This window comes from Myripristis murdjan, chromosome 14 (genome assembly GCF_902150065.1).
Source record: "Myripristis murdjan chromosome 14, fMyrMur1.1, whole genome shotgun sequence".
Taxonomy (NCBI): Eukaryota; Metazoa; Chordata; class Actinopteri; order Holocentriformes; family Holocentridae; genus Myripristis; species Myripristis murdjan.
This window is the reverse complement of record NC_043993.1, coordinates 9,916,847-10,205,204: the sequence shown is the minus strand read 5'-3', so window position 1 is coordinate 10,205,204 and position 288,358 is coordinate 9,916,847. Positions and strand designations below refer to the sequence as shown.

The following is a 288,358-nucleotide window of genomic DNA, read 5'->3' as shown; positions in this document are numbered from 1 at the left end:
TGTTTTTACCTTGCACTCACAGACAGGAAAGATTCAGTTTGGCTATGTGTACGGTATCAGTGCCATTGGCTGTCTTGGCATGTACTGCCTACTCAACCTGATGAGTATGACAGGCGTCTCCTTCGGCTGTGTGGCCAGCGTGCTCGGCTACTGCCTCCTCCCCATGATCCTCCTCTCCAGCTTTGGAGTCCTCTTCTCTTTACAGTGAGTACACAGACAAGCAGTCATGGCCTTAGTGTAGTGTTTCTTCATCTACAGGCCTCAGTGGCTGGTGCATATCAAAATCTGTCAGTTACTCTTGACTGTTATACAGCCAGATAGGTTTTTATATCAAAATGCTATTTGTAAATGCCTACAATTAATAATAATTAACAATAATTGCTTGGTTGGTTAGCTGAAGTGTTGAGCAATTAAAGTACAATTACAGTACAGACCCCAGGAAAAATCACTTAATTTTAGTAGCTTTGCAATGAATATAAATATTATGATGCAAATATTAGGATTCCCACTAAAATTGTGAATCATATCTCAATCACTTTTTTTTCTTTAGCCCTAATAGTTAGCTGGTAGGCCGAATACTTTCATGAAATTCTATTTTCTCACAGGTAATCGATCAAATAATCATTGCTAATGTCCTGCTTCCCTTCTCTCCTCTTTAGGGGCATGATGGGAATCATAATAACAGCAGCAATTATTGGCTGGTGCAGCTTCTCGGCCTCAAAGATCTTCATCTCAGCACTGGCCATGGATGGGCAGCAGCTGCTGGTTGCCTACCCCTGCGCTCTCCTATATGGGGTCTTTGCACTCATCTCTGTCTTCTGAAAAAATTTATTCAATAACAGTTTAAAATTACTGCTCCCCAGTTTCTGTAATTTCAGTCTAATTAGCTTTAGTGTAATTAGTGTAATTATTGTCTAATTACACTGTTATTATAGAGAAAAAAAAGGGGAGCTGCTCTCTAAAACGGCACCGAGCTTTCTTTTCTATTTCTCCATCTCTCACTGCATTCCGACTCGTCCATGCTGTCCATCTGTAGACTGGAACACACTGTCTCGTTCACTTCTTACATCCACCTCGCTCCCTTCATGAATCTTAAAGGAGAGGACTGTCCAATAAACCTGGTGTAAAGTAACTCTCCTTACAGTTGAGGCCTGGATGGCCGAGTATAGTCCTATGATTTTAAGGACATGAAGGGGAAGGAAGTGAAGGAGTATTTCACACTATGGACGGGCGAGAAGTAAATAAAGACATTTGGATTTTGGACGCAGATGGGGAAAGTTTCAAAACCAAGCAGGACCAGGAATCAGCAGCCAGCAAATCTAGCAGCCTAATTTAATTCCACAGCCAGAAAGAAATGGCGCGATTATGATTTTGCAAGAGCTGTATTGAGCCATTTCTGGCGAGCACCCACGATTCAAATATTACACCTGCGACACTTCTCTACAGGACCAGCTCCCATTCGTTCTATTTTTACACCCTGAAAAAGGGACAGAAAGGGGAATGGAGGAGCATCCATCTCAGATCAGAACTGCTTCCCCCTCCCGACTACCCGCTTCACTCCAGGACTGAGGAGCCACACAACCCGTCATCTGCCCAACACAGCAATGTCTGATCTTTGTTGTAAAAGCAGCAGCTGCTCTTTATCTTAAAATGTTTTGTTTGTTTTTTCTCTTGAGATTAATTCGAGCTCTGAGGCCTTCCCAGAAGACAAAATACGGTTTGCACAAAAAGCTTTTTCGGTATCATTTACAAAACCAAACAAGTTTAATTAGACATTGACCATTAATATTCTAAAAGATGTGAGCTAAATTTCCATAGCTATAGCCATGTCTCAATAGGTATAGTATTTGCGGAAAGGTCTGTCAGTCTCATGTCTTGGTTGTTTTAGAGTTGACAGTGACATTGTGTAATTCGGTCTGTCATCTGTTTGTGTCCTCTCATGCAAAGGCATACACATTAAAGTTCTCAGAGGTGTCTTTTAAGATCTGCTGTTTGATATTGAAAGGTGAATTCTGAGGCATAGCAGATATCTGTAATCATTGATATAACCTATAAAAGACTAAAATAAGATTTTTTTTTTTTTTAATGTATCTTGTAGCTGTAGTTTGCAGCTTTCATTGTTTAAGAGGTGTAGGAAGGAACTGAAACAGTTTGAAGAGGAGTAGGAAGAAACTGGGCATACAGCTTACATGGTGACAAGTTTTTAACAACAGAGACAGAGCTTTTTCACACTGAGTAGATGTAAGAAACATAATAAGATTCTGCATACTTTGGTTCATGCCATTTCACTTTTAGTGTTGTTTTTATTCTGGAAGGCATTCATATTGGCATTGAACGTTAATTACGATAGCTGTAGGAATCTAGCAAAGCTTGGTCAGCTGAGAAGAGTTGTTGCTATTCTACATTAAGCAGCTCACAAAATGAAATGGCACTTTGTGCATTTGCTTCAACTTTATATCTCGCTCACCAGATACTTTGGTCTCCTTTTCTTACACCTTCTAACCCTTCTTGATTTATCCATTCATCAGCTGTAGGGACACGGAAAGCCTCTCTATTACTTTTTACCACCACATGTTCATGATCAGTTGGTCATACGGTTACAAAGCACATGGGATAGCAAACTTTCAGCTCAGCAATGAGTGCCTGCGTGTTGACACATCTGTAGGAAAAAAACCCATCAAAAATAGCAAATTATAAGAGGAAATCCACTGAGGTTTTATTAGCTGAACAGCAATCTTTCTTGCGTACTTTTGTCCACTGAACACAAAGTAATGTGACCACCACATTTGTCTGATGTTTTGTTTGCTTGTCTAATTTACTAGACCACAGGACACTCCACGATGCTGTAGCGCTCTCCCCTCAGATGGTGTACACCTTTTTGTGACGTTTCCACCATTTTGATTCCTTGACTTTAACTTTTGTCAGAGTCGCACCTGAGCATACACACTTCACATCACAAAATCCCAGAGGAAACCTTGGATCCATTCAGACTTTGCTGATATTAGTGAAAATTGGGGGCCAGGCTTCTGCTCTGGTTGTTTTTGTAAGTTTGATGTCTAATTTGGTCCTCTGGCTTTGTGGAAAGAGAGGCCCTTGAGGTCAGTTGTATTTGTTATGTTGAGATTTGTTTATGTGTTCAAGCTTATCGCCAGAAGAAACCCTGACTCCAGAGTCAGTTGTTTATGGACCAGTCTGTGATTTAGGTGCACCAGACCACAAGAGCAGTACCCTGACTGACTTTATTCCTGGTTCGAAGCGAAACTTAAAATGCTATGCATCACATAACATTGTGCAGAGAAGGTTGCCGAGAACAAATATGGTGTTGCATGGCTACGACAGAAACCCCTCTCTCGTGTTTTTTTTTTTTCTTCCCTTGTGGGTTTTTCATGCACTAAACCTACACAAAATGCATATGCCGTTTAGTCCTTGAATGAATGATAACCCACTTAGCAGTAATGAATAATTCAAAAATGAAAATGGAGTGCTTTTCTATTCCAACAGACTCAACATCAAGGAGATGCTTTGCATTTTAAGTAAATCTTGACAGGAGCGCTCAGTACTTGCAGGCCTCGTTCATATGGCCAAGTATTTATAGATGCATATATGTATAATTTGTATATCAGTTTAACGAAAAGAGGAAAACCTACCTGTCATTTTAGTGCCATGTCAATTTTCTTGATGAGTGAATGGGTTCAGCGTCATGCTTTTATGGGGATATTGGCCACTTAAAATAAAATCTTGCTTGTATATGTTGTAAACTGCATTTTCAATTAATTTGATACACACACTGTGAATAATGTAAAAGTGCCTCATGATTCTTTTCACACTATTTCAGCTGTGGGTATCACAGAAAACTGAGACATTCTGGGTATGATGTTGGTGAACAGGATGTTGACATTCACACACCCGCCGCATATCTGGTTTCAGCCAGTCTGCAGAGCCTGTCAGGTTTAAATATCTTGCATCTGGATTCACTCAGGGGCATCTTACATTCTCACATTCTCTCTCTTGGGCCCAGGGAAGGAATTCATTTCAAAATACCATGCCCTTCCTTGTACCGAAGCCTTACTCACTCTCCCTCACCATCTGTGAGTGCTAGCCAAGGAATTCCCAACCATTTTTGGTGGATGACCTAATGTTAAGCTTAGGAAATCGTCATGACCCCAGTATTTGAGGTACATGCTAATATTGTGTTCTTGTGCAAATACAGTTTCATTGTGTTTGTAGCCCTTGATTTCAAATGAGTACAAAACTGAAAATGGCATGATTGGTAAAAAGTGCTCTTACCAAGATAAGAAAACACTCTGTCATTGAATGAGGTCACAAATCGATTGTCCAACATATGGACACATACTTTTTAAAATTGAAGAATATAAAAAATACTTTAAATGAATATCAATGCATACTCAAATTTAGATCATTTTATATTTTAGAGTAAATATAAGGACTATATCATTAAAATTAGAATACTTACCAACATTTGACTTGATTGAAATGACAGAAATAAAGCCTATAGGTATCGAAAATAGTTATATGCATAAATTAATCTAAAGTAATACTGAAAACATGCATCTTTTTCGGTGCCGGGGCTTCACAAACTGTCCCGTTCTCCTTCAGTTCAGTTTAGTTTAGACCTTTATTGTCCAAAGAAGGGAAATTTCACCACTTTCAAACCTCACAATCAACCCTGATTTCAGCTTCTGAGGCTCTTTTTCTTCCCACAGCGTGATTTGGGGACATCTCTAATTCTTGGGCATGTGCCTAAGAATTCACACATGGCAAACTGCTGCCACTATATAGTATTTAGGGGGTGTTATCCTCCACTACTAACAAATGCTCAGACATGACCCACCCCCCCCCCCCCCCCCCCCCCCCCCCCCCCCCCCCCCCCCCCCCCCTCCTTTTACCATAGTTAAACTCAGTTAGCCACTGTCTTTTTCAAGGTTAAGGTTGGGGTTAAGTACTGGACTGGAGGCTGTATTACACTGCACTTACTGTCACGGTCCTCCATTGGCCCAATGTGGCTTTAGAGAAATACTCCACTTTTTTGGGCAAAATACCCTTTTTCCAACTTACCCAGACAGACTAGATGTTTGATATTTTCACCTCTGAACGTCCAGTGATTTGGCTCCTATGAATACCATTTTGTGTTAGCTTAGCATAAAAACTTGAAGTCTATGGGAGTCATTAGCCCAATCTACAGGCTGCATCATTCACTACACCTGGCTGAGAGCAGATTTGGATGGTTGACAATATTTGGTGCATCTGGAGCTGACTTCTCGTATTTTTTTTTTTCTCTCAACAGAGAAATAAGAGAAATTTAAGGCAATGCTGCATCTGTCCTTTTATTGCAGCCCTGAAGTTGGCAAGGAGCATATAGGTATGTGTTTAGGGGATGCTGCATCAAAGTTTGGAATGGGACACAAATACATGATAGCTTGTTCTATCACACTGGTCACATTTTGATCCTGAAAAAACAATATAATGCAATATAAAAGAAAGACAAGCAACAGAAACAGGCTTTCTCCATGTGAGGTGTGTTTTCATTAAAATTTAGACATGGCCTAGAGTTAAAATTAAATACAACATCAATTGGAACAAGTGAGGAAAGGGCTAATTTACATTTTTACAAGCACAACATATTTTCATGAAACTTCCTGTATATCACTCTTTCCCTCCTTACTATAATCTAGAGTCCATGTGCGGCTCTGTCTGGCCAGTTTAGCAGACATCTGATAGGTCTGGTAACGCCCTGGATGGAAAGATATTATGGGACATTGCCTCATAGTTTCTATAAAGTTCCATAAAGAGGGATCGCCCAAAATCTGGTCAGTCATTGTATGAAGAGACATGCAATATCTGGTTTTCAGCTACAAGAAGAGGCCTAAACATTTGATTTCACAGTCCCCAAGGGGGTTTTCTGAGTGAACAGAGGCATCCCCGAATATGTACACTAGCAATACAGATGACGATAAACTGTCTCAGTAGGATAATACATTTCAGGTCAATTAACATTTAGCACATCAGGGTGAACAAATTGAGTGTACTGATATAGTGGCAATCCAACACTGACACTAAGTACTGCCTTTATTGCAAAGGAAAAGTGTCAGCTCCCTTTTTCTTCCAAGATTTATGAATGGATTCAAACAGTCGAATTCTCCTATAGTATGGTCAGAACCAATATTCAGTGTTTCTATAAACAGACGTACTTATTCTTATTCCACACACAGTTCTGGGGTTTCATTAAATGCAGTCGCCAGGCTTTTAATGGTAGCAGTGATGATTTCCAGTTGATCTTCAGATACGCTTTTATTTGCCTATTTCTAATGCAGCTGCATTTAGTTAATTTCCTTCTGCTTACAAAAACACCCACAAAGCTATAAATAAAAGACTCAAGGTACTGGAACATTATCGGCCTCAAAACATGATTGCTTGCTTGTTTGTTTGTTTTTTTCTCAGTCATAACTGAAATCTCATCCTTATGAACAGGCATTGAAATGATAAGTTATTTTCCCACCTAATGTGTTATAATAATATTGTTAATTTGATACAGAGCAGTATAGTTGTAGAATTTGCTGAGCGTGCAGTAATGAGCATGCTTCATCATTTTCCCGCTGGCTTCTATTTGATTAGCAGTTGCCAGACTGTTAATGTTACTTTCACTATATGTCTATCATTTTTTTTTTTTTTTTAAATATTATTTTGATTATATTACCGCTCCATTGTCTTGTGCTATTTCTGCTCTGCTGAGTCAGCCCATAAGGGAGCAGAGGATGTTTATTTATTATAGGTAATTATGAAGTTTGTTGTGGTCACAGTACTTTATTTAACTTTATACAGATTTGTCATAGCAGTCATAGTATTTTTTTGGAAAGCTTGAAGCCAGAAATTTTGTTGCTTTCTCAAACTAGATACTTGTTTGTACCGTTCATTCCTCTCTCCATGTGGAGTATTTATTGTGCTAAACTGGGGGAGACTTTTTCCAGTTTGGAAATCTTGATCGGAGCCAGATGGCTGTGGGATTGACAAGTTCAGCACCAGTGCAGGTGCTACAGAGAAGCCTTCTCTTGCGTGAATTCCTGTTTTGGCTGCCTCTTGGAACATTTACACCCATGCGCCTCCAGGAGACAGTGTTGAGTTACATATTGTCTGTCTACTTGGCTCACTTGCTAATCTTAGTTGACTAGAACCTCTGTGGTTGCTGTGCTGTTTGGCTGAATGGCTGCAGTGTGAAGTTTCCTCTGGAGCACTGACTCGAGACTGCATCCCCACCCCTCTCTCTAAACATCCTAATAGTAATAATCAGGGAAATTCATGACTAACTCTGGCCTACAGCACCATCTGTCTTTAACCAAACCCACCCAGCTCAGTTGACAGAGTTGTTTTATTGGTTGTTTGTTCACGCATGTGTATGGTTGGTTCTGTTTCGTTGCTTAGTTTGCAGACAGCCTGATCATCTTATGTAACGTTACATTATATACCACTTGGACAGTTTATCCAAAGTGCCTTAAGTACAGAGAACATGAGTGCAAACTGTTAAATATGAACTACAGTTACAGGTAGGATATCTAAGAGAGGGGAATGGAAGTGTGTTAGCAGTGCATACAAGCATACAAAATGTTACTACTGTAAGATGTAGAAATCAGGGAACTGAAAGTGTTACTACTGTAAGATGCAGAAATCAGGGAACTGAAAGTGTTACTGAATAAGGGTTAGGGTTCTGGAGAAGTGGTAAGAAAATCAGTGGTATAAATAAAAACTCAAATAACAAAAAAAAAAAAGGAACTACTCCTATTACTGTTACCACTATTACTACTGCTATTACTACTAATAATTATACATTCACCACCACTACTATGACAACAGCTTCTACTGGTGTTAGTACTAATATGACTACTACTGTTTCTACCACTGCTGTTACAGTTATCATCATTATAGTAATAGTAAGCATCTCTCACTGATATTATTGCTACTACTACTATTACTACAAAAACTGATAATAACAATAAGAATTATAATAGTAATAGTCACCATCTTCATCATCACCTACAGGCTGTTGTCATGGTGAAGCTGGTTGTCTGGTTGACTCGTCTGGCTGTCTCCAGGGAATAAGGGCCACCGTACCATTATGTTATCTAATGGAGTTTAATTCCACCTCCATCTGGCCGGCCTGTGCCTCAGTCTGTTCTGCCCAGCGAGCTGGCTTGACTGACTGACTGGTGACTAGTGGTTAATGATGAAACCGTCTCCTGCGCCGTTGCAGACATGGAGGGGGCCCGGTGTGGATGGAGCAAGACAGAAATAGAGGCAAAGAGTGGAAGAAAGGGCAGCGTTAAAGGCTGAAATTGCAAATTCACATAATATGTAATACAATAAGACAAAGTCCCTATCTACTATCTAATGGTAACTATGTACTGTGTCACAATCAAGATGATGTCAATAGAAAATTAAAGTGACTTGTCACAATGACTGTACTTTCATGGTATGTGGGTACACCATGTAGATGAAAACTTCAATTATATCCACCAGTTGCCCATCTGTTTTGTATCACAATCATTGTTCTCTATCCTCACTGCCATTAAAAATCTGTGCTAACATCTTTTCATGTCAGCACAGTGGGCAGAGTCTAATCCCTAAAGAATTTTTTAGTAACATTTTCCTTGGATTGTTGTCGTATATGCATCATAAGCACATTACAGTATACATGCATCAGAGTATGTCATAATATACTCTTATGCATCATAAATATGGCATAAGCTATGCATGTAAAGAGGCAGCTGTAAGTAATATATATGGAACCTACAGGCAATTTATTTGTTTATAGTACATCAAAATACATTATGAGCTGTGGAAGCCTTATTAGTGTACCACTAAGCTATCCACTAACTCATCATATTATCTAAAGTGACATCAAGTGATGTTTTGTAAGAGTGTCATGACCATTAACAATATGCATATACATTTACTGTGACTTGTAAATGCCGCCCCCGCTTCATTATATTGCACAAAGCAAAGCAAGACAAACTATGTTTGACACACTGCAACAGCTGAAAAATAATTCTTGTATGACATTATGACACTTGTATGACAGGCTATACAGATAATTTTCTATCAGGTTTCAAGTGTTCCATTAAATGCTGTGTTCATCTGAGAATTTGTCTTGGCTCACTTGAGCGATGAAAAATATTATACTTACTTACTTCACCCTCTCCTCCCTGGGTGGGGCTTAGGGCGTAGCAGTGGCCCGCAAATTGCCGTTATTTCATTATCTGTTTAAAAAAAAAAAAAAAAAAAAGATTTTAAACGGTTGCATTGTTAGCAAATCCCAAATGTGATTATGCCACATTTATGCACTGTATATAACACCTCTTAAATGCTCAGTGTTAAATATAAGAATGAATTGTTGGCAAATAATCCCTAAATGTAAAATAACTGGGAATAAAGAAAAGAAAATGACAACAGTAGTATGGGTAGATGTCCAACTGTTAATTAAAGGTTAATTAAAAGTTCAGGTAATAATCTCTCACCTTTTTACATAATAAGTTTACATTTTGCTACTTTCTATTACCACCTAATATAACTCAACAGTGAGTCAACTCATACATCCAGTTTATGAGAGTTTTTACTTTTGCCGTCCTACGTCTACGTACGTCTTTCCTGGGAAAAAACGCTGTGGTGCAGACGAGGTGATGTGTTTCATGTTAAAGCAATTTACTTTGAATAAACAGAGGAACAAAACTCGATAGTTTAGCATGAGCAATAGCATCCGCTGCGGCTAAACAGACAGAGGCGGGACACACTGTGGGTCAGGTGATTTCTCTGAAGCGCAGCTCACAGATTTCCCCTTCCATAAATACATACATGAATGGACGATTTTAGCCCATTCTCGACAATGCACCACGACTTGTTGTGCTTGAGCTATCAGTCAATTCATGCATGAGAAGGTGTTGGTGTTTTCAAATGGTGGACAGCAGCATCTGTAGTCGGACATGGAGGCTACCAGATGTTGCCTGTGTGTGTGTGTGTGTGTGTGTGTGTGTGTGTGTGTGTGTGTGTGATGCGCTCCAAAAAGCATCACAGCAATGAGACTGATTAGGATGTTATCTGCACTCAGAGAGCAGACGAGCGACAGGTGGAAATGTAACGATTGGTATTCAGCAAAGCAGCGCCTCCTTTTAATGCATCTCCAAAGCCGACAGCACATGAATATTCACTGAGCAACTGTTAGCACAGCACTGAGTGTGATTTCCTGCTGCTCCTGCACTTCATTAGGCTAATTGTCTCCCTCATTGCGCTGCGGACTCTTCAGTTGAATCAGAACTCAATGAACTAGCTAACGCTGCAATGGAAGATCAGGCCAGCTGACGGGACCTGATTGTGCATGTATGTGTGTGTGTGTGTGTGTGTGTGTGTGTGTGTGTGTGTGTAGATGTGTACGTGTGTGGACAAACTAATGCATACGCTTAGTGCATGTGTGTGAATGGGTGTGTATGTGCGCATGCGTATATATGGACATACGTGTGTGTGTGTGCGTGTGTGCATGTGTGGAGAGAGGAATTAAGTGCCTATTTTTACTCAACCTGAGAGATCGTTTAAAAGATAATTTGGTCTTATTGTAGTGTGATTGCATGTGTGGTGTGTGTGCTCATGCTAAATGTGCAAGCGGGTACAAGTCGATTCTCTTCTGCCACACACACACACACACACACACACACACACACACAAATATATGCATGCACTACAGAGGTACAAAGACACAAATACACACACATATACACACATGCGAAAACACAAAAGCATGTTTAATACATTTAGGCCCTTAGTGTTTTTTTCACAATTACCCACACATACACAAATGCACACACACATATGTACACACACAAAACAAGGATGTACTGATTCTGATTTCCCTTGACACATTTGTCTGTAAATATATGAAGGAGACCACCAGAGCAGCGTTACAGCATAGAGACTATCTGCAGAAATTCATTAAAGCTGGCACAGCCACATGCTTTCCATTATAACCACACACACACACACACACACACACACACACACACACACACACACAGACATACACGTGTATCAAACAACGTGGTGATGCTTAAGCTATGTTGACTCCACACAGGTCATCAGTGTGAACTGACCTGTATACTGCTTCTTACTGTATATAGCCTCCCATCACTCTACACTGAATGCAGATGTACTGTATGTACTTTAACATACGAAGGTCTAAGAATAAATATGTCATCAGGATAATTTTTCTATGTAGAAAGGCTGCAGGAAACTTTCATCGTCAGACTCTTTAGGAGATCAAATTAGCATGCTTTGAAATTCAGACTCTAAAATAAGAATGGCTTGACCTTGATAATCAGACCCAGTTTCACTGTAAAGACAATCCGTGCTTACTGGGACCAGGTTGTAACCGAGGACCGAGTGCATTGTTAGTTTCTGTGAAACCACAGCCCAGTTTCAATTGTCCCTGTTAGTACAATGGGTGACAAATCATAACCGAAATTTTAGCTGTGGGAGAAAATGTCACGGTAAATAAGTAATGTCTATTCACCTGCATTTCAGTGCTTTTCTAGTCTACCGAGTGCTCAAAATGCTCTGTGATGTTTGCCTCACATCCACACATTCACCCACTGATAGCAGAGGCTGCCATGCAAGGGGTTAGGGGTTTAGTGTCTTGCTCAAGGACACTTCAGCATGCTCTCTGGGCTCGAACCAGGAAGGCTCCAATGACCAGATAACTCCTCCCCTCCTGTGGCATGCCGCTCCGCTGTGTTGCATTTTCTGAAGTGACACTGACGATACACTTGTCTTCACTTACTAAGCCCAAACTTTGCAAAAAATCAGCTTGTGTTACTGACACAAATCATGCAAACACTGCACTCATTCACCGAAAAGGATTTTGTGGCAGTAACACAAACGGAACACACCATTTTGAGCTGTTCATCATGTGAAACTGTTGGGGTTAAGTAGAGGCAGCTGAAACAATAAGGGTTAGCATTTGATAGAAGAACCTTCGCTCAGAATTAAAATGTCACTCAGTGGAAAAAATCTTCACAAGTTGGGAATCGGTTGCCAAAGGTGAAGATAATTGTATTTGCTCATTCATCTGACTACACACCACACTCTCAGCCCAGCTTTTTCCACTCGTGCCTCCTTTCCATAATTCTTTGGCAGTGGGGAAAAATATTTCCCACACTTGACATGCATGGTTTACATATTCGCATCTTAAGACATCATGCTCATTTGAAATGTATCTTGGGAGACCAGACTGGACTCAGCACAGGTCTGTGGTAAGTGGCTGTGTTTCACAAAACATCCTACATTTTTCTGATAATATTAGTCTGTGAGAGGAGATTACAGCCACAAAGATTTTAGATTTTTCTTTCTTTATTATTTTTAGTTTTAGTTTTTGTAGCTAAAACTAACTTTGCCAGCCAATCAAGTTACTAGCATTGTAGCTATCAAGCCACAAAAGCTCATTGAATAGAAAAATCCATCTGTCTGCCATACCCCATGTCATCTCCTCAGCCGGAAAAAGCTCATGTGTATTCAGGCCTTGTTAAAGATAAGTAGTTGCTTTCACTAATTATAAAGACAACCTTAGGGTTACATAGTGATAAGAAGAAGAAGAAGAAGAAGAAGAAGAAGAATTTATAAAGATTAAATATAGGTATTTGAGGAATTGTCATATTGTCATATTTGTGCAGCTTTGATCCTACCAAAAGCTTAATTTAAGATGCTTTATGCAACCAGGAGTTGATGGAAAACACCTACACACTGCTGTGTTTTACCACCTGTAAATATCAGCTGTTCCATTTATGAAGCCACATGCACTCTGGAGGCCGCAGATCTAGGTGCGATATTCCTCTGCACCGTGTCTCAGGCGGGTCTCATCCTCCACACTGTCTGGGGAAGAAATAAAAATGTATGACGAGTCACTCCCAGAGCACCTCCTTTTCGAAAGAAAAAGTACTCCTCTTCTTCTTCTTCTTTTTTTTTTTTTTTGATTCTCTGCACCGCTGTGAACCATCTGCTTCAGTCTCTGACAGGCATTACACGACTCTTTGTGGTGATTCACAAACCAACACCTCACTGCCTACTTGATTTTTTTTTCTTTTCTTTTTGACCCAGTGTGCCTGTGCATCTGTGTGTATGTGAAACTCTGTTCTGCTCAGTCAGTTCAGCCTGTCACTGATGCAGAAAATACCATAACCTGATACCTGGGAGGAGAGGAAAGGATCATGATAAAATATTATTCCTTGGATAGAAATAAAACCCAAACAGAGGAAGGAGGAAAGGTACAGGTTTTTTGGACCATTAAAATACATCACCTGATGCTGAATGAGCCAGACAGCATCTGGTGGATGAGTAATACTATGAGCACAGTATTACATAATGATTGTATATCATAAAAGTATTATTACGTAATGATTTTTCACAACACAGTAGCATGCACATCCATAATGCCTAAGAATAATAGAGAATGACAATAATTCCCTAGTCATTATGGACCCATTGTCATTATTCTCCATTTTAACATCATTAATCTGCCTGAATGTATTATTAAAGGATTTGGCTGTTTACTGTAGGCGGTGAAATTGCTTTGTACGGCTACAGATTACATTTGCCACGACTCGTACCCCATCTGGTCTTTTTGGGGAGATTTTTGTCAAACACGCGTAGCACAGGCATAATGCTTCACAGCATCTGTTTAGCACAGCAAACAGTCACTCGGCCGACGCTGCTCCCTATTTGCCCTATTTGGAATTATTATTTATGCTTTCATTTGTAGCAATGTGACTCACGATTTCTATTCCTTTCTTGTATTTTGTCCCCCAGATGCTGATGTTACCTAACATCATGTGAGTCACCATAACTGAATTCCCCACTGGGGCAATCATCAGCTTCCGGTCTTCAAAGATAGTAACTTAATTTTCAATTGGAGCAATTCAATCAGAATAACAAGCTAAATGTTAAGTGAAACATCAGGGGACCAATCTGAAAAGATGGCCCACCATCTATTATCTAGGAACATGTTTCTTATTCAGGTCTTGATGGTAATATTGGCCACCCATGTTGCAGTGGATTGAAGAGATTATTTTTAGAAAAGACTGATTTTTATGATTAATAAATAGTCCACTTCTTGCCTTAGTGCATTTATGTTTAACGGTGTAAATTAAAAAATTAAAGTACTTGTGTAGATATAAGCAGTGCTTTAGTGTTTTAGTGCATGGAAAATGTCTATCAAACATGATGATTACTAAAGATAGCATTATTTACTGCGATTATGGGTACAAAGCAAAGAACTAGGTACAATAAGACTGAGTCCGCTGCAAAGAAAGTCCACTTTAATGAGCAAATTTAATCTCATTTTCAGTCTTTTTTTTTAAACAAGTGAAAAAAATCTGCTTGTGGCATGAGATAATCCACCTTTTCTTTAATGCTAATCCAATTGTTGTAATGATTTTCTTGATACTAGTGGGCTGATCTGCCTTATTCTGCTTTGTTTCAGCAGATTTGTACTCGTCCCCAGAAAATGTACTATGAATTTCATATGAAGAAAAATATAATAACCCACCAGATCCCTGGTTACCACGGGGGTTTACATTCCACCAAAGCACGACTGTGTGGTATTTTATGGGACTTGTCAGCATGTTTGGACTGGCTCGTTGGCCGCTCAGATTGCTTGGTTGACACCGTTCATTTTCAAGTCAAGTCTATTTAGAGGCCTTCACAAAAACATGACTCAAAGGGTCTCACAGAGAGCAAATCTTACCGAGCTCCACCTGATCATCTTTGGCAACAAAAGCCAAAGATGGAGCCACCGACCTTAGTGAGGACGAAGACAAGTCTAATAAGAAAATAAAAATGGAAGAAGTCTTGAGTGTGATTGGTTCAAAGAGGGATCCCCACCAGTACAGCTGAGCATGCAGCACATGCTGGGACAAAACAATAAAATGAGCAGTTTGCATGGACGGTGACAGTAAGAGAGTAAACAAGACAAAGAGAGCTATGAGGAGGCGGAAACGTTGGATCTGCTCCATCTAGGCCAGAGCGTGCATCCACAAAATCTTGTTTAAAAAGCATATTGTCTTAGATGTAAAATTGTAATCAGAGTAATTTTCCTATATTTCTTTTGCCAAGACTTCTGAGAATGCAAAGATTACTACATGGACAAGCCACGAAAACTTTGTCCGCTGAGGAGCAGAGCGGTTTCTTTACATTAACACACGATTATCTCAAATAGGCTGGATAGAAAGGAAAAGAAGCGAATGTCCAACCATGTGTTTAGGTTGAGGACACACAACCAAACATTTTTTTGGATACCCTCAGCCCACCCTGACAGAAACAGAAAAACAATCCCAGGCAATAGCCACTTGTGTAGTGTATAACTTTCCACTCTCCTCTATGGTTTCAGAGTAAAACCAGGGTTCCTCACGAGCACTGGGAGCGTTTCAGTGCATAATGTGCGTGTTTGAGGTTAGACCTGCTTCGGTGTAATGCACTGAGCTTTGACCTTGTTTACCCTGGTAAACAGCAATACAATGCAGGCATCCTGGTAGCTTACACCGCTCCGCGTTGACACTTCTGCTGTTTTATTGCTTTTTTTGCCTATACGCAAATATTTCACATCACCAGTTTTAATAATATTTGAGCTGATGGTAACTAAGCTGTTCCCAAGCTCATTCGTCTGTTTGATTCCACTAAAGGCCTGTTGTTTGGTCCTATTGACAAAAGAAAATTGTTATGGAAAACTACAAAGCACTCATTGATGTAGTGGCCAGACATCTTTCTTCTTGCATATTCTGTTAAAGATTGAGTTTCGGTAATTGGTTCTTTTCTTTGTCTATTCAACCATGGTGGCTATCACCGTTCATACTAACAATGCGGTTCTTCCAATTATTTTACAAAAACCACTTCCGCTAAAAAATGCATTGTTTTCTATGTGACAGGATTTTTTTGTTTCCTGGTTTTGTCCCAAAAGTTGTCACCTCGAAGGAAATTATTGTAGGGGGATATACACTTAATGAATGACAAGTAGACAAATGTATAGTAGCCTAACGACATCTTTTTGGAATCAGTGGATATATGATGTGAGCTAATAAGATCACAACGAGCATAATGCTAGTAATTGAAACATTTTTAAGTATGATCATACAAGTGAGAGATAGAGGCTGTCAAATTTTCAAAACTGAACTTTTAATTTTTCTATCATCATTATTCTTACCATATTATTACTATTATTATAAGTAGTAGTAGTAGTAGTACTAGTAGCAGTAGTAGTATTTTAAATTTTTTTAAGCTTATTTTTTTGGGCATTCATAGATAGATAGATAGATAGATAGATGTGCTGTATCTCTAAATATGGCATTGTCAAGCTTACAGTTATCAAATTAATGAGTAGTATTCCTTTATGTAAGTGTTATTGTATACTTTTGCATAACGGACTTCCATCAAAAAAAAAAAAAAAAAAAAAAAAAAATGTACCGCTGCTCATTTATTTTTTATGTTTTCAAGGCATAAATGTTGGCATTATTTATGCCTGTAAGTTTTTTCTAGCTCATGAGATAATGAAATATAAATAAACATTATTTAATCATCAAGGCTATTTCCCTCTTTAATGAAACCTATTCGTAGACATGCCACTGTATTTCTCCTTCACTTAAATTCCATGTACAATACAGCTGAGCCATTAAAATCGCAAAGAAAAATGATAGAATGGACACAATAAATGCCCATGCATGCAGAAATAACTTACCGCCAGTGCATAATGATTAAATTTACAGTGTTGCGATATCTTAATAAAAGATTAGACGCAACATCGCATTTCATACATGGTGTGGATACACATTTCATATTCTAATACATCAAATAATCTCTACACACATTAGTTCAGCAGTTTTGCCATCCTCCACATGAATGACCCTAATCCCAGAGGGGCTTTGACAAATGTGTTTTATGTTATTCTAAAAAACATAAAACATGGACATAAACACATGAACTAAAAATAAAATTCAAAAGCAACAATACTAATAATAGTAACAAAATAAAAGAGTTGAGTTTTAATCACAGCCAGCCCATACAGCACCCAGACCTGTTTAACTTCATGTCTCGCCCTTCTTCAGCCCTATTCTATACTGCTCAGTGGGGTAAGGATAACATCATGATTATTTCAGGAGTCATCAGCTCAGCAGTTAAAAGCAGCATATGTGATGGCGGCGGCAGTGGTGCAAGCTCCTCCTTGGCCCCTCCAGGAATCTGGATGGAGTGGGCAAAAGGCTGGGAAGCTGCAGAAGGATATACGGGCCATATTGCAATGCACAGGGAAGAGCTCATGCAGAAAAAAAAACTTATGACAGGGCCTTGGATAACCTCTTGGCTTTGAATTATTAATGAAATGGCCAGCGACAAACACACGTGGTTGGGTTAACCACTCTGAACTGGCAGAAGGAGAAAGGGTAAAGGAGGCAGGGATGAGACAGAGAGAGAGACAGAGACTGGAAGAATCGGGGCCAGATGACGATGAAGGAGACCAAGATTCATTAAAGGCAAGGCTGAGAGAGAGAGAAGGCCAAAATAAAAGAGCAAAGACAGAAAAATCAAGTGAAAGCTCTGTGTAAAGGTGAACTGAGGTCTAGTTCCCTGTGTCATCTGTCACTTCGTACCTTTATTAAACTTACACTATAGGCAACCTGGCACTATACTGGTCCAATGTTGGAATGAGCGATAGCTGATTGACTCTTTTAAAGTTGTACTATGCAGAATTGCCAAGGATGAGGGCAATTAGACTCAACTGATGAAAAAACAAACATGGAATAAGCATCAAGTTTGTTGGCTCATCATCAGCACAACTCACTAATAGATTGCATGAATATTCCATGTTTTTTGTCAGTTTAGCCTGAATGATCCCAGTCTGACTCACTGGATGCAGACTGTGGGTACACGCCTGCCATTGGGAAGCTATTTCAGACGCCATTCTCCCCTTCTACTAACCCCTGACACTATTTTCAAGGGCACCGTCTCTGCATCCTGGGCGTAGTGCTGCCCAAGATGACTGTGATTGGTTTAAAGACATACAAACAAACCAGAGCTTCCCCCCCCCCACAGCAGAATGACAATGGGTTCATCCAGACCTTTCCCAAGCACTGGTACAGAGCTAAAATGAAGAGTGGAGATAGGTCTGGCTATGCGAGTCTGAAATGATCCTCACTTCAATCAGCTGTAGGCAATTTTGCATTGAGTGTGTATATATGAACACAAATGATGTGTTTATTGACTGTACACCAATTAAGGCAAAATTTTGGTTGAATTGTTAACATGAAATGAATTAATAGCCCCCAAAATTTACTCATTGGATTGAGTCCCACTGGGAGAGGAAGTGACATCATAGGAAGTGATTAAAATTCTTTTGAAAATGTCTCAGTTTCATGTCTTTTTTTCCGGTCTATGCACTTTAAGATGTTGAGCTCTTTTAACAGATCCAGCATACAAGTGGTACCACTTGCCTTTTTGTTCAAGTGCATGTTTATCCTAAAAAGACATATGACCTTTTGGTGCGTGCACAGAATGAAAAGACCCCAAGATATCAGATATAACTATATTTATGCCAGCATTACTTAAATGACAGGCACATAAAGGTGTGAATCAGACTGCACCTACATTAGCTTCAGTCTGATTAAGGTGTATATATATATAATGGTCAAAACTAACAAATTTAGATTGTGTATGTCAACATACTGTTTAAGTAATATTGCGTCAATAAACTTTGTATTAAAATATCTTCGCCTGTTGTGGGAGCTCAACACTATTGACTGTGATCCATGGCTGATCCTGCTGTGACAACATCAGCAGGATCAGCCACTGTCTCTGATTGGAGGGCTCCCTTGCTGCTGTTTAGAAGTGTTGTGTTCTGTAACGTCCTGTGCACCGAGGAGATTTCCCTCCGGTGACCATACCTGACCTAGAAATTAATTTGAGAAAATAAGGCAAAGTGTGAAATCTCAATTACCAGATATGGGATGCTCTGTATCGCCACCCCACTTTGTGATTTCGGATGATATGATGAGTGTAATTTCACATTAAATTAGCCTGGTTTCACTTTAAGGCCCCTCCCACACACACCCCATCTTGGACCATATCTCTATTTCATTTGATCAGTCAATCTTTCTCATGCATTAACACGCACAATCATGTGTAGTCTGCCTAGTTTCACTTCACTCATTGTCACATATTGCAAGACACTCACAAATATACATTTAAAATAAAAACACTTGTATTGTGCCCGTGTATTTAAAATCTTAACATCTCTTATATGTGATCAGGGAAGCTAGTACGGGGGTTTTCTGTAGAGTGATGTTGCTTCTAGCATGATATCATACACCCACACAAATGCACATATACATACACACAAATAAACACACAATCAACGGAGTTCATCTGTATGTATGTGTTTGTGAATGTACTGTGCTCTGCGGTTATGACTGATATAAATAAATAAAAAAAAGCTCTGTCTGCAAAGCAAATTGCACCGCTTTTGCCCCGTAATGAGTTATTCTCATCTTTGTGTTCCACTCAGCCTCACAGAGACCATACAAGGTCACATAATGCAGACAGACGATGTTCAATAAATCCCTGACATTTGGTGAGTCATGAAATGTACCGAAAGTCAAACACAGAAGCTAATTTAGCTAACTCAGATTACACACGTTTTCCACAGAGAGGCTTTTTACAAATAATGTAATAATAGTGTTTTATGACTGTCATGGAGACAGAAAACACATCTTCTGTGTTAGCCAACTTTCACTGACAAGGACTAACAAATAGTTTAGATAACAAGATTAGAGTAGAAGTCATCGCTTACTGTCGTATAAACCAGAGAAAACTGTTTTGTCCCATGACTAGACGTATTTGTTGAGGAACCAGAAATCAGCATGACTAACCTGTTCAAGTGTTTTGTTGATCAATCAAATATGCTTAAAATCTGCATAATAAAAAAAATCCAAAACATGTTTCACTGTCTCTACTATTTTTAGGAACAGACAAGTGTCAAATGAGCTAGAATAAACACAGCAACACCAAACATGTCATCCCCTAGAAATGATAAAATCTCTGCCTGGGTCAACCAGTGACAAACATTCACCTCATTCTGGCCTGTAATTTTAGTTCCCTCTCACCATTAATTGGTGTTATTTTGGATGCTGGAATGCAGTGGCTGGATATATCATTTTCCAAGTTTTGTCAAAATCAGCTCAGCGCTCTCCAAGATATTGCACAATGACACACAGATGAGTGAGTAAATGATATAGCGGCCCCAAGGAATTGAATTCGAGTAGAATGGACTTTATCAGCATAGCAGGACGGTCAGAGGAGCGGCCATTTTTGAGTGCATCGATGCCATTGCAGGGAACTGTGGCAGCTGCACCGGGCTAATTTCCATATTCCCGTTGGTGGTAAGCATTACACTGATTACTTGGCATGCCCCCGTGTTTCGGCGTATTCCACTCTCTGACGTAATGCGACACTCAGCCTGCAGGGGGCAGCAGTACGCGTATAGGCGTCTGGTCTGCCGGAAAAACAGACGAAGAAGTCTTCTTCCTCGTCTTCTTCTTCTTCTTCTTTTTCTTCTGTCGCTATTTCTATGTTTTCTCCCATCGATATACTCCATGATATTTAAGTCTTTCATTAGCTGAAGGTGGACTGCAGTCTCCTGGCTCTTGCTGCTCTTGGCCCTGCCGTTTTCCCCGCTTGCAGGTAACCATAGCAACAAAGACGCTACAGAATCGAGCATGCGCAGTCGTGACTGAATATTCCGGTTCGGGGAGTTTTCCGACTAAGGTGGTTACATGCCCCAATATTCCAGTTAGAACAGGAATATTCCAGGGGGCTTATTCGGAATTCTCTCCAACCGGAATATGACCTTAATCGGGTTCGGTGCGTGTTTACATGACACGTGCGCAACCGGAATACTGACTACTTTTAGCAAGTAGCAACAGCACAACATATCTTTCAGTTCTCAAAACACTGTGATACACTTTACACCGCCCTATACATGCATTGTCATCGTAGCAACTATTCACAATCGCCATTTTATCCTGAACTTACCAAATGAACATGCCAAACAGGTGATGATGATGATGATGACCATTCTACGCCAATTCAAGCTCTGTGAGTGGGCCTTTTGAACTGATGAACAAATGCCATGCATCATTCCTACAAATTTTAGCAAAATCCAACAAGTAAACAGTCTTTGTATTGCCTCCTTTAGGCTAATCACTGTCACTTTAAATATACCAGAATGGAGCGATGAGAAGCATCATTCCATTGCTATTTGGGAAAATTTGATAAGCAGCATTTCAGATATTATGCATGATATATAGCTAGTTGAACAAAGTTCAAATTCAAGTTTACTCAGAGCCCTTAATCACTGTTTACAGTCTCAAAGGGCTTTCCACGGCCGCAGTTTATGAACAAACATTGTGGAGCCCGCTCAAACGTTGTAGAGTAAAGCAATGACTCTATATCACTGCCCTGCTTCATGATGCAGAGGTTTTGTCAAAATCAGATTAGTGGCTTCAGAGATATTTGATATTTTGTGTCGACGTTTTGAGTTGAGTGCTGTGTCGAGGTGATTTTGTGTCGATGGATGGACAGACACACAGACATACCAAAAGTAATCCATAGTCTTTTCTCCAATTTCATTGTGGGGGATCAAACAAGAGCTCCTACCCTCATTCCGGACTCATGCGAACAATTATGGTTTCAATTATGGTTTCTTTTTCCATTATGGTTTCTTTTCTTAGAAAGGACCTAAAGAATACTGTGACGCAGCTGGTCAACAGTGGAATCCCATTCATGTAATGTTGTGTTTTATTCAGCTGGTTGTATGTAGTGTCACTTATTTTAGAATCACCACCTTCCACCGAGTGAGTAGGGAGCAAAAACATTAGTGAGGACAGGCGGTTGACCCAAAGTGACATAAATGTGAAAGCAGTCAGTGAACACCTATGCCATGAGGGGCACAGTTAGCTGACCATGCCAAGAGAAGTTTGCTGGGCACAGTTCATAATGGGTCCAAGCTGCATTTTGTCCACGAGGAAATGCCATTGTGTTCAGAGCCATTCAGCCTGACTGTGGAGAGGAGGCTAAGGACTACCTCATGGTCTAAACATGCAGTAAGGACCCGGCATTGGAACCCCGTCTCCTAAAAATTATGTTCTCATACAAGTAAATTGCATTCTTACATTTTGAGGGGAACATTTTTTTGTTTTGTTTTGTTATCATGGAATACAGTTGTTTGTAATGTATCACAAGAATGTTTGTAATCCCTTAGTTTCAAGGCTGTGCTAGGAGGCAGATGGGGCGGTAGGGGTAATATAATTTTTAGAAGACACGGCTGATATGTGGTTCACACTCTACCAGGTGAGCCACCAGAGTGCCACAATATTTCTTTATTTTTGAAAACAAAATACTGCTAGTCTTGTTCTAGGTGTATTTAGCTGGGTTGACACAGTTTAGGAATAGAAAGACAAGTAGCTAATCCCAAGCAGTTTATACAAGTTGAGGTTTCAGGTCCATGAAATAAAAAAATTACTCTTACTCTCTATTCTTTACTTTTGATATGAATGTTAAAAATCTGTTAAAAATGTCATGATCAAAAAACACTGTCCAATCCACTGCTACAGTGGTACAATACTATCTTATTATGCCTCAAAAGTGATTCCTCTAAAGAGAGAGAGGCATATAAATCTTGCACATACTAATGACAGCATTATGGTGAGCTATCTCATTGAATACATATACTGCCCAGGCAATCCGGCAGTGCCATATGCAGATTAGATCAAACCAGTCAAGCAGCACCATCTGATGCTTGGAACCACAGTTGAACACCGACTCCAACAAAATCCAATCACTTCAGCATCTAAATGCTCAGCATCACTGCTGACCAGCATAAAAAATGTAGACAAAAAAAAAAAAAAAAAAAAGAAAAAGCATCAAATGAAGTTTACAGCAGTTTGGTGTTGGAGCTGTGCTGTGATATCATGCATAATATAGGGCAAATATTTGTTTGTTTCCCAAATCTATTACGCTTTCTGTCTGCCTGTCTGTCTGTCTATCTTTCCCTCTCTCTGTTTCTTACTCCTCTCTCCACGCATTATTGTACAGTCAGTTCCTCTCTGGCCTAAGCCATGCATGTACAATGCACAGCTTAAGAGCAAATTAGATCATTGTGCTCTGATTGTTAGGGCACTCGTCACCCACAGCAGAGGACTACCGCCTCTATAGGAGCAAAGTGTTGACTGCATGTGTCATGTTGCAAGGGGGATGTGAAATAGACAGGCAGCACGTGGTTGTCAATGCCAATGAATGCAACACAGATACGATGCATCTATAATCCATTTTTTCCCCTCTTTCCTAGAAGATGGTTACGATCTTGGATCCTTAACTATACTTGCAAAGCTATTTCAAAGTTGTTTGGAGCCCATATTGCAAACAATGAAGTTAATGTTCGCTATTAATGTGCCACAGTACTCGATGCAGAATCCAATGAATCTAAAATCTTGAACTATCTCTTCAGTGAGTCCCTGTGACAGAGATGTCATCCAGCCTAACTTCAGAAATCCACACACCTTGATTTCCAGTTTCCACTTCTGTTAATATTTAGAGTAAGCATTATGCTGTGTCCATCCACTGAACACTCGGATATAAGAGGCACGCATCCTTCTAACTTGGGGCAAACTGTGAGCCACGGTCCTCATAATAGCTGTGTCCAACCTGGAGTAGGCATGGGAACATTCTCTCAGGCTGCATCCTAATGGCAGATTAAAACGCTATGGGTCTAATCGATGCTAATTGACACATCTAATTACTCCTGCTAGATAAACAAGCTTCTCATTAGTGGGACAATTAGCCAGGTAATGAAACCCTTGTTTTTGGATGACTTCTCAATGTCATAAATGATACAAGGGAAGGGACAGATCTGGATGTAATGCTCAGGAAACGGGGACAAACCTGTTCAAAGGGCACAACAAGGAAATCTCACCACTGGAAGGGATTTGGATTTTGAAGAACATATCTGTTTGTTAATGTGTGTTTGTGTACACATGTATGTGCATATATTTGTGTTAGTGAGGGAGGTAATTGACCTCAATGTGTTCACATGCACGTTCAAGTCAATGTACAAGGTGCAGTTTTAAGTTTCACTGTACTGTACTTTACAGCAGCAGCTTCTGATCATATTTAAAGTCACAATGAAAAGAAAAAGGACTTTTTCAACATGTTAATTATTCTCCATGCCCATCCCATTATTTCTACAGCATGGAAAACAATGTATCTTCAATGGTGATGTCATGCGGAAACAGTAAACATTTTAATCACACTCTTCCCATCAAATAAAACTGACTTTCTCTCCCTCATTGATCACTTACTGTCTTACACTTTTGAGATGCCTCTCCATGTTACAACGTGTTTCAGCAGGAAATACATCAAAATCAAGGAAGCAATGAGGCTCTCAAAATGCTGCTTAGTTGTGACTTTAAGGGGGAAATAAGGTGACCTTTGTTTAAAAAAAAAAAAAAAAAAAAAACTTAAAAAACTTAAATTGAAAATCAATGCAGACATGGGCAAAAAAGGACACTGTAATCAGCGCTGGAAAGGAAACATCAGCTAAAAGCAGTGTTGCATTAGTGTGTATCTCTCACAGCATGTTTCTCAGAGCTGGCCCATTATAACTGAGTGCTCAACCACACCCACCCACACACAAACACACACACACACACACACAAACACACAGATAGAGAGAGAGAGAGAGAGAGAGAAAGAGAGAGAGAGAGAGAGAGAGAGAGAAAACATGCATACACAGAGGCAATGTAATCAAAGAACAGACATCCTGCAGCTTTGCCGACGGGGTCATACAACACAATCATCGCCATACATGGCACCCTGACGAGAAATATTTCATTTCTTTTAAACTGGGGCGTGATTGGTCTGCGGTCACCAAGGGGACGCTTTTGGGCGTCACTGAGTATATTTATGGTATATTTATTGACTATGTATGCAATCCCATGAGCCAGTGGAATGCTATTGCATCGGTTTTTAACATTAAAACACTTTCATCTGCTCTCCAAGCTGATGTTATTTATTTATTTATTTATCTAAATTGCTTTTGTTTCTTTTGATTCATGCACCTTGGAGGCGCTGCAAGGATGCAACATATTTTGCCTTTTGGTGCAGTTTCATAATAATAAAAAAAAGACACTTGGCACTAAAACAACAGTACGAATGAAGTATGAAACATAAATATATGTAACACACAACACTTTTGCCCCAGGGGTATCAGAAACAGAGAGACGAAAGGAAGGCAAGCACTGAACAAATAAACCCGTAGACCGATGAAGCTGAAGGTCAAACGCATCCTGGAATGAGCACACAACAAAGTGAGGCCGACAGTGCAGTATGTGGTTATTTAATTTAATCCGCACCATCAGATGAAAAGAATGTGTTAATGTGTTGGAACTGGCGGTGGCAAGAATGAGAAGTGGTTTGGTTGATGATGGAAACTGCGGTCTGAGGCTTCAGTCTGGGCAGGATCGCCACTGTATGACTCATCCCATCAGTATATCACTACCATCACTGAATACTGCTCCCATCTGGGTATGTATGTATGTGTGAGACTGCCTATCTCTCTCTCTCTCACACTCTCTTTTTTTGATGATTAATGTATGAGATGTGCACATTTACAGTGCAGAAGATAGCATGAAACAAAGGGAAAAATAAATTAATAATCACTATAAACCAATAAGAATGGACAGATAAAGATGGAGTGAGCGGAGACATTTTTGTCTCATTACATCATGACATGATTAAAGATGTTTTTGGGGAAACATGTCTCAACACGTCATTACACTGGATCAATTGGCTTCAAGTTTGATTAATTCAAGAGGTGGAATTTCCTTGTCACTAAATAAATCGTAAAACGTTTGGTAACAGCCTTACTGAATGGCCTTACTGAAGTTTATTAATCTGTGTATAAAAGTGTATAAAATGTGTATAATGATACATTGCAAGTATTAGATGAAAATCTCCAATAAAGTAACAAAACTACAACTACAAACTCAAAAAGACTGTAAACTCAGAAAAAATGCAGACCTTTGTATTTAGTATCCTTGAGTGCAATCTTCATCATCCACCAAGACTGGAGAGTCCCTAAAAGTCAATAACTGTAATAAAATGGAGCTTTATGGGCATTTTCTACAGAAATACACTCAGCAGGGCTTAGTGTCCCTTTTAGGGAAACAATATTTGAAATAGCTCTGGGCCTTCCTTGCACTGCAACAATATTTTAGCAAACATTTTATAGGTAGCGCTGCTGTAGAGCTTAACAGATACAAAACAGTTACACTGTGGAGTTTTATTGATGTAAGTCACCACCATTATCGCCACCATTATCTAGAGAGTTCAAAGCGTCATCTGTTAGATTAAAGTGCTTTGCTCTCACCTCTTCTGATATGAATGCAAAATGGTAGATTTACATCCAGGAACAGCACAAAACTGGTGTGCTGTGCTGGTGAGCTAACAGCGAGTGTTACTACCATTTTAAGAGCCTGGTGTGGAGTCCAGCAGAAGCAGGTGAAGGCCACTCTCATGGATGGGAGTAGCTAGTAATGCCTCCTTGGCAAACCCACCCCTCTGACATGGGAGAAATGGACTGATAGACTTCCCTCTGCAAAGAAAGGACCTCATATTATCTTTCGTGGTGGTTTTTACACCCAGTGATGACAATAACAAGAGGGAATGCGCACTAGCTGCATGCATGCATTCACATAGACACAAACTCAACATTTGGCTTCCCATGGCAAACTTCAGCCTCATAGGTAGAAAGCTGCAGAGGCAAATAGTTGGGCACAGCTTTGTGGACCAGTGAGCAGATACATTTTTGTGGAACCATGAACTGATGGACCAACAGAACGAGATGGTGGGACTGACCCACACCTCTGAACAAGGAACCTTTGCTCAGTCCAGTGATGCCTCCCACAAGAGTCTACCGCAAAAGGTCCATGAGTTATAAAAGGGGCGTGGTTAAAGTGTAAATGTCTGTGTGTGTATGTGTATGTCTGTCCGTGTGCATGTTTGTGTGTGTGTGCGAGTGTGTGTGTCTGTCTATGCTCCTTTTTTGTCCCGCTGGCACACCGCCTTGTGACATGATCAGACAATCAGCGAATTGTCCTTTGGCTCATGACCAACCTTTCACCAAACCTTTCTTCCGGAGGTCTGTGAGTCCATTTGCAAGTTATGTGCCTTTTTACAATAGGCCACTCCCATTGTCATGCCCCCTTTTAGCCAATTGTCTTGAACACAAACACACACCTTCACACAGCTGTGGCTGCCAAATTGGGGCCGGGGAAATTTTTGTGGACGACCAACTGACCAACAGTGAGCTATAGAGCTGCTGGTCCCAACTAAAAATTGTTTTAATGAAAAATTACTTTTTTCATATTTTTAATGCACTAAGATAAACACATAAGGAGTTAGCCTCTATTAGCAAAGGCTGTCATATCCAACCTTTACATAAACTGTAGAGCGGACAGTTCTCGCAATAGTACATGAATATCACAGCTTGTTTTAAGTTTTGAATTTGAGTGAATTGACTCCTGCCATTTTCATTTATAAGAGCCTTTTAGTGGCTGCACAAAAGTCCTCTGACTCCCATTCATCCTCCAACATTCATGATGTCAGTAATGCAGTGGCAGATATAAATGCGAGCAAATGAGGTCCAGTGAAGGGCCACGCAGAGGTAAATAACTGCCAACACAAAAACACAATTATATTTTCAGAACAGTGTAATTTATGGTTTATTTTCACTATTGTGACTCTACTTAGATCAGTTTAATACTGTCTACCCTAAGGCATACTATAAATTCATATCATAGAGATTTTAAAACGACTTTTAAACGGAGTGTAAGTGCCTTTACCCTGCAGTACATCCCTATTCACGGCACTCTGACCAAATCAACACACACTGAGTGGTCCATTCAAAAGTCCTTGGGGTATCCTATTAAAAAAGAATCCTCTCTCTTTCAGTGTTTGCCAACAGCGACTCAGCTCACTAGCACACACATGCACACCTCTCTCTCTCTCTCTCTCTCTCTCCCTCTCTCTCCCTCCCTCTCTGTAAAAGTTGTTTTGTGCCTGTGAGGCTGCAGGCTGCATTTGGCAGCCGGGGCTTTTAGATCCAGAGAGCTGAGACAAGAGCCTCTGGCAGAATGCGGTCAGGCCAGGTCCCCCCGTTAGAAACAATCATGATCCACTGTGTCATTTCATAGGAAATGTACGTGAAATGCAAGAGCTGGTGTTAGCTAAAAATATCCGCAGGCTTTTTCGTATAATATCCTGTTGCATCCCGTCAGTCCAATTGGAAACATTTCATGGTGTGTACAGTGATGTAAGGTTTTTTCGCCACGATGCTACAGGTTCCTGATTTGAATTTATATACACTGCTAAAACATCTGTAGATTGGCTGATTGTGATGGTTAAAGTCTGTTCTGTGTGTACGTTTGCGGTTGTGTGAAAGAGATAGTGCATGCTTGTGTGTGTGTGTCTTTGTGTCTATGCAACCCTATACTAAGCAGTGTTCTCAGCACTTAGTGTATACCAACAATTTAGTACATGATAGGTCGACCCCGAAAGGTCACGACACAGCTCGTATCTATGGTGACAGCCTTACAGAGCTGGCATTATAATGACAAAATAAAGCAGCACAAAACATGCACATACAAACACACACACACACACACACACACACACACACACAAAAGGAGGAGGGGATGGTGTAGGAAGAGCATGAATAGGAGAAGGATAGCTAACAAGAAGTGGATGTAGGGAAAGTTGGGTTCAACCGAAACAATGTTGGGATTCTTTGTTCATCTGTAAAGACACATTTGTTCACTTTTCTTGTCACTGAGCTGCGCGGAGGGCAAACGAGGACCAGCGGACACGGTAACTTCAGATACAGATGGCTGGTAATTGAAAAGATGTGTCTGCTGAACACACTCAAAACACCTTAAGCAATTTCTTATTCAAAATGATGTTAGTGTTCCTCTCTATGATCGCAGTAAGTCGTGGGCTTAGCCATCACACTGATTAAGTGAGATTTTTGAGGCAGAGGGAGGGATGGGGGAGAAAACGAGAAAATTAGTGAGAAAGAGTGATGCCTTCATTTTTTCATGCATATAGACATGGCAGAGTGAAGCTTCCTGTATGGTGACCTGGGTTAGGAGGTGAAGGCAGGGGCGGTGGCTTGGGCAGTGGATCTGATGATCATCCGCATGGCCTGAGGATAAAAGCTGTCCCTCAGCCTGAAACTCCTGTATTTCAGAATCAGGATCAGAATCAGAAATACTTTTATTGATCCCTGAGGGGGAATTGGGTGATTTCAGACTTCTCTATCTCTTGCCAGAGGGCATAAATGTGAAAAAAAAAAAAAAAAAAAAAAACTTTGTCGGTGGTAGGTGAAGTCATGTCTGATGATGCTGCAGGCTCTTTTATGGACTCTCATGTCATGGCTTCAATCAGGTGTTTGGCTTTTGAGATCCCAATCCATAATCCAAGCATAAATAAAAGATGAGCCCTATCATAGGAAACCAAGGCATGGAACTGTAAAAAAGATTTGTCAAATGTTCAGGTTTGGATTAACTGCAAATCCCCGTCCTGATGCAGAGACACGGGGATCAGAGCAGTGAGACAGGAACGATGGGAGGGAGAGATCTGCACCAGATGCAGCCAATCACAAGTATATGGAAGATAATTGATTAAGCTGAGACATGGAGTGGGGCCACTTCTGAATGCAGGCATTATTTGCAGCGGGGTTGCAAGTAATTCTCTTAAATGGGACTATTATGTTTTTCCCTGCGTGGTCCCAGAACAAAAATAGCATCTAACTGCAGGCCTTTCCTCACTGTAACCTGGGTGAAATTAAATCTCACTATACGACACATCTGTATTTTCTTGGTGTTAAAATTTTTCTCATTAATTGTTTTTTTTTTTTTCTTTTTTTCTTGGTAAATCATTTGTTGTTGCTTCTTATTGTGATTGGAACCAGTTAGCACCCCACAGAATAATTTCAAAGTGACGTACATGTCAATCCAAAACTAAGAACTGTTTTCCTCATTCCTGAAAAACTTGTTTTTGTTTTGTTGCAGATAACCAAAAGTAATGTGCTCCTGACCCGAAGCGGCTTAATTAGTTAATAACGCCCCTTTTGAAACAAGGCCTCATTCTCTTCTGTGAATCTGGATCACGACCAATCCCTTCAAATTCCCTCGGAAAATCAGATCTACTGTGTTTATGCTGTATCAATGAAACTGATAGTGTACTACATCGACGCACAAGCTGACAGGACGCATTTTGTCTGAAAACCATCCTCTCTGGGCCAAAACATCCACAGAATTGTAGAATACTGAAAGCTGCAGCGTGGACAGAGGCACGTTCATCAGACGGAGTTGCTGTGTACTGTTGCCATAATGGAGTTCATTACAGCAACATCAGATGTGAGCCTGCGCTATCAAGACAATTTCTTTTCAACCACACAAGCTCTCCTCCCCCCCACCCTTCCGAAACCACAAAATATGTAAAATGGGAAATCTTAAAGGGACGCATTCTAATAAATTTATCTCTACTTCAACATTTGCACAGTGTTGAATAGATCCCTTTTTCTGGATGCAATGGTGATGAAATCTCTATAATCCCTGTACAGCTAACTGAGGATTTGTTACCTGATCCTGGTTCTCTCTCTCTCTCTCTTCTCTCTCTCTCTCTCTCTCTCTCTCTCTCTCTCTTACATAAAAGACACACACACAGAGAGAGGGAGAGCTCTCTCCCTCTCTCTCCCTCTCTCTCTCTCTTAAACACCAGGTAAATGAGTGAGTCACCCTGATAAATAGAACATCTGTGCGCCACATATCAGCTGTTAAATCAACTGGCTAAACCCAAAAAACAAACAAACAAGAAAAGAAGGAATAATGAGGGTTGCATAAAGGAGACTGATCATAGAAATTAAAAATGAAGAGTGTTCCCTATTTTCTCTTTATTTGTAAATATTCTGGGGTTATTTGTCTATATAGGTCTGGCCGTGTACATGTTTGCAGGACCCAGCGCGTGACCCGTATGGACTAATGCTTCTCAACCTGCTTCCTTGCATGTTGGCTAAGCTGATACTGTGGTTCGCTAGCTAGCAAGCTGACAATGTCTAAACACAAAACTGATCAGATGCTTCAGGGACGAAATGATCAGATCTTAGTCAAATCAATGTTTATTTGATTGAGTCATTGTTGAGGGGGTCAAGGTCACAGGTTCGCTGACCTCGGTCAGACAGGAGCTCTGCGTCGTCCCCAAACAAATGAGACGTGGCTCGCATCGGGACAGAGCGTGTCTCAACTGGAGGAGGGGAACTGTAGCGGCTCATGACGAAAAGCATGGAGGCATTACGCTGCAGTCACTTGAGCTCAGAAGTCGTTAAAAACAGGCTCCGACTTGTGTGAAAATCCACCACGAAATTACAAGGTGGAAATTCATGTATCATTTTAGAGCTCTATTTTTTTTTTCAGATTTCAGGTCACGTGATGTCAGACCACTGAAAAATGTTGTGAAAGAATTTGTCTTTTATTATTTATGGTAAGAATTGATTGTTTACTGTTTATTTGAATCCCCATTTGTCGTTACCTTGGCAGCAGCTCCTGGTGTCCATAGTACAGAATACATATAGGCTACAAATGCTTATATTTACATTATAACCTATTATACAATTAAAACACTATCCAAATAATTGAATCAGTATAAGTGTGTTTGTTTACTACTTACATACTATACTGCATCATAATCTTCTGGTATTTCCCCTGAAGGAAAAGGCGGAGCTTCTTCTTGGTGACATCAGTTTTTCCTGTGTTGACACCATGAATACAATGTTGTGAGTTTCAGTGAACGCAGCATTACATAGAGTAAAAGTCAATAATCCCATGTTTTATACATGATATGACATCATCACATACCTAGGTGATTAGCTGGATAGTGTCGACTCATCCAGAATAAGGCTGCTGTTTTGATTTTCAGCCAAAATGAGTGACCGATCGACTTTCAGAAAACCCTATTCCAGCTGACAACACCATTCAGCTCATAATCACCATTCATCCTATTCGTCATATACAGGCCTATAGCATTATAGAGGTTATTGATACAAAGTGATTAATCAACCTGGATTTTAGGCCATATTTTATTGCTTAAAACAAGCAAATGGCCATAAACATGCGGCCGCTCATAACACATTTTATTTCTTGAATGTTCCTGACTTTCTTAAATATGTATGTATGCAACATGTGAATGGCAGTTCTTCTGTTTCTTACTCTTACTTGTTTAGTCTTTTTTACACACACACACACACACACACACACACATACACAGAGCTATGCCCTCTACTTCAGCCTCTACCTCTGCCTAGCCTGCAGCCACTCTGTCTGTCTGTCTCTCTCTCTCTCTCTCTCCCCCTCTCTCTCTATCTCTCACTCTCTCTCTCTCCTTGCGTGTGTGTGTGTGTGTGTGTGTGAGTGTCTGATTGCCTGAGTGGAGACAGGTGCGCTGGAGTCAGGAACAAGCTTCACCAGCTGCCACGCCTCATCATTTGCCTTGTTACTTAAACCTGGTCCAGACTCCACCACGCCGCTCGATCATGGACTCTGTCATGCAGTCAGTCACGCTTCCAGCCTTTCATGCCAGTTACAGTTCGGTCTGAATTCATTCCTGTTTTAGTTGAGTCCAGCCCCTGTCTCCGGACCTCCCGCCTCGTCTGCCGCCCATCCTCGTTGTCAGCTCCACCAGCCTTCATCCCCTGTCATTTCTCCAGCCCACCAGCCTGCTCAGCCGCTCATCCTCACCCTCAGCGACCGACCATCTCCCCCTCTCGCCTGGGTCTCCTCCGTCCCTGTCTCTCCTCATCGCCTGGCCCCCCTCAGCCTGGCTCACGTTACCTTCAGCCTCAATCCAGCTTCAGCCACTTATCCTTCAAAACAACTTTAAAATTAATTTTCATCTCAGCGTATGGTGGTGCAGTTTCAACTGGAGTTCAGCGTCCAAATACGGTTGTGTATTGACCTTAGAATAAATAAATAAAATTTAAACAACAGAATACCGAAACTAGCTGTTTTATCCAAACTAAGTTATATACCCTTGAAATACCAAATGCTTTCTTTTGTTGCATTTTTTTTTTTCCTGGTGTTTACAGATGGAAACTATCAGAAGAAACCAACTTCATGCCAATCAAAGAAACGACTTTGCAGCTCAAGGTTGTTCAGTGTCATCTGGCACTGGATTTTTATGCTTGTATTTTCTGTTTAGAAAGGACTACATGCTGTTTTTGCTTGAGCTTTGTGAAAGAAGTGCATACCATGATGATACATGATATTGTTATTTATATTGTGTATGCATTATTTATTCATTATTTATTTATTTATGTTTTGAATTAATCTTCTGGTACAACCTCTTTTCAAAAACCAATAAATACATTATACAAAAAATAGAGTGGATCACGTAATAGTCTTGCACATTACATTTTCTCCCTCAAAAGTGCATGTGGCTATACAAAACTCATCAGAGATTTGTTTTTAAAAAGCAGATTTATGAGTAGACACCATTTTAAAGATTACTTTTATGGAATATGTTCTTGGATAGGATATATATACTGGATAGGTCACAACAGGAAATATGGCAAATTAGCAGCCATATTTCAAATTAGCAGCAGAGGTTCCAGGCCAGTTTCAGACTCCAGACAGTGCATTTCCATGGCTGGCACCTCATAGCCAACCGAGCCAACAGGACAGCCCAGTCGCACTTTTGGAGAGTTTCACCCCTTGCCCTATATCAAAGAGTGTGCACAGCACTGTCTGCACAAGCGGCCCAGCCTCGTCTAATAGCAGGAGATAGTTACATCAGATCCTGTGTCATGGTAAATGACACCTTGTGTAGTAGTGGTTAAATGTCTACATTATTTAGGCGCCGCTGGAAGTAAGGAGTGGAGGAGGCAAAGGGTGGGGCGGCAGGGCTTGTGAGTGAGAGGATGTTTCCATAGGTCTCATTAATTTGCTTCAAGAGACACAGTGGTAATGTTCCCTAAGACCAACAGGGGAATCATTAATCTAAATATCACATTGCCTGCTTATCACCAGTGTTGGGTTCTTTACATGTCATATGTAACTTACTACTGATTATGCATCAATATATGCAATGCAATGTATGCAATATAGCAATAGCATTATATCTCTCCTTCAAAAACACTCAGTTGGCTCAGCTGTACACTACAGTGTGAATGATCAGCATACATGAATAAGGTTGATGCCCAATATTCTGTGACCTGGTTGCTCAATAAAAGAGCACTTGCACCCAGAGAGAGAAAAAAAATTGCCGCTATCTCCTCTGTCAGCAACCTTAGTTTGTGGATCAAAACTAATTGTAAAGACATGCTATCAAGAGATGGATGATTTAACTTGGTAGTAATGAAAGTAAAAGCAGCTGAAACAGTAATGACTTAATGTTGTAATGTGTCACTGAGCAACACACCTCCACTGCCCCCCCACAATAAAGTTAATAAGTAATGTCTGCCATTTTTTACATTTGTTGTGTTTGTAGACATTTAAATACCACAAATGTAATTTTCATCGACAGTTTGAACTCTTCAAGAGCTTTTTTTTTTTTTTTAATTGAATACATTAACTTTTGGTCTGACTGCAGCAGCCAAACATCCTCATGAGGGACCCAGCCTTGTCCGTGGGGCAGTCCCTTATTCAAGAAGATGGTTGTTTTTACTACGGAGCAGCGGTAGCAGTCGTGTCTATTTCCCGTCCGGATGTTTGTAATAGCACAGTAAAGCATGCAAGGCTCATTTTTATCTTTTATGTGTTTACCTGCCGCACACATTTACTGCTCTGTCTCATTCCCCACTTATATCTGATCAGCAAAGCCTTGTTTTTCCTCCAGGAAATAGGGCCATTAATTCACCAGTTTGTCTCTGTAACAGTGTGTGTGTGTGTGTATGTTTGTGTATGTGTGCCAGTTGTTGTTCAGAGTGTGTGTGTGTGTGCCTGTTGTTGTTCAGTGTGTGTGTGTGTGTGTGTGTGTGTGCCTGTTGTTGTTCAGAGTGTGTGTGTGTGCCTGTTGTTGTTCAGATTGACGTTGACTGTGGAAATTACAGGGTTAGATGTAGACAGCAGGTGCCGAGTGCAAATATAAAGGGGGGTGGAGTTAAGATGCCAGAATTTACTGTTGGAGCTCATTTAGCCTCCCCCATCCCCGTACCCTAGCCAAACACACACACACACACACACACACACACACACACACAGCTAATGACACTTTTACTCTGCTATCCAAGTCAGATATCCAAATTATTTTCACTGACTTACTGTAACAACACAAGGGACACTTACATCTGATCTTGCGTTTTCGTAAATAAGCCTTAAGATATTTAACTGACATCCTGTGGGTGAGGAAACATTCATCGCATTGCTGGGCCTTTACAGTGACTGCCAGGAAAGATATAGGCTCCACTTCTCTCTCTCTCTCTCTCTCTCTCTCTCTCTCTCTCTCATTCTCTGTATCTCTTTCAATTTATCCTTCTCTCTGCCTTTCTTCTATGACTCTCCTGTCTGTATATCTGATTTAGAGTTACGGTGGAGTCGAAGCTTTGCTCCTGGGGAATGTAAACAGCACCTCTGGCTCTGCTAACCTCATTCCCCGGTCGCAGTGCACTGGGTGTCCTGAGATAACTCTGGAAGGGAAAGCTCACCACGCCACACTCGATCATCAACAACAAAATGGCCAGTGTTAATTCAATGCTGACAGTGTTAACATCAACACCACACCGGTGTTTATAGAGGTCCACACCTATCAGAGTTACTTTAACACTGTGAGATCCATCCCGGAGCTGGATCAGCTCTATGCTTGAGGAAACACTCCTATCAACACTTGTTGACACTAATAATAATTGGCACTAAAAAAAATCAACACTCTGACATATCTAAACACTGGTGAGGTGATTCAGACACATTTTTCTTCAATGTATAAATTACTTCAGGCTTTTGCTATGACACAGAAAGGTTGAGTAACACTAATTTTGGCATCAAGATCTATTTTTATCATGCAAATTTTGACACAACTCCCACTATCCCTCTTTGTATATGCAGGCAGAACTATCCTGCCATATCCATAAACATGATGTGGGACTGTACAAAATCTGTACTTGTTAACTAACACAACTTTGGCTTGGATTCAGTCATAAGAACAAAATTGGTGAGTAAGAACATCTTATAAATGCAGCCCCTGGTGAGAAGCCATGAAAAGCAGATGACAATTCTTCATTATTAGGGCTTGGTTTCACTGTAGCTGCAAGCTAAATGCAGGTAAATTAGGCTGTGGAAAGCAAATCTGTCAGATGCACAGCCACTTTGTGGTTAGCCAACAACTTGTTGTCAGGCTATTCTATTCTAAAACCTCCTTTTACTGCTAATAGATCATATTGCCTCGTGAACTTCTAAATCCAAAGGTCACTGCGGCCAGTTGACTGAAAGGTTAGTTTCATGCCTTGCTCGCTATGCAAAGCAGATACTGATACTGAAGATCTAAATCTGTTATTGGGCTTGCTTTTGGTGCTGAGAGTCAAGCAGTTACACAGCACAAGTAGATCTGTATCTACATGTAGGTGGTTTGTGCTGTGACATTTGCACTACTGTAGTGCATGGGGTGGGGGTTGAATGAATGACAAGCAGACAAATTAACCACCATGTAAAGCTGTGTTCACACCGAGCCCAGCAGTGTGGGAAAATTGCCAGTCTTCCCATTCATTTGAATAGGGATTGTGTGTTTAGGCTGCAAGAGCATGTACTGCAAGGAGTTCAGCAAAAAAAAAAAAAAAAAAAAAAAAAAAAAACTGCAGCCATCTGGCAAGAAGTTAGACCGAATCAAGTTTTGCTTGAACGCAACCCCACCATCATGCTGCAGTGGCCAATCACGTAAAGCAGCGATCAGGCTGAAGACGCCCACAGGAACAAGAACCCTGTTTACCTTGTAGTATTATAGCATGAGGGAGTGCAAAGACATTCCTCTTTGTTTGGTAACAGGAAAAAATAAAAGTTAGTGTAGAGCACTACCAAGAGAGAGAGAAAGAGACAGAGAGAGCAGGGCTTGTCGAGTTAGCTCGAGAATGAATAAGAGAAATAGAATATTAGTTTCTGATTGCTTCACGGCGCTTCTTGAGCAAAAATAAACACGCCCACACCTCCACACAAACCTGCAGGAAGGAGCTGCGGTGCCAGATTTCGTCCGAGTTCCACCTCAGTGTGATGGTGAGCAAAGTGAGAAAAGTTGCTGCTTTTCTGAACTTGTGACCAAAATCATGAGGAAGCAAAGAACTCAGGATCAGATTAGCTCGTGAGCTGCTGGCCATTCACTTGGACCGCATAAGCACGTCCATAGAACGACAGAATGGATAATGGGTGTTACATAACATCCAGCATATAATGTATAAAAAACATAGCTTCATAACTCAAACTTTTCCCCCGAGGCAAATTTTTCAGTTAAAAATTGTCAATTACCATGACGAATCTGATGAATGAAATTGTAATTGGCACACTGCTGTGTTACATTAATACTTCATAAAAGCTGACACAAGCATTGAATCGGTAATCAAGAATGTGCCATGTAGCTGGTATGAGGTTCAAGCCCGTGCACATGTCTTATAATCCCCAGTTCATGTTAGCTGGGTTTTCTCACTACCACAGTCGTGACTGAGAGTGTACGCAGTAAAAGAGCAAACTGTGTGTCTGATTTTGAAAAAAACAAAAACACATCTGCATTAAGCACAAACACCAACAATGAATATAATGTTTGAATGTTTTCATCTTGGGGGGAAAAAAAAAACATAAAGAATGAATGATGAAAGAAATTTCTATCACTGGAATGATAACAAAAGAGCTGAAAACCAGATGTGGAGGGCAATACACTACATGCAGTTTCACCACTGTAGTGAATGCAGCTGTCTGTAGCTGTATGTAACTATGCAGACATGTTGTTTGGGAGAAATGGGTTCACGGGTTGTTGTCTGGTTGATTGTTCAATTTTGAGAGAAGTGTCATTCCTCTTATCGTCTACTTTCATGTCTCTCAGGTCTCATTACTGCCGGCATGCTTGACATGCTGACAATGCTTACATTTTTCTGCCAAAATAACAGCATTTATTTCGTAGTCATCAGTTTAAATAAATAAATAAATAAGCAAAGTTTTTGTTGAACTGATTGGTAAAACAAAAAAAAAAAGAAAGAAAAGAAAAGAAAGCTAGAAAACACCCTAAAACAACATTCAGTTATGTTATTTCTCGTCTTGATGGTAATGAACGTTGCGTGACAGTGTGATAGTATTTCTGGATGGATTTTCTTGAGGATATCAAAACACTTGGACAAACACTGTGGATCATAAGTGTCAGCACTGCTGAGGTATTACGCTCAGTTGGGTGTCTCAAGTCAATCTAAAGACAGAATATTCAGTGTAAGACACTAATGCGTTGCCAGTGGAGACAAACACAAATTAAGCTCCTGCTCCTCTCTAGATTATACCATTGAGAGAGAGATTAGCTGTCATATGTATCATAGAAATAACACGTCCTTAGGGTGGATTTGACAGAAAAGTGATAAATATAATCATATACTTTACTCCTACAGCAGCCTACAGTACACGGTATGATAGTAAGTGGAGGATTGAGTCTTTCTACATCTTTAAACCAAGAAACAGGATTAAATGCCTTACTGGAATTTGCTAATGTTGTGATGCTACCCACAAGAAGAATTCTTTACAGCTGCCTTTGTCAGCATCACTCATTAATGTCGCCCTGACCGTGAATAAAAGCCTGTCTACCTGCTGAAAAGCTACTAAACAACAGAAACACTTAATGGAGTTTCATTATGTCTGACATTTTGTTTCATTAAATTGTACAACTCTCTGCAACATCAAGCACCCTACATTTTTCTTCTATATGTGTTTATGTATCTATCTTTGTATGTATATGTATGTATGTATCTATCTATCTATGCTTTGCAAGTTTTGAGACTGGCTTGAGAATCAAATAGTACTCTTACTTTAAGAGTTTAATAGTGCCACCAGGTTTTATAATCAGATCTATAATTTAGCTGATGGCATAACAGTGGAAATGTATGTTTGTTTATAATATGTAAAGATGGAGGCAAGTAAACTGAGCACAAGATGGAGCCCAAGATTAACCCTATGCCGTCTCGCATGTAATATCTTTTGAGGATGAAGATGAACGGCCTCAAGTACCTGAAAATGTTCCACTGATAAGGTTTGTGTTGAATCGGTGAACAGTTTCGTCCCGGAGACAATGTAAGAAAAAGAAAGTGATATGATCTGTGGCAGAAAAGTTCAACCATGTGCCATGTAGGGACCTGGCGTCTGCAGATTTTCATACCAACCAAAAACTTCACCAGGGTGATTTCTTTTCTCTCTGTGTGGCATGAGCAAGTCTGAGCAAAGTGAGCCGAGTGGTTCAAGGGGAAGTCTGCACATGAGCCTTTGGCTTCCTGCCTCTCCGGCACATGTATTTTGTTTTATTGTACCCAATTTTCCTCCACAGACTCTGTGCCACATTTTTCTTTTATGTACAAATAAAAAAGATTTTTAAAAGCAGTGATTTCACCATTTACCACAGAGGAAGCAAGCGCTGAAATCACCAGGTGTTGTGTTTGGTTGGATCAAAAACTTACATTCATTTGGCCTTCCAAGGAACATGGTTTGAAACATTTTTTATTCTATGGTGTCACAGGCTATACTTAGATCTAAAAGAATTAATGGAACATTCCTTGTTCACCAAAAGAGGTCACTGGTTAATCTGAGGAGAGAATTTCTCAAGGAAAAACAACAAATCAAAAATGCTGGTTGAAAAAGAAAAAGGTAAACCTGTGTGAAACGGTTTCAAACATGTTTATTATTTGATTTAAATGGACCAGGTTTATCACAAAAGGATAAATTAGATAGTATCCAGGGAGTGCAATGTACTAAATTAAGTTTGAAATCCTGTGATTATCTTAACTTGCCACTCACTGTATCTGTTGTGACTTATGACTCAGTGTTTTGCGGCTTGTACAGCCGATCTGGCATCTATGTTAGCTCAGCAAAACATTAAAATGTGCTGCAGACACTATGTGATGTGGGCTGTGTGTACACCTCATCAGAAAATACATGTAAACCCAAAAGCAAGTAGGACCTGAACAGTCAAATGCACTTTTTATAGTATATGCATAAAAGCTCAAAGAGATGGAAGCATGCCTCATGTCATCCAGGAATGGTGTATTATGTCATCCACACAGGTCTAAATTAGACTAAATTAGACTCTCTGCTGCTTTATGTACCCACATAGGACCCATGTGCTCTAATGTCAGTGCCCACAATGACTGGACTGGCTGAGAACTAATGCACCTGGAAATCAAAACTCTGATGTGCTTCAGTTGTGACGTCTCTAGGATATAAATTGCTCTTTTTGGAAGAATATGCACAGGCAAAACTAAGCTATTATGAAAAGGACAGAGCTATTTTTATGTACAGTATTTCTAATATCAACCCGAAGGAAATCCTAATTTGGACCTCCTCAGAAAGATGCTATTTAAAAATTTCTTGGCAGATTTCCCTATTCACATTGTAGGAAATAAGCATGGCTGACATGTTGAAATTACCATCTACCGTGCAACGTAAATAACAGATTAGTATAGATCAGTTCTTGCAAGGCAATGTGGTCCATAATTTAGGTCAGTGGAGCTCCTGACATTTTATGTCAAGGGGGAACACCCTCTCAGCAGATGGTCCCTTTACTGCAGTTGCTTCTGCTACTGATCTGTCTCATACACACACAAACACACGTTCACAGGCTATCATATGTTTAACAGTTAACAGGTCACACACAGAGCAAGCACTGCAGAGCCCTTGTTTAGATTCTTTTTAGAAATCCTTCCATTCTCCCTCCTTTAGGTCTCCTCTACTCAGCTTTCCCTTAGTCTTAAAAAAAAAAAAAGAAAAACAACTAACAGGAGTGGGCTGCCAACTCTCCTTCAAAAAAAAAAAAAAAAAATCCTTCCCTCCCACACCCTTTCTGTGCTTCCCTCCCACACCCTCTCTGAGCGTCTTCCTTTATGCGGAAAACTGTGAAGTGTAATGTGACTCAGCAGTGTTAGGCAGATCCCTCTTTGTGCATGCTACTGAACATTTTGGAGGTGAGATGTGTGGTTGTTTCAAAGTAATAAGGAAAGGGGGGAGGATGAAAAATATGGCCTTGTAAAGTACAGTGCTGCTTAAGCCTTAGAAAGAGGAGATTCACTGATGCTACTGAGTCAGCCATTGCCCTGACAAACATTCATTTAGGAAGTGATCACACCTGCCATTTGCTTTCTTTGGTCTAAATGTTTGGTTCATTTAGGTTTATACTGCTCAATTGACCAACAAACCAAAACGTGTGAACAAAAATCTCATAGACTGACAAGTAACTTGCTCATGAGACAGAGTTTTGGCAACCTGTTATTTTGCAAGGTTGCAGGTTGTGGTGGTATGGGGGGAGTCAAAACAAATCCAATTCCAGTCCCTGTAAATTTAGAAAAACATGGCTGAATAGTGTGCACCTAACATAAATCACCTTCATACAGCTTAGGAACTCTCAAGAAATTTTGAAATCGGGCCTATTGTTGAGGCATTTCACCTTGACAACTTAAAGTTGTCTGTCTGTTCATTGTTTTTTTTACTCTGCTTTCCAAGATGAAGTGATCAGATGTCAACATCAATCAACTCATACCCAAACCCTTACATTTTGTGGTTGTTTTGTGTAGTTTCATTGTATTAACTTCTCAGTCCTAAGGCACTGCACTCAAGTTTGTTTGGAGGAGAACCAAGGCCTGCATTTTAAAAATGGCTTCGGTGCAGTTATGTGGTGCATGCCTGAGTTTGAATGACATTGTTGTCATCGGCCCAAACAGACCAAACAAAGGGAGAAAAGCTCTAGAGACCGACCAAATATGTTTGGTGTGACCGTGTCCCTAGGTACACTTGTATTTTCCCTCTTACTTAGTCAGACTTTAATCTAAGATGATGGGCAACGGACTGCAGGTATGTATATTTGCTTGTGTGCGTGACATGTCCTTTGTAGCCACATCAGTCAAGTGATTCATGAGGCAGGTTGAATCCAAGTCTTTCCAGTGGGCAGGATTATTTGCATCTCAAACCTGTTTCTGCATGTCCTATCTGAGTGCTTTGGAAGACATCATCCGCTATTAGCAACTGGCACATGCGAGCGTGCATTACTCAGGGACTTAGCACTCACATGAAGTTGTCTATACAGCTGCACAATTACTGACAAGTGAAACCTTACATGCAGTCTTCATGTTATATAACCACAGTAACATACTTCTCCATGAAATCCCAATTACACATATATGCACATGGAGCACCACATGTGCTAAACGCCACCTTTTTATCATCATTTATTGGTAAATAGGATCACCCATTGTTACCCAACATTAAAAACTCACAGTGTTCCCTATGATGTTTTGAGAACAGTGTGGTTTTCTCAGGCCCTGGGGAGCTCCTGCCTCTCTCCAGCCATGCTAGCCTTTAATGAGACATCCGCATGCACAGGACACACTCTGCTCCTCCTAATCAAATGGCTCGCATGGAGGGCCGCACCTGCCTGCCCCATCTCCCTCAACCCCCCATCCCCCACCCCTCCCATCTCTTCTCCTTTTCATCTTTTGGCTGCAGGTTTGCGTCTGCCTATCCTCACTTCTTTTCTCGCAGACAGAAAAGCATGGATGTCTGAGCCGCGTCCACTTCCCGTCCCTTCTCCCCTACCCTGTGCCAACCGCTGTGCTACACCACTTCTATCAGAACAAAGATAACACATAATAGACCTTGCTCTGTTCTGCCTGAACTGCCATCAGGAAGATGAAATCCAACTAATGACCTTGTTTTGAGGAAGTGACCAACAGAACTGTGTGACAGTGTTAGCCGTTGAGAGGTCGCTCATCAGTTTTTAATACTCAACAAGGCTTGTTAAATGCATCAAGGAGGGTGATTGCTCTCCTGCGCTCCTTGAACCACTTAAACAATCTTAGAAAATGCAGTGTTCATTTTAAATTAAGTTGTTATTAACCCACTTATTATGAGGTATATGATGCTGTGCCACGGACAGCCAAGTACATTTGAGGTACTGTGCTGTTGCCTGATTATAGCCTACAATATATGTCGCAATGAACAACTGTTTTTCTGTGTCAGCAACCATAGCAGTCACAGCAACTGTTACATAACTTTAGTTTTGTTATAAAAGCCAAGCTAAATTAGACATAGACCTGATGTGCTCTCATTCCGTTTGTCTCAATAGTCTTTTGTTGTTTCAACTTTACGTAAGACAAAGCATATAAAGAGTGTTTACTCCTCAGTGTTACCAGTTATTATTAATAAGCTAAACTGACAGCCTGCCTCTGCACTGTCTGTGCATGTCACCTCCTACAGTAATATTTGGAGACTACACAGTTCAAATGTGCCACTGTTATTCTGCTTTTGGGACTGTACTGTGAAAACTGGACTGCCTTGCCTTGAATCAGAGCTAAACTGTGATTTTGGCCACAGAGTCGACGGAAACTGAGCAGTGGAGGAAAAGGCTTCAGGATGGTTGCTTGGTCCTTTCAATAAGAAAATGAGCTACAAAAACGACTGCAAATCTGGCTCATGCATGCCAGCAGTAAACAAAGAGGGGGTGGGGCACCCTCACAGGTCACTGAGAGGCTTCCAGAGTCAGCAGCAAAATGACACTAGCCTAATTTCACAGTGACTTCAACTAAAGTCAGGAAAGTGTCAGGGAGCTCATTCTAGATTTGATATTAAAAAGATAGACAGACAGACAAAACAGAACCTCTGGTTTATGCTACAGGTCCTGTTTTTTTTTTTTTTCCCAGACTGCTGTTGGCAGACAACCTGCCCTTTGCCCCCTCTCTTTCTATTGACGCTAACAGCACCATGCCATATTTGAATTGAAAATGTTCTTGGTTTAAATCTTTAGGAAGTTATGTTGTCCTGTGAAAACTTTGATATCTTTGATTTGGGAATATGAGAGTTTGTTTTGATCTGTTAAGTTTGGCTAGTGAACTTTGAACTGTCTGTGTTTGGATTCCTCTCTCTGAGACCTTCCTCTGTCTTTTCTCCAACAGGCCTCTTTTGAGTTCTCGCCTCTCTCGGTTTGGCTGTCAGTTGCTGAATTTGAACTAAGGGACAGAGCATTCTTTATTGGCTAGCTCATTTCAAGATTTAATGAAAAAAAAAATGCTGCTCTCCTTATGGATGTGAATTCTTTCACCTGACTTTACCCTTTTTCTGCAGGTCCTGCACTTTCATCAACTTTACAAATTTAAAAAAGGACTAGAAACTACAATAAAAAAGCATCATAGGCCTGTGTCAGGTCATCAGGGTGCATGGGTATACCGGTGTAAAATCATTCTGTGGCTGACTAAACTCAACACCAGAGGTTACTTCACAGTCTGATCGTACGTCTGTAGCTGGCACTAATCTACATTCATGATATGAAAAGCAGCAAGCAGAGTCTGTGATAGGCTGAGACTAATTTGGTGCTTGCTAAATTGTCTCTCCTGGGATTTCAACTGGTCTCTCTGTCATGGCAAACCTAATGTGTGCTTTAACTAAAAGTGACCCAACATGCCAGCTTATAGCAGCCTTATAGTTATGTCCCAAGTATAAAGCCAGCATACTCATAATAAAGTCTTGGGGGAAAAAAATACGGGCCTGAGTGACCATTCCAGAGTGATCCATTCTCGCTGCTGGTCATAACCACAGATTTGAAGTCAGCTGGGTGCTGTGTCCTTCCCTTTCTAGGCATTGTGGGCATCCACAATTGCTCTCCAGCAATGCACAATGAGCAGTTCCACTGCCCAAACTGAGGTTAGGGTCAAGGGAATGAGAAATTTTGTGGTCACTGGAATGTAGGTTACTTTACAATCACATATAAAGCTGACATAGTTGTAATAACATATTAAATATTTTATACAAAAACACACACCCTTCCCAAAGGTTGAAACAAAACAAAACAAAACAAAAGACTTCCCTCCCCCTTTTGGAACCGGGCATTCAATGTAATTCATATTATTACGTTGTTATTACAAAGTTTCAAATAGGGCTGTTCTGAAAAATAAGCGATTCAATCTATTATCAGCAGAGCCTGTATCAACTGTGCTTTACTTAATTCCACTGAATTAATACAAGTTAATGCATAAATGTTTTTGTCACAAACAAATGTTGTTCACACCTTCCAGCAGTGCCCCACATTGCTGGAAAGCAGCTAATAGCAGTTATGCCTTCACGGTTGGGAATTACTCACAATATAACGACAGGCAACTAATTGTACCGTTTGCAACGCATGTGTTTCGAGGGGTGACAGCAGCAGAGCTAATTTTAATACCACTAATTTAATTAGGCACTTGAAGAAATACTATTTGAAGGAGTGCAAGTTCTCAAAAAGTCGGCCGTATAGCTCAAAAGATATTTTCACTGAGACAATAAACACTGGAGCACAGGTTGTCAAATGTCTTCATGTTCACCCAAGTTGAGTTTTACTAAGCCACAGACCCCCATTTGAAGTGATTTTACCTTGAGACCCTAATATGCATCTAGCAGCGTATTAAATATTTTAGATGTCATACTGGAACGTTGACAAACAGATTCAAAGTGGTGAGACTGGTGGTGAGAAATGTAATGTCAAAATGATGACTCATGCATTTTTTGCACAGTGACAGTTCATGGTTAATTAAATTATAGTGTCAATAAATTCTTCATTTTGCTAAGGACCCCTGTGGGAGGTCCCTCAGTTGGATCCTACATCACTGAAGATGTGCTGAACAAAAAAATAAAAAAGGAATAATAGAGGAAAATATAAATAAATAATAAAATAAAATGCTGAACACACACACACACACACACACACACACACACACACACACACACACAAAGCATTAAGATTGACTTCATTGCACTGGATGTGCAGTCAGTCTTGGTTGTGGTAAATAACCGTAGCTGTGGAATATAATGCTGCTGTATAACATGCTTAGTGTACAAACAGATGTGAACACATTAGTTTCATTAGAATAAAGTCTTGGTGTAGAAACAAACAATTTCTAACTAAAGGTAGGCATAGTAATTTTTTTCTGCATATGTATAACTAGCCGAGTGGTCTGCACTGTGTAGGCTCAGGGCTTTGGTCGGGGAAAAACTTACAGACAGTAACAAACAGACATTTTATGCCCCTGGACTATATTTTATAATGTTTTCCACTGCATTTAGTAGGAGATTTTCATTGTTAGCCTACTTTATAGCTGCAGAGATAACAATGGAGAATGCAATCTGCGGTCAAAGTAAGTTAGTAATTCCCAGTCAACTTCCAGTGAGTGAAATTATAATAATAGTGATATTTAACTATTCACTTTCTTACAAGTCCCTCAATGGGCTCGGTAACCCACTTTGGAGATATTGGGGTAAATACATTTTACAAGTACATTTTACAAAGCAGTTTGCTGTTTTGATTTGATGGCTGATTGGCTAAAACTGGCGCCTCAATCTCAAAAGGACTAGCCACGGCCGACGTAGGGGCTTTTTGACAGATTCCCGAGAAGAGAGTTTTAGTGGGGAAAGGGGCGTTCACCGGCGTGTCAAACTAACAGTTGCGTCAAACTCGCCAGAGATAGCGAGATCATAACAGGAAGCCGAGAGATTTTGCCGCCGAAATAAAAGCAGGAAGTGCGTTACTTTTGAAAAATAAAGGAATAAGGATTGTCCAACACAGCTGCTTTTGCCAACGAACAGCAATCACACTGCCTGTTAGCACATGTTTATCTGCAAATCAATTCTCCATTTTCGTCGTAGCACTCGGAATTATCCGTGAAACGTGGCAAAGCGCCCGTCCGATTAAGTTTTACTTTGAAAACCGTAACCGGAAGCTCCGTGTTTTATGCCGCTCGGCTTGACAGTGGTGGAACTAACTAGCCGCCCTGCCCTGCCTGAGTTTGCAGTTGTGTGCACCAGCCAGCAAGGCTATATTATGTAACTTTAATGTACTCAAGGGTTTCATGGCGCAAGAGCAGAATATTGCGCCCTAGTTCTGTCGATTTATTTTGGATTTATTTTGAAATTGCAAGTGACCGATCGATCACTTTTTTCTCCACCGGCGACGTGCGTTAAAAGTTGTCGACAGATCGGTTAAGATGGTACACAGTCGATCTTGCCAGCTAGGTCGACGTTGTTGACTTTTGTTTTAATTCCGGAGGATGTTTTCCTGTTTTACGGGGAAAGGGGTACGAGCAAAACCAGCTGACATTTCACCACGTAACCTTATAACAAGGACCGGTATTCGAAACTGACAAGATTGACCATCTGGACATCTGCGTCATTTCTCCATTTTTATCAAACTCGGACGGACAGGAGATGACCTAACCACTGGAGCACATCCTTTTTTGACTACAGGTATGCTGTTAGGTAGCGATATAACGATTTGCCATTGTATTTTGTCCCTGTAGATATGCTATCAGCTAACTGGTAACGTTAGGGCTGCCGGGGGAAGGCCGACGAGATGGTCGTCCACATCGCTGCCTTTTAGCCGCTCGGCTCACTGACAGCATTGCACTGCATGACACTGTACATATCTCCAGCAGTGTCCGGGGAACCATTTTATATCCATGCCATTACGAGAAAATATGGCACAAACTTTGATGGAGCAGCTGATTATTACTCTCCCCCGTCGTAATCGTGCGATCAGTGTAATTTCCCCTCGCAGCCAACAGGTTGCACTAATGCTGTGATATTGTACAGTGCTGCTGGGTAGGAAAAGTACAGTACAGTAGCCTAAGCCAGCGAGCTTCAAACTTTTTTTTTCACTTTTTCGTGAGCAATTCCCCTCCTCTCCTTCCTAAAAACCTACGCACTGGATCACGGATCTCAGTTTGTGGGGACGGTGCCCCCTTGGACTCCATTGCATTGTTAATTTTGGTTAGTATAGAGCTGCATAACTGCCTGTGCAGACTACAGTATACGCTAATGTAGGTAGGGCGCAGCCACGCGAAACCTATACTTGTTTATAAATACGCTCCTCCTGTGAGTGAAATAAAAGCGGCAACAAACTGCTCTTATTTTAGTGGAGACCCTGTGGAAACCGCGCCAAGGACCACTGTAGGTCCGCTTTGAGAACCACTGCATCCGCCTTCAAGTGTATAGGGTATATAGGCAGAGGAGGTACTATATAGCCACTGAGAAATGAACAGCTGTCCACAACATCATTTATGAGTGGTCTGCTATATGGAGTAATGTTTAAGGCGGAATGCCACGTCCAGTGCTTGAACAAAAAGCAATATCAAGTCAGCGACTTGTATTGATCACCAAATGACAGGAAATTATGTTGGCAACCTGAACTGCTTGAAGATGCATTATTTCAAGGTAACACCTGCTTTTTCGAATTTGACATTTCCAGCAATTCAAATGACAAGTTAACATGTGTTGAGGGATGATTAATAATCAGGTATGTCTGCCTGTGTGTGTGTGTGTGTGTGTGTGTGTGTGTGTCTGTAAGTATGTATGTATGCATGTATGTAAGTATGTATATATGTATGTATGTATATATCCATCTATCTATATATTTTAACATGTATCCAATGTCAACAATTGAGGTGCAGAGCACATGCATTATAGGGGCTGATGGATGTTTATTTCCTTGCCTCACCCATCCACCCAAATCCATTATAAACATGCCTGGATTACAAACAGGATTAACAACAGGGCACATGCCCTGTTGCTCCCTGTCCACCAAGGACGCTGAAAGTTCTAATCATGGCAATAACGTTGTATTTTGATTGCGAAATTGCATTCTTATTTGCATAGTTTCTTGGCCGTCTTGTTGGGGCAGGTGCATAATGTACAGGCTCGATACAGTAGGTGACTGACAAGCCCAGCAGCCCGAAGTGGGATAGCCCCTCTGTCATTACCAAAGATTTGACAAATGTTTGTCATTGCAGTTTTGTTGCAATATTTGTTTATCTTATGCACTCAGTGCCATACAACTATATGGCGGGATGTAAGGGTAATTGGCTGAAACACAAGCTAAGCCTAGGCATGCCTACACTAACTCTCGGCGTCTTGCACCTCTTGGCTCTGCTCCAAGTTGCATGCAGTTAAGCCTCAGTTTGTACAGTTTGAAGAAATAATCTGAACATTATGGTAATTATGTTGCTTAGAGGCTACATTTCTTGGTTTTCTTCTCTATTGATTTATTTCAGTCTGGTGTAAGCCGTTTGTTCTTTTGCCATATTCCAGTGTGGGCGTGAGAAGAGGAGATGACCTACTTGATAGGGTTGCTGTAATTTCTAAAAAAAAAAAAAAAAACAGCAAACAACTTAGGCATACACTCTTAGAAAACACTGTTCTTCGCACAGGGGTAAGGATCTACTGAGAACAATTTGACAAATAGTTAAAATCAATGACACCTTTATTTTAAAGAACCTTTTTAGAAGAAGCAGCCCTTCAGGACTTCGTTGGAGGGTGAAAAAAAGACAAGGTTAACCACAAAAACTTCAGTTTTGATGCCTTCTGGTTCCTGCGCTGTTGTCTGTTGGCTTTATTGTTAGAGCAACCTGTAAATGTCAACACCAAGCATTATTTAGTTGCTCAAGAACAAGGCAGTTATAGACAGACATATAATATGTACTCTCTGACATTTTACATTTACACTTAATGTAAACATTTTTTACACAGAACAACACATCTTAATTTATTCAGGGCCTTTAACATACTGACCTTCAAGCAGGTAATGAACTCTGACCCTTAATGCTGAAAGTGCTATGCTCTTGCAAAGTGAGTCATGCTGGCTGACCAAAGGTAACATGGGGGGTGTAGTGTTATGATGATTTTCACCCCAGCAAGTGCTAGGGGTAATGCATAAGCCAAAATATTTTCCCTAAAGAGAAGTTTTATCCTTAAAGAAAGTGATAGTTTTGATTGCATTCTAGTTTTACATCACTCTGAGCTCGCATGTGCTGCTGTGTATGTCAAACTAAGCTATTATGTTACATCAAACCAGAGGGATCAGAAGCACCATTATTCACATGGGACTCAAAACTGTGTCTCACAACACACAGGTTACGATGGTTTTGAACACGTTCCTCAACCACAACGCTAACCGTAGGGCTGATGTTTTTAAGCTATGAGTAGAGTATTTTGGTCAACACATTTCCTCATCTGCAAAATAAGTGTGACTTGTAATCAATCAGAGACAAACGTGATCATTTCCATGTCTGAGAAACTAGATCTCCAAAAGGAGATCATAGAAAGAGGAAATAGATAAAAAAAGGTAGGCTCAGTGTAGCAAAACACTCCAAGTCTGAGTTTAGCAGATTTTGGTGTTGAAAGGAAAGGTGTTACATAATTTTTTTTTTACTCCTTTTTTGTTACAAATGAGTTCCACCAGGATTTTTGTGTGTACTGTGCTGTCGCTATGCAGCATAACATGAACATTCTTTTACTACTGACCAAAAACCCTTTTTATTTCTTTATATTACTCATACTTATAGGATCTTAGATAACTTCACCTGCTGTACTAAGGAGACTTCAGTGTGTAACCACTAGGCTAACCATCTTTCTGTCTTACCCTTTGCCTTTGCAGGAGACTATGTAGACCCCAGATGAGGAGTATGTGATGTGTCAAGCTTGTGTGGACAGTTTACTGCTTTAGCTGCTCCTGTGGTTATTTATGAAATATTGAGTGTCAGAAGTTTCCAAAAGAGCTACACAGCCTCTTTGATCCAGTTGGCTTATTTTCAGAAAATATCTCCACCCCCTTTATCATTGCTCAGAGCTGATAATAAACCAGATGTCTCAATGAAATTGATTTTGACAATATTACTGATAATTTCTACATAGGTTATGTGGAATTATAAAATATAAAAAGGATCTTGATAGAACTCCATGTAAAGGTTCAGAGAGGAGCCACTGAAAGAAATATATAGAACACTCTGGAAGGCTTCAAAGAGGAACCCTTGCTGAAATTTCCTTGAGATGTTCAAGCAGGCAAGGGCTCTGTATTAAATGTTGTGGGATGGATGTTATTAGAACCTCGAGAACATGTGAGGGTTCTTTGCTAAATCCCTCTGAGATGGTATCATTTGTAACCTCTGACTGGCTTTGCTCCAAGAAAGATTTTGTAAGAGTTCTCGAAGGGTCCCTTCGAGATGGTTTTAAGGGTTCTAACCTTCAGATGTTGTTCCACATAAAGCCAAAAAGGGTTCTCCTGTGAGGGTAGGTCAAAGAACCCTATTTGGTTCTTGTTTGCCCTTTCAAAGTGTAGCTGAAAAACAGCCTGGCCTTGGCTGCCACTGTCAGTGATTTCAGTTGCATCGGTTTAATACACTTTATGATGTAGATGTTTCAAGAAAATCAATGAGATATTGCTAATTTCTCTTTGTGGTATGTATTTCCCTGTTGGTGATTTAGCAAATACACTGCAAGTCAGGTGGCAGCATCAACTTTTTGTAGTCTAACCTTCTACCCCCCACTCTCTCTCTCTCTCCCCCCTCTGCCTCTCCCACTCTCGCATCTCTATCTCTTGCTCGTTCACTGTCAGGATCAAGAAATGGATCAGGGTGGACTGAAGCATAGCAGTAATCGAGACGACAGCCTGACATTCGGAGAGACAGGAGACCAAGTCGGAGGAGAGACAGGTGACGCAGTTGGTTCACTGCACCCTTCTACAATGCACCTTCCTAACTGCGGATCCCAGCCCCAGCCCAGAGAGGCCCCCAACAAACTGGGTGGTACCAAAACCCAGGGCGAGCTTGGAGGCCTCATAGAGCCCTCCCACCAACGCGTCATAGGTGAGGGTTTAAACATGAAGGAGGGTAAAATCATCAGAATGCAGAAACAACCACAACAACAACAACAACAACGGGATACTGGTTCATTCAACATGGAGGACAATTTATCCTTCTTGGAGCAGAGCATTTCCGACTTGGACTGTACATCCACTTCTGTCATCAGCACCTCGGACACCTCTGTCCTGGTCAACCTCCCTTTGCCTGACCTTTTCCCGCAGCACGTCAAGCAGGAGGTGGATTTTTCTCTGGATAAGGACTTGGGCACTTATAGCGGGCACACTGGCCATGGCTCGTGTGACTTGGATAGCAACAACAGCCGCCTAATTGAAGAGAGCGACATTTGGCGTGACCTGGACCTTCCTGGCTCACTGCCAGACATCAGCGATTTTGAATTGGATACTGAGGTGGCACACTTGGATAATGTTCTGCATGACAGCGGCAGTGGCACCGTCAGCAGCATGCTAAAGGAAACCAAGTCTTTCAGTGGTAATGGAGGAAACTGTACCAACATGAACGGCACGGACCAGCAGCAGCACCCAGTACATCATCATCACCAGCAGCAGCACCACCTTTTACACCACCAGCAGCATCAGCTTCATCAGCAGCAGCAGCAGCAGCCTCCACCGCTCCTCTCCAGTGTTATGATCAAGGAAGAGAAGGATGCAGACGACTCTTTTGTCCATATTCGCACTCCTGGTGTGGTCAAACAGGAGAAGCAGGACGGTGCTAGCTACTGCCAGTCATCCTGTCTCCAGAACAGCCTGAGCTCTCTCCATGGTGGAGGACCAATGTCCTCCTCTATGGGTGTAGGTGGAGGGCCTGGCTACCACTACAGAGCTAACCCGTCCTCCGCTGTGGGTCTACCAGACCAGAAGCCTTTTGGCATGTACTCAAACCTGTCTCCATTGGGGGAAGGTTGGGTCAGGGGAAATGGTTACGGGGAATCTTCGGGGATACAGCGGGGCAATGATGGGCTGCCTTCCGCCTCCGCCTTGACGACTTTCTCTGTCAGCTTCCCCAGGTAGGTGTTACAGAGCTACGCTATCCTGCTCTGACTGTTTACTTTTCCTCTTTGTGGCAGAAAGGGGAAAATTGCTTCACCTTTCATATATTTGCTTTCATTAGTGGTATGCCTGAGTTTGATGTGTGTTGAGGGCATTCACTTTGTTTTTATTTCTAGTTTAAAGCACATAGAGCATGTCAGTCAGGCACAGTGGAATAGATGACAAAAAAGAAAAGAGGACTTGAGCTTTGCTCAGACTTCAGTCTGAGCAGTTTCATTGAGTGGGAATCAGGTGTCTATGGTTATTTTAACATTTCCTTGTTTGAAATCGGACATCATGTTGGATGTGATGCAGAAGCCAACTGGGCACGACTTTAGATGCGTGACATTTGATGTACCTTGTTTGACACCTCTATGGCACTGCAGGCAGGGCATGTGAAGTGTTAACACCAACACCAACAGGACGATGGCATTTTCACTTTGGCACTATGATGTGGATAACAGCCTATATTTTAAAGTGACAAATTCTATAACTATTTAACGATTTCAAAAAATGCCACTTAAAATATATGACTACAAATAAGAAATTAACAAATAAATATTCATCATAACACTCTGATTAGATCATTGTAAAGGTAAGTATATTATGTATTTTACATTTCACCAGGCCTCTTGTTTATGTCCCCAAAACTGAACCTAGTTTGGAATGGTGTTACAAGGCACACCTAAGCTTTTTGACCTTTGAAAACTATGGCTGCATTTGAAAATGTGGGTGCATAAGGCCTCCAGGGGATTTCTGGGTTTACACAAACATCAGCTGAATAACCAGGGAAAACAATACTCATATGTTACACAAAATACTCTGACACATTTTTTGCTGAGGTGGTCAGGGGCATAGCCACTGTACCTGCCTGGGGTGGATGGCACATGGTGCTGTTAATCTCCAGCAGCCAGACACAGCTGTGCACACAGTCTTCAGATTCATCAACATCAAATCACTTTCTAGGAATGACGTGACAAATGGAAAAGGAAATAAAAAGGAAACAAACTTTCTTGTTTTTTTGAATTCAACACAAGACAGGAGGATTTTTCAGAGCAGACAGATAAGGGTGGTGTGATTTAGGGGTGAGAGAAGTGCATTAAGTGTTTCTTGAAGAGTTGAGGGCTACAGCAGCAGATGGTGAATGCTTCCTCTATCTTGTCTGGTATGGGAAGGTAATATGGTCTTCATGTCCCCATTGGGGAGGCAGGATGGAGAGGAAATCCAGAGGAGTAAGAATATGCTAGTTGATGTTATAAGAATTGCTTTAAATAGACAGCAAGACGTTGCATAACAGTCATACAGTCTTCGTAATTAGGTGCTGTTGAAGTGGTTGTATGTCCTGCTAATGTTGACCTTAATGATTCAGGTGAGATTGAAACGTGCCTTGCCGTTGGCAGAATTTTCAGGCTGTTCTTATTCTTTGTCTTGCAAAGTAACTTTAGCGTACTACAATGGTCATGGTTTTACCATGCTTAACCCCCTGGTATGTCTCCTGTTACCACTGTCTTGCAGTAAGAGGGTATTTGTTACAAACCTATCACAGACGTAAATGATTCATCGTATAGAAAGCGGCTCAGAAAGCCACTGAAGTGAGTCCATGGGTGCAATGGTGAGACTGAGAAGTGTCTGGCAGACACACCTCACTTAAGCTGGAAAATACTATTTGATACCTCAATCAGCCATCAGTGAAAAGTCAAATGAGAGAGATTCTTTACAGTGACATACTTTCCAAATGTAATATTTTATCTTGTCAGTCTTTGTGAGCTTGGCTTGAAGAGATATTTGAGGATGTCATGTGAGCAGATCACGAGATGGTGTTTGACTAATGAAGGCATAATTCTGTGGTGCATCATTAGTACTGGCCTTCTGAACCAGGCAGTGAGGTGTTTGGCTTCGTCTGCATTTGTAAACAAGTCAAAGTTGAGCACAGCCATCAGCTGCTGTCATGCCATCCAGTGTGATTTTCCACTTTCAGATTATTCAGATTTCTCCTGGGTTGTTTTCCTGTTAACCAAAAACCATTTTGAAGCAGTCACTTTGTTATGGTTGTTAAGTGCAAACTGTAAAATCCCCAATCTCCTTCCTTCACGTTTTTTTCTTGGAAGCCTGACAGTCTTTCCCATACATATAGATGACGTGTTCCTGGAAGCCTTCTGCAGTGTCAGACAGGCTCACAACAGTATTTCCTAAACTGACACAATAGCTTATTAACAACTATTTGTGTCCACAGCTTTTCCCACTCGTGTTTATTGTTCCCCCTTTTGCCTGCTTGCTAAATGTATGAGAAGCTGCACACAGCATTGGACAAAACTCAAAGGAAGTGGAAGCAAAGACAAAGTTGAACTAAATATGCAATTTTTCTACTTGGGCTAATACAGCAACACGTGTGATAGAGGTAGAGAGTAGGAGTGGAGGGTGTACAAGAAATAATGTTGACTTATAAAACTACACCTGCTAACACAAAAGTGCTGTGGTGGCACAGTACGGGTAACTAAGAGCATAAATATGCCGAATAAAATATTTTATTCTCATGCAGATTTACCCACCAAAGTTAGAAAACCTTGGAGCTACTTCTTGGTATGAATGTACCTCACCCCACAAATGAACAAGTGAACAAATGAGTGAAGGAATGAACCAATGAACCAGCAAATCAGCAAACCAGTGGACTAACACTGACACTGAACCTGACATAGTGCCATCATGTCATGTAGAAATGATTATGTAGAATTTTTGTTATCTCTAATTATGTCATCTAAGCTAGACATAAGTGCAAATACCTAATCTTTCACGAAATGAGACTGCATCAAAATAGTAAATATTATGAGATTTATCAGAATTTACATTGTACTGTGGAGCTGAATGAGATGAACATTGACATGACTGTTTAACATGTGATTTTGTTTACTGCTCTGACTGGCTCACAGGCCACAACAAGAGGGAGACGCCCACCAAGCGTAGTCAAAATAGACTGACATTTATTAAAGTAAGTAACATGAGTAAACACAATGGCATGTGAAAATCAGTGTCAGTGATGTTTGGAATGTGAATGTGATTTCTAATGTGAGGTGCATGTTGTCAGTGGAAATCAAAACCAAGAGGGTCAGGTGAAAAAACAAGGCTTGGTAAATGGGAAGGAGATCAGAGAATGGAATCAGGGCAGGCGGGCTTAAGTAAGCTCTGGGACACTGGCCAGGTGTACCCAGTTAGTACTCAGTGGCACCTCAGCTCCACCTGTCCCAGGACCACAGGAGCACAGGGAGACACACCGGAGCCATCACCCTCCTCCCCCAGTAATTAATTGTACATAATATTGCATAATTACATATAATAGAAATTTAACATAATAATTTCTATCTAATATAGTGGCACTGAAAGCCATTAAACAATAATGTTGAATTACTGCACAGCAGTGGGTACATGGAAGCACCCTCTGCAAGAGTCAGGCTCAGTGTCACTGCTAGTCCATTGATTTGTTGCTTTGTTGGTTCACTGGTTCATCCATTTATTCATTTGTTCACTTGTCGATTTGTGCACAGTACTCTCTACAATGATCACTGCTCACAGTAGGTGCCTTTAAGGCGGCGCGGAGCCCAGGGGCCCCAGGGGAACCCTGGAGCCCGCTCTATAAAATCAACTTCATACACAGCATACACAAAATTTAAAAACATTTATATTACAATTATAATTATAATTATTGTGATGTTATTTTTATCTAGACTGTACCACCCAGCCCTCCTATAGAGGGTGTGTCACACTGTGAATATCAGAACAAATTTTATGCAGTAGGCTAAAGTGCATCCAAGAACCTTTGGCATAAGTAGGCCTATGGTTTCTGTGATGAACACCTTTATTTTGTACGGCCATTTGAAATCCATTTTTTCAGGTTCCATTACATTTTATTTTTTTTTCCCCAAATTCTGTCTTTTCCATTTTAAATTTTCTGAATTCTGTGTTTTACAATTCAAGTACATTTTGCCATCAAATGTCTCATCATGTTGTGGATGAATAAAATTTCAACATTTCAACAAGAAAAAAAATAATATTCATAAATTTGTAACACAATGTTGGACTATTTTTTAATCAAAGAAAGTACTTCAATAGTTATAAAACTGCTGATGTGGTTGTACTGCTGAGAGATTATTGAAGTGATGAGCTCCTCTTGCTGCATTCTGCCGCTCTGTGTGTGTGTGTGTGTGTGTGTGTGTGTGTGTGTGTGTGTGTGTGTGTGTGTGGAAGAGGGGCTAAGCCCTGCCCTTGGTGAAACACAGATTCTTTAGTCAGCAGTCAGAGGACAGAAGCTCATGCAGCAGTGTGCACATAGTTGACACCAAAATTTGTTAGAGACTTAGACATTTTTTTCCCTGTCATTTGGCTCAGCCTCTGTGGAAAAAATGCTTATAATGGTGTGGGAGAAAATAAGTTTTATTAATCACATCCACATTTTGGCAAATTCCATGATATTCTGTGTTTTATAGTTGATTGCATTTTTTCTACATTGCAGAAATCATAGGGCCCTAATTATGCATTTTACACATTGTTAGTTTTGTACGTGCCCTATCCTGAGTAAACTGTATATATATAAAAAAAGATCAGAGAATGGTTTCCTGGTTACCTCAACAGTCATCACAGCAACCAGCTCCATTTAGTTCATGAAACCCAGTGAGCCATGCTCTGTGGGAATTTTCAGCAGAGTTGGAACACGCCTTGGCCCAATCAGATTGCTTGGCTGGAGCTACGTGTTGTATAACAGATAATCAAATAGACAAATTGTTGTTGCTTCATGCCCAAGATGAAATGGCCTGGAAATAGAAATCCTGGAGCCAGGACTCTTAGTTTTCCTGGGTTGCCCTTCTTTGGATTTCACCTCCCTAAACTAATAGCTCAGTTGAAAGATTTCTGTCAAGTGATAGTCTGAATGATAGTTTGGAAGAGGTATGACACTCCCTCCACTAAATAAATACTTAGTTATTTACTTACCCTCATCATGCTTGCCAGCTGAGACCAAATTCCTGTTTACAGTTCAGGCCTGGCAAAACATAGAAGACTTTATTAAGAAGAGTGCAACTCTGCGAGTGGAGTTCCCTTTGGAGGAAACTTAAAACAGGAACCTGCACTCAAGCTCAGGCAGTAGAATGGGAAACAGAATAATGATGAGCCTCGAACAGTAACCACAGACAAACTGTACATTTCCCGTGTACAAACACCAAGTCTTTGAGGTGTTTAATGCTCTTTGCTGCCTTTTAGTGTGGATTTTTTAAACCCCTTGGATGCTGCATAATGGATGAAAATTTTCTCAGAGCTTGACATCTGTGCACTGAGTCATATCAAAGTGTGTTCTGAGTCAACCAGCCAGGCGAAGTAAGGGTTAAAAAGCTGGTCCCGGCTCTTGTTTGTTGCTGTGCGCTGGTGTGTCAGTGTGTGCTGGAGCGGAGTAGTGGATGGCAAGACAGAGTGTGTCAGTGTTTGCATGTGTGTGTGCGTTTGTGTGTGTGTGTGTATGTGTGTGTGTGTGTGTGTGTGTGTGCGCACAGGGAGGCGAGGGAGGCTGAGAGTCCACGTGTACAGATCTGCTGTGGTGTGCTGCTGCTTCCCTCTCCTCAGTCTGTCAGTCAATCACTTTCCTCCTCTTCCCCTTTCAGCTCTGATGGGCCCCTCACAACTCTCCATCATTCCACAGAGGCACGCACAGGCCACACGTACTAAGCTGTCTGTGGGAATCAGCACACACATACACACACACACACACACACACACTCACAGAGCTGTGAAGTAGTGAAGTAAATATACTTCATTAAATATTTTTCCCATCTTTTGTGCTTTACTTGACTGTTTATATTTCTGAAATCATTCACGTTTACTTTGCAATTTCAGAATAAAATGCATACTTTTACTGTGATACCTTTTTCCCAAACATCTTCGTTACTCGCTACAAAATAAAATCTTGTAAATGAGAGGCGCGTTGACGCGTTTGGTCGACAGGCAGCATTGCAATCAAGCAGTTGTTTGGGCGACCGAAGGGTCCTGCCAACGTCTCTTGTATTACACAACGGTGCTGCTCGGTAGCTGTCGATAGTGATTGATCCAGGATAACGAGATGGTGGTAGCAACCATCCCTTCCAGGAGTCATGCTCCCCCGGCCCCACCTGTTAGAGATGGCGAAGAAAACGAGCACCTTTAGTCCAAAAACAGTGTTTGGTTTTGTTTCAGTTAAAGATTCATTGTACCAGATTAAATGTCTCTTCTGTGTGCCGGAAATAAAGAGACACTGGTGCTTAGAAACACGCTTTTAATGCTGGCATTTGATGTTTATTTGTGAAAAGATGCACAGTTTAGAGATGCAAGACACCTTGACAACAATTTGTACACTTCTAACAGTTTACAAGAGAACTTAAAAAAAAAAAAAAAAATTGTATATTTTTGCTTTTTTATTTTGAAAGTGTGTCCAGATTAGCAGCATAATGGAGGTTGCAGTGCCAAGTACAACTTGGGATATTTTTTGTTAGGAAATTGTGTGTACTTCTTATTTAGGGGAATTGTGTGTATTATAATGTGTGTGTTTATCTATATCTGTTTATCTATATCTAAAAATCATATTGTGATTAATTTTACAGATGTTGTGATTGTAATATGATTCACGATTTTAGTTGGAATTGAAGGAAGTATAATTTTTGCATCATAATTTCATTTTCACTGAAAAGGCTATTATTGATAGATAACTATCTCTCTGTCGATAGGTATAGATGCATTTACTTGCACTTTTTATACGTAAGTATATTGAATATCAGGTACTTGTAAGACTTTTACTCAAGTAGTATTCTTATGAGTGACTTTTACCAAACTAATATTTTAGCAAGATATCTTTACTTTTACTCAAGAATGACTTTTGGATTCTTTTTACAAGACTGTACAACACACACACACACACACACACACACACACACACACACACTCATGTTATATATGTGTGCTGAATACACTAGACTCATACACAGGTGGTGATGCACGTGAGCTGCAAATTCTTACACATCCACATCTTTATGCAATGTAATTATGCAAATAATTTGTTTATATGTGCATGTGTAAAAAAAAAAAAAAAAAAAAAAAAAAGAATCGAGCTGAATGTATGAATACCTTTGGCTTATTTGATTTTGTGTCCTGTTTTGCCAGGGTTTTCTTAGTATGGTAATGTTATGATAACGCTGTGATGCTTACAATGGATCACATATTTTATATGTCTCACTTTGCTATTTATCCATCAGCACTGGACGGTTATTTACGTAGCCTGCAGGCCTGCCTATTGTTTGAAATCTCTCCAGATATTTGAAGTTCTTTAGCTGCTGTGGATTTTTTGTCAGGCTTCAAAGAAGCAATTGTTCCTCAATATAGAAAATTCTTGATTTAGTCTAGCAGGGCCTAGTCAAACACAGATTGTAGCATCTTAGCACATGACTTATCTTAAGATAGCAATTCATAGAGAGCACCAGAAGCTCTGCAACAATGAGTTATGTGTGCATATTTCACCTCTGCATTTAAGTTTGCTTGTCCTCGGTTGCCTGCAGCAACATGAGGAGCTGAGTTTGGTTCCAAATAGTATATCTGCCAACTGGAAAAAAAGTGATACCTACTTTTAAAAAAAAAAATGATTTAATAACAAAAACACATATAGTTGCATTTTTTGATGGATAGAGTGCACCCACCTGTTTTATAAACTTGCAAAAGTGGCCATGCTGTTGCTGGCCCAGCTGTTGGCTTTAGTTGCTTTAGTTCTCTTGGTAAGGCAGCAGACTTTTGGGTTCTGGCACCGGCAAATGATTGCAACAGAGTTTGACTCTTGATCTCAGCAAGCACAGAATGTTGACATATGCTATTTAACTGATCAATTTAAAAGATAACATTTTTCCACCAGGCTGCTCCGAAAAATGTTACGCCCCGCACCCAAAATTAGTCTTTTAGTTAGGTAACATTTATTGATGTTGCACACAGACAGGAACAGGCCTAAAGAACAGACCCAGTGTTTCCATCAGGATGTCGGTCTACTCCCACGGCGTAGGGAGGGGGCAGGGGGAGTTATTGATGACCTGTTATTGATGTTGTCAGGGATTGATGTGCTGTCATACGTGCAATGAATTATGGTTATTGTAGTTCACTTGCGCTTTTGGGACCCGGCAATATTAAATCTCGATCGTCTTTAAACTACATTGACCAAAACTGTGAGCTTTATGCATCACTCTAACAAGGTGCATTTCACATATCAGTTCTTGGAGCTGAACCAAAATAAAATGGGCACTAGTAACTGGAGCAAAGGCACAGCATGAGAAAGTGATCTCACATCTAGCTTCTCTTTTACAGTGTGTATAGGCTAAACTTAGACCAGGAACTTGATTGTGATTTAAATTTTGAGCCCTGTTTTGGGAAAAGTTACGAAAACTGCACATTATCACCTGCATTATAACCAGTATCATATAACATGACATTTTTTATGTCTTTTAAACAGAAAAATTTGTCCCTGCAAACATTACCTGCACACCTGGACTTTTACATGGCTGTTTTTTGGTCTTTAAACAGCGACAGTAGGGCAGCCATAATGTGTATTTGAATGCAGCTGCAAGTGTTTGAACCAGCACCTAAAAGAGAGCTCGCACAATTCCCAAATTAAAGTCATTGCACTGGTTACTGGTTAGTTTTAGGAACGATTGTTAGGAAGATTGTTGTTTTACTGATCTTCTAGTCGTCCCATGGCCTTGCTCCAGACCACATTAAGGACATGTGAACCAAATATGTGCCTGGTGAAGCCCTCCGGTCCACATTCTCATTGTTTGCTCGTTCCTAAAACAAGGACAAAGACTTTGGGCAAAGCTGGACCATATGAAGTTCATGAACCTCATATGGTCCCAAACTCTGGAACAATATCCCACTGTATCTGAGAGCTGCTAAATCAGCGGAGGCCTTTAAATGCGCTCTCAAAATGCACTTTTTTGGCCTTGGTTTAACTTAGGAACAGTTTGTTGTAACAGGTGCTGAGTTGTGTGAAAGAATATAGACTGGGGGCATTTTACACTCTTGAAACGTGGCATTTTACATTTAAAAATGCTTTTTCTCATGTTTTTGTTTCGTTGTATTATTTTTACTGTTTTTGATAATTAGATTTTTTTCCTCTGCTGTTTTCTGTATTTTGTTGCATTTCATTTGCTCTTGTACTCTTGTGTAAAATTATTTTGTTTATCTTTTCCTGTATTTTGTTGCATTTTATTTTTACACCTCCCATGTGAAGCACGCTGTATTGCATTTTAATATGCAAAATGTGCTATATAAACAAACTTTAATTTGATATTGTTTGGTTTTGATTTGATCACAGCAAACAAATTGAAACCAAAACAAAAAAATGATTTGGCGGGCTGTTAATTTATCTGGGCAGCAGATTTATCTGTGGAAATCACTCCAGACACTGTCACTGTATCCACAAATGCAGTCTGTCAGTCGCTGCCACGAGAGCAGCTCCAGGATTTTACTGACTTCAATTTGGCTTTCTTGTTTTTGGCTTTCCACATGAAGTTTTACAGCATAGGAATAGCGTTGGTGATGGGCGCCAATTTTTTACACTGTTTTCTTAACCTGACATGCATACTCGGTGGTCATTTCACAACAGGTAGTTAGGCAAGAGGCAGATAAAACTAGAGCCAGACTCATGTCTCTTTACTCAATGTCCTGGATTTGTAATCTCAGATTATGCCAACCACAATCCACATTGTTTGTTTGAGTGCCTGCTGCCTAATAGTCTTAGTGATAACTTATGTTGTATGCAGGACTGTTTGTTTTTTTTGCTTTGTTCTTCACTGTGTCTCTCTTCTTAACTACTACCTTTCTTTCATATTTATTCCCTTCTTCCTTTGTCATTTCCAAGAGTTTGTTGTGAAGGTGTAGCCAGCCAGGCCCAGAAGAGTGGCTCTTTGCTTTTTCTTGAGCCATTGCATGTTTAAGTGGGGCACAAATATCCATGCTAGATCAAATTGTTGAGTGCTTGGAAATATTGCATCATAGCCTCATTCAGGATCCTTCTGTGTAGAGGGGTACCACAATGCAAATGCAATGCAAATATATCTAGGAGAAAAAAATGTGACCCTGAAGCCACTCAAGTTGAAAAATAGCTCTATTATTTAAGTTGGGCTTTCAAAGCTTACGTGTGTTGAGGCTCCTGCCGTATCTGATTTTCAGTCGCTGCGTCTCTTTAAAGATTGGGCTGATTTCATATCAGCACATTTGCTCAAAGAGGCTTTATACATCTGCGCTCTGAGCTCGCTCCTGGACACGCCAGCGCTCAGAGCCATCGGCGCAGAGTCTGCGCCGCAGAATATGTGTTACCCAACAAGATGTTCTTTAATTCACTCCATCTTGTGTTTTTCCTTCAGCGTCTTTCCTCCTTGTTTCCTCCCTCCTCTTTGGAGCCTACTGTATTGAGTCTTTGAAGAAGGCTTTGGCTGAGGTTACGGCAGTGCAGGGCAAGAAAGGAGGCCTAGGCCTCTTAGCCGCCAAGCTGTTTCTTTTTTAAGGCTGATTGGTGGCCGGTGCCTTGTTTATGCTGGTGTTGGGTGTCATGAACATATTCTAGGCCTATGTAATGGAGCAAATCACATGATGGACTTAAACTCTTCAGCAGGATGAGGCAGATCTGTCTATTGTCCCTTCCATACAAATAAAAAAAATACAAATAAAATAAAAATAAAATAATACATATCTGTAAGTTATATTTAATTTGTCAGAAATGTAGTTTTGAAAAGCCATGTTAAAATTTGTTTATTTAACATGATGTTATACCACACTGTTCTTCCTTCAGAAAAAGAGCACTAACTGCATTCATAGAGAAAGTGAGAACAGTGACACAAAACTCCTGTCCAGCCCAAAGTGTTTTTTGTTTGTTTGTTTGTTTGTTTTAAGTGGGTGGTTTGTTTAGTTGTATTGTTTTTTTCAAGTATCCTTTTTGCTGTTTGCCTTTGTAAAACAGCAGACATCACATCATAGAGATTACATTTTTTTTTTTAATATTCCATTTTCTTTCTCCACAGGCACATGGTCATGTATACACACCACATACACACATAATGAATACACACAAGCACAGTTAACAAAGCCGTCATCCCACATCATGTGATGGCAGCGGATGGATGGCAGAGCTAGCTAGGAGGCACTTCTTGTTATAACCTCAGCTTACCAATACCCAGAATACATTAAATGACTCCTGTTAGGCAAAACCAGCAGGATTCTGTCTAAATCCATCTTTCTCTAATGAATTGTCGGTGATGACCATCCGCGCTACATTGGAAAGCCCCTGTGAGTGCTTTTCTGATGGTATGTCATTAACTCCCCTCCCGGTGCTTTTGATGGCTACCCGGCTACCGGAAGTGTTTTCTCAGCTCAAGCTGTCAAGAGTTCAGAAAGTGACTGCGCAAAGCAAACAAGCGATCCTGTTGTTTCTGATGCAGGCAGTTGTCTTGCTCGTGTCATTTCAGCTGTATTGGCAGAAGATATTCTCCTGGACTGGACTAGGTCAGTGGTTTTCAGAGTGCGGTTCAGGGACCCCCAGGTGTCCTTGGGAGTCTTCCAGGGGATCCTCAGCAAAATGAGGAATAGTATAATTTCACTTCAGATGCTTGTGAAAGGGGTCAGGCTGTGTTCCACTGTTTTTCACAAGCATTTAAACACAAGAAATCTCAGAAAGATCTAGCCTGATCTAGCATCACTGCTCTGACATGTTAAATATAGAATTTTAATTATAAATATAGCTTTCTTGTAACTAAATTGGCAAATTTTCAGGTATTTTTTTTATGTTAAATATGTATGACTGATTGTTTTAACATTATGTTTTAATCTCACCACTTTGTGTGTATTTGACAAGGATGTCCCGAGGGGAAAATCACTTGGGTGGGGCATTGGGATTCAATAAGAGTTAACTAGGGAGTCCAGAGCATGAAAAAGTTTGAAAAGCCCTGGACTTGCTCGTACTTGAATATGTCAGTAGCGACTAGTGAGGGGCTCTTGGGGTTTTAGCTTTTTATATAACTGCAAAAAAACTGTCTCATACCGGTTGTGCTTGTTACATTGGGAATCAACTCTCTCACCAAGTGTCACTGGTCGCTGGACTCTTGAATGAATCATGAATGGCACTGAGCTGCATTGAAAAGGTTTAAGTAGTGCAAATGAACAAATTGCCTGTCCGTCACAGACACTCATGGAGCCGATGATATCTTTAGGCCTGTATTTCTGCATTCCTGGCATCGAGCCGTTGACACCTTTCACTGTCAGAAACAAGCGCGCCGAAAAGGTCCCTAAAGTTGTTTTGATGGCATTAGTGCATAGACATGCAGACAACTCACATCCTAACACAAACATGATAACAGAGGTAAAGTACTTTTCAGGGATGGGCATTTCCGGCAGAAATGCTATTTGATATTCACAGTATCCGCCAGTTTTTTTTTTTTTTTTTTGATTTTTGATTTTCTGAATTGTCGCAGCTCATTTTGAACCTGTTTAATTGAATTTCCTGCTTCCTCTGACACCCAGCATGAATGCAGCAAAAGCCAACGAGGTATGAGGTTGTGTGCCAATTCATGCCTTCCACTAAATCTTTATTACGTACCTGTTTGTTTTGCTGCATCTGAACTGAACTGTGAGGTATTTTGTTGCTCTGTTTGTGTGTTCTGCGCGCCTGCCTGAATGTGGGTCTTCCTCACTCTGACTCTCTCAGCGGAGATGGCTGTCTCTCTATCTGTCCCTCATCTGACACAGATGCGATCATCTTTAATCCCTCACCCCCGAGTCAACAAGGATGCCTTTAATCCCTGGAAGAATTGGTCCCGTTCTCCTGCCCATCAGCCTCTGTTGCAATGCCATTGGCTCTTGGCCCCTCTAGATCTTCTGATTGGACTGAGGAGAAGTTGTTAGCTGGGCTATTTAAGGAAGGGGTCAGACTTCCAGGGTCAGGGTTCATGGTTTAATTGATCCGTGAGTTGTCCTCTGACAGAAGTTTGACCTAGTTTGAAGAGGATTCTTCATTTTAATGGGGAGTATTAGTGAATTTAATCTTTGGAATATATTATTCATTTGCCCCAGGACATTTTGCCCTCTGCTTGTGAATATTTTTCCTCTTACGTCTTTTGCTAAAAACATGAGTTTGCCCTGCCCCTGATTGGTGGGGAAGGTAGACTTTAGGACACAGGTTCAAAACCTTGAAACCCTAGAAGTTCAGCCAATTTTGTAGAAATTAACATTGTCTTAATATCACAGATTTGAAGTTCTCTGATTTTTAGCTTTTGGAGTTCTTTGTGTTCTGAAAGCAAATTGGACCCTCCTGTTTTTGAAGAAATACATGCCCGATGCTGTTTATTCTAATAGTAATCTGTACAAAACCCGACTTTCATGAATTATTCCTTGCCGTTTAGATACCTCAAACGAGAAAAGATTGAAGTCATTTACGACAATGCAAGTTTTAAGATATGCTGCTGAGCTCGTGGTCTCAGGGCCTGTGTAAGACAACCTGGAAGAGCAGGTTTCAAGAGGTAAAGCCCCAACAGAGCGCTCATTAGAGGCAGCTTTGAGTTATTTATTTGATTTTGTTTACTATGCTGCTTTCAAGACATCTGCCTTTGCCAGATGGTGTAAAATGACAGTTGTCCTCTAAGGCTCAAGGTACTGGAAGCTGTCTAGAGCAGAATGCCTTTTTCAGATGTGACAGTAGGTAGACTGTCACACTGCCAAATTAAGATAAATGAATTTGCTCAGGACAGAGTAGTAGTATAATATATTGGATTTGATAGATTTGATTTGTTTTTTCGATTTGTCACATAGAGATGATGAGCTTTTGCATCAGAACTCTGGATAGCCATTTTTCTGATTTCTGGTGGATTTTCTGAGATTGAATCACATTTCTTTACTTGTCTGTGTGAACACACAGAACCCTCACCATGTATGACACATGACGAGGCGTCATGTCTACAGTGTACGGAGACATGATTGCTGCTAGCCTGGGCCTACGTATGCTTGGTTATGTCATATTCTGTCACTAGACAACCCAGAGGACCTTGTGCCATAGGCTGGTCAATGATTTACTTAACCAAGGTTACTGTATGTGGAGGCAAAGATTCACCCACTGAAGCTGTTGTTAAGCCTTTACCTCATGTCATGTTAGATGGTTTATGGAAGTTGATTTAACACCAACCTTGATTTATTTTATGATAGGTCAGAGTTACAAAATAACAAGACTTGTTATAAGTGTGGCCTTAATACTGTAAACACAGTTTTGATTGCTCGATTGTTGATCTACTGCTGCACTTTTGCTCCATCCCCCTCCGGGAAAATGTTTGGAAAAATCACATTTTGCTTGCTTCTCAGCTGTGCAAGGATCTATACATATCTCTCTATCTCTCTATATCTTTATCTATCTATCTATCTATCTATGCTCTAGCTATGCTCAGGTTTTCTTTTATCATAGTAATACAGGTGTTGACATTGAGCTCTTAGTTAGTGGTGCTGTTGTATTGGAGTGCATTTTATTGAGAGGTGTTTCTGCTATTCTGTCCCACTCATGTTTATAAATAGGGAGGACCAAAAAATTAGAAACACCTCTAAATGTAATGTAGTCCAGTACAAGACCTCTGCATGTATACAGGTTTCGTGTGGGATTTTGCATGTTCATTCAGAAGAGCATTTGTGAGGTCAGACACTGATGTTGGACCAGAGGGCCTGTCTTGCAGTCTCTGCTGTAGTTCATCCCAAAGGTGTTGGATGGGGTTGAGGTCGGGGCTCTGTGTGGGCCAGTCCAGTTCTTCCACACCAAACTCGCCCAGCCATGCCTTTATGGAGCTGCTTTGTGCACTGGAGCTCAGTCATGCTGGAACAGAAAAGGGCCTTCCCAAACTGGTCCCACAAAGCTGGAAGCAGAGAATTGTCCAATATGTCTTGGTGAGCTGAGGCATTAAGATTTCCCTTTCCCTGAGGGGCCGAGGCCGACCCCAGAGGGATACAAACTGTCTTGTTGCAATGGTGGCATCCTGTTACATTACTTTTACAGTGCCATCAGTGAGCTCTTTAGAACGAGCCATTCTTTCACAAATGTTTGTAAAGGCAGACTGCATGGCTAGCTGCTTGATTTTACACCTGTGGCAATGGGACTGAATGAAACACCTGAATTTGGTGATTACGGGGTGTGGCCCAATACTTTTGTCCATATAGTGTATATGTAAATATATATTAATCAATATATCAAAACAGCATCAGAAATGTGGACAATTTTTTTTTGTCAAAAACCATTTTCCATCATCTTTGCATTAATTTACAGGAGAACCATAGTATATGAAACACAGCTTTTAGTCGAAAGGTTTGCGTTCAGTTAATAAACCGTCTTATCCGACCTATCCTATGACAATCAAACTATGTGTAGGAGCCATCCCTGAAGATTTAATTGATTGATATAATTTATCAGACAGCATTTTAAACCTATGAGAACTATGTGCCTTGATAATATATTATTTTATTATTATAACTTTTTAAAATTGTAAACCAGTGTCAATGTTCACACCTGTTGCAGTTTATCCTGGTGAGTGTGTGTTGCTCCAAATGAAATAGGTCCGTCCAGACCATTTGTGTTGTTATAATAGTTGTTATATCCAGTGAGCAGTTCCTTCAGATTTTATCATGGGCTGTGGTCCAACGTGACCATTTTGGTTTTCTCTGACTTTCTCTTTGGTTGTGGAATCAACACAGGGAAGCATTTGATATTTTGCGGTTCTAAATTGTTCCCAGGTGTGAATGTATAACACTCCTCCAGTTAGAGTGCAGTATCCACTTGAAAGTGGAGATATGTAGCACTTTCTGCCGCACTACTGAAGACACTGAAAACATCAGAAAATCAAAACGAAAACTCAGTGACAGCATACAGTAGAAGTAAGACAGCAAAAGTGTTTTTCATTCCAAATTGACGACCAAATTGACAAGACGACGAGGTCAGGGGTCAAGCTCAGAGGTCGACTTTAATGGTCTCAAGAAGCCGTGTCTTAAACAATTAAGGTTGCCAACACTATTTACAGGTGGGAGCTAACCCTACTTACAGTGGATACCATATGATGGGAACGCTGCATAAGCACGTAATCTATCCACGAGTTGGTTCAACAGTAAGCACCATGTTGACTTTAACAGCAAATTATGTGCTTATTCCATTTTTTCTGCTTTGTCTGAGGGGCTGTCACTTCAATTGACCCTTGAGAATTTTGCATAGTGCACCTTTAAGGCATACTGAAAGATGAACTCATTGCAATAATTAATTACTTTCCAAAGTGGAGTACTGCACAGAAATGTGTGTATGGGGATACATTAGCAGCTGTGTTTGTCTTGGTGACTGGTGTACTTGTCATGAGCGACGGGTCCAACATGGCTCGGTATCAATGCTGGCTCGAAAACCGAACAGTGGTTGATGACAGTGAGTGTTTGTTAGACTGACTATGCAACCGGCTGGCTGGCTAGCAGCTGTGTTTATGACTGACTGGTGCCTTTGCAGCACATATGGGGGTAGTGGTGTCTGTCTTTACCTGTTTGTTCAAGGGCTGGCTGCTGGACTATCAGCTTGGCTTACTGCCCACTCTCCTGCTCTCCCACTCTCCCTCTACCCCCATTTTCCCTCCTCCCAGTTTTCCTGTCTCATTCTCTTTTTTTTTTTTTTTTTTTTTTTGTCACCATGCTCGGGATCAATTCGCTTTCAGCTCAGTCACTTCAAAAAATAAATAGAAACCACAGTTAATATAATAGTGGCAGTAGAGCCCTCGTTCTCGGTAATTTCCTTATAGATTGCCACAGAGTATCTCCAGCCATGGAGAACATTCGCTCCCAGAATTGACTGAATTGAAAGTGAATTGACCCCCACTCTTCTCGACACCTGTGTTCTTCATTTCTCTGGCAATATTGACCCACCTCTTAGCCGCCATGCTGTCACTCTTTAAAATAGAAGCCGCTCTGTGACTCCAGCTCGTCTATTTCCAGCACGGCTACTGCTAAGGCCAGGCTACTATTTTTAAAGAGGCTTTAGCTTGTGATGACAATACGTCGCCGTGAGTTACAGTGTGCCAAATTGTGTCTTTACTGCCAGATAACAACACTGAAAATAGGCCTATCTGCTATACACATCAAACAACATCAAATGAGGTAGTCAGGGTCAGATAGATAACATTTATTGCTTTTTCCCCTGTTCTCCTGATGGTTACTGCATATAGTCAGTATAGCTGGAGATATCAAAGTGCATTTTCTTACTTCCAGAAGAGGCCATTTGCTACCATTTGCTATGGTAAAGTATGAAAAACAACTTCAAATAATTTGATGATCCATTGCGGTATATATGAAGCCTTAATCCGGTTTTGTCAAAACAATGTATTTTATCAGGTTATTTCATTGTGTGAGTGTTTTCATACGCTCTGCAATTATGGCGTGGTGATTTATCAATATATTATATCTGATGGCAGCAACTGAACTGTGAGGATTCGGTTAGATCCAAAAGATACCCTGCACGAAAATGTCAGTGAAACAAGAAATGTTTAACTTCAAATAGAATGCTTCTTGTCTTTCGGTCGATATAAAGAAAATGATTTGTACACCTATAAGTTAAGTGACATTCATTTCTTGTATTTTCAATTTTATGGTAACTAACTAGCTAAATGTTATATAACCTCTTGTCTTGCATGCAGCAAAACAGTATCACCATACTGTTTTGGTAATAGTTGATGAGATTGGGTGTGGAAGTCTGCCATGAAATATGCCTTCAAAAGCATGTCACATGTAAAAATTAAAAAGTAATTGTCCACACCCATGGCTTTTTTTTTTTTTTTGCATGTCTTTTTGTATTTTACAAATGAAGAGAAACAAGTAGGCTAAATGTTAAACGGTAAAGCGGATTTGAATAAACGGTAGTAAATGGGTTGTAACTCTAAACAACTCGGGTATTCTCCTTTAAGCTGCAGGCAAATTATTAATGATCATATCAGCTTAGTCAATGTTTTATTCATGACAGTTTTTTTCTTGCTGGTGGAGGTGAAGTGTGATTCTGCCACATCCTCCTCTCCCACCCTCTTCTGAAATCTTCTAATTTTTTTTTCTTTATGACTTGTTAGCACAGCGACCACAGAATGATTAACAAGACCGTAGTGTCGTTCAACTCCCACCCGCTACACATCTCAAGCTCCTCTACCCTCTACCCTCTCTTTCTCTTTCTCTTTCTCGTTCTCGTTCTCACCAGCTTTTCTTCAGATGCCCCTGCAGCTTCTTATCACTTCCTCTGTTTCGTTTGGTGTGTCTCTCTCTCACTGACTTTCTTCTCACGCTCTTTCTCTCTTTCTGACTCAGGAATATAACCCTTTTTTCAGACAAAGTTGTCAAAAGGTCATATCAATGCAAGGAGTCTACCCTGTATGGGGGGGGGTGATGTAGGTGATTCATGGGAACCTATGACCAGGCATTTATTTATTTATTTATTTATTTATTTTTATTTTTCTTAGTCTGTTATTTTGATCAGGAAACGTCACAAAACGTAGCCTGAAGCAGTCGGAGCCGCTGGCACCATGTAGACAGCAGTTGAAGAAAACGGCAGTGCCACACATAGAAAACAACCAATATTCTTGAAAATAAATAAATAAATAAATAAACAAACAAACAAACAAACAAACAAACAAACTCAACATTTTAGGCATGGAAGATGAACTACTTCAGGACAAAAATGTTTTGTAGCAGTGGGAAGGTGGGAGGACAAGTGTGAGATGTGTGGTTTATTATGGTTTAAATATTAGTGGCGAGCACTGTTTTTTTTTTTTTTTTTTACCTCTATGCAATGCAAATGCAATACTTCATAGTTCAATAAAATTGCCCTTGAATCGGAACAGATTGCCTCTGTAACTCTCGCCCTGATTTCTCTCTTTGTCACGACTGCAGCCTTTTTATTTCACTGCTTTTGTATTTCTGCAGTTTTCTTGGCTACTGACTGACCCCCAAAGATCTTACTGTTCCTTCAGGTAATAGTTTTCTCTAACTGCTTGAAAACATCTTGCTTGCAACTATTGGCAGATAGTTAACAAAAGGTAAGTTGAGGCTAAATGATAACTGAGAGGCTAACGGACCACAAGGTGATTCATTTAGTGGAACATTGCTATGTAATACTCAGCTGTGACCAGTTGAGGTTTGACGAGTTTGTCAGTAAATCGACATTGTCAGTAAATAACCTCCGGGAACCTCAACACAATTTTTGGTTAAGTGTGAATGTAATGACAAAAATTCCAGCATTTGGTCGGTCGTTTGTGTTTATTTCCCACACGGAGTGATTAGGGAAATAAGCTACACTCATCTGCATGACAGAGGAGGATAGTGTAATGAATGCTGTTGCAGCTACTCTTCCTCTACTTTGAAATCTGGCATGCGCTGTTAAGAAGAGGAGAAAGCCTTAATGGCCTTAGTTATATGGTGTATATTGTTAATTACTAGCCTTCCGTAATAAGTAATGGAAGCCCTTTCTTAGATGTTTCTGTGCTGTTCTGTGCTGATTGGACTGTGTTAGTTGTGGGATTAATTTGAAACACACCTAGGTTTAGTTTTTGGTTGGAAAACTGCGCCCAGTTATGAATATGGTTAGATCCTACACTGTAGCTACAAATTCAATGCATCTTTTTTTTTAATTTAATTTTATTTATTTTTTACAAAAAGGAAATAATCCTACACACTGAATCTTGCAAAAAGACACACACTCATGATGTTTCAGCATGACATTTTGGGAGAAAGGACCTGTCTTTTTGCAAGATCCAGTGTGCAAAAACAAAATCAGTTATTTCACACCTGAATGGCGTTTTCAAAGAAATGCTTTTATTTTTTTCTTTTCGGAAAAGAAAGTATGAATGTTCATTTAGGGGGAGTTGGTGGTGATATTAGCTTGGCTTATTACTAAGATTTGCTTGGCCTGTATTTTATTCAGTCAAATGTCAAAGTTTATATAATGCCAGTGATGCTGCATAACACTAGAACAGATTGTTAAGGAAACTGCCCTGAACACCTTTTATAATAAATGGATAAACAAATAAAAAAATCACAGTCTTTCAAAGTTTTGAAATTGCTAAGGTCAATGTTGTTTTTTCATTACTTGCACAGCACCACTGTCAGCTAAACCAATCTAAATACTCATATAATACAATATGGTATTGTGCAGCAGGCAGCGAGAGCTGCAGGGACTAGTTTATTAACAACCTAGACTGTATTTCTGTCAAACATGCTGAACAGGTTCAGTGGTTTCAGGCGATAAATCAGCCACCTGACATTTATTGTAACGGTAAGCAGTGGACAACTTTACATCCCTGCCCTCTTTGTTTTCTTCCCTTTTCTTCCCGAGATAAGTAAAAAGAAAGCAAGCCTGTGGGAGAGAAAGTTCAAAGTGGAAATAGGGCACAACTTCAACAGGATTACTGGGTCAGATACCAACACTGAATAGGGATGCAGTGCCATTCATTGTTAATTTCCTTATCCATATGCATTCATTTTTTTTTTTTTTTTTTGGAGAGGAAATGGCAAATTCATATTTCCTGGTATTTGTCAGTACATTGTGTTCCAACAGAGAAATTGTGATGATGAGATAAAGGCTGTCTTGTGGATGGGCTCAAGTGAAAGTGAATAGATCCCCCGGCTGCTTTGAAGTGGTGCTAGGCTGCTGCAACAGGAAGAACCCTGTGTCATCACGTTTCTCACTGAATCAGTCACTCGCTCCCGACTGAGACTCCGCCTTGAATAAAGGGCTCTGTTTCTCAGGCACTGTGATATGAAATCTGCCGTGACAGCAGGGCAGCAGCTCTTCAACTCTCTCTCTCTCTCTCTCTCCTTCTCTCTCTCTCTCTCTCTCTCTCTCTCTCCCTCCCTCTCTCTCTCGTTCCTCCTCCTTCTCGCTCTCAAGCCGGGTATTCTATTTTGGAGTGTATCCCAGCTCTGCCTCATATCATCAAACCTTGGCACGGGGAAGGCAGCTAGCAGGCCCTATAAGTTCTAGTTAAAGCTTTAACACTAGTTGCTACACAGATTCCATTCAGCTGGTTCACCCAAAGTATCTCACACCCCCAGAAATACAATCAGTGTCATCTACTGCTCTTCTCTTAATCAGCTAGACTGAAAGTTCATGTCTAGTCAGATGTTACTTTATTATGCTGGCTACAGTTGCTTCCATTGATTCCACCCTATTTGCATACCCAAATGATTCTGGGCATAAAATATCTTACTTTTTTGTTATCTTGCAGCTTCCTTCTGAACTATCGTCACCCTGTTTAGACAGGGTTGTCTACAGACACAAGGTTTCATCTCATGATTGAGAAGATTATGTAAAAAGGGGGATTCGACTTACCACTGCTCGCTTTTGCTTTGCCGAAATCGTTTGCCACAGTCGTAACAGCGTTGAGGTCCTGTTTGAGCTTGTAGGCTTCAAGTCGTTTTTTCCCTACCACGCAAGAACTGTATGTGCTGCTGAAGTCTATGTTGTCGGTGTGCCTCTGAACCAGCTGCACCATGACAAATCACTGTATATTGATTGTATTTTTTGACTCAAGCGATTCTGATTTTGCACAAGTTATGGGTGCGATTTCAGCCGAGCCTAAGCTAGTATAATGCCGTTCCTGCAGCTTCCTCAACTTTTAGGCTTATGTCTGCTTTCACCTGAGCTGCCTTGAGGAAAATCATAATCCACCGCAAAGACCTAAAGTAGACATGTCTGGAATTAGGTACACAACCAAACATATAGATACACATAAAACCTGTTTTTATTCACCTGCCAAATCACTGAAACCCATTTGGAGTGAGCTCTTGGCAGCACGGCTCCTTCGATTCCAAAGCTAGAGAAATGGCATCCTGCCTTATTTGCTGATTGGTTGGATCTGTTTGCTAAGAATTTGGTCACGCGCAATTTGTGGCGCCTCTGTTTCTGGTTTTTCATGTCCTTTGGCTGAGACCTGGTAGCCTGCCAGCTATCTTATGTAACAACTTGGTTTGCTTATTTCACAGCTGTGTGCGAGCTGACTGGAGCAGCTAACTTGTGGAGGCCTGGCTTTTGCCTTACATGCATGCCTACAGTACACCGCACCACACAAAGCCATGATTTAGCCGCTCGGAGTCATGGGTGGCCCCCTTTAACACGAAGGGTTATATAGATTATCCAGAGTAAACATGTGGTCTGGTTCTTCATTTAAGCATCCATCACTTGTCATGAATAGGCTTTTTTTTTTTTTTTTTTTTTTTTTTTTTCCTCCGGCAGCATGCACATTATGATGCACCTGAAGCACAGTCAGCAGCTGTGTGCATGTCAGTGATTGGCAGTTAAGAGTTTGCCTCATTAAGAGTCATACATAGCTTGTTTACCCATAATGGACAAGTCATTTGAGGAAATGCAGGCAGCCCTCTGTGTCACAAGCTCTTCATAAACCAGTCACCAGTCATTCTATAATCTGTCCTCAGTTCTTCCTCTTGCCCTTAAAGTGAATGCCATCAATTACATGTTAAGTGTAAACTTTCCAGGCCTTTATTTTTAACTTTTTATTCTGTCAAAATTAAGTTAACTGTTCTAGACTGTAGCCCAGCTCTGCTCATTATAGTTTTTCATTCAAAGCATGCGGCATGGATTTCCTCTCTACATGAACGAGAGTGTAAAATAAAAGCAGAGGTTATTTCCTATGCCACGGTGCATTCACGATGATGCCTTTTCTACTTGATTAATTATCACTTTATTTGAGTGTGATTTCAGCTCTTCAGCTCTCTGTTTTTCTTGCTTTAACTATTTGTGTCTTTGTCATTATTGCATAACTGAATCACAGAGGACTATTCAAAAGAATCAATAAAAAGCCCTAAAGTACATTCTCCAGTTGTATTAAGTCATAATTGAATGCAAGAAAAGGATCATGGGAGTTGTGTGAAAAATCACAGCTGTCAAGACCCTTAGATACGGTTACATTTTCACAACAATGCAGCCTTTTAGTTTTTGCTAAGTGTACGCTGCTAAATAAAGAAGGAATTATTTGCAGCAAATCATTTTTACCACTGTGATTACGTCTGCCAGCGCTCAGGTGCAACGGAGTGAAGTGTCTCACCCTGGCTGACCTGAATTTGGCACTTTAAGACCACAGTGCTGTCATGTGATCTCTTTTTCAATCTGTGATCCTTCATCCTTTAACAATCTCCTGGCAGCTGAGCTCTCAGCTCCAAGGGAGCAGCTCCAGCCAACAGTGCAGCGTTGCACAAGCACTCATGACTCCTCACTCCTTGTAGCATTCATAATGCAACGGCTGATTTACAGCAAAAAATCCTACGGCTGCTTCACCAGCAAAGTCCAGCTACATATCTCTCTTTCTGCCATTTAGTATTTGCAGCAAGAAAGGCAAATAATTCACCAGCTATAACTGAACTAGCTGGTGAATTATTTGTTTGTACTTGAAGCTAAATTGATGTTAAGAATACACTGGATCTTGACACAGACGGCCTTGAAACATACACCAGTGTGTTGCTGTAGAAAAAGAAAAATGGATCAGGACCGTATAAAGAATATATTGTTATAGCAGCAGCAATAGCAGTGATGCCCCTGGGTACACTCTATTCGTGTTTTAAGTAATCTCTGACTCGTTAAAATTCGAAAGGAAACTCACCATGGACGCCTCCAAGGGACGCTCACTATTATTTCCTTGATGCTACGTTGTGAACAGCAAATCCATCTTGAAATGATAGAAATCAACAACAGAAACCTCCACTGGTCACCATTTTCTTACCATCTGTGCTCTCTCTTACGCAGACGAGACCCCATGCTCAAACATCACGACATGCTGCTTTCGCTGCAACAATCAAGGCTACAGACTTGGTTTTGGGAAGTAAACCGATTTTGCCACTGTCACTCATGTCGATGATGACTAATGTGGCTTTGCCTTCATAGAAATAAACTGAACAACCCTTGGTCTCTATTTCTGCTCCGTCTATACACACTGCTGTAGAAACACTCACATCAAGATTGTGGTGTAATGTTTGGCTGGTAAAATATTCAGAGTGACGGGTGACCTCTGGGATACATCGGACACTGTAGCCAAGCTAGTTTTAATTACTGTTATTGTTAAAAAGTATCTGCTTGCACTTGAACTCATCAAAGTCGAGTGCATTGGCAATGTCTGATTTAAAATGCAATACAGATTATTGTCCTGTGTCTGAAATTAATCTCATTTATACTAACCTTTTTTTAGCAGCATGTTTGAGACACTGCAGGATTTTATTTTATTTTATTTCATTTTATTTATTCATTTTTTAAAACTTTTTTAAAGGCCTTGCAACAACAAAAGAAAACAGTATGACAGAAAAATAAAAGTTCTGATTAAAAAGTAAATAATACTGCTATCAGTTCCAGTTAGCACAAGTCAGTGCAGTGCAGTTAATTCAGTGCAGTTGAGTGCACTCTTAATATACTTGTTTGAAGGAGAAATTTGTTGATGTTTTCACAAAAATATAAGATAAATATTAGAGAGGGAATTGTGACCCGGTTAATTTGCTAACAGTAGTTATAAGCAGCTTATAATATGTAATTATAACTAAATGTCAAGAATGATTTTTTTTTTTTTAATCAAAGCAAATATTTAAATAAAAATACAATCACATATTTCCTAATAATTTGATTGGTGTGTTTTAATGCAAATAACACACTACCTTTAGACATCAGGGAAGCCAGCTCAGTAGATATCTTTAAAAGAAGATTAAAGACCTACCTTTTCACTCTGGCCTTTAACTAGCTCCTGTTTATTTGTCTTTTATCGTTTTATTTGCATCTTTTGTTTTATTTCAAAGTTCTCGCTTTTAGCCTTTTCCTTTTAATTTGTGTTTTATTCTTTTTAATGTTTTATTTAATGTTTTCAAATGTTCTTCTTTTTATTGTGAAGCACTTTGAGCTGCAATTCTTGTATGAAAGGTGCTATACAAATAAAGTTTTTTGTTTATTTTTTTATTTTTTTAAATAACCACTGTAGGTGACAGTACAAAGTAAAAAGACAACATTTCGGATTTTGGATGGTATATGCTGACTTACATGGGATGGTTAAAATTATTTTTTCAGGATGGCGGTGAAAAACGTTTGTCTGGAGCGCTGATAACAAAGCACCAATGTGCTTTACAATAAAATGAAAATAAATAAATAAAACACCAAATTAATTAATTTAAATCAACACCAATTAAAAGGATAAAAACAGAAAAAGCCCCACATTGTATGAGGAAATTAAAAAGGCCATTTGTAAAATATGTAATACAGAAAATTTAACACAGGACACTAAACAAACCTTTTTTTTTTTAAACATAAGTTTGAGGAGATGCCCAGCTGGCTAGCAGAGATAGCTCACGGCTTCCCGGCTGCAGTTATAATTTCGGTAAAACTGCAGTGCAAGAGAGGCTCTGAAAATAATGGACTAGTTGCATAAAGCGGTGGATAAATATTATTTTTTAATTAACAATTTCCCAGGCAGTTGTTGCAAGGTTGTTTTTCTGGCTTCCACGATGATGTCCGTCGTTGGTCCTGTCCCTGCTGTCAGTGAGGCAGAGGAGGAGCCGAGGAGCCCTACAATGAATGGGCCCTGATCCAGCTGGACCAAAGTCTCTCCCTCACCGTCTTTGTCTCCAACTCTCGACCTACCTTGTTCTCTCTCTCTGTCACTCTCTTTCTCCAGCACTCTCTCCTGGTTCCCACTCTCTCGTCCAACTCTCCATCTCCTGCTCTTCTTAACCCCTTGAGCTCTTGCAGTGTTTCACTGAAGCTACATCATGCTTACACTGATTGAAATATTCAAATGCAACATGCTGTTGTTTCGTGGCTGCACCACTGCATCAAACAGAGGAAACCTCGATGTGTTGTGCATCAGCTGAGAAATATTTGATATTTTGGTTTCTTTTGAAATTTTGGGGTCTCCGCTGCAATTTAACATAAGTTTCTGTGGGGTTTGAACAAAGCTTGGCCACGCAACACACTGATGGGACCAGCGGGGTTCAAAAGGTTTAAAATCTTTCGTTCTCTCCGTCTTTCACCAACACTTTCTTTCTCGCTCTTTCTCCACCTCGTCCTCTCTGTTTATCTAACTCTCTTACCCTCTTAATCTGTCTCTTCTATCCCTCCCTCTCTCTGGCGCTCTCAGTGCAGCGCAGTTTGTTTGCAGTCGGTGACGCCTTCTCTGAAACTCATGTAGCCTTTTTTTCTCAGACTTTGTTTTCTCTGTTCCCTCAGTGGCTGAAAGTGGGCCAATAGGGCCTGTGCAAGGCAGAGCTTTGTTTGTGTACTGTGCTTTCATGTTGTTTGAAAGCCCGCTCGAACTTTATTATTGTTCTAAAGCTGCAGACCTGGGCTTTTCTCTGTGAAATTCCTGCTAAGCGTCCCATTTGCCACTTCTACAGTATATCGCCAGTTTCATCTCAGCTCCTGCAGACTTGGAGGAATTATGCTTCACATTCTCTGGTTTTAAAGCCACAAAGGTGCTGATACATGAAAGTTACGGTGATGAAGGCTGGAAAAAAAAAATCACATTCACAATGATTTAAAGTTTTAGAAGAACAAATAAAATGGTTACCGAAGTTTTACCATTATTTCTATGGTTTTACAGCGTAAGCTTGAAAATATTCTTGATTGTTTTCATTTAGTTTTAGCAGCTTTTTTTCCCTTCCACTTGTTACCTTTTTATTCTGTTCTTTTTATTATTATTCTCATTTTATTTTTTCTTATCTCATCATTGCAAATGAGGACCAGCCATCTATGATATTAAAAGTAAAAGATTGAAAAAAAAAAAATGTAATTATATTAAAGTCCACGCAGTGTTTGCAGTGATACAGGTGCAATAGGGCATTCAAACGTAAAATCAGTCATGTTATCACTACGGGAACCAGACACTTGTAAAAAAATGTGGTTTTACTTTGTTCACAAGTAAAAAGTTATGTAAACTGAGTTTCCCAGAGTCCTCGAGTAATACAGTTGACCTGACCTCCTCAGCTGTGTTTCCCTCTTAGATGTTTGGCCTTTGCGTTTGTCTGTCTTACATGATTCACATCAAGCCTGCTCTGCTGTGCACTCACCTCTCCCTTTACACATTAAATGAATTTAACTCTTGCTGTGTTGCCCGGTTGGAGGCTTGAGTCCTAATGTCTGTCATTCCCTGTTTTCCACATTTCCCTCCTCTCTGGTAGATCGGCCTTTTATCTGCTAATTACATCTGACGCTTTCACTCTCTCCCTCTCTCTGCTGTCTCTTCTCTCTCCTCTGCACTCTGCTCTCAGCCCCCTACTCTTTCATCACTTTTTCCTTTCACTCTCTGTCCCCTCCATCTTCCACTGAAATTGTAAATGCTGTTTTCAGGGCTCATTTAGGCTTATCTCTGTCTCCTCTGAGAGATCTGAGCCCGCATCATGTTATTACGACGTTAAAAAAAAAAAAAAAAAAATAGTCTTTTTCATATTCTGAAAACAAGTTGTCAGTGCAGGTGATCGGCTCTGAACCCACCATCTCTGTGAGTTGTTTTTGATCAAGATCGTGCTTACGATCTTGGTCGTGCTTCTGCTTGATTTGAATGACAATCAGGATCACTTGATCAAGTGCAAGAATTTGTGTAGTAGTCCTCCATTGTACATGTTCCAGGCTTGTCGACCTATTTACACCCTGTAACTTAAATCTCACAAGTTTGATTCTTGCAGCTGCTGATGTTTGTCCATCAACAGTGATGTGACCTGTCAAACTATCTATGAGCAAGTCGCTGAATCTCAATCTGCTTGCTCATTGTGAGTCACTCTGCATAAGAGCATACGGTAAATGCTTAAAATGTGGTGTGAAATCTAATCGGATTGGAATGGCCAAAGGCTTGTGGGCTGGAGTCAGAAATTATTAGGAGAAATTGCTATGCGTTAGTCCTCTGGCTTAAAGACTAGTACATTAGTGGATGCTGATGTAAAAGCAGTGTGAGTGAAATGACTTCACTGCGCCTAGTCATCCTCTTCTCTCAGTGCGGTTGCTATGGAGCTGGACTCCAGAGACAAGTTTTCAATAATGTCTTGACATCTGATTTATTTTGTTGTGAGGTGATGGTGCACCAACCAGAAAATTGATTAGAGGGGTTTTGCTGGCTTACATCGTACTTGCGCAGAGATCACTGACCCTCTACTCCATGAACTTGGACCCTTGTTATCTGAGGCCATTGATTTGCCCAGTAACTTTGAATGCTGGTGTGCCTTGATCAGGCTATGATATACAGGCTATTATAGAAAAACAGTTAACGGGCAGTTTACCAAGTGGACCACAAAAAAACAAACATTCAGTTTGTTGCATGAAACAATGTCTTAATTTGGACTTTATTATTTTCATTTGATAGTTTTTTGACTGATACAAGCAGTTTAACTGAAAGTGGCTTAATTTGCTTGTCCTCTTTTCTGATTGTTTTATAATAATCAACCAAAATGAGACTTGGGCAGTGAAGCTGAATTAAACTGGACAGGAACCAAAACATACTATTACAATATATATCCATTCTATTTTCCATCAGTAGGAAAAACCAAATTGAGGTGAGTCTGCATCTGTTTAAGCTTTTCACGATATGACAAAGAAACAAATGGAAAAACACTGAGTTTGGATATTTTTTGTTGTTTTGTTCACATTTAATGTTGGAAGACTGCATACAAATTACCGGCTAATAAGTCAGACGTGAGCCTACCTAGAGGCTGTTGGCTCACCACTCTCTCTCTGTCCCTCTCTCTCTCTCTCTCCCTCTCTCTCACACACACACACGCACACAGACTCTGTGCAGGTATTCTGCAAACACACCTGGCTTGCCTACCAGCTAGCTGATAAGTATCGCTTCCTCGTGGAGTAAAGAACATTATTTGGCAAATTGCAGCCGGTGTACCCGCAGGGCGGTGCTCCAAAAAAGAGAATGGGGAGATTTTAAATTAAAAACAGTTCTCATTCACATTTTACAATGCCGCATGAATTTTTCTGTTCTGGTGGTCTTGGCATTACAGTTAAATTTTGGCAGCTGCCAAAACCTCTCCATGCAGGAAAACCGCTGGATAGCTTAATATCACAATGATCATAAGAAATGAAAATCAAAAGTGATGTCAGCTAGCATCTGCAAAATAAAAATCTGATTCATGTCCTTGCACTGAGCTAACCCACCTGGTAGTACAGAAAACAATTTCCAACAAATGTCCCCTAATGTGTATTGGATATAATTTTTAGAGATTAATCAGTATTTGCTTTTCATCATCAACTTAGCCAAAAGAAAATATTTTTTCATCATGACAACATTCTGTTGAAAGACCAAAAATTATAATATTAAATTATTGCCCTAAATTGTAGCTCCCATATTGATGTTTTCCGATTAGCAAAGCGGGAGTGCACCTTGGCTAAAGTTTCCGTTACTGCACAAGAACTTTTTTGTCATATACGTACTTTTCACATACCATTTCTTTTAGTTATACTGTTTTCATTGTAGCCGAAACTCCTAGTATTTTTCCTCTTGAAAATATCATGACTGATCAATGCGGCGCTTTGACTAAAATTTATTAAGCACCATTTTAGTTGTACAATATAAATATTTCATAATATACTCAAGAAATGAATTGTGAAGTGCTGAATTGTGCTGAAAAATAACCCACCTTGGTAAATTGAGTGGCTGTTCAGTGCATCATATTGAAAACTACATTTCAGGACCATCATCTAAACATTTCCGTAACATCAAGGGTGACAGTGGGTCTTTATCTGGCCGTCAGAGTTACACAGCACCTTATAATTCATGTGATCAAAGACTATGCCCTTTACTGTAAATGAAAACACTGACATGAAGGCGTTCGCAAATGGCAAGTGTGTTTGGTCTGAGGTAACCGGGCTGATGCTGCGGCTCTGCGGGACACTGCCTGGAGACGGTACTTTGATCCGTGTTGGCAAAACCATGATAATTAGGTGACTTTTTCATCATAGAATTAATGATCACTGGCTATCGAAGCTCTCAAGCCAATGAATCATGACCCTTATTCTTCTAATAGCCTTTTCACATCAGATATGGAGCGCTGCAGATACTTAAGCAGTGTTACTTAACCAACCATTTTAATGTGCACATTCTCTAAACACCGCTGACAGACCAATCCATGCTGTGATTGTGTTGTTAATACTGTTTTTATGAAATGAAGTACAAAAAAATCACAGAATGATACAAGAAAAATGTTGCAGTGTAAGGTCTGAGAGATATGTTAAATAATCACAATATAGCTACATTTTGAACTTGGTCAGCCACTAAAGGGGCGCTGTGCAAATTTGCCAAGAGCTGATTTAAGTGAGGACTATTTAGACTCAAAAAACCTGGGATAAGCACGTAATTTGATGGTTTATTCTATATGATGCTCACCTTTGGCCAATTGAATTACATGCTTATTCCACAGTTTTGAACATTTGAATATAAATCCTCACTTAAATCAATCCTTGACAATTTTCATAGTGCAACTATAGATAATTATATAACCCCCAACTGATGAAGTAGTCCTTGTGCATGTTATCTAAAATGATTTTGAATTGTTTTCCACTAAATATTGAAGTTTTCTCTGACATACAGCCTATTTACACAGGCTTCATGTGCAGCTTCCATGAGCTGGTATAGTAGCCTTGAGGCAGCAAAATAAGTTTTACTTGCATGACACTACTGCATGGCTGAGGTCCGCAGCTACAATTTGTTTGAACAGAGTAATTCAAATCAGTAGCTGATTTGAAGTGCGTGAAAGCAATTCTGAAGTGATGCTTTTCCATATCCTATTTGAAACGACCATAAACATTCGGCCCGCCCCCACATGGGCTGCAATCTCGTCTCAAAACTCAACTTACTCCTGCAACTGCCTGCTGCTGGCTGGCATATGAGGCTTTTTTCAAACTCAGCTGGCAGACGAGCAAACACATCCTCTCCCCTAGAAAACCCTTCAAGGCTGTCATTTGCTGCTCTTTTAAAACACTAACGTGGCTAATGCCACAGTCACATCCAAACACATTATTGTTCCACCAGTAGCCGCCATTTTCTGCACTTCCTATTGGCAAGCCGTTAAGTTAGAGGTTTTACTAAGTGAGTTTGTGGTTATCACAAATACTCATGAGGGTTGAACTGTTTCTGAAGTGGCGGTTGATCTTGTAATTGAGCTGTTTTGGCTTGAGTATTGTATTTAAGCACAGCTGGTTAACCAGAATAGTCAGCCAAGGGGCAGGGCATGTGGTGCTGATGTGCTTTGGAAAGCCAGCGTAGGCTTGCGTTGCTTTTTCTGCCCTGTTTCTTCATCATTGTCCATTCACTGATAATTTGGATACTTGATGGTGGAAAAGTCTCCCAGATGCTCTTTCACAATCTCCCATCAGTGCTTTAGTTAAGATCTTCTCTGAAACTTCTGAATGCATCGGCATATGGTTTGCATTATTAGTTTTTTTCCTTTAAACTGTTGGTTATGGCTTTTGTGGCTTGTTATTAGAGACGACACAACATCATGAAATGTGGCTCACTGAAGCCCTTTGTCCTTTAGAGGAGAGCCAGTTGATGTCACAAATTTTTATTTCAACTTAACTTTGATTTCGGCTTTCTTTCCTCCAAGCACTGTCAAGAGAAATAGAAATGCAAGAAAAATAAGGTAACCTCGTACGTCCCGGTTCTCCAGATTTTTCTCAGTAGGAGTCTTGGGCTGGAGGGGTGGAGAAGGGGGGACTGCCATTAAAGATGCAAATAAGTTGGTGGCTGGCTGTTGACCAGAGAAATGAAAACACTGCAAGACTGTCTGGTCAGACAAACTGAGCAATTTTCAGCTGTTTTGAGCTGTCCTGAACAGGCCGCTAGTTCAGTGTGAAAAGCAATGAGGAAATTTCAGGAAATGCACCCCACACATTTCAGTACAGAGACACCACAACCCACCACTGTGGCCGGACTGTAGGCTAGTGTTTATTTTTATTTGGAACATATTGTAACCTGCTGGTCAAAGTTTTCTTCAAACACTGTAAGGTGGTAAGCAGTCTATCCTCTTTGTGAATTTGTCTCTCAACTTATTAAATGTCCCTAATATACGCTTTTCCTTAATATGCTTTTAAACGCACTAATCTCAGAATAAGAATAACGTTCTTGGTTACATTTTCCAAATATTTTTTTTCAGTTAATGGGTTTTTCTTGAATTAATCTAATTTGAAGGATAAATTGCTGCATGCAGATAGATGCTACCAGCTCCCCTCATAGTCATACTGTATGTTGCAAACCTGCTGAGTGGAGGCATTTTTGAGGCCAAGTCATTTCAGATGCAGCAGACGTGCCTGGTTTGAGCAGTTGTTGAGGGAAGGAATGCCAATCAAGGCCAAGTGCTAATATGATTTATAAAATGGAGCTTATCTGAATCTGCCATGTGTTGTCACAATATTGCAATGTTCACTTTGATACCAATAGAAATCTAGGTACTTGAAATCAAGTCACACAAGAAAAGCCGTTGTGCAATGCTACTTAACACGGGCGGTGTTTTTTTTCACAGCTTGAATTTTTCTCTCATGCTGTAGTTCAGTTTCAGGAGCCAGCCTGTGACTTCTGCCATTTTTCCACATGTGCTGTCCTGGTCCTACTCGATTTGACTCGGCATGTCAGCCCAGCCTGCGTGGCTGGGATTTGCCTTTCGATTAGAACAGGGCTACCCGTTTGAAGGTGTGTCTTTAACTAACTGGCCCTACCTCAGAGATGGTCCATCTTGGGCACGGCTCAGCACAACATGGTCTGCTTAAACTGGTAATAGAGCAGCAAAATGGCGTGTTTGAAAAAAGTGCCAATGGAGGAACAGCTTTAACCAGCTCAACCTTTTTGCTCTTATGTCAGACCAACCAAACTGTTTGATGTGCATCTTTGCCTGTATGCACGTGTGTGTGCAGATGACAGAATTTATAGTTAATTCAGTGGCAATTTTTACTGCAACCATATGATTTACTATCATGAGATATCATTGTTTATATGGTATCAGGCTAATGTTATTGAACTGTGAGGAGACGAGAGTTAGCTGGAATACAGTTAGGTTTTTGATTGGTTAGACTGGGCCTGCTGAGTCTAGTTTGCATTCATACGCCATCTTGAGATGCCGTTCAGTTGGAATCACAACTTGGTAAACACATAAAATTCAACACTGACTTCAATTTTGTGAAAGTTTGGCCTCACTATTGAGGTCAGATTTCAAGACTATTGATGTGATATTAAAATTAAATAATTGTGTCAGTACTAAAACTGACATCAAGATGACTGGATTATTGAAAATGCTGTAACTTTAAACTCACCAGCAGAATCAAATTTTGATATTTTACTTAAACATCCTGGTTACATATTTCTATAAACATGAACAGTACTAAACATACAACCAAGAAAATCGCATCAAGGTTTCATCTCTGGGGTCTCTACAGTGAATCCCAGCCTCACAGCTCTTTTTCTCCAGGGCTGCAGGTTCATTGAACGCTGCTTAAAGCAGCTGTTGCTATGGAAAGTCACTTACGTTCTGTAAGAGAGCGAGGGAGTGTGTGTGTGTGTGTGTGTGTGTGCGTGTGGATGCGAGGTGAATGAGAACGCATGTCCTCTCTCAAGCTCACCTTTGATGCGCTACATTGTGAATTCTATGCTTTATTGTGGTTGCTCCATTAATGTTGACCTACGGTGAAAAATGTTACTTTTACCGCTAATGGTTTTGTTTACCTCTGTTAAATCTAGAGAGTGGAGTCTGTTTTCATCGCTGCTGGGCAGGCAGAATGGAATCTGTGGATATTTGATGTCGATCATATGTAACTAATTCCTTCCCCTTTTATATTATTCAGTTATTTTTGAGGCAGTTTAAAACATCCTTCCTGTCCAGACGTGACGACTGCAGATTCAAAAACCGCTAGTCTCATTTACGTCAGCTGTTTATCTTGATAATAATGAAGCCCGTTTCAATACAAATAAGCTCTTATCAATTAGAATTTGCACAAGCACAGCCTTTTGAAATCTAATATCAGACCAATCGTGTTTTTATTCTGTTCCAGCAAACACACAGTATTCTGAATGCTGTTGACAGAGGCAGAGGTAATTTCCCCTACATGCAGCAGGCTCAACGTTACCGCTGTATCTGCGGTTGTTTAGATTACAGTAATAGGAGCAGGCCCAGCTGAATCACCTCTCCATGGCTCTCTTATCAAGCTTCTTATCCCTCCTCCTCACCACATTCACCATGCTCCCTTTTTTTTTCATAGCGGAGTCAACGCGTTCACCTGAGAGAAAACTAACATCTGGAAGACCCCTCCCTCCCTTCCCTCAGGCAGGGCCAAAGATCAGAGCTCAGTGCCATGCTCGCTTGGCCCTCTCAGAGGAAACTGAAACTACAGAGTGCTACCTTTCCACCTGGGACTCTGGCTATGACTGTTTTAGAGCTGCAACGAATGATTATTTCTATTACTGATTTATCTGTTAATTATTTTCTCATGGAATCAATCAGTTGTTGGGCCCACAAACTGTCACAAAAGTGAAAAATGTTGATCACAATTTTCCACAGCCCACGGTGACATCCTCAGATGTCTTGTTTTGCCCCAACCAAATGTCTACAGCCCAAAGATGTTTAATTTACTGTCATAGAGGACTAAAGAAACCAGAGAATATTCACATTTGAGAAGCTGGAATCAGAGAATTCGGAAATCTGCCTCTTAGAGATGACTCAGAAAAATTAGTTGATTATCAAATTAGTTGGTGATGAATTTAATTATTGATTATTGGATGAACTGTTGCAGCTCTAGGCTGTTTTGCTCTTTGTCGAGTCTGATGGTGAACTGAAGGGAACAGAAGATAATCCCTCCCTCCCATGAAGCTAGCCTCCTGTTACAATAGACCGGGCCCCTGTTGAGATGTCTGTTGATCTATTTTTGATGGCTTTTCCTTCTTTTCTCCTCCTCCTCCTCCTCCCCTCTGTGTCTCTGTGTATCGTCCTTCACTCATTGAGGTTGTAACAGTTTATTTTCTCAATGTGTGAAATCCAAGTTGTGAAATCTGGGCAGAGACATATGCAACCTCTTTTCTTTCCCATTCTTTTTCTTCCTCTCCCTTTTCTCTTGTGTCCTTTCCCATCACTCCCCCACTCTCTTTCTCCTCCTCCTCCTCCTCCTCCTCGCACTTGTTAAAACCCCTCTTGTCCCGCTGTCCTTCTTCTCCTTTTCACCCGCACCTCCCTTGCTTTCCTCACGTCTTAATCACGTCGCACACTTTTTTTTGTCCGTTTGTTCCTTTTTCACTTACGTTGCTGAACTTACAAACTTATGTGTGTTGTCCTTCATAAGTTTTAGATTTATACTCAAAGGTGTCCTCTGACCACAGCATCCACTTTTATCCAAAGCGGCGCACAGTTTAGAGTTGATACAATACAAGCAAGTAGAGAACATTGCAAGTAGGAGTCATAAAGCTAAGGTCAATCTGATAGGACGTAGGTGCAAGCAGGCAGTGTGCAGAGGTAATTCATAGTGCATAGAAGCAGAATCATTGTTGTTATTATATTTTTTTTTCTCTTTTCAGTCCATAAGGTGCAGTGGTGTTGGCGGAAGACAGGGTTTTTAGCTTCTTCTTATTGATTGAGTGGGACTCTGTGGATCGAATGGAGTTTGGTAACCAGTTCCACCATTGGGGAACTACAGAAGAGAAGAGTCTAGCTTGTGACTTACAGCCAGGTGTGGTGGTAGTACCAGGTGTCTTTCACTGGCAGAGCATGGTGAGCGGGAGGGAGTGTGGAGCTGAATGAGGGAGTTCAGGAGGAGCTGTTGCTGTTAGTTGCTGTTTTAGACCTGCCAGCGAGGCGTTGCAGCCGTCAATGTGTGATATTACAAGAGCCTGTACCAGGAGCTGTCCTGCAGGCTCAGACAGGTAGGATCTAATCCTCCTGACGCTGTCCCGGGCGAAATCGACATGACCGAGCAATCGAGGCCACGTGAACCTCAGTCATCAATCATGACACCCAAGTTTGGGGCAGACTTTGTGAACACGAGTTGGGTTGATTTGAGCTGGATATTGATCTGTTGTTGTATAGAGGGATTGGCTGGGATGACATGAGTTCAGATAAATTCAGCCAGGGAACTAAGAAGTCATTCAGACAAATAGTTCCTCCTTCCCACCCATTCCCCCTGACTGTTTAGCAGTCAAGGACATTGGTATTTTGGTTGACTTTAAATTACTCAATGATATAACCATTTATGGATTATTGTGACTTAGCTTGGGCTAGTACCCATCATACCAAACTTGAGGCCATCTACTGTCCGTCCAGTAAGAACATTATACTGTGTGCATGCAAAGCATTCGGCTCAGTCTTTATTTCTTGAGCTGGGCATTGTCACTGCTTATCAGGTGAACCATCTTCAAATTGGTTTATTTGTTTAGAGATCTGTGAGAAGAACCCTTCCTTTTGTTTTCCAGGAACTGTTTCAATTCAATAATAATAATTTCCATGTGTATCCCACTCAAAGTTCTGGTCTCCCTCGAACTCTGTTTTTCCATACTTCTCAAACCCAAATTAGTGTCATTTATAGAGGATCCAGGATGTGGAACTGCCGACCGTCACATGTTCACAGCCCTTCAAAAGATCCATGAAAACAGTTATTTTAACTGAGTTGAATGTGCTTTATGGATTGCCTATTAAACCTGTTTGTATGTGACCATAGGTGATGGGAGGTGAATGGGAACAGTATGAAGATGTATCACTGAGTGAGTGTTAAGGTTTTCAGACAGAAACCTTTTGTCCCTTGTAGTCAACACATTTGATGCAAATTTCATATGACCTTGTATAATTTTGGAGAGCGACAACTTTCTCCATCATGTTTGTTTTTCTTTATCTATTTATATATGTCAAACAACCTGATAAAGACACAAACTGAACAGTGGGATTGCTCATATTACAGCACACCTCTTTCCCTGAGTCTCATTTAACCTGTAGGAGCCATGGATAAGAGACTTCATGAAGAGACACTTACAGTGCCTTCTCTGGGTTAATGATTGGCCTCTTGCAATTTGTGTTTCTCTGTGTGTATCTGCGTTTGTGGGTGTGCACGCGTGTGTGTGTGAGAGAGGTCAATCTTACAGCAAATGCAATGTGCATTATAACCAGGGCAGCCAAATAAATGTAGTGTTGGCTTTAGTGTGCCCTTATGGACCCAGGGCAAAAGATTGCTTTGCCCACATGGTTTAGCCAACAGTAACAGAGCGGAGGGGAAGCAGATAGAAATAAACGACAGAGACAAACAGGAGAGAAACATGCACAAAAATATAATTCGCAAATGACACTATGCGCATAATTTATCATTAAAAGACAGCCATAAGAGTAGATGTCTTTTTGCAAAATATTTTATTTTATTTTATTTTATTTTATTTATTACAAATTCCTCGCCATGATTTGTTTCTGTTTGCCTTTTACTTTTTCCTTTTATTTCTGCAATCATTACTTTTTGCAGTATTGCTGTTATTGGCTGTCACAGAGCTTGACTGGGACACAGTATGGCCTAGACTCAGTAATTATGTAAAATAATTGAACTTGGCTGTGTTTGAATCACTTAATCTACTTCCCAGGGACCTTAACAGCCTCAAAAAAAAAACAAAAACAAAAACAAAAAAAAATTCTTCATTTTTCTAATGATTTATCATAAGTCTAATTTTTCTATATATAATAAAATATTTAACTGCTGCCAAAAAAACTGGTTGTAATGCAGCGGATAGAGCAGTACACAGTAGACCTTCAGTTAAAGCAGTATCAAATCCAACAGGCCTTTCGCTGATTTACTGTAGTTTTCACTTCCCTAGAATAACTTGTGTACAGGACAAGTCCAGGACAAGTAGGGGGATGTCCATGATTTCAAAAGAGCCATGTAATCACAAGCTTGTGGTCATTTCACCTCTTGGTTACACCTTTTTTTTTTTTTTTTTTGTACCCCTTCCCCCCGTTTCATGGCTGGCTTTATTTCTTCTGCAGAACAGAAGAATATAGCCTGGCTGAGCTATGCCATGTCTCTTTGTTTTGTCTCTGTTATCGTTCGATTGCTTAGTCACCTTGGCCTATATCACCGCGGGCTATTTATAAGCCTATCACAGATGACTCTGACATGGAGTATATGGAAAATGCACTATTAGTCATGAAGACACAGGGCTTCCTGAAGGATGGCAAACTTGACTATTACTGCGTGACGAGGCCTGTCTTTTCCAGGCTTGCTCACTGATTCAGCTGATTCAGTTCTGTTATGGTAAAATGAAATGAAAAAAATATATATTTTGAATAAAATAAAAAATGTAGTTTTCCCATACCACTAGAGCAAGATATTCTTGTGTTCATGTTGCAGTGAATGATTTTAAATGCAATTTTATATAATAGGTAGAATGTCATAATATTTTTATGCCCATGAGACAACACACATTTTATAAAGCAAAACTGTTGTCAAAGCTGTGCTACTTTGTATATACGCAACACGGTCAGTGCTATTTTTACTCAGTTGCTCATGTTGACTAGCATACCACGCCTGCCTAACATTACTGTATTCTCTATAGGAGAGATGAAGGCAGCTGATGAACCGGGTCACATTCAAATGAAGTGAGCGAGTTAGGCCTATAATTAAGTCTATATGTCATTGCCATTAATGCAGCGTGGGCGTACAGAATCTTTATTTGATTTAAGTGAGCAATCACAAATCCTATTGGTTAACTTGAGGAGCTAAGTGGGCCTCACAGAGCCACGGGTGCATATGTTTTCATCATGAATGACCCTAGTGGGACTTGAACCCCTTGTGCCGTGCTCTGCCTCTTCAGAGATACTTTGCTCATATTGCCGGTTGCTAATAGCGCTGGCTTATATGGACATAATCAAACATCTTTGAGTGAATACTTTGATATTGACATTCTGGTGATATGGTAGAGATGACTCTCGGTGGTTTCCAGACACACACATTTTTTTGATAAACGGTCATTAGTAATATGGATATGATGACTAAGCGAGGAGAGGCTAGTAATTAACAACTGAAAGTTAAATATGTTCGGAAAATTGCATCCCTTTACTGTAACACAGACTTTAAAACCAGTAGTTATGCCATATCATGATAATCCTAGAAAATATCTAGTCTCATATCATGATATTGATATAATATTTCTGTGTTTTCCAGCCCTTGTCACCAACTTCCACTGTTCGAATTTAAATGTTTTACATTTGAATTCTAACATGTACAAGAAAAACTTTGAGTGGAATCACTTTGGGCAGAATGATCCAGTGATCAAATCCTCTGTGAGCTGTTAAGTGATGTCTGGCTTGCCGGGTTACCACAGTGCAGTATATCACTACAGCACCCTGTTTAATGATACTTTTGCTGCCTTTTCACTACTCTCTCTCTCTGTCTCCCACTCGCTTGTTGCTCTGTCTTTCTGTCAGCGGCACTCAGACCACGTCTTGGGCTTCATTAATCATATTGCAGACAGTGATGGTGGGTGTATGTAAATTTAACCCTCCATTAGTCAGCCTAAGCCATCACCGCTCGCCTCTGCGACTGGTGCCTCTGCTGTGGACATTTTCTCTGCATTCTTGCCCACTCACTCTGCCTGCCTGCCATCCTGCCTGCATGTGTGACCTGTTTTCCACCATCACCACCTCAGCCTATTGGCAGCCTGGGCCACATTACTGAATAGGCTTAGCAAATTTGTAGTCTGTAACAGCAGGGTTTGGTTCCAGTCTGTAGGCTGCCTCCCTTTAAAGTTGATCAGTCAGTGTGTTAATGGAGGTGATCGCAGGCTTATCACCAAAGTGACAACACTGGGAAGGCTGAGGGCTGTAGGCTGCAGGCGTATCCGCATATATGACACCAATGGAAATCGCAGGGGTGTAATAATGTTAAAGTACATAACCTCATCAGGGATGCAGTGCCAGGCAGAGGGATCAATGCAAAAGCACCATGCGTCAGCTGGGGTCGGGTCGCTGCGAGTTCTATTCATTCATCGCCACGGGGAAGTAATATAATGCCAATTCAATGATAGGCGCCAATGGTGTCAATTCGGCTTCCCGCTCACTCGATGCTAGCAGCCCATAATGTTTTGCTTGTTGTCGTGTCATTCTCCGCGTGGTCACACATGTACACTTATTTTCAAAAGCTGTGTCAGGCTAAACCTCGGGGTGATCTTAAGTCCACATATCTAGTTTCATCTCTTTCATCTTCATCGTGCGAGTTGACATTCAAAACCAACGAGGCCCAGCCCTCATTCCTCTGCCGTGTTGTGTGTTTAAACCTGCCATATTTCAGTACAGTAAATGTAGGCCAAACAGTGGGATGGATTGTGGATTTTTTTTTTTTTTCTCTCTCACCGCAACACTCCTCACCACTCCCTTTGTCTTTATTTGGCCTCGGTGGCAGCTGTCCAAGAGTTTATAAATTGCTTTCTTTTTCATTCAGGAATTCACTTGTTGCATGTGAGTCCATACGTTTGATTTTTTTCCCAGAATTGCTCTCGACTGTTAGATAAGTAAGTGAGCAGATGAAACACGCCTCTTGATGGGTATCACATGGCAACCCAGAAGCAAGAAATGACTCGATTCTAGAAAGTGTGTGTTTTCCCTCTAACACATGTCTTACCTCTCACTTTTAAAAACCGTCCTTGAGCCTCATCGCAAACTGTTAAAGCTTGATGTTTACATGTGAAATACTCTTTTCTTCCAGCAGTGGGATGTTTATATCATTGTAATTCACATGCTTATGGCCTTGATAAATATTTACGTTGCTGTGGTAAGCTCTCTGTTATGTAACCGCTGTTGGCTTAGATGTGTCACTGCTAATTCTTCAGAGTGACACAAAAAAGAAAGAGGAAAGGCAAGCCAACAATTAAATTATCACAATAGTTCTTTTGAGACATAATGACAGCTAGTTTTTACTGCTAAAAAACCGACCGACATATCAGAAATTTGTTCGTAGCTTGCTGAGAAATGAAGGATGAAATCTGGCCAGTGCTTTTTTTTTTGCCTCCGTCCTTCTTGTGAGAGATAAAAAGGAAAGAGGGAGAGCGAGAGACAGAGACTGAGTGGGAGAGAGAGGGAGAAAGGACTTTCTGGCGGGTAATTTGTGGGGGCCAAAACATTAAGGTGCTAAATGAAAGCTAATCCCACAAGGCCACCAGGGGAAATGGGTGCTGTGCGCCCTCAGGCCCTGGCCATCTATCTGCTTTAAGACACACAATGTGTCAGCAGCAAATCGAATCTGTGGGGAGCAAATCAAGGTTCCCTGCACCACACACCCACATATCTCCCTGTGCTGAGGCTCTGCTGTAAAACACACACACATACACGCGAACAGCCCATATTACAAGAAGATGGGAAGGCATTAGAACCCCCTCGTCCACCTCTGCCACCACCAACTTGTAATTTACTCACCCTCTAAAATTGTGGATACGGTCCCGCGCCCTGTGCACACATGGGGTCATCAGGATAAAGGTTTAAAACAGCTTTATCACACAATGATAGAATGGGATGGGATAGGACCCTCCTCACCTCGAGTAATCACACTTGGGCCAAAGAGGAGATACAGATAACACTGAGCTTTTGTTTTATCCCTCATGGACTACCAGGCGGGTGGGGTTAATAGCCTCTGGACCATTCAGATAGTGCTAGATAAGTTTTGAGTAACACAATTAACTTTTAAACGATTCTGTCGTTCTATAATTTGTGGTAATCGTGTTATCCTGTGCATCAGATCTACCCATTCAACAAAGCTAAAACAAATGAGTCCTCTTGCCCTGTTGGTTTAATGAATGTAAAATATCTTTATATTGTCAACACTCATGTGTAAATACCTCCCCAAAGAGGATTCATGTGGAGTGAGGAGATGTAGCCTAACTCAGGTAATTATGTGTTTTTATGAATTCATAACAGGGCTTTTTATGTACATATTGTGCAAATACACCCCTTTCACTTCCCTAGAATAACATGACAGAACCATAGAAACCACATCATCAAATCGCACCCACAAGACTTTTTTGGAAAAAAAAAAAAAAAAAAAAAAAAAAAAAAAGGAGAAGAAAAAAGATGTAGAGGATGACAGTCAGAGATAAATGTGCCGCAACTTTGCTGAGATCATACATTTTTCACATGTTGCTCAAACAAACAAGCCTCATGGACTTTTATTGGTAGAAAAAAAAAAAAACGTGTTCAACCTAATAAATTTTCGGCGCCGACGTGTCCGTATTTTTTCCAAAATGATGACAGCAGTAGCCCGTGAGTGAACCGCCTCAAGCCTCCCCCTTGAAGCCCCCGCGCCGCTCAGCGCCCGTTTCTCCTCCGCTAAGGCAGACATGTAGACTCAAGACAGTCAGGAACTCATTTGGGCTACTGCGGCTGACTGAGGTAGGTGAGTGTGGGAACCCGTGATTTACATGACTGTGTGGGTTGAGGAGCAGGTAAGGGCGGAGGGTAGGAAGGTAGGCAGAGGTAGTGCTGAAAGGTGACATTTCTTTTCCTGGCTTGGGTTACATAAAGAGTTTGGTTGCAGAATATGCACTTTTCAAGAAAAAAAAAAAAAAAAAAGACTATACCTGATAAATGTGGAATAAGCACATAATGTGATGGCTGAGTCTACACGATTAACATCGTCTAGCCAACTCACTCATTCTCCTTTTATGCCACATTTTTTCCACATTTTTTTGCCACTTGAGTCTACATGGTCCTCGCGTCCATCGACCATCTGTAATTTTGCACCGTGCGGCTTTTATTGGAAATTTGGAAATGACCAAAAGTAAAACCAACGAAGCAGAACCCGAGTCTTCTTCTCATCTTTGCTTACTCACAGTCAGTCTGTCATTAATCATTTGTTCTCTGTAATGGATAAGATTCATAATGTAGTGAAGTACAATGCTCAAGCAAAAATGTACTCAAGTTAGAGTCAAATTACTGACTTTAAAAAAATACTCAAAAAAGAACAAGTGCATCAAAAGCTGCTCATTTACACCAACATGAGTAAATGTAATGTGTTTTTTCCACCTCTGCTGTTGATTCTGTGGTTAACAAAATGATATCGCTCACACAAAGCAGAACATTTTTATTTTGGTGGTAGTAAAACTTCAGGATAATTTTTTTTTTTTTTTTAATTTCCTTTACCAAATGGATGTGCACTTCTTTGGACTAGAGCCTGTACTGGGTTCAATAAAATCAGCGAGGAGCGCGACAGACTGTACCATTACCCTTGATTCTGCTCCTTGCGGTCTGCTGCACCGTGTGGCCCTGTTTCCTGTAAGGCTTTGCGTTCCAGTACAGCACAGGGCACCACACTCTCCAGATTTGACATGCGACCTCATTTAGCCTAAACCCATACATACCCTTCTCAAAGAGGAACAGCAGATGCGGTGCCTCCCATTATTGTGCTCTTACCTGCTCTGATCTGTTCCTCACTGTTTTTTTCTTTCATTTTTAATGGACGGGAGACCTTGCCGTGTGTCCTCTTCACACACTTTTCAGGTCATTCTCTGCTTTACTCATCACCTGGTCTGTTCTATTCTATTCTAGTACAGTCTAGTCTACTTGATTCTGCATTGTATGTTTTCTAGTGTGCTTGTGGAGGCTCTCTGCAGCTGAAGTGCCAGGAGCTGCGTAGAGAGACGACCCCGCTTCTTGGCTGTTTGCCGTCAACCAAGTGCCCCACAGTCCTCTCTGGTGCCGTCCAGCACCCTGTTGAACTGCCTTTGAACGAGACTCTGAATCCCTATATGCCCTTTCAGCGTAAATCACTCCACATAACAGCATTAGATAAATGCCTCAAGTGTAAAGGCAAATTTAAGGCATGGCTGTAAAGAGTTGGAGCTGCAGGGTTTCACTAAGCCGGTCGGTAGCTAGCCAGACTTTATTGAGGCCATTTTGCAAGCTGCGTGTACATTTTTTTTTAATTTGCACTATATTTGCTGCAGTTCTTGTCACTGTGTGTCTAACTTCACCGTTACATGCCAGATTTGCCTAGCTTTGCATTATGTCAGATTGCGTTGCGTCAATGTGCTTTGCATTGCTTTGCATTGTGTTGTATCTGGTGTCATTCATTGGATCTCATCTACTCCTATCGAGCTGCACGTTGCATTAGCACGCCTGGCAAGCGCTGTAGCATTTCGGCAACAAAGGCTTTGTTCAGCGGGCAACAGATCTACACATTAGTTCTATTTTGAGACGGAAATATTCTGTTTAGCCCTGATGAAAAGAAGGAAGCTGAACACAAGGCTGTAACAGAGTTATTTCAGTATCTGAATGAAAAGTTCCCTGGTTCACCGCCAGCCACAATGGAAATTGCTGTTAATGAGAAACATTATGGCATCATGGATGCCTTGCTAATGGCCCTTTATGAGTGAGTGTCTGTGTGTGTGCAAGTGTGTGGGTGTGCTTGTTTTTTTTTTTTTTTTTTTTTTTCGAAAAAGACGGAGGGAAGACGCACACAACAACTGTCGCCCTCCACATGAAAGGATGTCAGAGAGCTTGACTCTGAATTATACAGTTGTTTTTCCTTTTCTAGCTTTCACTTCTCCTTGTGCTCTGACTCACATCACTTCAGCGTTCACATCACCCATTGCACGCTCCCTCAGCTGACAATATGCCGCTTGGGGTGAAACATTTCCTTTTCATGTCGGGATAGTTTAGATTATACGACCCAATCCACGTCAATCTTCTAAGTGACTCCAGGCGGTCTTTGAAGAAATTGAATTGAATGGAAGTGGACAATTGGACAAAGTGGAAACAAATTTTACCGCCTGTACTATTTCTTCACAAAAGAAAACACTGAGCAGCGGTGCTATTCAGTCGTATTCCACAGAGGGAAATAAATGGACAGCTGTGACAAAGTGAATCTGAGGAAAGATGAGAAAATTAATTGCCTTTGATAATGATTTTTTTTTTTTTTTTTTTTTTGCGCCATTCCTTTCGCAACAGAAGCCCAGTGACTGTGAAGCTGTGGGGAAGCGTGGTCATAATGTTGTAGAGACACTTAGCTCGGAGATAGAGGGAGGGGTTGGGGAGGGCGAGAGAGGGAGAAAGAGAGAGAGAGAGAGAGAGAGAGAGAGAGCAGAAAAAGAGGGAGCCATCATACAATCACATGGTGGTCCTGAAACAAGGGTAGCTTTATAACAGTGGGATCCTCTTTAGCAACCCAAGCCTCCACTCACTAATTCATAAACAACTCAATTGACACACACACACACACACACACACACACATACACACACACACACACACACACACACACGCATGCACGCACACACACAAGCTGTCTATTGGAGAGTGAAATACACAGAGAGTATATATTTAGACACATACAGAAACTCACGTACACAGAAACACACACACACACACACACACACACACACACACACACCCTGTGTATGTATGCTTGTCTCTGGGTAGGTGAGTTGGATAATCCCATGACTCGCCTGACCTCCTCCATACTCCCTGCCAGTAGTGACACTTGATTGGCTGAGAGGCAGCACGGGGGAGGCGTCAGCCACAGCAGCAATAATATGAATATTATATAACCCCGGCAGATGAGAGGGGGGAGGGGAAGCGGAAGAAGGAAGGGGAGCGCGAAGTGAAAGGGGACAAGGGAGAGAGAGAGAGAGAGAGAGAGAGAGAGAGAGAGAGAGAGAGGTTGCGAGGTAGTGAGAGAGAAGGATATGATTAGAAAGAGAGGAAGTGAGAGGAGGGAATGGCAGAAAGAGAGAGAGAGAGAGGTAGAGAGAGAGAGAGAGAGAGAGAGAGAGGGAGAGAGAGGTAGCAAAGCAGTAAGGCCACATGGTGTTGACCATAAGCCTGCTGGCAGCGCTTTTTTTATTGTGATTGCAATACACGCCAGACAACTTTTTCTACTTTAGCTTTTTTTTTTTTTTTTAGATTTTCTGGTCCCTCTGGTGAACTTGATTTAAGGGTCGATGACTCTCCACAATTCCACATTGCCAGAACACCTTTTTTTGAAAATAAATAAATAAATAAAATAAATAGTCATTGGAGCCGCTTGTGATTTACGCTTATTGATATTTTGATGCTGTTTTTTCCCCCCTTTTTAATTTTCCAATTGACAGGATCTAATCTAAGTATCTCCTGTGCGAGATGGGGGATGGGTGCCTGTGTAGAAACTTAGAGACGAGGTAATATGATTATCATTGAGGTTATCCAGTTATCTGCTGGCCTCCTCCAATCGCAGATGTTTGATTGAATTAGGCCCGTGCCACCTCCAGAGGGCTCGACGGTGAATTCTGCCATCCCAGAAGCAGCCAGCCTCCCTCTCTCAACTCTGATATAACCTGTATGCATGCTCTTCTTTACTTCGTGCATGCCACAATAGACTAGGGACCCTCATTTCATAAGATTTTTCCTTACACACCACCTTTTGCAGCATTTTTTTTTTTTAATCTTAGGTGGAATGATAACCAAGGATCACTATAAATTCTAATCAAAATGGCTATCCTAAATTTCCTTGGTGTTGTAACTTTCATTAAATACCATTTAAAAAAAAAAAAAAAAAAAAAAAGTATTCCTCCTTTTGTTGGGGATCCCCTTGCAGCCCTCTCAAGGAGCCCTGGTGGTCGCTGGTCCCCAGTTGGAAAAACCACTCACCTAGTTCATAATGTCAGTCATAAGCACGGCTATAATCATTATGTCTAACTTTACGTGTCCTTCAGTAATGTCCCTGAGTGCTGGTGTGTTTTTTGCATTATTTTTTTTTTTTTTTAGTGCTGTTACTGATGTCAGACTGCTAAAAGATAAATCAATTTTTGAACTAAGAGCACAGAGCATTTGAAGTTAAGGATTTATTTTAACCTTGTGTTTCAAGTGTGTATTCAGTAGCCACATCACAGGAATGAGCACCATACGCAGAGCTTCTCCCAAGCATTAATTTATATATATATATATATATATATATATATATATATATATATATTTTTTTTTTTTTTTTTTTTTTTTTAAATCTATATCTATGTCTATAAATGTAGATAGATATAGATATAGATATAGATGTATAATGGTGCTGTATGAATCAGACTAAAGCAAGTGGAGGTCATTAGAGATTTTCTGCAGCTGCAAAGAGCAATTGTTTGGTACTTTTACTTGATGAATGACTAATCAATTAGCAAAATTATGATTGATTCATTTTCTGTTGCACCTTTTGTCTAATGAGTTAATCAACTCATGATTTTAGCACACTCTGTTTCTGCTATTTTTGCCCAGCTGGAAATGTCTTTTAATGTTTTCTGGTGTTAAGGGGTGGGGGGGTGGGGAGATGCAGTTCCAGCAGTTGGGCAATACCAGGAGTGCAAAGTAAAGACCTGCCCTGTTTGCAGCATGTTTGTGCCAAGGCTTTATTGACCTGCATCTGTGTGGTACAGCGTGTGTGCCTGTTGCTCTTGTGGCCTCAGCAAAAGTGCTTTGTTGGCGAAATATAAAATGTAGGCTAATTCTATGTGCTAATTAGATATACTCTGCTCCCATATCATCACTCCAGCCTTCATTGTGTGTGCTGTTGACTCAAGACAAGCGTGCAGATCTAGTCTCATCATCAGCTGTTTCGACTTCATATTTTTGATTATTGAGCTTCCCGATAACAGCTGTTTCTGCGAATGAAACTGATTTTGCAACTTTGTTGTGACTCCTAACGTTCAGCGTAAATGCTGCGAGGTCTAATCTGTCTCTTACTGTGACCTAATTTGATAAAGCATCAGCATTGCCTTTCTTAGATTTCTACAAAATTTGCAGCATGTGCAGACTGATTGTGGTTTACTCCTTGAAATAAGCGAGTGTGTGCCGGTATGTCCCAGCTGACTGACGGATCTTTTCTAATGTGCCCACCTCTGCCTCCTTCTTTACAGACCCTAAAGCCCGAATGTCAGAATCTACCAGTTCATTTAACCTCATCCACATTCAGGACTGAATGTATTATTGAGCTTTTGTACAGTAAGGTAACACAGTAAATTGTGTCTTTACCACCAGTGGACCATGCATGTTTTATTTCCATAGACTGCATCTTAACTGGCTTGTTAGTTACATGCTGGAGGATAGTTTCAGTGGGTTTCCAGGCTTTACAGTAACAATTTGGGAATCACAGATTATTTCTTCCACTGTTTTTGTCTGGGAAATTATGCATGGGCATACAGGCCCATTTGATCCATAACAACTTGATTTGATTGTGTGTTTGTCGTGAGATACCCGCCAATTCGACTGTATGAAGTGTGAAGTGTAGTGGAAGTGTGGAGTCCACATCACCTCTACTTCCTCTGTCAGCTGTCCAAAGCATCTTGCTGCCGGTGTTGCGCGAAAACCACCTTCTTTTTTTTAACTTGATTACATTTTTTTTTGAAAGGTCAACGAGTTTGCAGCATTTTCTCAACCGACAGAGAGCCAAATCAGCCTGTAGTTAAGTGAAAACATGAAATTCATCACATGTCATGTAGCATGTCAAAGACAGTAGTTCCTTCATATTTGTGCCATTGCATGACAGGCAAAGCTTTTCAAAGGCTGAAATAATCCTACAGATCTGCTCTGTGGTATCCATTAGTTGTCATGTTTGTGTTTGAATGTTCCTTGACTCAGTATCTCTCAGTTGAAACAATTTCACTTTCCCACCACCCATGCCATGCTTTTCACTGTTACACTCCTACACATGGGGTTAAAAATAGCATTGATCCTGGTGACAGACTAGCCTCCTTATTGGTTCCCATTGTAGTCACTGGTCTCTGATTCCCCAGTGATATAACAGAGACAGATTTAACCCGCTCCCACTCCTGTCTTCTTCTTTCTTGCATGGTTATTTGTTTCCTATACACTGCAGTTCTCACAAATCGTCATAGCACTGTCTCCAGTTATATAAATACATCAAAATGTTTTAAAGATTGTTACAGAGGGACATATGCATGAAATTGGTGGATTCCAGTTGAAATATTATTCTGATTTTAAACATAAAAACGTGTAATAGTGTGAAAATCAACCACTTGCAAATTTGAAATGGGATATCGCAAAGGAATTTGAAAAAAACAAACAAACAAAGCAGTAACATAGAAGATTTGCTGAATTCAGAAGTATTGGAACCTGTGTTATTGATTTCCTATTGCACATTTGCATTGTTTCTATAGTAGGAGCTCCCTAAAGGTTGGAGAAGATCTTTGTCTTTGCTCCTTGTAAAGTCTCTCTGCATGGGCTCATATAAGACATGACTGTAGGTACAGAGAGTGAGGCTATCGTCGTCATGCTTGAGAGCATAAATACAATCAAAGTCAGGTTTGGTTAAATTTGCCTGGTTGTTTCACTGCTGGTGCCACCATCTCTGTGATATTACACACTCACACTGACACACACACACATACATAAATGTGTGTGCACATACTGAGAACAGTGTAGGCGGAGATTAAGCAGCAAAGGTCAATGAACCTCAACTTGCATTTGAAGCTTTTTTTTCTGGTCTTGCTTATTCATACATTTTGTTGAAGAGCTTTCTGCAAGTATCGGTGAGGGTCTGTGTGTGGGTGTTTTCTGGATTATTAGAGTATTGTTTTTGCAACTGTGCGTACAAACTATGCACCAGCATGTCTGTTAATTTGTTCAACAATTCTCCAGTTGTGTATATCTGACTTTAGTCGTGTACTGTGCAGATTTTTGCCTGTGTTTATCAGTGCATTCAGGCCCTTTTCCTTGTGTGTGTGTGTGTGTGTGTGTGTGTATACGTGCACATGTTCGCTGCACTCTGGTCCAGTATGGGGGCATTCCTAATGAGGCTTGACTCTGCTACATGGCTCAGAGCCACATTGGTTTGCTAAGCAGTGGGAGGAGCAAGTGAGTGAGAGCAAGAGGGGGGTTGGAGTGTAAATGTTTAATTCATACACCACCCTGTGGTCAGTATTTAAAAAAAAAAAAAAAAAAAAGTGCTATACTGAAGAAAATGTTGAACAAGCTTTATCTTAAAAGATTAAATATTGTATATACAGAAATGCTAATGTAGCTTCCTCCACTGTTTCCAAACCGGCCCTAATCTCTCATAATAACCCTGCACGATATCAGCACTCTGTCTTGTTTGGGTGGCCGAGCAATCCCAAGAGAGGCATCGTAGGTCAAGCACTGCCTGATAATTAGTGTTCACAACATCTTCCCTTGTGTCCAGCCTTAGCTGACAGCAGATGGCAAGTAATCAGAAGGCTAGAGGTGAGAGCATAGCAGGACTCACCATAACTGTGGTATAAATAACGACCCCTCCTATAAATATCCTACTACTCTCCGCTTGACGTTCCAAAGTTTAGGACTGGTACATATGAGACCGCGCCTGCCAAACGGTGCAGGATAGCAGTGTTGCAGATAAAGCCTGAGCTGTTTGTAGAGGTAGAGGTCGAGTTCAGAGGGCACTGAATTAGTTCATTTCAGCATGTCACAGGCTTGTTATTGTGTCTTGGGATAGTTTTGTGACCCTTGGTGAATAGCTTACATAACTTACAGAATGTGAACTGTAATGTAAAAGGTGGTGGAGGTGACTGTGGCAATGTCATGTTATCATTTCAACAATGTTTTTTTTTTTTTTTTTTTTTTTTTTTTTTGGTGAGGAAAAAAGTGTAGAATTTAGTGCAAAGGTTGGACGAAGATGATTGCATCTGGCAGGGAAACTAAGAAAGCAGATAAGACTTTTTTTTTTTTAAATAAATTTTTGAATGAGCCATATGTACAATTTTTTGGTCTGCTAGTTGCATACCTTCTGATTGATTTAATAAACTTAAAATGGTTTATTCAATAAATGCAGTATATTTTATGCCACATTTTGCACAGTCCTCTTTTTAATTGTCAGTGCATTAGAAAGTTTCAGGAGGGCTCATGCATGCATAATTGTTTGATACTTTTTGCAGTGCTGTTAATTTTAATAATTTTTATTTTTGTTGATTCAATAAACATGTATTTCCCATGAAGAAGTTCCATGCAGTGTATTTTACACCAGAGTTTTGCACAGTCCTTTCTTAACTGTCAGTGCAGCAGCAACCTGCTGTGTATTGATACACTTTTGCACCACGAATACAGTCTTAAGGCATTTTTAGACTCTGGAAAACTCAAATGTCCCGATTTGCTTTACGCACAGTTGATATCAACATTGTGACAGTAACATTGCCTCTTCCATTCTCTGCCAACAAGCCCCTGCACTCCCATCCCCCTCCCTTCATGCCAGCTATTAAATAGCGCTTGAATCTTTCCAAACGATGCCCACAAATTAAGGTGACTTTGCATTTAATCTATCTATAATTTGTTAATCTACGTATAATTTGTGGCTTATTCAGCCTAAAATCATGCCTAACATTCATTCACAGCGAATTAGGAAATCTTCCAACATCCACCGCCTCTATTCCCCCCTGTCCTCAGTCTGACATCCATAAACAAGTGTCGTCTTTCCAGTGACCATGAGGAGCTGGCCTCTGCAAATTTAGGTCATGCTCGCTCTGGGGGCGGGGCAGGGAGGTTGGGGGAGGCGCACAGCCTCTGTGAGTCAGTCAAGCTAGCTCATGTAAATGCCTTTCTCCCACCCTGTCCTGTAGACATGGTCTATCCTGGCAGCGTTAACCATGGAAAGACCATGCCGCTGCAGGACAGTGGAAACAAGCCTGGAGGCATTAGCAGTGATGCTACAACAGTTGTTGAGGTGGATTCAAGTATCCATAGGCCTTCACTTCAAAGACATTAGAGAACCAGCCAGCCAGCTCTCTTACATAAGGTCCATACATAAGCCCCGGCTATTGTGTTGCCAAAACAAATGAGAGAGGGAAGATTTAAGCCTTTCTAATACCATGAAATTCCTCTCATGGATTACACAGAAATGTTTGTCTGAGTGTTTTACAAATGAGATGCCTTTTTGGCACTGGCACGCTCCTTAAACCTGAGCAACCTGCAGTGCACATGTCAGTACTTTACCTGCAGTAGATCTGACAAAATGATGTTAGTGCCTTGTTAAGCTTCATACTGTCATTCAGGTTCGTCTAATTATAGACGAGAGAGGATAATGACAACAGAGGATAAGTTTCAATCCTAACCGGTTCAGAGGCATTAATGTGCATTACAACTCAGCTCCATGCTTGACTGAGATTTAAAGCTCGGTGTCACTACATGGAAGAGCTATGCCAGCCATGGGATTCTTTTCATATTATTCGTTGACTTGTTGTTAACAAACAAAACACAAACTCATTATTCACAGCTTAAAAAGTGAACAATAAACTCACTAAAATTAACAGTTAAATTAAAATATATCACACATAAAATATCACACAAAAAGCCTATGGTATCAAAATGGGAAGGTAGATTGAAAAAAATATGTTCAACATGAGCAGTGATGTGGAAAATCTTTTATTAACACTTATTCCAATGTGCAAAGCCCGAGTCTCATTGTGTGTTCGTGCTGGTGGATGACCTTGTTGTGTTGTTCAGCCGGTTGCTGGATATTTACTTTACAGTCAAGATAAAGCTGATAAGACCTTAGAGCTAGGCGATGATATGGATGCTAGATATATGGACTTAAATAGCAGTTTTGTGAGCATTCTTCATGTGGGTTAACCTCATGACCTTTTTTTTTTTTTTTTTTTTTAATTTGTGAATAAAATAGTTTTATCCAGGTGGATTTTTTTTCATACTATAACCTTAAACCCCCATTCTTCAGCCTGTCTTGAAATTGTTAAAGAGCTAAAACATTTACACAGTCACATCACTCCTCTAACTCCTGCCTGTATTCTCTTGTTTGGATTTCCAGCTCGTCAGCCAGGACGGGGGAGTCCAGCAGCTCTGTGGTGCCGGGCCAAACCAAGCCCAGCGGGCCGACCCACAAGATCTGCTTGGTGTGCTCTGACGAGGCCTCAGGGTGCCACTACGGGGTTGTTACCTGTGGCAGCTGCAAGGTCTTCTTCAAGAGGGCCGTAGAAGGTTGGTGTCACACGTGCCCGTCCACATCCACTCACTCACCGGTAGGGATGTCACAAGAATCGACGCTTCGGCACCGAGCCTGCATCTTGATTTGGAAAGCGATACCAATACTGGTGTTGTTAGGATTAGTCATATCGACACAACTTGATCCCTCACTCGGGAACTCAGTGTTGATGATCCAATAGCCTTAGCCTGTATTTTTAAATACTGACACACAGCGATGATTACAGGCCTGTCAATCAGAATTAGAGACCATTCTACTGTTGTATTTATTGTTATTTACAGCAATAAGTTTTTAAGTTAGCATTTTGTCAGGCTGCTTTGTTTTCTACTTGAAAGCCACAGGCCCACACTGCACTTGTTAACTATCTTATTCTAATGCAGCCTGTAATATATTTAGTTTGTGCTTACTTGTCAATGATTTTACCAAATTTTGGTATTGGTGCAACCACCACAAAGCTGCTATTGTGACATCCCTACCCATTAGGCATTCATTGTAAACACAGGACACTCAATTCTCACATGTTTCTTTGCCATAGGTTGCATGTTATGAAAAGTTAGAGAACAAAATAGGCAACAAGTACATGCTTCCTTTTTTATTTATTTATATATTTATTTATTTTTTAATTTTTTTCCCCCGATGACGCCCTATCACAGGAGATCATCGTGTTGTAATGGATTGTGGCCATATTTACACCAGGTCATAATCAGATTTGCATATTCATGTCCATGCATTCTATATTATGCGGCCACAACATTGTACATGTGCACCTAGTAGCAATGGTTAGCATCCATTAGCTGTGTACATTTTGTCCCAACCATTCGTATTCATTTGAATTGCATGAGATTAGCCACTCAACCTGTTCCACTTCAGCGAAATGCCTTTATTCTGTCTTGCATTGTAGGTTATGGAAAATAAGGTTATTGTTTCTCAAAATCCAAGGTTAGGGAGGCATGGCGAGGTTGTCTTGCAAGCTTAGAAGACACATGTTCTTTATTTGCATTTTTGTGGGTTTGAATCCCAGTCCTTACCTTTTGCATGCCATCCCCTCTTTCTCTTGCCTTTCCTGTCTCTCTGCACCGCATGCTGTGTCAAAGCAGAAATGCCTTAAAAATTGTTTTGATAAACAACAAGGAACTGCAGAAGATATTGCCTGCTCCCTAACTATTACTACCAAGTGCTTCTTTGAGTAAATGTAGTTTCTGTTTACCTTGCACAAGTATGAAATGGTGTAGCTTTGCATCAGTTTTACAATTGGACATGTTCTGGTCACATATGAACTTCCTCTGACCATCATTGACTTCTGTGTCAACTGTGACTGGTTCCTGTATCAGGACACGCAACTGGAATCGAATCGCCTCAGTAAAATCTGGAGATTGGAGGGGCAGGAATGCATCTGACATGCAGAAAATGATTTGTTTTTGAGGCCTTCTGCCATGCATTCCATTTTTCTCTGTTCTCCTCTGCCTCTGTGTCTCTGCTTCCTTCTGTTTTTTATCGTCTCTTTCTCGCTGTCTCTCTCATGCTCTCTCTCTTTCTTTCTCTCTCTCTCTCTCCTTCAGTAAGTGGTAAAGGTATGAGAGATTCCTGAACAGAAACAGACCTGACAAGCCCCTCCTGTTTTTCTCAGTAGAAACTCACCTACAGTAGTGTCTTACCTACTTTTAGTGCCGTGCTGGACGGCTTTGCTTGGACCCACACCCCCCTGACACATTTTGAGAGCCATTGCAAACCCATGCAGCTTGGTGTCACACAGACAGAGTGGTCAGCTGCAAAGGACCCAAATACCAAAATTATTAAAAATATTTCAAGGGAAGCAGGCTCGACAAAAACTGCAGCAGGACAATATTTTAGTATTGACTGAAGAAAATATGAGTGGCTAGTGAGTTAGACGACTAATGAAGAAGTATGTCAAAAAATAATGTAGGGGAGACAGCTCTAAAAATTATTTAGTCAGTCCAAAGTCTAGCCAGCACCATACATAGCCTGTAGCCTAGATGATAATGATATGATAACTAAACAGCCAGCAACTTTCATAATAAATAAATAAATAAATAAAAGAAAGCAAGTGTGGCATCATATATTTCAAGCAGACTTTCTAACAAGCATGTAATTGTTATACTAATAAATTCATCACTCACTCATTTGATGCCTAGGTTAAAACCTTTTTTTCCAGAATTGATCCAAATGGACTGCTCTCATTTTATTATTGACCTAAAACTGCCAGAAGCGTATGCACAGAGCTGAGCCACATGAATCACTTATATTTATGTCCCAACTGGCAGACCTATGAGAGAGCCCTGTCCTCTTCTCTCACTCTCCTCTTATGTTCACTTTCTGTCTCACTCTCGGTCTCTCCCTCTCTCTATCTGTCTCTCCCTCTCCCCCCCCCTCCCACGTAAACCTAGAGCACACAGAAATCATTACATTTAAAGTTATCACGATCAGTGTCAAAATAAGGTGATAAATGCTCCTAAATGGGGATTTTTTTGAAAACAATCCATGACTAAAGTTGTGTAAACGCTGTATGGGCTTGTGTAGGTGCAAGCAAAGTGTTTAAGGCTGGAAAGCCATAGCCAGCACTTGCAACGTCAGTGTCACAGGTTCTCCGACAGCTAGATGTGTGTGAGGGCTTAATAGTAGCATCCATCACGAGACTCGGCCCTGAATTCGAACACAAAAATAACAGATATTAACCCGTTATTTGAGGTGGACGACATGTTGCATGAGCACTGCAGTTAATTTGCAGAGTTGACTGTTGTTTGTTCTGTGCTTCTGTCATATGGGCCTATTAGCCAGTGTATGAACATTTTAATTATGTTGCACGGGGTGTAAATGACCACACACAGTAAGTGCTCAGACTGAAGTGTTAAGAAAGTTTCATTTTGATTAGAGCTGCCAAGCACTAAGAGAGTTATATCTGTTATTTTTGTTTCTCTCCCCCTCTCCATTCTCTCCGGTCGTTGTCACTATGGTGAAGGATGGAGAGCACGACAAAACACAGATGGTAAATAAATGCACCTTTAATAATAATGATAATAATAATAATTATAATAATTATGATAATAATGATTAAAACAATAATAATGGTGTTAATTCCTTCGCTTCTGCTTTACCCATGTCCTTATATTCTTCAATCACTGAAGTAAGACTGTCAGTCTGCCTGGACACATAGTCTCTCCTCTGATCTACTTGTTAATGCATGCATATGTTCTGAATTGGTAATTCAAGCCAATGTAAATTGCTTCTTAATGATTTTGTTTTGCTTTTTTGTATAATTCTTGCCTGAAATGTTCCTCCTCATAACTGGTCATCACAGATGGTTGATCCAATAATAACCATAATAATAACCCTGCTTCTAATTAAGCCAGTTCTTTTGCACCTGATCCACATTAACCTGCTATGATCCAAAGTTAAAAAATCACTGCGTTATTTGCTTGTGCCGTGTTTTGCTCATGCATTTTATGTACTGTTTGTGTCTGTGTGTCACTGTTACACTGATGAATGTAATCAGGCCGTGACCAAGTGTCTTCCAGCCAACCTTGGTCTGTTTTTTTCCAGGTCGACTCTGTAACACTTTTCTCAGCTTAGGAGTTTCACAGAACGTAGCTTAAATCAATTCCTCCAGTCTACGATTTCAGACTTTTCTGCAAAATTGACTAAAGTTGCAAAGCCAATTTCACTGTTCTCTGTAATTACTTGCAGAAAAATAAGTGTATTGGATGAAATGACAGAGTCAGCAAATTGCTTTGATTGTCTGTCATAAAGAGACTTGTTTGTTTAATAAGTTTTATGTTATAAAAATGAAAACAAGATGTGGTCACAGGCCATTGAATTACTTTTGAGGTTTTACAAAAGGGACAGCTAAACAGAAATGCACATTTAAAAAAAAAAAAAAATCAATTCATGATTATTTATAACTTTTTTTACACTAGAAAAAAATAAGTGGTTTTCTAAGGAACACCTTTATGCACTATTATTGTGACCTTAGACACAATAATATTGCTTAGCTACCCAGTTCAGGTTAAAGCTAGGGGTGGGCTAACAACACAGTTTTACGGAAGCTTAAATATATGACACAGTGTGAATAATAAATTCTTCTCATCTGTGTGATTGCCCAAAACATGCAGCGGCACAGCAGGAGGCGTGATGTCTACCAGGTGTTGCTCTAGCAATATTAGAGAACGAGAGAGCATATGCAAATATGCATGGGCCTTGTGCACATATGTGTGCATAACGGTCTGGCAACTTGGATGTAGCATTTGCATTCACATTAAAAGCTGGGATCATGTTCAAAAATGTAAAGAAAAACCAGGAAAAAAAAAAAAAGCTGGAAATGGATTCCTGTTTCACACCTCAGAAAAGTAAAAACACAAAGAGCTGGGCTCCAGCACAGATGATCTTGTGAAGTAGAGTTTTGCGTCGAGAACTAGATACAGCACAGGACCGCGGCCTTTTATTGGGTACCTGGAATTTAGTTGTGCATGTTGTGCCAGAGGATGAGTTGCAGGAGTATTTCGCTGTATCCAAAAATGGAAAGCCTTCCATGCTGCACCAGTCAGCAGTTGTTTGACACGTGGGGCTGCAGATACGCTCAAAGTGCAGTTGAGGTGAGGGGGTGTGCATGTTGGCTGCCCCGCGGGCCTGTGCGAGCCACGTTACCCAAAACCTTGTATGTGTCCCTCCACAGATACGTTTACATGCACCTCCTCAGAAGCTTAACCCACTGCCTTCGAGCTTGTGATCACTAACTCTTCACTTGCGAGTTGTAATGCAAAAAAATAGCATCAGAGGTGCCACAGTATCATATAGTAACATGGTACTGTTATCACCATGTGATACTGGGAGGTTACTTGCATTGTCCTGCTGCAGCTCTCTAGGATTGCCTATGACTCTTTATAAACCATACAGCATCCATGGTAGTGTTGGTGAGGAAGCACCGGCACAGCAAAAGCCTCGCCAACCAGTGCTAGCAGGTGCTGCCAGGCCCTCGTTATCAGATTAGGGCAGGATTAGAGAGAGAGGATATCAGTGGGATTCAGCTGGCACTTTTTGACGCCACAGATGGCTGTTTATGCTGTTGTTCGCTATGGTGTCCTTTGATAGCGGCGATGGTTGCAACTGGCAGCCCCCGAGCCGCTATCTTGCTGTCACACCCCAAAAATTCACCCTGCAGATTTATCTCCAGCCTCAGTGTGGGGTAACACAGTAGGTGCCCGTGCCTAAACTGTGTCTGTGATTTTGATTAATAGTGAGTGAACTTGTTTGTTAATTGTCAAATTTTGGGCCATTTTGTCAGCTTAATGTGTAATTCCCAGCCTTCTCTTTCTGCATCCAGACTTACGGGGAAGCCAAAGTGGAAATATTCTCAAACTTTCATTTTTCTAAAACCATCATTTAACAGTTAGCAGTGGTACATTAATCAGTCTTCTCTGTTGTCATGGAAAGTAGACTAGGTGACAGACATATGTGACAAAATAATCAGAGCTCATAAACCATTGATGCCATGTGATTAATAAACTAAATAATACTGATTTCTGCATTTGTGCTACATTATGCCATATAGTTTGGGGGGGAAACATTACATAAAAAGGATACTATTGGGCCTATCAGCCTCATATTTTTGTGCAGTTATGACTGTATGATCAAGGACGTCTCGTGGTTGCGGATGATTCAAAACCTTTGGAAAAACCTGTTTTATTCCACAGCTGAGTGCAAACTCCTCAGCCGGTTTTTCACCGAAGTCGAAGGCAGTGCCTCTGTGTTTTCCCTGTATCTTCACCGTCTCTGCATCATACAGTTGTAACTGTACACAAAAAAATATTAGGCTGATATGCCCAGTAGTATATGTGGTTAGCTGTGGACAGAAACACACACACACACACACACACACACACACATGGACAGGTACATGCACACACAGACAGACAATGTTGGCATTTTCACTTTGAAACTGACATTTTACTGAAATGGTCTTGTGGAATTGTTCCTGTCCAGATTTACATGCCAAGGTAAGACAATCCACGTGACACAGATCTGCACTGTACTGGGTGCATTCTTCAAGTTGAATGATGCAAGTAATATGGTTGCAAATAGCTGGTGCCAAAATTTTATCTGCATATGTCACAAAAACTGCAAAGCTTACCGACAGACATAGGTAGACACAGGATTGTTTGTTGACATCACATAACTTTGGCCTCTGAAATGACACAGAATTGAGGAAAACCCCTCTAAAACACACTCACCAAAAGCTGCATTTAGAGCTATACAAAGCTGCCATTTATGGCTGCCGTTCAGAAATCACTTTTATACAAGACTGCGGGACAAATGAGCTTACCTTGATTTTAGGAGCACAAAACCTGGAGGACTGAGCAATGAAAAAAGTGATATGGTGTGTTGAATGTTTCATCTTTCCTCCCTTCCATCTGGATGGGTTCCTGAACAAAACCATCAGACGTCTCCAATTTACAAGGCACGTTCCCAACTATTAAGCATGCTGATGGATCTGAAATGTATGGGCAACCGTCTCGTAGGAGTCATGAGTTCTGATGACTGCTCGTATAATGGCCAAGGACCACAGGACCATTTTATAGAACTTGGTGCACCCAATGGTGCAAATACTGCTAATAATGTTCCAGCATTCTTAGATGATAATGACCCTAAACACACAGTTCAGCTCATCCTCTGCTGTCAGGAGTACTGAAGCTGCTTTGTAGGCAAATGCTGGTCCTGCTCCTAATTAGGCACTTGATAGTCGTGTACTGTTTGGTGTCTCTGCTATTTTATCAACACCCTGTAGGATGTAGTGATATAGGACAAACATATTTCACAGCATTATTTTGGCATTCTAGGGCTCCAACAATATTATCGAATGCCCTTTAGTTCAAAAAGCTACATCAAACGATGAATCTCACAGGCCTGTGATACTTCAAAGATCAGAGATAACTATGTTTTATGGTTCCAAAGGACATTTGGTGGAGACACTGTTGCCTGTCTGTAAGTTAAGAGCATGTTTCTTAGACACTGGCGTTTTGTGCAGTCACTTAGAGTCTTCTCAGTGTGACTGTAGACCAGATGAAAGACTGTTAGATACTAGTGTGGAGAAAAAGCCAGTGTTGCATCCAGTATGATTTTCAGAGCGTTGCATTTTAAATTATGACACCATGTTTTATGAACAGCCTACGTGGAAAGACTGCACATGAAACATACTCAGTTGTCAGTCGGGGACAAAGTACACAACCCCATTACTTGAGGCAAATTATAGATACTCCTGGTCAAGTATCACTCCACTACAAGTTAAAGTACTCGAGTACTTGCTCTTAAAAATACTTAAGTATTCAAAAGTATGTTTTCTTTTTAATATCAGTGCATGGCTGTGTTGTTAACACATTGCATTTACAGAACCTGGTGACTCTCTGAAACCACCTAATGAATGCACTGACTTGCCTGTAGAACCACTCCCCTGAACAAATGCACACACCACCGCCGGGTTACTCGTTTGCACTTTGCTAGTAAAATGTAACAGATGCATTTTACTTTGAAAGTGGATGTCTTGCTTGCGCTTGTATCACAGAGATGGATGACTTATTTCCACTTTTACATCAAACCCATCAGAGAATGGGTACAGTGATTGTTTTTTTTTTTTTTTTTTCCCTGCTGTGAAGAACAGCGTGTAACCAATCACATTTAAAAAAAAAAAAAAAAAAAAAAATCAACAGCTGCCTTCAAAACTGCTTAAAAGTAAGGAGTAACGCCCACCCTCATAGAAATGTAGTGGAACCAAAGTACAATATTTGTCTTTGAAATGTAGTTTGAAATAAAGTAAAAATAAAACTAATAAAAAAAAATACAGTTACACAAGTAAATGACAGATACTCAAAAAATGGACTCAAGTAAATGTACTTTGTTACTGTCCACCAGTGTCAGCTGTAAATCCATACTGTATTTAAATAAGCCATGGGGATCTGCTCTGCAGTGCGTAATGGTATTATGCAATAAGTTGCTAATCAGCCAGCGTTCCATTTTTATCTCCCTATATCTAATTAGTTATGGGGAGACTAATTTATAATTTAGTCATCTAGAAGAGGCTGATGCTTAGTCAAGGGACTAATAATAAGCCAGCTATTGGGAATACAATAATTGGAGATAACCTAGGTACTGTAATACGGGCAGCTACAACACTAGCTGTCCGTATTACAGTAGCAGTAGTAGTTATAACTTGATACATTGTTTTTTGTATTGTCCCTGTTAAATAAAATAAAATAAATAAATAAAATAAAATGCCAAGACCTATGAATGGTTTTAAGAAATGCACGTTAGATGAAGTTCACTGCAGGTGCAGGTAGATGAGCAGGTTTAGGAGGAGATGAGGGTGTGGTGTGCCCCGGAGAAATGTGTTTCGTGCCAGTGGAAAGAAAAAAAAAAAATGAAGAGTGACTCTGAACTGAGGTTGGAAGGTCATTCCATCATTGGGAGCCCAGCAGGGAGAAGAATGATCAGGGGCTTACTGGCTGTGGAGTGATTGTCTGAGCAGGGCCTGGGCTCTTGTACACTCTGAAGAATACATAGATTTTTACTATTTTCACTTCTTTAAAAGTATGGGCAAACTCAAAACTCATGACAGTGTTTGTAAAACTAAGCACAGCGATCATTTCTGAGATAGACTATGAATTTCAAAAGTATTAAATTCATATTTTAGGCATTTAGCTGACACCCTTATGTAAAGCTGCACCGATCCATCAGCGATAATAAGCAGATGATGAACATAAGTAGGTTATCGGCGTGTGGCTGATTGCCGTTTGCTGCCCGGTCAAAAAAAAGTTTCAATTGCTGAATCAGGAAAGCTGTCGAATGCATGCTTCCTCTAAAAAAGTAGGAGCCAATTGCAGCCAGCAGAATGTTAGCTGCAATGGCATGTTGTTCATCTGGCACTGACGGTTCATTTCTGACATATTTTGGATTTCACAGCCAATGATCATATGTTTGAACCACTTTAATATGTAGGGCAAAAGGCAAAGCCTGTGCTGCTGCAATGTAAACCTTTTTCGTGCTGCTACCTGCGGCAGTAGGTGACTAACCACCTTAGTCATCAAGCACACGCTACTGTGTAATTATTTTGTTTTTATAAAACTTTTGATTTCAATGCGGCCTTCAGGACAATTTGTTCAACACAGAGCTGTATAGGAATTTTTACAAGTCGCACTTGTAAAAGTGTGACTTTATCCACACACTGGATAAAGTCTGCAAAAACTGCCATGGTGTTTTTTTTTTTTTTTTTTTTTTTTTTTTTTTTTTTTTTTTTTTAATTGTATTTCAGTCTGTGATAGGACTTGTGATTGGTGAAGCACATTATTGATTTTTATTTATTTATTTATTTTGGCTAAAATGGCCTACAGTTATATGGGTAGCTGTTTCTTGGGAGTCATAAAGCCTCAGTGTATAGAATCGGCAGTGTGGGTAAATTGAGGAAAGTACATGACATGTAGGCTACAGTAGCCTATACTGGCTTCATCAGTCAGTGAGTAATTTGGATTACTGTAGTTTGGACTGAAGCTAACTGAATAACAGATTCAGTTTCAATTTTTGTTCTACCTGGAAAAAAAAGAAAAAAAAAAACTCAACTGAAATCTCTTCTTGGTTTGTTTGTTTGGTTGTTTCTTACTTTCTTTCTTTCTCTCTTTCAAAGTTCTACTCACTGAATTAAAGTAGTCTGATTCTAATAGCATCACATGGCAACAGTGACTTATAATTGAAGGATGTGGTCAAACCAACAGCAATCATTTTCAGCGACAGTTGACTTATGGTAATTGGAGTGAGTCCCTCTTAATCACTGGCTGTGTGCTGTTTCCCACTGCACCGCTCGATCAGAGCAGCAGATAGTAAGTTCTTCAGAGGATTAGGTGGTGACTCATCTGGCACATTAGAGGTGATTCTGGTTAACTGTGGCATCTAAGCATGACTTGATTACATAGCGTGATGGTTTGTAATAGTGGGACTTTGACTGGTGACCTTGAAAGGACTTTCAAAACAAAAAAAGAACATTTAAAGTAAATTTAATAGTAGTTTGCCGGCGTGCTTGGCATGACGTCACAGGACTTCCCCTTGTTAATTGTGTCTGTTGGGCTGATAATGTCTGAGACTGAACTCAAAAGGATGTGTTGATGCAGGAAAGATTAGATTCATATGACAGTCCTCAGGCCCCCTCATACAACAGCTGCCTTTTTCTGCTAAATAAATGAGCCCAGTATAGCCACAGCACTAAAAGTGGGGCACTATAACGTTGGACTGTACTCTGCCATTATATTCTACTTAACTGGAAGTTTACATTGTATGTAACACATGTTGCAAGTGGTTTTAAGGGGAGGATGCAGCGGATTTCACTGATCAATATTAAAAAAAAAAAAAAAGTTCCCTTTTTTTCTGAGACTACTGCATTATCTTTTTGCTATGTTACTGGAGATGTGGCATTTCTACTCTAAAACCCATCCACATCACCTTAGAAAATCATCAAATTCCATTAGAAGAAATTTTGTTTCCTTTTTTTTTATTATTTATTTATTCTTTGTTTGAAAGTGTGCTAAGTCAGTGGAAATTATACTTACAGTATCAGTACAGCAACCTGAAATACAGACCAGTTTTCTAAAGGATTTGACCACATCCAGGAGAAAATATCCTGACAACAGCCCTCAGTGGCAACGCTCGCTACAGGAATGGTCTACTTGCAAATAAGAAAACGTAGTAACACAGTAGTTTCTGATTGGTTATCTTTCATCCATATGTGCACTGTGTTTATTTATAAGACAGAGGACTCTAAAAGCTGACTTTGGCCCAGCATAAAGACTACTTTGGTGGTCTGAAAAAATGCATGTCTGACGCTTTCAGACATATTTCAGAGTTGCCATTACCCTGTCTTCAAACTGCCTTTTTCCTGATATTTGTAAAAAGGGCCTTTTGTGAGCAGTGCCACAGTGTAACTCAATAGTGTAAAAAAAAAACAGTACTCTCCAAGAGATATGTTACCTTTTCTCCAAATAGACACGCAAAACATGTAAGCTATTCCATATACCTCCATTGCTGGAGCTCCAGTGACAGTAAAAGCCCTGTGATAAAATGCAGACAGCGGTGGCTTGAGGAGTTTGTCAGGTTTATCTTGAAGTCAACAGGTGGCTGGTGCGGTCACAATACAAACTGCTCAGGCTAATCCTCCTCACACTGTCTTAGCAAGCTAATATCTCTCCCTTTTCCTCTCCTTTGTCCTCTCACCCCCTACAGGACAGCACAACTACCTGTGTGCAGGGAGAAACGACTGCATCATTGATAAGATCCGCAGGAAGAACTGTCCGGCCTGCCGCTTCAGGAAATGTCTTCAAGCCGGGATGAACCTAGAAGGTAAACAGCTGCCCCAATTCAGCCTGTGTCAGTTCACTAAAATGTTTTTGTACCGGCTGATTTCGTCTGGCATAATGGAGACAACCAAATTCCCCATCTCTTAGTGTAGGCAGGTTACACACAGGGCAACAAGCACTCAAAAAACAAGAGTCAGTTAAGAGTAAAAAAAAATACTTCTGCAGCTATGAGATAGTGCCAGCTAAGACATTGAAGTTCTTATTCCTGCTTAAAGTCCCGATGAAATGAGCTCACATGACTTCTACTTCCTTTAAAACAGATGATCTTAAATAGTGACATCATCCTGCACATCCTCTCTCATCCACCTATCCCTTTAGATGAAATTGTATTTGTCTCCCAAAGTGATATCCCATTGGTTTGTATTTGTGAATGATCCTCCCTTGTACAATGCCCCGCCCAAACATCCTGTTTCAACAGGAACTACAGAAAAATAAGAAAGTAAGAGTCCATTTCATGGCATCTTAAATTAGCCCAATGGCATGCTTCATATCTCCTGCCGCCCCTTTGCTTTTAACACCTAAACATGTAAGCATTCAAATTTAATAGCACAAGGATGAGTCACATGGCATTGTAAACACAGGGAAGGTCATTTTACGCTTAAGCGTTCAGTTATCACATGCACTGTGCATGGACCAGGACATTTGAGTCTGTGTTCCACCACTGCGCAAACAGCACACAGACACTCTCATGTGTTTGATCATTTCTTTGCATGGCAAAGTGCGTGCTAGTTGAACCAGCTAGAAGCCCAAATTCTAGCCTGCGGATATAAATTGCACCAGCTGCTCTGCTTAGAAACACATGCATGGTGCACCTGCCACTTCACAGATGACACAAGCAGCACTCATGTTTGCTCAGTTTTTGTGGTTTTTGCTGAAACCTTAACATTTTTTTTTTGTTGTTGTTTAAGTTTTTTTCTCTTTGTTTCCTCGAAGTTTTTTGGTGGTGCATTATAAACGATGCCTTAAATTGTATGGTTCTTGTACAGGAAACACTGTCATGTACCTGAATGAGGTTCTTTGGCACAAGTAATATTTTATTCAAGCATTCTTACTTGTACTATTTAGAAAGGACTTAAAAAAAAAAGTCTATGAAATTTGGTTCTCAAACATCACTAGTGCTGTTCATGACATTAGCCATTACCTTTTATATTACCCTGTCATCAGTGATAATTCTACCAAACCTGACTTTGATGCTGTCAGATAGACATTCTCCCAAAATTCTCAGGGGTAGAGTTTTTTTCGTGTAAAATATTCTGTGTAAAATAATTGGTCTTATTAGAGGAACATAACAGGTCCAGTGTTTGCTGGTAGCCATGGAAATAAATGAAAATGTATTGAATTTTTCTTGCTCTTTAGAAGCACAGTGCAAAATAAAGAACAAAAAAGAAATGCTTTAGAAAGAAAGATAGGAGAAAATAGAATTGTTGCAGGATAACAGCCTAAAATCTCAAACTGTTGATCACACGCTGAGCACTAAATACATACTAACCGATTTCACAAAGCTACTCCTGGACTCACTGCATCAGTTAAATGCCCCAAACATAAGTGTTAATGTGAAAAGAAAAAAAAAAAAAAAGCAATGAGAGAATTGGAGGTGCAAATATGTTTCGCATAGACTTTGAAAATCCTTTGTGGCTTATTTAAAGGTTTGAGGACTGGGTATTTAAGAGCAGAAAATAAATGGATGCTCCTTGAAAGTACTCAATTTTATATTGAAATACAAAATAGGGCCTCTTCTCCTCCTCCTGGGATGAACACTTAACATCCTGAGGAGATCCCAAGATGGTTATTTGCATTGATCGAGCAGCAGTTTTAAAATGAATAATTTTGATCAAGTTGATCAGATCATAAGAAAAAAAAAAGAGGAAGAAGAAGAAGCCTCGTTGAAATCTAATTTAATCCAGTGTCATTTTTTACTCCCAAATTATGCCAATTCAGAGCCCTTAAATGTTAGCAGCAAGACGCTGAAAGAGGTTTGACTCGCTCACATCAAGTCACCAGTGCCACCTGGCACCTGAAGTCTGAGTTAGTGTGAGCTTAACCTAATGCCTCCCTCCTCTTTAACCTTGTGTACTAAACAAGAGGAAGGGCTGTGCCAGCGATCAGCTGCTATTAGTCACCCGTGTGTGTTTGTAGACGCACCTGTTTGAATGTGTGTGTCCTCTTATACATGCATGCATACGGTTACGCATGTGTGTCGTGTTCTGCACACGTGCATTGGCATGTGTGACAGATGGAATGAACGAGCAAAGGCTAAACACAGGCGCGCACACACACACACACACACACTCAAGTCCAAGTGCATGGTCTTGGATCAGGTAAAGAGGCAGGCAGACTGAAGGAAAGAAACGCGTCATTCAGCCATAGCTATTATTTTTGAAGGGGTAAATAGTCAGGACAGAGTGCTTGTGTTCATTCACCTGATGCTCCATGGGGCATGAAATTGCAATGATTAGTTTGTACAAATCAGGATGTTGAGTGAAATCAGCGATAGAAACAGTGTTGTGTGTTTGTGCGTGTTTGTATCACAGGAAAAGAGATGTGAGCAGGAGTTGCTCATGTAGTGTGTGTGTGTGTGTGTGTGTGTAGGAGAGTGATTTGATGGACGTCACTGCATCAGCAGACAAACTATCCCTCCCACCGGAAAGGCTCTTAGTTGCCATAGAAACGCCAGGAGAGGAAATTAAAAAAGGTAGACAGTAGGGAAAAAAACATGTTTTTTCATGGTAACCTCCCAACCCCTGACTTGTTTTGCACATTTAGCCAGAGAAAATGTGGAAAAGATGCCTAGAGCTTCAAAATAGGCTAAAACAGCACACATGCTGTTGTTGTTGTTGTTGTTTTGTAAAAGTTGCATCTTTTCCTAAGAATCTTTGCTCAGTAACAGCGCTTTATAAAAAAGTGAATGTGTCAAGGTGTTGTTTCCATGGGACATGTAGGCAGTTTTCCCAGAACACGGGCCTGCCGGGTGGCTCCTGAGGTGCAAAACAAGTGCAAGATGCCGGAGATTTGTGGCAGCCTTTCCTTTTCCGTGTTGTTGCCCTCTGTTGCTGGTGATCGATTTTAATCAAGGAATTATGTGATTAATGTATTCATCTTTTTTATCACCATTCCACCGCTTTGATTTTCACACCCACGTTAAAAATTTAACCCGAGTGTATTTAAGAATTAATCTCTATGAAGAGTTTTCTGCTTTGATGTTTTTTACTTTGCACCTCTGTTATTGATTACCTTATTACATCAGGTATGTGATACGATAATGAGTCAGGTATCAAGTTTTTGCACCTGCTCTGCTTTTACAATTATGACAGAACTCCATATTGGTAACAGTGCTATATCAGCCATTGGGTTAGGAGGATATCGGGTATTGGTGTTCAGTTGGACTTCAAAACAAGATTGCAGCAGCCCCTCAGGATGTTTTTACTTAATCTACTGTCATGGCACTGTCATTTGGTACCCTGCAATATTTATTAGCTGCCCTTAAGTTTGGTGCCACATGACTTTTAGACTACTCAACAGCTGTACACATGAAATACTGTGGACAGAAGCATCTGCTTAATGCCTGAAATTCAAAGTTAAATTTGAGGATAATTGCTCACTGTCTTCATCCTGTCCCACACCTTCCCTATCCTCCTTCTGTCCCGTCTCACCAGCGAGGAAAAACAAGAAGCTGATCAAGATGAAAGTGCAGCAGTCCTCTGTGTCGTCGGAGCAGGGCGGCAGCATGCCCCTTCCCGTCATACCCAAGTCCATGCCCCAACTGGTGCCCACCATGCTGTCTCTGCTCAAGGCCATCGAGCCGGAGATCATCTACTCGGGCTACGACAGCACACTGCCTGACACCTCCTCGCGACTCATGACCACTCTCAACAGGCTGGGAGGGCAGCAGGTCATCTCCGCAGTGAAGTGGGCCAAGTCACTGCCAGGTAAAGACCGTCTCTGTCACATTTGTTGTTTTGGGTTGGTGTAGATGTCTACAGCTAGATGACAGGGAAACTTTTTCTCGTATGTGTACCGAGTTGCTGACAGGTAAAGAAGATGCTCTTTTGCATTTGTTTGTCACATTTTGTGCAGGCAGTCAGTGAAGCAAGTTACATCCTTTTTACCTAAATATGACTAAAAGAATACTCCGATGTTTTGAGCAAAATAGCCTTTTTCTGACTTTCCTAGTGCAAGATGCTTGATTCCATTTTCACCTCTGCACATCCAGTGGTTCTCTTCCTATGGGTAGCATTTTGTCATAGCTTAGCATAAAGAGTTGAAGTCTATGGGAGTCATTAGCCTACCTCTGTCAAAGTGGAAAAAATAAACTGTGGAGTTTTAAAAAAAGAAGAACAATTCATTTTGCAGAAGTTAATTTGTGCCAGATCTACATTCTTCACTGCGATAGACAGAGGGACATGTGTTGAGCAATTACAGTTCCACCATCTAACTTCTCCTAAAATGACTCTTGTCTTTTTTCTTTTCTGTCTTTTTTTAATCCAGTGTTTTTTTTTTGTTTGTTTGTTTGTTTGTTTTTTAATCCATTGTATCATGTGTATTTGAAGTACACATGATACGCTGAGTAACTAGGACTGCTTTGGAGTTGCTGCAAGGTTTATTTTTTCACTTTGACAGAGCTAGGCTAACAACTCCCATAGACTTTAAGCCTTTATGCTAAGCTAACATGATATGCTACCCATAGGAACACAACCAGTGGACGCACTGAGGTGAAAATGGTTCATTATGGTTCATTAGACACTTATGAAGAATACGATAATTCAAAATGTGAGTGCTCCCAAATGAGTCACTTTGTCAGGTTAATAGTTTTGGATTGTCACCCTCAGTTTGGTATCAAGGCTTGTAGTTGATGAGGTAGAATCAGACAGTCTAGCAAGCAGCCTTTGTGTAGTTGAGGCACGTACAGTACCATTTTAGCTGATTGGATCATGATACGGTTTGTTGTGCATCAGTGGACTAAATCTGTGCAGTGGTGGCATTTTAAGACGTCTTCGCGCCTTTATGTTTCGTTAGCACAGCACAGTGTCACACAGATCAGATTCATATTCTGTAAAACAAAATTCTCAGCTGACTAGTCACCAGGCCTTCTCTGTAAGTTCAGATTGCAAAAAGGACAGCACAGATTTTGCAACAGTAGTTCAGAAAGACATGCAATAAAGAAAAAAAAAAAAAAGGAAAATCTGTAATTATAAACTGAAGATAAGTTGTTTGGTCGTTATTTGGCTTATGCAGCACTTTAGCCAGCCTCTTGAAAGTACTTGAATTCTCATGAGGTCACATCTAAGGATGAGTCCTTTTCATTGCGCATAGACTTGATATCGCTTCGGTGTGATGGAAATCGTCTTTTTCAAGCAAATTTTCTTACAGTGAGCCGTAATTGTACCTTTTTCTTCTGGAAGCTGTCAAAGTCAGTGGACGTATTGTTGGTGTTATTGTGAGTTTGAAATGATTACAGAGCGATGATTGTGGTATAAAACAGTGTCATATTCCCATAACAGGCCACAAAATGGAGCTGTATCATCATCATTATATGGTACCTTCAGTGTTGCTGTGTTTGTGTCAGCATGTTCTTCAACTCATTTGACAGCGATGGTGCTACTGAACCAAACTGGTGTTCTTCTGTGTGAGAGCTTACTTCTGTAGATTAGTCGCAATGGTACGCAAAAAGTGTTTTGTGGAGGTCATCATTATAATCTAGAACTAGCACATCTGAAACAGTACATTAAACACATTTTCCTAAAATATTGTCCCTAGAAATAATCAAAGAATCTTACAGGAGATGAGAAAGGGAGCACATGCTAAGTCAAAATGTAAACTGATAGGCTTCCTGTGTGTGATACAGAGAAACATGAGACACAAACTTCCAGTAACATTATTAAAAAAGTAGTAGACCAAAATGTGACCTCAGGAACTTTAGGACAGCTCAGGAAAAAAAAAAAAAAAAAAAAAAAAAAAGCCTTAGGATTCTTTACAAAGTTTGAAATGTGTAATTGATGGGCATGTAGACTACACAATCTCCCTTTTCAAAAACATAAATACAAAAGTGTTTGGAATTTGAACCGCCCTTACTAGTTTCTAATCATGAGAGAGAAGGCACATGATTTGGTAATCGCCTCAAGTATTTGCTTGGAGCCTGTGTGCCCTCATTTCTCCTTTGAGGTAGGCAAACACAACACGACTTCTTGCACTAATCATCCCTGTTTTTTCACACCAGTGTTTTAAGATCGGGTTTCTCTGAGAAAACCTCTCGGCAAAACAGTGACATAAGCGTTTTTAGCTGATTGTCAAAGTGAGTGTCTACAGCATCACGGAGAAGAAAATCTGGTCGAAATCGTGCTGTGTGTTCACTGCCCATAGCTGGCGGCTCGCCAAGGAGATAGGGAAGGAAAGCTCTTAGGGAGGCTCTTACATAACAGAGTCATGCTTAAAACAAATATGATGTGAAAGGACTTTTTTATGTGCTTTCACTCTTGAAGTCCTAAAGTGGAAACAATCGAGCTTTAATTTAAGTCCAGTTTGAACATTGACTTAACTAGATGATCCTTTTTGTTCTCCCTGCCTGCTTTTTGTAACCTGACATGGTAATTGTGTGTTAATAATGGAATATGGATCGAGGGCTTATTGCTTTCACTTCTTTAAATTTCATTTTCCTCGTTCACATTCCCTTTGCCCAGCGAGGCTTGCTGTATGTATCTCTCTGAACATAAGATCAACATTTAGCAAAGTTTTTTTTTTTTTTTTTCGCTGTGCTTTTTTTTTGAAAGTATTTAAAGAATGGAAATAGTTTCACAGACCACATAATATGTAATGACACTCATAACTCAACCGTGCTCCATAAAACAGAGTAATATTGCAGTGCTCTGACAGACAAAAATGCACAGCTGTCACAGTATCACAAGAGTATCTATGACACTAACTATTAGTCTGTTTAAAACAATCACATATACTTGCAATATTTGTTTAAAATGTGGTTTTACTTTATTTGCTGGTATTTTTGATGAAGTTTATTCCTGTGTCTGTGAGTGTGTGTATGTCTGTGTACGCCTTTCTGTCATTTGTCATGTCCGCCTATGTGCATTTCTGTTTGTCTGGCTGTGTGTGTGTCTGTTGTTGTTAACCTACCTAATTTGATCTCCGTAGGCTTCCGTAACCTGCACCTGGATGACCAGATGACGTTGCTGCAGTGCTCCTGGCTCTTCCTGATGTCCTTCAGTCTGGGTTGGAGGTCCTACGAGCAGTGTAACGGCAGCATGCTCTGCTTCGCCCCCGACCTCGTCATCAACGAGTACGTACCACAGCGGCAGCCGTCAAACTCTGTATTTATAGAAATTCATCACACTGTTTATCTTTCTAGTCTGGCTTGTAGTCATTCAATTTTTGGTTTACGTTAGGGCTGGACAATATGGTAAAGGGTGTGCCAAACAAACACGTTTTCTCTCTACCTATGGAGAAAACAGTTTTCAGGCCAGGGCATCTATGGATACAATACTTAATTTATGATGATATTTTATCTCACATTTTACCTTTATCGAAAAATTACATCTCCTCCGATTCGGATAGTGCATTTTTCCATGTTGCTATGCTGACAATATTTCAATCAGTTGGTCAGTTTTAGTTTGTATAGCTTGTCTCTGTAGCTCTTTGCTCATTTTAGTCATCAGTCAGACTTCATTGCCTGACAGACACATACTTTTATCCATCTATTCATAACTATGCTAGACTGGAATGTAATAGAAGGTGCATATCTCATCATAAGCAGCCTATATGAACATGTCTATTGCAGATTTGGCAGTTTTGATGTAAACACTGGAAAGAGTGTATAATCCTATAATGAGCGGTTCACCAGGGCTCCATCTACTCGGGGCCATATATGCCAAAAGCTAATAAAGCTAGTGGCTCGTCTTGCAGTGGTGAGGTGATATGATGTGTAAAGAAGAGGTGAGCCTTAATCGCTGTAATAGTAGACGCTGTGGCACTACAGAGAAAAAAAAAATCCCCACAATTGATATAATACACTGAACAAAGTACAATCAGGAAATAACAGTAGTAGCAGTAACGGCGTAGACAGACTAGGATGCATCAGCAACATATTGAACTCTTCAGTAAATAACAATAAATGCCTACTTTGAAGCTACACTGGAGGGATGGCTTAGGTTCGACTCCGGTGCCTTCAATAGAAAGCCTCATTACTCCGTAAACTACTGGTCATAGAAATTGATTGTGCTAAAGTGTATCCCTGCTTACCACAGTCTTTACCACAGTCCCCTGAGTGAATTGGAAAAGGCAGAGGCTCATTTGTCATTAATGAGAGACTAGTGCGTTTCCCAGCTTTTTGAGCACAAATTATAAAAACAACCCGACATTTCACCATCAGAGAGAAATGGTAGCACTCTGTCCTTTCATCTGCATCAAGCCTCCTGATACTGTGGTGGACCAGAGTCCTGCAGGGGTCCAGTCTTTCAAACCTAACCCGACCCGTTACCTGCAATTTTCTCTAAATCAATTCTGGGCCTGACCTGACCCATTAATGCAAGAGCCGCAGCCCGAGCCATACCTGCTATCAAATACATTATTCTCTTTTAAGAGGGCTTGCTTTTAACTTCAGTCTGTCAAAGGGAAGCAACTGAGGACATTATTTTGTACTTACACCGAATTTCTCCCACACATCCGATGTCATCAGCAGTCTGATATTCACCACTTCATCCACATTGGTTGATGTGTGTCCTTGATTGCTGCCAGTCTGTGTAAGTCATTCAGACTTACACTGACCTCCCCTCTTTTTTTCCCTTGCCTTAATGTTATTCGGGAGCAAGGTAGTATACATGTGCATCTCAAAAAAATCCTCAGCTGAGCCACAGGCTGATCACCTGTGGCTCAGCTGAGGTGCTCTGGATGTGCAGGCTGCTCTGATATTGGTCTTCAGCTCATCTGGACTGTATATAAAGTTTGTAATAACCACTTCTAAGTATTTCACTTCTTTTTTCATTGGAATCCAATACAAATTGGGCCCCAAATGGGAGAAACTGGAGTTACCCATATGGGCGCTGTATGGGGCCCATCAAGGGCCCACCCTTGTGGGCTAACCCATATGGGGCCTCCATGGAAACTGCAGACAAAATTAGCTGGGTCCCAGTTGGGTATCCTAGATGGGTCCCTTATATCAGCCCGGGTGCAACCCATTTTGGCCCCAAATGGGTGTGCTAGCTGGGGGGGACAGTCATATATGGCACCTAGAGCTTGACAAAACATGTGTATCTTCTTGATTAGCAGAGGGGTCTGTCCTGAACTTTTGACTACGTCAGTAGAGTCATCTGCCAACTCAGTCATGCACAGATGATTTCCATACACATTTAAGGGCTCTATGTCAGGTCTGTTTTTTTTTTTATGAAAATAGCCAACAATTCTGCAGCTAAAATAAATAATGAACCAGAGCAGGAACAGCCTTGCTGAACTGCTTGTTTAACCTCAAATCTTTTAGAAGTTCCTTGAGGGAGGAAGACTGAACTATTGTGGTCCAAACGAACTAAAAGCCACTATCAAAGCAGACTGGGCTTCCTTAACACCTCAGCAGAGCCACAGTGATGCAGTCATTCATGCAAGAGGAGCCCCAAAATTACTGAGAGCATAAATTATCATACTTTTCAGAATGTTTTCTGTATTATAAATCCTTTCTTTGATTGCTCTTATGTAATATCCTAATATTTTGAGATATAGGATTTCTGATTTTTATGAACTCTCAGCCATTATCATCAAAATTAAAACAAAAGGCTTGAAATATTTAACTTTTTGAACTCAATAACAGAAAAAATATGAACTTTTCCATGATATTCTATTTTTTGAGATGTACCTGTATCACAATTTTAAAAATCATAGGCGATGCATTTTATAAAATGATGGTACTCAGGATAAAAATAAAAAGACAGCAACTGTTTTTTTTTTGTTTTTTTTTCTTAGGCAATTTTATTTCACCCACAACTAAAATCCCCTCAAATACAAAAAAAAAAAAAAAAAAGAAAAAAAAAAAGAAAAGGACAGTACCCCAGCACAATGGGGCTGGATGGGTATTGTTTTGCGGAGCTTAAACTAAAAAAAAAAAAAAAAGAAAAGAAAAAAAAAGAAAAGAAATAAAGAAATACTGGCAGACTATATGCCTCTGCTTCCAACAGGTGCAAATTAGAGGCAGATAGCAACTCTCTGGACAGATTGCACTAGATGCACAAGTGTTTTTTGAATTTTGGCTGAACTGCTATCGACTCTTAAGTGACAATCAAAACGATGTCTGAAGCACGGTGCCCTTCCCACATGTGATTTTATTTTGTTTTACCTTGTCGTACTTGGTGCTCTGAGCGCAGATAATCACGCTGTGCTCTCAGCACCGATGACGACGTGCTGCACATTCTCTCCATTGAAAACACGGCAGAAAAAGAGGCCCGGGTTGTTCCCAATGGGCACGCAACCTCAGAGTGGGGGAAAAAATAGATCTGAAAGGTGAAGAGGTCTTTGGCAATAGCAGCACAGTTGGATGGAATGGATGGACAGCTCTAACCCCAAGGCCATCAGCAGAAAGTGCTGTATCGATTTTAGTGGTTGAGTAATGTGGGTTGTGTGTTAGTGGAAGGAGGTGTGAAAGTCCATCAAGACTGATTTCACAGCCAAATTTTCTCCTACTGTGCCATAACACTCTGCTGCTACGGCTGTTTATTGAGAAATGAATAACAGGATGCGTAAATGTGTTTTGAGTCTAATCTCGAGGTCTCTATCTCTGTCTCTCCTCTGCCTTCCTTTCCTCCTGCTCCTTCTTATTCTCCATTTCTTGCTTCCTTTCTCCATCTTCCCTTGTGCTCTCCCTCCTGTTTCTCTTCCTTCATCTCTACTTATTCCTGTTTCCCCCCTCTCTTTTTCATCACCTCTTCCCTTCCTGTAGAGAACGCATGAAGCTGCCTTTCATGACTGACCAGTGCGAGCAGATGCTGAAGATCTCTAATGAGTTTGTCAGACTGCAGGTGTCCTACGATGAGTACCTGTGCATGAAGGTCCTGCTCCTGCTCAGCACAGGTAATGGAAATCACAACAGTGTTTCTCAAACTATAGGCCCCTCAATTATTCTGGGATTAAATTAGATCTGGAAATGACTTTCATGTTTTTGACTCTGCCAAAGTCTTTGCAAGTATATTTAGCCTTGCATTAGAAGGTAGGCTAAATATATCACAGTGGGGTTGCAGATTATGATTAAAGCCAGGGTAAATCTTTTTATCCCAGATGGCTTGTAAAGTCACTTTTTTCTTTCTTTCTTTTTTTTTATTTTTTATTTTTTTTTTTTTTTGCTTGAAAATGTTTAAAAACCTCTACAACAATCTGAAATCAACAAAATGTTTTGCTATATACCCCACTACACTCTGATGGAGGGGTCTGCCCATCCCCCAAACATGCACCAAATCAAAACTATTACTATAATTTCTCTCTGTATTTGAATTATGGGTAAATGATAAAATAGCTAAAAGCTTTAAGTATCAGTCAATAAAGATCAACCAGTCATATGTTATAATTTTACATGTAATACAAGGTCTAGAGCTACAGTGCTTTAGCAGCATAGTTTGAACTAGTTGGTGAAATGGTAACACTCGGTATTATTTCATTTTCTTTTTGAGGTGTTGAATAGTCATTTTACTTGAGTCTGCAGTACAGCAATGTGGACTGGCAGCTTTAAAAACTGCATCCTCAGAAAAAAAAAAAAAAAAAAACTTTTAAAACTTGTTTTCCTCTTTTAATAAGTTGGTAAAAGTGTACTTTGCATTTCTGCTTCCATTTTGTTTGGTGGTGTGCTTCTCTTGTTGCCACGAATAACTGCCTACATATAGACCGCATGACGTTGCAGCATGACGTGTTGAGATATTTCCAGCACAGCTACAGAAGAATTTTATGGTAGATTTTTTTTTTCCATTCTGAAACATCAATAGTGAATGTCAGGATCTGATAGCGGTCTCTCATAATTGAATAGAGAGGGCTTTTTTTTTAAAATCACACAGGGACAAATTCGTTTTAAAAGAGGCAGGGATACCGGTTTCTCCGTTGACAGTAGCCTCAATAGAGCAGAAAGCAGCACAACTGCAAGATGTGTCGTGTTGTGAATAACGGGCACAGCTCACTTTTTCACAACAGGAGACTCAGGCTCTCTTGCTGTTAACTGTTGTTATTGCTCCCTCCATTTACATGTAAAACCCAGCTGGATTCCGCAAGGCCAGTTCTCTTGAGTTTGTTGAAAGTCATTCTGGGAAACTGTAGGAAATTACGAACTAAAGTTTAAGTTGCTGAAACTCAGTGAAAGTGGGTACACCAACAGTAAGTTACACTTAAGCACAACATAACTCCCTGGAATGTACTGAACATCACAGACTATTGATATAAATCAGAAGACAAGATGGTTCCAGTGGGGTCAGCTGCCATTGTGCTGTGTGTGTGCTGTGTGTCCGGTTAGCCTTTGCTGTTTTTTGGTTTTATGTTTAGTTTTTGTGTACTCATTTGCACCTTCCGCTCTAGCTCTTATCACTTATGATAGGCAGACACTCACATTACAACTTACTCACTGATCCTCAACACCTTTATCACTTGATCTGTCTTGGCCTACCGTAACTCTAAGGAGAGGAGACAGTGACAAAGGACATGTTGGCCCAAAGTTGAGGAGACATCAAGGGAAACAATATAGTGTCAAGAACAGGCTTAGGACATGAACACACAGTCCACTTCTGCTCAGTATCCTACTAGCCAATGTGCATTTTCTTGAGAACAAGCTGAATGACCTCAGGGCCAGGATTAAATACCACAGAGATATACAAGACTGTAACATCCTGATCCTCTCTGAAACATGGCTGACCCCCAATGAGTTGACCACACTATTCAGCTAGCCAAGACCCTCTCGGTTCACCATATGGACAGAACTGTGGAGTCTGGAAAATGAAGGGGAGATGGAGTATGTCTGATGATAAATAACAACTGGTGGGACAGCAGAAATGCACTGCAAAAATGCAAAATCTTACCAAGATTATTTGTCTTATTTCAAGTCAAAATGTCTTATTTCTAGTAAAAATATCTCATTAAGCTTAAAATAAGACATGATCACCTCAGAAGTAACTTGTTTTTAGACCATTTTCACTTGTTTCAAGTGAAAATTCACTTGAAACAAGTGAAAATTTGCTTGTTTCATTGGCAAAATTTGCCAGTGGAAAAAGTGAAAATTCACTTGAAATAAGTGAAAATTAGCTAGAAACAAGAAACAAATTTTGCCAATGAAACAAGCAAATTTTCACTTGTTTCAAGTGAATTTTCACTTGAAACAAGAGACAACTGTCTAAAAACAAGTTACTTCTGAGCTGATCATGTCTTATTTTAAGTGTAATGAGATATTTTGACTAGGAATAAGACATTTTTGACTTGAAATAAGACAAATAATCTTGGTAAGATTTTGAGTTTTTGCAGTGTGAAGTGCCTCTCATGCATTCCTGTACGTCGAACCGGACCTCCTGATGATCAAATGTCGCCCATTTTTATCTCCCCTGGGAGTTCACCACGGTCATTATCAGTGCTGTTTATATTCCACCTCAAGCGAACAAGGACACTGCTCTGTTTGAGTGGCATGAGGTTCTCATCAGGTATCAGACTAACCACCGGGATGCAGCCCTCATTGTGGCCAGAGACTTCAACAGTGACAATCTCAAATGGGTGATGCCTAACTTTAGCAACATATTACATAGCGCAGCAGAGGCGAAAGGATTCTGGATCGTTGCTACACAATCTTTGATGACAGCTACAGAGTGCAGTCTCTACCTCCTTTTGGCAAATCAGATCACACGGCCATTTTCCTCATACTCAAATGGAAACTACAACTGAAACAAGAAGTTCCAGTGCAGAGGGTGGTCATATGGTGGACCAACCAAAAAGAAGCTGTTCTACAGGATGCCCTAGATGATGCAGACTGGCACGTTTCAGCACAGCTGATGATAATGTTGGGTTCATGGAAGTGTTTGTGGGATTTACAGGGAAACTGGTGGACAACATTGTCCCCAAAATTACTATGAGGACCCTTCCCAATCAGAAACTCTGGGTGGATAAATCCATCCATGATGCTCTGAAGTTCTGCACTGCTGCCTACAACTCAGGACTTGCAAACGGTTATATGGACAATTACAAAGCTGCCTCATACAACGCGAGTGGTGAAAGAGGCAATGCGGCGACCCTTCTGTACTTGCTGCACTTGTTTGATTGTGTGACCACTGCTGACTCCAACATCATTGTCAAGTTTGCCGATAACACAGCTGGGATGGGCCTGATCTCCAACAATGACAAGAGGGCCCACCTGGAGGAGGTGATCCATTACTATCATGGACCTGTATTAGTCCTGTTACATCAACACCCTGGTAAAGAAGACCCGCCAGCATCTTTACCACCTTAAATGTGTTAAGGACTTTAGGCTGCCCCTGAAGGTGCTAAGGAACTTCTATATCTGCACTATAGAGAGCATCCTATCAGTCAGCATCCCTGCCCGGTTGGGGAATCGCACCAAGCAGGATTACCTGGCCCTGCAGAGGGTGGTGCAGTCAGAGGTGGCCTCCCCAGTCTGCAGGACATTTACACCAGGTGGTGCAAGACCAAGGCCAGGAAAATCATCAAGGACCCCCACCATCCTAACAGTAGACTCTTTCATTTTTCAACTGCTCTGAAAGCAGTATTTCCCTAAAAATTATGCCGATCATCAGCAACATCAGCTGTCTTGACCTTATTACTCTGACTTTGCCTTGTAACCAAAGATTCGCTTGTGAAAGTTGTTTGAAAATGTTCTAATCTTATTGTGAGGAAGTGCTGGAAGTGGTCAACAAAAAATAAGCAGAGCAGCCTTCCACTTTCCTCTGCCACCTTAGATGGAAATTAAAAGACAGCTTGCAATTTGTCTTGGTATGTAATTACCATCCTAAATTGCCCTGAGAAGAAAGCAGCGTGAAAAACCATTACAAAGCCAAATTTTTTGCCTAATTTTGTTAATTTCAGCTTTGCCATCTGAAAATTGGATTCGGCAGAGAATTAGTCTTTCTGTTTTATTCTAAATGAACTGGTTAGGAAAAGATGCACTTAAATGATTTGTAACCAGCGATTTGCTTTCATGGCTTGTTTGAACATGTTCAAATCAGCCAAGGCTGTTGGATGGGGGACTTTTAACGGGTGAAGAAAAAAAATACAAAAGGAAAAATAAATACAGCAGCATTCACTTGCTCTTGCTTTCTAAGAGGGAAAGTAAGCGAGAAGTTATTGAAGCAGCAGGCTATTCCTGTAGTTATGAAATTATCACCATTAAAACCCCAAGAATAACACTATAAAACCCTCACTAAATCTAACTTTTTGCTCAATCCTGTTTATTTCAGCTTGGTGTTAGAAAATTGGATTGAAAAGACCATTATTCTTTCCGATTTGCTCCAAATCAGTGGTTGAGGAACAGATGCACTTTAAGGGTGATTTGATGGTTGTGCAGAGGAAATGACATTTCCATACCAGACTTAGGTTTTTTTTTTTTTTTTTTTTATACCTGGGACCATTTTCCAGCTGGGTCCTGTCAGGAATGAGAATACTATCAGGACAAGTTTGGTTTGAGCTGGCTTACACTCATTTTAAAACACTTTTACCCATTAGCCTTTAGCTGTGCCAGACTTTATCAGCTCAAATATTTCTCCTTAAGTCTCTGTAGTCTTTACTATTGCTATTACTATTATTAGTGTTGTAATTATCATTATTATTGTTGTTACCATCATCACTCTAATTTTTCATCCCCTCTATTGTGTTTGTTCCTTTTGTTTTGCTTTCCTCTGTATGTAAAAGCACTGTAAAGCACTTTTGATCAACTGTGTTGTGTTTGTAAAGTGCTATAGAAATTAAGTTGAGATGAGAGTTAATAATGGTGTTAATGTGCACATGCGCATACTTGTATGCACTCACAGAAATAACAATGCAAATCACAATCACCAAGGGGACAGCTTGATTTATTATCTACCTGTTAACTTCAGAAGCTAGATTATACTTCTAATGGATTCAGCGTCTGCTCTACAAAATTTCAATAATTATAAAAACACTAGAAAATGGGCTGGCTCTGCCAATAACAACCCTCAGAGCTCTGTTAAATCAAAATAACACTTCCTCTGTTAGTTCATAGTACTAAATAATCTAAGGGTAGAGGGCAGACTGAAGAGAAAATCTGTTCTCACTCTTTACAGAAATCACTGTCTCTTAGCCAAACCAGCAAATGCAAAGTGCAGAGGGCAGTTAGTGCATGCAGTGAGGCATCTCCCATTTATCTGATTATGTAAATCAGACAGTATTTTACCCTGATCCTGCCCTGTGTGGCTTTGCATAATCTCTGGTCTGGTGACTGCGGTTTTGTCTGGGCTGGAGGCCAGGGCCGTTTGGCTCGGGCCAGGTTGAGGAGGAACACAAAAGGAAGGGTCCTTGATGTCTGACATGGGCAAGAAGATGACTGCACAACTGTTGTTTTACATTGAGCATGTAAAGCAACATCCAGCACAGAGAAAAACCTCACTGCGCACATTTTATAATATACACACAAGTTTATGACTTCTGTGAGGTATGTGTCCGTTCCTTCTCTGTTCCTGCTAGGCCTCATCTGTGCCACGTCAGACAGGAAACACACTGCACAGCAGCCATTGATGTTACCTGTGGTTTTGCATATTTTCCATTGGCTGCAGCTTGCTGGTTAGGAGGTGTATGTGTGTGTGTGTGCGTGTGTGTGTCTGTGTGTGGGATTGTATTAACCCAGTAGTTTCCAAAGAGGCATTGAAGGATTGCTAAGGGTCATCGATGGGGTCCCAGGTGGCAAAATCAGATGAACGATCCCTGTGTGGGTCATTACAGCAGCAGAGAAGAGGAAACAAACAAGAATAAGACAAGTAATGAGTACTGGAGATACAGGAATGAAACAAATATTATATACATATTAAACATGAAGAAAATAAATCAGCCAATACATAAATATACAGCATTGTTGATGATAGATTTACAAGTTGAGACACATAAGTAAAGGATGGGGCACCTGCTGCTGTTCAAATTAACAAGTATAAATACACAGAAATGTGTATTTACACCTTATAATTAGTGGTAGAACAATAAATCCATAAAGCAATGCGTCACAACACTTGCTGTTGTGAGACGTTATTGATACACTTATGCTAAGTATTGAAGTTTTCAGCTTATTTTGCACAGATTGCAGAGCTGAGTTGCTATGAGGTGTATGTCTTCCTTTTCTTCCTTCTTCCTTTTTTGCCTTTTAGGTATTTTAACTAGAACTGTTCTGTCATGTGCATGTTGCAGTCAGTGTGCATATAGAAACACTGAAAAAACTTTTTTCCTGTTTATTGAAAAAAAAGGTATTTTCCAGGGCATTTTTTTCATCTTTTGTTAAAGATAGTGTGATGTATCATAGCTGATTATCTTACACATATCACATATCACAGGATCGTCTGTATTGTCGAATTATTGATTGATTCCCACTTCTACATAAACATACATTAATAGGTGTTAATAAGATGGAAATAAAATAACTGTGCAAGTTCACTGTCTTGAAAATAACCTTCATATGATTCTGATATGGTTTCTAAACAAGTTTGTGTGCCGTTACCAAGGGTCTGCTGATGTGTTTAAAAGCATCGATTGCAAACAGAGAGTTGAATCTGTATGTCATCTAACCAATGAAAAATGCTTTTTTAATATAGCACATAAACTTGTTTCCCCTCTGGGCTCATTTTATTGGCCACAGCCCTGCAATTACCAGCTAACATGAACTCTTGCATGTCTGTGTGTGAATGTGTGAATGTGTGTGTGATTACAGTACCAAAAGATGGTCTGAAGAGCCAGGCGGTTTTTGATGAGATCAGGATGACGTACATCAAGGAACTGGGAAAGGCCATTGTGAAGAGAGAGGAGAACTCCAGCCAGAACTGGCAACGCTTCTACCAGCTAACCAAGCTACTGGACTCCATGCAGGAGGTTAGGAGAATACAACACAGGCTTAGACACACACAGACACACACAAAAACATCTTTTTCTTCCTGTATGTTGCTCATGGGAATTTCTAACAAGTGGAAAGTGGATCATAGAAATGCATCATGGCTTTTTAACCGGCTTTTCTGTACCAGCCAGGCTTTTTCTTCCATTCCATTGTGGTTAAAGTACATTCATGTGTATGACTTTTTAATTTATATTCATTCTCTGCATCAACAACGGAGCCCCGTGGAGTCACCTACACCATGCTGAGTAGCGTAAAACTCAGAAGACTACTCTGCCAGATCCTAGTCAGTGCATTATGTTCTGATTACAGCTATGTTAAGCTCTCTCTCTGTCTGACTCTACTTAAAGGATCGCTTGACAATTTTTAGACCACAAAAACAACTCACATATTTAAAAAAAATTGTACATATGTGCATAAATATGTTTTAAATAATGCACATCTCAGCTTCACGCTGGCACTGACAGTAGCACATTTGCTGTTAAAGAGCAGTGAAGCACGTGGGCCCGGTCACTTGCAGCACCTAAAACGCCAACTGTGCCCCACACATGATTTTATCACAGCACAAGGAAGGTTGCGCCGCGGTTTGCATCTGCCGTTACTTAGCAACCACGGGAACCCGGTAGTCGGACATTTAGCGACACACATGCAGTAGTGTGGTACTCAGTGCAGTTTGGCATGCTCACCAGTCATCCCAAGTTCACAGCTGTTTCTCCATGTATTGTTTTGTTTACTGGTGTCAAAATAATGACAACGTGAAAGGTCATATAACTCCAGGTAGCTTTCAAGCACTGTGACTTTAACCACGAACCGTTAGCCAGGATGTTGGTGATGACCCGCAATGGATGAGGAGGGGCACAAGCTGAGCGATCATTGCTTGACATGATGTGCAGTGCGCTCATGATGTTCCAGAAAGTTCATAAATCTGTATCTCAGCGTGGTCAGGATGCACACACACACACACAGGGGGACAGAATCAATATCTTTGACTGAATACTCCAATTTTGATATTGCGATGATATTGCACAGGTGAGTCTGCTTTCCTAAGATATTTACACACAAAAGAAACACTAATCAATAATAATGTGGATATGATGAACACACAGGTAGAGGCAAATATTAGAACAGCTGGAAATGGTCTACAGAAAATTCCATCCATTGCATCCTTTTACTGACAGTCAGCCTTTTAAAACCAGGACAATGATGCTGTATTGCAATATTACAACAGCCAAGTGATACCTAGTCTCATATCACAATGTAGATACAATGTAAGCACTGCTACCACTACTATTACCAGTAATAACAATACAATTTCCCAGCCTTAGTGGGAACGCATGCACACCACTACAATAAAATAATGAATTTGTGTGCACAAAAGACACTGTACGTGCATTGCATTGCTTGCATTGCTCTGATTCTGACATCTCTTGAACCTCTGAAATGACGAGTGTCAATTTCATTATCAAATTAGCGCGGCTGACCAAAGTGCTGAGGCCAGCATTAAGACTGAATTGCACAAATATTTTTATGGGTGGAATGCAAAGAAAAAAAAAAAAAAAACATTGCTGGGAATTTCTTACTGCTCCTTTTGAAATTGCATTTTTTTCCACAAATGAAAAGGCGCACAGCACAATACCAGCCCAATTAAAAAAAAAAAAAAATGCACTGTGAAAGAGAGTGTTTGGTAGTGTTTGATGGTCTGACTGCTCGTCTTTCTGCCTCTCTGGATGTCTCCTCTAGATGGTGGAGGGTCTACTCCAGATCTGCTTCTACACCTTCGTGAATAAAACCCTCAGCGTGGAATTCCCCGAGATGCTTGCGGAGATCATCACCAACCAGATACCAAAATTCAAAGATGGGAGCGTCAAGCCTCTGCTGTTTCATCAGAAGTGACTGCCTTAAACTGTGAAACAATGCCTTAAATTCTGCCCTGCCCTTGAACCTCTCTGGGGCCCCACGATTTCGCCCTCCGAGCCCTAAGCCCTAAGCCCTAAGCCTTTGCGCCCTCCTCCCAAACTTTCTGCCCTCCCATCTGGCCCTCAGTCTCATTTTATTCCTCGATATTTTCCCTGCCCTGCCTCGTAGGAATCACCCCTGCCAAATCTGCCGGCTGCAGCCGTTTGACCTCATCAAGGAGCACAATACCTGCCTCCCATTCATCATAAGCCTGGGCCCCAGCTTTTGGCCTCTATCTAAGACAGACTATCCCACCACCGACCTGTAGCCCTCCCTCATGGCCAGCCAAGCAGAATTTGGCCTCCAGAGGGGATATGTTGGCTCTGAATGTCCCAGGGCAGGGTGACTCTTCTAAGTTGGGCGATGCATAAGTTTCCATTTAGCCACAGCCTTCCTCAGTGGCGACAAGCCCCCCCCCCCACCCATCCCCCTCCTCCGTCCATGGCTCCGTCCTTGGATATAGTCTCCTGCCTCCAATGCTTTACGCCTGAGCCTCATCCCGACCTCACTGACAAGCCAGCACCTAGACCTACCTTTTCTTCTCACCTCGACACCCAACACACTCTCCAAGACACCGGATTAGTAGCCTCCTCAAGCTTGGCCAAGATCACGCCTACTGTCCTCCATCTGCCCGTCCGAGCGCCACCGTACAGAAAAATGTAATGAGTGTTCACTTGTTCTGGTTCCCAGAGGACTCCTGCGGATGGAGGAAAAAAAAAGGAAAGACGTAATTCTTGAAAATTAGAAACACTCACAGATGATATTTTTTCCCCCCGCGGAACCGCAGACTTTTCAGAGGATGAATCACGTTTCAGCTGTGAAGCAGTTATCTTTCCCGAAATGAGATGAATCAGATTTATATACCCAGCCAACGGAGGTATAAACAAAAAAAAAAAAAAAAAAAAAAAAAAGCAAACAGCAAGAGGAATATTTTCCATTGATTTTATGCATACATGCGTTTGTGAAAACATACGCGCAGGACACACCCACACACACACACATACACGCACACAGATACTCACAAAGCATACACAGATACAAATTCACTCACCAAAATGTTTACACAGGATTTATCTGAGAAGGGAAAAACTTGTGCCTTTTTTAGCTTTTACGGCTCCTCATAGCCATTCTCTCGAAACTGTTGCATATTTTGCTTAGGAATCTAACCTTGACACCCTTCCACATATTTTGTCTGTTCTGGTTTTTCTGCACTAGCGTTTTCTGTTCTCTTTCCAAGCCGCCATGTTGGTGTTGTTAACGTGGGCAGCTCTCTGTGTTCAGATCCCCACACGTGACGGTAAGAGAGCCAGCTCGCCTCGATACCTCACAGGACAGGGTTCCTACACGGGTCTCGAGATGCATGGAAAATTAATTTGACCGCTTTGAGCTCTTTGAAAGTTTTCCTGGTGAAGTGTGGAACCAAGGTTATTCCCAAAACATGTCGCCAAGTTTTATTTTGTAGCTCCACTGTCCTTTTTACAACATTGTAATAGCTGCTGTTTAGGAATACAGTAATCTTCAACTGTAGACTGAATTGCTCCATTAGAACACATATGATAGTCAAAGTCGCTGAACACGCTGAACACTCATCAAAATCTTCAGTTCCAGCCCCAAACAGTCTGGACAGAGTGTTACATTTTGTGTCGTACTATCTTACGTGTAGGAACCCTGGCATGAAATAGCATCCTAGTAAGCATTTGCCATTCACTCAGTTGCAGTCGCACAGAGGGGTTTTCAGGATGAAGTTGCATTTGGGAAAGTCATTCACGGTGTCCGATGTCAGGGTTGGGTGTTGGTAAATAGCCATAACAATTCACGCAGTTGACTCTGAAAACTTTCCATTCATCGCCAGCTATGCTCATTCTTAGGTTCCAGGTTTGTATCTGGTTTCATGGAGTAAGATACCTGCACAGGTATTGGCCCCGAGCCAGACTGTCCTTCTCCAACGCTAAAAAATCAGATCTAGGCCAAAAGGGAATGGATATATGATTATAGCTTCTGTTTTAGCCTAACTGGAGTACTGAACTGGTGGAGCTTTGCTGTTTAAGAAAGCAGAATGAGCACACTGAGTACCAGAAAGATTAGACAGCTTGATGAACGTTATCTGGAATTGTCCTGACATGATAAACTTCACCAGTCTGGTGTTCCACATGGGTTAAAACAAACACCAATAATGATCTGCTGATATTATATGAGTGAGATGTGGAGAAAAAAAATAATAATAATAATAATACAGCATGTACAACAATGACATTAAATATTCATACTATCTTATGAAGTAAGCTCTTTAACCAGCTTCATTACAGTCGGCACTTTGTAGTGCTCTATAGTGCAAACAAGTTTTACATTCACCATAGGTTTGATTTTGAAAAAAAAAAAAAAATGAAAAAAAAAACAAAACGAAAAAATATATTGTTTTGCTATATGAGATGTCAAAACTTCAATGCCCGTTATCTCAAAGCATAGATGGAACCTTACAGTTATAAACTCATGATTTTACCTCTAAAATTGATTAATCAGTTAAGTATTCTTTTGCAATTTGGTCTAAATGATTTGTGAATGACAGCTCAGATGGGTTCACATGTCACCTGAACGTTTTTCAACTAGTGCCAAAATGTACCAACCAGTTTCTGACTCAGTTTTACTCATGGAGAGATAGCAGCTCAGCTTTTTTTTTTTTTTTTGTTGACAGTCATTATTCATGTCCGACCTTGTTTGCACATGATTCAGCATGATGTGGCTGTCATAACTATGCTTCAGGGTGTTCATTTATGAGAAAGATCTTGGTTCAGTCTCCTACCTACACCAGCTTACCTTTAAAAAGTATTTGATTGTTTGATTGTTTTTTTTCCTTTGCATACGGTATTTTACACAGCTGTCAAAAAGGTGGGGACCAGTGCACGGCCCTGTGACGCGCCTGTGTTTTTTTTTTTTTTTTTTTTTTTTTAATCTCTTTAACTGAAAGTGATCCCACCTGTTTGCACCAGCTCATGCGATGACCGAGGCAACACACAGTGACAGTGCCGTTGTATTTTGGCTGCAGCTGGAAGGACAAATGGACCCCTCCAAAATAAAAGACCCCACTCTATTTTTCTCTCTCTTTTTTTTTTTTTTTTCAACCTACTGCCTAGCCTCTTTACCTTACATGGTGGCTGTAAGATTTCCAGCTGTTTACTCTTAACGGTACTTGTCCCTCTGCAGCACATGACTCTGAATGGCAGTTAACAGAGCGGGTAGTAGGTTGCCATAGAGACCCGTCTACAGCTAACGGCACAGCAGGCTCCGGGCGCATAAGAGCCACTATTCAATAAGAGCCATAATGTTTTTATTCAGCCATTTTGTCTAAGGCCGGTCACTTGTAACAGGGGTGTTTCAGCAGCATGCATTCCCTCCCCGAGGCATACTGTACAGTGTAGGTTTTTAGCTTTGCCAGCTAGCATGGTCCTGTGGCCCTGTGCTGTAAAGAACGCGGGTTTGATGCTGTTCACATCAGAGTACAGTAGTTTATTTTTGGACGACTGACTAAAATATCTATTTGTTGGGTAACTTTTGCATAAAGGATTGTGGTGTGAGATGTTTTTCAGGTGGTGGTGCTTTGGAAAAACCAGCTTTAACCTGTAGATGTAATCATATCCTTGCTCATTTCTGATCGGCCATAGGTGTACATAACAGCGCCAGCATATCCAGTGCAGTGTAAACAGTGTCTATTATTACAGAATATTTTTACATGGATATAACCTGTATACTCCTATACATTTTTCTCTTTTCTTTTCAACTAAGTGTTCGACTTAAGGCCTTGTGAAAGGGAGACAGAGAGCCATAGACATAGGATTTCAAATCAGGAAACTAGGTAAACCCTTAACAACTATCAATGCTTTTGAAGATTGATTTCTTGTACAAAAAAAAAAGAAAAAAAGACAATATTTTCTGCGATTTTGAATACATCAGCTTGATCCTCTTTGATATGAATAATTTTACTCAATCCTTTTGTACATTGAACGAGTAAAGAAAGTAAATATTTTTTTCTGTTTGTTGGTTTGTGTTTGATAAAAAGGTAGATGTGTTGAATACGTTAGAAAGTGTTAAACATGTTTGTCTTGTAAAGTAAATGTAAATTCTATGAATCAATGGGAAAGTCTATATGAATGATCACTGTGTTTTAAAAAGTTATGAGAAAACCAGGGAGAGGGAGGGTTGGAAGGTGAGACGGACAGGAGGATGTTTTGTATTATATCAGAGTGACCAAAGCAGAGTAAAGAAAAAAAAAAAGATATAACAAACAAAAGAAGTATTCAAGCAGTTACATATTAAGTAGCACTTATGATTATCTAACTTCTAGTACTTCTTATTTTATTTGAAAGGTATCTTTTGTAAAGGTCTAGGCTTTGGACCCCATGTATATTGCTGTGAGGATTTACTGGTCACTTTAAAAGAGAAAAGAAAAAAAAAAAAAGTTGAATCTGCGCGTGAAAGTAAATCTACCAGAGCCTGACAAATTGCACTACCCTCATACTGGTTGATAAAAGTCTATTTTGTATAAAATACATGCAAATATTATCTTTAAAAATTAAGGGCAGATCATGTTTCACTGGTATATATGGCTTTCATTGAAGTCTGTTTTGTTCGTATTTCAGTTATGTAAATGTAATCCAATGTAAAAACAAAACAAAAAAATATATAAAATGTCTATTTGTTTAAAAAAGCAAACAAAAAAACAATAGTTTGTATTACTTCTGTATTACACCTCTTCTGTAGTCATTGTCAATATTTTCACCTATTTGATTAAATGTTGAATTTAACTGTCTGTGTTGTTCTTTGACATTAGATGGGATCGTGTCGGTAACAACGTGGGTGATATATATATATATATATTTTTTGTCATCGCTTGAAATTCTGAAGGATTGATTTCTATTCAGTTCAAACACCTTATACAATAAAGTTTCCTGATTTTCAAATTACAGACGTTACCTCTGACCGCTTGATTTTCTCTCACATATTGAAAACTACATGGGAGTTACATTTTAGGCTTTCAGCGTGTAGTTGATACTGTTCACTCTCACAGGCCTTTAGGAAAAATACTTTCCAGGTTCGCAAATTGTTTCCACAGCTACAGCATGGGTCCAAATAAAGTTCCTGGTACCTAATTTGGGCCTTGTGCGGGAGGTGATAATAAAACCCTGAGTACCGGGACCCTTAGCGGTGCTATCTATCCTGACTGTTCAAAAAATTAATGTGACGACACTTTGGTAAATATTCCTAATCAACTCCAACACAGACAGGCAGCACCAAACAAACTGCGAAAACTACAGGATGGGCAAATGAGGGGCATGCTGGGATTTGAAGAAATGAAAAAGTATTTAGCAGGAGTTTGACTCAGCTATCAGAAAAATGAATACATAAAGCGTATTTACAGCATACTTCATGGCCTTTGTGGTTGGTTCTTCACGCTGTGGAAACAGAGAAGAAAATCCCAGAGCTCGACAGGCCAACAGAGTGCCCCGGTTTGAATTCCTGGATTGACGACATCGTCAACGAGAGTGAAGAGCCTATGTTACAGTGACAAGACCGGAGATGAGACACATTTATGGGCCAGCAATTGTTGTGTGTAACGGTCAGGAAACAAACAAAGGCCAGACAGACTAAAAATAGTAAAGGTCAAAAACACAAACGACAGGACAAGCTCAGTTGACGACAGAGGAGATCAGACGCTGAAACCATTTCACTGCAAACACTCTCCTGAAGGTTTATTTCCATTTTACTTTCATCTGTGCGTTTGTGTGTTTTTGGTGCTAAAAAGACTTTCCTAAACACGCTTGAGCTGCATTTCCCTTTCAAACACTTAACAGATGACACTTAAGTTTTTATAATCATATCCCAAGAAAAATGTCATTACCGCTGTAACCTCCGCTGGAAACAAGACTGATGTGAGCGGGGCCGAATATGGAATCAAAACGAACGTTTACCCACACACACACACCACAGCTCCATTAAATTACAGAGGAAACACTGCAGTATGTAGTGTGTGCATACTTCCACAGAATAAGTACACAGGCCAGGCACTATATCTGAGAAAAACCCACGAGACCAGCTGTCGCTGTTCAACATCGATCTTTAATTCTGCACAACCTTGTAAATTCACCAAGAAATACGAGAGAATATTTAAGGCTGTAAATAGACGTAAATGATACAAAAATTTGGGCAACTGAGATGCTACAGAATTAAGTTAGTATGCTCAAAATACAAAATATAAAATTTCACACTTAAAAAAAATTATACATTATCAAATGTTGTGTATTTATTTACAATGTCAACAATACACCCCAAAAAGAAAACAGTTCAGAATTGCGCCTTTGAGAGTCTCATAAATAAGAGGTTTACATATGAACAAAGTAGTCTAGTTTCACATTTAAAATATCTTTTTTTTGCCTCTCCCATTTGATTTACCTGTTAAAATGCTAAAATTGTCATTCAATATTATGTCCAAAGTGAAAGAACAAATGTCAAGGGAAACTTGTTTCCAGGTAAGCTGATAGATGTTCACAAAGTAGATTAAAAAAAAAAAAAAAAAAAAAAAAAGTATATATATATATATTCAGCTTTGACTCAAGAAGATATGAGGACATTCATTGGAACCAGCTTAAAAATACATCTTTGAAATTCAGTACTCATGTAATTAAAAAAATCTGGAGTGAACTTTTGCCTAATGGAGGCTTTTATTCACTTTTCATGTTATCAAAGTGCCTATCAATTTACATATGTAATCAGTAACTCCCTAAGGTCTTAATTTATGAATTCCAGGAACAGCTTTGCATTGAAAAGTCTATTTTAGTCTAACGTCATCCCTTGATTAATCCCTCGTCACAGATCTGTTTCTTTTTCAGGCGTCCTCTTTGAAAGCTGGGGCTGTGTTTTCATTCATGTTTTCAATCATGCCCTTGGCACTAAAACACCCCACTCCAAAAGTCAATGTCAGTCCAGTCCAGGCAGTCATACTATTCACATCATTACTGCGGGTGGCCTCTGCCTCACTTTGTGAAGATGAAGGGTAGGAGGGTGGCAGGAAGAAGCAGATGACGGTGTACACGACTCCGAGAAGTATGGGTCATATTTCGTTTTGAAAATGACTTCATTTGATCACTCGCTCCATCCCGCTGAAGATTAAATGATCTCCTCAGTGAAGTAACTGATGAAAGGAGGTGATGAAATCTGATTAAAATTCATCAACATGATGGTAAAAAATAGAAAAAATGAGACCCGGGTTAAAAATTAAAAAAGGATCATCCATTTGGGGTGTTGGTGCTGCAAAGCTGAAAGAACTTGAAAGAACTGGACTGATCGCTCGTGACGGAGGAAACACAACCGGCTCCAGCCTCTGCCCGATGCATGCAACCCACCGCCCTCATTACAAATAACAGGATCTGGAAAATGAATGAATGAACTACAACATTTAGGTTTTATGGGGATTTTCGGAACGATGAGGAGCAAGTGGACTGAAATCATGTAAAAGAAACTAAAGGCGATGTTGGAGTAACAATCCCAAACAAAAAGTGTGTGAGCTGGCGGGGAAGCGGGGCAGGGATCCACAGCTGGGCCTGTTTTCACCAGCGAGCACCAATCAGTGTGTGTCAGTGCTCCTGTGCTTCATTGTAAACCTCTGATTTGCTTGCAGAGCTTGTTTGAAATTTTTCACATTTTTTTGTGAGGTCTCTGAAGGGGTGGATTTTGAGGGAAAAAAAAAAAGCAGAACCCATTGCTGACCTTTTGGAGGATTGTTTTGAGGCAACCTCACCCTGTTCTGATCTAGCCTGAGGCTCCTGCTGCTGCTGCTGCTGCAGTCCTGAAACATTAGCCAGGTTGAGTCTTGTCCCAGGGAATTACCAGGCTGTCACAGCGAAGCAGCAAGTGCTCACAAATGCATTTACAGCCATAAAACCAAACCCAGTCGTTTAAGTCAGCTTTAAGAGAGCCAACTCTTCCCTGATGTGATCGCCAATCATTCAAACAGCAGACGGTCTGGAGGTGAAATAGCAAGTTTGTAGTCCAAACTTTAAGGCCACTTGCTTTTTATGTTTCCTGTCCTCATCCCCTTTCCAAAAAACACTGGAACATCTTTTTTTTTTTTTTTTTTAACATTTGGAGTCGAGAAAGAAGGGATGCTCAAAGCAGTGGCAGTGCATTTAAAAAATAACAAAATTAAAATAAAATTAAAAAGCAATGACTGAAAATAAAAATTGTGAGCCGCACAGCTCAGCTCATTTCTACAAGTTGTTTGTCTCTCCCTCTCCTCTACTGCTCTCTTTCTCTCTGTGTCTGTCTTTCTCTCACACACACACACTCTCTCTCACCCCCACAAACATTCACCCACATGCAACCGCACAAACACACACACACACACACACATGCAGACACACATTCCAGATTCATTACCACATCATCCTCTCCGGGACCAGGAAGCCTTTCTTTTCAGCTTCACACTACAATCCAACAACAGCTAGAACCGCAGGGGGCCTTGTCTTTTTTTTCTTTCTTTTTTCTTTTTTTTTTTTTTTTTACTTTCCAGTGCAACTCAGTGGTCTCACCCCAGTCCACTATGTCATATCGATCTAATATAGTACTGCTTGGTCCAGTTTCAAATCCCAGTCTCGTCGAGTCCCAGTCTCATGGAGCCCGTCCGCTCCCTATTCAGTCAAGACTCCCGTCCAGTTTGGTCCACTCCAATCCAGTGGAGTGGAGTTCAGTCCGGGTCTTTCCAGGCCCCGGGGGCTATACAAACTCCACATAGTTTTCTGGTATCAGCCCCGTCCGGCCGTCCAGAGTCCCTTCTAGCCAGCCAGGCTCCCTGGAGGGATGAACTACAGACAGAGAGAAAGAGAGAGAGGGAGACTTTTTTACGTTCTTTAGTGAAACATCCTCCAAAAAACATAAAAAAAAAAAAAAAAAAAAATTCCCACCCTTATGCATGCATGCCGTATACAAGCTTGCTGCACATAGAGGTGGGAGGGAGGGGGTTGGTGGGGGGGTCGGGGGGCGGGTTAAGAGACAGATGCCCTTAACTGTGAACAGAGAGAACAGAGCAGCTAACGATTTCAGATGTTCGTCATTCTCCGAGCATTTTGTTTCGGGATATTTTTTTGAAGGGGAACACAGGCATCTCGAGCGGCGAGCGAAATCACACCAACAGTTCCTGATACTCTTGACTAATTCAGACGTCAGAGTCTAGACGGGTTGAGATCACATAACCTCGCCTCACCTGATTGGGTCGTTCAAATCTACTGTTACGTACGTCTGCTGTAAGATGGAGCAGAGAGCCGACAATGCGTGACGGACAGGAGTTCAAAGGTCTCATCGAGTTAAGAGAGCACAAAATACCGTGGCAGCCTTCACTATTGCTACCAGACTGTGTTGTGGCGATAAAACTGTTTCGCTAAAACGTCTAAAATCAAGTTATAATGTACAACGAGCACATTATGAAAAGAATAGTTAGTCAGTTGCTTTTTTTGAGTCCTTTATTATTAGTGTTAGAATCCTTTAATCAAACGGTTAGTGGGAAGAAAAAAAAAGATGCCGATCGGTATTCCCATTCTCATGCAACATTCGTACTCCAAATGTTGGCTGGAATATGTTACAGAGGTCACGGCAAACAGTGCCAGTTATTTCTCCGCCGCAGCAGACTGCAGACGTTTTGCTCCTTTTTGTTGCCAATCCGATGATGAGAGCTTTCCCTCGAGGTTCACGCCGCTGAGACTTGAGTGTCATAAAAGCAGAATGTAAACACAGGTACGGGCTGTAAATATAAACAAGAAGTTGAAGCTGTCAACAAATGAAAACTCAAAACAGAGGCTTGTGTGGATTTGGGCCATACATGTCCAAACTGCTCTGTAATAATGTAATTAATGCTGCAGAGCCCGACATGTATGAATTACAGTAATAAATGTGAATTAGATTAATTATGTGTTTCTTGCGAGCGCTGGTGCACAACACGCTGTAATGTTCCAAAAAAAAAAGGCCCCAAAAACCTTTAAGTCATCTAGCAAGATATATCTTATAAACCAAGAAGTCAACATAAAGTTGTGGCACAAGTAAACTGTGTGCTCTCAGTGGGAATCCAACTCGCAAATAACCCTGTCTCCAGGCCATGCTACCACAGAGTCACATCAAAGAAAGACACAAAACAAAACTTGCACGAAACACACGAGACCATATGTGAGGTTTTGCTTTCTTTGATCTTCCCTGATCTCCCTGATTTACGCATCTGTGAAAATACTGCTCTCTTACTCTGGAAGTTCTTCTGCAGCGGTGTAATAATCGCAAATGTGATGACACCGAGCACAGGGGTTCAGACAAGCAACCCTGAAACACTGGGTGTTATCGTGAGGTTGGGAGTGTGTTCAGGAGGAGACAAGAGCTGACAGCTGGGGTGCTGCGTCCTTGGCGGGCCACTGGTGCACTAGTGCCTCGGTGCTGGAGTGTTGAGATGCCACTGGAGGGGCTACTTATCCCCAAAATGACCTATTGACCCTCACCGTGCTGATGACATCCTTAAGGCACTGCTCTGTAGTAAAAACTCTCAGGACTGTCCTCTTAGCTAAACATAGCTCTATTTCAAAGGGCAGGAGGGTCTCGTGGTTTTAAAGACCATGTGTCAACCAGATCAGATCCTTGAAGGGTTTCACAGTTTTCCCATGTTTCTGAAAGAATCCAAGTGAATTTGCTTGGGATTCAAACTTACCACTAACCAAAATACTTTTTTTTTTTTTTCATATCATGGTCCCTGGGACCAAATCACTTCAAATGGGGGTTCGTGGCATGATGAAAGTGAACTAGGACGTCCCGAACATGAAAATGTTTGAAAACCCCTGAACTCCATGGCTCAAGCATCTGCCCTGCCAAAGTGTCCTTGAGCAATAATCCGTACGAGCTCCAGCAGTGCTGGTTTGTGGCTGAACCTCACCTCTGATATCCTTGTGGAACAAGAAGAAATGCAAAAACAGAGTGTCCCTGCATGGATTAATAACCTTACACCTTAACTCAAGTCAATTCAAATGTGCTTTTCTACCTGATAAGCAGTAAAGTAGCTTAACCGCTGCTTAAATAGCTTAATTAATTAGTTGGTATCAGCGAGGTCTTCATTAGGAGAGATGGGCTAAAAGGAACTGCTGAATGAAGGGATAAATGTGAGTTACAGTCTGGGGTTCAGGTAACAGACTGAAATAGGGCTCTAAAAGACCCTGAACTGTGTAAGATCAGATTCCTACAGAGGAGAGGAGAGAAGAGGAGAAGAAAGGGAAGGAGGAAAGGAAAGGAGATAACAGTCTAATGGTAAGGGACGACACCACGAAGCACCAATTGAGAACACAAGCATGTCCTGCACTTCTAAGCTGCGACATGATTACCAGTTATGAGCAATGTGCAGCAGCAAAACCAGAAATAAGTGCTTTCTATATTTTCTTGAATCTCTAAGTATAGCTATGCATATGCAGGAATATTATAATGTGCATAACGTTTTTCCCCGCAGAGCAAATCAAATTAAAACTCATTAAGCCTGAGGTGCTGTGTGCTTCAAGGTCTGCAGCAAGCAATGCATCACACTTTTCTGGACACCTCTCTACAAAAGCATCCATTACACTGCAGTTTGTTTATCTATCACATTCTAAAATATAGATATGATATACTTGGGCAAACAAATAGAAAAATGTATCCACATACCATGGATTCAAGTTCACAAAAATTAGCTGCATTGTGTCGAGAAATAGGAACCTCATCGTCCAATTCTGCTGAAGCAGTTTGAGAAAATGCTTTGTGGGTAGAAAAGAAGTTCTGTTTAAGATGTGGATACATTTCTTTGGAACATCTCCAGTGCATTTTCTGAGCCTAAAATTTAATCAGTGCCTTACTAAAGGGGACAGACAGAGGAGAAATGAGAAGGGAAGTCTCAATAGGGAATTTTCAATAGAGAAGAGGCAGTCAAGCAAAAAAAAAAAAAAAAAAAAAAAGGCAAATTTATCACTATTTGTACAAATTTCATTGACTGTTTTGACTGATTTGTTCATTATTGCAACCCCCAGCTCTGACTGCAATGTGTCCATGAAGGCTACCTAAAATCCAGCTGATTTCCAAGGTTGAATTCTCATCCTGACAGCAATTGTTTGTCCCTGCACAAACACCAACGCACATTCTTTCCTTTTTCCTCCCCTTTGGAAAGTCCAGGGCTTGACTCACCGTTTTCAAAGATGGTCCCAGCGATGAAGGACAGCTCCGAGTCATGCTCCGCCTTGCAGGCGTACAGTGCTCGGGCCTTCTTCCCCACAATACTGGAGCGAGAGAGACAGATTTGCAGTTTGAAACAATGCAACATTTAGACACCTCAAACCACAGAAAGGTTATTACTTTATACAAACTGCTTTACAAGTACCCAGTGGCTATAAAAATACATGATCCAGGCAGTGTGTTTGACAAAAGTGAACCTCAGGGATGCAATTTTTCAGGGTTGTTATGGATTGGATTTCATGTTCTATTTTTATGTGTTTGTTTGCATTTTGGATACACAATTACCATTCATCTCTAACGGGAAATTACAGTTCTGCCTCTATTCCAGGTCCCTTATCACATCCCTGCAACTTATATGAAACCAAGGTCAGCCACAGAATCGGTCAGTTGCCATGCAAGTGAAAGGAGGAGGAGGGAAGGCACAGGCAGTCAGGGTGCAACGCAACGGCAAGGCGGAAGAAATGTTGGCAGCGTCTAGGGCAGCACCAGGATACTTGAAGCTCACAGTAATATAGTGACAGTCAATGTAGTGTCTGTCAAGGTTGAGGTCAGTTTGCCTTCCATTCAACTGAGGGGTGGCATTTTTATTAAAAAAGTTGATAGTGTAATAGGTTTTCAAAACACAGAAGTTACCGTCCAGAGAGTGTAACCTTGATCCAAGATTGCTTTTTGCTGTAGAAAGCTCTAGAAATCCTCAGAGGTAAGAATCTTGCTCAAGGATGCTTCAGCAGGACAGATACTTGGTGTCACATGCAAACATAAATCCATCTTAAGGAGTTAGTCTCATACTGAGTCTTGAAAATATTGTATTTCTTAAAATAATTTCCAGTATAGATCAACTTGTGTCCAGAATTTTCTTGAATCAAGAGTCATTTTTGATATTAGTGGGCTGATCTGCCTTATTTTGCCTTGTTTCAACATATTTATACTTGTTTACAGGAAAAAAAATCATGAAAGAAGTTAAACTGCATCATAAACAAGTGGAATTATCTCATTTCACTAGCAGATTTTTTAATTTACTTGCAATATGTCAAAGGACGCTTAGTACTACAGTCACTACAGTCTCTGCTGCCCCTCACACATTTAAAGTGAAGTGGTAAGAGCTGTGATGACTGGCATGACGAAGCTGAGTTACTACTTCAGTGAAACTTTGCACATTAGCAGCAAGGTCACTGGAACACCATAATTAAGCTCCTTAGGAATTTAAGCTTTCATCGGAAGCTGCCGTAGCCGTGTACGAAGGAAAAGCGAGCAGACATGCATGTAAATGTTCTTTCAGATCATTTACAGTAAATGAGGAGAGCTTGATTCAACATGCCAGACACTTCGACAGCTTCAAAAGTGGAATCATTACAGACAAAATCAAGTGAACCTATAATTACAAATGTATAGATTAAAAAAAACCAAACAAACAGGGATTTCTTAGATAGATGACTTTATTAATTCCTATTGGGGAAATGTTTTTGCTACCATGTTCGTTCACTGCATCTCCACATTAGCCCCTCAGTCAAATCTTGTTTTTCTGAAGTGAAAAAATAGCAGCAGAATGAAGTAATCATTTTTTTCTAAATTAAAAAAACAAACAAACAAGTATTCTAATTTTGATAATTGCTTAATCATTTTAGCAATTTATCAAGTAAATATACCAAAAAAATTGCTAGTTACAACCTCACAAATGCTAAAGTTTGCTTGCTTTCCTCCATTTCATATCATTATAAAGTGTACACGTTGGAGTTTTTTGGCTGCTGGTCCGGTAAGCAGTTCTAAAATATTGCTTTTTTTTTTTGCTCTGGTAACTTATGGTGGGCATTTGCCATTATTTTTAACATTTCATTTGACAAAACAATTAGTTGATTAATCTAACAAATAATGGCTACATTAACTGATAATGAAAATAATGGTCAGTTACAGGCCTATTTCCTGTATAAATGTGTTCATAAGGCAGATCGGCCAAGTAGTCAAAGGACATGGCTCACTGGAAACAAGTTGATTAGCACTGAAATCAGGTGCGATTATTTCATCTCACTTGTGGATTTTTATGTTTGTTTTCAGAAAAAAAAAAGACTGAATATCAGACTGACTTGATAAGATGGAGATTTTTGTAGTGCTCTGGTTCTCTCTCATCAACAACCTGTCTCATGCTCATGAAGCTACACACACCCACAGCTGGGAGTTTCCTGGTACGGCGGTCTTCCATAAGCTCAGCTGAAATCGTAACACAAACAGCGAGGACCAACCTGACGAGGGAGGAGTCGCTGGAGGTGGAGGAGGTCGGCTGGGGGCTGGAGGGAGCCGAGAACATCGGCCACGAGGGGGAACGTGGTGAGGTGGGGCTGGGGGACGTCGCACTGACACACACACACACACACATATAAACAATCACACATAAACAAACACACAGTGAGTGATCCATAGCATAGGTATTGTGAAAGTGATTACACAAGGTGATTAAACTGTGTCACAGCACATGCATCAACTCAGGCCATCCTAACTTTGTGGGGGTAAATGTGACTGTTTGGTAAAAAAGGTGGAAAGCTCATTTTTCTTACCTGGTTGGGATGCTGCCACGAGTCTTTGGGTTCAACCTGCAATCACAAGGACTCAAAGTTAAAACCAAGATGAAGCAATCCATCCAGATCACTGATGACGAGAGGGAAAAGATGCTAGCCTGAATTTCTACACCAAGAGAAAACTGCTTCTTTTGCTTAGTATTAATTCAGACGTAAGCCTCAGCAAATTAGTTTACATTGGAGTTGTACCCCCTTTCCATGTACTGTAAAGTGAGGTCTACTTGCATTTGCTTTGCCAGACAACGAGGAACCAATGACAGGTCCGTTTAGTGGACCTCCCAACTTGTCTGGCAAGCCAAGCTAAAACGAAACCCACATAATGTAGCTGTGAGGAGAAACTGGCTCCTTAATGGCTCTCAAAGGGTTATGTGAGTTAGCTTAATGCGCTGCAGCCTTGACCAAAATAACTACCTTAAAAGTAGGCCAACAGCCATGATGAAGAAAGTGGTACAGTCTGGTGTGGTGCCAAAGTCTAAACAAACAAAAGAAGTCAGCAGACTTCCCTGTGGATGCACACACAGGCCAAAACTGCTACCTGGAGGGGAGGGGGCGCAGCAACACACCAGCAATACTAACACGCATTTTGATAATTACTGCCGTCCACAGTTTAGCAGAGATGGCCAAGTACATTCAACGTGACATGACTTTATTTATTTATTTGTTCTGTTTTGCCTTTGGCATCTCTGCTTTATTTGATAGTGATAGAGGAGAAAAACAGGAAAGACAGAGAGAAGACATGCAGTGAAGTTCTTGGCTCTGAAATGAACCCCAGCCCAGCCTTGACACATGGTTGACAGAGTTAGTGTCGTCACAGGCTAGATCTACTCGCACATACTTGGAGTGGGTGCCTCCAAGTTTAGCCTCATCTCCCAGTGTCTATCTACACTGCAAAAAATCTCTATCTTATCAAGTCATTGAGCCTTCACAGTTGAAAATCTGTTCTTAAAAAAAGTGAAAAAATCTGCCAGTGGGATGAGATAATCCCAGTTGTTTCCAATACAGTTTCACATGTGTCAGGATTGTTTTCTGGGAACAAGTATAAATATGTTGAAACAAGGCAGAATAGGGCAGAGCAGCCCTCTAGTATCAAGAGAATGACACTTGATTCAAAAAAACTTCTGGAAACAAGTTGATTAGCATTGGAAACAAGTGGGATTATCTCATCCTATTGGCAGATGTTTCACTTGTTAAAAAAAAAAGAACAAGATTTTAACACTGAATACGAGACTGAATGACTTGTTAAGATGGAGATTTTTGCAGAGAGCTGTATACGGCCAGGCCGCATGGAGTAAAACTCCATCCATCCATCTAACCGAGCTGTCCTTCCACCCATACCATCATCAATCCATTTGTCCTTTCACACGCACACACACAAAAACACACACAAAAATCTTCAATCACGCCAGTCATTCAAGTCTGCCTCAGAAATGACACACAGCCTACTATCCATCATTGGCTACCCTTAAGGATACACGGTGATGGAGCATGAGGGGAGGTGAAACAGACAGACAGAGAGAGAGAAGCAGGAAGGATGGAGGCGAGGAAAAAAGGAGAGAGAGAGACAGAGGGGTGGGGAGGTGAGCAAGGTAGAGAGGCAGAATATGCTGGCAAAGGGAGGAAGAGAATAACAGAGAAAGATGAATGGAGTGAACCGAGCACAGACTGTCTGTAGCAAATTAAATTATACCCAGGCAAGGCCAGTTTTGTAACTACCCTCATTTACCCTGCCTAGTGTTTTGTTTTGTTTGTACTTCATTGAGACAGGAGAAAAATTGAAGGGAGTTCGGGCAACAGTGATTAACAAAATAAATTATTTCACAGCCGTCGCAGTACATTCTGTCATAAACAAGGCCGGTGTAAACTTGCACTGTTGAGAGTCATTAGGTAGCAGAACGCCCACCACTTCGCATTCATGGTGCAGCACTGACAAAAATTCATGATAATGTGCATCATGACTACCTCCATGTTATTCAGTCTCTCAGTAGCTGCTCGGTTGAGTCTGGTCCACATGAACAATAAGGTTAGAGAAAGCAAAAATCTCACTGCTCTGTCAACAAATGATACAATACAAAACAATATACAATATGCAGTAACCTCACAGATATCTCTAAAATTTGAATGGGAATCACCTTTACAGGCTTGTATGGTCACCTGTCACAGGTATTAAAAAAAAAAAAAAAAATCAGTATCTCCATTGTCACAGGGCTTAAAAACACATATTTTCTCCTCTACTTCATGATCAAAATAAATTTAATGATGCAAAAGCAACTGACATCATGACTTTCAGTGGATCAAACTGTACATCACAGACCCATTTTGAAATATTTTGTATTATTTCATGTCAAGTGATGCTCTTTCTCCTCTCCACTATTAGCCTTCTGCCAATGTTTAGATTTCTCCCCGATAGAAATAACAGCCTCAATCGTTCAAACCATAATGTCAAATATTTCAAAACAGCTGGATTATCCTTTTAACTTTCTACCCACCTGGCCAGACCTGGATTCAAAGCTTTTTGTTGCATGGGAAATTGTGCAAATCATCACTCCTCATTTGCAGCTCAATCTATGCACCAACAGATAGAGAAAAGTGCTGCACAACCACATAGCCCCACTTGATTGGCAGCTGCAGGTGCACACGACACGCTGCATCCTCAATTATTCCACAAATGGCCGACAGCAAACTGAAATGAGCAGCCCTTCAGGGACCTTCAAATTACTTCAGCTGCTGAAGAAGGAAGAAGACAAATATTCTTGGAGTAAATACCCTCTCCGTAACTTACCCGACTTGTTGGGGTCGACGCCTGCATCCAGCAGAAATGACAGAAGCCCAGACATTGTTGGTTATTTGGACACTACTTTTAATTCTGGATGACCTCGCCAACAAGGCATCAAGAGAAGTTGAGGCACTGTGCACACATGTGATCAGCAAAAGTGAGATACTGCATTTTTCTGCCAGTGGCACCGAGTTCACTCTGCACTCAGTGCGTCTTACACAGCACAAACCCCTGGTGAATCAGGCCGTTTGTGTTTTCAAATACCTCGCTGCACATGACATCCAATCATTCACAGTGCTGCCTATGTCTATACTGTAGCTCAGGCTTTCCCTTTTATTGTGATGCGCAGGTTGCCATGGTAACACTGTCAAATCCTCAACGTCATTCCTATGGCAAGGTTTTGGATAATGTGGGATAATCATGTTCTGTCTGTCTTCACGACCAAAAACATACATGTCTAGCCACTGCATGACTCACCTCGATGCCCACTGTTATTACTGTCACTTCATCAGTAACTGAGAGAGAATGGCTGATAAAAGCTGCATGTCTTCTGTAAGTGCTGCTGGGAGTCAATCTAGCATCCACAAAAAAAATGCACTCTAGCGAGGGATTATGGCTCCAACTTTCCAGTGGAATCAATAATTGCCAAATGATGCACATGGATGGAACAATGTATATTTGACATTACGACATCTTGTGATTTTCACATGAATGATTTAATTTTTTTAACGGATTATAGAAATGAATACAACTGTTGTTGCAAATGAATTCTTCAAATGTTTACATACATTTATAAAGAACTAATAAATTATTTTTTACATATCATAAATAGTTGTAAGTCACTGATTAGCTATTAGCTAAAGATGAACTAATCATTAGCAAATGAGTTAATGCAGTCATTTATAAACCATCCAAAGTATTTATTAACCAATCATCTGTTGATGTTAAATAAATAAATAGTTATTATAACTTCATTTATTTGCACATGATGAATAAAACTATTTCATCATGTGAATAAAACAAAGGATGTATGGATTAAAGGTGCACTAGGCAAAATTGCAGAGGGTCGATGGAGGTGAGGACTCAACTGACAGAAATGTAGAATAAACACGTAATCTGTCAGTGGCAGTGCTATAATGAGAACCACACAGACTCAACCACTGAATGACTACCTTATTCAACATTTTTGTCAGCTGAGTCTCTCTGAAATTTTGCATAGTGAAAAATATACTTGAATTGTGGCTTAAGAAGTTCCTCCTTCCTAACCTGACCAGGAGTGAATCCCCACCCCTGAACACGGTTATCAAAACACACTTGCCTCAGCTAGCTAAACTAACCGGCACCTACCTGTCCAACAGGAAACAGGCCAAGACTGACACGCCTTGTCTGCTTGGTGTTTCATCTGGCTGCGGTGGCATTTTTTAGCGCTGCAGGTCGACACACCCTTTACCAAAATTTGGATATCAAGAATTGCCAAGAGTATAAAAGTAATACCAGCAGAAGACAGGGTGCTTGCAGACTGAGAAGGATAAATTTAGGATAAGTGCACACTATTTTAACCATTTGACAAGGGTTGTGGTTGTTATATGTTATAATACTTTCAAACAAGCTGCAGGACAAAGAGTTAAAAGGACCTCAAATACTGTATAGAGCAGATAAGAAAGAAGTGGCTGACAAAACATCCAAGGCTTTATGCCAATGTAGCACAGCTATGTTTGAAGTACTAATCTAGAGTTTCTCCATATTAGAGAATGTGAAAACTGTCCTCCTGTCTGCTAGTTTTACTGTTTTACTGTATTCTGATAATTGCCAGCAGCTGGGGCCCTGACAAAGACTTAGTGTTGGGAGGTGTGTGATGATTTCTTAGCTTGCTCTAAAATAAATGGTATAGGTTTTTCCTTGGCTGCTTGCATTTTTCAAGTCCTTCAGGCATAAACCGCAAGACTTCCGAGATTTTGTTTTGCTAATGTTCCTTGCCTTACCACCTGTCGGAGCATCAGAGCCAAGCAGCGCTATTTTGTCCTTTATTGATTGCCAAAAGTTGTGTTTGTGTGCTTTTACTGAAACTGCCAGTCTGAATGATTCTTTCAACACTTCACCTTCTCTCTACTCTGTCAGTTCCTGCTTTTCTAGAAGCTCTCTCATCTGTTTTCTCTATCTCATTTCCTTCCCCTCCTTCCCACCCCTCTGTCTCTCCCTCTTTCCCTCCCAGCAGTGAAGTGGTAAAACAAAAGGTGGGATGATTTCCAGTTGATAATCAAGGCATGTTGAGCAACTCACAGTGGCGTGTCCAGACCAATTTTGTAGGACGGGCTCAGATGTGGCACAGGAAGGCATCTGAGAACACGTAAGAGACTTTCACATGGGTAACATGGCAGCTAAGGTTTTTGTTCTACACAGCTTGATGTTGATTTTATGGTTTCTCAGTCAAAATTACATTACTGACTACAACCAATTCAAAGATGAGTGGAAACCACAAACCAGTTCATGACATTTGGGCTAATTTGAGCGTGGCTGCCATTCATCCGCTACTTCCAGGCTGTTTTACTGGTTTTACCTCTTCTGGCAGAGCCTTAGCTACCTTTTGTAGTCAACGGTCGCTGCAGCATGGCTGGCAAATTGGCAGCTCTGTTACACTGGCAAACAGTCATGTCTCTCGCTTCTATAACGGAATGTAGGAAGGAAGGAGGAAAAGGTTGAAAACATGCACTTTGGACACTGTAGTGCACACAGATAATTATAAAACTTCACTAATGCATTATTATGATTCCAACTAGAGTTCTGGACATGATATGCTCACAAGTGGTGTGATTGGTCAGAAAATTTGTTGGTTTGTTGCCCATTTGCCGGTGCCACCCCAGACTCCTCCCTGAACACGCCCCTAGCCACTCAGAATACATTAAAGCTATTTTCATTTGTGTTTATCTTTCCTTTATATTGAAAAGACCAAATTTTCTTGCTTCTTAAATGATGAACCATCTGGCATGCCATAAAAAAGATTGATATTTTATGGTATGTGTTTTGGGTGTGTGTATGTGCTGTATTCCACTGCTGAAAAACTGAATAAACTGACTTCAGGTGAATTTCGTCACCATATCCCCACTTTCTATCCCCTCCACTCTTTCAGTACAGTTGACAGCCGGTTCATTAAACTGATCTCTTGTTCTCCCCCTTCCCCCAGACCAAACATTAATCTACACAACATCATTCCATTATAACACACTCAGTCACACAAACACACATGCTTGCACACAAACACATTGTCTCGTCGCTCTTCCATCTCATCGTGGCTAAATGGGAGGGTATATTCGCCAGATGACTATAATAATATGATGCACCCAAGTTTATTATCTAAGCATATGAGGAATTGCTCAACATTCTTTTGCAACTTTGCCACTAAAAACAACCAGCTCAAAATAAAGTGAAAGGCAGTGTGGATGTCACAAATATGTTAACTTTTGTCTCTATCTAATGTAAGACCCAAGTGAACCAACGCATGAATTGAATTATTAAGTTATGTGATGTATTGCAGCAACAGTTTGTCCATGTCTATTGCATGAACATTAATAACCAAAGCATGTTAGACTCTGCAATATTGATAGTGTCGCTGCTCTGCTATTTGCTTTCAAAGGAAATTTTGGGGCTTGGACATCTGAGCAAACAGAGTAAATTCTGGGGCAGCAGAGCTTCGCTTTGAGTTGCATGCTGATTGCTACTGGCAGGATGGGTAACAGAGGAGGGAGAGTGGGGGGTAAGCCTGTTTATCTTCATGGTTTCTTTCAAATTTGCATGTATCGACTATTTCCAAAAGGCCCTACAGATAATACAGAACATGACGTGTCAATAACAAGAACAGTTTTTTGGACTAGAAAAAAAAATCCATAGGTACAATAAGCCCACGGGAAACGGCGGTGCTTAATATGTGAATAATGAGAATCATAAATTCATGCTGCTGCCAAGTGTAACTGTGTGTTAACATATCTCTGTGTTTGAGCAATAAACCACAAGACACTATGCTTTACAGTTATGCAGTGAACAGCCAAGAGATGTTAGGTTAGACACAAAGTGGAATGGTTTGTTGATTTATAGAGTCACGCTAATATCTCATAGGAGCACAAAACAATCAAACAACAAACATTCAATAAATCTGTTTTAATAAATGATGAGTAAGTAATGATAATAGTTAAATGCTATAAAATGTTTTAAAGCCACAACTTTTATCCACGGAAATATGAGAAAGTTATTTCACTTGTTTTCAATGCAGTTTGCAATGCAACTTGTTTTTTTTTTTCCAAAAATCTGCATGTACCCAGTCAAATTGCCTCAAAATGAGTGCTCTGAATCATGGGAAACTAGACAGTTCAACTGCATTTGAACAAAGTGAAATTATGCGGTATGTTCCTTAACCCCAGCAGCATGGTTTGTAATGTGAGTTTTTAAATTGGCCTGGTGCTTCCCTTGTGTGTCTGAGCCTCTGGCTATGCAAAGAGTCCGATAAATTTTGCCTCTTATTCCCTGATACCCTTATTAAGCATTGATACTTATCTCAAAATGTTTTCAGAACACTGATAATGTACAGTAAAGCCAGCCATTTGGAATACCAAACAAACAATTGTTTTGTATGTCCACTCGATAAGAGCTACTGGCTCGCTGATTCAGTCTCTGGTAACACATTTGTTTGATTATGTATTATAAATGTTAATGTGCCCTTTGTTTTGCTGTCATTAACACAGCCGTAATCATCGCCATCATCACCGTCATCCACACAAAACTATGCTTTAACGGCCAGCCACACTCGTGACTGTGCAGCCTGTTCAACCCATAAATTATATTTACAGCTATGCGGAGAGGAGGCTAAGTGGCCGAAAAAAGAGCGAGCGAGGGAGGAATGTGTGAGAGAAGAAGTCAGCTCAGAAGAGTTTGAGCATTTCCTGTATTCTTACTGCCGCTGGTGATAATTAAAATAAGCAACAAGACATTTACTGTGTAGAATGGAAACCACTGGTTCACACACGCCCTAAAACGGTTGCATATTTTAACATCGTCATCATTGGTTACGGGGGTTGAAAAAAGATCCATGAAGACCTATTTTAAGACAGAGGTTGAGGCCTTGATAACCAATTGCCAGTACTGCATCTGGAGACTGGGATAAAATGGAGAGAATGAGAGGGTGAACGAGTGTGAATGTGGATATATAAGATGCATAATTAATGATGAGATGGAGGGGCAGGTGGAGATGACAGTTTGTTAAAGGCAACAAAAATCTGAACGAGGGAATGAGAAAAAAAAATCAGAGACATTTGTCCTCTGTAACTGCAAGAGCAGATCAGCTGACACACGTGACTTGTCAGTGAGATGTGTGTGTGTGTGTGTGTGTGTGTGTGTGTGTGTGTGTGTGTGTGTGTGTGCACGCACGTGTGTGCATGTGTGTGAGTATTTTAAGCATGAAGGATTTCTATGACAGATTTCCTAGAAAATGGTTCAGTCACCGGGGAGGTTTCTTTCAACTTCTAGCCTGGAGTATTTTTTTTTTTCCTTTTTGTGGTGTAATTCAGTTTTACAGCTCTCTCTCTCTCTCTCTCTCTCTCTCTCTCTCTCTCTCTCTCTCTCTTTCCTCTCTGTCCCTCTCAAACGCAGAGGAGGAGAGCCATGAAAACTGATGGATTTCCCCTGAGGGACAAAAGGAAAAGAGTAAGAGTCGTTTTGTGATTTAACCCATCACCTCGCTAGCTCAGGTCCAAGGCCAAATTCAAGGGGTCACTAGTCATAACAATCACAGACTGTTGAGTCAGAGGTCAGACGGTGAACTTATCCTCACTCTTTCCCATTTTATGTTCACTCAGTTTTTTGAATCTCCTCTCTCTGTGAACCAGCTCGACTTCTTTCAGTGGTCCTTTTTGCCTTTTTCATTGCATTACTAGAAAGAGCACTGGGTATGTGATGTATATGTGTGAGAATGTAAAACATTTTCACACAGGTGTGGAGGGACCTCAAAGAATTTCACAGCCTAAACCAAACTGCAAAAATAGGATGCCATGAAAAGCCTGGGCAGGAGTCAAGGTGCTTGAGTTGAAAATAATCTCCTGCTTAAGGAGACGCGACGCTTTTTGAAGGTCTAGTTGTTAACCTTTGACATTTCTCAAACCTTTGACCATCTTCTCTCTAATGGGGCATACAGCAGGCTTTTCTTGGAAACTGAAAGAATGACTAACTAGCATATCCAGAGCCGAGCTGTTGACTGCATGACAGAGAGAGAGAAAACACAGCCTGGACTGGAGAGCTGAACTGCGACACTGGCTGGAGTCTACGCCACAGCAATGTTTTAAAGAGGAACAGCTCACCTAAAATGTCAGAAAATATACTTTCCCCTAGTGCAATCTATCCATCTAGATAGTTTATGTGTGTGATTTGGTGAGGTTTCCAGTGTCCGGCAATTTCCCCTGTCTTCCAGCAACCCAGTGCAATGGGGCTGGATGGGTATTTGCTGGTGGAGCTCAAACCATCACAAATTTACATGTGAAAAACATTGTAGCAAAAGCTTCTTCCACAAACAATTACATGGATTCAAGGGCATAGAGTTTTGTTAGGCACCATTTCCTGGTGAACGTCTATCCACCCTCAACAAAACCCAATTAGAGGTGCAGAGATAGTAGAGTTATGTGGGACGTTTTTTTTTTTTTTTTTTTGGATGGTTTGTTCCTTTTAAAGGAGGTAGGAAGAGCTAATTAGATTGGTTATGACTGATGCAAGTCCCCAACACACCTGCTGACACTGTGTTCTTTCCAACCCATTTTCATAACCCTGCTGCTGCTGCATCAGCTCCTTTGGTCACAAAATTACCAAAAATCGGTTGGGAACACCTAAATGAGATGGCAACACTACCTACATCTTATTTGACAACACAGTTTTGTGTATGTGTATTTGTGTGTGTGTGTGTGTGTGTGTTTATATATATCTTTAAAGCACTGTAAACATTTGGGTAAGGTTTCATATAATCTGTCAGCACTAAGTCAAGGATCATCTTTCGCCTGCTGACCCAAGAGTATGTTTAGAGCAGATATAGGTCAAAATATCTTCATCCATGTCTTATTTCCGGATTTGTCTCATTTAATATCACATGGTTACAAAGTAAACATTACTTTAATTTCCCTAACAAGGGAAATTCAATGGCAGACGTTCATGCAACTCCACAAAATGCAAAATTACCCTCTCTTGTTTCCAGCCTGCAATCATAGTGTTGTTACAAGACCACACCTCACTCAGAGAGGACAAACAATACATGATTTTGTGACCCAACACAACTACCACTGCTGCCCAGTCTGCAAGGAAAAGACAGCAACTATTTATGAGAATAACTGTGGCCTGATTTGCTATTTTTGTGTGAGTGGCCTGGACAGGGATGACATCTTGAAAATGAAACTATATGTTCAAACTATTTTAAAATCGTCACAACAGATTTTCCTTGCAGCTTTCTCAACAATCTCTTTTTGAAAATTTGATTTCTCAGCCTCTCCTGGCCTCTTTTGGATAAAACTTGGACTAAATTTGATTGGCCCACCACAAAGCCAACAGGGCCCTAAGCCTCATGCTCAATATGTCAGATAGAGCTGGGTCAAATCTGATTAATCTTTGGGGAATTATGATAAAATAAACTAAAATAAAAACTGGTCACTTCCACCGCTCATAGGAAACACCACAGTTAGTATTGACTTGTTTCCTTTTTAAAATCTATTTAACTTTCACTCTTAAAATGATGAACTGAGAAAAATTGATGGTGACATCCTCCGTGAAGCACTCACAGAAGAATCTGATGAAGACCGAGTTTGTACTCTGATTGATTGATTTGAGTGTCAATTTCTGCTCATAATATTGAGTGCTTCTATTTACTCCAATCAAATCACTGCCTGCCTTTGGAAAGACAAAAGAAATCACTTCCTGTGCACCGAGCCTGTTGTAGTTTTATCCAGACAGCCCTACCTGAGACTCTGTATTTAGGAAAACATATGTGAAAGGTTTTACAAACTGGGTACTGGGTGAATCACTATTGTACTATAACAATTAGTGATACAGACTAGCACAATGGACAATTTTTATATAAAAATGTTGTAGATTATTACATTTATCAGGAGGGTCAGGTTACAATAAATTATGATGGCATTTAATTTAATTTCAAGGACAGTCTTGACAATCACTCAGTGCAACTGTATTGCTGCCTTGGTGGTTTGCATCGCTGTGACTGTATTGTACTTAAGTTCACCAACCACTCTCACCAAAGTACAGCCTCTGAAATACAATAAACACTTTCTCCTTCTACTTCTGTCCAGTTTTCTCTTTGTGGTTGGTTGCTGAATAGCTGAAAATCACTCAACAGGTCTGTGTTTGCTCAACAAATAAAAGCCTCCACTGTGTGTCAGTGCGCTAAATACACACACCACACTAGTAGGGATTTGACCACACAGCACTTTCTCATGCATGAAAATAAAATGTAGCCATAAGTGAAGCGCAGAGACCGTAATTCTTTCCATCTCACAGTGATTTTAAACATTTAGTGACTGAAAGTAGATGTTGGAACACTACTAAATTAGCTGTGACAAAACCAATAAAGATGAATTTCTCCATACAACCTTTCCATATAACCTTCTACGCAATGGCTGAAGGGAGAGATGAACATCAGGAAGGAAATTTGTGAATGCACCATTTCATGTCCCATTAGGTCCACTATTATGACCCAATGAATCAGCCATTTCTGTCATTAAATGGCGTTTCAATGTGACTCATAATGAAAAGACAATCTGAAAACACTATTTTGCATTTCCCTTTTGCTCTCTTCATCAAAATCTCTCTCTATGTTCCTTGATCTTTCCCTCAATTTGTCTTATTCAGCCCACCCCCTTTTCTGTCATTTCTCCCACTCTCACCCCGTTGCACTGTCTGTAATTGTAAGCCTGAACAACTGTAGCTGCAAATCCATGTCTTGCTTCTTATATCCCAATTCACATTTGTCTCTGAGAGATACTTGCAATGCCATGTGGCTATTACCAATTCTGCAAGTAAGGTGCATGTCCAATTCGGCAGTTTACATAAATGAAGAAATTGACAACTCTCCATAAAAATCAGATTTACATAACTTAAGTAATAAATTCGAATAGGGATGTTAGGATCAATCAATCTATCAATGAAGTTTATCTGGCACATGTAATCATATATGGTACGATCACAGTGAAATGTAGTGCTGTGAGAGTCTCTACACTACATTCAAAAACTGGAGAGATGGAGGATGAACAAAAAGAGACCAGAAGAACTGGTGTATCTCCGGTCTCTCCAGTCATCTGGTCATCGTTTTTGGGTTTTAAAAAGTCCTGTGTACAGTGTACGGTGTGCTCTTGAGTTTCAGGATCAGCGGCCGGGCTGCCACGGCAGCTCAGATTTGAACTCGACCAGGTCCTGGCAATTTGCACTACCCTCTGGGATGTTCACAGTTGAAAGGTTGGCCCTATGGAACCTGTGGGCCATATAGGTGGTACCGGAGTGAATTATTCTGCATTTGCAGTGATTTCATGGTGGCTTCAGCTACGATGACTCTTTAAAAAATTTCACTATCATCTGTCTATGGAGGACTCAACGGGCTGGACTGATGTCTTCAGGGTAGACATTTCTCCTCTAGGACTGCTTCGCTGTCTATCTAGTTCTGTAATCAGTTGTTCTGAGTATTAATGCAATATAAGTTGGATTTAGCACCGTTAGCACAAGTTGCTGATGCAGGCTACTTTTACATTTTCCAGAATGCTCATAATGACAAATGCCAGTTCAGTCAGTTTACATAACATCAAACCAATTTGTACACCAGAGCGGCAAATCTTGAAACCAACCAAACAGTAGTATACGATACCTTCTTCCTGACCATAGCAAGGAAAAAAAGCCGTTATATGGGTGGTTGGCATCTTAAATGATTCTGCTTGCCTTATTCTTGCAGCATATGGCGTAAATATCTTTTAGGCAGGGTAGAGTGCTGCCTATCGTGTGTTCAGACAAATGAACCACTCTTTGCAGGGCCTTGTGGTCTTGTTTGGTGCTGTTTCTGTACCAGGCACTGATGTTCTGTGTCATAAGTCAGAGGAAGTCTGCTGGAATAACAACTCAGAGTTACAAGTGATATATTGGGAAAGACTGTAACTTTGTTGAGTTTCAATTATTTAAAAATACAGGCTAAGGCTACATTAGAATAACAACCCTGAGTTACAGAATGAGGGATCAAGTTGCATCAGTACTATAGATAATAAAAACATGACAATAGTTTTGGTATCATTATTTTGGTACCTAAGTGGCCATTCTTGTAACATCACTAACTTCAATTACACAGAAAGGAAATATGGCTTTTTTTATTGGCTAAATACTTGTGTCTGTCTGTCTTGCCAATATCAAATACAACTACAACTACAAAATGCCATGTTTCAGGCACTAGTTTTGGGAAAGATGAGGCAAGGAAGGAGATTACTCATGCGACTGATGTACCACGGCATTTCTGGATGAGGGTGTGGAGTAAGGATTGGTGGGAACGGGCCGTCCTGAGGGAGTTCAGTGACGTAGAGTGGAGAGATAAACTATTTGAACTGCTGCATCCACTGCTTTACCAACTGTGCTACTGTACCCCTGATGATGAATGTGGCAATTTCACTGTATAAACTGATGTAAAAAAGTGATGTGTAATACTAAGGTATTACTATCAAGGTACCCACACTGGATGAGACTTTGCAATATGCAGTGCTTTGAAAATGTACACCATCAAATTATAGGCTGCAGGTGGACAATACATACCTGTTCTGCTGCCTTCATATGGTTATAGAAATTTAACCAACCCAAATTACAGAGCCTCATACGTCCTACAAGCAACTGTCCATGAAAGATACTAGTAAGAACTAGAGGATATAAAGTTTCTGAAGAAACTTTGATGTGCTTGCCTTGCGAGCACCTAGACATGTGTAAAGCGCCAGCCCTATGCTGTTTGTGGATTGTGTGGTGTTGTGGCTCTTGCCCAGGCGGGGAGTTGAACCCTGGTCTCCTGCATGGCAGGCAGAGACACTATCCACTGTGCCACTGGGGCTTGTGTGGGCGGAGCCAGAAATGAGGCTCTATGAAGCACACAGCATGAGTGATAGTGCTGCTTCTGTGAAAAATCACCTAAAAGTAGTGGTCAAACAAATGCTTCTTTGTCAATGATAGTAAGTCCGAGCAGAAAATAAAATGTACCATGAGAAAGGCAAGGCTTTGGGCTTTCAAACTGTGTCAAAATTATTTTCCAACTCCCATAAATGCCCACCTTAGAGCGAGTTGGAAAAGTGTGTCTTTCTGCTTCTCTCCCGAGACTTTGCATTTCAGATATAATGGGAGTCTATGGGGGAGAGAGCTGGCACTCCTGCCTCGTTAAGTGTCACAGTGTAAAAAGTTGAAGCTACTTTGCTTTTGTATTTACATTTTTCAAAGCACAACTATTTTTCCTACAATTTGATCCCAAATTTATGCATGTGCAGTGAAAATTGTGGCCAGGAGAGCAAGTTTAAGACAAAAGTTTTAGGCGAATTTTAAGGGCTGCTCCACTCTAGCCCTCAGGAATGCCACTCTAGCTCACGCAATACACACTCATTCAAAAGTCAGAGGCGGCTCAAAAATAACTCCAAACTTAAACTGTGTTTTATGGCAAACTAAAGCAGACATGATAAATTGAAGATGACACACATAAAGTTGAACATCTGCTGAGTCATTTAAGCTTTGAATGGAGTCTGTGAGCCAAAGAATGAGGGAGCTGTGAGGCTTTGAAAATGCATGAGTGTCTGCCGATTTCCCATTCTTTTTCTATGAGGGCAAAATCGTGATTTAAATTGTGAATTATGAAAAATCCCAAAGTCTGATCAGTTTGAAAATTGACACACCTCTTCATCTCCACAAGATGCACATTTTTCGTATTTGGTGCGTGGATGCAGGTCAAAAGCTCTGGGCCCTGGAGCCTTCTGAAGTTTTGGCCATTCATTTCGGATGGCTGGAATTTTCAGGAAAATTGGAATTTTGAGAATTCTGTGAGTCAGATTCCTTATAAAAGTAATAGCACACCTCTCCCAATGGGGCCACACATTTTCCCAATTCATTGTGTGGGCCTAAAACCAAAGCTGTAGGAGGAGTAGCGCGCCGAAAATGTCCAGAATAATAAACTATAATAATAATAATAATAATAATAAAAATAATAAGTATGCAGGATTTTAAGATGTGTTGCCTTTTCAAGGCAAGCACATAATCAACAATTATTGCTGTCTGTCCACTGTCATACCACTGCGAGCTTGGGCCATCTTCAGGCCAGATGGTATTAATGGTCCTTGGCCTCTAGTTGCGAGAATAAAAAAACATTCACGTTTCCACTGTTGTGCCGATTGCACTGCAGTTGTGTCCCATCCATGCACCCGAGTGGGAAGTGGGAAGTTAGTGGTGAGTGGTTGTGTGTTGCGTGCTGTAACAGCCTTGTACTGAGACCTCCGTTTTTCTTTCAGGTTTTGGCGGACCTGTCCTATTGTGTGTTGGATCCCCACCACTGCCAGCAGTCTCACTATTTATTGCATAACGTCCTCATTTCGGCTAACACAGTCGATTTGACACTGGACATTATCCACTGCCTCATTATCCTCTGATAGTGAGCAGAGTCCTGATGTCCTTGTTTGACCAGGACTGCCGGTTGTTTGTCATTTTTCTTTTCTCTGTTATTTTTCTGCTACAAAGCGAGCTGCTGTGCGGACATTTGTACTTATCAGCTGTACCGTCTCACCACTTATCACCCTTAACTCTGCCTCAGACCTCGGTTAGCCCTGTCTGGCCTACAGGTATTTGCTGGGCCATTAGCTCCTACAAACTGGCCCCAACATAGCCCCACTGGCACGACCAAAGCCATCAAGTGACAATGGAAATGCAACTGGCCTTGGCACACACTAGCACGTCCGTGTTCGGCACAACAGTGGAAAGCCAGGTACTGTGGCACAGAGGAGACCAGAGGTTCCATCTACCTCCACATAGCACAATGAACTGGAAAAATGGGCTACACGGACAAAGTTCAAGGAATCTATCTAAAGTGTATAAATGCATTATGCAGTGTCTACAAATGTGATTCCAATTGGAGTATGCCATACTGCCATGCATTACTTGCATTGTTACCTTAATGACACTATAATAGCACTTTTGATGTGCATGTTAAATGCTAAATGGCAGGTAAATGTCAATCATATGCCCCTTTACACCTGACAACAACAGGCATCTAGTATCCATGTTGTATCTGAATACCGGTTAGCCAGATAACAGTTGCATCTGACATCAATGTGTCTCCATTGTCTGCGTAGTCCACACTGCAACTTAACTCCAGTCTCTCCAAAATTCACACATCCACATACTAAGCTTTCTGCCTTATTGATAACATTTTGAAAGAACCATCTGTTCAGGTTGTTGAAAAGATGTTAACTGCTTGTCAAGTTTTGTTTTTATACACTTTTTTTTTTTTTTTACTTTCACAAATGGAGTGAGAAGCTATCTATCAGTTGATATAGGGCCGACAACAGCAGAGTGCAATGCTGTTTTACGAGGCTGTTTTCATTTCGGCTGCAACTACCACCATGACTATTCAGAGAACAGTGTGGATGGAGGCACAAAGGGAAGACTGGAGAAATAATGTCTATTGTGTATGGACTGAAAACACAATTGCGCTGAAACTTGTACTCACTGTGGTCACAGTGTGTCCCTGACCACCTCCGGAGGTGGGTTGGGTGATCGGATTACAATCCGCCCTCAGTGTGTCTCAGATGCATTTACAATGGTTTGTATTTTTATGTACTTAAGCACTATCTGATTACACTGTGGTCACCCAAGACGCATGGTAAAGCAGGTGTAAATGGGGTCATACAGTATTTATATATCTACTTACCTATCTATCAGTGAAATTATCTATTCAGTCTTTTTATTTATCTTTTAAAAGCTGTCACACAAACAACCACGTCTGTTTTAGTTTTTCAGAAGACTAATGTTTGAAAATCATTCATATTTGCAGATGAGGCCATTGTAGTTTCTGTTTTTATTTCATTCTGAAAATTATTGGTCGCTCCTCAAGATCCACAAGAAGAAGTATTTTGGGGGAAAACAAAAAGAGAGAGGTAGAAAATTAGAGAAAGAACACTGTCATTGTTATAGGTTTGAGCAAGATGAGTATTATTTCACTGTGGTCCAATTTGGTTGCATTATATAGCAATAAAAAAACTGTTTGTAGCACAAAATGTAGCATGGATACAGGATAAATAGATGAAGAGGGGTCTGCACAACCACTATCACTTAAAAGACAGTGCATTTGACAAGATATGTAACTTTCACACCACATATAATTTGGAGTGAGTGCTACACATACGGTGCTCGAAAGGATCACATCAGTCACAATATCACTTTATATCATCATCATCATCATCATCATCATCATCATCATCCAAGCACCACTTTGTCACCAAATCCTGGAGAGAGTCCCATGTATGAATTAGCAGACATACAGAGAGATGCGTCAGAGGATAATTAATAAATGCTGATGAGACTAAATTCACACCAAGGCAAGTTAATAAACAAAGCTTGATGCAACAGCTACATATGAGTGAGAGATTAAAAGAAGAGAGATGAAAGGGAGAAAGGGGTACGACGGGAGCAAAGGGCAGGGAAAAGTATTAAGTGGAGATGTGCAATTGTCCCGGTGAAAGGCTGCATTTGACACTCCGTCTGACATGCGACAGTAAATGAGATGATTGTTAGCTTGTTTCCCCTGAGGGGGCTCAGCCAGCTTGGATCTCTTCCCAGTCTAACAAGGCGTATGTCAACACCAAAGTGGCTTGTAGAAAAAACAAGATGGAACAGACGACCGCATGATGATGGACGGAAGGGAAGAGGGGCTTTGAGGAACACCGTTTGTGTGTGTTTGTGTTCCAGCCTTACATCGCTGTGAATTCGCTAGGCAGGAGTCTGTGTTTTCACCTGTTAACGTCCACAACAGGGGCGTGCCCAGGGTTAATGTAAAGCTACTATATGGACCATCTCACAGCAACAAGAAATACTTGTGTGACGGATTATTGTTTCAATTATGTCAACTGCCTGACGTCACTGCTTTATTTGCTTCTGTGTGTGTGTGTGTGTGTGTGTGTGTGTGTGTGTGTGTGTGTATGCACATGTGCGAGTGAGAGCAGGTGTGCATTTTTGCATGTGTTCATGTGTATATTTGCATATGAGTCTATGTAACTGTCTTTGTATACACCAGTGTGCGTCCATGTTATTGAATGCATATACTCCTGCAGTAACTAAGGTTCACATACCACCGCTATCCCTCACCCTTCTCCTACATCCACATACACACTGACACACACTGACACACACACACACACACACACACACATATTTGGTCCAGTGCACAGTAGGTGTTAGTTTTTTTTTTGTTTTTTTTTTATCTACAGGCAAGCATGAAAGGTAAGTACAAGTAAGTTAATCTACAGCAGGCATTCTCTGGCATGTGCGTTCAATTGACCATCTGCACTTTGAGTAACTTTGAAATGGGGGTAATATTTTTTAATTGTAGCTCTTAAATACAACACGCAAAGTTCCTCCATAACTTCACAAGACGTGAAGCTCCACCTTTAAGTGCACCATTAAGGCTAAATATTAATAAAACTGAATTTACTTTGAAAGGACCTGCAGACGCCATGTGCTCTGTTCCCCGTGCCTCATCTTCAGATGCAACAGCAATTTATGGGTTAAAAGTGCTATTTAAATTAAGTCCATCTTTACATCACATCTTTATTGCTGTGTCCTACTCACAGCGAGCTGGGTCGGCTCTGCCTGGCCTCCTGCTCGCCGTCGTTGCTAGTCAGGCTGTGCCTCGGGGTTCGCCCCTGGCTGCTGTTGCTGCTGCTGCTGCTGCTGTTACAATTGGAAGTGGAGGAGACCGGCTGGAGCTCACTGGCTGTGGAGTTCACCACGCTGTTCCTCTTCTCACCTGCAGGAAACAAGATTTATAAATTCTATGGTGTCTGTGACCAGAAGAGGGCTAATAGGAATACTGACAAAATAAAATATTAGAATATCAGGGTGACCAAGTTGGTAAAGGGAATACCATTTGTCATAGAGAGAGGGAGGGAAAAAGGAGAGAGAGAGAGAGAGAGAGAGAGAGAGAGAGAGAGAGTTTTTCAAAGGTTGTGGAAATTTTTCTAAAAACAAAAAAAAAAACAAAAAAAAAACACTAATACGAAGACGTTCATTGTATGAGTGAGTACAAGTCTTTAAACTTTAATTCTGCTCAATGCAGTATCAGATTCTATGGACAAATCAGCATTAAAAATAGGTAAGGGTGACATATCTCTTTGAAAAATGCATGATAAATAATTGGGCTGGTAATTTTGATTTTTGCCAAGATTATTTGGCAGGTGAGCTAAAACATTCATTTCCAAAGCTCTGTTGCCTGTGTGGGCCTTGTGCGTGCTTGTGACTGCAGCATCTGTTTCTATTTGCGCACTTGTGTGTCTGAGTATTTGAGGTAGTGGTGTGTGTGTGTGTGTGTGTGTGTGTGTGTGTGTGTGTGTGTGTGTGTGTGTGGACCTACTTGAATGCTTATCATCATCCAAATTTGTCTATTTTTGTCTGTGACCCAAGTATAATGCCCATATCTCTCTGAATGCATGTTTATGTTAATGAGCATTTCTGTGATTGTGTGCTTGTTTATTGGAGTATTTATGTATCTCTGCATGAGACTGTAAGCATGCGGCTATCCAGCCCACCTTTCTGGGAGTGTGTGGGAGTGTGGAAGAGTGTAAGAGGCCTCTCGCTGCAGGACGGGGCTTTACTCTCTGTGCTCCTCCTCCTGGACAGGTTGAGCTGCAGGTTGGTCGAACCTGCCACACAACTTGGCATATCCTTGAATATCTGCACATAAGAGGGAGACAGGTTAAGTGTGTGTCAAGTCCATATGTAATGGTAAAACATAGGATTAGCATTGCCAGCATCATCATGTTTAATTTTAAACATGGGCAAATAAATGGAAAAAACACAGACTATATGCAAATCTGCAGGATTATTTAGCTTATTTTATGACTTTAAGACAGAGACTTATTTCCATTGTGATGTTTAAATATAAAAACAAACACCAGTTGTAATAAATGTCACATTATGATTCACTATAAAAAAGCTAACAAAATCATAGTTCTACACACAGTAGGACTAAGTACTACTGGATATATCTGACCAAAACAAGTGGATTTCATACTTTTCTCTATTTACTTCACTGCTGCCGCCCAAACACTGTCAAATAAAGTGAAGGCTCAGACTCTGACATGTTTTGACATACAATGGATATTGTAATGAAAAGTGACTTGTGCAGTTTGTGGTATGTGTTTTGTATGTATTCTGCACAGTGTAACATATGCAGTTAAAATAATATTATGGCATTTTTCATCATCATTATCATTATTATGACATCAAGTATTAATCTAAAGTCCTCACTTTACTGGATTTGACAAGTAAATATCTATGAATTAGTTTAATACAATATTTCTGGAGGTTTGAAATCTTGAGATTTTAGGCTGAACACCCAAACTGAAGGCCCCATTTTCTGTTTATTTGAGCCTGGAAGACACATTGTAACATATCCACAGTAGAATCATCCCTGAGCACTCAGTAATCATATGTGAATTTTCTTTTTGAACACCACTTATAAAGCTGCTGTTATTATTGTTAAAGAAAGCGAACCAGGAGGATTTCTACCTACTGACAGCAGGCTCCTAGTCAGCACTGGGGCCCTAAGTAAGAAACTAAGTCAAGAAGGAAAGAAATAAATAAAAAATCCTAAGAGAAAATAGAAGCACTTAACCTCTTCCATTACTATCCTGCAAATAAATGTCTGGTTATAAATGAATTAAAACAAAGTGGCATGACAACACATGGATATGAAATATAACAAACACTCTGGAAATATATCAGCTCTCTCAGTACATCTAGCTACCAAATAACTGCCAGGCATTTACTTCAAAAATACGGCAATCTCCACAACTCTGACAGCCTGGTGGAAAGTCCAAGCTGATCCTTATCTGGCAGGGTCCTGATTTCCAGCTTCACAACACTGCTCGTCACTTCAGCACATGGGAACAAAGAGGGATTACTCACCTCCATCACTTCTTCCAAGGCAACAGATTCATGACATTTAAGGATCTTAGCTCTGGGAAAGAGCGCTTTTCTCCAGCACGTACAGCATATATCCATTATCAAATTCAAAGTCGACCTATCATATAATTCACTTCTTCCCCCTGCATTAACTGATGAGATCATAAAACTTACAGCTCCAAATAAAATACTCCCCAAACTGTATAAACGTCTATCCAGCATAGATGATTCATTATCCTTACTGATCATAAAACTGGAGATTGGCCTATCTGTCGTTCTCAACTCCAACATCTGGACCAAAATCCAGTGCCTTCACGATGACCAACAACAAAAACACACCGATTATTCAGCATGAAAAACAACCCCGGACAACACTCCACTCATGATAAGATGCTAAAAATGCTTAGAGATGTTAAAAATCACAGACATCTATTTCAACGCCATCTGGCTTTGGTACTCACCAACAAACCCTCTTCCATTTTGGACTGTAGAATTTAATTTATTCTCATCGCCATGTTTTCTCAAGAGATTTCTCAGCATCAGATTTGCTATACAAACATACTAAACCTTTACTGACTGCTGTAACTATCGCCAAGACAACCATCCTGCTGAACTGGAATTCAAGATCCAACGTCGGCCAGTGGCTTAACACTCTCACAGGGGAAATATCCCTGACAGCCTCTGCACTGGAAATGACTGATTATAAAAATGTATGTATCACCTTTTCTTGAAATGTGGATCCTTCTTCAAATACCCACATGCACGCACGTGCACGCACGCACGCACACACACACACACACACACACACACACACACACACACAGAAGTAATATTAGTAGTAATATAGTAATATTCTGTATTTTTTTCCTTTCTGTTCATCTTCATCATCATCATTATTATATTCATGCTAGTGATGGTACTGTTCATACTGCCATTATTAATAATATTTTATATATTATTATATTATTATATAAATAATAATCCAAATAATTATCTTAAATGACTTTTACAACCCCTTTTTTTCCTAATATCATTCCTGTCCATTATTTTAGTTTGTTTTCCTTGTTTATTCTGGTGTTAATTTCCTCATTGTCTAAATTCAACAAAATTTGTTAAAATCACATCTGAATGTAGGGCTGAGCGATATGGCCAAAAAATGAAATCTTTATTTTATTTTATTTTATTTTTTTTTTTAATTTTTCATGGTTAATGATTTTAATCTAGATTTTTCCTGTTTTCCACTAATTATAACTACTGAACGGCTAACTGATGGGAATGTTAGCGGCCATGATCATGGGACTGGCGACTGAATTGTTTGGCTTGTTTGACAGAGCACTCAGTGGCTTTTATAATGTTATAACATAAGCCAAAACCTTGATTTTACAATTCAGATGTTTTTTGCATCAATTTAAAACATAAATCCAAATTAATTGATTTAATTAATTTATTGCCCAGCCCTATCTCAAGGATTTTAAGTTACTTTTTTCTTTCTTAGTGACTTTCAATCCTGATCAGCAGGGGGGCGAATCTTATGGGTGTGTTCCTGTCCGGGATGGGTGCATCTGATCACGGCTTTCCCGCTCAACACTAATTAACCTCCTCTGCTCTATCCTCTGACCCTGTCATATGACATAACACACACACACACACACACACCGTACGACACTCGCTCATAGCTATCACAGTTTGCAATCAGAAATATCATCTTAACTGACACAAACTTTGATTTTTTTTTTTCCAAGCCCTGCACACTTATTTCTCACCCTGTCCTCCGCATTGTTTGTTCTTCCCGTTTGCATTGTGTATCTATTTGTAGTCTTTGTATTTCCTGTGCTGTTTGTACTTTCTGTACTCTTTGTATTTTCTGTATGTCTGCAATAAAAAAAAGAAATAATTATAGATGCAGAGAAGTAAAATGCACAGCAGGGTAGGTTGTGGGCTGTGGTCTACAATTTGTGGCAGTGTTCGTGACGTTGCAAAAATTTCATTTCTGTGCTATTCCTTGAAGCACGATGAGACAAGACGCAGCAACAGACATAAATACAAAATATAAAATATGTAAAATACACAGCTTAAATTACCGCAGTCTTATTCAAGGAAGGGAAGAGTGGTCAAACAGTAGTCACAGGCTCTAACTACATTCAGGGCACTATTTTGATGTTTTCTTTAATTTTCCTCTCACTAATTCTCCCTACATTCTTCTCACTTTTTTCCATGGCCTAAAATCTTTTGCTTTTATTATCCTGTTATTTCAACCTGAGTAAAGCGTCGTCATCTCCCTATCCATTCATCTGTCATCACCTTTTTCTTCTTTTTAGCCAGCTTCACACACACACAGCTCCATCCAGGAAGGAAAACAGAAGAGGCCGAGGCACATTAGAGGTCTGGGGAATCGTTTACTGACTGTCACATTGAGTTTGTGGTTTAGACTGCAGAGAGGTGCGCCGGCCTGTCACAACCAGGATGAAATGAAACCTGCAGACTCCTGAGTGCATATGAAGTTTGTTTGCAAAAATGTTAGTTCCATTTGTATTTATTTCTAAAAATCATGTTTTTTTTTTTGTTTTTTTTTTCCTATCACTCAAATGACCAGACTATAATGCATAGGCTTTTGCAACAAATTGGATTGTGGATTCACCGAGTATTTTATGTGCAACAGCGGTTTATCATATTTATTTGTTTTATTTTATTTTATTTTATTTATTTTTAGAACAGTGAATGTTTGTCTTCATAAGTCTTCAAGTCTTCATAAGCATGTAGCAGTCACAGACTTGCATTAAGGCATTTCCAGATGGTTTCAACAGTGCACATACCAAGCTAAAATGTTTTCACTGCATTAAGTGGTGATAGAAAAGTATATTCAAGAGAAAAAAGAAGAAAACAAACACTTCCCAAAGGCTTCAGTTAGCTTAAATTAGCATAAATAATTAAAAAAAATGTTTGAAAAATAGACTCTAATCAACATCTTGCAGGCAGGAAAAGGTCAGATTTATAAAGTGCAGATTGCCATTGTTTTATATCTTAATGAGGCAGAGTTAATATGATGTGGAACAAGAGCTCCCCATGAAAACAGGAAGCTGCGCTATCATGATTGGTACAATCTATTTGCACCTCGCAGAGGAGCCACCAATCAAAAGAACATCAGCAGCAAAATCTAAAGATGTTAGGAAATGTGTATACGTGTGTGCATGCATGCATGTGTGTGTGTGTGTGTGTGTGTGTGTGTGTGAGAGAGAGAGAGAGAGATAGCTGCTGGGGTCTTACAGTGACCACTGTAAGCAGCTTGACCAGCAAATAAGCTGCTTGGATCTAAAGGGGAAAGGGGTCGTAAAGCTTTGAGCCATATCTATATATACAGTATGTAACCCCCCCTGACCCACAACCCACCCAGACACACACACACACACACACACACACACACTCCCCTCACCCTCTCATGGTTCTCTATGAGGATCTCCACTACAATGTTTTGAAACTTGATGTCCATGATGGCTGCCACTGTCTCTTCCTGTGGGCGGAGCAAGGTTGGACCAAAGACCACGCCCAGATTGGCCACAGTCATCAGGTTCTGCTGGTGGTGACTGGCCACACTGATGAAGGGAAAGAGAGAGAGAGAGAGAGAGAGAGAGAGAGAGAGAGAGAGAGAGAAAGAACACAGAAGTGTATGATTAATATACTTAAACATACACTGTACCCTGCAATTTTATCTGACCATTAGGTGGTATCAAGAGAAGCAACATGTTTATATGTGAGCCCTTTGCAAAGCCACTCCTCTCTCCCTCCATGTCACTCGCCCCCTCCAGAAGTTTATGGCACCACAGTGCGGAGGCCAGCCTAGGACAAACTTTGCTAAGCTGTGAGCCTGCAGGATAATAGTTAAGCTAAACCAACCGCTAAGGGAAGTAACGGAAAAGTCTTGTTACATCGATCCATGTTTTGTTCTGTTTCTTATCATGTTCACTTTTTGAGTCAAAATATGACCTTTTCACTTTGTACCACCACCTGCCTCAGTTGTTGTGCTCACCCACTTCATGGAGTCCTGCTTTGTGAATGGGAGGGGGGGGGGGGCGCTTGTGTTTAATAGGGGAATAAAAGAAACTTGAGCTTGAGGCTTGCAGATTTTGGCAATAAACTTTGGAGTGAAGCAAAAAAAAAAAAATGGCTAAAAACAGCAACATGGCTGGTCTGCACAAGTTGGCATAGATTTGTTTGATTATGCCTCAAAAGTCTCCACAAAGCACACATTACTTTCAGGATTGTTAATGGGTTCTGAAATCGCATGGTGCCGGTTTAAGCGACTGATGATAACTATGACATTATAGGGGATGGGAATAATCTATTAAGCTCAGGTAAAGGATGCATACACCCTCATCTACATTTTTCACCCGCCTCACAGAGGTTTGAACCTGACGACTATCCCATTTGTCACACATTATATCATATTGCCGCAGCCTAAGAAAGCCTGGTAAAGCCAGAGGGCTTAGAAGGAGCTTTAGAGTGAAATACAATGCTACTCGACCGCATTAGAAGAATAATTACAGATAAGCCACACAGTGTCATGGCCTGCTTTTTGCCTATAGGCTACAGCAGCTTGTGGTTATCTAACCAACAGACAGGCCACCTGCTTGATTCAGAGCAAATTCAGAGTATAAGTTTGTCTGTGCATTGCCATCTATGTATAGAAACTTCCAGAATGCTGTGGCACAGAGGTGAGTGAAATGACTGGAGGAGCGCATTGTTAAGGTGGAGCCTTAATCTAAAAACCACTGATCAGGTCGTTCCAAGTTATTAAAACTCATCTGTAGCATTTTGAAGAGACTTGTCATATCAAAAGGTACCTCAGGAAGTAGCGATACTTAAACGCACGTACAGTTAATCAGGTGCAGTGCCAAGAAACAAACAACAAGGAAATATTAAGTCCAAATAACATTGCTCTGTACACACTTTGACTGTGTAAAACGAATATTTCGATCTATCAGTCAGGTTCAAAAGCTCCCTCATCAACACGTGCCCTACTGAAGTGTCCTTGAGCAAAATATTTCTTCTTGGTAAGCTCCAGTGGTGCTGCTCTGTATCTGATCCTGACGTTTAGCCTCACTAAAGATAAGCAAAAAAAAAAAAACAAAAAAACATAATTTTCCCATGGGGATCAACACAGTAATACATTAATATTACTATTATCCTCTCTTTCTCTTCAAGGGACAAGTCAGGAAATAGATTTGACTCGCTTGCCGCTGGATAGGTTTCTATTTACATGCTGCCTTAATGCATGCGGTCAAGAGATTACACAGAGCCCTAATCCTCCTCGAGGGTGGAGGACAACAGCAATCAAGCTAAAGAGTTTTCCAGCAATGAACGTAGATGTAGGATACTCAGCAGACCCTGCAGTATGAGGCTGTAATCTGTCTGATGGGGAAATAAGGAAACAGGTGGAAAAAACATGTTTCCTTTTTCAGATCAGTTCAAGAGAATAGAGGAGAAGGGAAGAGAAGGGGAAAACCAGGGAGCGGAGAAAAGCTGGATAACGATGAATTATAAATCTGACGAGTAGTGGATGTCAAGCTAGGCGGTCACTATTGTGGTCAACACAACTCAAAAAAAAAAAATCGCTGCATATCTAATCCTCTTAACTGGATAAGCATAGCGGGGAGTTGTGACAAAGTAACAAAGGGCAAGCAACGCTGCACTGTGGAAATACCACAAAATTAAAGCCAGTGTGTTGCCTGGATTTCAATCAATAGCATCTGAGGGGGCTTTCACACCTACCCTGTTTGGTCTGTTTTAATTGAACCATGGTGCGTTTTGTTTCATGTGGAGAGGTGAGAACATGCATTCGATCTCTAGTGTAGACCAAATAAGTGAGCCATGGTCCGCCTGAAAAGTCGGGACTCAGGGATGCTTTCACACCTATAGCATGCTTGCTTTGATCCAATTCAGGCATGAAGTTGCTACTTTGTCACACTTTTCAGTAAATCCCAATAGTGTCCACACAGCCCAGTGTTCAGCGAGCCAAAATTTGTCAATAAAGGACGCAGGCAGTTGCATTGTTCAAGACAACAGTGTATGGCAACAACAGAGCAATACTCGAATAATGGAGGGACAACAACTAGACCTTGGTATTTTTGTGTTTCCACAAACCATCATGAAATTATGTTGCTGGAAAATATATCTAGAGGAGCCCTCGGCTGATCGTTGCTCCATGTTTGTCCAAGACTCATTTTGGCACCATTAGCAGCTCTGACACGGCAAACAACTTCAGGTGTCAACATCCATTTTAAATCAACAGTGTGTTGTGTCTTGGTTTGTTTCATCTAGTTTAGGCCTGAATTATGTTGTCACATGAGGACACTTGCTTGGTCTTCACCAGACTTCAAATGCATATTTCCACCTTTCCACCATAATTTTATTAAAACAGACAAACAGGGTAGGTGTGAAAGCACCTTCAGTTTCAATTTAACCACAATATGGTTCATTTAAAGTGAGAACATAATGTGATTATTATGGGAAGCAAAATAAAATAGACTGGATTGCAAGTTGAGGTGAATGTTGACACCTGAAGGTGCTTGCCGGACAGATCCTAGTGATTCCAAACTGACTTGGGGACAAACATGGAGTAAAGATGAGCTGAGGGTTCCTCTACAGACTAATGACAACATTTCACACTTGCTTGTGGAAACATTAAAATACTTCTACCTTGTGTTGCTGTTGCTCCATTGCTCCACTGTTCCGGTGTCCAATGGCATATTGCTCTTTTAGTGCAATATGCTGTTGTCCACAACCAAAGTTTCCCTCATAAAAATTACATCCAGTAGAAGGGTTAATGTTATTTGCTAACAAATTTTGGTTTGCTTAAAACAGGGCTGTGTGAACACTGACTAGATCGAATCAAATATGCAACAAGGAAACAACCTCAAGCCTGAATCAGGCCAAAACAAGTGAACTAGGCGTGAAAGTGGCCTGAATGGCCGGGTTTCAGTATCTGATGTGCTGCAATGACGAGCCAGATATTCAGCTTGACCAAAAAAGGAAACCTAAAGCAACTGAAGATCAATGGCAGCCGTTTCATTACTTCAGTCCAAGCTGCCAATGTGGTTTGTGGTGATGTGGAATAATTTATTAGGTATGTACAGCATTAGAAAGTAATTATGTCTGTGCATAATTCAACAGGCCCATAAGTCTATGTGTTTAAGGTTAGGGTTATTCAGATCCCCATTAGCTGATAGCGGCTGCTATTCCTCCAGAGTTCACGTAATAACACAATATAGCCTCCTTTCCATATCAACACATCATCCTTCAAAGCCCTTCATATAAAATGCTCTTTATTTGGATGAGGCTATTGTGTTGGCCTACAAAAGTATTATCAAAAAGTAATGAAACTTATCAAATGAGCAAATTGTCCATTCAAGTGGTATTGTACTATAATTAAACCACTGAAGACTGTAAAAGCATTCAAACTCAACGTCATCTCATATAAAATTGATAAGAATGGTATTTTCTCATTTTTCAGTGACTTTCTCCTCATACCAAAGTGCTTGCATAGTATAAGCCTCTCTTCAGAGGTACTCAAACTGTAATTAAGGAAGCACCGATATTGACTGATCACAAGGACTGATCAGATCTACTACTGTCACTGAACAGTGTCAGCTTGGATCTTTAGTTTGGGGTCACTGGACAATATAACTGATATAACAGGTTTTCTCCCACCGTTTACAAAATACAGGCTTATGAGCACCAACAATACAGGAAATTCAGACAGTTTGCTTTCATTTTTGACATGTTAATCTGGGCTTTTGGCACCATATAATAGTTTGGGGTAAAATGTCTCTTATAATACTCAGTTTTTGCCCCATATCAGAACTGATAATAATACCAGAACTGGTATCAATACTTATGTAACTAGAGGGAAGCTAAAGTGATATGTCTAAATCAGGAATTAACACACACACACACACACACACACACACACACACACACAATTGCGACTTGTGCAGACTTGCAATCAACACAGGTGTATAGATTCACAGTCTATGAGAAAGAGGGATTGGGCTGCTGTGTTGCCTTAGGCATTCGATGTTATTCAACCTGTTGCAATATTAATTACTGAGCACAGATGACAATTGAAATAAAAAATTACAAGCTAGTTAAAGGGGCAGTTCACCCAAAAAATTACATCTATTTACATCTATCTTCCCTGTATAAGTACAAAATCACTGAGGATAAATTCGGTTTGCTGGTGTTCTTTGTCAGAAAATAGTTCCTGAGCAGCATTCCACCTTACTTGATATATTAAAAAAGTAATGTATTACTTTACTTATTTACTCTTTGTGAAAAGTAATTTCTAAAATAGTCCTCATGTTATTTTTGTGTTACTCCACAACATAACCAGTGATGCATTGTTGCGTACCTACTAGTAAACAAAATAGCAGTTAACAATTCTACGATAACACTGTAGAAATTTCCTTGATTATGTGCAATACTACAAGCTTGCTACTAGCTTTGTGTCAGCATGCTGCCTTTGCAGGTGCATGGAAAATTTTGCTGTTATGTTCACAGCACTGGATAGCTGTTTCTGGCCTGACCACAGTTTGCACTTTACTATCACATTCTTCTTTCATGTAACAAATTGGAAGTTATGTGTATATCTCCTCCATCCCTCAAAAGTTGTAGACTGCGCTGCGATTTTTATCCTTTCTACCACATGAACTCTTGGCAAAGTCACAAGAGGTCAGGCAGCTGTTGCGCAAGTGTGCATGAGAGGCACGTTTAATGATTTTTTCTTTTCTATCTGCGCATTATGCAGATAACTGAAGAACTTACAGTATGTAATGCAAGTAACAATAAAATTATTTTTGTCACTAAACAAAACTCACACAGCCCCAAAATACTGTTTGCAGCAGACTGGAAACCTCACCAAATCACACAGAAACAATCTGAGTGGATAGACTGCACTATAGGTAAGTTGGATTATTTATTTATTTATTTGTTTAAATCTTTTTTTGGTACTTTGGCTCTGAGGTGTCCTTCTGATTATAATTTTCAACGCCCTTCCCCTGCATTGAAACTTTAATTGTTTTCAGACGCGCTCAGGCCTTAGAGGTAGGGTTAGCATGAACAATGTGTGTGTGTGTGTGTGTGTGTGTGTGTGTGTGTGTCATAACTTGACCTACTTGGCCAGGTGTTTAGTCAGCAGCTCCAGCATCTGTCTGTTCTTCTCAGGCAGCCGATGCACAATAGCATGGATTTCTGTCACCCTGGCCTCTGGGTTGTCTAGCTCTGAAGAGAGAGAGACAGAAACACAAGGAGAGAGACAGACAGGAAAAAAGAGACAAATACAGAGAAAACAGAGACAGACAGTGAAAGAGAAAGACAGACAGACAGAGAAAGAGATGGAGAAGGGAATGAAAAGTAGAGGAGAAAAAGGAGAGACAAGTTTTATTTAGTATGGGTGTTCAACTCCACAGCAGAGTAGCAGTGCAGTATTTTTAGAGACAGACAGGTAGACAGACAGACAGGCAGGCAGTTGATGAATGGCTCTATAAGTCACCGCCACAGAGCCAGTCGATAGAGAGACGACAGCAGACAGACTCTACATCAAGCCCTCTGGCCCCGGCTGTCAACGCCAGGCAATACACTCCCGCTGTCAGTGTATAGCAACACTCACACACACACACATATACACACACAACACACAGGAAAAGAAAAATGCATATTTTCTCATCAAATATCAAGGCTGCTAAGCAAGGTCATATATAAATTTTCGAAAAAAACCAAAACACATAAAATACAGACAGACCAACCACATGAAAACTACAAAAACTAACACAAACATACACACACACACGCACACACACACACACACACTAACGCACCCACAAAATTTCCATCCAAACACCCTCACTGCTAATATTTAGTGGACACACAATGCGCTCTGAGAACAGAAAACAACCGACCAACCACACACACACTCATCACATACGGATGCATGTGCATATCCACTAACCAATCATGATGCCCTCCATGCAGATGCATGCACATGCATGCACATAAAGTCAAACACACTCATCATTCCCACTGAAGCCTTTTCTGGTGACCACTAGATCATACACATTATGCTGAAGCACACACACACACACTTGCAAACCTTCTGCAAACCTCAACTCATAAGTTAACACCCGAACACACACACACACACACACACACACACACACACACACACAGACGTGCACAAACTTCATGTATCTGGAGGTTTCTGGAAGCCAACTTTGAGACTTTTTAAGACCAATTTATGGTACATAGGTCTAAATATAAACTCTATACAACCCATTTTCAAACCGCACCTTATTTTCTCATCTTTTCTATTACGCCAAGGTCCGAAATTAACTTGGCTACTCCTAAAGTTTTTGCTCTATGTTTGATAGATTTTTTTTTTATTATTATTATTTATTATTATTATTATTATTATTATTATTGAGCCTAATGGTGACCTACTTCACTTGCATTGACACCTCTTTGGATCGCATGTTGAGGGTTCTGATAAACAGCTACCAAATGAAAATGCAAACACTTAGAATGAACTCCAGGCCTTTTATTGTCTTAACTTGTCACGGAATAACAAGGGAAAAAGGCCACACCTGGCCAGGAAACTGCTCTTTAGTCAAGTGTCCGATTAGTTTTGAGCCTCTGAAAATGGTGTGACAATCTTTAAAACTGGCTATAATTCCTAAAAGGTTAATGCCATATTTTTGTTCAACCCCTTAAATTAAAGCTGAAAGTCTGCACTTCAATCACATCTTGAGTACTCCATTTCAAATCCACTGTGGTGGTTTACAAGGCCAAATTTATGCATATTGTGTCATTGTCCCAATACTTACGGACCTAACTGTATATTCCCCTGCATTAGACAATTTACTTTGCATCTTTTTGCTGACATGTCTCGTTACAAAAGGAGCAATCAGTGTGATGAAAAAGGTTTGTTTTGGGTGCTTGTGAAATCAATTTTGTTTGAGTGCCCACTGACCTTTTAGGACAATAATGGAGAGCCACACAGTCAGGCAAGGAAAGCAAAAATCACTTTAGAGTGAGGTAGATCTTCGAGATTTTATTCAGTCTGAACTGATGAGCAAAGACTTTCGAATTAAAGACCCCTTCTGATGAAAATCAAGGTTTTAACTTTCTGAACTTGTCCATCTGTTTTTTTCATATGCTACAAGACATCAGGAGTGAAATATGCAGTCAACACGATGACTGAGTCTCACAGCTTTGAAACTGCAGTGTACCATGGGCAGTCTCAAAATCAGTCTCCTGACTAGGACAAACCAGGTTTATGACGTCAACTGACGGGGTGTTGCTTTCCATATCATTAGCAGCAGCACTGCAGGGCGCTTGACTGTTTTATTTTCAAAAAAATCAACATGACCAAATTGAAATCTGTGTTTCACATTGAGAAAATTGGCAAAACTAAGAGATTCAAAGAAAAAAAAATACTTCTTTATATGGTTACATTATCAAGTATGATACAACTTTCACAAGTGTCGTTATAAGGAAATCCTGGTTCTGTGAATGCAGAGCTGTCCCACATATTGCCCAAAATATTTGAATGAAACTACACAATACATGCCATTTGCCTTATTATAATTGTCCTTGTTTCCATTTCTGCCTCAACTTTACATCCCAAGATGTTGAAAATCTGTCAAAGCCTCCATCTAATTTCATACTCGCATTAAAATAAAGCAACCTGTCATTTTTTGAAGAAAATTAAGGCTTCCATTCACTGTAATTAAGCTATTTTAAAAATAACTTATTTTTTAACATAAAACATATTTTTTCCAGACATTAAAGACCCACAAATACCCTTACACACACACTTATGCCTGCACACACACACACACACACACACACACATTCACACTCCAGCCAGTGTGTTAAATCAGAACACACACATACACACAAAAACCACAGCTATATCATTAAGGCAACACTACAGTCAGTAGCTGCGATGCCGAGACAGAAGCATTTCCAAAATCTGAAGTCATTTACCATCACAGTTTCCACCTCATCCATCACTGGAAATATATCGACCTTTAAAAGTCACTGTTCCTTGCTCACCTTGGATTTCATTTCTCACTTCAATTTTATTCTCAGCATTCATTCTTTCAACAGAAAGGCTCACACACACACACACACACACACACACACACACACACGTTAATGTCACTATACAGGTAAGGAAGCACAAAATCCTTTACCCCACCTTTACACAGACACACACAAACTGTGGAGTTAAATGTAACACTTTAAAGCCCAGCGATTAAGCTAAAACAAAAAGTCAGGCACGGCTAAAGATCTAATCAGTTGTAAGTATTAAGAGGAAAGTGTCTTCATATTGCGTGGTACATGCTTTTGCAATCCAAGTCATGTGAGCAGTTAGCAAAATAGGGTTGTTAAATAAACTAAAAGTCTGACTGTTTCCAGTATCAGGCCAGGTATCGAGGTTTAAATGCCAGGTACCATGCAAATTAAGGAAAAAACAAGAAGCGAAATGAAGCAATGAAATCACTGAAAAATAACATGAAATGGGGCAGTTCATGAATATTTGCAAAGTTGATTAATCTTTTAGTTATTTTGGAATTGGAATCGTTTAATCTATTGAATCTGAAAAATAATCACCACAGCCCAAATGTTGTGTGATGTTTTAAAATTGCTTCATCATTCTGTCAAGCAGTCAAAAATAAATGAATTGACTGAAATTAAAATTGAAACTCAGCACTAACATAAACTGGCATGAAGGCATTTTTAGTGTATAGCCTAAGTATAATTCGTTTTAGATTTTTCCCCATTAAAGTGCCATTGCTGGCTGTTTGAAAGAGGCCAACAATGCAACACGTGTTTCACATCAGACACACTTTGATGATTTTGTGCCAATTCCAATGAATGATGGCTTTTGGCCTCTTGTATTTCTCAGCAGACTGTTTACAGACATTTGGGGCTGATATGATACATAAGCTGCAAATTTCTGGGCAGTTCAAATAGTCCCTCTTCCTCAGAGTCTAATTTGTAAATATTATTTTTTGTCCACATACATTCCCATGCAAACACAAGCGCAAACACACACTTGCCCACCCATCTGCCATCTTCCTAGCATCCACACACACATGCACGTACAACTCTGGAAAGAAGTGAAGATTTGGTTCAAATTCACTGAGGCTAGTAAAGGTTAGCCTGGCCAGTTCAGAGCCTAAAAATGTTGTGCTTTTCTTCTCTTACAGCACAAGAACAGCTCCTCCTGTTGGCCAGGGCAGGTAAGGCGGGATAATGTCACAGTGATGGACAGTAGATCTTTCACCATGAAAACATTATCAGAATCACATGTCGCTTAATAATGATGGAAACAAGAGGAAAAAATTTAGACAGGAAAGTTCGCCTCTATCTTCACTTCTAACAGTAGGTTGTATTTTCAACTTGGGGTCTTTACCTGACCACTTTTTAACTGTTTCAACTTTTCTGGACAGGTGAAACAGGACAGAGGCACAGAAGAACTGCAGGGAGGAGAGAAAGGGGTGGAGATGAAGAAATAATGGGCTAAAATAAGCAAAGGATAACATGCAGGCAGCTGGTCACTATTGCAAATAAATAAAACGCCCACAGGATGATCAACCCTGACTGGGTTTATTCTGCAATAATTACAGACTGGGTGTCATTTCAGCTAATATAGTATATGTTATAATCTATGTTCTAATTTGTCTTCCTTGTTTTATTTTATTCTATCTTGTTTGTTAATTTATATAATTATTTATTTTTCTCTGGTGACAGTTCTGCTTACAACCATAAAGCGAACATTTCATGTTCCTTAAATTAAAAGTGACGTAGGCTAGTGACTTCTTCCCTGACTAATAATAGCATCAGCCTCTCTGCGCAGAGTGATATGTCAAACCTGTTTGAAGTTGTAATTATTCCGAATTATCGGACAGAAGTATCACAGAAACGAGTTTGAGTGTTTAAAACAGCCGTGTACTAACTACATAAAATTTTCAAAGCTATCCTATACTATATGAGTATTTATCATCACACATCAGTTTTGGAGACAAATTGTTTTTTTGAAATGGCTCTGATTTCTTAGTTATCTAGAAACAGAGATAAAGCCGCAAGAGGACACTGATACAGCACTGAGTCTGTATACCATTTGCCACGCATGTTACACACTCAGTGTCATCGATCTGAATCCAACTCGTGTCTGTGTCACATGTCACCCTCTCTATCTATTTCTCTCATCTTTCCATCCTTCACAGTTATATAACAGCTAATATGGCAGAAATGCCCTAAATGTAAGTATTGTAAAAGTTTGTTGTAGCATTTCAGAAGCTCTCAAAGTTTCACCTGGTAATGCTGGAAATTGAAACCCAATGAAAAGAGCCAATTCATACAGGAGGAAATGAATATGAGGGAAAGTTAAAAAGGGATATGGAGTAAGGAAATGAGGCAGACAAAGGTAAAATAAAAGGAAAGAGTGATGAAGTAAAAAGCCTGAGATTGGCGATGGAAGCCAGTCTAAATGTGTGTGTCTGTGTGTGTTTTCCTGCTGGTGCATGCAAAATCCAGGTGGTACTCCACCTTCCCACCTCATCCTGCTCTTTTTCTTTTTCTATCCTCTTTCTTTCCCTTCATTCCTCCTTCCCTACGCCCATCTCTACGCTCTCTTTGCTTTGTGCCTAAACCAGAAAGGAGCTGTGTGGGATGGGAAGAGAAAGCTGAGATGAAACAAGAGGAGAGGGAGGAGGAGGAAGAGGAAGAGGAGGTTCATGGGCTGGATGGTGGGAGGAGACATGAGGGAGAGGAACAGAGGAACAAGGGAGGAGCTGAAGAGTTCAACTGAGGATATCACCCTCATAACACTCCACTGCAGCTGCAAAGGCCCGTTTGGATCGAGTACAGAACTACACATACACATCCAGGCATGTATGGACACACACTCCCACTCACTGACACAATGATGCACACACAAATATAGTGAGAAACTGAGATGAATAGCAAAGGCAAGGCGGGAGAATGAGTTTAACAGAAGCAGGAAAGAGCAGTGGAGAACAGAGAGATATAAATCTGTAAATTTATATAAACGCTGGCTGGCGGTTGCTTTTATATTTTATTATTGGTGGCTGCCCTTCCAGACCACGACTGCCTACATTTTTAGCACGGGTGGTCCAAGTGGGGATGAAACCCTGGCATTGTTAGTGCCATGCTCTGCTCGGCTCTCCCGGTACACACAAACACAAACAATCACGCACACACACTGCAGCCCATTTTCTCTCCAGTTGGCCTCACTAGGGAGCCATTTCCTGGTGGCGTTGCCAGAGACACACGGTCATTTCCTGGAGTTCCTTCCCCTGCCAGCTCAGCTTTAAGGAGGCTGAGCTACCAGTGCAGACAGAAAGCAGGTCACTGACACAAACTGTGAGATACCAGGCCAGACCGGACCAGACCAGACTAAACTCAACTCCACTAGACTAGACGACAACACAACTAGCTATAATAAAGCAGATTTTTTTTAAATGAGCAAAAAGAGGGTAATGAAATTAGTTGTTTAGAAAGAGGCAGGAAAGAAAAGCACTGATCTCATCAGACAATCCAAACTAGACCAGACAATCTGAGGCCAATGCCAAACCAGACAGCTGCTAGAAAGATACTGTTTACCACCCAGTAAGATATGACCAATATGTTGTTGTTTTTTTAAGAGAAATACTGATTTTTTTTTTTTTTTTTTTTTAACTGAAGCTGCCAATAGGCGACATTTTGTGTTGATAATCAGTAGATTTAAATGTGAAAATAACATTGTCAGCAACAAATAAATAAACATGAAAACTACTGCTACAGTCACTCTCAGTATTAAAAGTCTAAAACTTTTTTTAAAGAATGAGAAAATAACCGCTTCCATATCAGAGAAGGACAAAGAAGCCACGCTCGCCGAGATCTGATTTTTTGAAAAGTTAGATATCAGGTGGATATATTGGTAAATTAATTAATAAATTAATCACCAATCCCACCCACACCCTTTGATTTTTGCTCCTAAACCATCCAGCATTTTATATTGTATGTTACTTAAGGTTGAGCAAATCTTTGACTGCATTTCTAATGTATGCACAAGTCTGTTCGAACGGTAACTGTGTGTAAACGCAGATTCTGTTAGAAACTGAGACTGCACTCTGCAGGAAAATCCACACGCAGTCTTAATAAGACGAGGCACAAACCCTGCTAATTCAAAGCTCCTCACAGAACTTATTACACAGCTGAGTAACACTGTAAAACGAATTCTGAAATTCTTCCCTTTGGCGGGGCTGTGAAAAAGAAAAAAGCAACTTCTTTCAAATGTTTTGGTCCTCCCAAGATTTTGCAATTCTGTAATACATGTAATTTCGCCATGTTTATATATTCACATTCCAAAGTCATCTTGTTTGTGTCTTTGTGTCATCACAACATAAACTTCACTAATCTTTGGAATAAATGTCAAAAGAATTATATTGATCTTGCTTGGATTGGCACAAGGAAGAGTATTGCTCTATTGGGAATCAATTTACTCTCCAACAAAATGTCAGTGGTTGAATCAAATCACCAGCCAGCTACACATCATCTCAGATTAAAATGTCTTACAACAGAAAATAAAGTAAAAAATAAATAAATAGGAGTTAAATATTAAAATAATTACAACTTGGAATTTCATGACTTGTCCTTTGTTCCCTTTTTCTCCTTTTGTACATTTTCCTCATTCCTTACAGTAAGATGGAAAAAAAAAAAAGACAGTAAAAAAGTATGCACCAATTGCATTTCAACCTGTATGGTTTTGTTGATCTTTGCACACTTGAAAAACACACTTAACACAAAGCCAAAGTGGGGAAAATGAGGCCAGAGCAAACTGGAGCAGGCCCAGGTCAGAGTAGGGCAAACCGAGTGAGATCAGACCATACAGGGCTGGACCTGACCCAGCTGGGCCAGGCCAAACCTAGTCGTAAAACTACTTCCTTCTGCTGTAACTACAAGGAAATGCTGTCATGGATAAACTCCTTCTAATCATAGCCTTAACTGAACTCAAAACCCTGCTGATGTCCTTATGTGCCACTTGAGGGGCATTTTTGAAACACAACGATGCCAGGCTATTTTAATTTCAAATTTCAACACTTAAATTAGTAAGATATGAGTATACATCTTGGTAAATGAATTCAATTTTCCCAATTCACTCATCTGGTACTCCCAAAACAAATGCTAACAATTATTTACCAACATTATTTGACCATGGTCATTGCCCAAACAAACCTCAGCATGCCAGACTTTTACTTGGTGCTTTTACCTTTCCAGGCTTTTCCCCTCTGCCTTGAGTTTTAAAAATCATATTAATTCTGTATAAATATTGCATAAAGGCTGGTTTACCCTGGACGGATTGGGTCAGCAACACGCTGTGTACCACACATAAGACGAAGCAGCACAGTGGGAGGGCCGAACAACCAGAGCAAATGGACAGACAGACAGTGGCTTCCTGGTGGCTCAGCTGGCATAGCAAGTATTTGCAACATCACTGGTTTGAATCATGACCTGAGAGACTTGTTGTTAAGGCCTCTACTATAAACTACATAGTTAGAGAAAGACACCTTGAAATTAAACTCTTGAGACAGATATACAGGACATATTGCAGCGTGAGTGGAAAGAAGAGGAGTAAGCCAAAATGAATATTCACAACTACAGGGCCACTTTTAAAAACTGAGTTTCACAGTCCTCTGAATAATCGATGTCTCACTTGCTACAAGGATTTTTCTTAACCCTTGCTGTCCAATCTACGAACTGTGCAGTGAATTAAACAGATATTAAGTCAAGATTCTCTTGGTTAGCAGTTGGCTCTAATATTTTGCACACTGAATGTAAGCCATATGTAATGTGGTGTATGTTTTATCCAAAGAGGCCTGAGAAGAACTGTGCGTGCAATTCTCAAAATCAAACAGAACTCAGATGTCAAACCCCAGGACAGTCGGTCCTGTGCTCTGACGACTGAACTACGCAGCGCCACATCTGAAAGGCAAATATGAGACATGAAAAGAAAAATACTCACTGGCAGCTTTGATGAAGCTCCTCTGATACTGGTAAGTCATGAGAGGAGCAGGCAGCATTCTGGGGACACAGGAGACAGAGATGTCAGATGGAGGATGTCAGTTTGGAGAAAAGAGTTAGGGGTTGGCTGCTGTTAAAAAAATCAATCAGCCTAAATTGTTTGGATAAGCATCCATACAACGAGAATTCAGGGAAGAAAAAAAAAAGCCTCCATGCTGCCTTCCTCGCCCCTCGCTTCCTCTTCTTTGTTCTCCATCTCGTCTCGTCTCCTCTCTCCCTCATGCTCGCTTGCACAGCTGGATTTCAGTTTATCGCAGCACCCTGCGATGTCTAATGGCTCCCTCTGGCTCTCAGTGAGGCCTGACCTGAGGGCCTAAAGCTATACTCTGGTTCTATGTGTGTGTGTGTGTGTGTGTGTGTGTGTGTGTGTGTGTGTGTGTGTGTGTAAAGAAGCTGAATATTTCTTGGATTGTTCAAGTAGACTGAGCACAGCTAGACCACCACTCTTCCCTTAACCCACTCATCCGTCCCTTCGTCTAGCCAACAAGCAGAAACTCTCATCTTCAGATGGTCAGAAGTCTCTGTGGCCAAACTGATCACCAGCAATTATCAGTGAGTCTTGAAGTGAGCAATAAACTGGGCTGGATCAAAACCAATGATCTGTTTCACACCTCCACAGGCCTACATTTATTCAAATACCGTGAGTAAAAGTGCTACAAAATCTTCACAGTTTCACGGTTTCAAGATAACTTATGAGTGGAAGGATTCAGAGCCATGAAATGATCTCTCAGCCCATTTTTCACAGCGACTACAGGTTGAAACATAAAGGAGGGGATGCTCCCAAACACTGACAAACAAGACTTTCGCAAAAACAAGTGTTCTTTAACTCTCTGATGCGTAAATGTGTGGCCAGCGTAGCAAATTCACTTTATTCTTGTTTAAAAAATATTTTTAAAAAATTGCTATTTTGGCCTATGAAGATGCAACTTTTTTTTCTTGCAATGTACAGACTCCCTTCTATAAATAAATAAATAAATAAATAAATAAATAAGTTCTTAAAAATAACAAAGACTGAAATAAAAATAAAAAAGTACATTATTATTATTACAGTAAAATGTAAGAAAAGTTAAATAACAGTAAAAACATATAACACAATAAAAAAGTTATTAAATAAAAATATATGTCATAAAAGTATTATATATAATATAGTTTAAATGTAAAAAATGTGAAGAATTTGATGCAGTATTAAAATGTGTATATTCATTTTTGATGAGTCTGCACTTTTATGGTATTATTATTATTATTACTATTACTGTTACTACTGTATTGTAATAATATGCCAAAGAAGCAATTTTTCAATATTTTTGAAAGAAATAATGGGGATTTCATTTTGCAGAGGGTTTATGTGTGATATCAAAGTAGTGCATTATCAGGGTGCTTCTGCTTTAACTTCAGGATCAGCATTTTTTCCAACACAGACTTTTACTTTCATTCTTCTGTTTTTTGTTTTTTTTTCACAGACATGTGTGCACCTCTTCCCACACAGACCTGAGGTAGTGCTTGATAGCACTGGTAATAGTCTTAATCTCCCACTCTGGGCTGTCCAGCTCCACGTCAGCACACGTCTTCGGATCTGGCGGAGGAAAATATCAAGTCAGACAACCAAAAAAAAAAAAAAAAAAAGAAAGGTTACATTTGACAGAAACAGACACGAGCAAGGAGGAAACTCAGACAAAGAGATATACAGACAGATACGATATTTTATTCTTCTGCCTTGAATTTTCTCTCTTTTCTCCTTTTCATTTTATTTCTTTATTTTCCTCAAATCAAAGCTCCACCATGAAAATACCAGAGATTGACTCAGACACATGTTTTCAGTTTTCACCAAGTGTGTGTGTGTGTGTGTGTGTGTGTGTGTGTGTGTGTGCGCGCGCGCATTTGTATTTACCCATTGCAAGGCCCAAAAGTTTTTGTACTCTGGAATTGACACCGACAATTCTGTACAAGCCCTGCTCATCAATACCTGGAGAGGAGAGGAGAGGACAGAAGAGAAGAGAAGAGAAGAGAAGAGAAGAGAAGAGAAGAGAAGAGAAGAGAAGAGAAGAGACTTGTTAGTTTTCAACCGCAGTTTTGAAATCAGGCAGCTGAGTGAGAAATTCAGCCTGACCTGATCCAAGGAGCCTCTTGAACTGATCAACTTTAAGCACGCAAGGCAAGGATGTTTTCGACTCACTTTAAACTAGAGTATTTATGTTTACAGTGCAAATGTAAAATGAACAATTCCAGTATCAGGTGGTGGTGCATCTGCAACAGGAGAGCAGTAACAGAGATATAAGACAAACCCAGAACAACGTGAGCCTTTGTGAAAGATCATAAGTGCCTAGGCTAACAACTTCAGTATTTTTTCTTTTCCTTTTTTAAATTTGTAATAACTTATTTATTTTGTATTTATTTATTTTTACAATGTGATATCATAGCATTGTAAAAAAGCATACTAATAAATCTTTGGAAACTTTTGTACTGAAGCCTTTATGTGGGCGTTGTGTGTATAAAGATCGGCAATGTTTAGTGCAAACTGTCGTATGAATATACTCAACATTTATTCAACATCATTGTTTTCTGGGCAACTACAGTAGTTAGTTTACTGACAAGTTGTCAAATTATTTCACAATAATTAAGTTAATTTCAGTGGTTTGAAAATCTATCAAGTTGCTTTGACACTTGATTTATTACCTGCCAACCAGCATTGATTCCTGGAGTTATCACCTGTATTGGGTGATAGCGCTGCTTCCATATTTGCTGACAAAACTGCTTTTTGCAATGGCAATGCCCTATTTTTTTCATACTCAGGCCCTCAGTGTAAAGAGGGTTATCATTATATACCGCTTTGATCTAAATGCAAATGAGCCTGCCAAGCTATGAAAAGTCTGTGAATGTGCAGTCATGAATCTGCCACCACTGTGCATCTGGTTCACACGAGGAGGGTTGGACCGTACCCTTGGTGCAGCGGATGAATGCAAGAGGTATCAATACTGCAAACTCAGGCCTTAACTGCAGCTCTAGGAGCGCATTTGTAGAGAGAGGCGCCCACAGGACTCAGCAGGGCCGGGTGCATACAGTGTACTGTATTCTAGAAATCGTGGGTTTGCATCCAACTTATGACCATTGACATGAATGGTGCCAAACCTCACTACCATCTTTGATGCTCCACCTACTGCTTATATGGTACACTGATGCTATATATATACACCTCTACCACACACACACGAGCACACACACACAAGCAGTGCATAAAAAAGTGATGCATTGTATACAGTATATTGTGGTGTTTCCTAACAGGAAACAAGAAGTAATTGAGCTGCCAAATACCTGCTGTAACCACCCTGATATATTAAATATGTGCAGTTAATGTTAATAATGGCAGTTATCCATATGTAAAAAACACTTATCCTCACACGTGGGTCATTGTTATCATTTGTCATTGTTTTTGGAGAGACCCGTTGCTAGTTTTGCACATGTACATTTCGACAGTTTCACATCACACACAAATTATCTGGATGGATAGATTACACTAAGGTCAAGTGTTTTGTTTTGTTTTGTTTTTGTGTGTGTGTGCATGTGTGTGTGTGCGTGCATGTGTGTGTGAACTGTTCTTTCAAGGAGCTATAATAATTTCAAGTAAATCAGTTGTTCCTCATAAATATGCAGCATACAACATATTAAGACATGAACTGGTTTAAACTGTAAAGTGTGTCGTACTGATGCAGCAGGAAAGACTAAAAATTGTACCTCGGGTCTCCACTGCATAGATGAACTTCTTTACCACATTGAACCCAATAACATCCAACTGGGCCACTGGTGGAGAGAGAGAGGGGAGAGTGTGAGCCGTGAGGAGACAGGTGAGAGACAGTGAGCAGAAAAAAAAAAGAATGTGGCTCTGAACTGAGATATTCCTTTAGGCCAACTATTGCAAAATCATCAATAATATAAAATTGAAAGCACATTTATAGAAAGGTTCATCTCAACTGGGCCACTGGTGGTTAACAACACAAAATCATTAAGTATGTTTGTTTTTTTGTTTGCTTGTTTGTTTTACAAAAGGATACACAGCATCTTCAAACAACATGAAAAGGCAGAAAATATTGATTTTAAAACAGCTCAACTCGAATCGATTTGATTCGTTAAGCTGATCTAATTAGTAAATTAATGATAATTAACTCACTGCCTTCAGCCTGGTTGTCTTTGTTCAGGTTGTATACCTGCAAGAGACACAAAAACACAGCGAATTAGGTGAACATGCCTAATGATGGCAGAAATATTTGTACATTACATTAGTAGTCAAGATTCGTTGAGATCACTTAACACATGCAAGTGTTATTTATTTATTTATTTATTTATTTATTTATTCATTCATTCATTCATTCATTTCCCCCTGCGTCAGGGTAATAGCTTTTGAATGTTTGTTAACACAGTGGTTATCCATTCAGAAAACTGACTGAGAAACCAGCTAAAGGTGTATACCAATATTCGCCAGAATACGTGCAGCAGTTTTGCCCTTTTCTGTTGACTTTTGTAATCTCCATAACTTCAGTTTCCATGGCCATACTGAGAAAATTATGGTTACTCACAAGCTAGGCACAAGCTATAAAAAATATTATACCATACAATTTATCCTCGAGACCTTACTGCTACTATGCATAGTCACACAACCTGTTACTCTTCACAATAAAGGCAGATATTTAGCTGTACTAGAATTGGCTTTTAAAAGACATTCAAGACATTAGGTGGCATGCAAAGCATGCTGCATTCATGAGTCATATTACATGCATAAGTGTCACAGGAGTGGCTAACAGTGACCTGGGTTGTGGTAATCAACGTAAGACTAGTGTCCAGAAAGAGAAAAAACAACAAAGCGGAACACTTGGCGGATAAAACCCAAGCACAATTTGTTTTTATGTAAAGCTGCAGATTGCCCGAGTGTGCCCGCACCCTCTCTGGCACCTGTGGTGGCTTTATAAATGACAGTAACCTCAGCCGTGGGCTAGGCACTGCTTCAAGCAGACAGCTCATCCAGATGAGTGACAAGTGTTGGGTGTGAACTTAACCAACTGAGCAGGGCAGGACTAACCATAAGCTTCCTGCCTTGTGGCAAAGAGTTTCAAGGAATAAACCAGATTTTCTGGGACACTGTTAGTTCTTATTTTCTTTTATTGTTGACTTATGTTACTCTTGTTGTTTATTTATCCTGCAAAGCACTTTGTAAACCTTGTACTGGAAAAGTGCTACATAAAATAAGTAAATTTCTTAATTATTACTATGAGTATTATTATTATCACTTAAAAAGTGTAAACATCAAAATCCATCCACGTGATCCCCAGTAGACTGTTCACTCCATAATTAACGTTGTTGAGTGATCACCTAGCATTGTCTCATGAGAACATGAGAAAGCTTATAGCAGCTCTAAATCTGAGTTATTACTATTTTTACATTCAATGCAGGCACTGTGAGTAGGGCATTAGTCAAACTTTCAAGGAATATGTTAAAAAAAAAAATGTACTGTTGAACTACCAGAAACAGCCCTCTGTGTTCACAAAGGAAGTGCAGGCAGTGGACAATGGGATATTGTGTGCAACTAAAAATCACTGTGAAGCAGATGGATGTATATATGCCTACTCAACCCAAATAGCTCCAAACTTCATTAGCTTGTATATTCAGTTAATTAGAGTTCAGTTTTAAAATGTATGAATCTGCCGGCAACATAATAGAAACCACTCATAATTTAGTTACAAAGTGGTCATTCTTGTTACTTTGGAGAATACAAATGAAACACATGGAGGATTTTATTGTTTATGTTCTTGTCACTTTTTTGGGTGAGCACACTATCAAGCCACTCTCCAAAACTTGGTGTATTGCTTTAACACAGATTGACGCAACACTGTGCACACGCCAACACACTCAGTGTGTATTTCTCTGACAGTGTGTAGTGAGAGGAGGTTGTTGACGTCAGGCCAATGCTATGAATAAGAGCTTTTAATGTGGAATATCCTTGCAGCAGAAGGGCGGAACGTCAGCTAAACTTGGAGCTCTTCTTCTGCTCATCTAGCATGTCTGTCTCTGTCTGTCTGTCTGTCTGTCTGTCTGTCTGTCTCTCTCTTTCTCTTCTCATATGGTCAGCCAGGCAGTCTGGCAGGTAACCGTGGTAACCTACCGGCTCTCTCCCATCCATGGCTTCCATCCACAACCTGCGGTCTTCCTCTGACAGAGCCTGCATGGTGATCACCCCTGGCCTGCACACGGACACACACACACACACACACACACACATATAGAAAAGGACAAGTCATTGGCAAGCTTTGTCCATTAAATGCTCTCAAATCTGACTGACAAAATAATGGCACTACACACAAAGATAAACCTGAATACACCCAAGCACGCACACACACACACACACACACACACACACACACACACACACACATACACACACACACACACACACACACACACACACAGACTAAAACCATAAACACATTTTTAGATTATGAGCTGTTAAGTTTTAAAGTTTTGTTTGCCAGAGAACATTTTAAACTAAGAGCTAGAAAATGATGGCACTGTCCGGAAAAGTTAACTATGCGCACGCACACACACACGCGCGCGCACACACACACACACACATCATTCATGTCCATTTTTGTCCTCTAGGTTTCCAATCAGGCCTATATGTCAACCCACCGCTGTCAGTGCATTCACCTTCAGCTGTCACCCCCACACACTGCAATCTACACACTCGCATTCAATCACAACAAACCACAGCACACACTCACAACCACGCACAGGCACCGACACACTCCAACAGCCACACACAAGGTCATATACACATATATGTGCAAACACATAGAAGCACAAATTTACTAAAGCAACAGGTTAATCAAATTTATTTTTTCAACTCCTTTCTCTCTCACACGCCCACATACACACACTATGTACAAACACACACCATCAACTCACCCACACATGTGATTGTATGAGATGCCTTTCTGTTACCTGACACAGCATTCACTAATACCACTTTAGAGACAAACATGCACACACACCACAGAACACACAAACCATACTAATGAGTAAGTGCATCAGAGGAGACCAGGAGAGAGGAGAAAAGGGAGCTGACTGGATAAAGGAAGGTTGGAGGTAAGCGGGAGCAGGTGGGTGGGGGTGGGGTGGAAGATACAAAATGAAGGGGGGATGAGGAGGCAGGAGGAAGAGGAGGGAGGAGGCGTGAAGCGAAAACTGCAGGCAGTTGGCACGTTGAGCCTGAGAGGGCAGCCGTCCTCTGCCTTTAAGACTAAAATAACTCAGCAGCACCCCCATGTGGCTGTACAGTGCAATTACATCACAGAAAGCCACAACAGACAAGTGGCAATCAAGGAACCAGAACTAAAGACCCTCATCATATAAACAACGTCGCTGAAATGTGCTTCCATAAATACAGAGCCCCCACCAGTGCACCGCTGTGGTATTTTCCATGACTTTCCATAACATCACTGGATGCCTAAAAGATTTATTCCTTCCTAGTTTGTTGCCATTGTTTTTTGGGTTCATGAAGGTTCTCAGGAAGTACAGTCTGGTTTCCACGGCAGTCTGGCTTTCTGTGAGGAAAAACGGCTGCCAAACTTCCATCTGATGCAATGAATGCATGAAATGTGTGGTAAAATACATTTTAGTTTACTCCAGTAAAGAGGAGCCACATGAAAAAGGCAGTGAAAAGAGTAGGCTTCCAGTGGGTTGGAGTACATGAGACAGAATAGGTGGGATATTCTATAACCCACATAAATAAATAAATACATACATACATGGACTTTTTTTTTTTTAAATGCTCTCACTAGTAGTATATGTCAAGTGTTTCCAAATTATTCATGTTCCTGGCCCCCAAGTGCATTTTCATACAACCGCAGACCCCTGTTGGAAATGAAAAAAGCCATCTATTTCATTACTCCCCAAAAGAAAAATTCATGAAATTGCTCCTGAAATTTGATGATGTACCAGGAATTCAGTGGAGCCAGGAGTGCCGATCTCCTCCCTTTTACTGATTCATTTGAGTACAGTCACAGTTTGCACCCTGAATGCAATTATAATCGCCAGCATCCTCATAAAAGGTAAAATATGAGGGATAAATCTATAGTGTGCAGAAGGGCCAGTTAGTATTAGAATGTATCAGATGTCCATGATTTCAATAGGAGACACAGAACCAAAGCCAAACACACAGATACAGACAAACACACGCAATTCACCTGTCCACAGCCTCCACATCAAAACAAAACCTCTTCTCTATGGAGTCTGTCTTCCTCCTGGTGCATGACTTGAGGATGAAGCTCTCCTCTTCTCCCTGACAAAGAGAGAAAGACACTGAGAGGTCAACATACCACAGCAACACTTTGATTCATTCAGACGAGCGTTTCTTTAACTATGAAAAGGGCACTGAAATGGTTATGTGGCAAGCGTTAGGGTTAGCATGCAAGCCTGCATTTTTGTGGGTTTCCACATGACAAGAATAACAGCAGTTTTTTAAAACAAACCTTGGCTGCAGGCTAAAACTAAATTTTAACCAATTTGTGACCCAGGCTGAATAAATCATACATGACTCCCATGCAGAGACAGAGACAGATCACCGACTGAATTGTAATCACTTCCATGTCTGATTTGTTGAAAGTGTTGATAACTGACAGTCTTTCTAGACAAAGCTAAAGCTAAGGAAATGAAGAGGAGAGGCAGAGGAAGAGTGAGATAACTGACCGATATATTTTCTTGGGCAAGACTAGAAACTGATGGCCTGACAGATTAAGTCTAACAGCATGTCTTACTGCATGACTTATGGCTAATTAGGACTCTTATTCCTGGGTTAAGGAGACAATCTCTTTCCTCCTGGTCCAGCTGCAGACCAGCCAGGCCTGCAGACAGTATTTCTAACTTGTTTGATTTCCAAATGAAAGGAAATCTGAACAAATCTGGATGAACAACAAAGATGGGCAACAACAAAATCTCTACAGTCTGAAAACAAATGTCACCTAAGCAATCTGTTGTCTGTCCTGGTTCATTATGAAGTCTGCGGGTCATACAAGTACAAATCAACTTAAATGTGTGTTGTTGTTGTTTTCAGCACAATATGCTTTAAGTTGGTAGTCTATTGTGATTTTTGATGTTTTATTTACTGCAGGTGGCATAAACCTAACAAATGTTTGTTCTCACTTTACTATAAGGGATTAAAAGCCCTAAGATCAATTTGGATAGTGCCAGAAAGTCATATTAAAAAATCATATTAAACCGTTTTTTTATTTATTTTTTTTTTTTCTGCAATTGTCTTAACTTTCTGCCTGACATTGTCCTTTAATAAGAGTAAGAGAGGTCATTCTTCACTATGGAAATAAACAAACAAACAAAATAAAGTTCTTTACACAGAAAGCCAGCTCAGTGTGTCCTAGCTTTGAGGAAACAAGTTGTTTTGACTTCCACACATTTGTGCTGCTTTAACTTCACAAACACTCTCAGCAATGTTTATTTTGTCAACATTTTTTTTTTTTTAAACTTTAAATAATTTTATAACATAATAACTTTATATGTTTGGTATCACATGGACAAGCCACTGTGCTCACTTAGCTAGCTTAGCGGTGCACGCTAGGTCCTTAATGGTAGCGTAATTAAGGCTTTCATTAATAATCAGTGTCAGTGTTTTCTAATGAGCACAGCCTCTCTGGGTGTTACCGTCATTATAGTTCACAGCTTAAGTTCCCACGAATAACCGTTGTTGACGACCCTTTTTTCGTGACGACAATGAAACGATAACATTAATGAGTCTCTCCATGAAAAAAACAAACAATAAAAATAAATATATATTTTTTTACTTATTTATCCCCAAAGCGTCAGACGTAGACTGATACACAGGTGCAAATGAACATCTATTTGCCCCGCCTGCCGACAGCGAGACAGACAACCTAACGGACAACTAAGCTGCTTTCACGGGAAGTCCGACTGTAGGAAATCCTTCTTGGAAATGTCTAACCATGTTGGAAACACAGCGTGCACAGCTGTGTAAGCTCTGTGCTTTCAAGTGGACGAAACTCTTTATTTCATCCACGGGGAATACCAAGGAGGAGGGTGTCCATTTTCCTGAGCTGACACAGTAAACAACACAGTGAAATTTCATAGATGATTCTGTGATGTCCCATTTCTATGAAGGCAACAACTATACAGCTGCAGAAAGGTGACAGAAATGCTGAAGTGCTTATTTTGGTCATATAAATTTACATATAGGCTGTGGAAAAATATTAATAATTTTATAGTTAAAACATTTTCAAATGTAATGTAGAAACATTACATTTGGTTGCTATGTTTACAGTAACAAGGGTGATAACTTATTTTTCCTTATTAATCTAATTTTACTTCTTGCCTAATTCCACAATCACAAAGGGAAATAAATAAATAAAAAATAATAATAACAATTCTTGGTATTTATGAAGGTAATGGAACAATATCTGTCTACGAATTCTTCCACTCAAAAACAAAAACAAAAAAAAGCTATCCGAACAATAAATGTATTTTTAAGTGAGTTAAGTCATAAACCTTTTTTTTCTTTTCTTTTTCATTTGGTTTGAGTTGTTTTTGCTGCATTTTTCTCTTTTGCACAACTTTATGGTTTATTGTCTTAATGCTTCATCTAGCCTATTTGTAAACAATGATATTGTCTACTTTGTTAATGACTTGAAATAAAGATTCACAAAACAAACAAACAAACAAACAAACAAAAAAACACTGAAGTAAAAACTGGCAGGTTCCATAACGTCACAGACCAAATTTGTGACTTTTGTCTATTGTTTATGTGTGAGCTTTAATGCTGACACACTTGAGGCATAGTTTATCCTTTGTACTGCTCCAGGTAATACAGTGTTTTAAAAAATGTGCTCAGATAAAATATTAGTAAAGAGCAGATGCCACACCTTAATGCAAGCAATGGTGAGAATAATAAGCTAAGGAAGCTCAGGAAATGCAACAGTATTTTTGGTATAGTCATTTGATTAAAATGACTAAAATAATAAATAATTATTTGAGGTGCTTCTGACTGAAATTTGACTGTGACTAATGTAAAAAATGACCAAAATTAGATAAAAAGGATATATATATATATATACACATATGTACACACATATACACATACACACAAACACACACACACACACATATATATATATATATACATTTCAAGAGATGACTAAGACTAAATCTAAAATTTAAATACCACTGCTTCACATTGCTTCTCAGCCTTTTTTTTTAACAGCTGTTTTCATGTTTTTACAGCAGCCTTTTTAATGTCCCACACATCCACCACATCCACTAAGCACTCCAGATCCATTTGTCTTCATTAAAAAACTAATGGGCCCACGTCTGATGTTATCTTCCTCTCCTTGACCACCGGCCTCTCCCATCCCGTTACTCTCCTCACCTCTTTTCTTCACACTACTCCATTAGCAGCTTCTGCGTGGACCAGTGGCACAGCAGCACACTGTTTTAGCACTGACACAGAAGCAACACAAGTGTCTAAAGTGGGGCGCTCTGCCTTGCCCTTTCATGTTTCTGTTACCCCCTTTCCACTGACACTCTGCAGGTCTCGGTTCTGGGACAGTTCTTGACTAAACCCCTAAAATCATCAGCCTGCACTCCCACCTGGCTCGAGAGCCGAAAGGATAATGTCACGATTATGGATGTGCTACCACTTTTGCTGTCCACTTGTTTCTTTCTTTTAGTCTCTATATTCCTTTTTTCCAACTTTACTTGGTCCATAATTCAAATAATACCATCTTTCTCCAGCTCTCTAATTTCTTCTTACACCTTTTATGTCCATGGTGAACACACAAATACAGACAAAATCCAACTTATGGATTTCCAGATTTCCCCAAAGCACTATAACGCCAATAATGCCAGTGGGTGTCTTTGATGGACCCCTGACTGGTTGCTTCGGGAATTATGTCACTCATTTTTTCTTGGGATAAACTAGCTTTGTTTTCTCTGCTGATGCTTGTTTTTTAAAAATGCAAGTTCAAGTAGTTAAGGAGAAATATTTCCCCGCCCTCTGGCCCCTCCTTATGCCACCAATTACAGATCACTTTTGGGGCCTGCACAATGAGCCCCAAACCCAATTTCTGCAGCAGAGCACCAGCATTTTTTTGCACCGGCCTTAGTGGAAAAGGGGTGTGTACATTGCTCAGTTGAAATCTTCCCTCCTGTTCTCAGTGGCTGTGCTGTGCTGGCGCGGTGAGGCTCAGCTCGGGTGCACTTGCACTTGGGGTCAGTCAGTAATCAGTAGCTGGGATGCTGATTGCTGACCTTGGCACATTTATGAAGTGTTGTAATTGCTTTTCGTTGCCCCTGCTGCCCCTCAGGCTGCCTCACCTACTTCAACTTGTTGAAGGCAGGAAAAAAATTAAATGGAGAGCAGTCTGTCAGAACATGTCATTGTCCGCACACTACACACCTGAGTGAACAAACGCCAACGGATGATGAAGCAAAAGTCGTTGTTTTAGCAGCCCAAGTCGACTTGCACTGCTTTTCCACCAAAGGAACTGTTTGCACAAGAGGAACCAGTCCCTCTTTCTGACTCATCCCTGACAGGTTTAACCTGTGGTGCACCTACGCAGAGGTAATCAGTAAAAGATTATTCAGTCAAACGATTGTTCGGCTAGTTGCACTCCATGTCACAGCTGATCTCCACTATTCTTCTTAAAGCAGTTCAGCACGTTTGTCCTCAATCTCAGCTTCAATCTCCAAGCGTCTCTCCTCCAAAACCAAATGCATCATCACAGCAGCACAGTAGTTACTAATTGTGAAAAAAATGATGGTGGATTGGACTGGACAGGACTCTTCCTCCATTTTGGCATTAAGTTCTTGGGGTGCAGTGGCAACACAAACATATCAGATCTTAGGGTGCTCTCTTTGTGCCCAGAACCTTCTTCCAGGAGCAAGACCCAGGAACTTTGATCCCAGAATTTTTGGGTGGAGAAGAATCAGAAATGTGGCATTTCCGTACTTGGTAGCACAGAGAACAGTAATGTGTCTTTTTGTGAGAGGCTGCAGTACATTCATGAATTCACTGTTGTACCGTCTCTACTGTTGCCATGCTCTTTCGGTACATGTTTTTGTCCTCATTTTTGCTGCCCAGCCTCCAGAGAGGCACAGCCAGCGTGTCACCCAGCATGTGCTGTATTGAACGGGAACAGAACCACAGGTTGAGAGCAGTGCACCAATGCACCATAATGAAACAAAGCCATTGTGTCAGCAAAGCAAGAGTCACACTCCTAACTCAGAACACAACGTGTTGTGGCTGCACTGCATTTTGTCTATCAAAGCTTCTGTCGGAGATGAAATTGTTATCTTTTATTTTCTTTCCTCTTTGATGGATTTCTCCCTGTGTGATTGTTTAGAAAGAAGCCTGTGCTCTTTTTCTCTCAGGATGAGGGATAGAAACCAAAACCTGATGCACGTTGTTGATGACATTTTTTGGAAATATTTCAGCGTCACATCCGATTGTCTGTGTTGGGACAGTCTGGGAATAGTAAAAATACACCACCAAACATGATGAATGGCTGTTTTTTTCCACAGTATTTAAGTGTTATGCAGTGGATTTTTCCTTAAATGACTGGTGCACATGAACACACACACACTCACACAGATCAGACAGAAAGAAAGTCCCAGACAAACACACACAGTGAGAGCTTGTTGTGCCCAGCAGTGGGCAGAGTGTGTTAATGAGTGTTTGAGAGGGGCACAGCGGGCTCAGACCTGGGGAAGAGCCAAGTGCAAAGCCAGCAACCAGACGACAGGCAGGATGACACTCCGGCCAAGAGTGGACGTGCGTGTGGATGTGTGAATGCGTGATTGTGCATGGAAGCGTTAGTGTGTATGTGTATGTGGGTGTGCCTATAGATTAAATGTCTACATATGAAAATCAGTATCTTGTTTCTTGCCGACACAGCATACTGACGCTGCAGGAGAGGAGGTTAGAATCTAGTATGAATGAAAATAAAAATACTGAATGGGTATCTGGTTTGATAAATATCTGTCTGAATGAGTGAATCCTCAAGTGTTAGTGTATTCAAGCACATTCTTATTTTGCCATGCTCTCATTTGTGTGTGTGTATGTGTGCGTCTGTGCAGTAAAAGTGTGTGGGTGTGCACGTTTGTGTATTTTGTGAGTGTGTGTCTATGTAGTAAAAGTGTGTGGGTGTGCACATTCATTTTAATGTCCAACGGGGAAGCTTGACTGCTTTGTGCTGTCTAATCATGCAGAAATGCCCAAAAAATGAGCAATAAAATAGATAGATAGATAGATAGATAGATAGACAGATAGATCTTTGATGCAGGGAAAAATGTCAGTCATCAGGAAAAAATATGTTTAAGACAATGCAATCGGTCTCATTGTGGCCGACTCTGGCCTTCATGGTTCCCTGATGAGGACCAGACTAGCCCACAACACATTGCTGCGATGTTTTCAATCAGTTCTTGCCATGTGAAATAAAGACATTTTTATTGTTGCGATGAAACAGAATGTCATGCACAGCTTTTTTTTCCTGTTGCTGGGAACCGCTGTTTTTGTTTCTTGAAGAATTTATAGAGGCGCCCTGTGCATTGCGTTGTTCCAACTCGGCTATTACCTCCATCCAAAGAGCACCTGTCCCCGCTGCACTGAGGACCACAAAGGCTGGTTTGTTTAGTGAGGCCTGAGGAGGATCTTACAGACAGAAAGTTGCGTCAAAAAAGAAAATTAAATGGTTTATTGGGAGCTTACAAGTGTGCAGGCCTCACTCCTTCGTACCCTTTAGTGACATTTTGATCAGAAGATTTAAACAGAGGGTCACAGTGACTCACCACTTTTCCTCCTGATTTCTGGTCAAACAGGACCATGGTGACCCTCTTGGGCTCCCGGTGGTATGTGCAGTAGTACTTCACCCAGGAAGATACAAACGAGCCTGAACAGCACAGAAAGAGAGGATTATAAAATAAGATCAAATAAAATAAAATAAAATAAGAAAAAAAAAACAAAAACAGGATGAGACCCAGTCAGTCCTGTATTACTGCTAGAGGAGTTGCCATGGCGACCGCACATGCTCAGAGCTCCCGTCACGTCTCCCACAGGTCAGGCCTGACTTCATCAGTTGTCGGCTCATTACCTTTTGTTTGTCCTGCTGCTTTGACAGCGTGTGAATGTGTGTGAGCCAAACCAAAATGCCCTTCAACACACACACACACACACACACACGCACACACACACACAAATACAGTATGTGCACTATGGCAGAATCACAAGTCATTTCTGCTAAAAATTAAAGTTTTAAGGAGAAACTGTTATCAATGGAGAGAGCTTTTAAAATAAAACTTTGGCAAATAAAATGTATTTTATTTATTTATTTAAATGTACATAATGAAAGCATTTCCTTGATAACTGCTTTGGCTGAAATGTATATATTTTTCTTATTAATATGTAAATATGTCAATATTTAACTTATTAATGAAAAAAGGAAGAATAGGAGAAGGCTACAGCGTGTCAACATTTCATGTAAAAAAGGTTCATACCATGACAAAAGAAGGTGCTCATTGGACTTGCGGGGAAAATATTTCCATGAGAACGTACAGAAAATCCAAGGCAACTCTTCTTGTGCATAAAAAACCTTTAATCGAATTGGCTTACATGATTAAAGAGCTTTTTAATCATGTAAGCCACTTCGATTAAAGGTTTTTTTATGCACAAGAAGAGTTGCCTTGGATTTTCTGTACTTAACTTATTAACTTGATCTCTAACTTATGTGCATTAAGAGCGGTCATTCATGTGCATTCACAACATTTATTCGAGCTTGGACAGTATAGGTGGACATATGATCAGAAAATATGTTTTTGTGTTTTTTCACTAAATGTATACTTTGGGCGTTAAATGGTAATTTGTATTCTGCACATCATCACCTGGTTTAGGATGTTGTTTGTTTTTTTCGCTTTTAAGAAAAAAATGGCAACCTCTTGCAATTCAAATACAGCAGGAGTGAATGCTGTGATTCTGGCTGTTTTTTTTTTTGTTTGTTTGTCTGTTTTTTCAATATTCATACACACACACACATGCACACGCATGCACACACATGCATGCACACACAAACACGTACGTTTCTCCTGCACAAAGAGGTATCCCTCCATGGTGTGCTGGCTGACACTCTTGTGTTCATGAGGATTCTCCTTCATCTTCCTCATCAGGCTCTCCACCTCCGACCGTGTGCTCTCAAACCGGTTCCTCGTCTGCCCAAATGCACATAAAGATACAAACAAACAAGCACACACAGACAACACACACAGAAACACACAGTTTAGGCACAAAGCAAAAGCTCTTCTCCAGTTTAAACTGCAACAACAGGAGGTGCCACCTCATGCACGTTCACCAGGAGGACAATCCATTAGAAATGCAGTCGATATAAAAATATGACTCTGAGTTTCCTTTCCATTCGGTCTTAAGGAGTTCATCCAGAAGCGGAGGTGTAACTTCCTCTGTTTTTGCAGTGACGTCTTCTTTGTGTGACCTTTTGACCTCTTGTGCTATTTCCAGATGACACTTTGGATAACTGTCGCTGTTTGACCTTTCAAACCCCTCTGTCTGCAGCCTTTTCACGTTCAAAGAGGGTTTTTTTTTTCACTTCTTAGACTTTTACCTGCATCATTGAAATCTTCTGACCTTCTGACCTTTTGCTTTCTGCATTAATGAAGCTGACCTGACTCCTTAGCTCACCTCAGATTTGGATGGTCTTTTAACTCGTCAAGGTTGCTTACATTTACACATTTGGAGAGATGACAGAAAAAAAGCATAATCTATGTTTTCCTGTTTTTCATATATTTCTTTTTTCATAGAAAGGGGAATACTTTGATGGAGTGTGTGGCCTTTTCATCTCGGGTTCTGTCAGTTGAAGGAGAACTCTGCCTGACTGTGTGCACATACCTTAAAAAGGGTTCACACAATGTGTTAAATCTCAAATTTCCTGACTTTTCCATGATTTTATGATTCTGTTTTATTCTATTCTATAATTTTTTTTAATGAGCCTGATAAAATTCCATGATATTTCATAACGTGTCTGGAGAATTTATTAAATTTGATGATTTTCCCTGTCTGGACGTTCCATAAATCTCATGGCCCGAGGGAATCGTGCTGAGGAACACTTGTAGGTATGTACATTTATAGGCTGTTGGTAAGCTCAGAGCTCTTTCACAATTTATAAAGATAATAAAGTGTGTGTGAGTGTGTGTGTGTGTGTGTGTCTGTGTGCATGACCTTACATTCTGTATACTGATGGTGAGGTCGGTCTTGAAGTGGTTGAAGTCTTTTGCCAGCTCATAGCCGTGATGATAGTAGGTGAAGAGGCCTTGGAGGAACGCCAGGAGCTGAGTAAACAAAAACAACAAGAAGAGGAGGTGAAGGGAGAGGAGGAAGAGGAGGAGCAATGAGGAAGAGGATGAGGTAGAGGAAAGAAAAGAGGGAGAAGAGGAAGAGGAAGGGGAAGGTTACTGTGAGGAGAGCTGGCCAACAACAGACTGACAGCTCAGTCAGTTCAGCTCATACAAGTGTGATCTTATGTGATATTTCATGTGATATCATTTTGTAAAGTTAATTCTATCAGAGACAAAAAGGAGAGTTTGGAAATATGTACATAATTTACACATAATGTACATAATTTTTGCCCTAAAAGAGTAAATAACAGGAATATTAGTGACTGATGCCACAAAAATAATTGACTCAGGTTGCAGGCAGTGAATTCTATGTTTTTAAAGCAGAGGTTTTCAAACTGGGATCCGGGGACCCCCAGAGGTCACTGGGTGGCTTCCAAGGGGTCCTCAGCAAAATGAGGAACAGTTTAATTTCACTTTTATTTAATTCACTAGAAACTGTGAAGATATCAAAAATGTATGAGTGTCTGAATCTATTTGTTAATGTTCACGTATGACTTTTTTTTTTTTTTAAATCAGGGTCTAGTGGGCAAAATCATGTCAAATGGAGTCTGCAGCATAACAAGAAGGAGCTCAGCTCAAAGGCTGCACTACTGAGTGTCTACATATGTCAATGTAGTACAGGCAAAGGCTAAGAAAACAGCAAGTGTGCTTAGTTGACCTTTTTTTGATAAAAGGGCTTGGAAAAAAAAGACTGCTGAAAAAATAAGAGCATAATTTATGAGAAAAAAATAACAAGAGTATCATCTTACTGGCTCGACAAAGTCAAACATCTTCCTTTCTTGGACCTCCTGCACTTTGAAGACGTACTCCAGAGAAACCTCGTAGAAATGCTGCCGTACATTATCTACCTGGCTGTCCGCCTGGAGGACAGAAAATAATGGATTTGATGAATCTGTGCAGAAATATTTCTTAAACAAATCAGAGGAGAGAATGGAAGGTCCATGCGCAGCCACATGCACACACTCTTACCTCATGTAGATGCGACTCTTTTTTCTTTGCTGAAAGGCTAAGGTGCTTCTCCAGTACGGCACAGTACTTCTCCGTCTCTTTGTCATATTTTTTCTTGGCTTCCTGTAACACAGGGGAGAAACATTATAGCTTTAGGATAGCATGATGTCCAGGACAATATCTTATTCCTCGGAGTCTGACTGTGCAGGAAGTTGAAGTCAATAACATTCACCCTAATTCACATACTGTGGAACTTTCACTTCAAGGGGGCATTTCTGTGACCCTAATAAACCATTTTGCTCACATTTTCTTCATATCCACGTCTTAATAAGATTTATTTGATCAGTGACCACTGTGTGTAATCAGCTGGAAACACTTGTTGCGTCACAGGCTTTGGGAACAGAACAAGGCAGGCTTGAATTTCTGCGAATATGTCTTTAGATATTCCGGTGCAGCCCACATTTTAGGGAGTCTGGTATGAAATCAGTGGATCCACCAGGGAGCACAGCTGGTTATAAAACAAGAGGCTGCTTCAGTAGAGCTGAGTGAGGTCAGTGACAGAAAGACAGGCAGGATGATGGATGACAGACCAGAGACAGGTAGAGCAGGGTGTGTCTCTTTCAAGCTCAAAGACAGAGAAATATACGGAGAGAGACTGGGATCAAGACCTACAAGTTTCCAAACATAGACAGAAAACAGACCTCATGTCTGTAGTGCTTTTCTTCTCTGAATACCCTCTGCTGGCGGTAACTGTCATTTTTACAATCATTCAAGTTGGATCTAATTCAGTCTAATTCAAAACAAGGATGTGAAGAGAAACAGAGAAACAAGAAAAGAGAGTGGAAAACAAAAACATAGGAGGGGCCGATCAGGGTGGGTCCCTCTTTCCCAGTTGCACAGTCTTCAGAGAGGCCCCTGAGTATTACTACTGTACATCTGCCCCCGCCTGCTGACATTATTTTGATTTCCTCACCCTACCATGTAACATGACCAGGCTACAGAGACTGGAGCTTCAGGAAGGAGCGCGGAGGCATGTGTGTGTTAATGGAAGCCTTGGTCAGATATGCAAGGTACAATTTCTTCATGGTGATGACAGAAATTGGGCACCCATCATGTGTCTTCCCATGTGAAACATTTAGAAACAGAATCAATTTTTTTTTTTTGGGGCCAAGTATGCAACAAATAAAAAGAATTTGGCTTTGGTTAACAACAGTGGCTCCCATGTTGCAGTTCAAAAGCTAACATGGTCACACACACACTGCACTGAAACAAAAATCTGTTCATCTACATGCACAATCCAACAGCATAAAAAAGTCCAAAACATATGCGTATAAAACAATTAGAAAAGCATGTGCAAGATGAAAAGCCAGATAAAAAATTATATTAAAAAAGTGTAGAATAAAAGTGCAGGATAAAAGCCAAAAAGCGAAGGCAAAATGAAATTTTCGATAAAAAGTATACTGTTGATGATGATATTTTTGTCTCACTGTGCATGTGATGTACATCTGATTGACTATTATGATATTGTCTCTAGAGCAGATTTCAGCAATTAGCAACTTCAAGTACTTTTATAATAACTCCTTTTTTACACTTTGGTGCTGCACTCCTCAACAAGTCTACAGGAGCACCACTGAAACCAGTAGCCCTAATGATGTGGCGTAAAATATGGAATTGAACACTGACCAGTGCATGTGCTCACCTTAAGGCCAGTGAGTCTATCTTAAACTTATCTTGTAATTTCATTTTTACTTATTTTTACTTTATGATTTTTACTTATTTTAAGTGTGTGTCAGATTTAAGTGCAACACTAAAGTGCCCAGTCGGTTCCTGATGTGATGTTGTTGGGAGCAGTTCTCAGACAAGCCTGTGATGTCAACCCCAGTTCCAGTCACATGACGCAGGTCTTGTGCATCCCAGCCAGCTTCAACAGGAGGTAGAAGTCTCAGGACGAGAGGAACGCACAACAGCTGCAGAACACATCACAGATGATGAACGCTCCCCTAAACAACAAGGCCTCTGTGGCGAGTCTGCCTCCCCCAATGTTTTCAGATTCACCATGGAAATCATGTCAGAAATGTCTCCTGCTAGGACACTTTCATGTGTCTCGCTTTCCTGTGATCACTGTGTCTATAAATACATATAAGCAGAAAACATGATTCACTTGATAATTAATGCACAGCTTGTCCACATGCAATGGTTTTTAATAATGTATCAGTCATTAGAATCAAGTCTTAAGTCAAATTTTGAGGAAAAGCTCAGATGTGCGGCTATTTTAAAAAGGTGCATTCAAAGTAAAAGTTGAGTAACAGAGTAGTTACCTGTAGCCCTATCCTTGGCCAGCAGGTGGCAGTACTCTCCAAGAATCATGACTCGGCGATGATTCGTTCAATGGCACAGCGAAGGAAATTCAATGCTTTCACACAGGATTGTTTTGTGACTGCAGATTGACTCAGCACAATCACAGTCATCAAGTGTGACTCAGTTTCTTTTCACTGTTCTGTCATGTCAAGCAATCGGAAGTCCTGCTCAAGCATGAAGCCAAACAAAACATCATCACTCACTGCAAGCTTCTGCACACAGCAAACTGCAGATTAATCTTTACTCTTATCTCTGGTTATTTCACTCATTAAGAAAACCTCTTCAAATGTATGACTTTCCCAACAGCCATTTGGGAGGAGGGACAGTAGCCAAAGGTTACCAAACCACCAATATCATTCTGTATTTATTTACTATAACCTCAACTGACTGAAACACTGAAATGTGCATGACTTCAAACTTACTCTGATGTTGTGCAGCTGAAACCAACTGAAATGCGGTTGATTCATCTCAAATTACAAGAAGTGGTTATTCCACCTCAAGACTGCCGCCCTGATTTATTAAAGGTTTGCAAAGGTGGTAACATCAATCACAATAACACCTATCTATCATTATACACCACAAAGACCGAATCAGACTGCCATGCTATTCACTAACCATACACTAATGGAAAGTGAGCAAAAATTACACATAAATCACCTTATTTTGCCAACATAATACTCATTCGTAAGCAAAGGCATGCAAATCTACATCAGGTCTTATTCACACTTTGCCACACCAACTCAGCTGAGTTATTGCAGCATAAAGGCAATTTCATGATGTCATGCAATGAGTGCGCCAGCTCAAAATGCCTGTCATCATTGCTGTGAAAATTATGTTCTTGTGTTTTTTTTAAAAAAAAAAAAAAAAAAAAAAAAAAAAAAAAGTCACTGTAATTCCCATAACACTAGTGTGGCATCAGTGACTGGCTGGTTATCGGCTCCGACCGCTATTGGCTGAGGTGAATGTGTGCCAGGCGAAGATGCTGCCTGTTTATTCAAGGCTAAACTGGGATTAGTGCATCGCTCTGGTGACCTAACCACATAGATTATGCATTCACTTCCTAATCTGGCCATCATGTCACAATCAAACAATGACCTGCTGTGGGAGAGGATTAGCAGGGTACACACTGATACTATGTTTGATACCGCATGTCCCTGGCAACCTCGCACGGCTAATGATGGTACAGCTCAATCGCACAAAGACCTGACATAAGGGGATTAGAAATACTGAAACACTGCATATCTGTGATGATTCTCAGTCATCCAGGTCATGGTTATCCAAGGAGGGTTGAACTGAGGGCAAATGGATTTGGTTGTAGATGCATGAAGACGGTTCCCCTCTCATCCAAAGCGCTTCCTCAGCTCTGACTGACTGGTGGGGAATCCCAGGTATTTAGTCGTTTGAGTCACCGGGCTCTAATGACTGTTGTCAATGAACTAACAAATGCTCTGCACATAGTATTAGGTTGCAATGAGGAGACGAGCAAGAAAAGAAAATTCAAGCCCTGTGTGCAGACTCACAGGAGAACATTCATGTCTGCTCGCACACTGAAATAGCATTACTGTAACTTTATTGGAAGTGTGCGGTGCTTTATTTTGTCTTCACTGAGATGTCTCTGCGACCGACAAGCACCTGACTGTAAATCCTGTCTGTGCACGGGGAGTTCAATTCACCGTCATTCATATATGCTCATTAAACACAAGGAACCACCTCATCCAATGTAAAATTTAACACAGATAACACAAAAACTAAGCTACACAAGCTCTTTCATGATGTCTCTCCTCTCTGCGATGCATGTCAGGCTGTGGAGGCAACATCTTTACACAGCTTTGTCTTTTGACCAAAGGTTAAAGATTTCTGTAATGATGCGTTTCAGATTATCTCTCAGATTATTGGTACAGTTATTGCATCAGAACCTCTCCCCATTATACCTGTCTTGAGTATCTCAAGAACAATCAAGGTTTCAGACTGCACAATGTCAGTATTTATCTTATGCCCTCAACACAGCAAAAAAAAAAAAAAAAAAAAAAATGATATTAATGTTCTGGAGGGAAAAAAATACCTACAGTCAAATTATGGCTGCATGACACAATGTTTCTTTAATACAGTGTTTGAGTGGGAAAAAGTTGTGAGCTGTTCATCTTTGTTTCTGTGTTGTCTCCCAACAACAAAAAAAGTCAGATAACGGTACAATTTATTGTATGTACATGTACATCTCTTTAATAACCATATTTCAACTAGATTAGATTATGTGCGGAGTGAAAAAAAACACAAACAAAGGCGGTGTTAAAACAGTTTTAAAATACGCTGTCTAAAGAGGAAAAACTCCTGCTGACTACCTTTCAAGTTCATGGTACCTCTCCCTTCCTGTACTTTCTTCCTTTGCATGATTGTCGTCACACATGTAATAGGCTAGTTTTTTCTTTTTCTTTTTTTCTTCAAAAGAAACCAAAGTGTACTGTTGTAAACACTGACATTTTCCCTCATTAACCCCCTTATTTCTGTCTTGCCAGAGTATTTATGGTGTGTGCAGCTTTATAATTTGCATAGAAATAAATCAAAAGTTATTATCAGACTATTAGTTAAAGACACAGGCACCTTCGCAAAACTGTTGAGAGTTTAGACAGCTACAAATGAAGATGTACAGTTAGTTTTACAAAGTTAAAAAGATTTAGATTGCTGTGTTCACTGTTTTTACAGCATAGACCTCAGTCTGACAAAATATGACTGAGAAACACTGTAGGAGACCTACACAACCGTGGTCCTGGCATGTGGGAGCCCAGATCATGAGACCCCCCACTGGGAGCCTCAGATATATGGCAAGATTATGTATTCCTTTAATCTCCTATCCAGGTCATGAAGGGAGAGAGGAGGGAGTGGTGGGGTTGCAGTATGTAACGTATTTGCTGTCTAATCTCTCTGTACCAGGCCAATGTGGGGCTGCACTGTAGCCACCATTGACACAAATGATCAACTAGATAAGAAAAGTTGTGTCTTTTCAGGTGATTTGTATCATCAACAGTCAGACATGGGTTATACTCTTAAACTATTCATCATCTGAGGATTATGGGGTAATGTTACATCAAAACTCATAATGTTGGGCCTTAAGTTTTGTCACAGGCCTCGGGGGATATTGACAGTGGCATTTCCAAAATTAAATGATGCACTGCAACTGAAAGACATATATACATTAAAAAAAAAAAAACCTTAAAACTATTTCCCCTCCTCCTATATCTATACATGAGATGTGATTACTGTGCTGTATACTGTATGTGATGAATGTTTGGTTGTTGTCTGATGGATTGTTATTTATTTATATACGAAATGCCTTGTGACCTGCTGCAAACCAATTTCCCTTCAGGGACAAATAAAGTCAACTACTATGTCAGTACTTTTAAAAAGCCACTAAAAGTGTAAGGCACATCATAACAGTCCATTCCAAACCTGTTTGTATTGTGTATATTGCTACTTTGAAGTTTCATAGAACCTAAAAAAAAAAAAAACTTTTTTATGGGTTTCTAGAGTGACCACTGAATTATTTTGGGGCATAACTATTTTTTAACATAATGAAATGACTGTAAATTGACAAATAATTTGGCTGCACATCATTCAGATATATGGACATATCTGTAGAAATATTTCTGCAGAAAGGCTACCAAAGATCTTTATTGTCACCTTGAAGAAAACATGGTATACTGAAGTTATGTTACCCATAGTGGTGGTTATATGTACCTGTGATGACACCTCAAATCTGCCACTCGCAGAGCGCAACACAAGTGTCAAGACACACGTCAGTCATCACATCCTGTGTGTTTAGCGCTTTAGCAAAGCATGTCTGCTGTGAGCGACTCATACCAAACAAAGACTAAAATACCGCCTTGCAATCATGTTGTTCAACTACTGCTATCAAGAACTTAATTGCATTGTGAAACAAGAAAAGTTATTATCATCCCATTATCAATTATAAGTAGAAGATTTATTGAACAGTGGGTGTGCTCCTGCCATTTTACAGACAGTGCACTGCATGTCGGGCTTGACAACACCACAAGCTGCCATTAAATCACTGTAAAGCCCGGCTTCTTGTGGCTTATCACTTCATTCTGTTAATCTACTGGTTAATTTATTGGTTTAGTTGGTATCTGGTCGCATTGTTACTGTATCAGTATTGATATACGGCACATGTAGCTGCAGCAAAACCCGCCCCAGCAGTGTCTTGGCTGGGTACGGTAACTTCCTTACCTTGGCTGCACTGATCTGCTCTTTCCTGAACCGCTCCAGAGGCATGATCAACACATCGTTGGCATTCTCGATCTGAACACACAGACACACACACAAAATCAAGGTTGTTGACAAGATATTATCATGCACATTAATAATTCTTATGTTATCATGATTGCTCATACAATTTCCCTCTGGATTGTCAAGCTGCGTTAAAATGATTGCGTGGACTAATTCCATGCCAACCTAAACACAACAACGGTATCATGGCGCAGTAAACAATGATATTAAAAGAGCTTTGGAAACTGCTTTGAACTGATACCAGAAACTGATTTCACAAAACATGGCAGGTAGCAGCTATCAAAGACTGAAGGTGTCATCTTAACTTTGTGTGTTTGGAGCTGTGTTTACATGGGTTTTAGATCACAGGTGAAGGCAGTCATCTCAAAGTCTATTCATTGTCAACAGTGTCATGTCCAAAACAGTGGGTCAGGTTACTCACCATCCGCGTCCTTTCATCCTCCAGGTTCTGTAGGACTCCTGCAAACTCCTGAAGAGACTTGGCTGCGGACAGGTAGACAGAGGGGGAGTGAGAGAGACAGACAGTCAGGCACCAGAAACAAACAGAGACAGAGAGATGGAGGGAGAAGGAGACAGAAAACACGGTAGAGAAAGAGAGAATAAAGAGGACGTTGGCATTAGGAGGGGTGATGATGATGATGGACGATGGAGAAATGGAGACAAAGACAAACAAGAGAGGCAGAAATGAAAGCTGGCACAGCAAGGTGGCAGTGATTAAGGTGCTTTGTTCCTGTTCTTGGACACCAGACAAATTCTGCTAAACTCATGACACAGCAGAGCAATTTAGTGGAGATGAAACCACAGTTGAGGGTTAGTCGGTTTCAATGGTGTTTTCTCTCCCTGAGCGAGACAGACGCAGCACAAGCTACCGCTCGTTTCCCTGCTCTTTGGCAAACCAGGCGTGCCTGCATTGTTTTGGGTCAGAGTTTCCACTTCAGTTGCACCTATTCTGCGTCCAACACTTTATACACACACACACACTTGGTTCTTCAGACACACCACGCAAGTAAGCGTGCACATCAATATTTAGAAATCACATACACATGCACACACACAATGAACCCCACTGCATTCCCTAATCACACTACAGCACCTACAAACACACACACACACACTCGACTCCATTCTCCAGCACTAGACCTCAAGTTACAGGACTTGGAACTTCGGTTAGATCCAACTATAAAAGGGCAATGAACCTCAGGACTATGTGTGGAATGCATTAAAAACAGTACAGCCATTAAATATAGCACATAAAATGTAATCAAACCTTTGGGTGAACCTAATCGCATGTTTTGGATCAATCAAGGAGAATAGCAGGGGTGCGACTCTGGAGCGCAGAGCAACAGGATTAATCACTAAAACCAACACTTTTATCTTGAATTGAACTAATTAATGACATTTCTTATCAGATATTTACCCACTAAAACTCACTTTGCAGAACACACTGAGGCTACTTTAAAAAACCTTGCCTTTTAAGAATCTCACACTGATCCAAGCCTAACATGTACATCAAATATTATGGGAATATTGGTGTGCATGTATCAAAAACTACTGCTTACGTAAACCTGTTCAGTTTTGTCCCAGCACCCTGCTGTGTAGCGTGCAGTTACTGCCACACCCTCCCATTCTGCCTGCACGGCTCTGTCCGTGCACGCTGCAGCTCGGCCCACCCTCTGCTGTTGTTTCACTATCCCAGCTATCTTTACCGAACAGCTTGCTGCTCAACTGGCATCATAATCTCTGGATATTGCTTTAAGCATGTTGAGACTAATATCAGTTTCACTCCAGAAATGTCTTCATCAATTTGATAAGAAAACACCTAAAAGCCAGCACTCAGTTGTTCATAAATAAAAATTATTCCATCCTCAGTCTCATCGGAACATTCATCATTACAAATGTGTTTGAACGAGCATTGTTCAAACACACACGTCTTATTTTAACATGTAGTGGGGTTCCAAAGGTTTCCAAAGATATCAAATATTCCCTGCTGATTCAAGAAAATGTGTGTAAAATTTTGCACTAAGACATCTAGATATTTTCTGCGTGATGTACTGGTGCAGCCATAAAACAATGGCGGGTTGGGTTTGAATATTTCACTTAACATACAGTACAGGCCAAAAGTTTGGACACACCTTCTCATGTGTTTTCTTTATTTTCATGACTATTTACATTGTAGATTCTCACTGAAGGAATCAAAACTATGAATGAACACATGTGGAGTTATGTACTTAACAAAAAAAGGTGAAATAACTGAAAACATGTTTTATATTCTAGTTTCTTCAAAATAGCCACCCTTTGCTCTGATTACTGCTTTGCACACTCTTGGCATTCTCTCGATGAGCTTCAAGAGGTAGTCACCTGAAATGGTTTTCACTTCACAGGTGTGCCTTATCAGGGTTAATTAGTGGAATTTCTTGCTTTATCAATGGGGTTGGGACCATCAGTTGTGTTGTGCAGAAGTCAGGTTACTACACAGCCGACAGCCCTATTGGACAACTGTTAAAATTCATATTATGGCAAGAACCAATCAGCTAACTAAAGAAAAACAAGTGGCCATCATTACTTTAAGAAATGAAGGTCAGTCAGTCCGGAAAATTGCAAAAACTTTAAATGTGTCCCCAAGTGGAGTCGCAAAAACCATCAAGCGCTACAACGAAACTGGCACACATGAGGACCGACCCAGGAAAGGAAGACCAAGAGTCACCTCTGCTTCTGAGGACAAGTTCATCCGAGTCACCAGCCTCAGAAATCGCAAGTTAACAGCAGCTCAGATCAGAGACCAGATAAATGCCACACAGAGTTCTAGCAGCAGACCCATCTCTAGAACAACTGTTAAGAGGAGACTGCGCCAATCAGGCCTTCATGGTCAAATAGCTGCTAGGAAACCACTGCTGAGGAGAGGCAACAAGCAGAAGAGATTTGTTTGGGCCAAGAAACACAAGGAATGGACATTAGACCTGTGGAAATCTGTGCTTTGGTCTGATGAGTCCAAATTTGAGATCTTTGGTTCCAACCGCCGTGTCTTTGTGAGACTCAGAAAAGGTGAACTGATGGATTCCACATGCCTGGTTCCCACTGTGAAGCATGGAGGAGGAGGTGTGATGGTGTGGGGGTGTTTTGCTGGTGACACTGTTGGGGATTTATTCAAAATTGAAGGCACACTGAACCAGCATGGCTACCACAGCATCCTGCAGCGACATGCCATCCCATCCGGTTTGCGTTTAGTTGGACCATCATTTATTTTTCAACAGGACAATGAGCCCAAACACACCTCCAGGCAGTGTAAGGGCTATTTGACCAAAAAGGAGAGTGATGGAGTGCTGCGGCAGATGACCTGGCCTCCACAGTCACCGGACCTGAACCCAATCCAGATGGTTTGGGGTGAGCTGGACCGCAGAGTGAAGGCAAAGGGGCCAACAAGTGCTAAACACCTCTGGGAACTCCTTCAAGACTGTTGGAAAACCATTTCAGGTGACTACCTCTTGAAGCTCATCGAGAGAATGCCAAGAGTGTGCAAAGCAGTAATCAGAGCAAAGGGTGGCTATTTTGAAGAAACTACAATATAAAACATGTTTTCAGTTATTTCACCTTTTTTTGTTAAGAACATAACTCCACATGTGTTCATTCATAGTTTTGATTCCATCAGTTAGAATCTACAATGTAAATAGTCATGAAAATAAAGAAAACACATTGAATGAGAAGGTGTGTCCAAACTTTTGGCCTGTACTGTAACTGTGATGTAGCTTCAATGGAGCTTTGCAACCAGCTGATCCAGAATATGTATGTGACATTGTTGTACAATCTGGAAATAAATGTATTTTTTTTTTTCCGACTTTGAAGATGCTTAAGTGGAAAGTTGAGGGAAAATCAGAGGTCAAGGGGTTGATACATTTTTGATATGTGCTCATGTACCTGCCTGAATTGGCAACACAGACTTTAGCCAGAAGTGGGGGGAACAGTTTACATCAGCCTAGATTAGACCGGAGCAACAGTAAACAAGAAAATAAAGTAAGACAAGATGGATAAGTAAAACAAAATTACCACCAGGCTGAACACAAGGGTGAAACAGCGAACATTAAATGTGAAACAGGCTGCTGGGTGGATAAAAATGTGTTTACTTTAATGTTGCCACATTTAACAGTAGGCACGGTATGCAGAGTGCGGCAGGCTGGACTTGTGTACCTTCTGCCATCTGTGGCACAGAACATCTCATGCCTCTGGAAATAACCAAACTGACCCAAGCCTGCTGTTTATCAGGGTGGGGACTCTCATAATACTTTCATTGGCAGGTTTGAACATTGCTGATGGAGGACTGAGCTTGCCACTGCCGCACATCCCACAATGACAAACGATGGTATTGTCTTTATGCAGAAAATGAAACCAGGTGAGGCTTTAGCACAATTTGACACCAGTGACTCTGGAGACCAGCCCAAGCTTAGCATACACACATTCAGCATTTTAGCAAGAGCCCATTATAAGTGACTATCCCCAACGAGTGCTTATCCTAGTTATTACAAAGACTGATGACAGTGAAATGAAATTTAATGTTAGTGAAATAGGAGGTTTAAATAAAGTTAATAGTAATAGCAGACAGATTACAACACTCAAATGCACTAAAAATAACACAATAAATGAATAAATATGAGTAAAGACAACACATCCTCAGTGTAAGTTCAAGCTGGAATCTGTAACTGTCCACACCTTGTCACTGAAACTGCAGCAAAGATGGGTGAGCATAAAACATGAAAATGTCATCGACCAAGTAATGTGAATGAAATTTGAAAGTCAACTAGCGAATATGCTGATGGGGCAGTAGATTCACATCAACAAGCACTGTGTACTTCACTCAGGTTGCCCATAGATAATTTTCCATTTAGTGCATTAGCTAACTTGTCTGCATCTGCATGTCCAGTATTTACAGTATCAGCCGTTGATTAATCTGGTTTACAGTGTCACGGCTCTGTTTTGAACAGATGTCACTGGTGTAGCCTGACCAAGCTGAGGGATACTTTCCACATTTCACTGTGGCAAGTGGAAAAGGTCTCCAGCCATGATAAATGTGGTGGTTTTAGATTTTTCTGCACTATACATATGGATATCATATTAATTTAAAAAAATTAAAAAAGCATTACAGATTTCAGCTCTAAAACAGATATGAAAGGGTATTGCCAGCTATTTGCACAGCAGAGAAGGGTGAACCTTGTATATTTTTACCAACACCAAAGGAAATACTGTGACACAGTATGATGCATGTAAACACTCACTGGGCTGAATCATGTATGAAGAAAGACCTTATTTACAGATATAACCACTGTGCTCATGAAGTCCCAATTTTCATTTCATTTGAATTGCACTATTGCTGTAGACAATTAATCAATTTCTGAGTGGAAATGGCTGACAAAGTTCAATTTTGCTCTCTTTCCAGCAGAAGCACGGAGTGTTCCAGCAGGTAAGAGAAATAAGTTATAAAACATTTCAGCATAAACGCATGATTTGAAGCCTCTGCTGCGGGCCTGAATATCAGGCTTGTCTGGTGGGAAAGCAACACTGATATGACTCGTTTCTATTTCAGGAACTGTAATTTCCAGGACTTCGGTCTGTTGTCTATTTAGGGATACAGGACATTTTCTGCTGCTGGCGCGGTGAGTGTATTGGATTACTTATTTCAGCAAGCTCACCTATGCATATCTCATCATCCGTCTCCGCATCGCCAATACACTGGAACTTAAACTCGTTCAGAGATTCAGCAAACTTCCTCTTGGCCGTGGACAGATCTGCAAGAAGGGGAAAGCAGGGGAAAAGAGGCAGTTAGGTTTCACTGATCTTTTTATTTTGTCCGGGAAGACACTTCAAAGGCACGGCAGCATGCTTTTGGTAAAAGAAATATTTCACTGTGGTAGAGGATTTTAATTTTTTTTTTACTGCACATTCCTCTGTAGGAGTTCATAAACCATCAAAATTGCCAGCTTTGGGGACCTGCAGTCAGTCAGCATCACATTCTTTCTTTATTTTTGGTAACCTGGGTGAAGTGCATCCCAGGTCACATTTTCTGCAACATAATTTTGCTGATATATGCAGTTACGGGTGGAAAAAGAATAACTGCAAATGCCAACTGGGGATCCTCAGAGGCACTTAGAGCTGGAGGCTGACAGCTCCTGGAGGTGTGTGAAGGTGTGTGTGTGTGTGTGTGCGTGTTGAGCGGTGGAAAAAGTTTCACCAACAAACCTGAATCACATCAGCCAAGTGAGGCAGTGAAAAGCCTTGGACAGACGGACGATTTTCAAATAATACATGAGGCACTAAGTGCTCTTGGGAGACAAGACACTCACAGCAGCGAGGTTTTCTTCTGCACAGTTTAAACTCAAAGCGAGGTCACCTTCACAACAATACTTCCTGTTGTCGGTGCAAGCCGAGGTCAGACACACACACACACACACACACACACACACACACATATACAGAGAGAGAGAGAGAGAGCACTACTTTCTTGAATGTGGAAAATGTCAAAATATTAGAGAATTTCTTTAAGAAACCTAACACTGTGGCTGATCATTTTGCCAACACTGAGATATTAAAAAAGAAGAAACAGATGTTATGCATGCAAAACCATCATCCTTTCCCATCATGCACCTTAAACTACCACCCCGCACTGCACCATCCACTGCTACCCCGCCCATTTTAATTTGTTTCTTCACCCTGTTTTTGTGTTCTTCATTTTACAAATTCATGCAGCAATGTTTTTAAGTACGTTTCAGTCCATGTTCCAAAAATTCACTTGTGACTACATCAAAAATAATTTTAATAATGTCAGGATAAATGATTTTGTCATAAGACAGAGAATTTTAATACAATATGTTTCAAGGTTCAAACTTGGTAATACTTTGCATCATGCAGTCATGTCAATAAAGCGAGATTTGATTCTTCAAAGAGAGGGAGATATGTAGAAATGTTAGAGCGACATTTCATAAACTGCGGATTGGGGCTCAAACTGACATGCGGTGAATGACAGAGAGACTGAAAGAAAGTGAAGTGCAGAACGGAGAGGATAGATGGAGAGCTGCATGGAAAGACAGATGGGAGTCAGGGAAAGGACAGTGAGAAGGCAGAGGGAAGAGAGAGAGAGAGAGAGAGAGAAAGAGAGAGAGAAAGAAGACAGACGGAGCGTAATTGGCCGTGTTCGTGTAAATACCACAGGTCCTCTATGCAGAGCTCTGCGTGTGGAAAGATCTGCTGCTGCTGCTGCTTGCCAGTCAGAGAAATGAAACACAGACCCGGCAAGCCTGCACCTACTTACTGCCAGAAACACACGCATGTTGGCGTACAAATCCATACACACAATCAACTTCACACACACACACACACACACACACACACAACTTTCTCTCTGCACGCTGAGTCAGAAACGACACCATAACATGACGGTGAGTCACGGTGGCGCTGCAGCATCAAAGCAACCAAAGTATGACCAAACTAAGACCACACTCCAACCTTGGAGGATAAACTGCGGCTTCGTACTGCCGATGTCCAGCAAGCAAATAGGAAGAAAAAAAAAAAAACTGGCTTCCTTCAGTAATCACTTAATGGCCTGTACAGTTCACAGTCACAGATTGGTTTGGCTCTGTGGCTATGACACATTTACATAAAATGAAAATTTAAAACAAAGCTGCAGAGTCGAGATTTTTCGTCAGACACACACAATACAGATGTGTGGACTGTCTTGTAATGGGAAACCCAGAAGATTAAGTTACAAGATGCAAGATTCAGCGGGATTAAAATTGGAAATTTGTCTTTGGCTTCATGAACGGAACATATTTTTTAAACACACTTGCAAATAAATGCATTTGGAAATAAATTTCAGATTGCTGCGACACAGTTGAGATTGTGATGTTCTTCAGTTCATTTTGTTAATGTGCTCATAACTTTCTTAAAGGGGTATAAAGTGTCCCATGACTTTTACGAAACTCTAGCACTGACCCAGACATTGCAACACCATCGAGACGTCTCTGGGACGGCTCATGATGGCCTGTAACTGTCAGAGATCATAAAAGTCACAGTTCCACAACAGAGATCAGTAAACTAGCTAATTAAAGCTCATAAAGGCACAGTTTCACAATAGAGACGAGTTGCCAAGTTCATTTACGTGAATTTGCATTCAGCGTTTTATAGGCTTGAGGAAAAAATTATTTCTTGATCGCTCGCTCACTCCTAGCACCATCGTCTTTTGTTGAGCAGATGACAATGCAAGTATGGTTGTGTGTGTGTGCGTGCGTGCGTGCGTGCGTGTGTGCGTAATGTGCATGTTTAGGGAGGGATTGTTTGCATGTGTATTTGTGCAATTAGACAGTAAAACCTAGACTCTTTGATGATTCCTTTATTCTTGAAACTGATGCAAATGAGCAAAAACAACACTAAATACGAGTTAGGGGGTTAGTAGAAACAGCTTCTCCAGATGAGCTGAAGTCAATGTGTGCTGCTTTTTGAGTTTCAAAAGTGCAAAAAATGCCGAGAATTTGCAAAAGTAGGTCTTAAGAGCGCTCTACAAGTTCTTGAGCACAACGTGGGCACGCAAGGTTTGGGTGAATGTTAGCACGAGATGTTCTGCTATCAAAGACTATACTTGTGCTAAATAACTGTATAAGTATAGGTCCTTTCCACTCTTGTGATCGTTTAGCTTCAGAAGGCTTGGATCATGCTGAACTTTTGTAATTTTGTTGTCATTTTTTGCCCTTTCTGGAACTCTAAAACAAGCTGCCTATCAACTTGAGAGAAAGCTGCCAGACAAAGACACTTCCCCTGTGCTTAAACTGGGACAGTGATGAGCAGACAATGACAAAATTTTAATTTTGGGTGGCCTGTTCCTTTAAACATATGAATAAATTAAAGCAATTGACACACTTGTTCTTGTTTAATGTGGCCCAGTCGCAGACGCTGATAATAAATAATACTTGGATTGGTGGTCAAGTCAGCTGATCTTCTTAATAAAGCACTTGGCACACACACACACACGCACACACACACACACAGATAAAGCCTGTGGGAGAGGTCTGACTTTTCCATAGCTGATCCATCAGGCAGCAGAGCGGAGTTGTCATATCTGACAGCGGAGCTGCACCACACCACCTCATCTCTCGCCTCTCTCCATCTCTCCCTCTCCTCACATCGTCTGTGGGGATTTTCCACTGCTCTCCTTCTTGGGATCAAATGATCTCTTTTTTCCTCTAAAACCTCTCTACCTATCAGCCATCTCTATTTTGGTCTTTCCCTCCCGGTCTGCTTACTCTACACTTGTATTTTTTCTCCTGCGTCATTTAGTGGGTACCTTTTATCCCGAGCGCTGTATGGTACCAGGAGTGCGTATATTTTCAGCATGGGTGGCCTCAGTGGGAATCAAATGGTGCTCTGGCAGCGCTGGAGTCACGCTCCGTCCACTGAGCCACAAAGACCCGTATCTCTCTCGACACCCTCCTACTCTTTCCTCTGCTCTCTTATTTTTGGCCTCTGTCTCGCTTTCTTCTCTCCTCCGACTTCTCCCTGTACACCTTCCTGCTACTGACAGCTCCTCTCGACACCTTTAGGGTGAAACGTGACTGCCGCTGTTAATCCCTCCACCCCAATTCCAGTCTCACTTTAAATGGAGTCCTTTAAGAAAAAAAAGAAGAAAAAAAAGAAAAGTAAAACAAACCTCAGAATGAGCCCATGTCAGAGCAGGGAATGGGAGAACAAAGGGGTATTAAAGAAAACTTGCATCAGCAGATACTCTTACAACATTATATAACATCAGCTTGTGATGAACAATGCATTCCAAGAGTTTCTGCAAATAAATTACATATTAGGTGTACGTACTACCTGCCAACCTTTACTTCAGTTAGTGATTTCCTATGTTCTCAAGGTCCTATGTTGTATGTAATTCAGTTTCCTTTGAAATAAAAAATAATAATAATTTTTACAATTTTTACATAAATATTACAAAAAATTAGGAAGGTCGGCCTTAGCAACCTCAGCTCTATTGGCATAAACATCAGGCACATCCATAAGGGTTAACACCTTGTTTGAAGTGGTGTTCATAAGACTGAAATAACGCTGTCATTAGCATGTCACGAGAGATAAGAGATAAGAGACCACTTATGACAATAAGTCATGACCAAGTTGTCATGACAAAGCCATCCGAGGCAACGCCAGCTTTGCAGGGAAAGTGACACGACTGACCGAATGGCACTTTATGACAACAGTCAAATATTCAGTAATGTCTTCTTAACAAAAGTGCATGATCTGACAGTGAATGCTCAATAGCCTGAATCAAAGGTAAAACAAAAAAAAATCCAGGAGACTTTTGGATGATTAAGACACAGGAGAAAGAAAAAAAAATATGTAAAATTATCATGATTACTTAGGTATTACGTGTGGTATTACCTGTGGCAGGTGGTCGTGAGTAGGCACTGGTTTGTTTTAAGGGGTCAGTAGCCAAAAAGATTGAGAACCACTGGACCACAAATAATTTCTGAAATGGTGTGGGAAAAAATGCTTGAAAACAAAAGATAGATTGTATGAGTATGAGGACCTCAGGAACATAGATACACTCCTCTCGGAATGATTTTTGACAACCCACAGAGAGTGACTGCAGTCATTCTGTTTTCATCTTCGCTCTGCACGTGTGGGTGGAGAGAGTGGTAATAACAGCCAAAGTTTTCCCACTTGAAAAAAGAAGTGCTTTGCGGCTCGTACTCAAAACACATCAGGTCTTGTGGCAACGTCGCATTCAGGTCTGCTGCGGCTACTGTTGCATGCCTGTTAAATGTTGGTGAGAAATGGCGAGCCTAGAAACAAGCCCTCGCTCTTTGTTGCTGAGGAAAACACACTGGAACATGACGGTTCCCACTGTTGTTTGCCCCGCTGTCAAACTCCACTGTCACGGTGCTGGAAATATCTCTATGTGACAGCATGTTGTCTCTCTTTGACCAGTTATCCTCAGTAACAACAAGAAAAAAAGGCTCTAGTACACTGCACACAGCTGCTTTCACTGAATTAAAGTGTTTTACGGTTTATTTTTCCTTTACCAGCAACAGTTCAGCCCACCCAAATAAGACCAATGGCCTGTTTGGTTTGCTCGCCCCTGGCTGATGGCTGCCACCCTGGGGTTGATGTAAACTTTCGTGGCTTTTCCGTGACTTTCCATAACTAATTCGGAGCGCTTCCACATTCATGTTGTTTTTCAGCCCGGAGAAGTTCAAAAGGGGTAAACAGTCTGGTTTCCACTACAAGTGAGGGGGGTGTGGTGCAGAAAACAACTGAAAACAACCACCATGAGAAACATTTCATTTCTTTCCTCTTTTATCACTGTGTTTTCATCACCTCACTCACATAATTTATCACTGTGGAAAAAAGAGAGAAAAAGAAGTGAAGTGAGAGCTACAAGCATTTCATTTTAACACACATGAGCAAAGAGCAAACACCCAGTTTGAGACCTGGGCATTGTCAAAACATAGCTGGAGAGCTGAGTCATAGTTACTTTTAGTTTATTCGAAGAAAAAAAAAAACCACTAAATTTAGCTCTTTTTTTTTTTTTCAATGTATGTGCGCACATCTTATGCGCATAAAGCATGAGTAGATTTTTTTCCTGCCCAAATATCCTGTAATCTCTCATACTGTATACTGGCATAGGCACACCAGGCAGAGCAGCAATGTGGGGAGAATATAACATTTTATATGAGCGCTAAAAAATGCAGTTCTCACCAGAAGCTATTCAACAGTAAAAGCAGCATCCAGAGGTTTACAGTGCTCATGATTCATTCTGAAAGAGGCAATTTCACACCCTTAAGAGTGAAACCATTAAGACTTATAGCAGCTTACCATAAAAGTAAGAAGTCATGCATTATGAAGTGTGATGAAACTCACTGGCCTGAGGTTTATTGCCATTTCAAACAGAGTACAAAAAATATCTGAGATTTCTAAAGTGTAATTATCCCTACATTTAAATTAGACCACCTGAATGTGCTGGTAGCTGAACACAGGATGGGGGCTACAATGAAACCATGGTAGAGGGCAATAAAGTAATGGTGGAAGTTGAAGTTAGATTACATGTTGCATCATAAGACAATTGCATATTAAACACCGTAACAGAGACCAAATGATGAATAGGCTGTGCTGTTACTATCCCAGGATATTGTTTTATCACAGATATATCAGTTTTAGGACTAACCAGTTGAAATATGATCAAAATCACAATATGGAAAAGTAAAAACAAGTGCAATATGCAAAGCACAGGAGCAGCAGTTTTTTGATAAAGATAAAATGTGTGATAAAACATCCTGCTAAATGAATTATTCTAGGACTACAGCGATGCCCTGGTCTATAAACTGTATTCTCCAGAGGTATGAAAACATGTTTGTTTGGGACAGACCCAAGCAAAAATCATCATCACTTGAAAATGAACTTTCAAATGATGATTAAACTGGTGACTCATATCGATATTTGTCAAAACAATCGCAATGTAACATCATTCAGCCCTATTCAGTATTGGTGCATATGTCGGGAAAAAGACATACTGCACTAAAAAGCACTTGAGATCATTTAAAAATAGTGTTAAAAACAGAGCAACCTCTTTGTTTACAATGCTTTGTATGGCAGTGAGTTGGCAGAGTATATCACAGCTGATCAGATGCTGTTGCAGACTGTGTCAAGAAATTAAGTTTATTGTTCAAATGAAAAATATTACACCTGCAGTACATTTTTATTACAACTTTTTGAGGATTCCCTGTTACAAATGTGTCCTTATATGTATAAAAAAAAAAAAATATCAGCCAGAATGTTGTTATCAAAACCTTTTTACTCCCAAATATCAATATCAATGTCAGAGGTGACCCCAAAATCCAGTGCTGGTGGGACTCGACACTGTATGCATTTTTACATGGTTTCAGCTAAAAGCCACCTGATTGGTCGAAGATGACGAAGATCCATTCATTCCAATAATTCTGTGGGCTGCTGTTTTACGGTTGCTATGACAACTTTTGCAGTAACCAGGGGAAGAACTGTAGTTACTGTAGCAATGCAAGATGTTTTCCCTGTTGTTGTCCTTGCATAATACATTACTCGGAAGAACGCTTTTGAAACGGTGCATGTGTGCTGCGTGTGCTTCATGCTGTCAGTGCTTTGTGCCGTCGACGTGATAATGTGTGACATCACCGCCGTACCTACACCGTAATGGCACCACACAGCAACTTAAGGGATTGTTTGTCAGTTACAAAACTAAATTCTAACTAAATACTGAGAAACGTGTCCAACTGTGACAAAGTCCAGGCAGTGTTTACATATCACATGTACTTGCACTGCATGTTTCTGTTTGTGTTGGCACTCGGAGTGAATCCCCTGACGACGGTGAAATAAGACGATCGTATATTGGAAACAACCGTCCGAGGCCGCATCGCACAAACGTGTGATGAAAAACAAACCCGCATGCATGCGTTTGTGTTTAGTTTGCGAGCCCCGTGGTCGATGTCTCACCATACATGTTGGCAAACGGTGCGATGAGGTCACAGAAGAATTTGCACCGGCTCTTGCCTGCAAATACATCATGCATGTCATAGCACTCCCCGTGGCCATGTTCTCAATAGGTGCTGGCAACAGTGACAACGCGTTCACAAACGGGCATTCACAAACACACATATATTCTCATATGCCACACACACACACACACACACACACACACCAAACCTAAACAGGCCTCTCCACTCACTCCTAACATGTTTCCAAATCAAAACCACATTGCTGGCAGATCTGATTCCATCCATGTAAGCGCTCTCCAACACAAATGAACTAAAAAAAAACCCAACAAAAAAACCCTAGTATGCCACAACAAGCACATCGTCCAAAGAAGCTTTCGTGTAGGAGAGTGTCTGCTTACAGATGTAGCCGCCAGTGATGCCTTTTATGGTATTTCAGTGCCGTGGTTCAAGGTTCAGGCTCCCACGTTGCAACATACACACTGTAACTGATGCATATGATGAACAAAAACAATGACGCCACAAGCACTGAGAGATTGAAGGTCAAAGCTGTTTTTATCCGTGAGCAAAAAAAAAAAATGACCCCCTTGGTCGTTTGCACGGCAGCTTATTACAACCTATAGTTGCGTTTTAAGGTTAAGCGACCTCTAGCAGTGCTGTGACTAACGGCACTGTGGTGTGGTGTTAAGGGAGGGCCAAAGTCTGCGCCTTTCACTCAGCCAACCCTAATTCAAATCCAAGCAAGAGCAGCGGGAGGTGGCATGTAAACAGCGGTGGTCTGTGAGGTCATTAACCCTCCTGTCAAATTTACTAACATCTTTTATGTTTGGCGTCGATTTGACCCCAGTAGTTTAAACCTCCACAAAATTATTAGAATTAAAATTGTTACCAAAGTTTGTGTGTCAGGTACTTTATGTTTCTTTGTTGACTACCTAAACAGCCCTTTGAATAAAACATAAACCCCCCTATCCCCACTTATACATTCAGTATTCCTATTACGCGACTATGGAAAAATATGCAAATCACCATAAAATCTCACTGATTGACCTAAAATTGGAAAGAAATATCTATTATATATCTACTATATCTATTATGTTAATTATTTATTTCGAGACGTTAAACACTGAATGGGGTCAAACTGACCCCAAACATAATAGGAGGGTTAAATACATCACAACAAATAGAGAATTATTTTCTCTATTATCAATTGTTTTAATTTCTTCTTTGAGTCTTGCTAATAAATTGGTCTCTCTTGAACTATTGGCTACACTGCCCACACGATTTCCGGTGGTAAGCTTCCTGAAAATGTGCAGAAATACGGATGAAATGAACGCAGAGTACGGACAGAAGGCTTCTTACATATCCATATCCATATTTTTTACACGTTTCAGCTTTATTTGATAGTCAGAGTGGAGAGAGACAAGAAAGGCAGGGGAGAGAGGGGACGACATGCAGCAAAAGGCCTGGGCTTGGATTTGAACCCAGGAACCAGGACTTTAGACTCAACCTTAAGTAATAGTATGCGCTCTACCAGGTGAGCTACTGAGGCACCCCACAATAACCTTTTCCTAAGCTTAACCAGGTATAACCTAATTAAATAATTTAATAATTAATTTAATAATGTCCAAACTCAGTGTAAAATAAACTACAATACAAAATAAAATTACATTCTGTGTTGCTACTAGTGACACCATCCTGCACACTGTGTAGCTCTTTTGTTGATGCCATAAAATTCTACTGATGCTGGCGGGAAAATATTTGAAGTATTTTAAGTATGCAAGATCAGATCTGCTTATGAAAAAAAAAAAAAAAAACACTGTTAGGCATTTCCAGAAACAGGATGCAAGGGTGATGCATTGCTGTCACTGCTACTTAGTGTGTGTGTGTGTGTGTGTGTGTGTGTGTATACATCCAGACAGGAAGGATAGCAGGGGACAGTGACAGCTAAAAATAAGTGACCCTGATGGCGCCTGCCTCTCTGTGCTCTTCCTCCTCTTCTCTCACACTTAAACGAGAGAAATCCCCCCTTTCTCTTCCCCATCACTTCCTCCAAAGCTCATGATGGAGTCTCACTCACACACACACACACACACACACACACACACACACACACACACACACACACACACACACACAAACACACACACACACACACACAGTACATAGTTGCTGCTCTCCCAGAGCAATAAGAGCCACAGACAGATGGCCAGAATGAGTCAATGCTAATATCATACACTTTCATAGATGTGATAACCATTAAATTAGATTATCAGAGGCTCAGAATAGAACCTTGTTTAAGCAAACACCCCAGGAACAGAGGTCGTCTGGTGAGCACGAAACATCTGGGACGACAAGATAGACTGAAATACTATAGCAAGGCTTATTGTGAATATGAAACTTGTGCACTCATGCATAATACAACACTTTGTACAGCTGTTATTGGCTGTCGAAACACTTTGAGCTGCATGTTTGTCAGGGAACAGATCAACAATCGCTGCTATATATATCCATATGTAGATAGACAGACAGATACACAGACAGACAGACAGATACATAGATACAAGGAATACATTTGAATACAGCTTGATTAAAATGATTTCGTTTTTGGAAATCTGCAATATTTATTATTTATTTTTATCGAATTATTTCATTAATTAGTTATTTATTTATTAATCTTACATTTATCATGATTTCTGTGACAATTTTGGTGATTTTTCCTGGGGGTGTCTGTTGATGACGTTGGAGTTTCTGTAACTGGAGCTCGTTTCTTTGTCTTTTAAGCCATGGCGGCCATCGCTGCTCAAGCTGACAACCCAGTTCTTCTGCTTTCCAAACAAATCGCGGCTGCTGCCAGAAACATGAAATGCATCACTTAGTGTGTGGCAGAGGGAGGATTTTTCCCAGGGAAGCCCTGTACTGTACCTGACACCAGGTGTTCACAACAGCAGATGTACAAGCTCTCGTGAACCGGGTGCAGCTTAACTGTGCTATTTCAATTAGAGAAAGAGAGGAGAAGTGTTGCAGGTTATTAAATTAAAATCAGAATTTATATAGTATTTACATGGGAATTTCTCAGACTGAGCTGCAGCTTGCCTGCAGTGTGTATGTTCATGGTGTGGGAATCCCGTTAGCCCTAAATATGCCAGTCACATGCTCTTACCACACCACAGTTTAACAGTGACATTTGAAGGAAACTGTAGGACAGTGGTTTCTATAATGCTGGAAAGAGGCATCCTGCACACACACACACACACACACACACACACACACACACACAGCACTGTAAGCTTATACAAAGGGAATCTGTAAGTAACCACAACCATGCAGCAGCACTGTACAACAGCCGCTGTGTGTAGTAAGACACACACACACACGCACACACTCAAACTTGCACATGCACACACTCAGAAAAAAGAATGGGCCTGTGTGATATCAACAGGATATCCAACAGTAGCTGGACCTCTGCAGTAGCTTTGTTCCACAAGCATGTGAATAGAAACCCTATTCATCAAGTGGGACACACACACACATACACACACACACACACACACACACACACACACACACACACACACGCACACTATTCATCTGTGGAGACAAGGCCAGAATTCAGTCTCCTAGTCTAATTCTTTACATGAACCAGCAGCCTAAGCGAGAACAGAGATTAGTTGAACCATCACTCAGTGAAAGAAAGTCAAATGACAGATGAAGATAATATTGCATCAGTGGAAGGCACACCGTCAAAATGCTCAAGACAATTCTCATAAAGATAATGTTTAGCTCACATCTCATACAGGAGTGACGACAAGTTAATTTTCTGGCTAGAGTACAAAGCTTGAACTTGTCATAATTTACACCTAAAAAGTTTGGAGTTTGAAGATTGAACACCTTAACTTTCACCTCAACGCCCACCTTCACCTCAGTGCACACCGTCAGCCTCACCCTGACCTTAAACAAAAGCATAAAGAACTTATGAAGAAATATTTTCAAAGGCATAGTGATTTTTGACATTGTGGTTTGCCCAAAATATGCAAAAAAAAAAAAAAAAAAAAAAAAACAATGACACTGTGTGGTATGCCACTGCCATTGTTTGATATCCACCATTTAGGGAAAAAAAAAAAAACTACAAAAAGACAAATTGAGAAAAAAATATGGTACTTATATAGGCAATTGAAGTCCTTGTTAGCAAAATGAGAGCCATTTAGAGTTTTTCTTCCCTCCAGTGGATATACAGTGTCATGGGAATAATCGTCAAATCAATCATCATCAATCAGCCTCAAAATCAGTGGAGGCAAATATGTGCCTGCGATTTAACACAACAGTGCATTTTCAGTTTCGCTTTAAGCTAGTGCATTTTCTCATTTTCACATCCGCCAGATCAGCTGAGTGATGTATCACCACTTTCAAAGCCATTAGGCAAACATCACATTAACATCATCTTAGTGCTGCCAAATCCCTCCCACTGCAGTCCTGTGAAACTGACCCCAGTAACCAAGCGTCAGCTAACTCCCCGATGGCCAATTAGCCTTGGTTTCCTCCTCAGCGAGTTCCCTGTGTGTGTGTGTGTGTGTGTGTGTGTGCTTGTGTGAGCATGAGTAAGAGAGAGGCAGATAAGCCATGGGAGAGATGTCAAAGTCAGAAAGCCATACAAGACTAAGCTAACACTGCAGCTGAAGTTTGACTGATATGAAATTTTAAAGGCCAGTATCAATATTTTCTTGATGGAAGCTGCTGATATTCAGGGCGATATCCAATATCTATAACTTGCATCGTTTTTGGAGAAACTAATTCGAGAGGATTACACGGATTCAGTGATTCACCCAGAATAATGTTCTTATCAGGATGGAAAAGCTGCTAAAAACAGCATTTTGTGCAACACATTATTAAAACTCTTCACTGAAGCACATACTAATACAATTACCAGGTGGGACAGCAGCTCCGTACAGCAGGATGATGCAGGTTTACCCACACAATGCATTTTCAGAGCCTTTTGAGAATCCTGAAACTAATGTGTGTTTTGCAAAGAGTAGCCTATATATAGTGGCCAGAAAAAAAACCTCTCCAAACTAAGTACTTTTGGCCAACTCAAACTTAATTTCCTCCGCTAATGAACTAATTTCATGCGTTTTCACATAACTTCATATGACTCAGGGCGGACCACCAACCTCACTTGAATATGACACACCTCCATGTGTTGATGTCAACATTCGACACATTAACATGCATGTTACTTAGATTCTGCCTAATAAGCCATAAATTACATTGATTCAGTTGAACAGTTGCCAGCAGGTCAGCTTAATGTGCACACAATTGTGAAAATTTCAAAACATGGTTTGTATGTAGGAAAATAGCTTAAAACGGTAATAGCATACATTGCTAATGACACATTCTATAATTTTTTATATCTCAATAAATCTAATTTCTATGTGGACAGAAATACAGAGATTCCATTCATAGAAATCTTACAGGAAACAAATATTCTTTGCCATTGACAGCTGATGAAAAATACTGGCTGTGATGTGATTTAGTGTAGATTTACTCCTTAAGAAGTGTGTGTGGGAAGAGGGAAGGGCATAAACTGGCAAAATGGCAGTTTTCAAAAGTAGGACGGGATAGGGCCCCTGGAAATGACACCCCTCTATTATCGAACACAGCAAAAACGGTGTACAAATGATCTTGTCGGAGAAAGATGACCTTAATGTGAATGGCTTCCCTCAAATGTTGAACATGACCCCACACAGCCAGGCTTTCATGACGAGTGGAGCACACAAGGTCAGCTTGACGTGATCGGGGAGGAAGCGCTGGCCTCGGGGCAACAGCGAGACAGAGAGAGACACTGAGAAAGAGAGACAGGGCCAGGAAGTGGAGATGGCTTCTTGTGGGCGTTGCCATGGCGAGCGCAGGTCGAAGGGAAGCAGGCGGGGTCAAAGGTCAGCCTTCGTCCGTCCATTCTGCTCAGTCAGCTTTATGAGAAGCAGACTGGGGCGAACTGAGAACATCAACACACAACACACACACACACACACACACACACACACTCACAGGCCGCCATATATTGTCTCATCGCTCTTCCTCTACCCACCATGGGGCCTCTGGGTGATTAAGGTCAGACCCGTCCAGCTGACTGTAGATCCCATTACATGATCTTCCAGGCCCACATTTTATGTCTGTGATCTGCCTGTAATGCGATCATACTAACACAGCTGGAACAGAGGAGAATAAAAACCTCACTGCTGCCTAATAATATTAAGTCTACCCCATTTAAAACCATCTAAGGCCTTGTTTGACTGCATAAGCCAGGTTAAGGGTTAAAAGGTTAGGGGTTTAGGCATCGCTAAAGCATATACTTAGAGCATTATGATGGATTACTGGCTGCACTGGAGCAAAATCCATCCTCTTTGATCATTTACTTTATCGGAATATTTGTACTTCAACTCCACTCTGAATGTCGCTTTTCACACTCTGCGCCCTGCGCAGTTGTGTGGTGCGAGACAAACCGTGTCCAAGAGCGTTTCAGCGCTGCATCGGTTTGTGTTGGAGGCCAGAGCAAAAATGTCAGTAAGGAGATAGAGTGAGAGAGTGAGAGATCTGCAGAGGAATGGAGGGAAAGAGAGGCGGAACACAGCGCAGAGTCATATTTTATCTCATCACCTTCCAAGGGCTACGCTGGCTGCGTGTACAGTAAATATGTCATCAGGACAAGCTGCTGCCAAGAGATTCGAGACAACCTCCAGGCTGTGGCTAACCCTTCACACACACACACACACACACACACACACACACAGCCATGCCCATAAACATGCAGCAGCCACATGAATGCTCGTGAACTATATACCAAAACACACCTACGCAAGTGCATGCATACACACACAAATGCACACACATGTGGGCATGCATACACAGACAGACACACACACACTAGAGCTGCACTGTAGTTTTCATGGTGTGTGCATGAAAAATACAGTGTCAGTTAATGCACTGCACAAAGGAAGCAGTCGATGGCAGCGCTGCTCGACATGTTTGGCTGTGCAACGTGCAGCGGGGAGGACATGAAGAAGTTTCCCTCAGTGTGTTCTCAATCAGTCATGTGTCCTCCCTCCGTGATGCATTCAATGTATGATCCCAAAACAACACAACATCAAGAATAGATAAAGATCCTGGATGTTTACTACATTACAACTAAGGATACACTGGAGGCTGCCTTGGATGGTGAGAACGAACTGGATTTTGGGATATCCCAAGAGTCAAGGTGAGCTCGATGCATCACATCCAAACTGAGCCTCAGTCCATAGTGCAGTATTGATTCAAACAGCTGGAAAAATGTACAACTGCATTAATGTGAATCTGTCTTTATATGATCCTGTAAAATCAAGCATGTAGCTGCTCTAAAAATTTTAAAGATGTTCTCAAAGATGGATCCAAGACAACTTGAGAAGAATGCTCTCTACAAACTGAACCCATGGCACCGCTGAAAAAAAAAAAAAAAAAAAAAAAAAACTTTTGACTTTGAGCTTCAAAAGTCTGGGAACATTTTTGATTATTTTTGGCATTTCTTGTTCATTTGAAAAGCACAGTGGAGACAGACAGGAAAGACAAGGCAGAGAGAGAGAGAGAGCGAGAGCTTAGACTTTATGGAACATGGTGCACGTTCTACTGACCTGGGAACATTGGAAAATCTGAACCTCTAAACCCAACCATGAAAAACGCAATGACCTTGGAGGAGCAATACAGAAACATATAAAACTCAAGTATCCTGCAGTAAATGCCAGACAGAAGCTGTGATCAAAAGTCATAAGCCATATATCCATTATCTGCAACTTCCTTCGCAATTATGGCATTATCACAAGTGCTATCTTGAGATAATGCCAGTTAAAGTGCAGGAGCAGTAACAATAAAGTCAGTTTCCGTTTATATCGCCTCTCATGTTGATGAGGATGTGCAAATAGAGCTGTATCTGCCACATGGCTCGGCTAGCAGGGTAGTGATCGAGCACATGTGCACCAGAGGCGTCCAAAACACAGGTAATCCACACCAACCATAGACAAGATGTTTGAACACATGCACACTTGTACATACCAGATATTTCCACATACCTCTCAATCACACGGTAATTGCCGCCACTTGTATAAATATCCCTGCTGGTGGTTTGACTTTGGCCTGACACACAAACCTGATGTCCAATCTCTCCATCATATCTCCCTCCCTGACTTCAAACTCACTGTCATGTTTAACCCGTATTTAACCTCACAAGTCAACGAAAAAGACAATCTATTTTACAGCAATGGGGACAACTAGTCTCTACCTAGGTTCTTCTGAGCAATCAATGCCCATTACAGCTGGCACTGGAATTCTATATACAGATACCTGCTGTGAATGAAAATCTATACGTTACAATAATTTGTTTTCTAAAGTATTATCTATTCATGTCTTTTTGTAAAGGGGATGAGACAAATGTGCTTACACACCCAAACCTGCTTCTTAAGAGTACAGATTCTGCATTTAAGCCAACAGGTGCAGACACATGCACATCTGATAAAACTACAAAGCTGCATCTCCATATAGACAAACACAAACATTTTGGTTTGATTTCCCAAAAATATCTTTTTTTTTTTTTTTATTTATTTACTTGCATAATGTTGTGAAAACTTTGGTGCATCTTTGTCGGCAGTGACTTTGTGGACTGTAAACATCACTAAGTTATGATGGAGCCCCCTCACATAGGGGACAGTGAGAGTAAAGACACACACACACACACACACACGCACGCACACACGCACGCACAGCAAGAAACTCACTAACAAGGGCATTCTCTAGTCCACATTTGGAATCACTTAAAGAAACAAACACAGGCCAGCACATGACACAGCACTGGGGTTGACAAAGCAGTCCCAGCGCACACACACACACACACAAACACACACACACACACACACACACACATACACTCCCTTTGTCTTAACAGATGTCTTTCATCACTTTTGAATGTGTCAGCGTCGTGAATGAAGGGACAAATGTGTGTGTGTGTATGTGTATTGTCTTCTACTGACTGTAGTTAGCAGAGAACAGCAGGCTAAACCTTTTTAATCATCCCGTATTGTTCATGTGTCATTAAGTTACAGTCTAAATAAAGCACACACACACACACACACACACACACACACACACACCCCATTTGTAACTTCATTCCAGTTTAATGACTGTCAAACTGCCCATCCCATGAAGGAATCCCATGGAAAGAATTTAAAGAAAGAAAGAAAGAAAGAAAGAAAGAAAGAAAGAAAGAAAGAAAGAAAGAAAAGAAAAGAAAAGAAAAGAAAAGAAAGAAAGAAAGAAAGAAAGAAAGAAAGAAAGAAAGAAAGAAAAGAAAGAAAGAAAGAAAGAAAGAGTGTGCTACAGTGGTTTATTGATGGCAGCTCTCCTTTGCCCTCTAATAGCACAGGCTCATCAGAAAGTGAATGGTGTTCAGAGGCCAACAAAACAACTAACAATAGCCAAATGAAGCCGGCAACAAAAGCAACCCAATAATAACACACACACACACACACACACACACACATACACACACATATACACACACACACAAAGGCCCAACTAGAATAAACTGAGAGTTAGAGAGTGAAGACAGTGGGAGAAAACACAGAGATCGTTAGGGCGAAACAAACAAAAAAAAAGCTTGATATAGTTTGGAAAGAGAAAGAAAGACGGCGGCTGAACAGAGAAACAGCAGTAAAAAAAAAAAAAAAAGAGATGTAAACTGTTTTTGGCAGGACTTGGAGATTAAAGAGGGGCAGAAAGAGGGGCAGAGTGAGGAAGAAAGTTTTGAACATGATAACAATTTCAATTTTCTGCAAAGACAAACACACTCGATGGGCGCTGCTATGCAATGTTTGCTATGCACTCACTGGCCTGGTCTCAATATTAGAGCTGTTTCCCATTGTTATAGTACAGATTGGTGATAATGTATTATTGCATGGTACATATTTTTCCGGCAAGTAATTCATCGTTATTGGATACTGATGTTTATCGACTAATAATACATTCCTTTGAGCCAAATAATTAATCATTTCAATATGGTGTGAATATGTGAAATCCATTCTGGGGTTTTTGTTAAACTGCTTCGCCAGTGTTGGTTCTGGTTTCTGCCAATAAAGTTGGTCAACTGAACTGTGGTTGATTTAATTTATTTGGGTGGGAAAAAAAAACATGAATATACTTGAATACTGTGGAAGTTTCAAACATTATGTCATTAAAGATTATATAATCGCCTGTGATCGATGAAAATGATCTGTGGAGTTTCACGGGTAAGACAGACTTTCTGGATAGAGACGGACAAGAAACCCGGACAAGTTTTCGCTGTACACCTTGAAGTCTTCCCATCTTTCTCTCTTTCTTTTTTCTTTCTTTATCCTAGTCCTGGGCCACATAGCTCCCGTAACCTAGCAACAAGCACAAAGAAGCCAGGCCACCACAAGGAGCAGGAAGTTCACTTTCTCTCTCTCTCTCCCTCTCTGTCTCAAATTCTTTTTCTTTCTCTCTCTCATGCAATGTTCTCCTTTTTATTTCTCTGTTCCTTTGTCTTTTTCATTTCTTATCATCCCCTCACACTTTCTGTTTGTTTTCTTTCCTTTCTCTTGTTGTATGCATCTCTATCCATCTCTGTCACTTCTGCTCTGTCTGTCTCTCTCTCTTGTTTTGGCACTGCCACGCCTGTTGCTGACACAGCGAACAGAGACAACTGGGAGGTTTTCCTCTCTCTCTCTCTCTGTCTCTCTCCCTCTCTCTCTCTCTCTTTTAAAAAGGCTGTCTGTGGGGTGAAATCATCCTGCGGACCGTCGGCTACCACTGGAAAAATACACAGCAGGAATGCAGAACAATCTGACTGGGAATCCTGGCGGATGACATGGGGCCAGGAATGTCCTGCTAGAGCCAGTTTACTGCCGTTGTCCAAAGTGACAACCATCATTTAAAGCAACACACCATGTTTTTGGCCAGCTGGAACACTTACGCCTTGAGTAATGAGAACGTAGACACAGAAATCATCCACACGGCCTTGGCAGATCAGTCACTCTGCTGCTCCACATACGTTAGGACAGTCCACATCATGTTGAGGACAAGCATTTTCCAAAACAACTAAACTGATTTTAAGGGGATAGTTTGGATTTCTTGACACAAGGTGGTGAGTTGCAGTGAGTCCTCGCAGTTTTTTTTTATTTAAATTTTTTGGTATCAGCAATATCTTATTCTCCACTCCAATTTCATGCATTACAGAACAACCCAAGGCTTCTTAGCATGTCACGACACCTGTCAGCTGTTTGCAAGATGGTACACAAGTGATGAGGAACTCATAACTACTGTCATTATAACTAATATATGCCAATAAATCCTAAGTATCCCTCTTTGGTAGCCTAGTTTTTTATTGTATTGCCAGTTGATTCTTAGTATTTTAACAATAAAACAGCTAATGTAGCAAGATTTATGTTTTGGAATAAATTTGGGTAAGGAACCACATATCCATCCACTGTGCAGTGATATTTAGCAGGGATGCTTGATTTGGGATATTTTTTTACTAATATCTGATGTGCTGACACTTTCAAAATTTTTGCCAATTGCTGATGCTGACATATGCAGTTTTTTCTACATAATTGCAGAGAACATCAAGTTTCTCCTGTTGTAGTGGAATTAATATATTATTAAGGGTACTCTTATTGTGACGGCCCACTGTCAGATGCAGACATAAAATAAAATGCTTTTCAAAATGAACACATTCACTGGTCAAAATAAGAAAACTACTGCAACTTAGGTTATGTAAATTATGGCATTTTTTTTTTTTTTAGGGATGCACAATATTAGATTTTTTCCCAATGATCAATATTCATTTCAAAGCCTTTCTCAGCTGATACCGATGATGCACCGATATTATCAAGCATCCCTAATATCTACCTGAATCCAGTCTTTCCTTGCAGTGTCAACAGGTAAAGTAGCTCCTGCTAAGTCACCAGTTTATTAATTTTAGAACACACTGTGTGTAAATTTGACCAGTCTCCTACACAAAGTTGCCACCGTACATAATTTAACCGTATATAATTTAACAGCTGCTGCTCTGCTAAAGTGTCATGACAAATAGCTGTTTTTGAAATCTGTTCTCATCACGTCCCAGGTAAGCTGGACACGGTAGCAGGCCTAACTTGGTGCATTGCTTTACGGCATTCCCAGTGCGGGGATTTTGATTTACGTGTGAACCCAGGGATCAGGAGTGCTACTCCTCTTCAAAACAGGAAATGTAAGAGAATCAGTGACCTCCACAGCCCAAGAGAAGAGAGAAAGACATGACAGACATACAGAGTGTGAGAGTGGCAGAAGAAATATGATGACAGAGGAAAGAGAAAACAGACCCCCAGACAAGGTGAGAGACACAAGAGAGACCGAGAGAGAAACAGGAGGGAGAGGATGACACAAGAGTAGTTTTCCTGCTGGTTGCTGTGGTTGTTCAGAAACTGCCCGGGACTCTCTGGTGTCCCGCTGGAGGTCATCTCTGGTACGGGACAAACTAAACGCCATTCCAATACAAACACTGGAAACACTGGAACGCTTAGTCTTTATCATTCTGACAAGAGGTCGTGTATAACTTATATCCAAAATGTTTGAACTAATGTCCATGGAAAAATAAATATTTCCGGAGCTGACCTCCTAGGGTGGTTAGGGCGGTGGTAACTGCCACAGCTCCTACCAACAAACAATGGAAGGGAGCAGCTAAAGTGTGTTCAAATGTTTCCATGCAGCAAAAACTTCAGCTTCTTTCACAGTTTTCCAAAAGCTTTGCCCAAAAAGTTTCTGTTTACATGCTGCGGTATAATCCGATTCATCAGCTGGACAACATTGCAGCTGAAAATCGTTTCATATCGGTTCAATTTCAGCGAATTGAGTGCAACTTGTCCCACTCCTTATGCAAACAATATTGTGACAAAATAGAGACACCACTTGTAATGCCTGTAATGCTATTGTGTTTTGGAGTACGCAACATCCAAACAGCAGTTAACAGAATGAAGGGCTGACATGGAGGCAGCTCTTCCAATATGGGATCCCGGCTCTCCAAGTTTGACTTCTGCCAGATCAGAGCTGTGCCCAAGGAGGCGGGGGCGGTGATAGGAGAGAGAGAAAGGAGAGAGGGTGGAAACCACACTAACCAGATTAGTGCCCGTCTCCAAATAGCCTTCGTCCACTTCCTCTCCTACGCCCAATTCAACCCTGACCTCTGTTCCAGACAACAACACAAGCAGTAAAAACACTGGCAGCAACTCTCTCTGGGAGCTGAAACGCTGACCTTGTGAACTCACTTACACTAAAGACATGATTGATGGTCGACTATGTTAAAGCTGCACAACTTCGTGCATTGGTCGCCGCAAAAGGGCAGTGAGAGGTTTAAGTCTGAATACTTTATGCGCAGAAATCTTGTAGTGTGGAGGCAGTAAACTGCTTGGACCTGAAGGTGGTGAAGAAAGTCTTTTTACAGCAGTTTTAGCAATCATCAGTGAGTCCAGCTTTCTCTCCAAGACGGAGAACTAACTGCTGTTTAAGAGCAACTTTTGTATTTCGCTCTTTAGGTTTGTCACTGTTCAATTTCAAGTCCCTGTGAAAAAGAAATCCTACTACTTTTACTTCCAAGACAGAAGTGTCTTAAATGGAGACCACATGCGACACCAGTATAGATGTCATTTTTTTTTAAAAAATCGGCCAATAAAATCTTTTAAAACAAAATTCTGAACAGTCCCTTCTCATCAAATAAACCTGTCTCTCTCCCAAACGGATATCATAACTGATAATGTTCCACCCCAACATGTTGTAACAAAAAATACATATAATCAAGTGAACAAGAGGGCCATTTCAAGGAGTCATAAAGTTGGCCTCTGTGCAGAGATTCCCAGTCACTCACCATATATGACAAGTAAATAAGGCAAATCTTCACAGTCAAGATGCTCTTCACTATCGCAGCCCAACTTTGTGTGTTTTTACACACAAATGTTTACAACTGTAACTTTACCTGAGTAGTGGGTGAGATAATATGCTAAGTCAATAACTTTTGTTTCCAAATCAAAGGTTTCCATAGCAAATCCAAAAGTTTTCTTTGCAAATTTAAAAGTTTTGTTTGCAAAGTTTGCAAGTTTTGTTTGTTTTTGTTTTTTTTTGTTGTTTGTTTTTTTGCAAATCCAGAAGTTTTTCTTGCTGAATCTCATGTGTTGGACCTTTAGTGAAAGATGTAAGATAAGTCTCTATTGGCCAGTCTCAGCTGGAGTGCCAGCTTGGCAACACCCACAGTCATAATGTAACAGAAAAGTAGCCGTTATGATCCACACTCCTATCCTGAGGGTGGCGGTAAAACAAAACCTTTCGATTTGCCAACAAATGTTTTTGCATTTCAATCACAAATTTATTTTCCTTGCAATGAAACAGTTGTTGGTTGCAGTATCAATAGTTTTTCTCTCAGATCTGTTTTTGATTGCAAACCTTTTCCGCCTGACTGCATAATAATGAAACAAGAAACACTCCATAGGGGCTTAGCTTGGGCTCATGCTTATAGAGCTCCTCTGGACCTCCTCTGCTAAAAGGCCAATTTATATTTCTGCGTCAGAGAGTCTCTGTAGCTACATCGTTGGTGTCTGTGGCTCCTGCACAGACCACAGCTAAAGTTTCTCATTCAGTCACAGAGATAGCCACCATAGCTCATGTGCAACTCTGCAAAAATGCACTCACAAAAAGCAACATGATGCAGAACTGTGATTGGTCCACTTCGCCATTTTTTACTTGTTCCCGCTGAACTCCACTCATAAATAAACCCAAAATGGAGCCAGCCAAAGAGTATATGTTCATTCATATCAATATGTTCATTTGTACGACACCTCATCATCAAATTATTAACACTCATTGATCTCACTAAATTCATGATGAGAAAACTTGATGTGGACACTGCCAATATGTCTGATAAATTGTAAGTTGAAATTGCATTAATTAAAATCTGACCCAGTGCTCAGACTCACCAACACAGAATTAGAAACAGCTTGACCGCCATCGTCAACTAAAACATAGCTACGGCAACAGTTCAGTGTAGAGGTTTACATCATCCTTAAGCCTTTACTGGTGAAAACCAACCACCTTTACAGACCTTACAGCTGTTAATAAAGGCAACTGGTTTGCAACGTCATTGCATCGTTTCAGTAGCTGAGAACAGAAAGTGGAGTGCTCCCAGACCTTCACCTGGAAAGCCCTCTCCGTCTGCCTCTGCCATTCAAACCTTTCACAACAGGTTAAAAAAAAACAAACAAACAAAAAAAAAACATTAAAACCAGAAACCGACTGAGCAGACTTTTTCTCCTTTCTTGATGTAGAGTTGACAAGTGCTATGGAAGTATAACTTATCAAGCCATTATAACGACGGCCAATCTGCCATGTGCATCTTAAACAGCTTGCACGGTTGATGGAAGACACTTGAAATGCCCGCTTTACAGCACGGACGCCAACCTGACTGGATACCTGGATAAAATGACAACAATGTTCAATCTACTGAACACTGGGATTTGTTGCCGACAAATGCCAGTGTTCTCTGTCCTGGATGACAAAGTTATGTACAAGATGCAGGGGCAAAGGGTTCCAGCACAAAGCATGGACTCAATGCCATTGCATTCTGGGTGATATTTAACCTGGAAATAAATCAACAGTCTCTAACAGGATTGGCTGAGAGGGCAATCCTCTCTGACCTCATTCCGTCAGCTCTCATCCCAGTAAGGGATGGAGTGACGAGGACTAGGAGAGAAAACGAGAAAGAGACAGAAAGAGGAAAAGACTGAGAGAGAAGCAAAGAGAGAGAGAATGATGTTGATAAATGAACAAAAAAGCAGGGCAGAGAAAGTCTTTATGTATGAAAAAGAATGAGAAACAGTAAGGGGGGGAAAAAGTACTTTGGCTGTGTTTGGTAGGTTTGTCTAATATCTAAGCCATCATGAAAAAACAGAAAAATCTAATGGCTTGTAAAATGGTGAAAATGGGCATTGGACTAAGGAATTTACTAGACAATGTGGCCAAAGGTTGTAAAAGTCAGTTTCCTTCCCTGGGTGGGTGAGCCTGCAGATCAAAGTGACAAGCTGGCAAATCCACTGGAACAAACATAAAACATATCAATAACATTCAAATATATCCATAATTTGTAATTAAATAGTGTTGACAGCCCAAACCGCGAACAACACGCTCAACTATAGCATTTCAACATGGCAAAGCAGACTGCAAGCTATCCCAAGGCTTGTAGTGCCGGCCCTCTCTGTGTTCTTTCTCATAGCTACTGGGAAATCTGAGACAGGAAGTGCCAAACAAGAACAGGAAGAGGAAGTGAGTTCTCCATGCACAATGTTTCCCAACCAGTTCAACTGGGGCCAAACGCCAAGAGGCCATCATGTTCCAATGTGGAATATGTCATAAATCTTAAATGATGGCACCGGGAATCTGTGACACAGTGGGACTGGGAACGCGATCTTGAATTCATCACACTGCTTTGTTAAATACTGCATTCTGATTGGCCGGTGAACACAGCCACAGCGCTGACCACTGTCCTCACTGCGCAGTGACCAGATGTTGGTGTTGATTTCTAGTCAGATGAAGCATTTGTTCCTCTTATGAAGTCAATTCTGATGCACCATGCACTAGTTATTTTATCTTGTAATAATTTCAGTCATTTTAAAATAAATACCTGAACCTTTTTTTTTCATTGCTATTTAGCAATTTAGGCTAACATCACTGTTTTCCATGCTTGATCATTTCAAACACCCAAACAAAATATTTAGTTTCATCCTGTTTACCATCAATACGCATATGTCAGTGCCCTTTGAGTTTTTTGGCAGCAACAGACTCTCGCATGCCATAAATATCTGCAACAAAAGCACAAAAGGCAAAGCCTGGTCCTGCTGTACCACACTGCACAAAAGCAGCTTGAAATACAGCTTTTTATTGTTTGGTCAAAAGAGCATGATCCCATCTCGACCACCTTGCTGTGAGGCAGATTTTTCTGACTGAATGCACTCACACACACACGTGGTCTGCCTGGCCACCACATGGCAACCTTTAACTTCGCCAAAGGACCAGAGAGAAGTCATCTTGCTGTGTCTCCGATGCCATCTGACATGCACCAGACAGCCTAGCAACCGCAACCCCCACACCCGCCTCCCAACCTTCACCCCCCCCCTCACCCCCTCCGTTTGTGCTGTGGCTGCAGAGAGTAAGCTGTGCAGGGAGGTACCGGTGGAGAAATCCAGCTTCAAACAGAATTTGGGAGAAGGAATAAGAAATTGCTCTTTGATCTCTCTCAGGACCCGTGGGTGAAGTCGAGCCGCCATGCGTTTCTTTCTCTTTCTGTCTCTCTCGCTCTGGCTTTTCCCTCCCTTGCGATTTCCCCCTCCTCCCTAGAGGCAGGGGAAATATGCATTTATATTAATATTCTTTTGACAGCCACAGTGAGCCTCCAAGTCACTACCACCAACACCCAACTCCCCCGAAAAAAAAAAAAACACCAGCACTGATACCTCCACCAGAGCTAACCACACCCCGCACCAGCACTGCACCTCTGAGCTACATCTCTCCTCTCCCCCATCGCTCTTCCATCCATTCCTCTGATCTCTGCTACTCTCCTCTCCCCCAAAGGCTGTCAGGAAGTTACTGGGTCATCAGGGCAATCCCATCGATGCAGCAAGTCACAAGTGTTCACTTTAACCCCCTAAGTGCTCACTTTCCGGCAGCGTTGGCAAAAATCCTCAAATTCTTTCCTTAAGTAAAAGTAGCAGCACTGTGATGGGAAAATGCTCCATTAACAGTAAAACTCCTGCATTTAAAATGTTGCTGACCTATGAGTATTAGCAGCAAAATGTGCTTCAGTATCATAAGTAATGGTCCTCATTGTGAAGAATGATGCTTGATGTATTAACCTGTGCAATGTATTTTAGCGTTGTAGCTCTAACGGCTCCATACACTGTTGCCTGATTTCAACTCTACCGATGCTTTAGCAATTTACCTCAAATTTCCCCTTACGTAATTTCAAAGTAAGAGAAAAAAAATTCCCATATTGTATAATGTTACATATGTACTCTGGTATCTGCTGGTTGCAACGCTTCATTGAAGATACATCATGCTCATACTGAGTGAAATATTAAGACCCAAGATGCCATTATTTTACAACTGTATCATTACATCAAATAGACAATATATTGATTCTTGTGCATCATTTTATACACATTTCCCTGTAATTAAGCAGGCCACGTTTGGTATTTTTGGGATCTCCACAAGAATTTAATATAAAGTTATGCGGGTTTGAGCAAAGCTAGGCCTTGCAGCATGCACTTGTAATGACAAACCCTCTGATGGGACTTAAAAGGGGTTGAAGAGGTTAAGTATCAAAAGTAAAAGCTCTGAGGAATGGTCCCCGGTGTATTAACCTGTAAGAAGTATTTCATGCTGTAACTGTCACTGCTGGCTCGTATAACACATTCGATTTTATGTTTTTCATGTAAAAGCTGCGGCAAAGCAACTCAACTGTCAGATAAACGTAGTGCAGTAAAAAAACATGCTTTCCTCTGAAATACAGTGCAGCAGAAATAGCCAGTGCTTAAAAATGGTAAATGTGCTTAGCGACTCTCCACCTCTGCTTCCCAGCACGTTAATGTGTTTAGAAGAAAACACACAATGTCACAGCAAAGTGTTAATGGGCCTAATTTTGTTTGACCATACGGTAAATTAATGAAGTGTGTGTCTCAGTGTGCGTGCTGTGTGTGTGTGTGTGTGTGTGTGTGTGTCCATGCGTGTGTGAGCTAGCTGTCTGTGACACCTGCTACAGCCCTGAGCAAACTTCTGTGAGGTGAAGATGAGAGCGGAGTCACGGCATAACAGTTGTAATGTGGCATGAATCACTGCTATATTTAACCTGGAGATGTTGTTTCCATGGTTAAAAAGAATGGGGATGTTTTTTTTCATGTGACCGTGCAAGAATTTGGCGTGTCGCTTAGATACATATTATCCCAGGGAAGGAACGCATCCAAGACTCCCCGGGAGGCAGTATGTTGTACTGAGTGGATTATCCTTGTTAAATAAGGTGAAATGAACAGAGCGGCCACAGCTGAGAAGAGAAGAGAAGAGAAAAGAAGAGAAGAGAAGAGAAGAGAAGAGAAGAGAAGAGAAGAGAAGAGAAGAGAAGAGAAGAGATCTAGCAGAATGAATCTACCTGCATGAAGTTATAGTCACAGAAGGCGCACGATCCACATTCAGTGCCATGCATCTTCTGCAGAGCTGTATGAACTATGTTTTCACTTTGTCGATTACATGGGTCTCTGTGGGTTCAGAAAACTGTGAGGCCTTTGGGCTTATGAAACTCTTTCAAAACCCCGCTGGATGAACTGAAAAATATTTGCAAGCTAAAAAAAAAAAAAAAAAGCTGTTGTTCTTTATGAAAACTTTACATTTTGGAGCTACGACTGACTATATATGTGCTTTCAGACGCTGCAACACTCTTTCTTTCTGTCCTTCTTTCTTGCTTTCTCAATCCCTCACTCAGTGCAGAGCGCAGTCTTATGAATCCAATAAATTATACAGAGACAGACAGAGTCGAGCCCTCAGCCCTGGTGTGTGGGCACACATGCTGCAGTGCAATCAATCAACTGCCAACCTGGGCAAAATCATGCTTTAAAAAAAACGTGTCAAACAAATGAAATGGAGAATTATGACCGGCGCTAAATTTATATTACTTTGGATATGAAGGTTGAGAGTGGTTCTCAGCATTTTGAGACACATGTTGGCACTCCTTTAAGTGGGAGGACAGACTATGCCTGGGCTTGCCTTACTTCTCTTTATTCGGGAAAGATTAATTGATCTGTTTCCACAATGCCTAGCTTCGCTTTCTCACAGTTACATGAACTGAAACCCAGAACCTGCCTAGCACAACCACAGGCTGATACCGTTGCTCACCTGGATCACCTGAGGAGTTAAATGCTTTATTCAAGGGTTTTTTTGTTTTGTTTTTAACATGTATTATCTATCTTATCTCCATGCTGCCATTGTTGTGTATGTCACTGGCACTGCTACGACTAAAACATGTTACTTTTAAGGTCTTCAGTCCTCAGATCTGTGCAAGTTCCATACTTAAACATTATATGCATGAATGTATGTCGATGTTTCCATGCAGGTCTGGGCTCTTCAACAGACTGAAAATAGTTAAGCTAAAACAAAACAAAACTACAGTTCCATCTGCAACATGCAGGTGTGAATGCCACACAGATGTATCATAACCCACACAACTTTGATTTACCTGTGTGTTTTTTTTTTTTTTTTTTTTTTTTGTCTGCGCTGATGAAGGCCCTTGTGACGGAAGTTTTCTCAGCCAAATTACAAGTCCTGTGTGCGGTGATTGCATCCTTCAGCCTCTTTAATGAAAACCCACTCTTTTTCTTCAAATGCAATGTGGGATCAAAAATATCCCTCATCAGAATTTTTTTCTTGTTAAATGAAAGCACATTTCACGATGCAACAGAGGCCAGGTTCTGTACAAGAAAACATGTGTGATCATTAAGTTATTAATTGGTCATTACAACTAATTCTATAGTTAGAACACATCGTTCTGCTGAGTGAGTTTTGCGTAGCAATGCAAATGTGAGTTCTTTGGTTGGTTTTCTTTTTTTGCAAAGCATTTGAATTCTACAGCATCATAAATGGATGAATTTAATGAGTTTACAAATCCTTAGGCGTGCTTTGTAATCGCAGAGTTATGAGGCAGAGCATGTCTTAGTGGTAATAATGGCAAGCTGATGTGCTTGCTTTATATGCATCTATCTAAAGCAGGAATCAATTTACATTAAACAACACCAGGTGAAAAACAGAAAAGGGGTAACAATCAAAAAGGAATACTACTGGATGCTAAGTGACTCCAATATGAATGAACAAACTGACCTGGACCAAAATTATGGCTTTTATATAAAAAATAAAACATAGCTCTCTCCCTTTCTGTCTGTCTCTCTCTCTCTCTCTCTCAGTAAGAGAGAAAAAGCAGCCCTGAAGGCACCATCTTATGCTTTATTAGTGTGCAACCACACACACACACACACACACACACAGAGTCATGCTTGCATTTTATGCCCATTGCGATGGCTATTACAGAATTTGCCGTTAGCACAGATAAAAAAAAAAAGAGAAAATACTCTCTGTTCTCTCCTCTGGCCACCTCTTTTACACTCGATTATTAGCGCAGCCATCAGTCGCCTCCCTCCCTCTCTCTCCCTTTCTCTCTCCGCCCTGTTTCTCCATTTCTCTCGATCCGTCAGGTTGGATCACGGCAGCCTGAGGGATGTGCAGAAGTGGCTGCTGCTTGGTGGCCTGTCAATATACAGCCCTGCCTCTGAGGCTGACGTGACTGAGAGAGAGAGAGAGAGAGAGCGAGGAAGCACAATGGTGGAAACGCAAAGAGAGACAGAGAGGGACACACAGGAAATCAAATTTAGATGCAACACTGAAACTTTTTGCTTTGAGGCAGCGACGTGTATTATAAGTCCCCCTGTGCTGGGCAGGTTCATGTCCCCTACACTTGTCACTCGTCTTTGTGAGGTGTCTGATGAACTGATGAAGTAGAAAATGAAGGGAACAGACAGGCATCCCGCTCATTTGTCAGCACAAAGTCCAGCTCTACATCTCTTCTCAGTCCATTCACCTCCTGCACATGTAGCAACGCTTCTCCTTCCATTTATTAGGCTTTGCTCACTTCATAATGTGAAAAGGTTATATATCACAGCTAGAACCGGGCGATATTTCTATATTATTATCTTTCAATACAACCAGTTAATCATCTTTCAGTAGAATTATATCATGATGATGTGATTTCAGGATGCTGTGACACTCACTTCCACCGACTAAACTACTGACAACAAGCATTTTGTTTTTTTAATTTAAAACACCTTAAACACCTTATGAATTTTCTGATATTGATTTCAACTACAGTATATCTCCCAGTCCTAACTGCAACTTTAACATACTGAAGTAAAAACCTCTATAACGATGAAGCTGTGGAGACAAATCCAGCTGTCAGAGCCTGTTGACTTGGATGTCATCTCCCTCTCATCTCTCTCTGTCTCACATTTTTCAACTAGTTTATGCAAGTTACAGCACAAATGCATATAAATGCATGGTGGAAACACCCACTCAATGGAACAAGTGCGAATCGCCTCAGAAATAGTATTTCCAAAAACAAGTCACAAAAGGAAGTGAGACTTCTTTTTTGTTTTTTTTTTTTTTTAAATAAACTAACAGGGGAATAGAGCTCAATTTTAGGTTCCAGAGACAATGTGTGGATGGATATTGGAAGGACTAAAAATAAAAGAGAAAAAAAAGGAAGCATGAGCATTTTAAAGAGACACTGAAAGGGGAATTCCACTGAACCGACCGTTTTAACATGTTATTCATTTTGTTTAGTCTAATCAATAGCCTCCTAATGAAACTTGAACAACTCTAATTAGCTGGAAATCAGAAGACAAAGAGCCCAACATGTGATGGTCTGCTGACAGCGAATGGGAAACTGAATTCGTGGACCTACAGCAAACAACGAGACAAATGTGCTTTATATTACTGTTGTGGTATCAGTTTTGAGGCAGAAAATTGGCTTTTGTCACCAAAAGATCCTCCTGCGGTCATCTATTGTTTTTCAGTGGACGTCTCTTTATTAATGTGACATCACCATCTGGGGGAAAAAAGACCTTTGTTTATTGTTGCTGGCTGTTGAGAGTTAAGGTTTACTGCATAGAGTTGAGCTTAAAAATAACAAATTAGATGCTTGCTGAAATGACATCTTACGAAGCACTCGTGCCATTCACATAGGAATTACAGCGTCTTGAAATCATTAAATGAGAATATTTCTTATGTAATTATTATGTTAAAAAAGTTATACGATGATAATTTCATTCGGGTTCAGATGTCTCTCAGATGACAACAGCCATTTACTTTAATTCTGCTGTTCGTTTCATTCTAACTGTTGTCTGATCCTTGTCTCTTTTTTCCTCTTCGTCGTCGTTATTGTTGTTGTTCCATTTGTCAGAGCTGTGGCATGTGACCTTATTTTCCTCCTCTGAAGAAGCCACAACAAAACAACTCACTTTAGGAAAGATGGTGTCAGGTTATATAAGCGTCTAAATTTAAATTTCAACACAACTCTGTCTATGCAAACTCTTATCTTTCAAAAGTACCTTGCATTTCTGGGCTCATTTTGTTGTTTAGTGGTGTATTTTTCTGATTCCTGTGGATGACTGGTCAAGAATAAACAATACGACATCAAAAGATATTTTAAGTGCAACTAGAGCGGCGAATCAAAGCAGAAAAAAGTCCTCTAGCAAACAAGATGCTGTATTTTTTTCTCAAAAGGAAAAACTCCTATGCTACGATTACTCTCTCCAACTAATAGTATACCCCATAGCTGAATGCAATACATTCACATTTTCTTAGGGATTATTGGAGGCCATTCAGGGAAATGTAAGAAAGTAGAAGTATATAGTGGGCAATGTAAAGGACAACATGATAAAATAACTATGGGAATGCACTGAACCTCATAGACTGACAATATATCTGTGGGTGTATTTCTTGGCAGTATCAAAATTTAGTTTTAATAGTAAAACTTCCACTACTAAAGGAAGATTTAAAGTTTCAAAAGAAGATTGAAAGATTTAAGTTGAAAGCAGCGCCCAGTAGTACAATGTTGTTCTCCAGCTGAGTTCAATCCCAGCTCATCTGACTTGCCTTGTTCCTCGCCATAAAGAAAACATACAAAAGGTGCATGGCCTAAAAATAATTTTAAAAATTAAATTAAAGCAGCACGTACACGTGATCTTGAATGTCTGCAAGTCAGAAGACAGAACAAGTATGACTGCTGTGCTGTCTGTGTTCAATATGAGGCTGAGGTAGGACCGCTTATTCAGCTAGATGAGCTATTATCGCCGAGGCAAACACTAAAGCGGTGCTGACAGAGGCAGCTCGGCACACAGACCAAAGTCAGCTATCTCCATGTCTGAATCTTCTCTGACCTCCATTTCAACTTGCAAGTCGCAAACAGCCTCAGACAAGACGTCAGAGACAGACAGCGAGACAGGAAGTTGATATCATTCATTTCCCTGGAGCTTAAATTTACAACCTGACAATGTGAAGGTGCACATGTATGTGCCGGTTTACTTTAGAATGAACGGCATTTCGTTTTTCAATACCGACTCTATGGTCAGCGTCTGTGGTTGTATATTTTTTCAAGCTTTATTTCGTGAGGAAATGTTTTCTGTGCAGGCTTTCAAGTTGTTGTGCTTTGATATAAATGAGTCTTGTGTCACTTAGAGAACAATTTGTTAAGCTATTTTTCAAGAAAATGATAAACAGGTTAAAAAATTAAATCTCTTGGATATTTGCGTTATTCTTTTACCGCCGTGGTGTGTCACTGCCATCTTGGTTGCTATGAGCCACACTGCCTGAATACTCACATATGTCAGCTTGGCGCTGGCCTCCTATCTGATGCCAGCGTCTATAAATGGGTGCATTCCTGGTTGCATATCCACAAAACAGAATCAGATCAACAGCAGCTAACAGATGAACAGACCCTGAAATGCACCGTCTGGAGAAAAAGGATGTTATGTGATCTCAGCCTCACCTCAGCACGGTCTGAAATGACCTTGAACACTGCGGAAATTGCATCACTAATCACTGGGCTAGGTACAGCAGCTTGGCCTTGAGTAGTAATTCTACTAAGCCATCACTCTGCTAACTGGTGTATCCAGGAGTACGTATGCTGAGGAGTGTGTCTGTCAAACAACTGGCAACAAAGGGTTCAGGTCTGGGGTCCCAAACACAGTGTCGCCACCTCTCATCACGTCCCACCTGGAGAATCACAGCCACACCAGCTTAGCCAAAACATTGTCTTTCCTCTCCCATGAGCTCATGCCTGGCCTTCCTTAGATCCCCTCTTACAATCTGAAAAATACCATATTTCACAAGTTTCATATTCAATGTGTCCCAGAGCAGCCAAAGACTCAAGCCTCACTTTTACAGGACACTGCAAACACATCCTACGGTGTCAAAAGAGCTGCAGCTGCTCTCAGTGTACTTTATGTTTGGTGAGTTTAGCAATGGGAAAAACAGAATGACGCCCTAAAACAACAAAACAGCACCATGTAAACTCCATGTAAACACTAGCCCTGTTTGTTAATAGTGTCAATCTGTTTTAGGGTGGAATTCTCTTTTGACACAACATTTACATTCCTGCAAATTAATCATCAGGTCATGGTCATGGCTGAGTTACAAAACATTAGGCTACTAATATTAGGTAACAAACATTAGTAGAAAATAAAACTGGCTTTCTTTTGATATGGGGCCGCAGAAGCTAAGTTCTGTCGATTGTGCTATCAACCACCACATCTACCTCCTAATCTCACCTCCTAATCTGGTCTCGGGCACCTGAGCTGCTATCATTCATCTATCATGATTCAAACTCTTGCAAAAATGAATGTAGTGAATACCAAAGCATGCAATATTCATTAGACATGCAGAGAAACATAAGCACAGCCTAACCTCAGCCACAGCCCCGCCCACTGCCACCAGCTTTCACCACAAGCCCCGCCCACAGCTGGCCCAGTCGCCATAACTTCCTGAAGCAATAAACCAAATTCAGCCCCCCTCTCCCCCCAAAACCCCATCCTGTTCCATATCCACCACCCACCCCTGCACCCCAGTGGTAATCTTGTCTTGACCTCCAGTCGTGACCCCATCAAACCCACAATCTAACCTCGTGATCAGGGTGAGAGGGGACGAGGAAGACCTGAAATATCACTGAAAATACATCAACATTCACAAATCCTGGCAAAAAAACAACTAATAAAAACAATGCACTCCCCCCCTTCCTATGGTAATCCCCAGTCCAACACCACTTCCAGACACCATGCCAAGCCCCTTCACCCCTCCCCAACACTGAACCACACATAAACACACACAATAAACCACACACACACACACACCCCAACAACACTACACACACCCCTACCAGATTATGTCCACTAAGCCTGAGTTTTGACAGGCTTTCCACCTCCCCAACCCCCAGCCCCGCGTGTGTCTGTGTGTGTGTGTGTGAGTGTGATCAAGTGAGAGAGAGAGATAGAGAGAGAGAGAGAGAGACAGAGATAGATAGAGAGAGAGAGAGAGAGAGAGAGAGAGAGAGAGAGGTAACCTGGGGATTAAATATTCTTAGCAGGGGGTTATTTTTGGAGCAGGCGGGACAAAACGGATGGAAGCTGAGAGCAGATATACACACATTGTTAAACACACACACACACACACACACACACACACTCCCTCGCTCTCCATGCTAGTGGATTGTGGTTTGTTTGGGTTGGCCCTGGGCAGCACTGAAGTCGGCTCTTCCCCCTCTGCCCACGTGCATGTGCTCAGTCTTTCACACACACACACACACACACACACACACAAACACACATATAAAGGGGAAAAATGCCAGTTTCTCTTCAGCATGCTATATACCTAAACATAGATGGGGGGTGAAGTGGTGCAGCGAGACAATGTGTTGCATTACTATATTATGCAGATGGACGGCTGCCAGTTCAGGCCTGTGGAGCGGCTGGGAAAATGTGGATGATGGAAGTGAAGGAGCCCAGTGCTGCTTCCTCTCCCCAGCAACGACTGCTGAAGAACAAGCAAAGGATTTCCCCACCACTATTCCTGCATGCTGACACAAATAACAATGTGTTAGTTAGCCAACCTGCCTGCTTAAATAAGGGTAAGAGAAGACGGGCTGAACGTTCACAGCCATTCCTGTCAGGGCTAGTGGAGATCATTAGGAAAATGAAAGATCTATTTTCCCACCAGTAATTGATTACAGTTAATAGAGATCAGATCAGCAAAAAGACACAAAGCTGCATTTTGATGAACATATGATCAATAAGGTAACATCGCAAACAAACAGCATTTGATTTATATTCATTCATATTAAATTTCAGAGTGAATGAATTCCCCATCAGGCACTAAATTAAACAGGAGGAAGCGGATCCACCTCATAAAAAAGGACATGCCAATATCGGAGATGATAGTCTGTCCCAACTGAGGATATTAACATAAACTAAAATGGATTCTAAAAATAAAATCAATAAAAATTGGATTAATGTCATATTACAGGATCCCGTCCTGGATAAATAACAAAAGGGGGCGATCTCATTCAAGTTTTGTAACAACCCCTATCTGAGTGATTTCAAACCAAATTTAAATGGTAAGAATTCCTCAAAAACTAAACGTTCCCAAATGGTAGATGGATACTAGAGAATGTGAACGCTCAATGAAAAGTTTAGGAAATTTATATAAATATGTATCTTTTTTTTGTATTTTTCAGACTATATAAGAGAAACTCCTCACTATACCAGAGAAACAACATCTCAAATGCTCACATCTCCTCATCTGTCCACAACAACGCCCCGGCCGTTCCTTCCTCTCTGTCTCTGTCCATCTCTCTGTGTGACTGCTGACTCTGCACCAGACAGGACTGTACAGTAATAATCAGAGAAAGCGTGAGCCTCAACTCAGGTTGTATTTAATAATTCAGTACATCCGTTCCTCTCTGAGCCATTTTTGCAGCCATCCACGGCCCAGCAGCTCATGTGTTATATCACAAAAATTAAAAGAAAATAAATGCCGTTTGGCTGGGCGACGTTTTATAATTAGAAATATATAATCTGGCCCAAGTGGGGCTGAATGAAAGGCAATAAATGATGCAAAATATCTTTAATACTGAATTAGCTAACACGGATTTTTCCCATGACCACCGCACAGTGTTTTGAAATAAAATCTTGCAGTCTGTCTCGGTGTGACCGACACCATCACAACAACCGTAATCTACCGGCTACTAGCATTTTCACTAGTACTTTTCTGGATCCAAGCACCACACTGGCCCGCCGTCTCTGTTTAGAATCGATGGCCAGTATGATTATTTCACCACAGTCGGGGTTTGCTCATGCCTCGCCGTTACAAAAATAACACAACCTCTGGCAAAACGCATTAAAAAGGCCTGGCCCGGAAAACGGCCGCGTCTGCTGTGGTACACAACGAAACAATGCTAAGAGATGGAGAGAGTTAGAGGCTCCTGTGTTTCATTTAATACGCCCTCACTCCTCCTCTGTGAGCACTCATCCTATTTTACAAACAAAAACCAGGGAGAGTTACTCCAGATTTTGTGTATAATAGGAAAGACAGGGAGAGACGAGAGAGAGCGAGAGAGAGAGGAAGGACGGATGATTTCAGGGATGGGGTTGACAAAAGGAAACGAAGCGCAGGAGGAAGAGAGAAAGAAGGTGGGGTAGAAAGATGGGACCATGTAAAAATATGTAAAACTGCCATGAAATGGAAAGAGGAACGGGAAGGAGGAGGAGGAGGAGGAAGGAGGAAAAGGGAAAGTTGAAGCAGGATCATTGTTTTGGAAGGTCAAAAGTCTCCCTCAACGTCAGTCTGACAAAACACCACGGGAACATAAAAGAGCGCCGTTTTCCGCTCATTCACGCATCCTGTTGCCACATTAAGCCGCGATAAGAGGCTTTTCAAGGTGAAGAGTGTGATACTGACGTTTACATTTTGCACGTTAATCATTACCAGACGGCCTCGTCTATGAGCGGCGGTGAAATGAGATTACATTCCTGGATCGCGAGCATTAAAATCAACCAGGGGTTAGGGTGTGAACAGGTTCACAGCCAAACAGACAAAGTATCCAGTATCCAGACAAAAATCCTCACCTTAAGTCATTTAGTCTCATATTCAATGTTAAAATCTTGAGACAACCCCACTTGTTACCAGTGCAGATTCTAGGAATTACTCTAGGAACAAGTGTAAATATGTTGAAGCAAGGTAGAATAAGGCAGAACAGCCCAAATACATGATTTTAAGATTGAATATGAGATTAAATGACTTGATAAGATGGAGGTTTTTTTTTTTTAAGTATATGGAGAGTTTTTTATATACATATAATAGAGAAGTGGATAAAAACAGTAACAAAATCTGCTGCTGGGAGAAAACGATGTGATGGGACGGGACAAAGGGGATATGAAGCAGCGACTTAAAGGATGAGTTTTCAATTTTAGCTAGAACATTGGGAGCTGATATAGAGGCCAGTTCAGTGTTTGTTTGTTTTTTTAAAAGAATAGCTATTTCCACTGAATGAAAAGTATTATGTCATTCTTTCCCATCTTCTGGACAGGACGCAAGTGTACTCTTGGATGCCCTGCTCCATGGAAAGAGGCTAAAATGAACATTATGTTCACGGATGGGTAAAGTCATGTAACGTGTCTCTGAAATCCAATGAAACGTGAGCGTTTTTACAGCGTCTTCTCAGGGATCGCCCCCCCGCTGCAAAGAAAACCTGCATTCTCTTTGTTGGCCACAGAAACGAAGGTTATGGGTGAACGTTCCCCTGAAATGGGGGCTAAAAGTAAACACATCAAGATCTTAATATAGTCATTCAGTGAAGGAGGGTTTTGGATGTACAGAGATCTCTTATGAATCTTTATCCTGAACCTAAAAAAAAAAAACCTTTCCTCATGCTAGCTACAGTGTAGAAAGCTCCGCGTTCACAATTCATGGGAAAAAGGTTATAAGTAAAGATCAAGTGCCTGATATGGAGCAAGTCAACAAAGAAAGGCTGTGTTGGAGGGTGTGTTTGTGGCTCAAGAGGCGCAAACCACAAACACAACTCCCCGAGTTCAAATTCAGCACATGACCTCTATCGCGTCATGCTCTATTCCTCATTTCTGTGTGTTATCTAATAAGGCAGGAAAGGCCAAAGATATAATTAGAGGAAAATTCCAACCTCAGATATTCTTACAGTTATACTTAGCGTAATCAATCTGCTATGCTCAATGCAATCTAGTAGTTATTTTGTCATGAGCGGTGCTGCACCAGAATTTCCTCAGTCAAATCAAACTCAGCTGTTCAACATAATGATTCAACCATGCCTTGTTTCATTTTTTTCACTGCGATCAGACAACGCGACGGCACTAGTTTCACTGTCGATAGCCCAAATCAATAGCACTCGACATAATCATAAGCCTAATCATAAACAACCATAAACGCAACAGAGTCACACAACCCTACTTGAGAATGTAAAATCTATTTAATTCACTAAGACAGCTGCATAAAGATTTTATTTACCAGCCAATTATGAATTACCATGCAGCTTTGTCAGAGTAATGCCACAAAATAATGGCCACAGCACAGTTTAGGCCTCAGTGCATGCTTTCCTTTCAGCATTTACCCCAGCATGTTTCCTGTAACAGCAGCAGCGCGGTCTGTGGGGTGTGTATTTTCAGCAGCGACTCTCCTGTATGACAAGAGGGGCAATAAAGGCCGGCAGCGTGTGCGTCTCTCGCTCTGAAATGGACTACATTGGTGATATTGTGGTACTGCATTCTCACAAAACTGCTGACGCAAACCTCTCAGTCAGCCGCAGGTGCTCTGTGCTACATGACTGAAATCGCCGACTTTTGGCAGCTGTAATGATGCAATGTTGTAATTCATCTGTTCGGTGTGCCAACTTCCCTTCAGCCTGACTTGTCTGCTCCTACTTAATAATTTCCTACGTTTCCCAGAATGCCCGCTAACAACCAGAGAGCTTGCCTGAACCTGTGGCATTCAACAGTGGGTTGTGTGTGTAGGTGGTGGGGAGCAATAACGAATCGATAGCAATCGTCTTAGTAAGAACAAGAGGACGAGTTTGCACATATTCAGAATGCAGCATGTTGTGGCTGCACTGTATTCTGGCCTACAGGTTTCCCCACTAGTCTTCTTCCTCGACACCAAAATGTGACTTCAACCGTTTTAGTTTTTAGTGATGTTTTTTGATGTTTTTTTTTTCTGTTATTAAACTGTAGCTGTACTGGAAATATCTCAACATGACATCACATCGTTTGCGGTTGTTAAGTTACCCCACCAAACAACAAAATGAGCCAAAACATGCGAGGTAACGTCACCAACAGCTGTTTTTTAAAGCCTGTTTGAGGGGATTTTTCGTGAAAAAGAAGACTATATTGTTATTTTCCCATGTATCTTCCTCTTTGGGGGGACAAAAGCCTGTGCACGCCTCAAGAGGCGAAGTGAAGTAAGCTCTCAAACTTCACAGGATTCACAGTTCCCTGAAAACCGGCTTGGAAATGAGTCCTCAGGGTCAGTCGAGGTGTTTCTGAAACACAACAAAGAGTAACTGTTTTCTGTCCAGCATCTAGAGACAAAACCGTCCCTCCTGGAAGGAAAGACCTGCTTTCACCTTACAAGTCGTGCTGCAGATTGGCTTTAGATTCACACTTCCCTGAAAGGAGGGTAAAAACTAACTGCAAGCTGACTTATGACTTCTGAGTAACGCTGGCTCCTCTCCCATAGCTCTGACTCAGTTTCAGGGCTGTGATGCGGGAGAAGAAGAAGTTATTTTATCAACAACATGTCAGGCAGAAAGTCTGTGTGTGTGTGTGTGTGTGTGTGTGTTTCTGCCTGATCTGCGCCACACAGGTGGCTACTTCTGCCGGTTACATTTCAAGCTACCACAGTAAAATTATACTGCTCACTGCTGAATACGACACCTGTAGCAAGCCTGGGTAACAAAGTCGTCTGTATAAACACACACACACACACACACACACACACACACACACACACACACACACACACAAACACACACCATGGCCTACGGTTTCTTGTTAGAGGACCGTGATTTCAGAACCACACCTTTCCTTCACCGCAGGCTGAGAGCTTCAGGTTCATTATCACACACATTTTGAATTTGCGACTGACAGCTCAACACTGCAGGCTCACAGGAGGGAATGACAACCCTGAGGTGAAGCTTCACTTTCAAGAGGTGCAGCAGATCGGATGAATCTTTTCTCTCTTTTTCACTCTATTACATATGCCATTTTTCCTCAAAGAATTACAAAAAAAAAAAAAAACTTCAGTTCCGCTCTACATTTTATCCCCATGGAATTCAATAATTAACCCAAGTCAGCAGCTTTCTCCCTGGATACCATGTGAATTATTGCACAAGCATATTTTCCTCCCACATTATCATTTAACCATGCAATATGAAGTCTTGTGACACTTTATGGAACTGTAAGAGTGTCGTACACGGCGCCGGGGCCTGCATGTGTGTTTTTGTGCGTGTGTGTGTGTGTTGTGTGTGTGTGTGTGTCCTGAGACATTGTAAACATGCTTTCACAGTTATCAAATAAAGTGAGAAAGTTGGCTGCCTTTAATCAGCCTACAGACCACACACACACACACACACACACACAGGTGGAGAGAGCACTCAAGTTCTTCAGTCCAGTTTTGATTTATGAGATTTCATGCCTTTACTTCAGAAGGATATTTTTACTGCACCACATTTACTTTTTTTTTTTTTTTTTTACTTTGAATAAGCTTTTAGCCTAAATATCAAATATGTGAAATGTGATGCATCGTTAGAGTATATGGAGCCATTACACCTACAATATTAAAATTCTTCTTTCAATCAATCAATCAATTTAATTTCTCCACAATGATGACTTTTATTTTAGATACTTAAGTACATTTCACTGCTGATACTTACTTTTATTGGAGTAAAATCATGAATGCAGGATTGTTACTTCTACTGGAAAACTGTCATTTTGCTGTTGCCACTTTTACTTTAGTGAATGCAGCACGTTTGCACACATGCGCACACATGTATGTGACCTTTGACCCTACCTAAGGGCCTGCTAGCAGTCAGAGAGGTAAAAAACTTAAATCAGCAGGCAAGCAGGGCGAGAAGGAAAGAATCTAGGTTTCAGTGAAGGTTGAGGTTCTCAAATGCTTCGCTTCATTCAGATTCTCAAATTCCTCAGTCTGCTGTGCAATAGTGCCAAACCTGCCATCCGCAACAACACTGCCAAGACTTCAGATTCAGATTCATAGCCTACAGTGTGTGTGGATAGGAAACCAGACTGCACAGTTTGCCAGGCGTTTTTTTCTGTTTTGGATTTGCATCTCTAAAACTGATTTTAGGCTTAAATTCAGGAACAAACTTGACATTGTTCGAGTTGAAGTTGCATCCAAAAGGCTGCTGTGCTGCTTTTGTCAAGGGAGGATGTGTGCGAGTGAGTGAGTGAGCATGTGTGTGTGTGTGTGCGTGTGTGTGTGTGCGTGTGTGTGTAGGTGAGGATGGGAGGGGGGTCATTCACCACGCTGCCTCTGGTGTTAAAACAGATCAAATTAAACAATTTGTTCCATAACCACCGCAGTAAAAACAGGTTTTGAAATGGCTGTGAAAAGTGCAGCTTCTCTTTTATGACCGAACAGAAGCAAATCAGATAGCGCCGCGCAGACAGTTTAAAAAGCATTCCTCGGAGTTCACTTTCCACCCTCCCTCTCCCTGCCGGCTGCTCACAGCTTTATGATCTCAGGAAATACAGCACTCTGATCAAATCAGTGTGTAGCCAGACACACAGCAAGCAAAGTCCATCTCAACACATCCTTCACTGACATATTTACTCCTGAAGTCATATTTTTCTTAAAAACAGGCGAACATCGTTGCAGAGGTTTCCTGTTTTCAGGACACGTTGTTAAGAGAGAGTGAGGCTGATGAATCCAGCAGGATGAAGAACATTCTTGAATCAAGTTGGTTTGCATTGGAAACAAGTGACATTATCTCATCCCAGTGGCAGATTCTTTCACTTCTTTCAGGGAAAACAGGATTTTAAGATTTTATTACTCTGAGTATGAATGCATAATACCGTGACTACAGATGACGTCCTATGGATGTATATTTTGCATTTTGTATATAAAGTATGCATGATCATGCAGAACTGGGTGTAGTAAGGACAGAGTTGCCTGTGATGGTTGGTTACTCTGCACATATTTTTTCTCAACTGTCATTCATTGAGGGAAGGTTTTTGCAAAGCGCACATTGTCTTTTTTCCCTGCCAGCTTTGGTTCACATTCACACAGAGCCGTGCATTCACACCGGGACAAACACCAGGTTCGGATGCCCATTTGGTGCATCACAGCATCAAAAATAGATCTAAAACGAAGGCATAATAATTCAGCATGGCTGCCTAAATAACAACATTATATGGGAAATAAATGCTCTACTTTAATGCTCACAAGCTGCAGTTTAAAAAAAAAAACCTGCCTCAACATACCAGTAAAACATAGCTCTACTTTGGCGGCCAAGTTTAACTATGAGTCATTTGTGCGCATGCAAGGGTGTGAGTGTGTATTGATAGGTGCTGAGAAGGTGCACCATGCGTGATAATGATGTTCTGCATTTAGCCAAAGAGGAAGCTTGCTACAGTGTCTTGGGGGTATTCTTTCCATTATCAAACACAGCGGTGAAATAGTCGTGCTGAAGCATGTGAAGTGAAAAAAAAAAAACAAGTGCAGTGGTTGTTTGAAATCCCTCTTCCTTCTCGGTTTCACGCGCTGATGTCAAGGATAGAGGTGTAAATGTTCAAAAGTGCGACTTCTCTTTTTTTTTTTTTTTTTTTTTTTTTTTTTAGTATTGGATTTATAACCATGCAGAGAGAAGTGAGAAAGAAGAAGAACTAAAGTGGGCTTGATTTCTTTCAGTTCCTCTTGCCTCTCACCACAAAATGTGTCTTATTGTAGATCTCCTAAATGTTTCTCTTTTACATCCTTCATACTGACAGTGCATCAACACTGCACTTCTTTTCTGTGCCTCCCTCCACCTCCTCCTCCTCCTCCTCTTCCTCTCTTATGGTATACTGTACATTTAATAAGCATTTTAAATCACGCAAAGGCCACCTGGAGAAATTCAATCTGCATGAAGTATAAGCATATAATTCCTCCCAAAGGCCTTAGCATGTGTGAACATTAAATCGTTTTGAATGCTTTCAATGGAAATATTAGCCTAAAGGGGGGGAAAAGAAATGACTAACAACCAGAATGAGGCTGAAAGGAAAATGACATTTTGAACAGCTATGTTACATGTGCATGTGCAAGCATGTGCAGTATGTCACCTGTAGTGAAGGTACTGAGTGTGCTCAGCATACCAGGAAAATAAAGACCCACACTGGTGTGAGAGACAACACGAGTAGGTAGCAGCATGGTGCATCGAGGGGCTGAGTCATGATTCTGTTACCAAGCACGGTAACTGAATATGGTCCTGAGCTAAAATATTTACCAGGATCAGTGCAGCTGGAGTTCAGGAGCGAGACGTGACTTCAAAGACGCACCCGATGAGATGAAGCGGAACATAAGATCACAAGACAAGTTATGTGTGCCGTATGTTTTCCATGTACAATTACTGTCATTTCAAACCTCTGGAGAGTCCTTTGTTATGTTAAAACTGCCTATAAATACAACTGATGACCTGACTTGACTGATAATTCTAATTGATTTTTAATGAGGGCATGCATTATAGATATATGAGGCTACACAGTCACTCTTGCAGAGCGGGACCTGTTGAAAAGGGTTTTGCAGTTTACACACATTCCACCTGTCCTCTTCACATGCATAACCCTAACCCCCATCCCACTTTAGGGGCCTTTAGGGGCCAAAATGTGCCCTGTGGATGTATTCATGCACAAGAATGAGAACCTTCACCAGCCAAAAATCCCATTTTGTGCAAGAGGAGGAATGCGTGCATTAGAAGTTGCAAAGATAAACTATAACTAATTACAAAAGGGTTAAATGTTAAAATGCTGGCAAGTGGGGTATCTATACAGCCGTTTCTTTTTCGAAAAATATCTATGTAATTTTGACCCAGTAAGGTGCTAAAAGTCAGTGAATATGTGTGCAGGCATGTGTGTATGTGTGTGTATCTCAGACAGTCTCCCCTGACAAAGGCAAGACAACAATAACACCAGTGATGGGCTGAGTCGTGCCCTAATTTCCTTCTCCTCCCGGCTACGTCACTGCAAGAGGAAGACCCCCAACCCCCACTGCACTATACTGCAGTGGCAACGTGCACACACACACACACACACACACACAAACACACACACATATATGTACTGGGTATGGACACGTACTGTAGCCTCACATGCAAAATTACACTTGCATATAATGGGAAACACACATGATGCATGATATCTAGTACACCCACGATACCCATGCTTACACAATATGCTACACACACACTCTTCTCCTCTTTGTTCCCACATGATGTATGCAGAGGAATGCCTTCAGAGAGAGAGTGACACCCCCGCCTCGCCTCTCTCCCTCTTCCTTTTCCCTTTGTCCTCCTCTTCTTCCTCTCCTCTCATCCGTCTCTTCCTCCTCTCTCCACAACCTCTTCTTGACCTGCTCCTCACTAGAAAATAATGGCTTTTAAACACTGGTGTGGAAGACAAGGACACCCCCCACCACCCCCACTACCATCACCACCACCCTTCTACCCTGCTCTCTCTCTCACACACACACACACACACACACACACTCTGCCTTTCTGTTTGTCTTTTGCCCCCCAGCACATACCCTTCTTTCGCTCTGAACCTTTAGAAAGAGGGTTCACTCCCCTCGATCACCCACAACAGACAATTAGTTATGGTGTGTGTTTACACTTGTGTGTGTGTGTGTGTTAGAGATAGAGAGAGAGCGAGAGAGTCAGACCCTCATCTATCAGCGCCACTGACAGTTGAGCCTGCAAATGGCTACTATTAACCTTATTACTAACTGCTAACAGCACAGTGGGTGATCTAAAGGAATAGAAGAAAAAAGAGGTAAAGAGAGCGAAAGAGGGAGAGGGAGAGGAAGAGAAAGAGCAGAACGGAGAGAAAAGACTAACAATAGGAATACAAGCAGTGCATGGTGAGTTTGTGGTCAGTGCCAGGGAATTCCCACTTCTTCATTCTAGCGACATTTACACCCAAACTCTCAGTCGGACAACAGCGTGTTTGTCAGGTTGCTAGGAGCAGCTGGAGGTTCAATCCGAAGTCGAAGTTGCACGCCTGGAAAAGGGGCCATTATCGACTCCGCGCTAATGGGGCAGAGGGCTGTTTTTAACCAGTCGCAGGCCACACGCAAAGGGGAGCGCATGCCTGAACAATGTGTCTGCTTTTTAGGTCACTCCTTTGAAAATACACACAGCGTGCACGGCGAGTCATTCTTCTAGGATGACACACACTTCGCTCTGTTTTCGCTGTGAATTTATGCAGCAGTGTCACTCGGGGAATAATGTGACTGTGGGCTCCGAGCTCATAACTGTTCCTGCGCCAGCTATATCTCTAGTGCAGGTTGTAGTTGAGAAATATGACTTTGTTTTTCTACTTAATCACCACACTGATCATAAACATCGCAAGCATACAGCTATACATCTTTGTACGTTAGAGGGAAATTTGGCTCGAGTGCACATTTTTGAAATTTTGCTCTGGCAAGTGATGGAAATGTTATTGCAGCTGAATGAATTTGGAGGAAACACCTGATACACCATAAAGGCCAATTAAGAGTGGGATTTTTTTTTTTTTTTTTTTTCATAATGGCTTCTTTGAGACCCACCTATAACAGCTGGTACCGACATGCAGGACTGTAAAAATAATGCAGTTACAAAACATGTTTACCTTTCCAGACAGGCCTGACTAAAGACAAATGAGTTTATTAAAAACAAAAGACCGTGTGTGTTTGACGCTGGTGCTAATTTTACAGTTGTAAATGCGTTCACATGCGCCAATTTCACAATCAATCAATATTAACAGTAAAAATAAAACATCTGACAAATATCAATATTGCTTTTTTAAAGATGATACTACTGATACTGTCTGTTTTGCCACTATATCAGTCTGTCCCTAAAGGAAATTCACTGCTTTGCAATGCTGTATGTCTCTTTTTTATTTTTAACTAATAAGGAAGAGCAGTACTGTCCTAATGTGATGATTATTGTTTATGTTGTTATGTGATATTGTTTGTTTAAATGATAAAAGATATGGTGTAAATACTGTATTCTTAGGCCATCCATCAAAGGTCTGATAATCTCTCTATCTCTTTTTCTCGGTATGCCTCTTTCTGACGCTCTCCTCGCAGTTAATCTGGTGGCATCATCTCATCAGCCTGTTAGAGGTTAGATACACACTCAGGTCACACATTGTTAGCCCTGGAGGCACACACACACACACTAACAGGACAGGGGATTTTACCTGACCAGCGTCACCCTGACATTCATTCTCATGTTACCCGCTTCCAGGCTCTGAAAACACAATTTAGCGGATATGGAAGACGATCTGTGTGTGTGACAGGGGGATAATGTCATGCCGTCACTGTAACGTGTGTTTGTGTGAGTGTGTGTCTGTTCGAGTGTGTGAAACAGACTAAGATGACTCACAGACCAGAACATTTCTGAGCCCAGGAAGCAGCGCTGTCATTCCAGCAGATCATGACCTCATATGAAAAACCACCGACTTTGGAAACTGAATTAGATTTATAATAATAATAATAATATAATAAACTTTATTTGTTGAGCGCTTTTCAAAATAAAGTTACAAAGCGCTAAACTGCGGCTGCGGTTCTGAGATTATATTACAATGATTATTTGACTTATTGAATGATTGACTGATCACCTAATCACTGCGGTCATCTCCACGTTTTGACAGAAATGAGTTTCGGAGGACTGATACTTACGATATTTTTTCCTCACTGTATGTTACTGAGGCTGTCAATGGCTTATACTTTGTGCCAATATTCATTACCTTTAATTTTGACTGATTTTTTGATGAAAAGGTTACACCACTGGACATTCAAACTCTCCACTGAAACATTAATAACAATAATACCAACCTACTGATAAAACCTATCCATGGATACTTGTGTGTAGAATCCAAGTCCAATCTAAATGTTATGTTAGAATTAATTCAGGTTTTAAAAAAAGCTTCCTATAGACTTTGTGGTGTAGTACGGATCAAACAAACGCCCATCTATCAAAGCCACCACTGTGCAAATAATGAAATGCACCAAGACGTCTGAAGAACTAACAAGGTCTTTGAGTGATCACAAAATAAAACTGAGTTTGCAGATTCTTTTTTTTTTTTTTTTTTTACAGAATTCCTGTTGCTGCGTCATTAAATAACGAGAGTGAAGAGAAACAGATGACACAGCACAGGTCACAAGTTAGACTCAAATCCGAGCCACTGCGAGCGGACGGTAAGCGACTTAGCCTGCTGAGCCCCGTGACGGGAACTAGACAGCTAAATGTCTCAAGTTGTCTTCACGTCACTCCCCTGGCTTCTTGTCCAGCTGGAAACATGGAAACATCATGTGTGAGTGTCATACACGCTGTCAAAACACAGCGTCTCGTTTCCTGCGCCGCACTAGGGAAATGCCTAGCTGGTAATTAGGGTTTGCTTGGCTGATTGAGTCGTGTTATGCCGAGGTGGAGCGGAGCGCCAAGCATTTCAAACTGGCTCCATAATGACAGGCTGCATCTGCCCTTATATGACATCTGGCTAACACACACATCCAGGCTGTGTATATATGTTTTCCTGGGCGTGTATGTTTGTGTGTGCACGTGCATCTGCATCAGCCAGCTAAGTTTATTTGTGTGTGTGTGCCCTCACAAATTCAAACTACAGTGAGCTTGTGTGGTTGAAGCACTCGGCGTCAGAACACAAGTCTGTTTGTGTGTGTGTGTGTGTGTGTCTGGATGCATCTGTGGATCTAATTGCTATAAACTAATTTGACACCCACCAACAGGATGACACAGAAGTAAATTTGCAAAGTGAGCCCTGCTCCACAGTTTAACTTGAAACAAATGAGCAAAAAAAAAAAAAAAACAGATCTACTTAAACTGCAAATTACCACTTAAAATGTCATCAGGCCTTATATGGGAGCAGAGTTTCCTTCACGTCGTCAGTTTAATTTGCAGCACAGGGAGGGAGGGTAGTGATGACTTGTTATTGATGGTTCAATTAGCAAGCTCAGCAAACCAAATTTTTCCAGGTACTGTGGTTTCTTAAAGGAATACTCCACCCAAAAGCTGTCTGGCACTTGAGTCGCGACACTGACTGAAGCATCAGCATATATCCAGCGAGCGAATCGCACTTCTGGCCACTGGACAAGACAGAGGCGAGTCTTTAGTTCAGTGCACGCCAGTCGCGTACAGGTGCTCGTGCAAGAGGCATTCTGGGTGAAGTGGTTTAAATGGCGTTTCTTTTTTTAAGGTAATTACAATGGTTTGGCACATAATTAGTCTCTCAATCCAGCGTCTCTCTTCCAAAAGTCTCAAATGCTCCACAGAGAGTCTGTACTGCAGCCTGTTAAAATTTGAGCACAAGACAAAACCAGTTTTCACAAAACGGTGTTTATGAGCATGTGGTCTCCATGGAAACAGAAACAAGGCAGGAGATTGCAATGCTAGTAATGCCAGGCTAATTTATTAGCAACGCCCCAAACTGTGATGGAATGGACGTAACGCCGATGAAACCAGTCAAAGAAGACATCATTACACATAAGTGATGTTTCTGAGGCCCAGCCACGGCTAGCTGGCGTTCGCTAGGCTTCGAGAAGTGCTTTCCAGTAGGATTTATTTGGGAAAGCAGATATGGAAGTGGGGAATTGAAAGAATATGCGCCTTCACTTTCTGTATCAGCTTCAGGAGGCAAAAATACAGACAGGAAGGTGGAAGCATTTGAAAACTGCAAGAGTCAGAAATCTGTCCTAGAGACAAGGACATACTGAACACAGTGTTGGAAACAGAGAGACACGGCTTTGGTTACAGTGCACAAAATGTATTTGAGAATTTGAAAAAGATGGCTTCATATCCTCTACTGCTGCTGTTTGTTGAAGTCGCTGAACAAATCCCTGCTAATAGAGATGTAGACAGTTTTGGGAACCTTCATTCGCAGTGACACCGGCAATTAAAATATCAGACATTCATGATGCTAAAGCTGCAGCAAGTAGTTGAATGACCGAATTGCCAAATATTAAATTAATCGCCAACTATTTTGAGACGTCACCTTGTATTGTGGGGAATTGTGATCAACATTTTTTCACCGTTTTCAGACATTTTTGGACTGAACAACTAATCATTTAATCAGAAAAATAATCAGCAGATTGATCAATAACGAAAATGATTCTCAGCTGCAGCTCGACATGATACAAAATCAGGAGCTTTTGGGTGAAGCATTCCCTCAATCTTGCAGAACAAATTTGAATTCAAACTGTCACTCCGTTCTTATGAGTCACAGCACGACTCAAAGGAGCACAGATGTGCTGTGTCATAGGTGCAATGAATTATGGTCCTTGTAGTTCACAATCACACTTTCAGCGCTTGGCAGCATTAAAGCGTTGAGTGAAAACAACATCGAAGAAAACTGCCGGTTTCACGCATCACAGCACCAGAAATGAATCGATTACAAAAGTTTACTTGACAGGTTGTTAATTTATCCAGGCCGACCGCCTGAATATTTACACTGAGTGGGAAAAACTGAGGAAGGTAGCTGCACGACGACAAGCCTCAGGAAGTCTACAGTAGCACAGCACAGGATCTGAGTAGTATGGCACATGGTGGCTGTAAATGTTACGCTTTCCCTTTCTGTGGTAACACACATGTAGTGGTTATGACAAAAACATGTGTGAGAGCTGGTAGAAGACTTTGAGCCATCTCTCCCCACAGCAATTAGCAATTAACAAAACCTTCGGGACGTCCCAGGACGGCCTCTCACCAACTCGCGAGAAACACTGAATGCATGAGATCGAGGTGTGATGAAAGTTATGGCAGACAAATTTACAGTGCAGCTAAGAATAGTCTGACTATTTGTCAGAAAAGAAGGAGCTCCAAAATCCCATCAAAAGTCCAGCTGCTCACAAAAATAGCTCTTTTCCAACTGGCTGACTTTGCCAGTCGTGTCCCACGGCCGAGAGGCATCCAACAATACTGTGTAGTGCTGAAAAAATAACAAGATTTAGCCAGGAAAGGTTTGCTGACCATGTGTGGTCCTTTTCAGCAAAGCCCTGCTACTGAACAGTCACAATGGCACAATGCTGACCAAATGACACACTCTCTATCTCTCTGTCTCTGTCTGTCTCTCTCTCCCTCTCTCTCTCCCTCTCCCTCTCTCTCTCTCTGTCTCTCTCTGTCTCTCTCTGTCTCTCTCAGCCCGACCTCACTAAATCAGGTCATGCTATTTGATTTCTAGATCTGACTAACGGACAATAGCAGAATTGTCCTGATAGCTACGTGTCAGCTGACAGAGCTTTGTGGCGATAGAGAACTAAGCTCCTGTTCACTGACATGCTGGTTTGGTTTTTTAAAGCGGCCCATCAGAGGCAGAGCAGAAAACACCGGGGTGGAAAGTTCAGGTATGAGTGTATCTGCTCCATCCTGGACTTTCCGGAGGTTTATGCAGCTCTGCGTTAACAATACAGTATCTACAAAGTCAGAAACAGCATCTGTCAAGTGTTTGTAACTGTATGCACTGTGGTGAGCCACAAAGATGTTTGACACATGAAGATGAAACTGCAAGCCAGTCTTCTCACTGCATGATGGTAAGTTGATCAATTAGCTTGCTGGGCCAAAGGTTAATGTATTCTTTTAATATCGCTGAGCTCTGACAGGCTTGAACAATGAATATTGGGTTTTGACCAACACTGGGTCTTTGTTTGTTTGTTTGTTTGTTTGGTTGGTTGGTTTAGCCATTGCCAAACATGTATTTATAAAGTTGCAGCAGTTTATAGCTGGAAATAAACACAATGTGTTGATTTGAAAGAAAGCAAATTAAAAATCCATAAAAAAAAAATAAATATTTTTGACAACAATGTGGCAGAGACTTTTTGAAACGAAAAACAGAAGGCAATGGGGCAATCCATCAGTTTACAGAGGGAAAACCTGAAATGCTTTGATATTTGATATATGAACTTTGATATTTACGAAAAATTGTTGCGCTGCGAGGCCTGGCGAGGACAAGCCAACGCTAACTCAACACCACCAAGTTGGTAAAGAAAAACAAATGAACATGCACTCTTAAAATGATCTCTGTAACTGGACTACATGCCTGACATGACAGTTTAGAGTTACCGTGGCAACGACAAAGGCTGCTGCACAACAGAGCGTCACAACTTTGCTGTTTCTTGGGGTGGTGGATAGCAAAGGCATATCTTTTTGTATAGCACCAATGTCCTTAGAAAAAAATTGTATGACTCCATGCTGAATACAATTTGACAGTGTCGATAAATACAAAATGTAAATGATAAAACATTAGATATAGACAACTCCCCATTCAAAGAGATATGGGTTCAGTCTTACTGGCTGCAATCTGATTGGCGACTCTCCTCCTAATCAAGATCCTTTGGTGGATGCCATTGAAACAGCATCAACACCACAGGACATTAAGTGTTCCAGTGACCAGAGGGTAATATTTACAATAATAGTGAAACATGTCAATGCATCTGTAAAATAAAAGTGTGATAAAACAAAACTGCATCAGTTACCTCACATCAGAGACAGGTGATACTGGCTATCCAATTTTGTGAATAGGCCCAAATGAGCCCTATATGTGGGTCTAACCCTAAAGGACCACACCAGTGACTCTAAATGTTTGGCCTGTTTATGACATTTGAGCCACATTTTACACTGCAACAAACCATTCTGCAAATCATGTGCGGGGGTACTATGGATTTCACCACATATAACCAAAGCACCTTGATTTTTAAGTAGATTTTTTGATTGACACAGCCTCCTGACAATGTTCTGCTTGTGCGACCAACAAAGTCATAAACATTCATTAACCACACAACTGATGCTAGTCTGTGTAAAGCAAATGCTTCCCCAGGGACTATTTTCTGGCAAAGGGACCATTTCACTCCGCCCAATTTCAAGTCATCAAAGCACAACAGCGCTGCTGCTCTGAACTAATGTGGACGACTTTGTTACAGAGATACAGAACTGGTGTGAAGAAAGTGCAATGTCCCTGAGAGTTCATTTTCATATTGTAGAGGAATGAATGGAAAGCAACAGCTGGATAAAAGGGAGGAAAAATGATATCAGAGCTCTAAAATATGACTGCTTGCTTTGGGAAAAGATTAGCCAAAATGTGAAGTATATAAACATTGTAGATATTACACTAAACATGCAAAATTGCTGATATGGTCCTACCTCTGAGACTGAATTTCCCTCTCTGTCTTCCATCTGTTTGCCACCATTGAGCATTTCGTCCCATAAAAAGTTAAATTACATCATGATACAGCAGGGAATGTGTGTGTGATAGCGTGTCAGAGCACCTTGAGATAACAAGAAGGAACTTCAGATTAAACAGCAAATCTTAGCCCCAAAAGTGAAACTGAGCTTGAGAAATCAGCGGGTGAATGGAGGAAGGAGCTGTTGTGCATTGTGTGTGGTGGCAGTGCCATTTGTCCCCGTCCGCTCTGGGATTCAAGCCGCCCTGCTCTCACTTGTCCAAGCTGTCACTCACACCAGCACGTATGAGAAGCAAGCCTAATGCTGCATTCATTTTCTATTCATTCTCCTGGACAATCACAAGGATCGTCATTTAAAACAGGTTCTGGTGGCCTTCTAGGAACTTTGTTATCATCACCAAACATCTTGAAGTCATCACTGAAACGCACTCTCTCTCTCCTCTAAACACCATTTAATGTAACCTGATGGGATCAAATGTGCTGACAGCTTCAGAGGACGCCAGGCACCACTCACTCAGCCCGCCTCCTGCCATGCCTCTCAACTTCTGTTATGCCCCTTATCTATCTCTCTCTCTCACACACACACACTCACGGTCAGGGCTTTAAATGATCTCAATGATAGTGTGATAACACTTCCAGAGTAGTGGCTCTCAAACTCCGTGTCCTGCACGCACACACACCAGAGGCATGTTAACTCCAGCAACCAAAGCAGCTTTTTGTTTGTCAGCATGGATGAACTGTTGAGTCAATCAACCATAGCTCCTGCAGACCTCTCTCTCTCTCTCTCTCGGTTTCTCTCTCTCTCTCTCACACACACACACACACACACATATACACAAAAACACACACACTCCCCTTACTTTTCAGAGCCTGGATCAGCGCCTTCCCATCCTTAATCAGCTCTTTGATGAACTTGTTGGTCTTGTCCAGCTCCAGCTCGTGGGACTTGAGCCTCTCTCTGAACAGCGGGCTGTCCAGGTAGCAGTCGCTGAACTCCAGGGCAGGTAGTCCCATCTTTTGCTTGTGTTTATTTATTTTTGCTAAATGCAATCCACAAACAAAGCTGTGGACCAGTCTGCAAGCTCCAAGCAGGAGGAGAGGAGGGAGGAGGAGGAGAGAAGAAGTCCCTGAACCTGAACTGGGCTGCTGCTGCTGCTGCTGCTGCTGCTGCTGCTGCTGCTGCTGCTTGTGCTGCTGGAAATGATGGAAAATCCAATTATAAGATGTAAACACGGGTAGGAAATGTATCCAGAGAAATGCCTGGCTACATAACCTGGCTTCTTCCTCTCTCTCTCTCTCTCTCTCTCTCACACACACTCACACTCACACACACACACACACCTCTACTGTTATCCTCAGCTTATGGTAACATCCAAGTTAACATAAAAAGCAGGGTCCAGGGGTCTTCCCTCCTCTTTTTCTTTTTCTTTAGAGTGGCAGCAGCTTTAATGCAATCCGACCCGACATCCAAGCTTTACACACGCAAAAAAAGTCACAAGAGGAATAAGTGCTGGAGGGGGGAAAAAGACAAATGGGCAGGAGTGAGTCCACTTGTTCAGGTAAACCGGTGCTGCCTTCCTCACGGCCAAGTCATTGTGAAGCGGACAGAGAGAGAGAGAGTTTGAGAGAGAGGGGAGAGAGAGAAAGAGAGAGAGAGAAAGAGAGAGAGAGGGAGGGAGAGATACAGACGAGGAGGGAGGGCAGGAGGTTGCAAAAAATAAAACTAGCCTGGTGAATGCGGTGTCTTCCCTGGGCGGTTTTAAATGCAGTGTTTTCTCCCCGGCCCCTCTCAGCGATGCCGTCCGTAATCAACCTACCCCGACGCGGATAATCCCCTGATTGACGTCCCGCTCGGCCAATAGCGAGGCCGGAGGGGGTTGGAGCGGGTGGGAGAGGCGAGGCGGGGAGCGCGAGTACGACAGAGAGTACGAATAAAGCGAAGAGGTACCACTCTGTGTCCATATCCGGATGAAAAAAAAAAAAAAAAAAAAAAAAAATGTCATGGCGGGAAAAGAATGTGTGCAAGTTATGTATTTGTTTTTTGTAAATTATTGGGGTTTTCCACACTCTTAATGTAATCATCCTTAATTATGCATTCATAATAAAAAGATGATCATAGACACTGACATATAGGCTATAAATATGAATATAACCAATAGAAGAAAAATTAAGCTGCTTGGGATAATTTATGTTGATTTTAAATGCTCAGTTTTTAGGAGACATAAATAAAGTTTGGTACCGATTAGTATTATTTACAGGTCTACTACATATTAATATAATATACATTTCTGTTAGCCCAGAAAGGTGATTAAACTTTATTCTGTAAATTAAAAGGTTAGTAAACTGAGTTTAGGGATGTTCAGCTTCACTAGTTACATGCCTCAGTATTAATGGATAATTTGTAGATATGGCTTTCTGTGGCTACGGTTTTTAATGGCCCAAACTGCCAAGTGAAAGCATTATACTTTTGCATTTTTCAAACAAGAGTTTTTAAGCAGAATAACTTTGCATGTTCTGTACCATACTGACAAAGGAAGAGGTAAAACTCATCGCTACTGAGGCAAAGCTAAAGGAGGAAACCCAACACACAAAGGTTAGTGCTGCACTGATGTTATGTGGGATTTACTGTAAAAAAAAAAAAAAAAAAAAAAAAAAAAAAAGATGATAACTAGAGAAAATACCTTCATGTAAAACACCTAAGTAGTTATAGACTAATATCAACATTTTTATCGGCTCTCTAATATTTCCCATTTGGCATTACGAATTCCAGAAGTGTGTCAAACACTGCAGTGAATCTACTGATGTTGTCATTTGAACTCTCTCTCTCTCTCTCTCTCTCTCTCACACACACACACACACACACACACACACACACACACACACACACAAATCAGTTTCACTGACACTAACACAATTAATTCTGCTCATGAGGCGGATGTAATGTTGGCTGAAGTTTGTCAATGGTTGTCTTTAAATTCACAAACAAAGATGAATTTGAATGTGGGTGTTAGTTTATAGTTAAACACATAAACAACTCCAAGCTGTGCCAATGAGATGTCATCCTGTTCTTTAGCTCTTTCCATTATCACATGATAATGCCACACAGGAACGTTAGCCAGTTTTCGTTTTTAGTTATCGAGTGTTTCATCTTCACCAGCATAGACAATCTGTGTCGGTAGCGGCTGGGAGCCTGGAGTCATGCTGGCCTGGTTGGTGAGAGGAGAAGCTGATGTCATTTCAGTCAGAGCGGGGAATTCTGTCTGTTGGCTGTATGCTGTCTCTGGCCAGCCTGGATTAAAGCTCCAGACTGGGATTAGGCTCTGCCGCCCTCTGCTGAAACCCTGCTGCCCCACCACGCACCTGACATGCGTGTTTTTTATTTTTTATTTATAAAAATCTAAAACTTAATAGCCTATATACACTACCAGTCAAAAGTTTGGAACACCTTCTCATTCAATGCGTTTTCTTTATTTTCATGACTATTTACATTGTAGATTCTCACTGAAGGCATCAGAACTATGAATGAACACATATGGAAATATGTAGTAAACAAAAAAGTGTGAAATAACTCAAAACATGTTTTATATTTTAGATTCTTCAAAATAGCCACCCTTTGCTCTGATTACTGCTTTGCATACTCTTGGCATTCTCTCGATGAGCTTCAAGAGGTAGTCACCTGAAATGGTTTTCCAACAGTCTTGAAGGAGTTCCCAGAGGTGTTTAGCACTTGTTGGCCCCTTTGCCTTCACTCTGCGGTCCAGCTCACCCCAAACCATCTCGATTGGGTTCAGGTCCGGTGACTGTGGAGGCCAGGTCATCTGCCGCAGCACTCCATCACTCTCCTTCTTGGTCAAATAGCCCTTACACAGCCTGGAGGTGTGTTTGGGGTCATTGTCCTGTTGAAAAATAAATGATCGTCCAACTAAACGCAAACCGGATGGGATGGCATGTCGCTGCAGGATGCTGTGGTAGCCATGCTGGTTCAGTGTGCCTTCAATTTTGAAGAAATCCCCAACAGTGTCACCAGCAAAACACCCCCACACCATCACACCTCCTCCTCCATGCTTCACAGTGGGAACCAGGCATGTGGAATCCATCCGTTCACCTTTTCTGCGTCTCACAAAGACACGGCGGCTGGAACCAAAGATCTCAAATTTGGACTCATTAGACCAAAGCACAGATTTCCACTGGTCTAATGTCCATTCCTTGTGTTTCGCGGCCCAAACAAATCTCTTCTACTTGTTGGTTTTCCTTAGTCGTGGTTTCTTCGCAGTTATTTGACCATGAAGGCCTGATTGGCGCAGTCTCCTCTTAACAGTTGTTCTAGAGATGGGTCTGCTGCTAGAACTCTGTGTGGCATTTATCTGGTCTCTGATCTGAGCTGCTGTTAACTTGCGATTTCTGAGGCTGGTGGCTCGGATGAACTTGTCCTCAGAAGCAGAGGTGACTCTTGGTCTTCCTTTCCTGGGTCGGTCCTCATGTGTGCCAGTTTCGTTGTAGCGCTTGATGGTTTTTGCGACTCCACTTGGGGACACATTTAAAGTTTTTGCAATTTTCCGGACTGACTGACCTTCATTTCTTAAAGTAATGATGGCCACTGGTTTTTCTTTAGTTAGCTGATTGGTTCTTGCCATAATATGAATTTTAACAGTTGTCCAATAGGGCTGTCGGCTGTGTAGTAACCTGACTTCTGCACAACACAAGTGATGGTCCCAACCCCATTGATAAAGCAAGAAATTCCACTAATTAACCCTGATAAGGCACACCTGTGAAGTGAAAACCATTTCAGGTGACCTCTTGAAGCTCATCGAGAGAATGCCAAGAGTGTGCAAAGCAGTAATCAGAGCAAAGGGTGGCTATTTTGAAGAAACTAGAATATAAAACATGTTTTCAGTTATTTCACCTTTTTTTGTTAAGTACATAACTCCACATGTGTTCATTCATAGTTTTGATGCCTTCAGTGAGAATCTACAATGTAAATAGTCATGAAAATAAAGAAAACGCATTGAATGAGAAGGTGTGCCCAAACTTTTGACTGGTACTGTATGTGGGGAAAATATGTGCACATTACACATTAGCACATCTTCTCACCTGTATTTTGACTCATGGTCAGATAAGAAAGGTCCAAACTTCCATTACCAATGATGTAAATATGCCCAAATATATACATTTATTCTTGTTAACAAACATAAACTACAGATAATACAAGATTCTGTAGCCTACAAGCATGTGGGTCCTGTTACTCATCTCAAAATGGGTATTAAACATGTTATTGATAATCTTGTTTGCATCCTCAGTGCAAAGAGTTGTGTGTGTGTGTGTTTGTCTAAATACATGTTTGTATGTGCATGCATCGCTGTGTCTTTGTGTACATGTTTCACATTATTATGGTGATCCTAAAGTCACTGCTGCCCTACCAGCAAGCTGCTCACACGTTTTTTTAAAAAATTATATTTAGTTATTGCATGCATGTCATTGGCACGCATGCCCTGTGTGTTTGCGGCTCATGTGTGAAAACGGCTCAGATGTAGATGTGGGACTTCCTCTGTCACAGCCGAGCGCAGTGTCCAGCCACAAGCTCATTTCTCCATCTGCTGCTGTGATACAGAGACTGTTATTTACAGGAAATCATAGCTTCCTGTCAGACTTAAGCACACCACTAGCTGCTTGTTGTGTCTGTGTGTGTGTGTGTGTGTGTGTGTGTGTGTGTGTGTGTGTGTGTGTGTTGTGCATCAGTGGTCTCTATGTTGACAGTATTTTAAGACCCACGATTATCAAGTTAACCCAACAATTTATAAATCGTGACACATTAACGCAACACATTAAATACATATATTAGATCAAACAGGTGTTTCCATATATTTTTCTTCCCAAGATGTCAAATCTATCATTAGAAAAAAGCAAAACCTCTCTTAAAAACCTCTCGTATCTCCCTGGTTGACAAAATGATTGACCTATAGCTTCCCTTTACTGGGGATAAAGAGATAATGATTTTCTCCCAAAATATATCGGCTTAGAAGTGAAGCCTTCATTCCTTCTGCCCAAAATTTTGTTATTTTCCCAAACTGTCAGCTGTATTCACATGTGTGATTCTATAAGAGGAGAGCAGCGAGTCTGGCAGGTGTGTGCTGACATCCTGATTACAGCATATTTATAGGTATTCTTTGACAATTCTTTGAAAATTACTAAATGTCATATAGCCTACATGCATACAGCATACAAAAATAAATAGATGGAGTAATACACATGTTGCTTCTTGTTTGACTTTCATGGGGAGTGTGCCTTACTCTTACCTGTGCAGTATGTGGGAAAAAAATTGCTTTTTCCTTTTTCACAAGAGATTTTATCTCAAAATACTGGTCTGTGTTGCAAAAATGAATGTTATTACCATCTGAAAGTACATGTAAAATGTGTGCATTGTGGCTATATTATGGGTTCAGACAATAATTTTGTGTTGAAGAAATCATCACATGGTGTTTGAGCACAGGAGGAGCCACAGTCAGCAGGCTGACCTGGTGGTTAGAGAAACCAGCTCATAATGGACAGGTGGAAGCATATATATATATATATATATATATATATATATGTATGTATAAAATCCCAACATGCACCATTATTATTAAAATATAAATGCACTGACAGCATGTGGCTTTAATAAAAAATGATGTCAAGGCCTAGCTCTTCTTCCACTCTCATGGTCATCAACCTTTCCCTCTCAGCCTGGAGCATCATTTCCTCTAAATCACTTCTCCATTCACTCTGCATGGCTGTGCCCTACATGCATGCCACCTATGGTGCTGTATGTTGCTTTAGCAGCAGTCTTCATACTGGTAATGATAATATGCTTAACAACAAAAAGAAAAGCTGTAATCATGCCTTTCACCTTTTCTGGACTAAGTGCAATATATAGACAATTTTATCATTTACATTTGCCTTTTTTATTTATACTCATGCATGTTATTATTACTAATGTATGTTATTATTTATTTATTTATTTATTTATTTTTATATATGCAGGGCATGTATATGTGCTGCTTTTATGTACTGCTCAGGAGATACACCAGATTTGGTTGCATAGCTGTGCAGTGACAATAAAGGGCTTTCTATTCTGTTCTGTTTCCTATTTCTCCTCATTTAGTAGGTGACAGTTGAAACAAGGCTTGGCTGCTCACGTACTGCAGGGATAGGGGGCAACTTTTAGGAGGGTAAGGGCCACAAAATATTTTAAGTCATTATGAGGGGTCGCGGTAGCTTGCATGGCAACGTACCGGCACCTGCAATTACACCCATTTACTATTTGTCCATCAGACAGTGACTTCTTGGCTTTTGCCCACTCCAGCACTACTTGGTAGGATGCATCAAGAGAACATTTTTGTGTTGACATGGCTTTTTTGAAAAGGCTCTTTGATCAATGATACAGCCTTTGAACTGCGTGGTTGGTCTCCCATTTTCACTGAAACACAAGGTTTTCACTATCAGTTTTTTCTTTTGTTCATAATGTCTCTAAATGGTCTTTTGCAGCTGAATCTTTGTGACCTCTGACCTCCACTGAATTAATATGTAGCACCTGCTGGTTAAGACTGACCTGATAAAGCTACATGGGTTCCCCCTAGTGGCCAAAATGAAAGCAGCAACACTTTGGGGCCACAAAATGAGGATCAGCCAGTTGTCTCTTTCTCACACACTGTACTGACAGTATAGCGTGTAAATGCATTGTATCTATCATCTGTCTTTCAGATCCCATCCTCTCTCAGAGGCTCTTCCTTTGCGCCTGTCCATTATTTCATTGCTTCCTCTCATCCTGTTGTCCTGTCTCACCTTCCTTCCCCTGCTTCTGTCTTTGTGCTTGGCTTGTACAACACATGTAGATTCAGCTGTGTTACAGATGTTGTTTTCCCATTCAAAGTGTTTGCTTGACTTTCAGCCCTGCAGCGAGTGTATGGGAGTGCACTTAGGCTGTTAAAAATGACAACTCCTTCACTTTGTAAATGCTTTTAGAGAGGCCTCTATGAGCACAGTAACACGCCATTGGGATTAAATCCTTTGTTTCATCCGTAGCGGCAAAAGATTGTGTAATTGCTCTGTGGTTAAGTGGCAGATGGAAGAATGAGCAGGTGGAGAGAGGGAGAGGACAGAAAGGCAGGAAAGATTTTTGTTGTTGTTGTTTTAATCAACATGAGAAAAATCTGTTTCACCAACTACACACAGACGTCTTGGTAGGAAAAAAAAGTCCAAACTTTAAAATTGGTTTTAAGCAGGTTCAATATAATTCAGTTCAACTCAGTTTTATTTATCTCATGTTTTTAATTATTCATTCATTTGTTGAAGAGAATAATATTGTCCTTACATTGCCTGTAACATCATAAAGCATTCATTGTGTAATTAATGAGGTTAACAATACTATTACATTACAGTTACACAGAACATTATAAACACTAAATAAAAGTTTTTGTTTTGTTTTGTTTTTATCTCAGGAAACCCTCATTACAACCATTCAAATCAATATGTGTATATTATTTCACCACCTGGGACAGAGCTGACTTCAGATTTAGGACTACCACATACTTAATGCATTCATAATTGCATGAACAGTTTTAAAATGGTCAAGTCTGTTGTTGTTGAAATCCACAACACAGCAACCCCACAAAGCATTCATAATGTAAATATTTACCTTGTTTTCAGTTAAAAAATATTAGAATTGTGAACAAATCCACTCCTGCTGATTGATAAAGAGCCATATCCAGCAGACACACTGCTCTTATTGGTTAATATTCTCAATAACTTATCAGGTTTTTGTTGCCACTTTTTGTGGTTTTGTGTTGTTGCAGAAAACTGAGGATCATAGCGTTTTTAAATTCCCATCAAGTTTTATATAGTTGATCTACTCTGCCATCTCCTGGTTAATAGAAGAGTTACAGTGACCCCCACATTCCACCCCACACTAAATAAACAAACAAACAAACAAACAAAAACCGAGCTATTCAATTGTGCAGGCGCTCAATAGGTGAGAAAAAAGTAGGCCAGGTCTCCACTAGCGTGTGTGTGTGTGTGTGTGTGTGTGTGTGTGTATGTGTGTGTGCACATATGTAGGCCAAGCGACAAACCCATTTACAAATTGTGAAATGAGCTGTTGCATATAGATTTTTTAACGATCTCTCTAACCAGAGAAGTGCAATGACTCTCTGTTTGTCATTCTTATTTTTCCATCTCCTGCTCTCTTTTATTTGTTCTCCCTCACTTTCACTTTCTGTCTGCCTCCCCTCTCATCACGCCACAATAAAGTTTTCTGCAGTGTAGTCACTATTTTCTCACCACACAGTCTTTTCATAGTCCTACATTTTACATTTAAAAGATTTAGAATGGCTGAGTGATATAAAATGCAGATGTAGAAGATGAATAATAGAGGGACCACAGTTTGGAGAGATGAGCCTAAAAGATCCATTAGAAAGAGGCAGACAAGCCAGCTGCTGTGAATAATTCACTTAGTCTGCACACCACTTCTGTTTATTGTGATGTGTGAGTGCGAAGAGTGTGTGGGTGGGTATGTATGTGTGCATGCATGCATGTGTGTGTGTGTATGTGTGTGTGTGTATGCAACACCTGCTCCTGTACCTTCATGGCGTGCCTAGTGGTGCAAAAATAGAAGCTGAGTGCTGCATTCCTCATGTTTAGAAGGACTGGAAGTTGTCTTCTAAATAGAATAAGATATCTCCACCACTTTTAGCCGCTACCGGCCAAAAAAATAGCTAAAAATACTTTCACTCTTACTTAGAAAGTCGCCATGATGCGTCAGCGCTTCTGCAAACTTGTCGTTGTCCCGTGTGTCTCAGGATGGACTGTGAAATTTCTGTCAGTAAACACTGTGAACCAGCATCGCCTCACCACATTCCTCCAGATTTACTGTGCTCAGGAGTTAAAATGATTCTGTTTCATGTTAAAGTCTCACTTATAATAATGATTTTTTTAGGGCTGTGTATTGGCACTGATTTCCCAGCTCAATTTGTTGTGTCAGTTCAATTCCATATCAATTCACTGATGGATATTTCAGCTATTCCAGTTTGATAATTTACATATAGCTTTGCTTTTGTCCAGCTTTTCTTTACTGGCATGACTTTAAAATCCAAAATGCATCAAGAAATCTGTCTTTAGGCTTGATGATGTTAGCTTCAGGGGGGAGCGCCCGGCACTGGTCGCTCATTTATTCAAAACATGCAATTTGGTCAACTCAGTTTCCGTAGACGAAATCTGCAGGATACCACAAACCACATTAAGCAAAAATCTTAATACACCCACTGAAAAAAGACAGAGCTTAAGATGTCAGTGTTGGGATTTCATGAATCAATATCAGATTGTTCAAATTGGAACAACAATGTTTTTAGCCAGCCCTGATGTGTACACTTCAGCGTCTTGGCTTTCCCTCATTAGGAGTTGTTTGGACGCGGTGACAGTTTCTCAAAACCGTGCCAGTCCAGCAGCTTTATTTAGAGATCTAATTGATCCAGAATGTGTCTCAGCGTTACCATTTGCTCACTCTTGTTGAGACTCCATTCACAAAACTGGAAGCTGAGCGGCCGAATGACACTTCAGTGGCAGTCGGCTTCTTTATTTGAAACACAAATGTGATTCAGCCTTTCTGTCTGAGAGAGTTTTCTGTTTACTCAGATCCCGAATCCGCCTGACCTCATGCGTCTTCCCACATACCTGCCTAACATGTACTGAGGACAGCAGAGAGGGACAAGAAATTACATGCAACCAAGGGCTCAAGCTGGAACTGAATTCATCATGCAAAATTGATGAGAAAACATGAATCAGCACATAATTTGATGGCTGTCATCATTTGTTTGGCCAACTCACTGATAATTACGTGCTTTTTTCCATGTTATTGACCTTTAAAGGTACACGATGCAGAATTGCAATGGAAGTGATAACTGTTTGGACTCAATTGGAAAAAAAAACATAACAAAAAACACCTCATTTGTTGCCGATGATGAGAAGAATGAAGACTCAGCCAGGGGCGCCGTATGTGGGGGAAAAGTTAGGACAATTCCAAGGGCCCTTGCCTGACAGGGGCCCCAAAAAATAGGTGAAAACTAATATAAAATTATTAAACCATCATCGAGTAAAGATATATGTATTTTTTTTTCATGGGGCCCAAAATTCCTGGTGGCGCCCCTGGACTCAGCCATCAAATTTTGTGCTTAATTGTGTGCTGAACCAAGTTGAATCACTAATGCAGTTACTGTAACATGACATAATCATCTTTTCAAACTCGGATGAGCATGGACATGGAGACCTGGCTTGGAAAGGGATGGCTGAGTCTGAGTGTATCATTGACATTATGAAGTAGATATTTTGGGAATTGAGATCATCCCCTTTAAAGTATTCTATAAATGTTTATATTGTGTTGCTCATAAGTCTCCGGGAGGACACCTCTATAGGAATGTGTCGGTGCTCAGTCAGACGGGCTGCCCTGCTCATTTCCAGACTCTGCTTGGATCCCATGGCCTGTACACTTGCGTCACTCTGTCTCAGTCTCTCTCTCTCTTTCTCTCACTCTCTTTCTCTCTCGCTCTCTGTCTCCCCTAGTGTGGTAAATTTAGCTCTGACGCTGGCCCGTTGAAATGGATCCTCTGACGCTGATAGAAGGGGGACGGGAGTGACGGAGTACAAATACAGACGTACACACTCGGCCCCTGAAGAGCAACGGCCCAGGACTGCAGGGACAGAGCAGCGCTAGAGGAGGGAGTTTGGCAAGTAGGCAAAGTCGGGCCGGTTTCACCCAAACAACATTCAGGAGGAGGAAACAGGGGAGGACATGCTGGCTCATCTGGGGCACTGTCACATGACCTTCACACAGGTAGGTGACTTAGCCTCCACTGATTACTGACAAGCAAACCAGTGTCTTTTTTTTTTTTTTTTTCTTTCCTTTCAGGTGGTCTGGTTTCCACCAACCTTAACACGCTTGTTAATTTAGTGTGTGTGTGAAGGGGAAGGCAGCCAAACACAAGTGACCTGAAATTCAACACGAGGGTTTTCCAAATGTTTTCATTAAGTCTTGGACGCCCGTTTCAAGTGCTTTTTCCTTGGGACCCTAAAATGAGAAGATCTTTTGGCCGGTGTTAAATATTAATTTGTTTAGATGTCATACTTGACCTCTAACAGATGGGTTCAAAGTGCTGAGATTAAAATGTAATGTTAAGATCAACATTTTTTTTCAGTATCATGACAATTTCCAGTAAATTAAATTACACTCAAGTTAAAGTATTGCTCATTTTGCTAAGGAGCGCACTCTGAAAACCACTTCCACTGACGCTTGTTTTTCACATTCATAATAACCTTCTGACGTTTCATGACGCATTCACTTACCTCACCTTCACTCCCTATAGCCCTTTCCTCCAGATAACCCCTCAGCATATGTACAATTCCAAACACACACACACACACACACACACACACAGTCGTGTTTCCATCACTTCAGAGGACATTACATTGACTTACATTCATTTCCTGGAGACTTATCCTAACCTTAACCCCAACTACTACCTGCCTAATCCTAACCCTAACCCTAACCCTAACCTTAACCTAACCCTAAAGTTATCTTACCTTTAAATCAAGTCTTCACCCTAAAATTTGCTGATTTTCACTAAGGGGACTTGCTTTTTGTCCCCATAAGGGAGGCGAGTCCCCACAACATGACTGTGTAAACAGATTTATGTCCCCACAACATTAGCAATACCTAGTACACATACACACACAGCATATTCTGCCTCTACTCCCATGCATCCACACACTGACTCTGCCACCATGCGGACATTGGACGTCATTCGCACCAGCAGGTCTGTCCGAAGGTCCCTGCAGCCCCGTCTGGCACCAACATTTCATATTCAGTAAAGCAACAATCTGCTGCTGGTCCTATTACTAGGAAAAATAGGCTGTGTGTGGGAAGGCCTCGCATTCCTCCTGCGGCTTCGCTTTGCTCTTTCTTTCTCTTTCCCCTCTTCCCCCTCGCCAAGACATTCCAGATGTGGGCCAGCCTGGCTAAAGCTGGATCTATAGCAGCTTTGCTGTAGCTCTGGCAAGTACACGCTAATGATAACAGAACAGAGTTGTACCAGAGCCTGTACCACACTGCTGGCTGCTCCACTGCTCCTTTTTTCCATTGATAGGACAGGATACATGATACAAACTGTTAGTCTAATATCCCCTCTCAAGGACATAGAGATTATTCTTCATTTTGGCTGTAAAATGGACTTTTGATGGATTTTTCATGAATGAGTGTTTGGGGAAGCAGACATTCCAAAGGTAAGGCAGACAGGCGGACAAGGCCAACTGGAAGCTTGGATCCCCAGAATGGAAAGAGTCGAAATTTGTTTGAATGATACTTTCCTTTTGATTGATGCACAATGTATCGGTCTACGTTACACTTTACCCACTGAGGCCATGTAAGCTGTGCTTTAAATATTCTAAGGAGTCTTGTTTTCACTTTTTTTCTATGTTTTAAGGGGAATCAATGAACATTTTCCTGTTTTAGTCTCAAAAATGATGTGGATTCTTATGTGAGGAAGCAATGCCATGTGTTAAATCACTGTAAATTATGTGTTTTGCTATTGCACTTGCAGTAATTCCAAAAGGGAGTAAAAACCATTACAAATTTTTTTTTTTCTGTCCATCTGCGTGTCCACATGTTGTTTATTCTGTTGCCCTGGCCTGCCGCTGATTTCAGGTGAAAATGACATCACTGCCATCTGGAGAACATTTTACAAGAAAGAAGTGATGCTCAGTCTGAAAACAAGTTTGGTCATGTGGCGGCTCTGTTTGGCCTCCAACCAGATCTGATTCCCGGGCTGGCTGCATCGCTTCATGTGAAAAACAGACCGAGCGCCTTAAAAGGCTGAGAGAGAGACAGTAAGAGAGAGGGAGAGAGAGAGAAAGAGAGAGAGAGAGAGAGAGAGAGAGAGAGAAGGGGAGAAAGAGACAGACAGAAACTTAGAGAGGAAGGGTGAGGGCTTTCTCCCATACTCAAATCATGAAGGCAGCGATGTCCTCATCTTCCTGTTTTCTCTTCTTTCTCAAACACAGACCAGGTGACTTTAGCGTTGAACGCAGCGGCTCTCCAGCTGACAGACCTCCCCCTCTCTCATTGCAGCCACAGGGGCATCAATCCGCTGGAAACGCCTCATCAAAGCCACACACTCTCTACAGGATGTCTGAGGGAGACATTACCGTGCTGTCTCTTGGACCGGCCTCACTG

The 288,358-nt window shown here is 40.7% G+C and overlaps 4 protein-coding genes and 1 long non-coding RNA gene across 12 annotated transcripts in view; 4 read left to right on the top strand and 1 right to left on the bottom strand.

The window, feature by feature from the left end:
* The window catches only part of yipf5 (Yip1 domain family, member 5), a 9,550-nt gene extending 5,798 nt beyond the window's left edge, over window positions 1-3,752 (top strand). The window contains exons 5-6 of the mRNA XM_030068819.1: window positions 23-204; window positions 660-3,752. Of these exons, the coding sequence (XP_029924679.1) occupies window positions 23-204; window positions 660-822 (345 nt within the window). The 3' untranslated portion in view covers window positions 823-3,752. The remainder of the gene's footprint in view (window positions 1-22; window positions 205-659) is intronic.
* A 43,382-nt stretch (window positions 3,753-47,134) lies between these two features.
* LOC115371928 (glucocorticoid receptor) lies at window positions 47,135-142,236 on the top strand. 3 transcript variants are annotated; one of them, XM_030069553.1, is made up of 10 exons: window positions 47,135-47,612; window positions 51,754-53,024; window positions 105,848-106,017; window positions 108,999-109,025; window positions 117,290-117,406; window positions 121,077-121,349; window positions 124,564-124,708; window positions 128,348-128,478; window positions 135,305-135,462; window positions 137,222-142,236. In XM_030069553.1, exons 2-10 carry the CDS (start codon window positions 51,763-51,765, stop codon window positions 137,372-137,374), a joined length of 2,436 nt encoding a protein of 811 aa, XP_029925413.1. In that variant the 5' UTR covers window positions 47,135-47,612; window positions 51,754-51,762; the 3' UTR covers window positions 137,375-142,236. The 3 variants fall into 3 exon arrangements, with proteins under 3 accessions (XP_029925413.1, XP_029925411.1, XP_029925412.1); XM_030069551.1 differs by lacking the exon at window positions 47,135-47,612 and adding an exon at window positions 48,073-48,578; XM_030069552.1 differs by lacking the exons at window positions 47,135-47,612; window positions 108,999-109,025 and adding an exon at window positions 48,073-48,578.
* A 1,292-nt stretch (window positions 142,237-143,528) lies between these two features.
* Window positions 143,529-275,896, bottom strand: LOC115371344 (rho GTPase-activating protein 26). 4 transcript variants are annotated; one of them, XM_030068664.1, is made up of 25 exons: window positions 275,449-275,896; window positions 274,968-275,301; window positions 222,136-222,231; window positions 216,879-216,940; window positions 216,398-216,469; window positions 209,822-209,923; window positions 209,602-209,712; window positions 208,682-208,786; window positions 207,526-207,655; window positions 206,243-206,343; window positions 199,621-199,715; window positions 197,541-197,619; window positions 195,555-195,591; window positions 195,122-195,187; window positions 193,281-193,355; window positions 192,881-192,965; window positions 191,334-191,392; window positions 182,416-182,521; window positions 176,679-176,838; window positions 171,871-172,015; window positions 170,915-171,092; window positions 152,254-152,289; window positions 151,942-152,052; window positions 149,657-149,748; window positions 146,201-146,289 (listed from the first exon to the last, which is right to left on the bottom strand). In XM_030068664.1, exons 2-25 carry the CDS (start codon window positions 275,119-275,121, stop codon window positions 146,201-146,203), a joined length of 2,346 nt encoding a protein of 781 aa, XP_029924524.1. In that variant the 5' UTR covers window positions 275,122-275,301; window positions 275,449-275,896. The 4 variants fall into 4 exon arrangements, with proteins under 4 accessions (XP_029924523.1, XP_029924524.1, XP_029924525.1 ...); XM_030068665.1 differs by having other exon boundaries at window positions 274,968-275,298; XM_030068666.1 differs by having other exon boundaries at window positions 274,968-275,292.
* Window positions 149,570-165,302, top strand: LOC115371347 (uncharacterized). The gene is made up of 3 exons (XR_003929363.1): window positions 149,570-149,581; window positions 150,794-150,800; window positions 165,231-165,302. It is a non-coding gene; the product is annotated as an uncharacterized LOC115371347 (long non-coding RNA).
* A 10,014-nt stretch (window positions 275,897-285,910) lies between the features above and the next one.
* LOC115371346 (putative fibroblast growth factor 1) overlaps window positions 285,911-288,358 on the top strand; it is a 5,795-nt gene continuing 3,347 nt past the window's right edge. The window contains exons 1-2 of one of the 3 annotated variants that reach the window (XM_030068668.1): window positions 285,911-285,964; window positions 288,254-288,358. The exon at window positions 288,254-288,358 is cut by the window's right edge and continues 121 nt beyond it. In XM_030068668.1, the coding sequence (XP_029924528.1) occupies window positions 285,923-285,964; window positions 288,254-288,358 (147 nt within the window). In that variant the 5' untranslated portion in view covers window positions 285,911-285,922. Of the gene's footprint in view, window positions 285,965-287,378; window positions 287,410-288,114 lie in introns of those variants that run through there. The other 2 variants (XM_030068669.1, XM_030068667.1) reach the window with 2 other exon arrangements.

What these genes read in the sequence shown, in the direction of transcription:
- LOC115371928 (XM_030069551.1), top strand. Translation starts at nt 48,525, where the DNA reads ATGACAGGAAATTATGTTGGCAACCTGAACTGCTTGAAGATGCATTAT. An exon ending in AGCACGACAAAACACAGATG is followed by an intron (nt 109,026 to 117,289) that starts GTAAATAAATGC and finishes CACCCCCTACAG; the next exon opens with GACAGCACAACTACCTGTGT. An exon ending in TACTGGACTCCATGCAGGAG is followed by an intron (nt 135,463 to 137,221) that starts GTTAGGAGAATA and finishes TGTCTCCTCTAG; the next exon opens with ATGGTGGAGGGTCTACTCCA.
- LOC115371344 (XM_030068664.1), bottom strand. Translation starts at nt 275,121, where the DNA reads ATGGGACTACCTGCCCTGGAGTTCAGCGACTGCTACCTGGACAGCCCG. An exon ending in GCTGATCCAGGCTCTGAAAA is followed by an intron (nt 222,232 to 274,967) that starts GTAAGGGGAGTG and finishes CCCTTCTTGCAG; the next exon opens with ATCTGTCCACGGCCAAGAGG. An exon ending in CTATGCAGTGGAGACCCGAG is followed by an intron (nt 193,356 to 195,121) that starts GTACAATTTTTA and finishes TCTCCTCTCCAG; the next exon opens with GTATTGATGAGCAGGGCTTG.